Here is a 277,514-nt window from a genome sequence, read left to right as displayed (position 1 = left end):
TTGGTTGCATTTCACAAGTTGTTGTTTTTTTTTTTTTTTCCTACAATATATTATTTTATTTTTTATTTTTATTTTTTTTCTTTTTTTATTTTATTTTTAAACTTTATATAATTGTATTAGTTTTGCCAAATATCAAAATGAATCCGCCACAGGTATACATGTGTTCCCCATCCTGAACCCTCCTCCCTCCTCCCTCCCCATACCATCCCTCTGGGTCGTCCCAGTGCACTAGCCCCAAGCATCCAGTATCGTGCATCGAACCTGGACTGGCATCTCGTTTCTTACATGATATTTTACGTGTTTCAATGTCATTCTCCCAAATCTTCCCACCCTCTCCCTCTCCCACAGAGTCCATAAGACTGTTCTATACATCAGTGTCTCTTTTGCTGTCTCGTACACCGGGCTATTGTTACCATCTTTCTAAATTCCATATATATGCATTAGTATACTGTATTGATGTTTTTCCTTCTGGCTTACTTCACTCTGTATAATAGGCTCCAGTTTCATCCACCTCATTAGAACTGATTCAAATGTATTCTTTTTTAATGGCTGAGTAATACTCCATTGTGTATATGTACCACAGCTTTCTTATCCATTCATCTGCTGATGGGCATCTAGGTTGCTTCCATGTCCTGGCTATTATAAACAGTGCTGCGATGAACATTGGGGGTACACATGTCTCTTTCCCTTCTGGTTTCCTCAGTGTGTATGCCCAGCAGTGGGATTGCTGGATCATAAGGCAGTTCTATTTCCAGTTTTTTAAGGAATCTCCACACTGTTCTCCATAGTGGCTGTACTAGTTTGCATTCCCACCAACAGTGTAAGAGGGTTCCCTTTTCTCCACACCCTCTCCAGCATTTATTACTTGTAGACTTTTGGATCGCAGCCATTCTGACTGGTGTGAAATGGTACCTCATAGTGGTTTTGATTTGCATTTCTCTGATAATGAGTGATGTTGAGCATCTTTTCATGTGTTTGTTAGCCATCTGTATGTCTTCTTTGGAGAAATGTCTATTTAGTTCTTTGGCCCATTTTTTTGATTGGGTCATTTATTTTTCTGGAGTTGAGCTCACAAGTTTTTATATGTAATGTTTTTATCATCATTTAGCTTTGTGTTCTTGAAATTCCATATATATATGTGTGTGTATATATATATATATATATATATATATATGTTTGTTTGTTTGTTTCACAGGTGACTTAGAATTGTGTCCCCTACCCACATACCCATCCTTTTTTTAAAAAAAAATATTTATTTATTTGGCTGAACGGCATGTGGAACCTTAATTCCCAACCGGGACTTGAACTTGCACCCCTGCATTGGAAGTACAGCATCTTAACCACTGGACTGCCAGGGAAGTCCCCCCACCCACACTTTTACTAACTGAACCGAATCCTAGTGGACACAGGAGATATCCACAGAGGTGAGAATTGGAGACATAGCATGGATGCTGTTCGCCAAGAACACATAGAAAGAGAAGAGAAGGGAGTCAAAGGGAGGACCTTGAAGGATGCTTAGGTTTGAGGTGTGGGTGAAAGAGAAGCCCTCGACGGCCATAGAGAAGGAGGGTCAGAAAGGAACCTGAAAGTACCTGGTAAAACGGAAGATGTTGGACTTCCCTGATGGTCCAGTGATAAAAGAATCTGCCTGCCAATGCAGGGGACATGGGTTCGATCCCTGGTCCAGGAAGATCCCACTTGCTGTGGGGTAATTAAGCCTGTGCTCTAGAGCCCGAGAGCCACAATTACTGCACCGACGTGCCACAACTACTGAAGCCTGTGCGCCCTAAAGCCCATGCTCTCCAACAAGAGGAGCCCCCACAGTGAGAAGCCCATGAAATGTAACTAGAGAAAGCCTGAGTGCAGCAATGAAGACCCAGCACAAAGATAAATAATGTAATTAATAATAAAAAAAAAAAAACCTGAAGATGTTCCTGCTGTGTACTGGTTGGTGATGGTTCATTGTATGTGTCAAATATAAAATCACATGATAACATTTTATTGGGTCACGGGACACCCAGATTAAATATTCTTCCTGTGCACATCTGTGAGGGTGTTTCCAGAGGAGATTAGTGTTGGAATCAGTGGACTCAGTAAACCTGATGACCCTCCTCACTGTGCCTGGGCATCATTCAATCTACAGCATCCCTGAGCAGAACAAAAGATGGAGGAAGGAGACAATCACGCCTTTTCTCTCATCCTGCCTGCTTGAGCTAGGACATTGGTCTTCTCTTGCCCCAGGACTGGGAGGTGCGCAATCAGCTTCCCTAGTCCTCAGGACTCAAGCTGGAATAACGCCACCAGCTTTCCTGGGTCCTCAGCTTCCGGACCACAGCCTGGGGGCTTCTCATCCTCCATAATCACATAAGTCAACTCCTCATGCTAAATCTCCTCTTATTTATATAGATTTTACATACAGAAAATGATATGCATATAGGTATATATGAAAATATATATATAGTAACTGTATTATATATACACAAGTACTATATATATACATATGAACACATACAATATTTTATATACACAAAATATTATATATACACATTATATATAATATATATATACACATATACATATATATGGGCTTCCCTGGTAGCTCAGCTGGTGAAGAATCTACCTGCAATGCAGGAGACCCCAGTTCAATTCCTGGGTTGGGAAGATCCCCTGGAGAAGGGATAGGCTACCCACTCCAGTATTGTTGGGCTTCCCTGGTGGCTCAGTTCGTAAAGAATCCATCTGCAGTGCGGGAGACCTGGGTTCAATCCCTGGGTTGGGAAGATCCCCTGGAGAAGGGCATGGCAACCCACTCCAGTACTCTTGCCTGGACAATCCCCATGAACCGAGGAGCTTGGTGGGCTGCAGTCCAGGGGGTCGCAAAGGGTTAGACATGACTAAGCAACTGAGCACAATGCACAATACATACATTATATGTGTCTGCGTGCTGTGCTTAGTCCCTCAGGCATGTCCAACTCTTTGTGACCCCATGGACTGCAGCACGCCAGGCTTCCTTGTCCTTCACCATCTCCCAGAGCTTGCTCAAACTGATGTCCATTGAGTTGGTGATGCCATCCAACCATCTCATCCTCTGTCACCCTCTTCTCCCCCTGCCTTCAATCTTTCCCAGCATCAGGGTCTTTTCCAGTGAGTCCACTGTTCACATCAGGTGGCCAAAGTATTGGAGATTCAGCTTCAGCATCAGTCCTTCCAATGAATCGTGTCCAACTCTTTGCAACCCCATGGACTATACAGTCCATGGAATTCTCCAGGCCAGAATACTGGAGTGGGCAGCCTATCCCTTCTCCAGCGGATCTTCCCAACTCAGGAATTGAACCGGGATCTCCTGCACTGCAGGTGGGTTCTTTATCAACCGAGCTATCAGGGAAACCCTTCCAATGAATATTCAGGACTGATTTCCTTTAGTATTGACTGGTTTGATCTCCTTGCAGTCCAAGAGACTTTCAGTCTTCTCCAACACCACAGTTTGAAAGCATCAGTTCTTTGGCACTCAGCCTTCTTTATGGTCCAGCTCTCACATCCACACGTGACTACTGGAAAAAACATAGCTTTTACAGACCTTTGTTGGCAAAGTAATGTCTTTGCTTTTTAATACACTGTCTAGGTTTATCATAACTTTTCTTCCAAAGAGCAAGCGTCTTTTAATTTCATGGCTGCAGTCACCATCAGTAGTGATTTGGGAGCCCAAGAAAATAGTCTGTTATTGTTTCCATTGTTTCCCCATCTATTTGCCATGAAGTAATGGGACTGGATGACATGATCTTTGTTTTTTTTAATATTGAGTTTTAAGCCAGTTTTTTTCACTCTCTTGTTTCCCTTTCATCAAGAGGCTCTTTAGTTCTTCTTCACTTTCTGCCATAAGGGTGGTGTCCTCTGAATATCTGAGGTTATGGATATTTCTCCAGGCAATCTTGATTCCAGCTTGTACTTCCTCCAGTTCAGCATTTTGCATGATGTACTCTGCATATAAGTTAAACTGGGTGACGGTATACAGCCTTGATGTACTCCTTTCCCAATTTGGAACCGACTCTAACTGTTGCTTCTTGACCTGCATACAGGTTTCTTTACATATATACACACACACATTATATATATTATGTGTGTTTATGTAAAATATGGAGAAGGCAATGGCACCCCCACTCCAGTACTCTTGCCTGGAAAATCCCATGGACCGAGGAGCCTGGTAGGCTGCAGTCCATGGGGTCGATAGGAGTCGGACATAACTGAGCGACTTCACTTTCACTTTCATGCATTGGAGAAGGAAATGGCAACCCACTCCAGTGTTCTTGCCTGGAGAATCCCAGGGACGGGGGAGCCTGTTGGGCTGCCGTCTTTGGGGTCGCACAGAGTCGGACACGACTGAAGTGACTTAGCATAGCATAGCATAGCATGTAAAATATGGAGAAGGCAATGGCAACCCACTCCAGTACTCTTGCCTGGAAAATCCCATGGATGGAGGAGTCTGGTAGGCTTCAGTCCATGGGGTCGCTGAGTCGGACATGACTGAGCGACTTCACTTTCACTTTTCACTTTCATGCACTGGAGAAGGAAATGGCAACCCACTCCAGTGTTCTTGCCTGGAGAATTCCAGGGACAGCGGACCCTGGTAGGCTGCCGTCTATGGGGTCGCACAGAGTCGGACACGACTGATGTGACTTAGCAGCAGCAGCAGCATGTAAAATATTGTGTGTGTGTGTGTGTATATATATATATATATATTTATACATACATACACACACATGTATTTCCTTGAACATGGCTCCACTTATATGTGGATTTTTTTTCACTGAATTTCTTCAACAGTGTCACACCATGATGGGCTAAATCTGCAGATCCAGAACCTCAAATTTGAAGGGTCAACTGTAAACTTACACACGGATTTTTGACTCTGTAGAGGTATGGCCTCCAACCCCCACAGTATTCAAGGGTCATATATATATAGAGAGAGAGAGGGGCGGGGGTGGGGGCAGGCAAGACCATTCTACATAACAAATGACTGCAAAGATCAATGACTAAACCCCAGTCTCAACAGATCAGCAGCAGGGTGTCAGAGCCATAGTCATGCTGGGATCCAGTCCAACAGAGGCTGCACAGACCTGAACAGCAGTCTGTGCACGGCTGGAACAGTTGAAGAGAGAGACTCCCTATCACTTTTTCAGTGCCTTCACTCAGAAGGACCATCTACCCTCCCGCTCCTGTCTCACTGGTGAGGATTCATTACCTGGTCTTGCCTGAATGCAAGGAAGGGAGAAATGGGGTGAGGAGGTGGGGGTGGGTGGGTAATCAGGTGGAGGGAGAGGAGCAAGTGGAATATTTGCAGTATTATCCTCTCCGTGACACATAAGGACCAGCCATCTCTTCTTCTTACACAGCCCCCAACATGTCCGCACAAAGACTGTTGTCTGCAGAGTCATTAAACAGAGGAAAAACTCTCTGTCGCCCTTCATCCCACAAAGCTAGCAATTTCACATCACTTCCTCAGAGAACCCCCTCACCAAATCCCCTGATGAGAGCAGGTTTGCTTTTTTTTCTTCCACTGTTTCTTCTTCCTTGCCTCATTTTTCTTCCTGGCATTTCTCACATCCTGATTTATATATTTGCCCACTGTCCATCTCCCCCACCTGAGTATCAGCTCTACGGAGGTGGGCACTTGGCCATAGTCACTGCTGTGTCCCCAGACCGAGAACAGGGCCTCTCACATACCAGGTGATGAGTGAGAAAAATCTGGCTAAGAGGGAAATAGTAGGACTTTCTTGCGGTCCAGTAGTTGAGAGTCTGCCTGCCAATGCAGGGTACATAAGTTCCAGAGGACTTCACATGCCTAAGGGCAACTAAGTCGGTGAGCCACAAACGCTGAGACCCAGCTCTAGAGCCTGCGCTCCGCAACAAGAGTATGTGTGTGCTCAGTCACTCAGCTGTGTCCGGCGCTTTGCGACCCCATGGACTGTAGCCTCTCAGGCTCTTTTGTCCATGAGATTTCCCAGGCAAAACTACTGGAGTGGGTTGCCATTTCCTTCTCCAGGGGGTCTTCCTGACCCAGGAATCAAACCTGTGTCTCCAGTGTCTCCTGTATCAGTAGGCGGATTCTTTACCATGGCACCATGTGAAGCCCGAACACCACATCTAGAGAGTAGTGCCCCTGCTTGCCACAACCAGAGACAGCATCAAAGACCCAGCACAGCCATAAATGAATAAATAGAAAAGAAGAGGGGAGTAGATAAATAGACCAAAAAAAAATGTGTCCTGTTGAAATAATAGGCAAACAGATCTTGGATCCACCGCGGACTTTATCTACACATACTTTATTCATTTCTCCCTAGGGCTGTTGTAACCAAGGATCACAAACTGGATGGCTTTAAACAGCAGCAATGGATTCATTTCAGAAGTCCAAATTATTTATTTGGACTTGTGGAGGCTAGAAGTCTGAAGTCAAGGTGTTGGCAGGCTTGGTTCGTTTTCGAAATTACTTGTTTGTTTCTCTCCCAGTTTCTAGTGGTTTCTGGCAATCTTTGCCATTGCCGGTGTTTCTAGCTCTGTCTCCCAAGTCCCTGCCTTGGTTTCCACGTGGCCTTTTCCTCTCTATTTGTGTGTGTCTGTCTATGCTTCTCCTCTTCTGTCGCTTTTAAGGACACTGGTCACTGGATTTAGAGCTAATCCAGGATAATCTCAAGATCCTTAATTTAATTACATCTCTCTTTCTCTCTCTCTTTTTTTTTTTTTCCAGAATAAAGTCATGATCACATGTTCTGGGGTTAGGATGTCAGCACATCTGTTTGTGGATCACCATTCAAACCACTACATGGATTAGAGTGAGGAGAGTTAACATGAAGACAAAAAAGTTGCAGAGTGAGGCTAACAATCACAATCATTTTCATAAACTAAAATTTTCATGAGTTGGTTGTCTCAGAGGGGAGAACTGGGTGGCTGGGGCTGAGAGGAGACGTGGGCCTTGCCACGTTACATACTCGTGTATCTGTTGAATAAAAAATTTGACTGAAGGCTTCCCTGGTGGCTCAGTGATAAAGAATCTGCCTTCCAATGCAGGAGACATGGGTTCAACCCCTGGTCCAGGAAGATCCCACATGCTGCTGAGCAACTAAGCCCTGCACAACTACTGAGCCGGTGCTCTAGAGCCCAGGAGCTGCAACTATTGAAGCCCATGAGCCTAGAGCCTGTGCCAACAAGAAGAGAAGCCACAGCAATGAGAAGCCCATGCACGGCACCTAGAGAGTAGCTCTGCTTGCCACAACTAGAAAAAAGCCCATGCAGCAATGAAGACCCAGCGCAGCCAAAAGTAAATAATAAAGTCATGCTAAGTCTCTTCAGTTGTATCTGACTCTTTGCGAATCCATGGACTGTAGTCCGCCAGGCTCCTCTGACCATAGGATTCTCCAAGCAAGAATACTGGAGTATTTTCTTCTCCAAATAAAGTCAATACATCTTAAAATTTTGATTGAGGTATGTGTGGCAAATAATAAAAATGAAAATATGGAAAACATATGAATCAGAACTCATTTCTGAAACTGGAGATTATTATACTAAGTGAAATAAGTCAGAAAGAAAAAGACAAATACCATAGGATATCACCTAAATGTGGAGTCTAAAATATGACGCAAATAAACTAAAATATGACGCAAATAAACCTATTTATGAAACAGAATGTCTATGTGACCATTTAATATCACAGTAATCCAAGTCTATGCCCCCAACCAGTAATGCTGGAGAAGACTGGAAAAGCTTAACGTGAACGGTTCTGTAAAGACCTACAAGACCTTCTAGAACTAACACCCAAAAAAGATGTCCTTCTCATGATAGGGGACTGGAATGCAAACGTAGGAGGTCAAGAGATACCTGGAGTAACAAACAAATTTGGCCTTGGAGTACAAAATGAGGCAGGGCAAAGGCTAACAGAATTTTGCCAAGAGAACACACTGGTCATCGCAAACACCCTCTTCCAACAACACAAGACTCTACACATGGAAATCACCAGATGGTCAATACAGAAATCAGATTGATTATCTTTGCAGCCAAAGATGGAGAAGCTCTATACAGTCAGCAAAAACAAGACCAGGAGCTGACTGTGGCTCAGATCATGAACTCCTTATTGCCAAATTCAGACTTAAATTGAAGAAAGTAGGGAAAACCACTAGATCATTCAGCTGTGACCTAAATCAAATCCCTTACAATTATACAGTGGAAGTGACAAGTAGATTCAAGGGATTAGATCTGAGAGAGTGCCTGAAGAACTAGATGGAGGGTCGTGACATTGTACAGGAGACAGGGATCAAGATCATCCCCAAGAAAAAGAAATGCAAAAAGGCAAAATGGTTGTCTGAGGATGTCTTACAAATAGCTGAGAAAGAAGAGAAGCTAAAGGCAAAGGAGAAAAGGAAAGATATACACATTTGAATGCAGAATTCCAAAGAATAGCAAGGAGAGATAAGAAAGCCTTCCTCAGTGATCAGTGCAAAGAAATAGAGGAAAACAATAGAATGGGAAAGACTAGAGATCTCTTCAAGAAAATCAGAAATACCAAGGGAACATTTCATGCAAAGATGGGCACAATAAAGGATGGAAATGTATGGACCTAACAGAAGCAGGCCTTAGGAATTATCACTACAAACAAAGCTAGTGGAGATGATAGAATTCCAGTTAAGCTATTTCAAATCCTAAAAGATGATGCTGTGCAAGTACTGCACTCAATATGCCAGCAAATTTGGAAAACTCAGCAGTGGCCACAGGACTGGAAAATGTCAGTTTTCATTCCAATCCCTAAGAAAGGCAATGCCAAAGAATGATCAAACTACTGCACAATTGCCCTCATCTCACACACTAGTAAAGTAATGCTCAAAATTCTCCAAGCCAGGCTTCAGCAATACGTGAACCGTGAACTTCCAGATGTTCAAGCTGGTTTTAGAAAAGGCAGAGGAACCAAAGATCAAATTGCCAACATCTGCTGGATCATTGAAAAAGCAAGAGAGTTCCAGAAAAACATCTATTTCTGCTTTATGGACTATGCCAAAGCCTTTGACTGTGTGGATCATGATAAACTGTGGAAAATTCTGAAAGAGATGGGAATACCAGACCACCTGACCTGCCTCTTGAGAAATTTGTATGAAGGTCAGGAAGCAACAGTTAGAACTGGACATGGAACAACAGACTGGTTCCAAATAGGAAAAGGAGTACGTCAAGACTGTATATCATCACCCTGCTTATTTAACTTAAATGAAGAGTACATCATGAAAAATGCTGGGCTGGAAGAAGCACAAGCTGGAATCAAGATTGCTGGGAGAAACATCAGTAACCTCAGATATGCAGATGACACCACCCTTATGGCAGAAAGTGAAGAAGAACTAAAGAGCCTCTTGATGAAAGTGAAAGAGGAGAGTGAAAAAGTTGGCTTAAAGCTCAACATTCAAAAAACTAAGATCATGGAATCCAGTCCCATCACTTCATGGCAAATAGATGTGGAAACAGTGAGAGACTTTATTTTTTTGGGCTCCCAAACCACTGCAGATGCTGATTGCAGCCATGAAATTAAAAGACGCTTACTCCTTGGAAGGAAAGTTATGACCAACCTAGACAGAATATTAAAAAGCAGAGACATTACTTTGCCAACAAAGGTCTGTCTCATCAAGGCTATGGTTTTTCCCGTGGTCATGTATGGATGTGAGAGTTGGACCATAAAGAAAGCTGAGCACTGAAGAACCGATGCTTTTGAACTGTGGTGTTGGAGAAGACTCTTGAGAGTTTCTTGGACTGCAAGGAGATCCAACCAGTCCATCCTAAAGGAGATCAATCCTGAGTGTTCATTGGAAGGACTGATGTTGAAGCTGAAACTCCAGTACTTTGGCCACCTGATGCAAAGAGCTGACTCATCTGAAAAGACCCTGATGCTGGGCAAGATTGAGGGCAGGAGGAGAAGGGGATGACAGAGGAGGAGATGGTTGGATGGCACCATCAACTCAAGGGAAATGAGTTTGAGTAAACTCTGGGAGTTGGTGATGGACAGGGAGACCTGGCGTGCTGTGGTCCATGGTGTCGTGAAGAGTTGGACACAACTGAGTGACTGAACTGAACTGTATAGCATATGCACACAAATTGTTCATATTTATTAAAAATAAACTATATTAGTTTATATACAGGTTTGGTCAGAGTAAATTATAGTGACTTCTTTCAAGGTGGGAGGCTGCACTGGGTCTTCACTGTGGCACACAGGCTTTCTCTAGTTGCAGTGTGAGGGGGCTTCTCTGGCTGTGCAGCACGGGCTCTAGAGTGAGCACACTCAGCAGTCGTAGCATGTGGGCTTAGCTGCTCAGTGGCATGTGGACTCTTAGTTCCCTGATCAGGAGTTGAACCCGAGTCCCCTGTATTAGAAGGTGGTTCTTAACCACTGGACCACCAGGGAATTCCCAACAGTGGCTTCTTAAGGTCATCTTGTATCCTTTCAATCCCATGCTGTCTCTTGCCCCAACAGATGGACCCCTACTCAGAACCTACCACATCTTTCTGTGGGTCTACATATACAGTAGAATCTACATATCTTAAACGTGTGTCAACCACAAGTCCTTGGAAGCTGTAACACTGCCGTGTTGGGAGAAGGAGACCCAGAGAGGGCACCAAACTTTGGGCAGGAGGCTTCCCAGGGAAGGTTGCATCTTTTTTTTTTTTTAACTAGAATATGGATACCTTTCTTGACTGGGGTGCTCCCAGCAGGGATGAATGACACCAGACTGCTGTGTTATTACCTGGTAAAGGACACATGTGAAGCAGTCTGACAATGTCAAGTGTTGCTAAGGACGTGGAGCAACTGGAATGCTCACACATTGTTGTTACGGGTGTAGATGAATACAACCACTTTGGAAAAACAATTTGACACATACCAGCAATTCCACTCCAACGTATGACCTCAGAGAAACTCTTGCACAGGTCCTCTGGGAGATATGTACAAGAGGGCTCAGAGAAGCACTCATCATGCTCTGATGATCAAGCATTGATCATTGATGATGTTTCCTCAAACTGGAAACAGCTGCACTTTCTACGGACAGGACAGTAGAGAATTATGGTGCATTCACGATATGGTAGTGAAAATAAGGGCTTCCCAAGCGGCTGGTGCTAATGGTGAAGAACCCGCCTGCCAACGCAGGAGACATAAGCGACAAAGGTTTGATCCCTGGGTTGGGAAGATCCTCTGGAGAAGGAAATGGCACCCCACTCCAGTATTCTTGCCTGGAGACTCCCATAGACAGAGAAGCCCGGTGGGCTATAGTCTATGGGGTCACAAAGAGTCAGACATGACTGAAGCAACTTAGCACAGTGAAAACAAACACACCCCCAACTACACAAAATATGGATGAATCATAGAAGCATATCGTTGAGTGAAAAAAGCAAATCATAAGGGAGTCCCACCATTATGAATTCATTTGTATAAAAGTGCAAAGCAGGCAAAATAAACACTATGTTCTTTAGGAATATAAAACATAATGAGAATGGTAGGACAAAATCCTGCTGCTGCTGCTGCTGCTGCTAAGTCGCTTCAGTCATGTCCGACTCTGTGCGACCCCATAGACGGAAGCCCACCAGGCTCCGTCATCCCTGGGATTATCCAGGCAAGAATACTGGAGTGGGTTGCCATTTCCTTCTCCAATGCATGAAAGAGAAAAGTGAAAGTGAAGTCGCTCAGTCATGTCGGACTCTTAGCGACCCCATGGACTGCAGCCCACCAGGCTCCTCCGTCCATGGATTTTCCAGGCAAGAGTACTGAAGTGGGGTGCCATTGCCTTCTCCGAGGACAAAATCCTAGGATGTTGTTACCTTGACAGGAAATAAAGATAAGGGGATCGTCAATGATACTGACAATGTTTTTATTCTTATACAAAGCATATGTGTGTGCTAAGTCCACATGTATGTGCTAAGTTGACTCCAACCTTAGCACATCATCTGAATGGAATGCATGAAAGAATTCAAGTGAGAACTGCCCAGCTGAATCCAGCCAACTCTTAGGATTCTAAGAGATAGTAATACTAAATGACTAGGACTTCCCTGGTGGTCTAGTAGCTAAGACTCTGCCATGTAATGCAGGAGACACGGGTTCCATCCCTGGCCTGGGAGGATCCCATGGGCCTTGGAGCCACCAAGCTTGTGCACCACAATTATTGAGTCAGTGCTCTAGATCCCAAGAACTGCAACTACTAAGCTCTCACGCTGCAACTACTGAAGCCCTCTCACCTTAGAACCTGTGCTCAACAACAAGAGAAGCCACCGTGATGAGAAGCCCGTGCACTGCAACTAGAGAGTAGCTCCCACTTGCCACAACTACAGAAAGCCAGCACATGAACAGAGAGATGTATATATGAGTCCACCTTGCAATGCGAGGGACGCGAGTTCAATGCCTGGTTAGGGAACTAAGATCCCACATGCTGTGGAGCAACTAAGGCTGCGTGCCACAACTACTGAAGCCCACGTGCTCTGGAGCTCACATGCCACAACTAGAGTCCGTATGCTGCCAAGAAAGACCCTGCATGATGTAGCGATGAAAAGGCTGAAAGCTACAACTAAGACCTGACCCAGTCAAATAAATGCATAAATATATAAAAAATGATTAAACAATTATTGTAATTTTACACCACTGGGTTTGGTGTTGTTTATTATACAGCAATGGATAACTGATACAGATCTCTTCCACTGGGGTAGGTGGGGCTCTGGAAAGGGGATGAGGGGGACTCTTGTATGGTTTCCTTCATCCTGCTGAAGGAGGTCACTGTCTTCCTTTCTTGCCTCCATCCCAATACCCAAGCCATGAGCATCACCCATCACCTTTGCATATGATCACTTTTCTCTTTCTACTGCTATTATCTGAATTCCAGGCACCATCACCTCCCTCTCTAGCCTCTCTGAGGCCATTCTTGCACTTAATCCCCTAAACTATCCTCTACACAGCAACCATAATGACTTGCCCCCCAATTCTTTAAAAACTTTTTATTTTGGAATACTTTTTGATTTACAGACGACTTGTCCTACAGGCTGTGCTTGGGTCCCCCTGAAATTCAAAGGTTGAAGCCCTAAACCCAAGTTTGATGGTATTAGGAGAGGGGGGTCTTTGGGAAATAATTAGGTCAGGCAGGTGGAACCTTTATGAATGGGATTAGTGCCCTTATATGTAAAGAACCTGCTTGACAATACAGGAGATGTAAGAGATATGAGTTTGATCCCTGGTTCAGGAAAATTCTCTGGAGGAGGGCATGGCAACCACCTCCAGTATTCTTCCCTGGAGAATGCCACGGACAGAGGGGCCTGGCGGACTAGAGTCCGTAGGGTAGCAAAGAGTCGCACACAAGTGAAGCAACTTAGTACTGCACGGCACATAGTGCCCTTATAAGGGAACTTTTGCGCTCTGTGCCTCTCTCTCTTCCTCCCTCCTTCCCTATCTCTGTTTCTATCTCTGTGTCTCTCTCTCTGCCATATGAAGGTACAGCAAGGAGATGCTGTCCACAATAAAGGACTGTGAGAAATAAATGTTTGTTGCAAACCCACTCAGTCTGTAGCATTTTTGCTATAGCAGCTTGACCAGACTATAATTTGCAAAGGTGGTTGGTACAAAGAATTCTTGTCTACCCTCTGCCCAACTGCCCCGAATGTTAATATATTGCCTAACCGGGCATATTTGTCACAACTAAGAGATTAACTAATGTTGATATAACACTATTTACTAAACTACAGACATAATGTCAGTTTCCCCAGGTTTTACTCTGATGTCCTTTTGTGGTTCAGGATCACATCTAACATTTCATTTGGTTATCATGTCATCTTCTTAGATTCCTTTAAACTGTGCCAGTTTCTTGGTCATGCTTTCTCATGACCTTGACACTTTTGAAGTATACCGGTTAGGACTTTTGTAGAAAGTCCTGTCCCTTCGTTTGGGACAATCACCTGATGTTTTCTCATTAGATGGAGGTTATGGGTTTTGGAGAGAATACCAGACAAGTGCAAGTGTCCTCACGTCACATCAAGTGCCCATGACATGCACACTACTTATCACTATAATGATAAACTTGATCACTTGATTGAGGTGTTATCTGCCAAGTTTCTTCACTGCCAGACTACATTTTCCCTTTCCATTCTTTTTTCTAAAAATGAGTCACTAGGGACTTCCTTGGTGGTCCAGAGGTTAAGAATCTGCCTTGCAATGCAGGGGACACTGGTTTGATCTCTGGTGGGGGAACTAAGATCCCACATGCCATGAGGCATCTAAGCCCACCAGTGGCAACTACTGAGCCCGTGCACTCCGGAGTTTACGCACCACAACTAGAGAGTCTGTGTGCTGCAATCAACAAAAGATCTCCCATGATGGAACTAAGACCTGAAACAGCCACATAAATAAATAAGCCCTGTCTTATTCACTGAACATAGTAGGTGCTCAGTAAGTATTTATTGAATAAATGAAGACAGAGGTTGGAAGAATATGAAAGCCAGATCCATTCTGTTCTTCTCTAATTATGGTCACAACACTCATGCATCTGAGGTGTATATATATACATGTGCCACGTGTTCAGGAGCAGTACACTGTAAGCCTCAGTTTCACCACGTTTAAAAATGAAGATAATTAAAGGATCCATCTGGAAAACGGCTTTGAAAGTTAAATAAGCTAAAGCACAGGAAGATGATACTCATATCTGACATTAAACAACTGTTATTACTCTTATCTATAAAATGGGCATAACAGTGATCTACTACATAGGATTCTAAGTGCAGAACTGTTTCTTGTAAGTATAAAGTACTATATAAGTGATTAATGTTGTTGTTATTACCATCATCATGATCTGGTCAGGCCACCGGCCAGTCCATCTGAATTTTTTTTTTTCTCACGCCCCTCTGCACCGTGTGATCTTAGTCCCTGGACTAGGGATGGAACCCATACCTCCTGCAGTTGAAGCCATGAGGAAGTCCTGAAACCTCTGGACTGCCAGGGAAGTCCTGAAAGATGTTTTAATCAATTTCATCTTTTTATTTTGTAAATCCCTTTCCTCAGCCCGGCCGGTGGCCCCAGTATGTTTGCCAGGCCTTCGCTGTACCCAGACTGGGCGCGGATATCCTTGTGCTGGGGATTATGACCCTTCTGGACCACAGGCGCTCATCGCCCCGCCCACAGGCCAGGACCGCCTGCATCTCCATGGAAACCCACCAGCCACAAGGGGGCGTGACGCCCTGGAGACGGATAGGCTCCTCTGCCTATTGGGTCAAAGTCATCTCCGCGAGGGGCACAAATGGGGCCTCTGACGGGTGCGTCCTTGCGGGAAGGCGGGAATACGGCGACGGGCAGCCGGGACTGTACAGTCTCTACCAATCAAGGGTCGAGGTGGCAGTGATGGACAGGCGTAGCGGGAAAAAGCCCAGAGTGCGGGCTTTCGCCCAACCGGCGGGCCGCAGTGTCGAGCAACGGCCAATGAAGAGGCGGCGGGGGTGGGGCGAAGAGGCCGGTTGCTCCGGAAGTGGAGGGAGGGGGTGAAAATGGCGCCCAGCTCGAAATCGGAGCGGAACAGCGGGGCCGGGAGCGGCGGCGGCGGCCCCGGGGGCGCCGGAGGAAAGCGGGCAGCGGGGCGGCGGCGGGAGCACGTCCTCAAGCAGCTGGAGCGGGTCAAGGTGAGGCCTGGAGTCTCGGAGGAGCGCGTCGGAGGGAAGGGAGGAGGGACGAGGGAGGCGGCGGGGAGGGAGGGCGTTCGCGGGGTGAGGGGTTGGGGGCGGAGCCCCGGGGGAGGGGGCTTGGAGGAGGGGGTTGGGCGGGGCCCCAGGAAGAGAGCTTAGATTGGGGGTGCTGCGGCGGGAGTTTGGATGGAGGGAGTTGGGGGCGGGGTCCCTGAGAGGGGGCTTGGATGGAGGGGCTGGGGGCGGGGTCCCGAGGACGGGCTTGGATGAAGGGGGCCTTAGAGGCCGCTGGAGGAGTGAAGAGAAAGGGGGCGACGCAGGGTCAGACTCGTTTTTCAAAACCCTGCTCCCCTGGCCCTTCCGTTATGGAGCCTTACCGCCCCCTTGGCACAGACTCTGCTACCGGCTTTGGGATTCCTCCGCCTGGAGTTCCTCTCTCTGTCCAGCTCTGACCACAGGAGAGCTGGGAGTTCCTGTAACTGCCTCCCACATTGAATGGGAGGGAGCTCCCTGGAGAGGGCCTGATCTTCAGCTACCTGAGCAAGGCTCTGTCTCCCCATGAAACTAAACTCTCAGCGTGCTGGAATCTTTTTCCCCATCGGGTTGCCAGCTCTGGGAGGGCAAGCGTGTAAATCTGCTGTCAGGTCAGCAGCAAGTGGGGCAGGTCTGTGTCTCCGTGGATCAGGAGTCGTGCGGTCTTCTCCATCAGTCTGGGAACTCTGTGAGGGCAGGGCTGTGTCTTCTCCTTTTGACTAGAACTCCTGGAGCAGAGACAGTCCCCACCCTCAGCCTGATTTGCTCCCTGGGTTGGGCTGTGGCTCCGCCCTTAGCTTGGAAGCTCCATGGCGGGGGACTGTGTCTCCCAGTCAGCCTGGGCCTCGCTGACAGGGTTATTCCACTCTGGGATCTCCTCGAGGGCTGGGCTGCATCTCCCCCATTAGACTAGGTAGCAGGATCCGAGGTGCTCTGATTCCTCAATGCTCAACTTGGGCCTGCTCCCCACCCAAAACCTTCCTTGAAGTTTTGGGATGCGGGAGTCAGTTGGAGGGCAGCTGTTAATTGAGAAGGGGGAGTTGGGCAGGAGTTGGACAGTCACTAGTCAGGTTTACCCTTCTGTCTGCCTCAACAGACAGCCCCCCAGGGACCTAAGCGCCCTGTGTATAGGCTGGTGGGTTGGGAACAGGTGAATGGAGTTGGTCAAGCCCCCATCTCAGCCTCCTTAGTGATCCTCGATGTCAACAGCTTACTGTGCCTTCAGGTAGCCTTCAGGAAGACAGACAGGTGGCCCAGTGTGGGCCAGGGATGACTGGGGGAAGCAATGCCAGTGATAGTCCTCATAGCCTTGGAAGAGGAACGTGTGAAAATGTCAGTCACTGAGTCGTGTCCAACTCTTTGTGACTGCATGGACTATAGCCTGCCAGCCTCCTCTGTCCATGGAATTCTCCAGGCAAGAATACTGGAATGGGTTGCCGTTCCTTTCTCCAGGGGATCTTCCCGACCCAGGGATCGAACCATGTCTCTTACGTCTCCTGCATTTGCAGGCAGGTTCTTTATCATCTGAGCCACCAGGGAAACCTCAGGCAAGAGGAACCCTTAGGCTGTGGAGTTGGGAGGGTGGCATGGGGCCCTGGTGGAGAGACAGGCGCAAGCCATTCACACCTTCCAGAGCTTGGACCACCCTGGACCGTTATGGTTGGTAGGAAGTAGGCCTGTGTGGCTGGGCTGGACCCCAAAGGTGGTGTTCTGCCTTGTGTGAGGGGAATGGGGGGGCTTCAGGCCGCTTCTTCCACGTGGTGTCTCAAGAGCCCTGGCTGCCCCTTCCCCAGATCAGTGGGCAGCTCTCTCCTCGCCTTTTCCGGAAGCTGCCACCCAGGGTCTGCGTCTCTCTCAAGAACATTGTGGATGAAGACTTCCTCTACGCAGGGTGAGGCAGGGGCCAGGCAGGGGTTGGCGGGGTGGGATGGCCGGCCAGCCCTGACGTGGCCATTGGCCCCTCCCTGCCATCCCCACAGACACATCTTCCTGGGCTTTTCCAAGTGCGGCCGTTACGTTCTCTCCTACACGAGCAGCAGTGGGGACGACGACTTCTCTTTCTACATCTACCACCTGTACTGGTGGGAGTTCAATGTGCACAGCAAGCTCAAGCTGGTAGGGCCAGGCCACCTCCCTTTCTGACCGCATGACCCCACTCTGAGCCTCAAGTTCCATGGCCACAAATGGAAGATAGTGTATTCTCAGGGCCGTTGTCAGGACTCCAAGTGTTAGGTCGAACTGTAGGAAATTGCCATCTTCAGAGCCGAAAGTGGGTAAATGGCAGGATTTCCTATGGTCTGACAGCTCAAGGCAGGAGGGACCCATTAGGTCTGTTAGAACCAAGCAGGCTGCCATGCCTGATTTAGCCCTGACCTTGACTCTTCAAATGTCCCACCCTGGGAGGTGAGTGCCGTTACCCCAGTTTCCACGTGAGTTCAGAGAGGTGAACCGGTCTTAGGGTGGGTTGGGTTTGGAACCGATGGGTCTGGCTGCGTCCTATCCTAGGCCTGGCCTCCCTGTGTCCCCGACCTGTGGGGAAATTCTTATGAGCCTCCTCAGCGTGTTCTCAGGATGGCCGAGCGGGGTGTGGGGTGAAGGCTGCTTGGGGCTCCCTGGCCTGAGACTTCCGGCAGGTGCAGCCTCAGGTTGGCCCCGGCCCGCTTGGACCCCACCCCCATGAGAACCTGCTGCTCAGGTCCGCCAGGTGCGGCTCTTCCAGGACGAGGAGATCTACAGTGACCTATACCTGACCGTGTGCGAGTGGCCCAGTGACGCCTCCAAGGTCATTGTCTTCGGCTTCAAGTGAGACTTGGGATAGGGTGGTGGGGAGTGGGTGGGGGCGGGCGCCCAGGCCAGGCTCTGAGGCTCCGCCGGCCCCCAGCACCCGCTCAGCCAACGGCATGCTCATGAACATGATGGTGATGAGCGACGAGAACCACCGGGACATCTACATCAGCACCGTGGCCGTGCCGCCGCCGGGCCGCTGCGCCGCCTGCCGGGATGCCAGCCGCGCCCACCCAGGTGAGGGGCTGGGGGCCTGGGGCGCTGGGCGGCCTGCTTCCCTGCCCCACGGCCACAGCTGAGCCCGCGTGGCCTGTGTCGCTGCAGGTGACCCGAGTGCGCAGTGCCTGCGGCATGGCTTCATGCTGCACACCAAGTACCAGGTGGTCTACCCCTTCCCCACTTTCCAGCCCGCCTTCCAGCTCAAGAAGGACCAGGTGGTGCTGCTCAACACCAGCTACTCTCTAGTGGCCTGCGCCGTCTCGGTGCACTCGGCAGGTAGGCTCCTGGGTCTGCTGACGGGCCCTGCGTGCGTGCTCCCAGCCGTGGGGCCCTGTGACCCGATGACTTGGCCGAGCAGCCCCTTGACGTCGGTGCCATCCCTACCCCGCATCACAGATGAGGTGACTGAGACCCTGGAGAGGTGAAGTCGCTTGTTCAGGAAGTGGCAATGTGGGTTCCAAACCCAGTCACCCTGCCCCCCCACCCCCGCCCCAGCATTGCCTACTGGAACTTTCCATGGGGCTAAGAGGGTCCATGTTTGGGGTATCTGCTACAGCTGCCACCAGTAGCCACTTGACAGTGGCTCATGTGACCAAGGAACTGAGTTGTTAAATTTAATTTTAGTGATGTCAAGTTCAAATAGTCCCATGTCCACCATGCAGTGCGTCCTTCTATTCAAAAAGAGAAAGATTGATTAAAAACTTAAGGGAGTGGTTAGTGGATAGAGGGCTGTCTCATGGTTTTGGCTGTTGCTGACATGGGGCTGGGGGCAGGGGGCTCCTGCTCTCCCAGGGCCTTATGGCAACAGAGGATGCTTGTGGCCCAGCAGCAGCCCTGCGCCCAAGTGTGTCCGAGGCTTTAGTGGCAGAAGCTGGGGCCCGCCTGGCATTTGGGAAAGTAGGACTGGGTGGTTACCTCCCCCGGATCAGCAGGGAGTGCCCCAGCATACCTGTCTGTGGAGAGTGTGCGTTAAAGACATGTTCATGTGCAAAAGAAACACAAGGAGATCTGTAACCTGTTACTGATGCCGTTTATATATGAGTTTAGAATGTGTTCCAGTTATGCCAGAATCCAGTCCAATAAAGATGACCACTGGGACTTCCCCAGGGGTCCAGTGGTTAGGAGTCCACATTTTCAGTGCGAGGGCCCAGGTTCAGTCCCTGGTTGGGGAGGACCTAAGATCCTGCAGACTGAGTAGCATGGCCAAAAAAAGATATCAACTACCTGCGTTTAAAACGATTGCCCCTTGGGGAGGGAGGGGAATGGACATGAGAAGAGGATCCTATATATACGCTTGTGTGTGTGCCTAGTTGCTTCAGTCACGTACAACTATGACCCCATGGACTGTAGCCTGCCAGGCTCCTCTCTCCATGGGGATTCTCCAGGCAAGGATACTGGAGTGGGTTGCCATTTCCTCCTCGAGGGGATCTTCCCAACCCAGGGATTGAACCTGGGTCTCCTGCATTGGCAGGTGGATTCTTTGCCTCTGAGTCACTGGGGAAGCCATGGATGTGTTATATATGTATATATAACTGAGCCCACAGACCAGCAAGGGGCAGTGTGCCTTGTCCTCGAGCTCTTCCAGGGGCCTCCCACCCCTGCCCTGGCCACCTGTACCAGTGTGGGAAAGGCTGTGCTTCTCGCCAAACCGTGATCCCCCAACAAGCTATGCCTGGATGGGGCGGCTGCCCCCACCCTGCTAGCAATGGCTGCACAGGACAGGATGCGGCCGTGTGCTCGGCCCAGGCGGGGGGCACTGTCGGCGGTGTCGACACTCCTCTCACCCTGTTGCTGCTGCTGCTGCTGCTAAGTTGCGTCAGTCGTGTCCGACTCTTTGCGACCCCATAGACGGCAGCCCACCAGGCTCCCCCGTCCCTGGGATTCTCCAGGCAAGAACACTGGAGTGGGTTGCCATTTCCTTCTCCAATACATGAAAGTGAAAATGAAGTCGCTCAGTCGTGTCTGACTCCTAGCTACCCCATGGACTGCAGCCCACCAGGCTCTTCTGTCTATGGGATTTTCCAGGCAAGAGTACTGGAGTGGGGTGCCATTGCCTTCTCCCCTCTCACCCTAGGAGGGTATTTACACAGAGGTGGGGTTTAACGCAAACATTTTCCACTTGTCTGCCTCCTCTCCGGAAGAAGTGCCACTGCCCTGGCAGACATGAGTGTGTTGGCATACTTGTATTATCTCTCAGTGTGAGCTTGGACAAGTTTCTCTGAGCCTTGGCCCCGAGTCTCTGAACTGAGAGGACAGCTCCCCTCTACAAGGGCTGCTTACAGGGGGGGCCCAGTGCCTGGTGGTGGTGCTGCTTGGCGGATGCGTTGGGTTCTTCACACTGAGATTCTCCACAGGGAGATCTGGCCCCCAGTCAGGTTAGGGTTAGGTGGAGCCACAGAGAGGCCTGGGATCCAGCCAGGCTGTGCCTGTGCTGGTCTGTCTCAAGTTGAAAAGGACAGAAGACAGTGTGGTAAACCGTCAGGCCTCTGTGGCTTATTTATTTGACTGTGCTGGGTCTCACTGCTATGCAGGCTTCTCTCTAGTTGCAGAGAGCGGGCACTGCTCTCTAGTTGTGGTGCGTGGGCTTCTCATTGGGTGGCTTCTCTTGTTGTAGAGCAGAGCCTCCAGTTGTGCGGGCTTCAGCAGTTGTGGCTCAAGAGCACAGATTCAGTCGTGGCGCGCAGCCTTAGTCACTCCTGGGCATGTGGGATCGTCTCAGATCAGAGATCGAACCCATGTCTCCTGCATTGGCAGGCGGATTCTTTACCACTAAGCCACCACGGGAGCCCTTATGTAGCTTTTATCTTCTGTCATCATAACTCAGCTCCCCGATTCAGTTCAGTTCAGTTGTTCAATCATGTCTTACTCTTTGTGACTCCATGGACTGCAGCACACCAGGCTTCCCTGTCCATCACCACCTCCCAGAGTTTGCTCAAACTCATGTCTGTTGAGTCGGTGATGCCGTCCAACCATCTCATTCTCTGTCATTCTCTTCTTTTTCTGCCTTCAGTCTTTCCCAGCATCAGGGTCTTTTCTAATGAGTCAGTTTTTCGAATCAGGTGGCCACAGTATTGGAGTTTCAGCTTCAGCGTCAGTCCTTCCAATGAATATTCAGGACTGATTTCCTTTAGGATTGACTGGTTTGATCTCCTTGCAGTCCAAGGGACTCTTAAGAGTCTTCTCTAGCACCACAGATCAAAATCTTCAATTTTTCGGCGTTTAGCTTTCTTTATGGTCCAACTCTCACATCCATACATGACTGCTGTTATCCATACATGTCAGCTCCCAAGGGCAGGGAATTTTGTCTTCTTCACTCCTATGTCCTCAGTATGGGGCATACAGCAGATGCTTAAGAGGAAGGTTTGAATGAACATGTGTGTGTGTGAGGCCTTTTTCTGTTTTGGTTGGTTTGGACTGATCTCAGCATATGTAAGTCTTCTAGGAGGGCCTCCTCTTGGATTTCTAAGATCCACACCACCGCCCCTCCCACCACCCAGGGTAATGAGGGAGGTCAGGAAAGCGTTGACTTAAACTCACCTATTGACCTCTTCTATCTCCTTCACTTTTTATTTGTGTGTTCCAGGAGATAGCAGCTTCTGCCAGATCCTGTATGACCACACCACCTACCCCCCAGCCCCTCCCAGCCCCCCTGGACCCCAGAGCCCAGAGCTGCCCCCTGTTCTCCCCAGCCTCTGCCCTGAAGCGGCCCCAGCCTGGCCCTCTGGGCCCCCCGATCCCTCGCCTGCCATTGCCAAAGCCAAGGAGTTTGTGGCTGACATCTTCCGCCGGGCCAAAGAGGCCAAGGGTGGGACCTCGGAGGAAGTCCGGCCACCTCCCTGCCCAGGGCCCTCAGGCAGCCGCTGCCGCCTGCCCTCTGAGCCTCTTGGCCCAGGTGGGGAGGCGGTGCCCCGGGACAGCCCCCCTGCAGCAGAGGCGCCCGCCCCAGAGCCTGGATACGTCAACTACACCAAGCTCTATTACGTGCTGGGGTCCGGTGAGGGGACGGAGCCAGAGGATGGTGAGTGGGGAGCCCCTCTGTTGGGCAGGGCCCCAAGCATGGGAGGCTGGCCTTGAGAGCCTCCAGGCCTCCCACCGCCATCCCTACCACCTTGTCCTGCCCCCTTAGAGTTCGAGGATGACAAGATCTCCCTGCCCTTCGTGGTGACCGATCTCCGCGGTCGCAACCTGCGGCCCATGCGGGAGCAGGCCGTTGTCCAGGTGGGTGTGGGTGGTGGGGAGGCCAAGGGGCAGCTCCTGGGGCACCTCCTGGGATGGCGGTGGGCACAGTTCTCCCCCTGCCCTTGTCCACAGGGTCAGTACCTGACAGTTGAGCAGCTTACACTGGACTTCGAGTATGTCATCAACGAGGTGATCCGCCACGACGCCACTTGGGGTCACCAGTTCTGTTCCTTTAGCGACTATGACATTGTCATCCTGGAGGTGGGTCCAGGTGTCAGGCAGGGCGGTCCAGGGCCTCCCTGGTCTTGGTGGCACTCTAAGTAGCTGTCACTGTCCACCCTCCGCCCCCCAGGTCTGCCCAGAGACCAACCAGGTCCTCATCAACATTGGCTTGCTGCTCCTGGCGTTCCCATCCCCCACCGAGGAAGGCCAGCTCCGGTGAGTGGGCAAGGACCCACCTTCACCCTTGCCCAGCAGGGCTTGCGCTCATGATAGCTCAGTGTGGGCAGGTAGCATATGATAAAACTCCCCTTGGCTCCCCAAAGCTTGCATAGGCTATTCCATTATTGCTCCAAAGATAAAAGCGCCTTGGGGTAGCCTGGGTTCCAGCTCAGGCACCCTGTAGTCCCCCACTTTCTCTTGTGCTCACCAGCTTTTCCTCCCATAGACCAAAGACCTACCACACCAGTCTCAAGGTGGCATGGGACCTCAACACGGGCATCTTTGTGACAGTCAGCGTGGGCGACCTCACTGAGGTCAAAGGGCAGACCAGGTGAGGCAGGATCGAGGCGGGGCAGGGCTGGGTTGGGCCCAGGGCTGGGAGTTGCTCATACCCTCTTCCCTCAGCGGCAGCGTCTGGAGCTCATATCGCAAGAGCTGTGTGGACATGGTTATGAAGTGGTTGGTGCCTGAGAGCAGCGGCCGATATGTCAACAGGATGACCAACGAGGCTCTGCACAAAGGTGGGGCACTGACCTGACGACAGTTCGGGACTGGGGTCCTGATCCTGGGGCTGGGCGGAGCCTGGAGCGGGCGCTAATTGCTAAATGTTGCTGAATGAAGGAGCTCGTTGGCTGAGCAGTGGCATGTGGGGTGAAGGTGAGGACAGCCCAGGCCAGAGCCAGGGGGCCAGCTCAGATGTGGCACCTGACGGCCCCCCAACCATTCATTCATTCAGCAGACATTAATTGAATGGCTGCAGGCCCGAGGCAGAGATAACTTGCACCTGCCTTGCTAGAGCCTTCTGGGCCGCCATCAGGTCAGGTAAAGAGAGAAGCCTCTCCTGCAGACTGGGCCGGCTAGAGGTTCCAAGGCCTTGTCCCCACATTCCACTGCAGGGTGCTCACTGAAAGTTCTGGCAGACAGCGAGCGATACACGTGGATTGTGCTGTGAGAGCCCGGCCGCCCTGGACACTGACTCCAACTACCTCCGCGGCCTGGGAGCTGGCTGCCTTCCTGGTAGCCGCCGGCCGGCCGGCCGACCGACCAACCGACCAACCGATGACCGGCACTAGTGTTAGGCTCCGGGAAGGGGGCTGGGCCGGGCAGCCCCTGGTGGCCTGAGAGTCTGGACGCTTCTTATTTATGCCTATTTAAGTGGGGAGGGGCAGAGGGAAGAGAGCCCCCTGCCCCACCTGCCTTGAGCACCCGCCTTCACCCTAAGCTGGGCGCGGGCCCTCGTTCCTCGAGAGTTCGCCCCTTTCCTCAGCTACAGGTGTGGACAAGGCCCCCCACACAGCCCAGGGAGGCCAGATGGATCCCAGACCCCTGCCCCGACCACCCTCTGTTGCCCCTACCTGAGGTGGAGAACCTAGTGGCCGTCACACCGCCCCCTTCCGGCCCTGTTGTTCCTCTTCACATAATAAATGTTTTATTTCTGAACCTCACCAGTTCCCTTCACTGCTTGCTACTCATGAGCTTGGGGCCCAGCTGGCCCCCCTCCAGCCCCCAGGCTCCCACCAAAGCCCGGCAAGTCAGCAGTAGCCAAATATGACAGTGGAATTTATTGTGTTTTAAGAAAGACTACAAAAAGATAGAAAACAGCTCGGCACACTAGACTACCACACGCGTGGACACTTTCACCGCCAGGAGAAGGGAGGCCCAGAGGAGTGGGAGAGGGAGTGGGCAAACCACTCCCAAAAGCTGTAGCACGCGGAGCACACAAAATAGTGATTTTTATACAATAGGTCAGGTTCTTTTTTTTTTTTCTTTTTTCGCTTTTTGCCATAAACATCTATCTCACAGGTTGAAAACACTGAGAAAACCGGAACAGATAAGGCCATGATGGTTGGAAAAAAACCCAACAAGTTACCGACTCCGCTCACAAATCGCACAATAGTCATGTGGGGGTTGGGAGGGGGCAGAGGTCCCACACACGGAGGAGAAGCACGGTCTCCAGGAGCGGAGGTGGGGGTCGAGTAGGAGCGTGGAGATTCCATTACAAACCAGCGGCAAGGGTGCCTGGGGGCTTGGGTACGAGCAAGCGGAGCACCCAGCCCCGGCTGGGGCAGGCGTGGCACTTGCGGGCCCGCTGCCTGCAGCAGGCCCCTCCGGGCTCATCGCCCGGCCCAGCCTGCTGCTCTTTGGAAGCCAGAGATGGTGCCCCTTCTGCCCTCCCCCTCTGTCCAGGCTGGGCAGTGCCCCCCTCTGGGGCTGTGGGGCACGGGAGGGTCCAGCACTGGAGAAGATGCGACACCCACGGCTTTAATTGCACTTATACCAAGGAGGGGGAAGCAGTGGGGTTACTGAGGGAGGGGTCCCGGGGCTGCTGCTGCCGACAGTGGTGGGTCCCCAGGTGATGCCCACCTGCGCCCACCCGGGGCTCAGGGCTGGGCCCAGGACAGGCTGTGCAAAGCCAGCGAGCTGAATAAGTTAACAGTTCTGCAAGGTAGGGGGCCTGCCTGCCTGCCCCCTGGGGTGGTGGGGGTGGGGCTGGGGGAGGGAGGGAGATGATGCAGCCTTTGGGGCCAAGGGGCCAAGCTGGCTGCCCCAGGGGGCACCTGGGCACTGCGGCGGGTTCCTTAAGGCACGTCTTTTGTGTCAGAGTTTGCAGCTGCGGCTCCGCCCGGCCCTGTGATTGTGCGGGCCCCATGGGGGGGTGGGTACCCCCTAGCCTTCCCTGTCTTGGAGGCCCCTCCTGGCCCTGGCCAAAGCTGGAGCGGTGACAGCGAAGCCACAGAAGCTGTGAGGGACCCTGGCGAGGAGGGGCAGCGGGGGAGGGCGGGTGGGGCGGGGAAGGCCGCGGGCTTAGCTGGAGGGCAGTGCCTGCACGAAGAGGCCGCGCGCGTCTGTCCGCGCCAGCTTGGCCGGTGGCTCCAGAGCCTCGGGGCCCAGCGCAGGCGACTCGCCACCGGCCGCGAGCGAGATGTCCTGCGGCAGCTCATCCTCGCTGTCCTCTTCTTCCTCCTCCTCCTCGTCTGGAGCACACGGACCGGGGCCTGGCTCAGCGCGGGGCGGCCGCGCCACCAGGCCCCTACGCGGTGCCCCAACTGGCGCCTCCTCCATCCCAGCCCCCCTGTACCGACCTCCAAACTCAGGTCCTGGCTTTACCTACCTTTGTCCGGGTCCAGGGGGTTCAGAGAGGTGGCCAGATTGGCGAACTGGAAGGTGGGGAGAGAAAAGGGGTGAGGGTCCTGCCCAGGGGCGCCCCGCCCTGTGCCCTCAGCGTCCCGCTGCGCGCACCTCGCCCATGACGGCGATGGGGGTCTCGCCCTTAGCCTGGGCCACACGATGTTCGATCAGGTAGTACATGTACTCATCGTAGAGCAGCCTGATGAGATGGAAGGAGCCGAAGCTGGCGGCACTGCGCAGGGTCAGGTCCCGGATCACCATGGAGCTGGAGGCGGCGACAGAGAGGAGACCCTCAGGCCTAGACCCACCTCTCGCCCCACTTCCCTGCCATGAGAACCAGGCTTGAGCAAACGCAGCTACCACCACCCAGCCCCGTACAAGTTTCCCCGGGGTGTCCATCAGAGAGGGGCAGGGCCCTAGACCCATCCACCACCAGCAGAGTCCTGCTACTGCTAAGTCACTTCAGTCGTGTTCGACCCTGTGCGACCCCATAGACGGCAACCCACCAGGCTCCCCCGTCCCTGGGATTCTCCAGGCAAGAACACTGGAGTGGGTTGCCATTTCCTTCTCCAATGCATGAAAGTGAAAGGTGAAAGTGAAGTCGCTCAGTCGTGTCCGACTCTTAGCGACCCCATGGACTGCAGCCTACCAGGCTCCTCCGTCCATGGGATTCTCCAGGCAAGAGTACTGGAGTGGGGTGCCATTCCCTTCTCCTGGCCTTCTTAAAAGGTATCCAGTCCCTCAGGGAGGCGGGACTTTCTCTGGCCGCACTCTGAAGGAGATGGTCCTCGTCTAGCCCCACCCTCCTCGAAGAGGCGGGGCCTTTTCTTGCCCCCTTTTGCCCTGCTGCAAAGCGAGCGCTTCCCGCCCAGCTGGGGCGCACCTGTAGAACGACCACTTGAGGAGGAAGAGCTTGGCGGCTTTGGGGAAGCCGGTGCTGCCCTGGTAGGGCTTGAGCACCTGGCTCACGACGCCATCCAGCCAGGCCGCCCACTGCTCCAGTGAGTTCTGCTGCTGCAGCGTCACTTTGAAGTCCTGCTCCAGCCGCTGCACCACGCGGTCCTCACAGCGGCACACCCACGAGGCCTGCTCCTAGGACAGAGCAGGAAGGCGGGCGCCCGCGACTCAGCTGCCGCACCGGGGGCCCGCCCCGCCGGGCTACCCCAAGTTCGTCACCTGCCCTACCGGCGCTCACCTGCACGTTGGCGAAGTCCACGCGGTTGAGATCGCTCAACATCTGGTTGATCTGCGCAGTGTTCTGCAGCACAGCGCGTGCCGCCTGTGCCAAGTGGTTGAGCGATGTGTAGCGACGCAGGGTCTGCGCGAAGGCGCCGGCCGCTGCCACCTGTGGGGCCCCGGGCTTGTGGCTTTCTTGGAATTCACCCTTGCCCCCGCCCACTCAGGTCCCTTCCCCCACCCACTGTGACCTCTCTGAGCCTTTTTCTTTCTCCGAAAAGGGAGAAAAAACCTTGTTGCTTTTGTTGGGAGATTAAAGGGTCAGGATTTGTAAACTTTGGGTCATCAGCCACACAAATAATGTGTCCAAAAAAAAAAAATTAATGTATCCGAACACTATTATTTTTAATCAAAGCATATAAGAAGATCTGGGAGGGCACAGCCCAGAAAGGGCACCGCTTCCATAACCTTCTGCTTCATTCTGTTTGATTATTCCCTTGAATGTCAACTCCGGGAGGGCTGGAGTTTTGTCCATCTTGGTCACTGCTGTGCTCCCAGAACTTAGAACCAGGCCGAGCACACAGCAGGTGCTCAATAAATGTGTGTATAATAAATGAATGAATACATAAGTCTTGCCAGTTCCGAAGGACTCCCCCTGGATCCAGTTTCTAGTTTCTCCACAGACCAAGCCCAGCTCTCTGGTCCAGCAGACCCCGGGGGTCATTCTTCTGACATCCAGTCTTGTGAGCATTTTCAGGACTTTAACAACTTTTTTTTCTTTCTTTTTTCCTTTTGCTCAAGAGCAAGCCCATTCCATCTATTTCCAAATATCTTGGTAGTTAGTGGATGTGTGGCACTGATGGAGAGGGCCATTATTCTGTTTCCTTATAGGTATCTTTTTTTTTTAACATTTTATCTCTTTCTGAACATCTAAAGCACTTTCTGCTGAAGCTCTCTGAAGAGAACTACCTCAAGTTTGCGTTTGGTTTTTATTTTAAGATGATGTGTTACATACAGAAATACCACAAGTGGGTTGTGTCAGAAGTGGGCACCTGAGGAAGCTGGCTTGTGAAGAGAACACCCACAGCTCACTCTGAGGGGACAAACACAGGGACGCATGTTATTGCCTTGGACAGGCAGAGGAGGCCGAGGCGCCCAGCGCCCCCAACCAGGAGGGAGGACCCAAAGCTGTGGGCCCGAGCTGGCCCCTCCGCCCCCACCTCACACCCTCACCTTCACCCGCAGCATCTCCTCGGGGATGTTCACCATGGCGTGGGTGAGCCAGCTCTCCAGGCTCTTGGCAAAGTTCCGGATCGCTTGGGTCAAGGCACCTGGGGGCGGCAGGGGGCTGGTGGGGACTCGGCGGGGGAGTGGGGCACGGGGAGTGGGGGCGGGGCGGGGCGGGCACTCACTGGGGATGGGCCGCAGCACGTCGGGGATGAGGATTTCCACCAGGCCCTGGTACAGCACGTTGTCACAGTGCTTGGTCCACTGCAGCACGGGCTCAAACTTGGAGAGGAGCACCAGGCTGGCCTTAGGCAGCCGCTTCTCAGCCTCATCGTGCCTGTGGGCACCCACCCGGCCCGAGGCGTTACGAGGCTGTTCCACAGTCCTGCACCCAGGGTCAGAAGGGCACAGCACCCTCACCCCACCCTGGGCTCGGGCAGGTACCCTCTGCCTCCTGAAGACCCCTGGGGTCAGGCTGATACAGGCCTCACTGCCCCCAGGGTCAGAGAGGGATCTCAACATCTTGTACATGGGGACCCAGGCACCTAGCCACTGCAGGGAGGAAATGGCTCGGTGGGGCCCGCCATCCCACACACAGAGCATCAGATTGGTCCCCAGGCACACTCTGGAGGTGGGTTCAGAAGGCCACAGGGGCCCCACAAACTGTGGGGATCAGAGAGGAGCCCCCCGCCCCTGCATGGTCTGGCCACCCCAGCCTTGAGGTCAGACTCGCAGGTGCACAACTTCCTCCCTTCCTCCCCCCGGGGCACTCACACAGCCAGCGGAGGCGCCTCGCTGGGCTGGCTCAGGTTGTACCTCCAGAAGGTTTTCCAGAGCGTTTCCACCAGTGTGAACTGCAGGTTCACCATGACATCGACGATGGCCTGTTGGGGAGGCCAGATGCTCGAGGGGGTCGGGGGGCAGCATGGTGCCCCTCACCCCTGCCCACTGCCCAGGTGCCCTACCTCACAGTGTTCCCGGTATAGGACCTGGAAGGCCTTGATGTCCCCAGGTCCGATGCCCTCGGGCAGCACTTTGCCCTGGAGATCCAGCTCTGAGAAGTCAGGGAGGCTTCTTGAGGCATCTGGAGGGCAGAGAAGAAACCGTGAGCCCCTTCCAGTCCCACCTACCCACCCCTTTCAGCCTCATCCTGGGATCCTGTTAAGTTGGCACCACTTGGCTACCAAGCTCCCCCATGACCAGTTGGGGTGATGAGGTTCAGGGAGGGCAAGTGAACCATCTGCTGGCTCTCTGGGGGCTGCACAGCCTGCCCTGGGCCCCACCCCAGTCCAGGGAGCCCTCACCCAGAAACTGCTGGTACTGCTGGACCTGGGCGCTGATGTCCGAGAGCCCAGTGGCCTGCTGTGGCCCCACGGCCACGCCGTTGGTCATGCCCTCCATTTTCTGGATGGGTTTCAGCCTGGAGAAGGGATGGGTGGGCAATGGGATGGGGAGTTAGGCCGCCACGTCCTTCCCTGCCTGCCAGCACCCACCCAGCCCCGCCTTCCTACCTCTGTTTTTGGGAGAAGGGTTGGCCCCGCATGGCCATGTGCTGCTGGTCCTCCATCAGCCGCAGCAGGGGCGAGCTGGCCTTGATGCGCAGGCCATAGTAGTGGTACTTGGAGTTGCCCCTGGGAGGGAGGCAGAGGGTGAGGGCTGGGCTGGGGGTAGCCCCTGATTATCCACTGGCAACTTTACATCGCACCCACCTCCTCTCTGCTAGGGGGCCAAACAGAGCCCCGGGGGTAAGACCCATGTTCCACAGAGCTGGGGGTGCTGGGCTGGGGAAGCCATGGGGACTATGGGGGCCAGGAGAGGCCCCCACCCGCAGACTGAGCTCTGTGAAGATAGGACCAAAGTCGGGGGCAGGCACTTAGCAAGTCTTTGCTGACTACTAGTCATAACAATTTGCCAGGCACTGTTCTGAGCACTGAGCACATGCGAAGGCACGTGTTTCTCATCTCTACCCTATGAAGGGTACTCCTAGCATCCTAGCCTGATAGCTGAGGAAACAGAGGCACAGAGAGACGAGGGACTCTGCCCAAGATTCTACATGCATGCCTGCCTGAATGAGGTGACACTCAGGCCTGAACTGGGAGCTGGAACCAAGAGAAGAGCAGGGCTTAGCCCAGAAAGGTGTGGGGGATCACAAAGGAGAGGCAGAGAAGGGTGGGCTCACGGGAGGGCTCCTTGCTCCTTCCTCTGTGAATTCACTGACTCACAGGCCGTGATTAAGCAATGACTGTGTGCAGCCCCCACACTCTCAAGGGGTGTGCATTTCAGCATCAGAAGACAGATCAGAAATGAGAAGTAACATGAAAGGCATCCTGGATGGGTGCTCAGGAGAAAAACTAGGTGAGATGGATGCCAAGGAGGTAGGGGAAAGCTGAAGTTTTAGTTAGGAGGGCCAGGGGATATTTGAGTCAGCAGACGGAGAAAGGCACAGAGTGCAAAGGCACATGCTCCTGGGGCAGGAGCATGTGAGCGTCAGAGGAACTGAGACGAGGCCATTGGGGCTGGAGAGGAGTGAAGGGACAAGGGGAGCAGAGGACCTTGAAACTTAGGGTGAGGGCGGGCCTTACAGCCACTGGGGGCTGTCAGGGGCAGGTGGCCCCACCTGGTGCCCAGCCTGCGGGTACGCAGGCCCATGAAGACAGAGCGGATGAGCTTGCCGAAGGACGCGGCGTTGACGGGCTCCAGCTTCTGTTCCTGGCAGTGCAGCAGGTAGTGGCAGTACAGGGTGCTCCGCGGCAGGCTCACGCCCTCGGCCGTCTCATAGTTTTCCAGGAGCCACTGGACCTGGGGCCCGAGGGCCACGGAAGAATCAGAAGAATGCTAAGAATGGCTTCCATTTCTCAAGTGCTCGTCGCTAAGTGCTCTATTTATTTCCCATTGTGATCTTGACAACCATGCTGGCGAGGGTGTCATGTCACCCTTGCCCATGGGAACTAAATCCAGCAGAACTCTCTAGAACTGCGCTGTCCCAGGCCATCACCACTAGCTGCGGAGAGCTGTTAAATGAATGTAGGCGGAATGGAAAATGCCAGTGTCAAAAGGTCACGTCAAGTATGAGTCCATCCACAGAACATTCTCGAAATGACAGTGTTAGAGAAATGGGGAACAGATTCATGATGGCCAGGGGTCAGGAACGCTGGAAGGGAGGAGGGTAAGGGAGACTTTAAAAGGGTAGCACCAGGGAGATCTTTGCGGGGACAGGACAGTTCTGCATTCTGAGTTTGATGGTGGTTTCCCAAATCTACCCATGTTATAAAAAGACACAGAAGTAGATACCCCCATATAAGACCAATTGTCAGTTTCCGAGTTAGATACTGTACTACAGATACATAAATTGTAACGAGTGGGGTAACTTAGGTGGGGGGTCCACAGGGATCTCTGCAGCTTCTGTGACCATAATTCTTTCAAGATCATTTTTTCTAAAAAACAACTCAGCGACTTCCCTGGAGTCCAATGGTTAAGGATCCACCTGCCAATGCAGGGGACACGGGTCCGATCCCTGTTCTGGGAAGATCCCATGTGCCATGAGGCAACCAAGCCCGTGCACCACAACTACTGAAGCCCGCACGCTCTAGAGTTCATGCTCCGCAACAAGAGAAGCCAGCAAGGTCAGAAGTCTGTGCCCCGCAACGACACAGACTGGGCACAAGTCCAAGCACAGTAACGAAGACCCAGTACAGCCAAAAGTAAATCATTTTTTAAAATTCTAAAATAAAAAAATAACAACAATTCTGTTTCTAGGACTATGAAACTCACATTTCCAGCACTCAATAGCCTCATGTGTCCCGAGGCCTGTACACTACGCAGCAAGCAAAGAACATATCCATCACTGGAGGATGTTCTATCAGACAGCATGGGTCTAGGGGAACACATTTTCAGAACCCACTCGGGAGTCATGAAGTCAGTTATGGGGGTCATGACCAGCATTAAAAAATTCAGACTAGAAGCCAGGCTTCCTGGGTGCATGAGGGATGTCCTGTCTTCTGAGAAAGCTTCGGTCTTGGTAATGATGTCCACAATGGGTGGCCGTGGGAGAGGGCGGGAGTTAAACATGACGGGAAGCCATCGCTCAGACCTCAAGCTCCTGGAGGACAAGGACCATGCCGGGACACCCCACCACAGTCACAGAGCTGATGACAAGCCCCATCAGGATTAGGCCCTAGGGCTGTTCCACAGAGCTGCTCTGGGCACAGGAAGGTTATCTCACTGCCTTTCTGGACAGACACAGATCCTTGCTTCGGGTAGCTCCTGGCATGGTGGTGCCTGCATTTCTCACCCCATGCTATCTATCTGCCATCGCCAGACTATCAGATTCGATGACACTTCCTTGGGTAATAGCTCCAAGAGCTTCAGGCGTATTAGCTGAGGCCCAGAGAGGCTGAGGAGGTTCCCTGAGGCCACAGAGTGAGGAGTCAACCCCAGGACCTCTTCACCTGAGTGCCCTGGCACCAGGCTACCCAGACTCCTGGGGACGGTGGCTGGCACCCATCGCCTGCTGCCCCTGCCCAGAGCCCCCCCCCAACCCCTGTCTCCTTTGGGGCTGGGTGGGCACTTACGGTGGCTGGTGAGGCACGGGTGGTGTGCGAGTAGGACTGACTGGCACCGCCCAGCATGTAGCCGCCTTGGATCACGTAGGTGCCTGCTCCGCCGCCGCTGCCGCCGCCGCCGCCACCACCCCCACCCCCACCACCCCCGCCGCTGCTGCTGCTGCCGCTGCCGCTGCCGCTGCTGCTGCTGGCTCCACTCCCACTGCTGGTGGAGCTGGCGACAACCTGGCTTCCAGACACGTACATGGGCACGGAGCCGCTGCTGGCCACCGCCTGGGAAGTGGCCGGGGTGCTGACCTGGGCAGCCGTGCCCGCGGCCTCGTAGTAGCTGGTGCCTGCCGTCTGCGGGTACAGTGGCGTCTCAGAGTAGGAGTAGGTGCTGGAGCGGCTACAAAAGAAGTAGAGGGCAGGAGACAGGGGATAAGAGCTGGGTGGCCCAGGGGCATAATGAGGGGGGCCCTGCAGTGGAGGGGGGAAGGGGGAGCAGGGCAGCAACAGCCCCATGCACTGCACACCCCGCAGTGCCTGATGGGCAATTCTTCACTGAATCCTCAAAACAGTCCTGTGACTTGGGAGTCCCCGCTTCAGCCGTGAGGAACTGAGACTGGAAGAGCTGAGTAACTTGCAACGGGCTAAACACTTCAGTCACTCAGAAAACAAACTATTGAGAGAATTCCCTGGCAGTCTAGGGGTTAGGACTCCTCGCTCCCACTGCTGGGGGGCCTGGTCGGGGAACTCAAATTGCTCAAGCCTGGTGGTGCAGCCAAAAAAAAAGACCAACAACTACTGAAGGCCTGCTTGGGCAGTGTTCTAGGTACGCTGGACCCAACAGTGGACACGAGAGAAAAGGCCCCACCCTGGGGTCTGGGGGAGGTTAACGTCCTAGCAAGGGAGCCAGAGGAGAAGCCAAGTGCAAAGGTAAATTGAGGGCACTTTGGAAGGTGGCACATGTCAAGGGACACGAGGTGCAGGAAGTGGGTGGGGAAAAGTGAGAGCTCTACTTCTAAATCCATTGGCTGCCACCATGAGGGGCTGGTCAGCGACGACTATTAAGGCGCATATATGTTTCGCTTTGACCCAGCGACCCATCCCGCCCTGGAGAGGTCTCCAACTATTCGGTCACATGAACTCAAGGCTGCAAATCGTAGCAAGAATAACATGGATGGTTGGGGGTGGGGGGTGGGGTCTATCTTTACTGGGATGTCAAGTTAAAAGCTGATGATTTCCTATGTGGGGGTGAGAGAGGAGGAGGAAGGTCTTGAGGTCCCACCAAAGAACAAGGTCCAGTATGTTCCATTAGGTGAACAAAAGAGGCAGGGAGGGGTATGGATGATACTTCGGGAAGAAGGGAGAGATCGCATGGCATTTCATTATCTGTATCTGCTATTCGTTGGGGTGAAGGGTGTGTGGACAGGGGCAGCCACTTCACTAAACATGGTTGGATACAGGTTTGATTTTTGAGCCCTCTCAATCCCCTGGAGAAGGAAATGGTAACCCACTCCAGCATTTTTGCCTGGAGAATCCCATAGACAGAGGAGCCTGGTGAGCTACAGTCTGCGAGGTCGCAATAAGACAGATACAACTGAAGCAACTTGGCTCACACGCACAATGTATTAGGCGTTTGAAAACATAAGCTGGGCTTCCCTGGTGGCTCAGTGTGTCAAGAATCTGCCTGCCAATACAGCAGACATGGGTTTGATGCCTGGTCTGGGAAGATCCCACACGCTGTGGAGCAACTAAGCCCATGTTCCACAACTACTGAGCCTGTGCCCTGGAGCTCAGGAGCTCCAACTACTGAAGGCTGGGAGCTCTAAAGTCCGTGCTCCACAACGAGAGAAGCCACTGCAATGAGAAGCCTGTGCATCGCAACTAGAGTAGCCCCCGCGTGGCACAGCTAGAGTAAGCCCACGCAGCACTGAAGACCCAGCGCAACCAAAAATAAAGAAATAAAATAAAAGTAATTATAAAAAACATAAGCTAAAATGTTAAAATCCAGAAAGGAGGGAGGCCCGTCAGGAGTGTCCTTGGCCCAGAAGGTGCTGAAGGATGCCGGGGAGCGGAGTCCTACGGGCCTCCCAGAGCAGCAAGGAGAGCAACTGGGGTGGTGGTGGGAGTGTGGTCACTCCTGGTGTACAGCATCATCCATCAGACCCCAGGATGCAGCTCTTGTTCACTGTGTCCTGGTTCACACACCTACATAGTCCACATCATGGCACGAGTGACTCCAGAAGTGTGTGACCTGAGCCAGTACTGCTAAGTGCCCCTGCCACCCGCTTTGGCAGGAACCAAAACCAGCCCAGCACCCTACCTGCAACACTGTGCTCTCAGAAAATGTTGCTATGGCAACTGTTTGCCAAATGACTACCAGAATGAATGTGTGTATCTAACCTCGACCACCTGATACAAAGAGCCAACTCACTGGAAAAAAAACCCTGATGCTGGGAAAGATTGAGGGCAGGAGGATAAGGGGATAACAGAGATTAAGATGGTCAGATAGCATCACTGACTCAGTGGACATGAGTTTGAGCAAACTCTGTAAGACAGTGAAGGACAGGGAAGCCTGATGTGCTGCAGTTCATGGGTTCACAAAGAGTCAGACACGACTTAGCGACTGAACGACAACAACTGGACACAGGCTAATCAGGGCCATGGATAGAAGCCCAGGGGGTGTGGCTTTAGTCAGAGCAGGAATCCAGACCAGCAAAGGGCTGGAAAGGTGGAAATGACCCACTGTGAGGGAGAGACAGAAGATATGGTGCCCTCAAGAAAGTCATACAGCAGAAGAATCTGATGGTAACAGCGGAGTTACTGTGTGATCACTCACACACTATAGTCACGGAGGGAAGAATTGAAACAGAAGCCAATGACAGACCAGGGAGAGGCAGAAGAGCCCTTGGGGGCCCTCGGGAGCTAGGCTCCTCTCTGGAATGTCCTCGGTGGCCCCCGCCAGCACTGGTCACCTGCACAGATGAGAGCCAGGCAGTGCGGGAAATAAATCAACAGAACCATGAGGTCGCTGGATGCTGTAGACCATGACTCAGGGGCCAGGGCCCCACACCCACAGGATCAGGACCCAGGGATCAAGTCATTCCATGAGCTAATCCACCCCCAGTGTCATGCCCACAGGGACAGGTGGTTGGGACGTGAGAAAGACATCAGGCAAATGCAAAGAAAGTCAGTGAAACTTCTCAAAACTCAAATAATTCATGTGTCCATGGGATTCTCCAGGCAAGAATACTGGAGTGGATTGTCATGCCCTTCTCCAGCAGATCTTCCCAACCCGGGGATCAAACCCGCGTCTCCTGCCTTCGCAGGCAGGTTCTTTAGCACTAGCGCCCCCTGGGAAGCTGAACGGACAACTAGAATAACTCTAAGTCCTGGAATTATTACTGTGAAGAAGGGGAGACAGAAGGTGGTGGTGTGTGGAGGATCCCCAGCAAGGAGCCAGAGCCGAGGTTAGGGCAGGCCTGGGGCTGACATATGCCTGATATGGCAGGTACTGAGGCAGAGCCATGTACAGCAGCAGAGAGTGGAAGTCGTCTACGTGCTAGCTGGGGGTGACTGGCCATATGACATTCATGCTGTGACTGAGCAGTGGAGTTACACACGGTGATTAAAGAGGATAACTGAGACCCACATGGAGAGCTCCAAGCTATGTGGCAGGGGAAGAAACAGGGGACAGAACACACTGCCTCTATTTCTCAACACACAAAGCAGGTAATTTCTATTCTCAGAGTTTCTCAGGGAGGAAACAAAGAAATGGGGCGCAGCATCTCCTCTGGGGCAGGCTTGGGGATCAGGAGTAAAGATTTCTTCTTCACTGTTTAACGTTCCCTACTCATTAAAAATTTTATCTTGTAAAATTAAACTTCTTTTCCTTTTTTGCAATTTCTTTTCGGGCCATGTCTTGTGACGTGTCAGATCTTAGTTCCCTGATCAGAGATCGAACCTGCGCCCCTGGCATCGGAAGCGCAGTCTCAACCACTGGACTGCCAGGGAAGTCCATGTTTTTTTGTTTTTTTGCAAAGAACCAGAGCCCCCTCCCTGACTCCAAAGCCTGACGCAATGCTGGAACGCCTTTCCCAACATGCCAGGGTCCCCTCTTCTTCACTGTTATCACCTGTTTTCACCTTGAAGGCTAGCTGGTCTGCTGGAGACTGGGGCTTCAAGTTCTGGGAAGGGATCCTGAGCAGACCCATGCTCCTCCTCCTGTCCCTTCCCCCACCCCCGCCCCACTCACATGGCACTCGCCGTGTAGCTGGCATCGCCACCCTCCACGTACTGCACTTGGCTGGGGTACACGTGTGAGACCGGCACCTGCTGGAGCTGCTGCACCTGGCATGGGAGGAAGGGGACACAGAGGGTCAGGGGTGGGCTGGCTCCCCACCTCCCTGCTTCTCAAAGTCTGGCAGCTGGCCAAGCTCACGGGGACTCCCAGATCCCCGGCTGGGAGGCTGCACTTAGGGGCGGGCTCTCTGAACACCCTGGACAGGGCCAGGGCTGGGAATGAGGCACAGCGGCGTCAGGAAAAGCCAGGCCTCTCTGCTTGAACTGGGGACAGCAAGGGTAGGGTTGAGATGAGGTGGGTGGAGGGGACCCCAGACAGGGTCCTACTGCGGGCATGAAAGCTGAACCCCAGCGGCAGAGCCAAGTTCTGGTACAAGCCTGACGGTTAAGCCGGCCGGAGCCGGGAACTAGCCATGGCTGTAGGAGAGGCGCCTGCATCAGGGAGGGACCCCTGCCTATGGGGGCGGGGCCTAGGTGCACAGGATGCGACGGGCGGAGCCGGGACCAGGGCTGGGGCCCCACTGGTGGGCCAGAATCTGGAACTACTGACAAAGCGGGGCGGGGGCGGGGCCTGAGTTCCCCACCCATCCCCCATCCCAGTCTGTAGGGGCAGAGCCTGGGACTAGGAGCCCGCTTTGGTAGGGCGGGGAGTGGGGGGTGGGGGGGTAATCAGAGATGGGTCCCCAGGCTGTTTGGGTGGAGGTGGGGGTCTAAAGGGCCTGCGGGGCCGGGCGCGGGCCGGGGCCGGCGGATCCCGCCCCCGCCCGCCCCTCGCACCCCCGCCCGTGCGTCCGCCACCTACTTTGAGGGCCGTGGCGGCCGTGCCGAACACTAGCACCTGGGGGACTCTCTGGATCCTGACCCTCTGGTCGGGGCTGGCTCGGGCCGGCAGCCCGGGTAGTGGCTCGAGGACCACTTTCTGCTGCGGCAGGAGCAGGTGCGGGGGCAGGAAGCCCACCAGCTCCACCCACTGCTCGGCGCCCGGCTCGTAATGGGGCGGCAGCAGCTCGGGGCTGCCTAGCTGCGCGGCCTCCCCGCGGCAAGCTGGCGGTTCCGGGGCCAGCGCACCCGGCCCGGGCCCAGGCGTGGGCGGCCGGGGCGGCGGCGGCTCCGGTGGCGGCGTGGGCCAGGGCTCTTGCTGCTCTGCCTTCCTAGCGGGAAACTGACTGCCTGAGCTCTGGAGGACAAACAGAGATACTGAGGGGTCACCGGGGCCGGCAGCGGGCGGCTGTCCAGGCCTCCACCGCCCACCGGGCTGCTGACACTAGGCAGCAACCCGACCAGAAGACCCCACCCGGTGTCAGGGAAGGGGCAATCCAGAGCTCTCTCTTAGCAAAGCCTGGACCCTGAACTGCCCGGTGCTGGCAAAGAGGAAGGCTTGAGGCCCATGGTTGGAATTGGGAGTCCAGGGTGGGGCTGGGTTTCTCAAAGTTCCAGCTGCCACCCTCCACCCAGACCCCCCCAGGGGGGCTGCATTCCCTCCCTGCGGCCTGAGGGGCCTGCACCTTCCCCGCCCCCGCTCCGCCCCCCCCCCACCTCCGGGACTGAGCCCCAGTTTGCCCAGAGGCATGTGGGTGAGACACACACCTCTTGAGCCACATGGACCGGCTGGAGTCCTTGCACGGTGAGCTGCTGCACGGGGCCAGCTTTGGGCACCTGTGGAGTGGCCTGAACCACCGACCTCTGCGGGGAGGGAAAGGCAAGTCAGACTGCGATAGCCATGGCCAGGATGGCTGCCCGCCTGTCCTCAAGCGCCACCCCTGTCCCCAGCACTGGCAGCCTTTCTCCAGCTTTTCACTACTGGCCCCACATCATGTGGCTTCCAGGTTCCTTAGCAGGTTGACTCTGGGTGCCATGGTGAACCCGGGCTCTACCAGGTGAGGCTAACAGGAAGTAGGACTGAGAGCTGAACTTGGAGCTGACCGAGGAGGGGTCCCTGCTCCCCACCCCAACTGCCTACATGGTCATCCCGCACCTCGGCATCCAGCAAGTCCTCACTTCCATGCTATGGCGGGGACGCCGGCATTACCCTCAGAACAGAGTGAGGGACAGAGGCTGGGAGGCGGGGAGCAGCTGAGTGATGAACTCAGGGCTAGATTCCGAGGGGCTGTGGTGTCTGGCTGGAGAATATCTGTTGAGTCCTTCAGGGTGGAGTTTCTGCTTTCCTCCAGGGAGAGCATCTATGGCTTTCATCTGGTTTTCTGAGGGGGTGGAAACCACCCCCCAACCTGACTGGTAATGACCAAATGACAGACAACCCTTGCCTTATAACCTGCTCTGGCCACGGTGGCTGGCAGCTCAGAGTGAGGCCTCCTCTGGAAGATGGGGCATGGACTTAACAGGCTGAGGCCTCTCCCTGAGCCCCTTGGGGGCGAGCCAGGACTTGGCTCCAGGCAAATGGGCCTGGAGATGCCAAGGTTGCTTCTCGAAGCTGTTCCCAGTGCCTATTCAGTCTGAGGTGCTTTCCACAGCAGCCCCAACCACCTAGCTCCCTGGCCCTCAGTATTTAGATGAGAACGTAGAGTCTGGAGAGAAGCCGAGCTGCTTGCCGCAGGCCCCGGTGGCTGGCTGGGGCTGGACCCCCACCGGCTTCCCCACCACCACCCCGACAAACAGCTTTAGGAGGATGCAGAGGCCACTGGGCTGGCACCCCTTGCCCCTGCCACCGCCCGCCTTGGCCTGGCACCTCTTGGGTGACGGGGACACTCTGCTGGACGCCATGGACTTGCAGCTGCTGTGGCACCGTGCCCGTGGGGGCCCCGGCCGTCTTGCCGGAGGAGCTGTTGGCCTGCACCGGTGACCGCTGCAAGGGAAGGAGGCGCAGAGAGTGTGTGGGGCAGCCGGGCCCTGACAAACCCTGTCCCAAGAGTTATTCGGGGAGGACAACGGCTGGGGGGGACGTCTCCCAGCCACCTAAGCTGATAACTGTCCCGGGCGTCCAGACGCCTGGTCCCTCCCGCAGCCCCAGGGATCCCAGGGCAAGGCTCAGAGTTCAGCCCAGAGATGCTGGGGAGGCCCGTCTTCCCCAGTGAGGAGGATGAGGACTTTGGCCTCCACTCAGCGGCCCCCAGCTGCCTCCATCAGCAGCTGGACTGCAGCCCTGAGGTGAGAAAGGCTAAGTCTGGGGGTCCCCACTTTCCAGATGAGTTGTGAAGGCGCAGATGGGAAGGGATGTGTGCAGGGCCACACAGCTGTGAGTGGTGGCACCAAGTGCTGACCTTGGGTGGGCTGGCTGCAGAGCCCCCATCAGCTCTGTGTCATGGGAAGTAGATGAGGGGTGGGTATCATTACTTGTTTCATGCCTCGAAAACTCTAGGCTCAGAAGGCTCTGAGGGCCTGTCCAGAGACCCCCAGAACTGAATGTCTCAGCCTGGGACCTCAAAGTCTGACTGCTGACACCCATCCTCCCAGCCATCCACAGCTCGCCTGCCTCCACATCCTCATGGGAATTAGGGGTCCTCAGTATTCACACTATGGTTGGAAGACGGCCACTTTTGCTTCCTGGGATGCAGGGCCCAGAGCTGGAACTTTGAGATTCATCCTGGCCCAGGAGAGAAGGTGCCTCCTCCTGGAGCCAAACTCAGCTCAGAGCCAGCAGAGCAGAGCCAGCAGAGCAGAATCCAGCGGCCGAGCCTCCCACACCCAGGCTCAACAGGGACTTCAAAGGACGGAGTCCTCACTCCTTTGGGGAGAGGGGCGGGGAGGATGGCTGAAGGGGCCACCACCTACCTCGGGGGGTGAGTGCACTTGCTGGGTGCCATGCACCGTCAGGGAGACCTGGCCGCCCTTGCCGCCCGGGGCTGTGCTCTGCACTACCAGACGCTGCGTGGGAAGAGCCTGGAGCGAGAAGGGAGAAGGACCATAGTTCACTGACAATGACCTGTGTGCGTGTAGGTTTTTCTTTTTTGCCCTCCTCAAGGCATGTGGGATCTCAGTTCCCGGACCAGGGATCGAGTTCCCTGCATTAGAAGTGCAGAGTCTTAACCACTGGACCACCAAGGAAATCCCCTGGCCCGTGTGTTTTTAATGTGCACCTGTGCTGTGCCAGGGGCTTCCCTGGTGGCTCAGTGGTAAAGAACCCACCTGCCAATGCAGGAGATGTGGGTTCGTTCAATCCCTGGGTTGGGAAGATCCCCTGAAGAAGGAAATGGCAACTCACTACACTATTCTTGCCTGGGAAATCCCATGGACAGAGGAGCCTAGTGGGCTACAGTCCATGGGGTCGCAAAAGAGGGGGACACGACTGAGTGACTCAACAGCAATGTGCTGAGCCAGGTGCTATCTTAGCGCTTCCTGCCTGCGGGCTCCCGGAATTGCCCACACAGTCCCGATGCGTGGTGGCTCCTGAATTTCAGAGGGTGACAGCGAGGCTTAGGGCAGCAGAAGCAATTGCCCAAGGTCCTGGAGCCCATACTCAGCAGAGCTGAAGTTTTTTCCCAGGGCACCTGGCTCCATGGGCCTCAAAATGTGCTCCCACCCTGAAAACTGGGCAGGACTTTGTCCCAGTTCATGCCAGACCCCAGCGGCCGCTGTGCAGCCTTGCAGCCCACAGATCACTGTGCACTTGCTCCCGGTGCTGGGCTCTTGGTTCCTAACAGGCTTTGGGTTCTCTGCTCTGGAATATCAGGGTTGGACAGGAACACCAGGGTTGGACAGGAACACCAGCCGTGTTCCTGTCAATCCTCAGGTCTCTCTGTTAAGATGACTCCTGCAGCTCCTTCTTGCCTGATGGGCCCTGCCTGACACGGCCTCACTGGCCACCCCAGGGTAGGCCCCACATCCTCGAGGCTGGTGCGGGCAGATCCGAGCAGGCTCCAGGGGTTGGTTGTACACCCTGGGAGGGCTCTGAGAGTGGGGTGTGGGGGCCAGAGGCGGGGCGCTTACCTGCTGGGACACCGGGATGTTGGTGAGCTGGAGGGGTGACACGTGGCCCGGCTTGGCCTGCACACTTGTCTGGACCAGTAGCCGCTGTGGGGAAAGGAAGAAGGGCCTGAACCGGGCTGGTTTCCCCAGGGAGGCCTGGCCAGGGTGGGGGAAAGGCGGGGTGGAGGGGTAGGGATTTTTTTTTTAGCAGTGAGCATCTTGATAAGAACAGGTGAGCAGATGGCTCCAGCAGCAGGACTGGGGGTGGGGGAAGCAAGGTCACTATAGCCATAGCCCCACTGCCCGCGCGGCGTGCTCTCTGTCCACCCTGGGGGCGGGGCGTGTCCTACCTGCTGGGTGCCCTGCACCTGCTGAACCACCTGAGTGGGGACTCCGGTCTGGCTAGCCGTGGAGCCCGGGCTGGCCTCTGACACAGTCTCGCTGGCCCGCATGGCACCCTCTGTGGGGAAAGGTCACCAGGTCAGCTCTGCCTGCTGCCTCCACCCCCACCCTGAGCCTGAGGCCGTCTAGATAGATGCTGCTGCCTGAAGCCAGCTCTAGATGAGGCTAGGCCTCTCCAGGAATCCTGTCTGGCCCCTGTCCAGCCGCAAGACTGCCCATTGGAGTGGGCTAGGGGCCACAAGGACCTATAATCCTTAACACCCATTAGCAGCCACCCCCGCCCCCTCGACCTCATTGTCCTGAAGTCAGTGTCCAGAAGGGTTGACTGACAAGCCAAGATGCAGTGGAGGCTTGGGGAGATGAACTCCTTTGCCCAGCAGGCAGGACTGTGGACCGTGACCGACCCCATCAACCCCACCTCCCAGGGGTCCCGCAGCCCTGGAAAGCATCAGGACCACCTGCCTTGAGGTGACCCCTGGCTTCCCAGGATCGGAAGCTGGTCAGAGGAGTGACCCCAGAAAGTTTCACCAGCCTGCTGTCAAACACCCCCTCCTCCCTTGCCACTGTCAGAGCCTCCCTGTCCTCGGTGGGGGTGGGGGGCAGGAGCTGGGCAGGTGGGTACTCACGCTGATAGGCAGCCGAGAAGAGGCAGTCATAGAACATGGTGCCCCCCTTCCGCCCCAGTCCCTGCCCATCAGTCCCCAGGAGCCTGCCCGGCACTCCTTGGTCCTTGCCCACCTCTCCAGAACAGCAGGGTGCGCGGGCGGCTTTATACCTGCAACCTTGGGGAGCTAATCCCCCCAGCGCTCCTGGCAGTCCTCTTGGGATAAACATACTTCCCTCCCAGCCCGAGCGGGGCCTTTGAAGGGCTGGGGCTACACTCTGGGGTCAAGAGGGAGGCTGGTACCCAGAGATGCTTTCAGGAAGGTGCAGGTCAGGTTTCATGCACATCTTGCTAAGTGATTAGCAGGACAGCTGAGAGGGAGGAGCATGGGGCGAGTGTCCCCAGAGGCACTGGTTGGGAGACCCTCATCCCAGCTGGGACACCAGCCACCCCACCCCCTTTATCTCCTGGTTACTCCCAGCAGTTTCAGAGGTGGGGTGGGGCTGGGACCAGAGTCACAGGCCAGGCCTAGGCTGAGGCCCCAAAGGCAGGGAGATGCAGACTCAGGCATGTGGGTAAGGAGGCATGTGTCTGAGCCGAGGGCCTGTGGGGGACACAAAAGGCTCGGAGCGTCCTTTTGGGTCTCAGCCTCTAAAGTGGGGAGCTAGGCCTTGGCTGTTGCAGGGAGACATGGAGAAGGGACTGGCTAGAACAGAAAGGTGGCCGCATGCAGGTAGAAGCAAAGACCTCAGGGGCCAAGTCTGAAGCACAGCACATGACTGTGTATGCTAGGTGTGGGCCAGACGTGGGGGAGGCCCTGGGACAACTCTGCAGCTCGTTCGAGGAGACACTGATTCCTCTGTTTTGCTAGAATCACCCCTTGCAACCACTCAGGCTTCCCTGTCATCATCAAAGAGGAGGCCCTCACTGAGCCGGCCCGCGGGGAGAAACCCGAGAAAGCACCCAGTCCCGTGAGGGCCCCGGCACACCTGGGTGTCCATGGCTCAAGGGACAGTGCCTGACCCAGGAGGCCCGTGGCAGGTTCAGCCTGGCTCAGGGTGGGCAGCGAGTTGGGGGCTTCTCCCATCCCCTCCAACACCCTGGTACTCTGATGAAAAGGGCAAGGTTGGTCCTTGAGTGGGGACCCGGAGCAGCTGGAGGCCTGGGGACTTGCTGGGATCCAGCATCACCTGGGATAAGGAAGATCCAGGAGACAGTCTTGCCCATCTCCTGCTTCAGGGGTGGCCCTTAAGGCTGGAACCCCCATCCTGGCCAGGCTGCATCCCGAGGATGAGCAGGTGAGATTCTATAGTCTACTCTTTAGACGAGGGGCTTCCTGTGGCCAAGGTAGGACTCCTGCCACAGTGTCTCGCCCTGGCTCTGCGTGTGCACATGTCTGCGTGAGGGACCCTGAGTCCGTGAGCATCAGCATCTGTCTGCAAGCTCCACTTTGCACATGCGCACAGGCCAGAGAGGGCCCCGCCGTCTCAAATCTCTAGCCAGGAAGCGGCAGCTGATTTCCTGTCCCTCGATCTGATGAGCTTCTCTTCCTCCCTGGCCCCTGCACTTACTTTCTCACTGAGACCTACTCTGGCCTCACAGGCCACTTTGAGCTACTTGGGAGAGGACAGAGGGAAGCCTGAGAGGCTGGACTCCAAGACGGGACCCAGGTCACCACAGACCACACATGGGGCCGTCTGTTCCTCTTCCTCCTGATCCTTCGCTCCCGTCCTGCCAATGATTTCAGTCAACAGCTCATTGGGAGGGGAGCCTGTGGATTCCTGATGCCCCCAGGGCCCTGGGTCCCTTGTCTGTCCTGACCTCAGTTTCCCCATCTATGCTTGGGGACACTGATAAACACCTTCCGGGTCCCTCATCTTGACACAAGTCTTGGACTTCCAGGGGCTCCAAGTGAGACAGAAGCAGGGAAGAGAGGCTGGACATGATCCCTTCTTCAGTCCAGCCCTATCCCCTTCCACCGGCTTGGTCTCATCTTTCTAGGGATGGCCGGCAGGACTCACAAGGTCTTCCTTCCACTTGGGTTTTGGGTGATAGCCTGGTGGCCTCTGAGGACGGGGTATTATGGATCTAGAGGAGTGTTCCTAAGCTGGAAATTTGAGCTTCCTTCCCATCACCTCCAAAGTCACCTTAGGGCAGAGCTCCTGAGGACTGGGCGAGAGGAGCTGCTTCTACGGCAGCGCTCCTGGCTGGCTTCCAGTCTGGGCTCCATGTCTGGCTCCTGGGCCCCGCCCTGCCTCCTGCCTGCAACTCCCTGGGTCCCTGCTCAGCTCACATTGCTTCTGGCTCCGGAGGAGCCCCAGGCACCTTGCTGCAGCCTTTGCTGGTGTTAGTTACACCCCCACCTCCACCTCCAGGACCGGCTCACGTGGCCCAGAGGCCACCCTTAGATAAAAGGGACACTAAGGGTTACAAAGGAACCCTCAGAAATCACTGCCAGGGGTGGGGGAGGGGTCAACGAAGCCACAGGAGTCCTCATAGAACAAATCAAGGAAGCAGTGTCTGGTAACCATTCCGGGGACAGGCCTGCTGCTGGCAGAACCAGGAGCAGAAGGGACAGGCAGTTCCCCAGGACCACTGTGAAAGATAATGAGGCCACTGACCAAAGAAAGGAGGCTGAGATTCACATCCACAACCGGTCACATCAACACCGCAACCCACCCACACTGAGTGCCCCACAGCATGATGGGGGCCAGGAGAGGGGGGTACCGAAGGCTTTGACCAGTAGGTACCAGGGCCTCCCTGAGGGTGGAGGAGGAGGGTGGTGGGAGGAGCTGGAGAAGACAAGGGAAGAGAGGAGACGGGCTGGGACTTGGGGGATGCTGGGGTCTACAGTCGTGCGTCCATTCCAGACCCTTGTTCTGGGGACCCCAGACACAGCAAGCAACAAAAGCCAGCACTCAGGAGGTCCAGGGCCAATAAGTGGAGGCTATGAGAAGTCCTCTAGCAGCGACAGGCAAGCCCTCCTGCCTGCTCTCCGCTGCCCAGAGGCCCCGAGATGGGATGGGAGCGCTGAGCTGGGTCAGGTCAGCATTCATGAGGGATAAGCCACCAGAGGGTCTGGGATGGGAGAGCTCCAGGCAGAGGGCAACGAGAGTGCCAAGGCCCAGAGACGAATTGAGCCTGGAAGGTTTGCGGAGCCACAGGAAAGCCAGTGGGGCTGAAGCAGGAATGTAGGCGGGAAGGTTGATACCAGATGGGGCTGGGTGGCCAGCAGGCCTGGATGGCCAGAGTCAGGAGGTTGGACTTTTGTCAGTAGCGGCGCAGGGAGTGTGGAGCTGGTCCCTATCACAGGGATCCAGATCTCCTAGAGGCAAGAAAGGCCAGGCCAGGCTTTCTCAGAGAGTGCCCCCAGGGCCACCTGCTTTGGAATAATCCGGGTTGAGCTGGGACATAATGGAATCGAATCAACAGTTATCAAGAGGCTCCCTCTGGTTGCTGTTGGGGAGGACTGTGAAGGGTCTGAACAGAGGCTGGACCAGGGTAGGGGACAGGGAGGTGGGAGAGGTGGTGGGTTCTGGTTGGATTTAGGACATGGAGCCCAGACAGCTTGCTTGCTCAAGGATGGGTAAGACAGGGGACCTCCCTGGTGGTCCAGTGGTTACGACTCTGTACTCCCACTGCAGGGGCGGCATGGTTTCGATTCCTGGTTGGGGAACTAGCATTCTGCATGCCACGCCATGCAGCCAGGAAAAAAAAAAAGGATGGGTAAGACAGGAGTCAAGGCTGACCCTGGCCTGGGGTGGGGGGGGAGAGAGGATGATATTTACTAGGACAAGGAAGTCTCAAAGGAGGCCAGATTTGAAGAAGGAAAGAAATTCCAGATTGCCATCAGGCCATGCTGGTTTGAGAGGTCTGTGGAACCACGTGGATGGGTCACAGGTGGCGAGGACTCAGGGCCGACAACGTGGGCATTGTCGTACAGAGGTGGCATCAGAGGCTAAGGGACAGGACAAGGCCCTGGAGCAGAGAGGAGGCCTCAGCTGATGAGGTCATGGTGCACAAGGTAAGGGACATGAGGAGGAAGGAGCAAGGGGGAACCGAGATGGGGAGGCAGGGAGGTGGGCAGAGACCAGAGCGGGAGGGCATCTCTGGGGGGATGGGGGGAGGGGAGAAACTGTCATGTGCTGCCCAGAGGCCAGGGGAGAGGAGAATAGAGGGTGACCAGTGGGTTGACAAGATGGGGGCCATGGGTGATCCTGCCTGGGACTCTGGGATTGAGGAGACAGAGCTCTGAGTGAAGGGGCAGAGACTAAGGAAGGGAGGATGAATCCTTTGAGGAATTCTGACTTAAAGGGAGGGCTTCCCAGGTGGCTCAGTGGTAAAGAATCCGCCTGCCAATGCAGGAGATGCAGAAGACATGAGTTCCATCCCTGGGTTGGGAAGATCCCTTGGAAAAGGAAATGGCAACCCATTTCCGTTTTCTTCCCTGGAGAATGCCATGGACAGAGGAGCCTGGTGGGCTACAGTCCATGGGGCCGTAAAGAATCAGACATGAATTAGTAACTAAATAACAACTAAGGGAAGAAAACGGGACGACTGCGGTAGCGGGTGCAGGGCCTGGGGGCCCTGGTTAAAATGGGAGCTGCTGTATTTTTACAAGCAGGTAGAAAAGATCTACCAGAGAGGGACTAAGTAATGAGGCTGGGACGGCAGAAGTCCTGGAGGGGGCAGCCTGGAACTGCCATGGGGCCACTTCACCCTTCCAGCAACAGGAAAGCAGAGCTGGTGGGTGCAGATGGACCCTGGGTGCTGGGAGGCTGGGTGGGTGGGAGATGGGGCCCTTCTTGTCACATGACAATGCCTTGTCCACAGTGAGGTCAGGAGCAGGGTGCGGGGTTAAGGACACAGAATGAGAGGGAGGTGCTGGAGGTGAGGGGGCAGCCGGGGGCCTGGGTTTTTCAGAGAGCAGGGAGGATGCTGGTGAGGATACTGGGCTAAGAACGCCCTGGAGATGTGGCCTGGTGACCCCGGCCACATCCTGCGCCTGGCCTCGCTCTGTACTCAGCTGACTCTCCCATGCCAGCTGAGACCCTCCTCCACACCAGTCTGTGTCGCAAAGAGTCATTGTCCCGAGCCCCTGCGTGCCCCTGCCCTCCCTGGCGACCCTGACACTGCGGGAGCCTCCTTGACACTACCGGGGCCCAACTGCTTCCTTTGTGGTCCCACGGGGCCGTGTCAGTTGCCACCAGTTTTGACTCTTCATTGTCCTAGGGTCAAGTTAATTGACCTGCACTTTCCACAGCCTCCCAAGATGCCCTTAGGATCCCCACCACTTCCTTTTCCATTGCGGAAAGACTGGGGCCAGCCTCCCCTCTACACAGGGAACACCAGAAACCATTAAAGATGCCCAGTCCTGTCCTGAGCGCCACCTGTTTTTTTTTGGCCGCACCATGCAGCGTGTGGGATGTTAGGATCTTAGTTCCTCAGCTAAGGATGGAAGCTATGTTCCCTGTAGTAGAAGCGCAGAGTCCTAACCACTGGACCGCCAGGGAAGTTCATCTGAGCTCCACCATCTCCCTCCGGGGAATGACCACCTATCCTGACTCTCTGCTTCCACTTCCCTCTGCTCAGCCCGTCCCCATTCTAGAGGAAGCGGGCATAGGGAAGATGCTCTGAGGCAGGAACCATGGGTGCCACGGCCCAAGCCTCCTGGTCATTTGCTCCACAGCCTCAGGGGGGCGGCTGCAGTGACAAACAGGATCCCCTGGCCACATCACACACTCACGAACTCATCCAACCAAGAGCCCTGCTTGGCCCAAGTCTTGTCAAAAATGAAACAGAAGGGAGGGGGAGCAACCCCTCCAGACCTCCCAGTGGACCTCCCTGAACTGCAGCTGGGAGCACCTCACAGGCAGCCCCTGAGCTCAAAACTGTTACTTTTTGTTTTTAAAAATTTTGACTGGGTTGGGTCTTGGTTGTACCAGCTGGGCAGGCTCCAGAGCGCTCAGGCTTAGCTGCCCTGCCACCTGTGGGATCTCAGTTCCCCAACCAGGGCTCGAACCTGGGTTCCCTGCATTGGAAGGTGGATTCTTAACCACTGGACCACCAGGGAAGTCACTTGAAGTTGTTACAGTCCCTTTATGGATGATGGCCGAATGCTTCCCCTCCAGTTCTGGCAGGCGTTTGCAAATTAACTCTACTGCCCAAGCCTTTCATTGAGTGACATCTTACTTGAGGACAGAGACAGAACCAGCTCAAAGAGCTGCCCTGGCGGGGAGGATTCTGGGGGGCACAGAGTCCTCCCTGCTTGGTCTGACTACTTCTTCCCCAGAAAGTGAAAAAAGTCAAAGTGTTAGTCGCTTAGTCGTGTCCGACTCTTTTGCGACCCCATGGACTGTAGCCCGCCAGGCTCCCCCGTCCCTGGGATTCTCATGGCAAGAGGACTGGAGTGGGTGGCCATGCCCTCCTCCAGGTCTTCCGACCCAGGGATCAAACCCAGGTCTCCCACACTGCAGGTAGATCGTTTACTGTCTTAAGCCACCAGGGAAGCCTTCCCCAGAGATGTACCGCAAATCCCACCTGTGGACCTGAGACAGTTAAAAAGCTGCCCTCCGGGTGATAGGCACAATAAGTGATGACGGGAGGGCTCTGGGATGCCCCCACATCCATAAGGCTAGGCTCCCCCAAACTCTTGCTGGAGTTGTTCACAGGGTGCCCTGGCTCCGAGCACGCGTCCACTTACCGGAGACGGTGACCACGATGTACTGCTGGGACGCCGGGGACGGGGTGGGTGCGCCGGCCGGCTGCGAGGGCGTGGGGGCAGCCGGGAGCTCTGTCACATACGGCTTCTGGCTGCCCGGTGGCTGTGCCTGGGGCTGCGGATTCTGCAGCTCGGTGACATACTGGGGCTGGGGGGTGGCGGCGGTGGCGGGGGGCTGGGGGGGCTGGGGTGCCGCAGAGGGCGGCGGTGGCGGCTGGGCTTGCGGCGGAGCCTGTGGTGGCTGGGATGGTTGCGGGGCCGCCTGTAACTCAGTAACGTACGCCTGTGTTGCCATGCCAACAGTGGGGAAAATGATAATAAATAAGGCTTTTTTTTTTTTTTTTGCTTGCTTGGGAAGAAGGAGGGAGGGGGGAGAGAGAAGAGGAAGGAGAAAAAGAAGGAAAAACAAGAATTAATCTACAGGCAGAGGAAACCAGGGACAGCTCCTGGCTCCCCAGAGACACGTTTGGGTTCATCAGCAACTTAATTACATTCCGAGGCTGGTGGCAAGATCTAACCAACCCGCTGCTGCACAGCAACTGAGGATGGACCAGGGCTGGTCTGCACCTCTTCCACTCACCCTGACCCAGGATTCCTGCCGTCTTCCTTCGCAGGCTCCAGCGCCTGGGGGACCCCTGGGCTGGGAGACCTCCGACTTTTGCCCAGAAACAAATTATACAGTTCTCCTGAGAGTGCCTGCAGGCACTGTCCTGCGTACTTTCTTTACAATTAACTTTAATTTTTTAATTTTTTGGCCATGCTGGATGACATGTGAGATCTTAGTTCCCCGGCCAGGGATCAAACCCCTACTCCAGGCAGTGGAAGCACACAGAATCTAGTCTCTGCTGCTGCTGCTGCTAAGTCGCTTCAGTCATGTTTGACTCTGTGCGACCCCATAGACGGCAGTCCACCAGGCTCCTCCGTCCCTGGGATTCTCCAGGCAAGAACACTGGAGTGGGTTGCCATTTTCTTCTCCAATGCATGAAAGTGAAAAGTGAAAGTGAAGTTGCTCAGTCGTGTCCGACTCCTAGCGACCCCATGGACTGCAGCCTACCAGGCTCCTCCGTCCATGGGATTTTCCAGGCAAGAGTACTGGAGTGGGGTGCCATTGCCTTCTCCGAGTCTCTACATTACTTTATTTAAAACTCTGCAACAATTGCATCCATGCTTGAGACTCAGAGAGGTTAAGGAGCTTGCCCCAGGTCACACAGCAGGGAAGAGGTGGGACTGAGTCTGAACCCTGGGCACTCTGAGCACTGGACTACTGGGCTAACTGCTGGGAAGGAAGGTCATGGGGAAAGCTGTCCCCCAGCCAGCCTCTTCCAGTCCCCTCCTTGCCTGCCATCTGGGCTTGGATTCTTGGCTGAGTGTCATTCCCTGAGGCGGGGGTGGTGGGGGGGGGTGCGGAATGCCAGACACGGGGAAGGTGTTTTGAGTCCAAAAAGCCCCCTGAGCTGCTTGCGGCCATAGAAATGAGAGCATTTGTAGGTGGCGACGCCAGATGTGAGCTCCTCCCTGAACAGTGGCCTTCTAGGGCCTGGGGCGACTGGGCTGGGAGCAGGCCCTGGCCACAGAGCAGGCCTGGTAGGCCCTGCTGACTTCAGAATGGGGCCCACCTGACCATGCAGAGGCAGCTTTTCTGGCTGCTAACTGTCTGTGGTGCCTCTCTCAGGCGCTCGGTGTGAGGCAAGTACTGTGAGTGAGGCAAATCGTCAGTATAAGCCCTGCCCCTCGCTGAGCCCCGCCTCAGCAGGGAGTGGGCCACCGGTTTCCTGACTCCTTCACTAAGGAGCTTCTAGGGACAGTGGAACAAATGCAGGAGTGGTTAAGAGAAGCTCCACCCCTCACAGTTACGTGGTCCCTGATGGCCCTAGACGTATCTCAGTGTTAGAGCTTTGCCTGCGGGGTCGCGGTGACCTGTGGCCTTCAGCAGCGTGACACTGCAGGGCTGAACCAGAGGCTCTTCTGCAATAATCCTCGAGCACCTGTGTGCCATGGCCAGCCAGCTGCAGGGGGACTAAAAAAGATCTTCAAGGGAAAGAGAAAAATAACTGCTACTTGGTGATCAGAAACCCCAGGTAATCACTGTGATTACCTCCTCACAGCAGGCTGGCAAGGGAGGAGCCACTGTGCCCATTTCACACATGAACAAAACAAGGCTCAGGAGTGACCTGCACACAGGCCTGCGGCGGCAACCAGCAAGAAAAAGGATTTGAAGCCAGGTCTCTCTGACCCCCAGATATGTGCTGTTAGCCCACAGCCCTACTCAGGGAGCCAGGCCCAGGGCTCATAGTCGGTAGATGGCATCTTTCCTGTTTTTCAGATGGAGACACCTAAGGCCCACCCACAGAGGTAATGCCACCTACCCAAGGCCTGGTTGGAGCAGCAGAACTCAGGGGCGGGGAGCCCACCAGAGCAGCCCAAGGGAGACAGCAGGCCAGCCAGCACCGTGGTGCCTGTGTTCTTCGCACCTCCCTGTATCTCGCTCTCTGGGGATCTGGACTCTGCTCTTGGATGCCAAACCCAAGACGAATCCAGGTCAGCAGGGGGCAAGGCAGGTGAGTCACAAACCCTGGATGGGCCTGTGCACGACTTGAAATTGACTACCTCCCCGCTGTGTGACTTGCGAGGAGGGTGTCCACTCCCTGGGCCTCAACTGCCCCATCTGTGCAATGGGAGGGTAGCAGACCTACGGTGCAAGGCTGCTGCAGAGCTCCGTCTGATGGTGTGGGCAGTGTTTGGCCAAGCTCCTGGTGCAGCCTGAGCACTTAAGAAATGGCTCTGGTTCCCCTCATTGCCCGGGGCCCTTGAACAAGGCTCTAGGCAAGACTACAAGCCTCCAGGCCCTGCCTCCCTGCTTTGGGCTGCTAAGTACAAAGGAAACAAGGGCTGCTGTCTGCACTCGGGTGGGCTTGGTAGGCTTGGGTATGCCAGGCTCCGATGGCTGGTGTGAACAGAGCTGGCAGAGCCCTGAGGCCACCCTCCCTGCCAAGCCTGGTCATTACAGAGAGAGGGACAGTGACAAGGGCCCTGGTCCAGGTCTGAGGGAGTGGTTCTGGGCTTGCCCACTGTGCAGGATGGAAAGGTGGCCTGCCAGGGACTCAGGTAGCAGGGAGAACTTGCTCACCTGGAGAGGGAGAGGCTACTGCCTGCCAAGCACACAGGGAAAACATCTCCCACCAGCCCCTGCCCTCCCCAAACTCTTTCCTGCCAGTATTAGAGGGGCCCACCTCCTCAGACCTCCTCGCAGTACTGGGTTCAAACCCTGGTCCAGATCGGATGCTCAAGTCACTGCTGCTGATCAGCGCCTGTCTACCAGTATCAGACTCACTTCCACTTGAACCCTGGCCTGTCTCTTAATTCATGTCTCTTAAAACATGTAACTGATTGTCCTCTGGGCCTCAGTTTCCCCATCTTTCGTGTGGGGATGATAACACCTGATTCATAGGGCTGTTGCAAAGATCCAATGTGATCAGCAGAGCACCAAATAAGCACTGAGAAGTAGAAGTTGCTATTATCATTATTCACTCAACAAGCATCCATGGGGTTGGAGGGGAAAGGAGAGAGACGCAATCCTCAAGCTCTTAGAAACAGGCACCAAGCAGAGATTCTGACTCTGGTGTTCATCAGCCTCACCTGGGGAGTCAGTTAAATGCAGACTCCTAGGCCCACTGACAGAGTCTGGGATGACCCTGGAGTCTGCCGTTTGAGCTAGTCGCCAGGATAATTCTGGGGCAGGTTGTACAGGGCACTGAGAAGCCCTGGCCTGGACTTTCCCAGCCTTAGGAAGGTGGCCCCTTGTGGCCCCTCCCACCATAAAAGGGCTTTAAAACCTCCCCACTTGCCGGTGCTTTCTCCCCTTCAAGGTGCAAACCCTGTAGGCCTCCTTGTCTCCACTCGAGGACAGGGGGAGGTGGCATGGACACAACTGAGCTCAAAATGGGGAAGGGGAGATGGGTAAAACAGCTAAGCCAGCTTCTCTACTGGAGACCTTCTCAGCATTGTCATTGTTAGTCTCCAGGAAGAACGATACAGAATGCCAAATTTCCCATAATTATTTCACCGGGGAACCTCCCTTTTTATTTTTTCCAATTGTGGAAGGCTAGGTTGAGCAGAGTTCAGTAGGGTGTTCCCTGGAGAGGAATAAGTCACAAATATCTATACAGGATGAGGTGTGTTCTCCATCTATTTGAGCATGACTCAGCAAATCTGTTCCTTAGCAATGAAACTGCCAAAAAATGCACCAGTGGCTGCACCTATCTTCAAAGCCAACACCTGTTTTTTGGAGAATGTTTGAATCCATTCTTTAGGACGGGGCTGGCATATTTCTGTGAAGGGCCAGCCAGAAGTCAAGATTTTTGACTCCAAGGACAGACAAGTCTATTCCAGTGACTCAGCTCTGCCACTGGACTGTGAAAACAGCCGTGACAATATGTAAACAAGCAGTTGCGTGGCTGTGTGCCAATAAAAGTTTATTTCTAGACACTGAGATTTGAATTTTACATAATTTTCACATATCACAATATATTATTCATGTCACAAAATGTCCTTAAAAATGTAAAAACATTCTCAGATCACAGACCGTAAAAAACAGGTGAAGGTTTAGCTGTAATGGTTTACATCTGGGACAAGGCCCTCCCAAGGAAATGAAAAGAAAACCTCACTTTACTCACCTGTAGACTGGCTTCAAAAACGAACTTTTGGGGGAATGGGGAAATTAAATATAACAGTGTGAGTTTCCCTCATCCTCTATATCCAGTTTGGGTTGTTTTTTTTTTTTGGTGTGGGGGGGTGTTTTTATTTGTTTGTTTGCCACACCACATGGCTTGCAGGATCTTAGTTCCCCAGCCAGGTGTTGAACCTGGGCCCCAGCAGTGAAAGCACAGAGTCCTAACCACCAGACATTCATTTATTTATTTGGCTGTGCGGGTCTTAGTTGCAGCACACAGGATTGGCAGCATGTGGGACCTAGTTCCCTGACCAGGGATCAAATCTGGGCCCCCTGCATTGGGAGCACAGAGTCTTGGCCACTTGACCACCAAAGTCCCACCAGTTAGTTTTTAAGACTTATCAATTTTGGGGGGCTCCGAAATCACTGCAGATGGTGATTGCAGCCATGAAATTAAAAGACGATTACTCCTTGGAAGAAAAGTTATGACCAACCTAGATAGCATATTGAAAAGCAGAGACATTACTTTGCCAACAAAGGTCCGTTTAGTCAAGGCTATGGTTTTCCCAGTGGTCATGTATGGATGTGAGAGTTGGACTGTGAAGAAAGCTGAGTGCCGAAGAATTGATGCTTTTGAACTGTGGTGTTGGAGAAGACTCTTGAGAGTCCCTTGGACTGCAAGGAGATCCAACCAGTCCATCCTAAAGGAGATCACTCCTGGGTGTTCAGTGGAAGGACTGATGTTGAAGCTGAAACTCCAATACTTTGGCCACCTCATGCGAAGAGTTGACTCATTGGAAAAGACTCTGATGCTGGGAGGGATTGGGGGCAGGAGGAGAAGGGGATGACAGAGGATGACATGGCTGGATGGCATCACGGACTCGAAGGACGTGAGTCTGAGTGAACTCCGGGAGTTGGTGATGGACAGGGAGGCCTGGAGTGCTGCAATTCATGGGGTCACAAAGTGTTGGACACGACTGAGCGACTGAACTGAACTGAACTGACTGAATAATTCCTCCAGAACAGATCCTAAGGCTGGGCTTTCCCTCCATCTTTACCAATACCATGCTAGTATTGATGGTTACCGTCATCTCTTGCCTGGACCCACTCATCACTGGCTCCTGGCTTCACTCTTGCCTTTATAAGAGTCTTTGAAACGCAAACCCTATTGTGTCGCTCCTCTGTTGAAAAGGTTCCAATGTTTTCCATAACAGAGAATAAATAAAAACCAGAGCCCCTCCCATGACCTACAGGGCCTCATGGGATCTGGCCCCTTCCAGGCCCCTTTCTCACTCTGAATGTTCTAGCCACAATCTCTCTCCTTCCCAAATGCTCCAGGCCTCCCCCTGCCTCAGGACTTTTGCCCCAGCTCTTCCATCTACTGGCATGCTCTCCTCACCTCCGCCTGTTGGCTCCTTATCACTCACATCTCAGCTCATAGGTCACCTTGTCAGGTCTCAAGCTCCCCCTTTACAAGCCCTCTGGAGCACATACTCCTGTTTCATTTTTTCCCCTGGCCCTGTATCCTGTTTGGTTATTTTCTTCTTCCCTCCACAAGGTAAGGGCACCCATCACTCTATTCCCAGCTACGAGAACACTTTCAAGCACACAGCTGGGACTCCGCTCCACTTTCACTGCCAAATAAGTGTCCACAATGCTGGGAACAACACACTGCTAGTGAATGTCAAAGACGGTTGAAATCTACCAACTGGTGAGAGAGGCTTGCAGAAAAGTTACTGCCTCCTGCAGCTGTGCTACAGGGGCAGGTGATGCCTCCAAATCCAGAACAGACGCCTTAGGCCAGGAAGACTGTGCACCAAGCAGTTGCTCTCTGGAGGTGGTATCCCTGGCAGGTGGAGGAGTGGGGAAGAGTCCTGTCTAGCCCAACCCTTGTTTTCAGCCCCAAGATGCTGGAGCGTGTGGCAGGAGGGGAGGGTGAGCCGCTTAGCCCCAGGGACACCTTTCTCAGATCCCCACTTTTCCCATGACACCCAGTGCCCCAGCTTATCCAGCTGCTTCCCAGAAGGCTGCGTCTGAGTCTGGGCCCAGGGACAAACTTTCTCTCTGGGTCCTCTCCTAAGGCTGGAGAAGGGCCTTAGGAGAGTGACACCTTCCCACTAAAAACTGGAGTCCTAGGACCCGGCTTCCCAGGATCCCTGTCATCGGCCCACACGGACCAGCAAGTGAGTCAAGCTTTAAACCCACTAGGCTGTCACCCGATTTGAGATGATAAAAATAAATGTGAGTGGTATAATTCCAAGGGCTGAGCAGGAAGTGATAATCGTCATAATAACAGTAGCAGTCAACATAGTCTGAGCAGTTACTATGTATCTGATGCTCAACATGTATTCTTTTATGGGATCCACAGTACCCTAACATGAGATTAAAATCGTGACCGATGATCACTGCCCCTAGTTTAGATGAGAGGAAACTAAGGCCCAGAGAAGTTAACTTACTTGCCCAGGACCACACAGCTAGAGAGCAGTTGATTGTTTCAAAGGCAAGCAACCAAAGCCAGTATTCCCTTCTGGAGTCTAATAACTGCTCTGGGCTTGGGCCTTTCAAACGCCTAAGATATGGGGGGTGGGGTGGGGAAGGGGGGTCACAGAGAGTGGAAGAAGCAGTCAATGAGACTAGATCATCAGTAACACTGCTTTCTGCATCAGAATTCGCCTAACAGGTGCTGATGATCTGACAACCTGGTTATTTCTAGATTTTTACTGAAAAATTAGATCTCTCCTTTTCTTAAATTTCAAGAGGTTCTACCACCCCTGACCTGGGAAAAGTCCCTGGAGAAGTGACATCCCTTCTCCCAGCCTTATCTCAAACTTCTGGGGGAAAGCTTTAGGAGAACCTGGAACATTTGTTCTCCTTGAAGTTTATTGATTGATTTTAAAAGAAAACGGCTGCAGTCTGCCCTCAGCCCTGCCGATGCCAAGCTCCAAAGCAAAACGGAGAATAAGCACAGTGGACTTGGCTTGGCTGGCTATTTAAAAAAATCTTCCCCAAGCTGGCAGATCTTGTTGCCCAGCAAAGCAGTCACTCAGATTCTCCTCTAACAAAGTAGAGCACTTCCCCTTGTCTCTGACCTCAGTGTCCCCGCTCCCTCCCCACGTGGCTCCGGAGGCTGGTACCTCTTCAGTGACATGTGATCCAGCTGACACCAACTTGATTGACACAAAAACATGTGTCTGACCAAGAGAAGCCGCTTCAGAAACTTCCTCAGGAGCCATTTACTCCCCATGCCCAGAGAGGAAACCCAGGATAGGCTGAAAAGCTAGGAACGGCCCCATCTCCAGGAATAAGCCTCCTGCCCAGGGACAACAGGAAGGAGATCTTAGAGCTGCCCACAGAGAAGCAATCAAGTTTCGGTTCCTCTAACTCAGCCACCCAAGATCATGTCTCTCAGCCAAGGCCTTCGCTCTCTGCAAACCAAATCATCCAGACTAAAGTCATTACCCATAGCCTGCAGCTTCAAAAAACTCTCCACCCTCACCTCCTCTCAAAGAGAAGGTAGATTTAGGAGGGAACAGCAACGTTGACATCAAGACCAACAGTTAAGACCAACAGTTAATCTATAAAACACTTTCAGAAACAGTAGATAGGAGTAAAAAATTCAAGGATGAGCCCTAGAGAAATGTCTGAAAGGAATTAGGAGGCCTGAAATGCAAAAAATGAGGAGAGATGGCAATGACTGAACCCACTTTACAGGATGGAAAACTGAGGCCTAGATGTGGCAGGCACTGAGTACTGGCAGGTTCTAAAATGACGAGGCACAGGTGGCCTCCAATGCTTCAGGGAGCAGGAAGGCCTAGGCGGCAGCTGCCCCACCCGGTTCCTGGGGCACCGGCCGGCCCCCAACCACACCTTACGGCCTGGCCCCGCCCACCCACCTAGATCCCGCCTCGCCCCTCCCTCACTCCCATTGGCCCAACCCTCCAAGTCCCGCCCCCTTGTACCTCCCGACATATAAAAGCCCCCCGCCCGGGCCGGCCGACCTCCACTCGCCGCCGGCTTGCGAACTCCCGCCCCTCGCGGGGGCCGGGCCGCTGGGCCCGGGGGCGGGTGGTGTCGCCCCAGCCGGGACCCAGCCCCCTCCCCCACGGCCCCGACGGTCGCCGCCGCCATTTTGACCGCCCGCCCCTTCCCCCAAGACTCCGACCACAGAGACACCCGCCGCCCGGGCCCCGCCGCCCTCCCCGGCCCGGCCTGCCACCCTGGGGCCGCCCGGGTTACCTCGGCTTCTTCCCACTTCTTTCTGCGGAAGGGCTTTCCAGAGGTCTCGGAGGCGATGTTGGGAGGGGGACAGAACGTGCCGGGGTCCCCGGGCCGGGCCGGGGGGGTGGGGGTGGGGGTCGGCCGGGCGGTTGTTGTTGTTGACTCGCGTTGCCGGGTTGCTTGGTCGCCACGACTACCGTGGCTATGGCGCCTCCGTTTCCCTCACCGGGGCAACTGTTGCTACCCACCCTACTTACGTCACGCTCGGGGGGCGGGGTCCAGGGTGATTGGCGACACCGGGAAAAGTGATTGGACGGCGCCAGGCCCTGCCGCTAACCTATTGGCCCCAAGGCACGCTTTTCAACACCCTCTCGACTTCCCGGCGCTCTGATTCACCGGTGTTAATGTCCATCAAAGGAAACTGAGCCCTCAAAGGCAGTGGAGCCCGTCACTCCCCCAAGGAAGCGTCGGGCTAAGAATAAAGGGGTGGGGTCTGTGAGGTCGGGATTGGTTTGCTGCCTTAAAGCCTGTCTTCTGGTTAGACTAAAGGGATGTCAATCTAACCCAAAGGTTTGCCGCGCTCTCTAGCTGGCGCCTATACGCATGCGCGCCACGCAAAGCCCCCCTGGGAGTGGTAGTCCGTTCCTGCGTACTTTAAACGCCTTACCAAATGCAAAGAGCGAGAAAGGAAAGATCTCTTCCTTCAGACTTCTCCCTTTCCCTGTGGGCCAGTTCTTGGTCTCGCGCGCTGACGTCAGGGAAGGAATACGGTGACGCAGCGCTGTTTGTCTGTGACGTTGGTGGCGGAGGCCGGGCTCCGGGTTCGATGACGTCACCAGGCGCTGTTTTCCTCCCCCCACGCGGTTGCCCTACGGCGGTGGGATGCAGGTGGGGATGCGAGACCAGGGTTCGATCCCGGGGCCCAGCCCCACAGCGACACCCGCCACCACTTCCGCTTAGGCTCGTCCGGCTCTCTCCCGCCTCCCCGCCGCCTCGGGCCGGGAAAGGTCACGGCTGCCGGGGCGACCGCGGCTATCTCGGCCCCGCAGGAGGTGCGGGCCGCCCTGCGAAAGGTCTCCCACAGGCGGGGGACTTAATTAGCTGCTTCCACCGTGAGCGATAAGCAAAGGTCAGCGTCCAGCCCTTCCCGGGGCAGCTCGGATTGCTCAACCAGGCTCCACACGGCTCTCCCATCCCTCCCCCGTTCCTGCCCCACTCCCGCCCTCCTACGTGCCTCAGTTTTTCTAGGGGAGGAGAAGAGACAGAAGCGGGATCTGTATTAGACTGAGCGTCTTTGGTACAAAAATTCGACCATCAAGATGGATACTATTCTAATGCAATATTGCAGTATGTTTAAGATATCAAATTTAATGGGGGGGGAATAAATCCATAGTGAACAAAATAGCAAAATTTTAAACACAGAATCCGTCAGGACTGGGATTAGGGAGAAGTGAAATCATGCAAGTATAGGGTAGAATCTTACCTTTTACTCTTTTTTTTCTGGCGTGAGTTTTGACCTTCAAAAATATCCTGATGACAGTTTTTTAACACTTTAAATTTTGTGCTCCAACTCCCACCAGAGACCAAGGAGAAAGGAAAAAGAAAGCAGAGACTCAGAACTTGACGTTCTAATTCAGATTCTGCTGTGTGACACTGAGAAAGTGGCTTCACCTCTCTGAGCTGCTGTTTCCTAGTTCTGCCAACATTACACTTTGTTCTGCAAGGCCCTGGTAGTAAAAGTGAAAAAAGAAGACAAATCCCTAGAGTCTGTGGTCTACCACAAATAAGGGACTTAATAAGAGAATTAGCTGGTGGTCCAGTGGTTAGGACTCTGAACTCCCACTGCCTGGGGCCTATCTCTGCAAAGGGCACTAAAATAACTTCCTGCAGGGTGTGGAGTGCAGTCCCCCTTCCCTACTAAATGACACAGTAAGCAGTGACATTAACACTTAAGAGTCTAGGATGGGACTTCCCTGGTGTTCCAATGGATAGGTCTTTGCCTTCCAATGCAGGGGGTGCAGACTCCATCCCTGGTCAAGATCCCACATGCCTCTGGCAAAAAACCCAAAACACAAGATAGAAACGATATTGTAACCAATTCAATAAAGACTTTAAAAATGGTCCGCATTAAAAAAAATCTTAAAAAAAGGTTCATAAGAGCTGTGAGGTGCTACTAACCATAAAATAGATAATCAGCAAGGACTGATTATCTAACACAGGAACTATATTCAACATTTTGTAGTAACCTATAAGGGGAAATAATCTGAGAAAGAATATGTAGGTGGCTGAGTAGTAGTGAATCTGCCTGCTAATGCAGGAGACACAAGTTCAATCCCTCGGTCAGGAAAATCTACTGAACGAGGAACTGGCAACCCACTCTGATATTCTTGCCTGGAAAAATCCCACGGACAGAGAAGCCTGGCAGGCTACAGTCCATGGGGTCGCAAAGAGTCACACATGACTGAGCAACTGGGCGTGCATACACACACATAAATTATATATATAGAGAGAGAGATCTAAAATATATATAGATATATCTGAATCACTCTGTTGTACACCTGAAACTAATACAACATTGTCAATCAACTATACTTTAAAAAACAGCAACAGAGACTCTTAAGAAAAAATGAAAAGCTGTGAGAGCAACATTAGACTGTGTGTGATAAAAGTGATGCTGGAACCCATGTAACCTGAGGAGTTACATGGGTTACATTTGAACCGAGCCTGAGTGGTAAGAAGAAGCAAGCAAGCCCCCAAAAAACAGAGATGAAGGGAACTGCAGGACAGGATCACACATCTGGCTGGAGTGGGATGAGCAGAGAGGAAAGCGCCTGGAGGTGAGTTCAGAAACGTAAAGGTAGTTAGATTCTGTGGAAATCCTCCCAAGAACCCAGCAAAGTGGAATATTCCCCCCACTTGCCAGGTGAGCAAACAAAGGCTCAGGAGGGAAAGGAGAATCCTCTGGGGTCATGTAACGGAAGGCAGCAGCACCCAGACAGGCTGTCTCCTTTTCTGGGACTTCCCAGCGTGCTTTGCTGCCCCTGGGTGTGACCCTAGATGGAAGACAAGAAGCAGCAGTCTGCTTGGAAATGCTCACTGAGCCCCAAGAATTAATGAGACTTCCAGGAAGGAGTGCCCAGAATAAGTCCTGGTTGGCAATGCAAGTCACTCAACCCGTTCAGCTAATTCTGTGAGACAGTTTTGGGTGTCGAGCCAGCCATGTTGAGTGGTGGGGTGCAAGAAGCCCTATTTTTACTTCCCACCTGTTTCCCCATCTTCCTGAAGTCCTTGAACCCCAAGTTGGGTCCAACCAAACCTGGAAATCATTTCTTCAATCAAAACTACTCTATATAACTGAATGGGAGTGGGCAGGGGTTGGGGTAGGGGGGCTTCCCTGTGGCTCAGTGGTAAAGAATCCACCTCCTGGTGCAGGAGACATGGGTTCAGTCCTTGATCCAGGAAGATCTCACATGCGAGGGAGCGACTAAGCCTGTGCGTCACAACTACTGAGCCCACGTGCTACAACTACTGAAGCCCATGCACCTAGAGCCTGTGCTCCACAAGTAGTGGAGCCACCACAAGAAGCATGCACATTGCAACTAGAGTAGCCGCTACTTGCTGCAACGACAGAAAGGCTGCTCACAGCAGCGAAGACCCAGCACAACAACGAGAAAAAAAAATTGGCAAATATCCTTCAATTAAAAAAAAAAACTGGCAAGAAAGGCAGTGTGGGATTAGAAATGCTCTATATTTTTATCTGGTGGCAGTTGCACAGGTATATAGATGTCAAAATTCCCTGAGCTCTCTATTTAAGATCTGTGCACTTTGGGGATTCCCTGGCAGTCCAGTGGTTAGGACTCAACACTTTCACCGCCAGGCTGAGTTCAATCCCCGGTCAGGAAACTAAGATCCTGCTGCTGGGCCAAAAAAAGAAAAAAGTCTGAGCACTTCACTTTGGAAGTTAAAACAGACACACATTAACCCTTTGGAAGTAGCTCTTAACTAACTCCTTTCTGGAAACGTTACTTATGAAAAGTAAGGAATTAGCATGATCGGGCCTTCCCAGTAGTAGCTTTCCTTGATCACCAAAGAGCCCAAGAATGCCAGCTAAAAAATGTGGAAGGAAGGAGAGAATTGGAGAAAAAAAAAAATCACCATTTTTCAAAAGCCAATGCAGTAATTAATTTAGAGGGTAATCATCAATGGGTATTACCAAATATCAGGTGAGGACTTTCCTGGTGGCACAGTGGATTACAATCTGCCTACCTGGTGCAGGGAACAAGGGTTTGATCCCTGGTCCAGGAAGATCCACATGCCCTTGGAGCAGCTGAGACTGCACATCAAAACTACTGAGCTCATGCTCTAGGGACCTATGAGCCGCAACTACTGAGCCCACATGCTGCAGCTACTGGAGCCCATGAACCTTAGAGCCTGTGCTCCGCGCAAGAGAAGTCACTGCAATGAGAAGCCCGCTCACTGCAAGGAAGAGTAGAAAGTGGAGAAAGCACCACCCCGCCCTCCATCGCAACACACATACACACAAGCAGTGAAGACCCAGGCACAGGCAAAAGAAAAAATTAATTTTAAAAAGCCTCAGGTGAGAAGATGATGGAGCGAGAGATATGCACAGGGTTTCAGAAGGTTCACTAGGTGTGTGGGTGCAGACTTCATCACGGAGGCCAGACTATCAACAGCATTAGCTGCAGTAAAGCTCACAGGAGAGGGACCCTCAGGCCTCCTGGGCCTCCTGATTCGATACCAAAGGAAGTTTATAGCTTCTCCCAGGACACCCCTTGTCAAAACATTAAACTTGACTCTGATCAAATCTCTCCACCCAACATCCAGTTTGCAGGAAATAGGAAGCATAGAGGAACAAGCTAAACGACATTAGGAAACAGCTGAGTGGAGTGTGCTGCAGGACAACCGTCTCAGTCTCTTCCACGTGTCAGTCATGACAAAACGGAGTGGGGACTATTCTAGGGCGGGTGACGTCATTTATATTTGAAGCCAAATTGTTCTTTGTCCCCCGGAGTACATTCTGTGCACTGTGGAGAACTGAGCAGCATTCCTGGCCACCACTCACTACTGCCAGTAGTACACGACCCTTCTCCAGGTGTGACAACCAAAGATAGACGTCTCCGGGTGTGCGTGCATGCGTTCATGCATGCTAAGTCACTTCAGTTGTGTCCAACTGTTTTCGACCCTTTGGATCATAGCCCACTAGGCGCCTCTGTCCATGGGATTCTCCAGGCAAGAATACTGGAGTGGGTTGCCATTTCCTTCTCCAGGGGATCCTCCCGATCCAGGGATTGCACCCATGTCTCTTACATCTCCTGCACTGGCAGACAGGGTCTTTACCACTAGTGCCACCTGGGAAGCCCCAAAGGTGTCTCCAGACACAGGCAAGTGTCCTTGAAGAGACAGCCCTAGAGGATGGTGGAGCAACTGACCAAAGGACCCAGGATGGCTAGACTGTCTGCCAGCAGAGACAAACAGTCTCTCGTTTAAACTAGCTGTTGTATCCCCGTTAAACTGAGAGAACTACAACTTGGCTAATTCTGTTCCAAGTTTTATTTTATTTTATTTTTGGCTCTGCAGGGTTTTTCTCTAGTTGCGGTGAGCGGGGGCTACTCTCTTGTTGCAGAGCACAGGCTCTAGGGCACGTGGGTTTCAGAAGTTGCTGCACAGGGGCTTAGCAGTTGTGACTCCTGGGCTCTAGAGCACAGGCTCAGTAGTTGTGGTGCACAGGCTTAGTTGCTTTCCCAATGTGGGATCTTCCTGGACCAGGGATTGAACCCATGTCTCCTGAATTGGCAGGCGGGTTCTTTACCACTGAGCCACCAGGAAAGCTCAGTGGTAAAGAAACTGTTCCAAGTTTTTATATTCACTGAGTTTTGCACCAGAAAAGAATGCACATAGAAATAGGAAGTTGGAAGCAATGAAGGTGTCTGTCCCTAGGGGACCAGAAAGATGAAATAAGAACTGCAAGATACAGAATACTAAGCCAACACTGAAAGCAATGAAGTAGCTCTCTAAAATTGTGGTGCTGATGGGGTGAAACTCAGACACTACAGCATTTTAAAATAAAGCAACACCTGACCCACGTGGCAAGAGTGAGACGTCTCCATCGAATTTTGCTAAAAAAGAGATAGAGGAAAAAAAAATAAAGAGCCAGCCACTAAAGTGCCAACAATAATGAAATAAGAATCTGCCACTTGGTACATTGAAATACAAACAAGGTGTCCTTCTGTTACACTGGAAATTCATCTCAAAAAGCATGTGCATTTCTGCTTGTTAAACATGAGGTGTAGTGAATGATTAGCAAGCTGGTTCTTCTAATTTTTCAAACTATGTACACAATAGGTATGTGTATATATATATAGGAGAAGGCGATGGCACCCCACTCCAGTACTCTTGCCTGGAAAATCCCAGGGACGGCGGAGCCTGGTGGGCTGCCGTCTATGGGGTCGCACAGAGTCGGACACTACTGAAGCGACTTAGCAGCAGCATGCATATATATATATATATATATATATATATATATATATATATATTTGATATGTAAACACTGTGCAGACATGTGCATGAATACAATGGAGTCTAATGTCAGGAACAGTGAACAGTGAAAGTTGCTCAGTCGTGTCCGACTCTTTTCGATCCCATAGACTATTAGCCTGTCAGGCTCCTCAATCCATGGAATTCTCCAGGCAAGAATACTGGAGTAGGTTGCCGTTTCCTTCTCCAGGGGATCTTCCCAACCTGGGATCAAACCCAGGTCTCCCGCATTGCAGGCAGATTCTTGACTGTCTGAGTCACCAGGGAAGCCCAATGTCAGGAACATGCACTTAATCAGGTTTGGGGAAACATATTGGAAGCAGGATTTTGATACACGAAGACAATCTTGTGACTCTACTCCTGGAGGCACTAAAAGGAAGGAAGACCTGTGAAATGGACTGAGATTTGAAAATAAGAAGTTAGATCTAAGAGACGATGCCCTAAATCTGCATGAGCCAGTGTCAACCTATCCCCACCCCTCCGCACTCCCACTCCCAGCAGAAATACATCTTCTTGTGGGGAGGAAGCTGAAGGAAAGAAGTTAATAAAAAATGCTTTCTATGTGCTTTAAAAAAAAGAGAGACAAAATAAACAAAAAAATACCACAGTGGAAAAAAAAAAAAAACCACAGTGTATCACTGAAAAAGATACAGATGGAGATCTAGGACACAGCTTCACTGTGCAAATTACAACACACTTGTATAAACATGCAAAATAAACTGTAGAAACATACAAACTGATACATCCTATTAATTTAAGAATATTTACCAGTTCAGGAACATGTAGCAAATGCCTTAGAGATGCTGGCAATGGTTTGGAAAGGACAAGGAACTGGGGATCTGGGGTGGAAGTGAAAGTTGCTCAGTCGTGTCAGACTCTTTGCAACCATGGACTGTACAGTCCATGGGATTCTCCAGGCCAGAATACTGGAGTGGGTAGCCTTTCCCTTCTCCAGGGGATCTTCCCAACCCAGCGATCGAACCCAGATCTCCCTCATTGCAGACAGAGTCTTTACCAGCTGAGCCACAGGGGAAGCCCTCTGGGATGGAGGAGGCAGAAATAAAACTAGTCAGAGCTTTGCGTGATGAAGGTATGACAGAGTTTAGGAAGAGGCAGAGACGGCTGAGACCTGGGTTCAGTGACATTTGTAGGGGCGGGGGCACAGCTGTCACACTGCAAAATGCTGAGGGCTAAATGGGAGGGGAGGAATGGAGACAGTGCATACAGCTGAGATATATTTGGGTGAGGAAGTCAGATTCTAAACCTGCATCATCTCACATGGTAGTTGCTAGTCCTATGTGGCTATTTTTACAGGGAGGGAATGCCTATTATTTCTTTTTTCCTGCTTAATTGCTCTGGCTAGGGCTTTCAGTGCTATATTGAATAAAAGCAGTAAGAGTGGGCCCCCTTGTCTTGCTCCTAATCTTAGAGGAAAAGTTTTCAGTGTTGAATATATTATCTGTGGGTTGGTCACATATGGCCTTTGTTACCTCAAGTGCATTTCCTCTAAGTAGCAGTTTGTTGAGAGTTTTTTTTTTTTTCATCATGAAAGGATGTTGAAATTTGTCAGACGTTTTTTTCTGCATCTGTTGATCTTTTATTCCGGGTTTCAGTGTTTTAATCAAAGTTAGCAAGGTTTTGGGGTGGGGTGGGATTACAAAAACAAAGTCAGCATTTTCTGTAGACCATCAAGGGCAGGGTTTCAAGGTTCTTGATTTTTCATCATGATTGGAAGATTGTTTTGATATGATTTTTGTCCATCATTTTATTAATGTGGTATATCAAATTGATTAACTCACAGATGTTGAACTTGCTTGCATCCTTAGACTAAATCCCACTTGATCACGGTGTGTGATCCTTTTAACTCCTTGTTGAGTTTGATTTGCTAATTTTTTTTTGACTGTGCCACAGTGCATGTAGGATCTTAGTTCCCCAGGCAGGGATCAAACCCAAGCCGCCTGCAGTGGAAAGGCAGAGTCTTAACCACAAAGTCCCTGATTTGTAATATTTTGTTTACATTTCACATTTAACTTCATCTGGGATATTGGCCTGTAATTTTCCAAGTAGCTATTAAAACTTAAAGAAACTAAAATAAAATACAATGAAGAATTCTGTTCCTCAGTCTCACCGGACACATTTTTTTTTTTTTTTTGGCTGTGCTGGGTCTTCGTTGCTGTGCATGGGCGTTCACTCGTTGCAGAGAGCAGGGGCTACTCTGTAGTTGTGTGAGGGCTTCTTGTTGCAGTGGCTTCTCCGGTTGCGGAGCGTGCTGTATGGCATGTGGGCTTCAGCAGTTGTGACATGTAGGCTCAGGGGCTTAGTTGCCCGCAGCATGTGGGATCTTCCCAGACCCAGGGTTGAATCAGCGTTCGCTGCCTTGCAAGGCAGATTCTTAACCACTGGACCACCAGGGAAGCCCTCACTGGACACATTTAAAGCACTCAACAGCCAAATGTATTAATAACTAGAGGCTACTGTGTTGCAAAACACATTCTTATCAGAGAAAGTTCAATTGGCCATCATTGCTCTAAAGTATCTCTAAAAAGACATTTCAGAGACTTGGGGAAATCTTGATATTTGCTCTGGTGTTAGATGATACTGACAAATGATCGAATATTTTGCTAGGTGTGAAAATTTTCAGAACTTTGTGTTGTAGTATTTAGAGATGAAAAACAGTGGTAGTAAGATTGAAAAGAGATGATGTGAGGACTCACGTGGTGGTCCCGAGGCTAGGACTTTACACTCCCAATGCAGGGGGCCTGGGTTCAAACTCTGGTCAGGGAACTAGCTCCCACGTGCCATGAATAAGACCTGATGCGGCCAAATGAATAAATATTTTTTAAAAAGGAAAGAAAAAAAGGGAGATAGTGTCTTTAAAGTATGTAAGACAAAACCAGACTTACAGCAAATCCTCAATAAATGTTAGTGGTCAGTAATTTAAAAGTTTGGAGGAAGGACAAACTGGGAAAAAATATTTACTACACATTTCATAACCATATGGTAAGCTTCCTTAGTATATAAAGAGCTCCTAGGGGAGTTCCCAGATGGTCCAGTGGTTAGTGTTGAGTCCTGCCCCCAAGGCCACAGGTACAAGGCCTTGCGCCAAGGCCGTAGAAACGGAGCCCAGAACAGAGGTCACCTTTGAAGCTGATTGAGCCACTTTGTAACCATTGCCAAAAGCCCCCCGATATCACTAACAAGCTGATACCAGTTAGGCAAAGATGCCCACTGCAGTTAACACCCTATAGCACCCTGGACAGTCATCTAACGCCACCCTTCCAGCAGGAATTTTCTTTGCCTTGAGTCTATTAACTCATGAAAGCTGTCAACTCTCCCTGGTCTGTCAGGAGGTTGGCCCCCTGTGCTCGCAGTGCCCACGTTTTCTCTGCTCTTTGTTCTTAATAAAAGCTCACTCCCTTCTGAAATGCTCTGTGTCTGGAAATTCTTTTCCAACCCGCGCTCGGACTGCCTCAACAGTTGGGATTCTGAGCCTTCACTGTCACGGCTCCGGTTCAGTCCCTGAGAAGGGACTCAGATCCTGCAAGCCATGTGGAGCAGCCAAAAATACATTTTTAAATGAACAGCACAACAACAATTAAAAAAAAAAAACAAACCCTCCTAGAAATCAGGAAGGAAAAGATCAACAAAGAATAACGGGCGAGGAAGGTGACCAGAATGGCAAAAGAAAACTATAAATAGCTCTTAACTACATGGAACTATGGAAATATGTTCTGCCTGGCTTGTGGTAAGGGAAATGCAAATTTTCTCTGTTCTGAGATAACATTTTTCGCTGGTCCTATTGGCAAACATCCAAGGTTTGATGATACTTTCTTGGTAAAGCTGAAGGGAAACAGGACTCTTACCTGTGGCTGGAGGGAGTATGAGTTAACCTAACCCTCAAAGGGGGAAATTTGGTAATATCTGTGAAAATTACAAATGCACATAATCTTCGAGCCAGAAATCTCGCTTGGCGGAATTTATCTACAGCTACACTCGCGTGTGTGTGAAATGATGTTTGTATAAGAGTCTTCCCTTTCAGTGTTAACCTCAGAACAAACGGATGAAAATATGTTTGTCTCCAGCCGTGAAATTAACTATGGGCCATCTAAGTGGCAGAATACTTTGTGGTTACAGAAAATGACGAGTGCATCAGGACAGCTTTGGAAAGGAGAGATGGCCAGCATTTGTTGTTAAGTGTGTGGGGAGGTGGGGCAGGAAGAACCTGTCGAAGAATATGTAAAACCTGCTACCTTCAACTGAAATTCTGACACATTCTACCACATGGATGAACCTTGAACTATTATGCTAAATGCAGGAAGCTACACACAAAAGGGCAAATACTGTTTGGTTTTAATTTGTAAAGTACGTAGAATAAGTAAATTCACAGAGACAAAAAGTAGAATGGTGGTGACCAGAAACCGGGAGATGGGGGGCAGGGAATCGCTGTTTAATTGGGTACAGAGGGTCTGCTGGGGAAAGTGAAAAAGTTCTGGAGTTGGATGATGGTGATAGTTACACGACAATGTAAACGTGCTTAATGTCGCTGAACTGTACACTTAAAAATGGCTAAAATGGTAAATTTTTATGTTTTATATGTATCAGATAGATCAGATCAGTCACTCAGTCATGTCCGACTCTTTGCGACCCCATGAACCACAGCACGCCAGGCCTCCCTGTCCATCACCAACTCCCAGAGTTCACTCAGACTCACGTCCATCGAGTCAGTGATGCCATCCAGCCATCTCATCCTCTGTCGGCCCCTTCTCCTCCTGCCCCCAATCCCTCCCAGCATCAGAGTCTTTTCCAATGAGTCAACTCTTTGCGTGAGGGGGCCAAAGTACTGGAGTTTCAGCTTCAGCATCATTCCTTCCAAAGAAATCCCAGGGCGGATCTCCTTCAGAATGGACTGGTTGGATCTCCTATATATATGTGTGTGTATGTATATAACCACAATAAAAAGAAACTTTTTAATGCTACCTTTAACATAAAAGCAGATGTGTGGGAGGGCCTTCCCTGGTGGTCCTGTGGCTAAGACTCTGCGTTTCCAATGCAAAGGGCCTGGGTTCCATTCCTGGTCGAGGAACTAGATTCTACATGCCTGCTGCAACTAAAGACCCCACTTTGCAACAAAGATCAAAGATTCTGAGTGCCTCTACTAAGACCTGGAGCAACCAAATAAATAAATAAAAGCAGGTGTGTGTGAGTGGGTGGGGGGATAAGGACTCAAATTTGGATTTCTTTTTATATGTGCCCAGAAATTCTGGAAAGATACTCAGGAAATCAAGAGCAGTGAGTTACCTGTGGGGGAAGGGAGGGTAACTAAGGCTTATCCTGCAACATAACCTTACACTCTTTGCTTGTTGAAGCATGAGAATGTGTTTACTGTTCAAAAATAAAATTAGTTTACAAATCTGGAGAATGGTTCTATTTAGGATTGGTAAGATTTTGTTTTATTTTTAAAAAGTTTTGAATTTGTTATAATAGTTTTCTTTTTTTTTAAATTTTTTTGGCTACGAGGCATGTGGGGTCTTAGCTCCCTGTTGTTGTTCAGTGACTCAGTTGTGTGCGACTCTGCGACCCCTGGCCAGCAGCACACCAGGCTTTCGTGTCCTTCACTATCTCCCTGTTCAGGTATCCACTGCTTTGGAAGGCTAAATCTTATCCAGTGGACCGCCAGGGCACTCCCTGTTTTACTTTATTAATTTGTTTTTTACTTCACATCCTCATGGCATGTGAGATCTTAGTATTCTGACCAGGGATTGAACCCTTGACCCCTGCATTGGAAGTGTGGAGTCTTAGCCACCAGACCACTAGGGAAGGCCCCAGGATTGGAAAGATTTGAGTGCATTTTTATGCTGACCATGATAATGATGATGGTGATAACAATAATGATATTGGTGTATGCATGCTCAGTCTCTCAGTCGTGTCCAACTCTTTTGCGACCCCATGCACCATAGCCCAGCAGCCTCCTCTGTCCTTGGGATTTTCCAGGCAAGAATCCTGGAGCGGGTTGCCCTTTCCTACTCCAGGGGATCTTCCCAACCCAGGGATCAAACCCACATCTCCTGGGTCTCCCACATTGCAGGCAGATTCTTTACTGTTGAGCCACCAGGGAAGCCCACAGTGAGATTGCTAGCAGATTACCTTTTGAAATTCTTCTATAGTTTCCTATGGCTGCTGTAACTGTTCATCATAATTGGATGCCTCCAATGATGCAGATTTATTCCCTCACAGCTCTGGAGGCCAGAAGTCCAACATCAGCAAGGTGTCAGCAGAGCCGTGGCTCCCTCCAAAGCCTCTTTCGTTGGCCGTTTTAGTCACTGAGTTGTGTCTGACTCTTTCCGGGATTTCGAAAGCAAGAATACTGGAGTGGGTTGCCATGTCCTTCTCCAGGGGATCTTCCCGACTCACAGGTCGACCCTGGGTTTCCTGCACTGGTAGGTGAGTTCTTTACCGATAAGCCACCAGGGAAGCCCAAAGGGCCTAGGGAGGACCTTTCCTTGTCTCTTCCAGCTTCTGTGGCTCCTGGCATGACTTGGGCCTCTTTTGACTACATCACTCCAATCTCTGCCTCTAGCTCCACTTGGCCTAATCTCTTCTGTCTGTGTCTTTAACACTTGGCATCAGATTTAGGGCCCACACAGATAATTCAGGATGATGTCATTTCAAAGTCCTTTACATCTGTAAAGACCCTTTTTTTCCTGGGACATCCCCCAGTGGCTAAGACTCTGAGCTCCCAGTGCAGGGAGCACCAATTCCATCCCTGATCAGGGAACCAGATTCCACAAGCCACAGCTAAGAGTACAAATGCTGCAACTGAAGATCCTGAGTGCTGCAAGATGACTGAAGGTCTTGTGTAACGCAACTGAGCTTCCCAGGTGGCGATAGTGGTAAAGAACCCGCCTGCCAATTCAGGAGACATAAAACTGTGAGAAACCTAGACAGCGTGTTAAAAAGCAGAGACATCCCTTTGCCAACAAAGGTCGGTGTAGTCAAAGCTATGGTTTTTCCCGTAGTCATGTATGGATGTGAGAGTTGGACCATAAAGAAGGCTGAGTGCCGAAGAATTGATGCTTTCGAACTGTGGTGTTGAAGAGGAGATCAAACCAGTCAATCCTAAAGGAAATCAGTCCTGAATATTCATTGGAGGACTGGTGCTAAAACTGAAGCTCCAATACTTTGGCCACCTGATGGAAGGAGCTGACTCATGGGTAAAGACCCTGATGCTCAGAAAGATCGAAGGCAAGAAGAGAAGGGGCAGCAAAGGATGAGTTGGTTGGATGGCATCACTGACTCATGGGCAGGAGTGTGAGCAAATTCTGGGAGACAGTGAAGGACTGGGAAGCCTGGTGTGCTGCAGTTTGTGGTGTCACAGAGTTAGACACAACTGACTGATTGAACAACATCGATCCCTGGGTCAGGAAGATCCCCTGGAGGAGGGCATGGCAGCCCATTCCAGTATTCCTGCCTGGAGAATTCTATGGACAGAGAAGCCTGGCACGCTACGACTGACTTAGCATGCACGCACGTACTGCAACCTGGTACAGCCAAATAAATAATACTTTTTAAAAGACCCCTTTTTCCCCAGATAAGACCACGTTCCAAGTCCTGGGGGTTAGGACGTGGATATATCTTTCTGCAGTTCAGCATTCAACCTGCTTCCCTTACTGGTTGCTATGCCCAGTGGTAAGCATTTTACATCACTTCACCCAAGTCCTCAAACAGCCCCATAAAGTAACATACGCTTATTATCTCCATCTTCCCAATGAACTCAGAGAGGCGCCGTACCTTGCTCATGGGATATGGGATTTGAACCCAGGAAAAGGAGTACGTCAAGGCTGTATATTGTCACCCTGCTTATTTAACTTATATGCAGAGTACATCATGAGAAACACTGGGCTGGAAGAAGCACAAGCTGGAATCAAGATTGCCGGGAGAAATATCAATAACCTCAGATATGCAGATGACACCACCCTTATGGCAGAAAGTGAAGAGGAACTAAAAAGCCTCTTGATGAAAGTGAAAGTGGAGAGTGAAAAAGTTGGCTTAAAGCTCAACATTCAGAAAACGAAGATCATGGCATCTGGTCCCATCACTTCATGGGAAATAGATGGGGAAACAGTGGAAACAGTGTCAGACTTTATTTTGGGGGGCTCCAAAATCACTACAGATGGTGACTGCAGCCATGAAATTAAAAGACGCTTACTCCTTGGAAGAAAAGTTATGACCAACCTAGATAGCATATTGAAAAGCAGAGACATTACTTTGCCAACAAAGGTCCGTCTAGTCAAGGCTATGGTTTTTCCTGTGGTCATGTATGGATGTGAGAGTTGGACTATGAAGAAAGCTGAGCGCTGAAGAATTGATGCTTTTGAACTGTGGTGTTTGAGAAGACTCTTGAGAGTCCCTTGGTCTGCAAAGAGATCCAACCAGTCCATTCTGAAGGAGATCAGTCCTGAGATTTCTTTGGAAGGAATGATGCTAAAGCTGAAACTCCAGTACTTTGGCCACCTCATGTGAAGAGTTGACTCATTGGAAAAGACTCTGATGCTGGGAGGGATTGGGGGCAGGAGGAGAAGGGGCCGACAGAGGATGAGATGGCTGGATGGCATCACTGACTCGATGGACGTGAGTCTGAGTGAACTCTGGGAGTTGGTGATGGACAGGGAGGCCTGGCGTGCTGCGATTCATGGGGTCGCAAAGAGTTGGACACGACTGAGCAACTGAACTGAACTGTTGGGCTCAAAACTCTGATTCTGTGTGAGGCACAGAAAGAGACTTCTGGTCTTGGGACAGTCCATTAAAGGCAAACAGTCAGAGAGCAAATATTTTCTGGTGTGTTTGTTCATCAGCAACCCCTGGGCCAAGATCAAGGATATGGAGAAAAGGGCAGAAGGGTGTGGCCGTGGAGAGTAGCCAGGAAAAGAAGAGGCAGAGGAGGGGTGAGGATTATTCATCAGGCCTTTGGAAGCAGTACCATCAGCTCTGACTCCTGCCTTCTGGAGTGTTGCCCTTGGCTTTGGGGGCAACTGAGGCCAGGAGTTTGTCATGAAGAAAGGACAAAGGAATAAAGTTAGAATCCAAAGGGGATGTGTCAAGTAGAAATAACATTTAATTAAGCAGCACTTACTGTGTGCCACAGACTTTTTCAAGAATCTGACGCACTCACTGAATCCTCCTCGTTTTGCCGATGAGGAAACTGAGGCCCAGAGAGGTTAAGTGACTTGTCAAAGGTCACACAGCAGGACCTAGGCAGAGATGGGATTCGAACTTAGCTCTGCCCATCACCAGAGCCCCTATGGATGATTTTTTTTAAGTAGAGGTGAAATTAAAAATAAATAAATTGAGGTGAAACTGCCATAATATAAAATTAACAGTGTTAAAGGGAACAATTCAGTGGTGTTTAGTAGAATCCTAATGTTGTGAAACCATCACCTCTGTCTAGTTCCAAAATGGTTTCATCATCCTAGGATATACCTGGTAACAGTTACTCTCGATTCCTGCCTCCTCCCAACCTTCGGCAACCACAGTCTGCCTTCTGCCTCTGTGGGTGTGCCTCTTCTGGACATTTTCTATCCATGGACGCATACACGATGTGACCTCTGATATCTGTCTTCTTTCACGCAGCATTATGTTCTCAAGGTTCAGCCACATCGTAGTGTGTGTCATTGCTTCATTCCTTGTTATGACTCTGTGATATTCCATTGCTTGGGATGGACCACATTTTGTTTATCCATTCATCTTGTGATGGGAATCTGGGTTGTTTTCACTCTTTGGCTGTTGTGACTAGTGAGACTCTGAACATGTGTGTACATGTGACACTAAAATGGTCAATGTGGGGCCTTCCTTAGTGGTCCAGTGGCTAAGACTCCATACTCCCACTTCAGGGGGCCTGGGTTCAATCCCTGGTCAGGGAACTAGACACCACGTGTGGCAACTAAAGACCCCAGATGCCGTGACAAAGATCAAAGATCTCAAATGCTCCAACTAAGACTCAGTGCAGCCAAATAAATATTTTTTGTGAAAGGTGGTCCATTTTATTTCATAGGAATTGTACCTCAATGCCTATTTATTTTTGGCTATGCTGGGTCCTCACTGCTGTGTGGGCTTTGTCCCTTTGTGAGGAGTGGGGGCTACTTTCTAGTTTCTGTGTGTGGGCTTCTCTCATTGCGGGCTCTAGGGCATGTGGGCTTCAGTAGTTACAGCTCCCGGGCTCTAGAGCACAGGCTCAGTACTTGTGGCACACGGATTTAGTTGTCCCATGGCATGTGCAATCTTCCAGGACCAAGGATTAAATCTGTGGCCCCTGACTGGCAGGTGAATTCTTAACCACTAGACCACCTAGGAAGTCCAATATTTCCTTTTTTTTTTTTAAGTAATGCTATCAGCTGAGAGGGCCCAGAAGCAGCAATGTCAACCTCTAGCCCCCAGTAGCCACAAGCAGACTCAATATCCCGATCTTGACTTCTCAGTCTTGCCACCACTCTCCAGTAAAGGAAACTCAGGAAAGGAATTCCCAAATCTTCGGGAAAATGGCTGATTCTGGGACTGGGGCAGGGAAAATGTAAGATGAGCCTGGAACATCGTGTGATGCCAGAAAGTAAGGAAGTACTCAAAAAGAAATATGGAGTCATGTCAAAAGACCAGGGCCTGAGAGAAAATGCTCAGAGCAGGGGCCAACTGAAAGAGCTCCCGGCCAAAGCTGGAACAATTTGGGTGGAGAAATAAACAATAATAGTACTTGATTTTCACCCAAAGAATAAAAAGACTCTTCGAGAGTCCTTATTGGTATAAATAAATGATGGCGCAAGTAAATAAATGGAGATGAATCAGCTCTTCCTTACAGAAGAATTCCAAAGAATAAATAATAACAAATGCAGAAGGAGAGAGGTAAATGGAAACTTACTAGTAAACAAATAGCACAGTAATAATTTCTGCACACACAATCCACCAACGAAGGCTAAACTCAGTGGATGGAATGGGAAACAGGATCTTTGCATCACCTCAGAGCGTCTCACTCAAAATATTTATTGGCCAGTATGGTTTTGACATTGTAGATGTTCAGTCACTAAGTCATGTCCGACTCCTTGTGACCCCATGGACTGTAGCACGCCAGGCTCTGCTGTCCATCCTCTCCCAAAGTTTGCTCGAATTCATGTCCATTGAGTCAGTGATGCTATCTAAGCATTAACATATGTCCACAAATTCTACCATACTCCTCCTCGAGACAGTGGAGCTTAAGTCCCCCACTCTGGGTGAAGACTGGGAATGTTCTGTTTCTGGACCTGAGTAATGGATGCAGAAGTATGTTCTGTTTGTGAAAATCCTTCCGATATCCACTGATGGTCTGGACACTTTTCTGTATGCATGTCATACTTTGATAGAAAGTGCAACTTGCTTGAATGGAGGGGGAAAAAAAGGGAAAAAAAAAGAAACAGTTTCAGTTTTGATTCAGAGATTCAGTTATCTTTTTCAGAGATGCCCTATTGGTATAAAAACTAATGAAAACCAGGACTTCCCTGTGGTCCAGGGGTTAAAAATCCTCCTGCCAATGTAGGGGACACAGGTTAGATCCCTCGTCCTGGAGGATTCTACATGCTGAGGGCAACTAAGCCCATGGGCTACAACCACTGAGCCCCTGTTCTGCAACAAGAAAAGCTACCACAATGAGAAGCCGTGCACTGCAACTAGAGAGTGGCCCCCACTTGCTGCAACTAGAGAAAGCCCAAGAGCAGCAACGGTGACTCAGCATGGCCAAAAATAAAAAAATAAACTAATGAAAAGCAGGGAATTCCCTGGCAGGCCAGTGGTTAGTACTCTCACTGCCAGGGGTCTGGGTTCAGTCCCTGGTCGGGGATTGAAAATTCCACAAGCCAGCAGCCAGGGGAAAACAAAACAAATGGAAAGCAGAGAAATGATGACAGCTGAAGCCAGGATGATGGTTACCTGGGCATGGAAGAAGGACTTGTGATGGGGGGTGGGGGGGGACATCAGTGGTGCTGGCACTGTTCTCCTGATCTGGGTAATGACGACATGAGTGTTAAAAAATTATTACTTAAAATAATATATTCATTTATTTGGTTGTGCAAGGTCTTAGTCACAGCATGCGGAATCTTTCAGTTTCAGCATGCGACCTCTTAGTTGCAACAGCTGGGATCTCTTTCCCTGACCGGGGATCGAACCCAGGCCCTCTGCATCCGGAGCCTGGAGTCCTAGCCACTGGACCACCAGGAAAGTCTCTGAATCATTATTATTTTTTTAATTGCACAAATTGAGATTTCTTTTTCATATTTTGGTGGTGTCCTAGAGCCGGTTTATACTGCCATGAGAACTGATTAATAACTTCTCAGGAAATTGGCTATATCACTCTAATATCATACTGGTAGCTTGAAACTGGCCAGAAACCTGTAACTGCTACAAATCAGGACCTTTTTGTTTCTGGAGAGTCCCTTGAGTTGTTTTTTCCTTTTTTTTTTTTTTTGCCTTGTTTTTTCATATTTTAAAAATTGAACTATAATTGATGTACAGTGTTGTGTTCGTTTCAGGGGTACAGACATATATATACACATATGCGTACACATATGTGTGCTGTTCTTAGTCGCTCAGTCATGGGTTGCCGTGCCCTCTTCCAGGGAATCTGCCTGACCCAGGGATCGAACCCAGATCGCCAGCATTGGAAGTGGATTCTTTACCATCTAAGCCACCAGGGAAGCCCATATATATATACATTCTTTTTCAGATTCTTTTCCCTTGTAGGTTATTACAAAATTTTTTTTTTGGTTATTAGAAAATATTGAGCATAATTCCCTATATATAGTAGGTCCTTGGTTGGTTATCTATTTTACGTACAGTGCATTGGAGAAGGAAATGGCAACCCACTCCAGTGTTCTTGCCTGGAGAATCCCATGGATGGAGAAGCCTGGTAGGCTGCAGTCCACGGGGTCGCACAGAGTTGGACACGACTGAAGTGACTTAGCAACAGCAGCGCAGCAGTGTATATATGTTCCCCTGGAAGAGGGCATGGCAACCCTCTCCAGTATTCCTGCCTAGAGAATCCCATGGACCGAGGAGCCTGGTGGGCCACAGTCCATGGGGTCGAAAAGAGTCGGACATGACTGAAGTGACTTAGCATGCATGCATTCAGGCTGTATACATTAATCCCAACCTCCTAATTTATCTCTCCCCTACTCCTTGGATTACCATAAGTTTGTCTTCTATTTCTGTGTGTCTATTTCCATTTTGTAAATAAGTTCCTTTGTATCTGGAGAGCCCACTGCTAAACATTGCCCCACACATGACAGTTCGTCTCTGAATGGAGTGGGTAGTCTTTCCCTTCTCCAGGGTATCTTCCTGACCCATGGTTCAAATCTGGGTCTCCTGTGTTGCAGGCAGATTCTTTACCATCTGAGCCCCGAGGGAAGCCCATATATGATATTAGTTAAACATATAAAAATTGTTTTTTAAATGGGGTCACGAAGAGTCAGACACAACTAAGTGACTTCACTTTCACTTTTCACTTCCATGCATTGGAGAAGGAAATGGCAACCCACTCCAGTGTTCTTGCCTGGAGAATCCCAGGGACAGCGGAGCCTGGTGGGCTGCTGTCTATGGGGTCGCACAGAGTCAGACACGACTGAAGTGACTTAGCAGCAACCTACACATAACATGAAATGTATCATAGTAACCATTTTAAGTGTCCAGTTCAATGAACAGTTCATTCACATAGCTGTGTAAGCATCACCACCATCCATCTTCAGAACTCTTCATCCTGTGAAACTGAAACTCTGTCCCCACTATTTTTTAAAAATTCTTTAAAAATTTTCCTTGGAGGGAGAGATAAACTAGGAGGTTGGGATTGACATAAACACACTACCCTAAATAAAAGAGATAACTAATAAGAACCTGCTGTATTAGTATAGCACAGGGAACTCTACTCAATGCTCTGTAGTGACCTATATGAGGAAAGAATCCCAAAAAAGCAGTGGATATATACGTGTGTATAACCGAGTCACTTTGCTGTACATCTGAAACTAAAAAACCATTGTAAATCAACTACACTCCAAGAAAGACTTTTTTTTTTTCCAAGAAAGACTTTTTTTTTTTTAATTGTATTAGTTTTGCCAAATATCAAAATGAATCCACCACAGGTATACATGTGTTCCCCATTCTGAACCCTCCTCCCTCCTCCCTCCCCATACCATCCCTCTGGGTCGTCCCAGTGCACTAGCCCCAAGCATCCAGTATCGTGCATTGAACCTGGACTGGTGACTCGTTTCATACATGATATTTTACATGTTTCAATGCCATTCTCCCAAATCTTCCCACCCTCTCCCTCTCCCTCTTTTCCTTTTGGAGAGCATGGGCTCTGGAGCCAAAGGCTCTGTTTAAACTTCAATCTCCACTTTCACCTACTAGCTAACCTTGGACACCTTATGTCACTGTTGTTTCCTCATCTGTAACATAATCTTAGTCCTGATCTCATAGGCCAGTGGTTCTCTGAGGTGTGGTTTCTGGAGACTTCCCTGGTGATCCAGGGGATAAAACTCCACACTCACAAGGCAGGGGTCCCAGGTTCAATCCCTGGTCAGGGAACTAGACCCCATATTCACAACTAAGAGTTCAGAGGCCACAACTATTAGTAAAAAGATCCCTCATGCTGCAGCTAAGACCCAGGGCAGCCATATAAATAAACTTTTTAAAATAGTGTGCTTTCTGGACCAGCAGCATCTGCATGGCCTAGAAATGTGTTGCCAATACAGATTTTCAATGGGGCTTCCCAAGTGGCTCAGTGGTAAATAACCCATCTGCCAGTGCAGGACAGGCAGGACACGTGAGTTCGATTCCTTGGTTTGGGAAGATCCCCTGGAGGAGGAGGTGGCAACCCACTCTGAAGGAAAGCTACACGACTCAAAATAGCCTGGAGTTAAAACTTCCCTCCAGGTCCCCCCCACCATTCTATACAGAATAAAGAACTTTCTCCCCCAAAGAAAGGAATAGACATTAATATTGATTACGTTCAGCTCCCAGCTGATCCCAGTCTCCGGCCTGTCTCAGGAATTCCTTTCCCCAGTTGTTTAAAGCTAACTAATCAAAAATAATCATGAGGAAAAACAGACCCCCTCAAAATGATGCATCTCCGCATATATATGTTTTCTATATATATATATCTATTCTCTTCTCCACTTAGTGCAGTTCAGTTCAGTTGCTCAGTCGTGTCCAACTCTTTGCGACCCCATGAACCGCAGCATGCCAGGCCTCCCTGTCCATCACCAACTCCTGGAGTTCACTCAAACTCATGTGCATCGAGGTGGTGATGCCATCCAGCCATGTCATCCTCTGTCATCCCCTTCTCCTCCTGCCCCCAATCCCTCCCAGCATCAGTCTTTTCCAATGAGTCAACTCTTCACATGAGGTGGCCAAAGTATTGGAGTTTCAGCTTTAGCATCAGTTCTTCCAAAGAACACCCAGGACTGATCTCCTTCAGAATGGACTGGTTGGATCTCCTTGCAGTTCAAGGGACTCTCAAGAGTCTTCTCCAACACCACAGTTCAAAAGCATCAGTTCTTCGGTGCTCAGCTTTCTTCACAGTCCAACTCTCACATCCATACATGACCACTGGAAAAACCATAGCCTAGACTAGACGGACCTTTGTTGGCAAAGTAATGTTCCTGCTTTTTAATATGCTATCTAGGTTGGTCATAACTTTCCTTCCAAGGAGTAATCGTCTTTTAATTTCATGGCTGCAATCACCATCTGCAGTGATTTTGGAGCCCACTTATTCCAGGAGCCCACTAATCTGACTGCTGCCCCTTCTCGCCTCATTAAAGGTGATCTGTTCCTGTAAAGTGCGGTCTTGTTTTTTTTTTTCTCGAACCTCACCTTCTCTAACTCCCTTTCCTTACACACTCCAGTATTCTTGCCTGGAGAATCCCATGGACAGAGAAACCTGGCCGGCTACAGTCCATGGGGTCGCACAAGAGTCAGACACAACTGAGCACGCGTTCACACACAGATTCTCAGATGCTCTGCAAGTGGTGCCCAGCGATCTGTATTTTAACAAGCCCTCCAGATTCTGAGGCTGGCTCAGATTTTGAGAACCATTATCATAGGTTATGGAGAGGATTAAATTGATTAAACAATATCTGAAATATTTAGAGCAGTGCCTGGCCCCATAGCCCACACAGTGTAAGCGCTCACTATTGTTATTACAGAAGAGGCCCAGGACCCTAGCAGTAGGGTGGTAATGAGGGGCTGGTCGTGCCCTCCCTCCCAGTCTGGTGGGGGTCTGGGTTCCTGCTGATAGCTTACAGTGAACGGTGTCGGATTCATGATCTCCGAAGAAGATTTAGCTTCAGGACCAGGTACCAGCTTGATCACTAACAGCTGTTGCATAGCAGAGTTTTATTAAAGTGAAAAAGAGAAAGCTTCTGACATAGACATTAGGAGGGGGACAGAGAGTGCCCCACTTGCTAGTCTTAGCAAGGAGCTATATACTTTTTAGTTGGTTATTAACAATAAATCAAAAGAACGTCTCAAGGTTGTAAAGATCTTATCAGACCCACTCCCACAATATACATTTTATAAAGTGATAGGATTAGTCAGAAGGTTCTCAGGAAGGAGAAACATGTCCTCAAGCAGGATACATTGTTGTTATATAGTCGGTGGTACAGAATTTAAGGAAAAACATATCCTTGAGCAAGATGAGTTGTTTTGCTGTGTAATCATGAGCTCAGGAAATGGCAACCCACTCCAGTATTCTTGCCTGGAGAATCCCGTGGACAGAGGAGCCTGGTGGGCTACTGTCTATGGAGTTGCACAGAGTCAAACATGACTGAAGCGACTTAGCATGCATGCATGCATTGGAGAAGGAAATGGCAACCCACTCCAGTATTCTTGCCTGGAGAATACCAGGGCCAGAGGAGCCTGGTTGGCTGCCTTCTATGGGGTCGCACAGAGTCGGACACAACTGAAGCGACTTAGCAGCAGCAACAACAGCAGCTCAGGGCTTAAAGAAAAAAAGTTTGTCTTTTTCTCCTCCTTGAGAACTCCAGACCCCTATCTCACCCTTAAGAACTCCTAGACCCCTTTCTCCTCCTTAGGGACCCCGGACTTCTTATCAACCTACCTAAGAATTGACTCCCTCACTGGTCTCTGCTGAGCGGAGGCCTTCTCACCTCTCTCTGTTGAAGATGACAGCTGGTGATGACAGCTGGGCCACGTCACCCTATTCCTTCGAAAGGTTATCACTTGGTCCAGGAAACGGGAAAGGTCAGGGTTGGGGGGTGGGCATGCCCACCTCCCCTCTGCTGATGGAGATAAAGGAGGTCACTCAGCTCCTACAGGACAGGAGGGGGAAGCTAGGATGTATAAATGAGGGGCCAGGAGGCAGTAGAGGCACCAATCACCAGGAAGCTGCCTTGCCGTGCCCATTCTCGCCTCTCAGGCAGCCCCGTCCAGCATGGTCAGACACCTGGTCCTGCTGCTGCTGGCCCTGGGGGTGCTGACTGGGGAGCTCTTGCCAAGGACCGAGGCCCGGGCAACAGCCTATGGAGTGAAACTCTGCGGCCGTGAGTTCATCCGAGCGGTCATCTTCACCTGTGGGGGCTCCCGGTGGAGACGTGCCCACGACGCTGTGGGTAAGGCTGAGGAGGTAGTATGTGTGGCCGCGGGATTGATGGGCATGAGGTGGGTCCCAGAAACCAGAGACAGAAGTGAGATGAGGGGCTGGGGCAGGAAGGTCCTCCCTTCACCACATGCAGCTGGGGAGATGGGCCAGACCCTTGAAGCTGTGCCAAGGCTGAGGGAGCCGGTTGGCAGAGCTGCAGAGCTGAGATGGGGGTGGCGGGGGGGTGAGCGGCAAACCATTTGAACCAGCTAGAAGTCTGGGACACTTGCTATGTGTGAGCCCTGTGTTACGCAAGGCTGCTGTTTGCCCAACCCTGGTCAGTGCCATTCAGAAGCCAAAACTAAAGTGTTTTCCAAGCCTCAGGGAAGGGAATAAGAGGAGTGTGGTGAGGACAAGGCTAGATTTACCACCTAATAGGTGAGTCTCCTACCAAGTTGCTTTTCTTCCCTGATCAGCTTTATCTGCAAATAGGAGGCACAGTTCCTGTATCTTGCACGTTTGTTAAGTGGCAAAATTGAGTCTAAACTGATTAGGACAAAACTGAGTGCTTACCCTATATCAGATGCTATTTAAAGTTGTTTTTTTTTTTCTTAATGCATATTAGTTAAGTCATCTACTCTGTATAAAACTCTACAAAGTAGAAGCTTTTAAAAATTTTTTGATGTGGACCATTTTTAAAGTCTTTATTGAATTTGTTACAATACTGCTTCTGTTTCAAGAAGCATGTGGGATCTTAGCTTTCCAACCAGGGATCAAACCTGGATTCCCCGCATTGGAAGGCAACGCCTTACCACTGGACCTCTAGGGAAGTCCCAGGAGTTATTATCCCCACTTTGCAGGCAAGGGAGCTGAAGCTCAAGGATGATAACTGGACTAGGGCTCAGTCAGTTCAGCTCCCAGACATGTGTTTTTCACCATCAGGTCCTCAATAACTAAGTAGGAGGGGAAAAGCTGGGCTTCCCAAGGTGGCGCTAGTGGTATCCAAACCTGCCTGACAAGATGCAGGTTTGATCCCTGGGTTCCATCCTTGGGTCGTGAATGTCCTCTGGAGGAGGGCATGGTAACCCACTCCAGTATTCTTGCCTGAGGAATTCCATGGACTGAGGAGCCTGGTGGGCTATGGTCCATAAGTTTGAAAAGAGTCGGACACAACTGAAATGACTTGGCACGCAGGGCAAAACCTATGACAGAAGAGGAAAGCCAAGCTCAGTGGGGTTAAGTTGCTCATCAAAGAAGGAACCCACGTCTGAGCAGAATCAAAGTCTATACTCACGAGGCTTATTCACACTCAAGAACAGAGAAGTAGCTGGGCCAGCCCAGAGCTGGGACTCTGGGTGTGACACAGTCCCGAGCACTAACTCTTCTCATCTTTTGCAGAAGATACCTTCCCAGAGGTGGACACTGACTCGGAGAGTGAGCTGGATGAGGCAGTGGCCTCCAGCGAGTGGCTGGCCCTGACCAAGTCCCCTCAGGCCTTCTATGGGGGCCGACAGGACTGGCAGGGAACCCCAGGGTCTCTGAGGGGCAGACGCGACGTCCTGGCTGGCCTGTCGAGCAGCTGCTGCAAGCGGGGCTGCAGCAAGAGCGAAATCGGCAGACTCTGCTAGAAGCGAAACTGGGCGGCGGGGGGTGGGGGGGGCACCGGGGTCAATACCCCAGCCCTGCCATCCACCTGACCGGTGTCCGGCTGGGCACTTGTTTCGGGTCCCTCACGCGTTCATTCATCAGCAAGTCACAGAGGTCCGGCACTCTGGGCTCAGACTGCCCCCACCCAACCCTGATCTTTGAGCAGTCCATCCCACCCCTGAGCAAGCTATGCCGCAACCTGGCCAGATGCGGACCCTGACGTCTCAGCAGCCCATACGATGCCTTTCCTGGTCTGTTCTGTCTCCTTCTGTTTCTATTTACCCAAACTGGCCACACTCAGACTTTGCCCAAGCTGCGACTCTCCCCTGTCCCAACTGTGACTCTCTCCTGTCCCACCTGTGGCCATTCGCCAGCCCAAATTATGCCCCCATCCCATTCCAGCCTTCCTGCCTGCCAGCCCCTCTGCCTATCAGCCCCTCTCCCTCCAACCCCGCCCGCTGTGGGGGGAGGTTCTAAAGCTGTAGACCCCAGGGTTGGTGGAAGGACTCCTGGGTTTTCTTCGTATCCTGGGGTGGGAAGCTCAGTGTGTGTGTGGTGGGAACGGATCAGAACCTTCTCCAGCCCCTCAAAATAAAAAGTTGCAAAAGACTTGGCAGTGTGTGATGTCTGGGAAGGGAAGGGGCAGGTGTCAAGGGAGCTTCGGCCACGCCCTCAGCGCAGCCCCCACCCCCTCCCAAGTCTCCCCCCCCCCCCACCGCCCCCCCAGCCCCTGCGAGTTCTGCCGGGAACTTTCCGGTGCAGATAAGGGGCGGGGACCCACAGCGCAAGGTGCGGAGGCGGCCGGGAGGGGTGGCTCTGCTTCCCGTCGCCGCTCAGGCGTTGGTCCCCGAGAGCGAGGCGGGCGGCGCGGCCGCGCTGGGCCAGGCAAGGCCGGGCCGGACTGGGGGGCCGCGGGAGTGCCATGCGGGGGACCCCGGCCGCCCCCTTCCCACCGCGGCCGAAGCCGATGCTGCTGCTGCTGCTGCTTCTATTGTTGCTGTTCAGCCGGACTCGGCCCCAGGGTGAGTTCTGGAGCGAGCTCGTGTCTCATGCTCGCGAACGCGCCCATCACCCTCCAGGGTGACCCTCAAGTTTGCGGAATGAATGGCAGAGGTCCAGAAGCCACTTTGCTCTCCCCGGCCCGGTGGCAGGGGCCGGGCGATGCGAGGGTTTGGGGAATGGGCGGTAGCGAGGTGGGAACTTGAGGCCGGGGTTGGGGGGGCGGCGGTAGGGTAAGGGCTTTTGTCGGGGAGTGGGGGGGTAGTTAACAGGATGTGGCTGGTGGGAGGGGAGGAGTTATGCCCAAAGCCTGGGGAGCGGTGGCCAGCGCCCCCTTCCTGCTGCTCGCTTCAGTAAGGGACCCTGGATCGCCCTCCACAGTTGTCAGAAGTTCTGGGGTGTGCCCGAGGCTGGGGGAACTGACCCCCTTCCTTGGAACCCTCCTGCCTCCCTCTCCAGGCAGCCCGGGGCCACTGCAGTGCTATGGAGTTGGACCCTTGGGGGACCTGAACTGCTCCTGGGAGCCTCATGGGGACCTGGGAGCCCCCTCCATGCTGTATGTCCAAAGCCAGAAATAGTGAGTACAGTGGGGTAATTTGGGGACACTGAAGCCACTCAGGTTCTAGCCTTCTCAGAGGACCCATTCGCCCTGCCCACCCTCACCTCCCAGCCCGACCCCACTCTCTAGCCCTTCAGTTCCACATTCCCTCATTTCCTTGCTGTGTTACCATGAACCAGTCACTTTCCCTCTCTGAACCTCTGTTTCTTCCTCTATCAAATGCTGATAATAATGGAACCTGGTTCCCAGCATTGGTTCTGAGAATTCAGTGAGTTTAGGCACTTGGGAAAGAGAAAATGCTTAATGATTAGAAGTTGTTTTTTATTGCTGTGTGACCTTAGGCAAGTAGCTTAACCTCTCTGAGAACAGGAAAAGATCATTTGATCTGGTGCTGGGGATGCAACAGTGAAAGAGACACAGAAAGCCTCATGGAGCCCACAGTCTGAGGGGGTGACTGATATTGCTTCATGATGAATCACACTTGGAAACTCAACTTCATTTCAAATTTGGCTGTGAGAGGAGAGGAAAAGGAGCATTTGAAGATGGGAACTGGCATGGAAGGTTGGTTTGTTTTTTTTTTAATGGTGGTAAAGTACACATAAAATTTACCCCTTTTTTCCTCAATCTTTTTCTTTTGGCTGTGCTGGATTTTCTTCGCAGCTCCAACTCTCTAGTTGCGGCTTGAAGGATTCTCACTAGTTACGGTGCATGGGCTTAGTTGCCTCTAGGGCATGTGGGATCCCAGTTCCTTGACCAGGAATCCATCCCGCATCCCCTGCTCTGACAGGCAGATTCTTAACCACTGGACCACCAGGGAAGTCCCCTCAATCTTTTTAAAGTGTCCAGTTCAGTGGCATTAAGTACAGTCACACTGTTATGCAGCCATCACCGCCATCCATGTCCAGAAGGGTTTTAATTTGTAGAGAACGAGAAAGTAAGAGGGCTTCCCAGGTGGCACTGATGGTAAAGAACCCACATGCCAATGCAGGAGATGTAAGAGACATGGGTTCCATCCCTGGGTTGGGGTGATCCCATGGAGGAGGGCACAGCAACCCACTCCAGTATTCTTTCATTCCTGTATTCTTGCCTGGAGGGTCCCAGGAACAGAATTGCCTGGCGGGCTGCAGTACAGAGGGCTGCAAATCAACTTAGCATGCATGCTTGCACGAGGGAATAAAAGAAAGTCTTTTTTTTGTTTGTTTTGTTTTTGAAGAATAAACAGTCAATTTTATTGGGCTCAGACTAGGAATCCATGAGTCTTGAGGACCTCTGTGAATTTGTCAGTTTTCTTCTCGATGTTCTTTTCTGCGTGCTTTGGTAGCCTCATAAGCAGCTGCTTTTTCCAATAGTGGATCTGGGCTTTCTCCTTTCTCTTCTCGTCCAGGGTGGCGGTTACTGCCTGGTCCATCCAGCCAATCTCATGAGCCAGGCGCCCTAGGTAGGCAAACTTGCGAGTAGGCTTCAGACGCACAACCTTGAGGGCAGCGGGCACCACCATTCGCTTTCTCTTGTTATAGGTTGGTGGGATCCCATCAAACACCTCGAGGTGCTCCAGAGCAGCCTGACCTCACTTGGTCTTGTGGGGCAACATGTCTCACCCTGTCCGCCAGAAGATGCCGCTGGGGGCTCGGAGGTGGTAGGGGTCACGGGAGGGGTTGGTGTTCATCCGCTTGCAGAAAAAGGCCAGGTACTTCAACGTATTTCTGTAGAAATTGCCAGAAATGTTGATGCCCTCACAGCGCACGACCACACCCTTCCGGCCCAGAAGCATCTGCTTGGCCATGATGGCCTCCAGGCGGCCCAGGAGATGGCCTTGGCCGTCAAGCACCAGGACCTGCCCCTCGGAAAGCTTTTTTTTTTTTTTTAATGAGGTGAAATTCACATAAGGTGAAATTAACCATTTGCAAGTGAACAGTTCAGTAGCTGTTAGTACTTCACACTGTTGTCCAACCAGTGCCTCTATTTCATTCCAGAACATGCCCATTACCCCCAAAAGGAAGTTTCATCCCTAACAGCAGTCAATCCCTGTCTCCTGACAACTACTGATCTACTTTCCATCCCTTGGATTTGCCTGTCCTGGGCCTTTCTCATAAGTGGAATCATACCTTATGTGGTCTTCGATATCTATATACATTCACTTAGCATGTTTTCCAGGTTCATTATGTTGTAGCATGAACCGGAACTTCATTCCGTTTTTTGTAGCTGAACAGTATTCTACTGTAACGGATATACTGCGTTCATCTACTTATCTGTTTCCACCGTTGAGCAATTGCCGTGGGTGGTTGTGACTAGCGCTACTGAAAATTGAGTCCTTCTTTTCAGTTCTTTGGGGGTATATGCCTAGGAGTGAAACTTCTGGGTCATACGGCAATTCTGTTTAACTTTTTGAGGAACCAACTGTTTTCTGCAACAGCTGCACCGTTTTATGTTCCTACCAGCAATGTAAGAGGGCCCCAGTTTCTCCACATCTTTGCCAGCATATGTGTTTTTGTCTTTGTTTTAATGAAGGCCTTGATTTGAACCTTTGAAATCCAGTCCTTTGGGACATCCTCGACTCCTCTCTCTCTAACCCACATTTGATCCATCAGCAGGCCTTGCCAACATTATCTAGAATCTGGCACTCCTTACTTCCTGAGCACCCCCTCCATGATCCTGTCCCCATTATCGCTGGCCTGGACCCCACAGTCACCTCCTCCCAGGACTCAGGTTTCCATCCTCAGCCCCACAGTCTCTTCTCTACCATGGCATCCAGTGGGCGCCTGTGAACTTCTGCATCAGAGCACTTCCCTCCCCTGTGCACAGCACTGCAGGGCTCCCTGCTCACTCAGGGTAAAAGCCAGAATCCTTCCTGCTGTCATGTGAACAATCTGCTGTGGCCTCCCTGTCCTCGCCTCCTCCCACCTCCACCTTACTCACTCTATTCCAGGGTGCAAGCCTCCTCCTCACTGTTTCTCAGAAAACACCAGGCACAGGGGCTTCCCTGGGGTCGTTGTTCAGTCGCTAAGTCGTGTCCAGCTCTTTGTGACCCCATGGACTGCAGCACGCCAGGCTTCCCTGTCCTTCGCTATCTCCCAGAGTTTGCTCAAACTTATGTCCATTGAGTCAGGAGTGGGTGATGTTATCTAACCATCTCTTCCCTGGTGGCTCAGTGCTAAAGAATCCACCTGCCAGTGCAGGAGACTCGGGTTCGATCCCTGGTCTGGGAAGATCCCACATGCCACAAAGCTGCTAGGCCTGTGTGCCACAACTATTGAGCCTGTGCTCGCGTGTGCTAAGTTGCTTCAGTCGTGTCCGACTCTTTGCGACCGCATGGACGGTAGCCCGCCAGGCTCCTCTGTCCTTGGGATTCTCCAGGCAAGAATACTGGAGTGGGTTGCCATGCCCTTCTCCAGAGGATCTGCTCAACCCAGGGATCAAACCTGCATCTCTTATGTCTCCTGCATTAGCAGGCAGGTTCTTTACCATTAGCGCCACCTGGGAAGCCCCACTGAGCCTGTGCTCTGGAGCAACTACTGAGCCCACATACCACAGCTACTGAAGCCAGCGCCCCTAGAGCTCATGCTCCACAAGAGGAGCCACGAGAATGAGAAACCCGCACACCGCAACTCGAGAGCAGCCCCCACTTGCTGCAATTGGAGAAGAGCCCGTGTGCAGCAACAAAGACCCAGCACAGCCAAAAATAAATAAATAAAATGATAAAAGAAAAAAAAGAAAAAGCACCAGGCACAGTTTGGCCTCGGGACCCTTGCCTTGGCTGCTGTTCCTTCTTAAAGTGCTCTTCATTTAAGAAGATCCTTCACAAACTGTGCACCCGCCTCCTTCAGGCTGTTATTCACATGTCTCACCAGAGAGCTTTCCTGACCACGTTTACTAAAATACCACTGTCACTCTTCATCTCAGCATGCCTCATCTTCCTCATCCTGCTTGATCTTTTTTTAAAATAATTATTTCTGTATTTTGGGCCTCACTGGGAGGCTTGTGGGATCTTAGTTCCCCTATCAGGGATTGAACCCCGTGCCCCCTGCAATGGAAATATGGAGTCCTAACCGCTGGACAGCCAGGAACTCCCTTGATTGTTCTTTATATTGCTTTTACCACCATCAATTATATATTTATGTGTTTCATCTGCCTCCTCCACTGAAATACCAGCTCTGGAGAGGGGATCCTTGCCTGCTTTGGTCACAGTCCTATTCTCAGCTTCTACAGCAGGGCCTGGCCCACAATATGTATTAGCTGACCAAATAGTTGTTTTTATTGTTGTTCAGTCACTAAGATGTGTTCGAATCTTGTTGACCCCATGGACGCCAGGCTCCTCTGTCTTCCACTACCTCCTGGAGTTTGCTCAGATTCATGTCTATTGAGTAGGTGATGCTATCTAACCATCTCATCCTCTGCTGCCTTCTTCTTCTCTTGCCCTCAGTTTTTCCCAGCACCAGGGTCTTTTCCAATGAGTTGTCTCTTTGCATCAGGTGGCCAGAATATTGTGGCTTCAGCTTCAGCACCAGTCCTTCCAATGGGTATTTAGGGTTGATTTCCTTTAGGATTGACTGGTTTGATCTCCTTGCTGTCCAGAGGACTCTGAAGAGTCTTCTTCACCACCACAATTTGAAAGGATCAGTTCTTGGGCACTCCGTCATCTTTATGGTCCAACACTCACAGCTGCACATGTTAATACTGGAAAAACTGTAGCTTTGACTGTAGGAACCTTTGTTGGCAAAGTGATGTCTGCTTTTTAAACACTGTCTAGGTTTATCATAGCTATCATTCTTTCCTTCCGAAAAGCAAGCATCTTTTAATTTCACAGCTGCAGTCACTGCAGTGATTTTGGAGCCCAAGAAAATATAGAAGTAAATGTGGATATATATAATAGGTGCTCAATAAATAAAATAACCAATGCTTTCATATCATGTATATGCTCCTGATGCTTGCTATTATTTTCTTTAATGTTTTAATTTGGTTGCACGGACTCTCTAGTTGTGGCACGAGAGCTCAGTAGTTGCTGCACTCAGGCTGAGTTGCTCCACAGCACTTGGGATCTTAGTTCCCCATCCAGGGATGGAGCCTACATCCCTTGCATTGCAAGGTGGATTTTTAATCACTGGACCAGAAGAAAGGCTTCCCAGGTGGCTCAGTGGTAAAGAATTCACCTGCCAGTGCAGAAGACGCAGGAGACTCAGGTTTGATCCCTGGGTCGGGAAGTTCCTCTGGAGGAAGAAATGGCAAGCCACTCCTGTCTTCTTGCTCAGAAAATCCCATGGACAGAGCAGCCTGGCAGGCTACAGTCCACGGGGTCGCAGAGTCAGACAGGACTGAGTGACTGAGCACGCGTGCATGGACCATCGGGGAAGTGCTGCTGGCTGTTCTAAATGCATTTCATATCTCATCGCATTGATTCCCCTCACTATTCACCCCTTTTCGCAGGTGCTTTTATCACCCTCATTTTGTAGGTCAAGAAACTGAGGCGCAGAGAAGTGAAGTTGCTTGCTCAAGGTCACACAGCTCTTAAGCAGAACTAGGACTTGAACCCAGGCAGAACAGATGTTATCATTACGACTCGGGGCCCGGCCTGTTGTCTATCGCCTCTTATTTCCCCATCTCGCCTCACAGCCATTCCAACAAAACCTGGACCGTGGCGGTGCCCACTGGACAGAACTGGGTGACCATCCCACGGGAACAGCTCACCACGTCTGACGAACTCCTTGTCTGGGCGGCCAAGGCCGGCCAGCTTCTCTGGTCCCCAGTCTTTGTGAACCTCGAAACCCGAAGTAATGGGCGGGAGTGTTGGGGATGCGCTGTGTGTGGGGTGGGTGGTCCTGGAGGCCCCTGCTCAATGCATTTCTCCTTCTTCAGTGAAGCCGGATGCCCCCCACCTATACCCTGACGTGGACTTCTCAGATGACCACCCCCTGGAGGCCGTTGTCCAGTGGGCCCCTCCTACGTGGCCACCCCATAAGGTCTTGGTCTGCCGGTTTTACTATCGAAGGTGCCGGATGCCCTGGGTGATGGTGAGTGTCAGGGAACCTTTCCCCCCACCCTACTCTGGTGGGGTCTGAGACATCATTCCCAAATCAGCAACCTAGCCCAGAACTCGTTCCTCACCTGCCCCTGGAGTCTGTCCACATCCCTCACGAAAGGTCTGTACGTGCATTTTGTTCAGCTAAAAAATGTACCCCCACCAAGATAATCTACAAATTCCATACAGTCCCACTTGGAATTTTTTTTTTTCTTGTTTGGCCATGCCATGCATGTTGCAGGATCTTAGTTCCCTGAACAGGGATTGAACCCCGGCTGTCAGCAGTGAAGGCATGGAGTCCTAACCATTGGACAGCTGGGGAATTAATTCCCTTTACTTGGAATTCTTGAGAAATTCAGTAAACTTCCTCAAACACTTTCATTTAATGAATTGTTGTTGTTCAATCACTGAGTTGTATCCAACGCTTTTCGACTCCATGGACTGCAGCGCCCCAGGTTTCCCTGTCCTTCACTATCTCCCAGAGTTTGCTCAAACTCATATCCATTGACTTGATGATGCCAACCAACAATCTCATCCTCTGTCATTCCCTTCTCCTCCTGCCTTCAATCTTTCCCAGCATCAGGGTCTTTTCCAGTGAGTTGGCTCTTCACATCAGGTGGCCCAAGTACTGGAGCTTCAGCTTCAGCATCAGTCCTTCCAGTGGGTATTCAGGGTTGATTTCCTTGAGGATTGACTGGTTTGATCTCCTTGCTGTCTCCTCAGATAACTTACATGAACCTTAAAGGAAGAGGTTAACAGCAGGGGACTTCCTTGGTGGTCCAATGGCTAAGATTCCATGCTTCCGATGCAGTGTTCAATCTCTGGGCGGGGAATTAGATCCCACATGTTGCAACTAAGACACAGTGCAGCCAAATAAATAAATGAACACTAAAAAAAAAAAAAAAAAAAAATGGTTTATAGCAGATACTACTTAGCACCTGCTGTGTGCCACACACTGTTGGAGGCTCTTTATCAAATCCTTACAAGAACTCTTTGAGGTAGATGTGTTTTGTGCCTACCCATTTTACAGATGAGGAACAGAGCCTGGTTTTCAATAAACACTTAAAAGTGTTAATAATAAAAGAAGCTCATATTTCCAAGCACCAGCCATGCATCAGGTACCAAGCTAAGCAATCTGTATGGATGATCTCAATGAGGACTGTACTCCTGACTTCCCTAATATAGGTTATTTTATGATCTCTGTTTCGTAGTTGGGGAAACTGAATCTCAGAGAGGTTAAGCAACTTTCCCAAGCTCACACACAGTGAAAAAAAAGGACGAAAGCTCCAGAGCAATGGGACCCCAGGAGTTGGGGAGCCTGCCCAAACACTTTAAGAGCACAGCCGCAAAGTTGCATGTATCTTTCATCTCATATCTCATTGGTCAAAATGTAGTCACATGGTCTCACCTGATTGCAAGGGAGACTGGGAAATGTGGTCTTTGTTCTTGATACACATGGTCCTGACAGATACTCAGGGTTTCCAAAAGAAGCAGCCGAGAATGGGTACTGGAGATAACCAACGATCTCAGTCACAGCTTGGGGTGCCAAGCACCACAAAGTAGGGTAGACTTGTTTTCACTGGGAATATTCATGCAGTTCAGAACAGTGCTAAGATACAGACGTTGAAATCCTACTGCCTGGGAATGAATCTCAGCTGTAGTACTCACCAGCTCTGTGACCTTGGGTATGTCACTTTCCCTCACATGACCTTAGTTTTCCTCATCTGTAAAATGAGAACAATAATAGAATTTCCCACCTACTGCTATACCTGGCACAGAGGATAATCAAATTGTCTCTTTTTGCCAGGGATTGTCCCAATTTGAAAACTGAAAGCCCTGTGTCTTGGGAACCCACTCTGTCTCCCAGGCAAAGCAAGATAGTACTGGTCATCCTGTTGGCAGCTAAGGGCTTCCCAGCTGGCTCAGTGGTAAAGAATGTGCATGTAATGCAGGAGATGCAAGAGACATGGGTTCTATCCCTAGGTCAGGAAGATTCCCTGGAGAAGGGCATGGCAATCCACTCCAGTATTCTTGCCAGAAAAATCACATGGACAGAGGAACCTGGTGGGCTACAGTCCAGGGGATCCCAAAGAGTTGGACTGGACTAAAGTGACTGAGCACACACATCGACATATAAAAGGTCAACTTTCAATTCAGCCTTCAGCTTCATCACTCACATGTCACTCCCCCAGCTGGAACCGGAAGTGAAGTCTATACCTCTGATGCCCATTGAGATCCAGGACCTGGAACTGGCCACTGGCTACGAGATGTTCGGCCGCTGCCAAGTGGACAAAGAGGAGGATCTGTGGGGCGAGTGGAGCCCCATTCTGCCCTTCCAGACACCACCCTCTGGTGAGGATCTCTGGGCTTCCCATCTTTTCCTCTCCTGGAAGTCAGGCCATCATGCCATTCCCATTTGTCTCTTCTTTTTCCATCCTCACCAGCTCCAAAAGATGTGTGGATCATGGGGAACATCTGTGGGGCACCAGGTGGACAGGAACCCCTGCTTCTGTGGAAGGTGAGTTGTGAAAACCCATTTCTCTGCCCATGTCAGGAAACCCTGGATAACAATGATGCAGGGACTTACTTGGTGGTCCAGCGGTTAGGACTCCGAGCTTTCACTCCCAAGGTCGTGGGTTCAATCCCTGGTCAGGGAACTAAGAGCCTACAAGCTGCCCACTGCTGCAAAATCAAAAACACCCCCAAACCAAAAACCAATGACATAAACAAAACAGAGGCTACTCTGCTGCCCTCTTGAGGCTGCTTCAGGGTTTCAAGGAGGGGGATCATCAGGGAGATCCTGGCATGGCGCTGGGCTCAGAGCAAGACTCCACCAGTGTTGACTGAAAGTAGGGATCTGAGCTGAGACTTGAAGATGGGTACGAGTGTTCCAGGCAGTGGGGGGGACGTTGGGTGCAAAGATTTAGAAGCAATACAAGGCTCAGCTCCACAAAGTATAGCCGGGTATGCTAAGGGCTTTGATGTTAGTATCAAAAGGGCATTGTTTTGGGACTTCTCTCATGATCCAGTGGCTAAGAATCTATCTGTCAATGCAGGGGACACGAGTTCAGTCCCTGGGCTGGGAAGGTCCCACATACCCTGGGGCAGCTAAGCCCAGGTGTCACAACTACTGAAGCCCTCATGCCCTTGATCCCATTCTCTGCAATAAGAGAAGCCACCACAGTGAGGAACCCGAGCACCACAACTAGAGTAGTCCCCACTCGCAGCAACTAGAAAAAGCCAGAGTCCAGGAACAAAGATCCAGAACAGCCAAGAATAAAATAAATAAATAAATAATTTTAAAAGGTCGGGGGAGGGGGCATTGTAGGGATTTCCTGGTGGTCTAGTGGCTAAGACTCTGAGTTCCCAATGCAAGGCACCTGGGTTCGATCCTTGGTCAGGGAACTAGATTCTGTATGCTAAAAGACCCCACTTACTGCAATGAAAATTGAAGATTCCGTGTGCCTCAACTAAGACCTGGTGCAGCCAAATAAATAAATAAATATTTAAAAAAACAAAACAAAACAAAAACAGGGCTTGTGAGATGACAGACAAGAATGAAACAGTTCTCACTGACCCAAGTCTGTTAAGCACCTAGTCGGTTCCATGCATTGCAAGGCCCTGACTCACAGTAAACATGGCGAGAAACCAAATAACAGGGCTCTCACTTTCTTGGGCCACACGATCTAATAACATCACTGACTTTAACCATGCGTAATATTTCTAGAGTTCTCACTGTGTGCCCGGTCCTCACCTACACACTTATTTATATTGACAAACTTTACAGATGAGAAAATGAGACGCAGAGAGGTTACCCCAAACCACACAACTGGTACACGGCAGAGCTGATGTTTATTGGCTTTCAAAGCATAATTCACAGTTTCGCTACCTTTATTTTATTTATTTAAATTTTTTTTTTTCACTTTTTTTGGCCATGCTCCAGGGCCTGTGGGGTCTTAGTTCCCTGACCAAGGATCAACCCTGTGCTTCCTTGCATTGGAAACATGGAGTCAATCACTGGACTACCAGCGAAGGCCCTCAGTGCCTCTGTTTGATGACACATACCTTGTAAGGCCCCTTTACTATACTGAAATGAAGTACATAGCTCAGGGCTTCCCTGGTGGCTCAGTGGTAAAGAATCTGCCTGCCAGTGCAGGAGAAAGGGATTCAGTCTCCCATCCGGGAAGATCCCACATGCAACTGAGCAATTAAGCCTGTGGGCCACAACCGTTTAGCCTGTACTCGAGAGCTCGGGAGCCACAACTGAGCCCATGTGCCGCAGGTACTGAAGCCCGTGTGTCTAGAGCCTGTGCTCCACAAGAGAAGCCACCGCAGTGAGAAGCCCAAGTACCACAACTGGTAGCCCCCACTCTCTGCGACTGGAGAAAAGCCCGTGAAGCAATGAAGCTCCATTACAGCCCCAAATAGATAATACATAAGTAAAATTATAAAAAAGAAATATAGTTCTTATAACCCATATATATATATATATTTTAAAACGTATAAATACAGTGTATTGTGTTGTAACATACAGTGTACAGTATATTGTAACATTCAACAGAAAATAAATGGGAAATAAGGCTACTGCATAATGGCAAGGTATTCAGTTCACCAGTGTGACATGAGTACTAAATCTGTACCTCCCTGACAGGGTTGTGTTAGTCTCTTAGTGGTATCCGACTCTTGGTGGGCCCATGGACTGTAGCCCACCAGGCTTCTCTGTCCATGGTATTCTCCAGGCAAGAATACTGAAACGGGTTGCCATGCCCTCCTCTGGGGAATCTTCTCACCCAAGGATAGAATCCGGGTCTCCTGCATTGCAGGCAGATTCTTTACCATCTGAGCCACCAGGGAAGCTCCATGTACCTCATAACATAGCTTTAAAATACATAAAGTAAAAGTTGGCAGAACTACAAGGAGAACTCTATGAATTCATAACCATTGTGGGAGATTTTTAACATGCTCCTCTAAGTAATTCCATAACAAGCAGATGGAAAACAAGTCAAGATCTAGAAGATCTGAACATGTGAGTAGCAGACACCCAAGTGGACTCACATAGGAAACATCTGAACATGCATTCTTTCCATACCAAACAGGACATTTACCAGAGTCGTCCACATGCCAGGCTATTGAGCCAGTTTCCCAGGACTTCAAAGGGATGAGACAATGCAAGACATGTTGAGAAATTCTCTGATCAGAACACAGATCGTGCTGGAAATCGATGATCACAACTGCCTGGAAAGTCCCTATATGTTCAGAATATTTTAACATTCAGTGAATATTAAAACCAGGTCCCCAAAGGTTTTGTATTTATACAGCAAATGGTGTTTGGTCTTAGGATCAGCTAAAATTGCTAGATTTTTTTTATCTACAGAAGTTTCCAGTTGGGATGACAGTCTAAAGTCACAACGGAGGTGGGACAACTTTTTGTTTCTAGGAGAGGGTAGTGTCCCTGGCTCTTGAGCATCAAATACCAATCATTGAGGCAACCAGATATTCTCACAAGTTTCCCCAAAGAACTCTGGAAGGTACCATCCTCTTTGCTACACATAACCACTCCTCTGTACAACAGTGGGAGTTTTGCAGTCCGTAAGAACCACACAGGACAGAATGGGGTAAGCTGAGTGAAGCAGGGTTATATAAGTGCGTGGCCAGATTTTGTCTTTACTTAAAATATTTTTTTAGAAATCACTTTATTTCCTCTTGTTTTTTAAAAATTTATTTTTGGCTGCACTGGGTCTTCATTGCTGCATGTGGGCTTTGTCTAGATGCAGAGAGCAAGGGCTGCCCTCTAGTTGCGGTGCATGAGCATCTCACTGCAGTGGCTTCTCTTCTGGTGGTGCACAGGCTATAGACAGCTTGAGTAGCTGCAGCTCGTGAGCTCAGCAGCTGGCAGCTTGCTGGCTCTAGGGTGAGCAGGCTTCAGTAGTTTTGGCCCATGGGTTTAGTTGCTTCGCAGCATGTGGAATTATCCCAGACTAGGAATCGAATCCATGTTCCCCCTATTGGCAGGCGGATTCTTATTCACTCCACCACCAGGGAAGTCCCTTAAAATCTTGATAATTTGTTTGTCATGGTTTTTTTGTTTTTGGTTTTTTTGCATTAGTTTTGATTGATTAAAATACTATATTACAACAAGGTCCTACTGTAGAACAGAGAACTATATTCAATATCCCGTGATAAACCATTATGAAAAAGAGTATGAAAAAGAATGTGTGTATATATATATATATATATATATGTATATATATGTATGTATGGGGGGTCACTTTGCTTACAGCAGCAATTAACACAGCTTCATAAATCAACTATACTTCAGTAAAAATAAATTTTAAAAATATTGCATTAAAATAATTTATCTTGATTGGATTTTGGGTATGCTTTCTTGCTTTACACCCTAGTTCTGGCTCACTAGCTGTATTCTAATCTCACTTCTGCTGTTGAGCCCCTCTGAGGCTTGGTTTCCTCACCTGTACCGTGAAACCAGGGCTTCCCTGGTGACTTAGCAGTAAAGAATCCACCTGCCAGTGCAGGAGATGCAGGTTCAATCCCTGGGTCAGGAGGATTGGCCTGGAGAAGCAAATGGCAACCCACTCCAGTATTCTTGCCTGGAAAAATCCCATGGACAGAGGAACCTGGCGGGCTACACTCCATGGGGTCACAAAAGAATTGGACACGACTTCGGGACTAAACAACAGTGAAACCAACAAAAATGTTTCACTGATGCGTTTATCCAGTGACCTCACTGAGATGCACAGTATGTGCCTGATAAGGAGAGAGATTCACCCCTCCTTCCCCTCATCCTTTAGGCTTCAGGGCTCTGCATGCAGGTGACCTACAGAGTCTGGATCCAGGTTAAGGATCAGGAGGTGATCCAGGAGGAGACCCCCTACTGCAACTTCTCCATCCCCACCCAAGCAGAGTGGGTGGGGGTGTCTGCTGTGAATGCCACAAGCTGGGAGCTTCCTACCAACCTCTCTTTGACCTGCTTGGGTAAGAGGCTGTGAACTTCCTTTGTGAGATTCCTTGGAGGTGCAAGTGGAGACTTCCCAAGTTTACAGCTGAGATTTCTCCTCCCCATCCTCTAGGTCCAGACTTTGCCCCCCATGGCGTGGTGGTCAGGAGCATCTCTGGAAACACAGAGCTGCTGGTGACTTGGCAACAGGAGCCTGGGGAGCTGCAGGAGCATGTGGTGGACTGGATTCGAGACGGCGACCCCGTGGAGGACCTCAACTGGGTCCGGCTTCCTCCTGGGAACCTCAGTGCAGTGTTGCCAGGTGAGGCCGAAGAGCACCAGGGTTCCCATTTCAGCTGTTGGAGAACAGAGGAGAGGCTGGATTTGCAGAGGAGCGGTCAAGTATTATTAATTCATGCAAGAAATATTCGTTGACTACCCACTGTGTGCCAAGCCCTGTTCTAGAGACTGGTACACAATGATGGGCTTCCCCGGTGGCTCAGCAGTAAAGAATCCGCCTGCAGTGCAGGAGAGGCAGTGCAATGCAGTGCAATGGCTACCCACTCCAATATTCATGCCTGGGAAATCCCCTGGACAGAGGAGCCTGGAGAGCTTCAGTCCGTGGGGTCACAAGAGTTGGACACGACTTAGCAACTAAACAACAAACACGGTGATGGCAGCTAATGTGTACTGGCCTTTCCATCAGCGTGAAACCATTCAATCTTCCTTATAAAGCAGGTTTCTGCTATTATCATGAAGATAAAGCAAAAGGCTCAGAGAGGTTAAGCAACTCCCCTGAGGCCATACAGCAAGTATGTGGTGGAACCAAGATTTGAACCACTTAGGTTCTTTGGAGAAGGAAATGGCAACCCACTCCAGTGTTCTTGCCTGGAGAATCCCATGGCCGGGGGAGCCTTGTGGGCTGCCGTCTATGGGGTCGCACAGAGTCGGACACAACTGAAGCGACTTAGCAGCAGCAGCAGCAGCAGCAGTCAAGTTCCTAAAGCCAAACCCTGAACTATCACTACTCTCCTCTCAACAGCATCCCTACCCTCATCCCCACCAACATCTCCATCCTCATCTTGTAGGGCCAGCAACCAGTGGAACAAAAACCAAATACCTCTGTGATGCAATTTATTGTTTAGTTGCTAAGTTGTGTCCGACTATGCCAGGCTCCTCTGTCGACAGGATTTTCCAGGCCAGAATACTGGCGTGGGTGCCATTTCCTTCTCTAGGGGATCTTCCTGATGCAGGGATCAAACTTGCGTCTCCTGCATTGCAGAAGGGTTCTTTATCGCTGAGCCACCAGGGAAACCCCTGTAATGTAATTGGGGCAAAGTAAAGGGGGAGGAGGGAAGATATTTATTTTAGGGAAAAAAGAGAAAAAGTCTCTCTGGGAAAGTGGCATTTAAACTAAGACCTGAAGGATCCATGGTCTAAGGGAAAAACAAGAGGAGACAACCAGTGCAAAGGCTCTGAGGCAGAAATGTGCCTTATGTGTTAGAGTGACAGCGGGGAGGCCGGTGTGGCTGGAATAGAATGAGCAAAGGGGAAAGTGGGAGGAGGTAAGGGCAGGGAGAGGACGGGGCAGAATGTGCAAAGCCTCGTGGCTCATGGAGAAGACTTGGATTTTTTCTGCCCCTGAGGCGGGAGCCACCCAGGGTTCTAAGCAGAGGAAGGGTGTGTCCTGACTCAGTTGCTCACAGGTGCCCCCTGTCTGCAGTGGGAGGAACAGACTGGGAGGGTGAGGGCTGAAATTGAGAAACCCAGGACTGTGGGCTTCCCTAGTGGCTTAGACAGTGAAGAATCTGCCTGCAGTGCAGGAGACCTGGCTTTAGTCTCTGGGTCTGGAAGATTCCCTGGAGAAGGGAATGCCGACCCACTCCAGTATTCTACCCTGGAGAAGTCCATGGACAGAGAAGCCTGGTGGGTTACAGTCCATGGGGTTGCAAAGAGTCGGACACGACTGAGGGAGTAACACTTTCTCTCTCAGAAAGGACTGTGTTTGCTCCTTCTGGGAGGGAACAAAGGAAGGGAGAGAAGCAAGCAGGTTCTTGTTGGGGAGTCTTACAGCAGAATTTGGGGGACCTATTTGGATTTGTTGTACCTGACATGCTCCTCCAAGTGGGATTGTCCATGGGACTGTCAGATACTCAAGTCTCAAATCTAGCAATACGTTCTAGGCTGAGATTTAACACTGGGGAGTCTGTCCTTGGTATAAAGAATTTGGGATAGCCTGAGAAGGTGTCAAGTGAGAGATTTAGGATAAAGTCCCAACACCATAAGTATATATGGACAGAAGAAGAGGAGCCCCAGTTTTAGGAAGTTCCCGGTTGAGGAAGGCTATATGGCACCACAGGTTTTGAGAAGGGATTTCAGGAGCTTTATTTACTATGATGGATGATGTCAGGGCCCCACTCAGAGCCCGGAGTTTATCTCCCAGTCTCTGGCACCTGCATTCCTGGCCTGAGGGCTTTCTCTGGCCTGAAGCATCTTGCCTGCCTAGACAGCCGAAGTGCCTGGGAATCAAGGCCCCTCAGATGCAGCCCTTCACCAATGACTGATAATGGTCGATGGATAAATACCCCAACTCCCTCCCTCCTTGGGTGGGATGGAGTTCAGGATTGTCAGCTCTTCTGCCACCCAGAGGGCACCGGTGGGACTAAGCCTTGGTTGGTCATATTGGGAACTTGTTCTCTAATGCACAGTTGCCTGGGTTTCTTTCCTTCCCCGCTTCATTTCCCCACTGCCCTGTTGGTGTTTTCTATGGTTACCTCCCAGATAAATTACTTTCCCTCAAAACCCTTGTAGCAGAGTGTCCCTCTGGAGACACAAATGAAGATTCCTTACAAAATAAGAAACGCGTTGGGGAGGGGAGCCAGCTCTAACTGGTCTTTGTTCCTGCCCTACTCAGTGGATTTCAAGGAAGGGGTCCCCTACCGAATCACGGTGACCGCGATCTCTCCGTGGGGCTTGGCCCCGGCCCCCTCCGTCTGGAAGTTCAGAGAGGAGCTAGGTAAGTGGTGGGCTTGGAGGATGGAGGGTTCTGAAACCGTGGCAGAACTTGACCCGCTGACTTTCTCTTGCCAGTACCGTTATCGGGGCCAGTGGTTTGGCGAATCCAGGATGCCCCCTCAGGGACCCCTGCTGTAGCATGGGGAGAGGTCCCAAGGCAGCAACTCCGGGGCCATCTCACCCACTACACCCTGTGTACACAGAGTGGAACCAGGCCTTCTGTCTGCAAGAACGGTGAGCTCCACTGCCTCTGCCCCAGCCCCTATCAGTCCACCCCTCCTCTTGCCCCCAAGGAACCTTTTGGCTCCCTCTCAGCCCCTACGAGAAAACCTGATATCCTGGGTTCCCTAGTGGGTAATAACCCTGGTGGCTATCAGTGTAATAGACTGTCATGTGGCCATTTAAAATGAAGAGTCCGATCTATATTTATTGACATTGAAAGATGCCTGTCATATTTTATTAAGTGAAAAAAGATAAAAGGATTATAAAACTTTGCGGGATGGTTCCACTTTTATACAATAAACCCAGCACTGAGCAAAGCAGAGACACAACTATGAAAAGAAATTCCTCCACAGCATCAATAGGGATTTTAGAATTACATATGATTTTTATTTCTTTTTTTATACCTTTGGATATAGACTAAATTTTTACTCTGAGCACAAATTCCTTTTAAAAGTACCTTTCTTATTTTTGGCTACGCTGGGTCTCCGTCGCTGCTTGCTAGCTTTCTCTAGTTGCGGCAGTTCACGGGCTTCTCATCACAGTGGCTCCTTTTGTTGTGAAGCACGGGCTGTAAGGTGCTCAGGCTTCAGTTGTTATGGTGCATGGACTTAGTCGCTCTGCAGCATGTGGCATCTTCCTGGACCAGGGATCAAACCTGTGTCCCCTGCTTTGGCAGACAGATTCTTAACCACTGGACCACCAGGGAAGTCCCTAAATTGTCTTTATTACCCTTTCCCCCACAGTCATGTTAAGATATAATTGACAAGCACACTGTGTATGTTTAAGGTGTACATTGTAATGGTTTGACTTACAAATATTGTGAAATAATTCCCCATATAAATTTCGTTAACATCCATCATCTCACATACATACCACGCTGCTGCTGCTAAGTCACTTCAGTCGTGTCTGACTCTGTGTGACCCCATAGAGGGCAGCCCACCAGGCTCCCCCTCCCTGGGATTCTCCAGGCAAGAACACTGGAGTGGCTTGCCATTTCCTTCTCCAGTGCATGAAAGTGAAAAGTGAAAGTGAAGTCGCTCAGTCGTGTCCGACTCTTTGCAACCCCATGGACTGCAGCCTACCAGGCTCCTCCGTCCATGGGATTTTCCAGACAAGAGTACTGGAGTGGGGTGCCATTGCCTTCTCCAATACATACCATAAAAAGTTTAAAAAGTAATAAAAATTCAAAATATTCTTTTCTTCTGATTACAAAAGTTATCTGTTCTTGTTTTAAAAACTGACACACTGGGGCTTCCCTAGTGGCTCAGTGGTGAAGAATCCACCTGCCAGTGCAGGAGGCAAGGGTTTGGTCCCTGATCCGGGAAGATCCCACATGCCTCGGGGCATCGCAGTCTGCGTGCCACAACTATGAGCCTGTCCTCTAAAACCAGAGAACCTCAGCTACTGAGCCCACGTACTGCAACTACTGAAGCCCAATTACCTCCGCAACAAGAGAAGCCACCACAATGAGAAGTCTGTGCCCCATAACTAGAGAGTAGCCCCTGCTCGCCACAACTAGAGAAAACCCGCTCAGCAACAAAGACTCAGCACAGCCAAAAATAAAAAAATGAAAGTATTTTAAAAACCGACACATTAAAGTTCAGTTCAGTTCAGTTGCTCAGTCGCGTCCGACTCTTTGCGACCCCGTGAACCGCAGCACACCAGGCCTCCCTGTCCATCACCAACTCCCAGAGTTCACTCAGACTCACGTCCATTGAGTCAGTGATGCCATCCAGCCATCTCATCCTCTGTCGTCCCCTTCTCCTCCTGCCCCCAATCCCTCCCAGCATCAGACTCTTTTCCAATGAGTCAACTCTTTGCATGAGGTGGCCAAAGTACTGGAGTTTCAGCTTTAGCATCATTCCTTCCAAAGAAATCCCAGGGCTGGTCTCCTTCAGAATGGACTGGTAATATATCAGCGTTCTCATCACTTCAGTGATACTGATCATGCAGCTTCCATATTTTGCCCTGTGTACATTAACACAAAGATGGGAGTTGTGTTTTTTTGTGTTGTTTTTGAGTTGTGGTGTTTGAAAATTTTAAACATTTTTACTATAGACAATTTCAAGTGAAAGTAGGAAAAACTGTAGCAAACCCTTGTGTATCCACCATCCGGTTTCAATAGTTAACTGCATTTAATCATTCTTGTTCAGTGTATCCCCCATGCTTTTTACCTAGTGTGTCTTTGGTGTCATTTCACCCTTAAATAATTTGGTATTTCTGCCTTTGTCTCTAACTGATAAAGCCTATTTTTTTTTAAACATAGTTACTTTGCCATAACTGCACTTTGCATGAGTACATAGATATCACTGGGTTAAAAATCATATATATTTATGTGTTGTTCAGTTACTAAATGGAGAAGGCAATGGCACCCCACTCCAGTACTCTTGCCTGGAAAATCCCATGGACGGAGGAGCCTGGTGGGCTGCAGTCCATGGAGTCTCTGGGAGTCGGACACGACTGAGCAACTTCCCTTTCACTTTTCACTTTCATGCATTGGAGAAGAAAATGGCAACCCACTCCAGTGTTCTTGCCTGGAGAATCCCAGGGACGGGGAAGCCTGGTGGGCTGCCGTCTATGGGGTCGCTCAGAGTCGGACACGACTGAAGCAACTTAGCAGCAGCAGCAGTTGCTAAATTATGTCTGATTCTTTGCGACCCCATGGACTGCAGCATGCCAGGCTCCCCTGTCCTTCACATTTCCCGGAGTTTGTGCAGATTCATGTCTGTTGAGTGGGTGATGCCATCTAACCGTCTCATCCTCTGCTCCCCTTTCTCCTTTTATGAGTACATGTACCTATTATTATTATTAAAAGAGAACCATGTTATAGGCCCCTAAAGCTTATGACTGATGTTTTGCAGCTCTCTTTTCTACTCGATGTTTTAGCTTAGATAGCTTTATGTGGCATATTCAGTTAAAAACACACACCACGAGGGAATTCCCTGGCGGTCCAGTGGAAGGGACTTTAGAGAAGAATTTGGGGGACCCATTTGGATTTGTTGCATGTGACATGGTCAGGTACTCAAGTTTCAGATCTAGCAATAAATTCCAGGGTGAGATTTAACACTGCAGTCTGTCTTGGTGTAAAGAGCTTGAGACAGCCTGAGAAGGGCATCGAGTGAGAGATTAAGGATGGAGTCCCAAGACCATAAGTACATATAGACAAAAGGAGAGGAGCCCCAATTCTGGAAAATTCACAGTTGGGGAAGGCTATATGGCACCACAGATTTTGAGAAAGGATTTCAGGAGCCTTATTTTCTGTGATGGGTGGCATCAGGGCCCCACTCAGAGCCCAGAATTTATTTCCCAGTCTCTGGCACCTGCATTCCTGGCCTGAGGGCTTTTTCTGGTCTGAAACATTTTGCCTGCCTCAACAGCTAGAAGTGCTGGGGAATCAAGGCCCTTCAGTTGCAGCCCTTTATCAATAACTGATAATAGTTGATGGACAGGTGGTTAGGACTCTTACAGCTGAAGGTCTGGGTTCAATCCCTGGTAGGGGAACGAAAATCCCACAACTGTAAGGCACGGTCAAAGAAGTAAACAAAAACAGTTCTGGGAGGTGCAGATGTCTTCCCCTGGTCTGAAGCAAATTTCCCTTCACTGGATCCTGTGCATCCTGAGGGATATGATATTCATGCATTCTTTTATTTGTTCCAATACACACTTGACCCTTGAACAACATAGTTTTGAACTGTGCAGGTCTAGTTATACATGACTTTTTTCCATAGTAAATTTTAACAGTACTATCTATGGTTGGTTGAATCTGCTGATGTGGAACTAGGAATTACAGTGTGTGTGTTAGTTGCTCAGTTGCGTCTGACTCTTTGCGACCCTGGACTGTAGCCCACCAGGCTTCTCTGTCCATGGAATTCTCCAGGGAAGAATACTGGAGTGGGTAGCTATTCCCTTCTCTAGGGGATCTTCCCCACCCAGAGACCAAATCCAGGTCTCCTGCATTGCAAGCAGATTCTTTACCATCTGAGCCACCAGGGAAGCCCCTATTGAGCAACCACAGATAAGGAGGGCATCCCTGGTGACTCAGTGGTAAAGAACCTGCCTGTCAGTGCAAGGGATGCAGGAGGTTCAAGTTCAATCTGTGGGTCGGGAAGATCCCCTGGAGGAGGAAATGGCTACCCACTCCAGTATTCTTGCCTGGAGAATTCCATGGACAGAGGAACCAGGTGGACTACAGTCCATGGGGTCGCAAAGATTCAGACTTGACTCAGCAGCAGCAGTAGCACAGATAAGGAGGGCAGACTATAAATTATACTGTACTTGGATTTTTAACAGAGTTAAGAGTCAACACCCCTAACCCCTGCCTTGTTCAAAGGTCAACTGTATATCATTTTTTAGTGCTTTCTATGTGCCAGGCACTGACTAAAGTTGGACACGACTCTAGGAATATGGCCCTCGTGGCCCTAACTTCTCATGGGGGACATGCAGGCATAGGTAAAGTAAATACTATCTATGCAGTGTGTCAGATGATGGTAAGTGCTGGGTAGAGGAATAAAGCAAGGAAGATGAATGGAGAAGCCAGTGCTGTTTTAATTGGTTGGGGTTGGGGGGGCAGTCAGGACAGTTCTCACTGAATAGGTGACCTGTGAGCAAAGAGCTGAAGGAGGGGAGGAGGGAACCATGGGGATATCTGGGAGAGAGTGTTGCAGACAGCATGGCATGTGCAAAGGTCCTGAGGCAGGACTTGACTGCCTCCCTCACCTCTCTGGGTATGTCCTTCAGTGACTGGCAGCACCCGAACCATCACCCTGCCTGACCTTCACTGGGGTCCCTGCAAGCTGTGGATGACTGCCTCCACCATCGCAGGACAGGGCCCACCTGGTCCAAGCCTCCAGTTTCACCTACCAGGTAGAGGTCTGGGGTGGGACTGCTATGTGAAGGGGCCCTGTTCCACTGGAAGGGGTTACATAATCCTTACTGAACTTCATTGGGTAGACAACCTTTTGACTTGGGGATGTCGATGATGAACTTCATTGGGTAGACAACCTTTTGACTTGGGGATGTCGATGATGCATTTTGATGCTGCTAAATACTGCTGTGGATTAACAGGCAATGCGTGTCTTTGACCCTTTCACCCATCCCTGACCTTGACCTTCTCACAAGTCCCACTCCCACTCTGAGACTCCCCCTACCGATTCATGTGTGCATGCTCAGTCGCTGAGTCATGTCTGACTCTTCGTGACCCCATGGACTGTAGCCCACCAGGCTCCTCTGTCCGTGGGATTCTCCAACAAGAATACTGGAGTGGGTTGTCATTTCCTTCTCCAGGGGATCTTCTCAATCCAGGGATTGAAACCGAGTCTTCTGCATCTCCTGCATTGGCAGGCAGATTCTTTACTACTGGGCCACTTGAGAAGCCCTCACCCATTCATGAGCCCTGCCCATTTATCCGCTTCCTTACCTGTGCCCTGCCCCACCCATGAGCCTTCCCTGAGCCCTCCCGGCCTTCTTGGTGTCCAAATGCTCTTCTGCCCCTCCCCCTTGCCCTCCAGATAACACCCTGAATTGGAAAGTTCTGTCAGTTGTCTTTCTGCTGTGGGGTTTGCTCCTGACCGGCTGTGGTGTGAGCCTGGCCACCTGCGGAAGGTGAGGCTGTCAGACACACAGGTCTCTGCCCAGGTGGGGAGGGCAGCTGGGCATCGCTGAGCTTGGCTTGGCAGGGGGGCAGGGGCTTTGGGGATAAGGGGATGATGCTTCAGAGCTCTGTGACATCCTGGACCTTGCCATCTGGGCATGGGTATCTCGCCACCTGGCTTCCCTGCCCTGACTCTTAACCTGCTTGCCAGGTGTGTCCACCTGCAGCACAAGGTACTGCCCCACTGGGTCTGGGAGAAGATTCCTGACCCTGCCAATAGCAACTTCAGCCTGCCACACATGAAGGTGAGTGAAAAGCCTGGCTTCTTGGGGCCCTCTAGGGGGTTGGGGAAAGCTGGACAGTGGGGGATAGTTGAGAATTAGGGTGGGGGTATGAGGGGAAGGGGCTTCCCAGGATTTAGTGGTAAAGAATCCATCTGCCAATGCAGGAGACGTGGGTTTGATCCCTGGGTTGGGAAGATCCCTGGAGGAGGGCATGGCAACCCACTCCAGTATTCTTGCCTGGAGAATCCCATGGACAGAGGAGCCTGGCGGTCCATAGGGTTGCAGAGTTGGACACGACTGAAGCAACTTAGCACGCACACTCACAGGTACAAGGGGAACAATCTCGGTCTCTTCTCTCCCCAGGAGGTGCCCCAGGCCCAGCCCCCTGGTGACTCACCCATCCTGGAAGTGGAGGAAATAGAGCAGGTTCCAGTTAAGGAGCCCCCCCAGCCCTTGGCACCACTGGACTCTGGGTATGAGAAACACTTCCTGCCCACGCCTGAGGAGCTGGGCCTTCTGAGCCCCACTGCAGGCTCCAGGCTACGGCCTGAACTGACCTCAGGAGGGGAGAGGGGAGCTCCTTTGACAGATGAAGACATAGAGGCTCAGAGCTGAGTCACTTGCCTGAGGACACCCAGCCAAGGAAGAGCTGAGACTAAAGGACCCCTACAGAGAAGGGCCTGGCCCTGCAGGGAAAATGTGGATGGATGAGGGAGCAAAGAAAAAATACGTGATATCCAGAGTGGCAGCTACTCCCCATATCTGTCCTGCTGCTATAATAGAACTGTAGTCGGATGCACTCCCAGCCTCCCTTGCAGCTAGGTGTAACCATGGACTGAGTTCTCACTGGTGAAACATAAGCAGAGGTGACATGTGCCAACGCTGGGCCTGGGTGGGGGCTCTTCCACATTCCCTTCCCTTTCCCATGAGCTGGAGCATTGGTATGCCCTGTGATGCAGCTTTGACCACACCCAAGGTGAAGGCAGCGCAAGAAACAGAAAGAAAACAAGAGTTTCCAAGTGATCCCATAGAAGTGTCCAAAGAAATAAAATTTTTTCTTTTGATAGCTACTCTAGCTTGAGATCTTTTTGTTACAGCAGCCACATCTATTTAACTCTCACTGACTCAATCTGCTTCTAGCAGAGTCAAGCCCTCCACTTCCCACCAGCAGACAGTGAGGTGGTTGTGGGCCGGCAACACACACATTCACACTGTCCGAATGCTTAACTTTTATTTTCAAGTATAAAAGGCTTTGTCACAGAAGAGGGCCAGGGTCACAGGCAGCGGGTGAGGGGTCCAGAAGCCCAGGTGGAGGTGGACGTGTAGACCAACTGGCTCCCAGGTGCCATGGTCAGTCCCTTGGTGCCCCGTCTGCGCCTGGGACTGCCTGCTGGATGCCAAGAGGCCGAGGTAGCTGTGAGAGGAGCTGGGAGTTGGGTGGAGGGCACGGGCTCACATAACCGCACAACACTGGCACGTCTTCTGCTTAGGGCCGCTTGCCTCTTCACCTTCTGGAGGGGCAGATGGCTCCGGCTGCCGGGCAGGCGCATAGGTGGGCATGGGGCGGGCACTGGGGTTGGCCCTGGGCCCCTCCATCTGCAGCAGTGGCTGGCACTCAGCGGGCTGATCCTGAGCTGACATCTCTGCCAGGAGTGGGGTGGCATCTCCAGTGGGGTCCTGGCCCTCAGCAGGAGTTTGGGGCTTCACTGCTTCTGCTTCTGGGGAGCCTTCCTGCTTCTCCTGGGGCTGCTGTCCTTCATCTTCTGGCCTTGGCGCCTCCTTGGCTTCTGGGGGAGCCCCTGCCTCACTCACGTCCTCTGCCTGACATTCCTTTTCTTCTTCTGACTCTCTCTGCTCTTCCTCGACCCTGCGAGTCTTCTCTGTCTGCAATGGCTCTTCACCTCCCATTCTCTCTACCTTCAGTGAGTCCTCGTCTTCATTTTTCTCTACCTCTGATGGCTCCTCACCTCCGGTTCTCTCTACCTTCTGTGGTTTCTCATCTCTTGTCTTCTCTGCCTCCAGTAGCTCTTCACCTCCTGTTCCCTCTACCTTCTGTGGTTTCTCGTCTCCTGTTTTCTCTGCCTCCAAGGGCTCCTCATCTCCCATTCTCTCTACCCTCTGTGATTTATCATCTCCTTTTTCCTTTTCCTCCAATGGCTTCTCACTTCCTATTCTCTCTGCCGCCAGTGACTCCTCCCCTTCTTCTCTCTCTGCTGCCAATGGTTCTTGGATTGCTTCTAGCTTTTCCTCACCTCCTTTCTGCTCTACTCCCAATGGCTTTTCATCTCTTCCCCTCTCTGCCCCTAGAGGTCCCTCAACTTCTTTTCTTTCGGCTGACAACGGTTCGTTACCTCCTGCCATCTCTGTTTCCACGCGTTCCTCACCTCTTCTCTCTGGCTCCATGGAGTCTGGGCTTCCTTTCTTCTCAAGCGCCAGTGATGTCTCTGCTCCTTCTGGCTCCGTGCCTGCCTTCCCCTCACTGCCTCTCTTCTCTGCACCTTCAGGTCCCTCCACCCGCCTCCTCTCCGCCTCCCACGTTTCCTCCTCGCCTCTGCCCTCCGCCCCCAATGGACTCTCATCCTCTTCCTCCCTTCCCAGTGCCTTTGGCCCTTCCAACCCCTCCACCTCCAGCTCCTCCCATTCCTCACTGAGGGTCACTCTTTCCACCCAGATGAAGGACCCCTCCTCTCCAAAGACCCCCTGCCCATCACCATCAGGGCTGCTCCTGGGGGCACCTTGTCCAGGAGCTGTTCCCCCTGATCCCTCCCGGAGCCCCAGGGAGCTGGTCTGCACGGCCTCTGGGCCCCTGCCTGCCTCCGCCATGGCCTCCAAGTCACTGCCCTCTGTGCCCCCCATCCCCTCCCAGACCACCTCCGTGATGGCCCTGTCCTCCTTGACCCATGAGGGGAGCTCTGGACGGCTGGCTTCCTGTCTGTCCCCGATGGCCTCCAGCACCATCTCCTCCACCTTAGCCTCCAGCTCCAGGCCTGTGGCCCCGATGGCACAGTCCTCTGTGGGCCTCAGCCCCTCCCACACCACCTTCACCATGCCTCCTCCTTTGGCCTCATTCACTGCCCCCTCAGGTGTTAGCACCCCCTGACTCGGCTTCTGCTCCAGAGGGGGGCTGGATCCAGGGCAGGGGCCATTGGCTTCTGAGGAGGTCCCTGCTGCCCCAGGGACCCGCCTCGGGGCTGCTGGAACCCCGGCAGCCTCAGTTCTGGGCTCGGAGGGGGACTCCGGGTATGCGCCCACCGGTCCGGCTGGTAAGGAGGCTCTCTTGTTTAGATCGGTCTGGCCTGGGGGAGTCAGGGAAGAGGAGAGATGGGGCAACAGAGTAAGATTCAGGCCCTTCCTCTTGCAATCCCCAGACCTCAAAACACCCACCTGCAGGACCTGACTCCACGTTGGGCTGGGAGAGAGGACGGTGACCCTGCAGGGATGGCAGAAACAAGGTCAGGGCAGCCCACATCTCACTTCCAGCCTCCAGCATGCCAGCACCCCTACTCTGCTCAAACTCCCCTGATGGCTCCCCATTACTTCCGGACCAAACCATCAGTCTTCCTCACCTGTCTTATCTCCCTCTGCTGCACTGCCTTGCACATCGTATGTACCCAGTCAATCCTGTGTCCATGCAGCCACTCCCTCTATTGGGGATCTACTCTGCTAGCTACTGAGGTTACTTAAGGGACATGCATGCGTGCTCAGTCATGTCTGACTCTTTGTGACCCCGTGAACTGCAGCCTGCCAGGCTCCTCTGCCCGTGGAATTTTCGAGGCAAGAATATGAGATCGGGTTGCCATTTCCTACTCCAGGGGATCTTCCCAACCCAGGGATCAAACACATCTCCTGCACCAGCAGGTGGATTCTTTACAACTGGGTCACCTAGGAAATCCCACTTAAGGGATACTTAAGACTTTTGCTATTAGAACTTAAATTCCAGTGGAAGGAAGCAGGTAATAAACATAAAATACAAATCTGTAATTCAGGAAGTGAGAAGGGCTGTAATAGCAGGGGGAAAAGGCTAAGAAATGCCTGGGAGGTGATGGGGTGCCTCCTGTAGGTATAAAATGCAGGAGGGGGACTTCCCTGGTGGTCCAGTGGCTAAGACTCCATGCTCCCAACGCAGGGGCACCGGTTCGACCCCTGGTCAGGGAACTAGATCCCACATGCTGCAACTAAGATCTGATGCAGCCAAATAAGTATTAAAAAAAAAAAAAAATTGATGCAGGAGGGCCTCTTGGAGGTGGTGACACTGAACCCAAAAGGCCTGAAAGGTGAGAAGAGCCAGCCTTGAGTCAAGAGGTGGGAAAGGGCATTCCAGGAAGAGGGGAAAGGCGAGTGCAAAGCCCTGAGGCTATAATGAATTAGGCAAGTTCAAGGGATACAAAAGGGTCAAGGGTGGCTGGAGTGGAGTGAGGAAGGGATGGAGGGAAAGATGAGCTCAGGGAGGGGAGCTGGGGACCTGGCCATGCAACCACCTTAACCAAACCCCACAGATCTCCTCATAGGTCTCAATCCTACCCTCCTCTGTCCAAAGGTCTCCTCTCCCCTTCTGTCCTGAGACAGGCACCTGGGAGCCAAAGTAAGGCATCAAGGAGAGATGGGGGCTGTGGAAAACCCACAGCTTACTGTGGCCAGGTGCATCAGTTACTGGATCTATGGATACTGGATAATGTTCCTGGATCTATGGTATGGACTTCAAGGACAACCCAGAGAGCCAGATTTTAAGTAAAGTCATCTTAGTTTTCAAAGACCCATATGTTGTACAGCATGTGGATTATATCTTAATAGAGGCATTACCAAAACAAAATCCCAAACCCCTCAAATCATGGAGATGCCTCAAATTATTAGACCATCTCATGGGGATCCTTTTCCCATTTTTGGGGCTGAATTCTGAGAACACATCCCCACATTTTCTTATCTTTTTTTATTTTTGGCCAAACTGTGCGGCTTGTGGGATCATTTTAGTAATCCCAACCAGGGATTGAACCCAGACCACTATAGTGAAAGCACCAAGTCCTAACCGCCAGGGAACTCCCAGCCCCCCAGCCCCAACCCTGCCCCACAACATTTTCTGACTACTTTCCTCATTTAGGTCATATTGGCAATCAAATATCAAAATAGGGCTTCCCTAGTGCTCAGATGATAAAAAATCTGCCTGCAATGCAGGAGACCCCAGTTCAATCCCTGGATCAGGAAGATCCCCTGGAGAAGGAAATAGCAACTCTAGTATTCTTGCCTGGAGAATTCCATGAACAGAGGAGCTTGGCAGGCTACAGTCCATGGGGTCGAAAAGAGTTGAACACGACTGATCGATTAACACAACACGACAACATATCAAAACATTCCATTGTGCCTGCTTCCGGTACCAAGCTATGATCTCATTGACCTTCTCTCACGCCTCTTCTAGCGGTGTGCTATTGTTATATATCCCCATTTTAGAGATGGGGAAACTGAGGCTTAGGCATGGAAAGCAATTTGCCCAAGACCACAAGAGGACCCAGGATCTAAACTGTGCTTGGGTACTTCTCTGGTGGTCCAGTGGTTAAGTACCCGCATTTCCACTGCAGGAAGCACAGGTTTGATCCCTGGTCAGGGAATTAAGACAGTCACATGGCAGGGTCACAAAAAAACACAACAACTGTGCTTGGAGAGGTACTGCTTTGAGCTCTGCTGGTCACATCCCCTAGTTCCTCACCTGTCGTCGCCAGGTGGGCCTGCCTGAGGGCTTGTGCTGGGCACCTGTGGACGCACTCTGCAGCAGCTGCAGCTGGGATTGGAGTCTGGGGAAGAGAAGGGGCTGCTGGGAGCCTGGACCCCAGGCTCAATGGGCTACCCCCAACCGGAAGTCTCAGCGAAGTAGGCAGAGGAGACTGGCCTAGTCAGAGAGGCAAAGCCACCAGGCAGGGGGCCCTACTCACGTGAACAAGCTGTCTTCCAGGTTCCGGATGCGGGCCTGAGCTTGGTCTTCAGGCGACTGGGGGTCCTGTGAGGTGGGATCCTGGGGCCGCTCTGGCTCCTCAGCTGCCCCGTCCATTAGCCAGCGTTCCCGGAGAGACTTCCTCTGGCCATGAGAAGGGGCATGTGGATGGACAGACATTACTGCCTCAGGCCGGGATACGTGCCCTAATAATGCCAGGTGGGAAGCCACCCCGTTCCCAGCCGACAGCTTTCCCACGCTGGAAGAAACACCCATCAATCTCCCCAACTTTTCCAGAATGGGACAGACACCCCCAAAGGGGAAATAAACGTCCCTCTTAGCCCCTCTCTACCCCAAAGCGGAACAAACACGTTCCCAAGATCTTCCCAAAGGTGGAACAAACGTCCCCCATCACCACCAACCACTCTTTCCAAGCTGGGGAAGACGCCCATCCCCGAAGCTGGAACCAACTCCCCCAACCCCATGTCTAAAGAGAGGCTCCTTTGGTTCCCAGAACTGACTCTCATAGACACCCCCACTTCATTGCCCGGGCTAAGCAGGCGCCCCCGCCCGCCCCCAACCTTGAGCCGCTCCACGCGGAGTTTCTCTTCCTCCAGCTCGCGGCGCGCCGCGCGTATCTCCTCTTGTAGCCGCCGCTTCTCCTGCGCACAGAGGACCCTGAGCTGCCCGCTGGCCGGGTGGGGCCGGGCGGGGCCGCCGCCTCCCTTTCCACCCTCCCTCCTCCGCCGGGTTAGCCGGGGCTCCCGGGGGCTCCCGGGACTCCCAGGGCTGCAAGTCGCACCGTGTAGCGGAACACACGTCGGGGCCCCAGGCGGGAAAAAGGTTGGGGGGCGGAGGCGCTGAGTCAGCAGCGGGTAGGGGCGGGGCCGGCCGCGCCCCAGATGCTGCGGAGGTCTCGCCCCGGCGGAAGGGGGGCGGGGTCTGTGGATGGGGAGGGCCCCGGGAATGGGAATCCAGAGGGGGAGGGGTCTGAGATAAGTGATTAAGAGGGATGCGATTCAGAGAGATGGGGGTCCAGATATGAGGATCCAATGGAGGGGGCTAGTGAGGTGGGGAGTCGGAAATGGAGGTGCAGTCGTGAGGATCCAGCGAGACTAGGATGTAGAGATGGTCCAGAGAGATGAAGATTAGTGAGATGGGGATTCAGAGATGGAGGTTCAGAGAGATGAGGTCCAGATATGGGGGTCTGAGAGAGGGGGCTTCAGACATGGTGTGTTTGGGAGACAGGGTTCAAGAATGGAACAGATGCTGCCGATTTGAGAGTGCGGAGTCCGCAGAGCTCCATTCTGGGGATGTTGATGATCATACAGAAGAACTGAGGAGCAGAGGGGCCTGAGGATTTTGGTGGGGCGCTCCAGGCACGGCTGGAGCTGAGGGTGCTCCCCCCACGTTCAGAGCGCTAGGCCTGCTCCCTGTGATAGGAAAGAGGTGAGGAAGAGGCCTGGTTATGGCGAGGGGTGCCCAGGGCTCAGGGCGCAGCGCACTGGTAGGGCGTCACTTACCGCGATGACCTCTAGTCGCTGCCGATAGAGGGAGCTCTCCGCCATGGGCCTGCAGGAAGACGGCGGGGGTTGAGGCGGAGCGGGGTTGAGGGGCGGCCGGCTTGGGCTGCGAAAGGAGCCTCCCGGGGGCCCAACCCTCAGCAGACCCATCTCTTGAACACCCATCTTTGAGCCAAGATCCCTGAACTGCTTGGAAATCAACCAAACCCAGTACTTTCCTCTATTTCTCCTTTGCACCTGGGAGGAGTCGGGGCAGAGGACAGGGGTCCTGTGAGGGGGAGAGAGCCCAGGCTGTGACAGGCTGAGCTAAATCCCTTCTGAGGCTTGACATCACCCCTCTGAGCCTCAGTTTCCCCATCTGTAAAATGGACCAGAATAGCTTGACCCTTCCTCACCTTGCAGAGAGAGATTCCCTTGCAGGGAAATATCTATCCATGCAGGAAAAACCTTAGGACATCGTGCCCCCAAAACAGTAGCATGGTTTATATTAATAATAATTTTAGGGAATTCCCTGATGGTCCAGTGGTTAGGACTGGGCTCTTACTGCTGAGGGCAGAGACTCAATCCCTGATCGGGAAACTAAGATCTCACAAGTCAAAAAGAAAAATAATGATAATTTAAATAATTCCCATGACTAATAATGTTTTAAATTAATTATAATAACCATTCCCAGAAGCTCAGATCCCACCAGGCCAGAACATGCTCTGTATTTTTTCCCAAACCCACACCCTCTCTGGACCTTGGCTGTTACCCAGCATCCCTTATGTACGGGTTGAGAGAGGGGGTGAGAGTCTGGGAGAGAAGTGTCCATCTCGCTGTGGACACATGCCATTGCCATGGTAACTCCAGAGCTGCCTATTCCACTTGCAAACCACCCTCCCAGGGGGCAAGGATCACCAGGTCACACTGCCTAGTGCTGGACTCCGAAATGGGGGGAGGGGGACTTGCCGTTTAAGGTTTAACCTGCAATTCTCCCAACGTTGTCCTCCTCAAAGCACCCTAGGATCCCCAATTCTCAGCCTCCGGGGCACCCCTAGTCCATTTGGGCTGTCCCTGGAAGCTGGAGACTGGTTGGTACTGCAGTGCACGTCGGGGACAGTCATCGTCACAACAACTTACCATCACAGAGATGCACTGAGTGCCAGCTACATGGAGGTGCTTCCAATATCTAAAAGGATATATCTATCTGCCTGTTGGCCCTGATACGTAGCCCAGGGTGGGCACAGAGCAAGCCCTCAAACATTTATTAATTTGAGCACTATCCTATCAGATGAGCTTAAACCTCATTGCCCAGACTCTGGTGGGGCCTCTCGGATCTTCTCTGGCTTCACCATGAAGGCATAATAGTGAGCTCGCATTTAGCACTTACTATATATAGCTCTCTAAGTGCTCTTCGGGGCTTCCGCTAGGCTCGCGCAGCCATCTCTGCCTCCTCCTCCCTGCCCTAATCTTGAGACACTGTAGTCAACTTTTTGCTGAGTTGACATTCCAACTGAGAAGAAAATCAGCCAACCATTAGCCAGTGCACACCATGTGCTGGGCACTGTTAAATGCTTTACTCCTAGTAACTCATTTGGGGCTTCCCTGATGGCTCAGATGGTAAAGAATCCACCTGCAGCGCGGGAGATCTGGGTTCGATACCTGGGTTGGGAAGATCCGCTGGAGAAGACAACAGTTACCCACTCCAGGATTCTTGCCTGGAAAATTCCATGGAGAGAGGAGCCTGGCAGGCTATATAGTCCATAGGGTCGCAAAGAGTCAGACATGACTGAGCACCTTTCACTTTCAAAAAACTTTAGTAACATTTAACCCTCTCGACCATCCTAAAAGGTAAGTAGTACTACTGTCCCCATTTTACAGAAAAAGAAACTGAGGCTCTGAGAAGTGGCAGAAGACTTGTCTAAGGTGATTGAGTCAGGATTGGAACTCAAGGCTCTTAGAGCCCAAATACTGGGAACACTGTGGAGAAATGGAAGTTCAGGCATCTTCATCTTGTCAGCCAGGGGACCAGAGATCAGCCTGGGGAGGTGGGTCTTAGTTCCAATTAGGGCAGGATGCTGAAGTTCATGCTTTACAGGGTGTCCCAAAGGAAGCTCAGACCCCCTGCTAATAGGTTTGCCCTGGGGGAGGCTAAAGTACCCCCTCAGTTCTCCCAGGCCCAAGATGTAATCACCCTGCCTCTTCCTTGCTGGGGGGGTGGGGGGAGATCAGATTCCCATTGCTAGGCAACCAGGTTTGTAGTTGGTGAATAATGCAACGGGGAACCCAAAAGAGTGAGGGACCCAACTGGGGTCCCTGGAGGGAGCCCCTTTTCCAGAAGTCTCTACAAACCTCTGGAACCCCCTCCATCCTCTGACTTTCAAAGGCCTTCACATCTCAAATATTAAACAATCTGCACACTTTGTTCAATGTTGCTTGTTTCTAAATCTTCAGCTTTTTGCCCTGCCAGGGACAGTTGGTGGTCATTTCATTAAGCAGGTAATCATTTCCCTGTTGAAATCCTCTTTTCCAGTTTGGGAACTGTTAACCTTTTTTCCTTTTGGATCTCAAGCATTTCTTCTCACCACAGACACCAAAGGATGAATTTAGAGGCAAAATATGAGATTGAGAGACCCTGACATTCCCCATCCCCCATTCAAGTCATAGCCCCACCCCGCCTCTGGCTGGACTTTGGGCTTGAAGCCTGCCAGTGGAAAATCCCAAAAAAACAAGGGGGTGAGAATTCACATCTCCCACCTGACTTTCTGGGGAGGGGGACGTTGAAGAGGCTGCAGGGTTGGCTGCCAGCCGCCCTTCACTCTTCCTGGCCCCCTTAGGAGAGGCTAGCTGGAGCTCTAACCAGCGACAACCCCCACCCCGCCGTCCCCCCATAGGAAGGCCAGCGTCTTCCATGAGCCCCTCCCAGGCCCTGCCCACTGGCCCCCCTGACCCCCGACACTTACATGGGTGTGGCCAGAGACCACACATGGCTCTGCAGGGCCATCTTTGCCCAGAAGCCCACGTTCTGATTTCCAAATTCCAGACCTGCCACCCCGGGTGCTTGCCGAAAGGTGCCCCGGAGGCTGTGACTTGGCTGTCGGGAGTTGGGGGTGGGGGGCAGCAAGCGGGCACTGGGAGAGCTGGTCCAGCTGGTTTGGGCCAGGAGGCGGGAGACGCCTGGGCCGGGCTGAGGGGGGCTGGGGGCTGGCGGGCAGTTCTGGGGAGGTACTATCAGCTGTCCTGATCAATTATTTACCAGCCACTGGCCTCCTTGCTGCACTCGGCTGCCTCCCGGCAAACGCACTTTCACATGCCTGGTCAAGCCTGTGGACTAGGGCTGGGACTCCCTAACCCCCTCAGACAAGGGCACCTTTACTTGGCACCCTAGACATTTCAAGTCCGGCTGCCCACCAAGGGTAACCTGCCTTCGAATACTGCTGCTTTTACATACTACTGCCCTCCCTTCTTGGACCCTGATCTCTGGGGTGAGGAGGAAGGGCTGATTCCACCAGAAGATTCTGGAGACCAGAGCCAGTGCCTCATGAGAACCAGAAGGCTTGAGCTCTGGACAACTCAGGGCAACTTCCCTTTCTGGACCTCAGTTTCCCCTTTCGGAAAATGAGAGATTTCGATCAAATAGCCTCCAGGACACTGGACGCCCCTTAGATGTGATAATTATTGGGGGAGTGTGGTGATGAGAAATGTCTAGAGAACTTCTTACCCAAGTCTTGAAGGTCCCTATTCAATCCTCCCACCATCCCTTTCTTAAAGGAGCAGCGCCCTTTTTCTCAGCTGATCATGTGTTTTATCCAACCATCCTCGTGGGGAAATCATCTCCTACTCTCCAGGCTGGTCTGCTGCAGCCCCCAGCACTCTTGTGGTCAAGCTGTACAGCATGCAGGGTCTTAGTTCACCCCACCCGACCTGGGATCGCACCCATGGCCCCTGCAGCCTTAACCACTGGACCGCCAGGGAAGTCCCCTAGGCCCCTTCCTTGCTTCAGAGGGTCTGTTCCCCATGGAACAAAGGGAATGTGCCCAACTAAATCCTTCCTCCCTGCTCTAGATCCTACTCAGGATGGCCAAAAAGTGGCCGAGGAGCGAGGAAAGAGCTTGGGTACATGGGACAGGGTCCCTAGGTACATGTACAGGGCCCCTTGTTGTGTAGGACAGACTTGGGGTGGGAAACAAACGGGGCCAGACTGAGGCCTGGGGTTTTCCTATGCCAAGTACAAAGCTCCTAGGGATTCAAAATATTTTCAGTTGAACCTGGTCTTCTATTGGGCTGGTCAAAATGTTCCTTTGCGACTTTATTTTTTCATAACAACAACCAGAAGATGGTATGGCAAAACCCAAGTGAACTTTTTGGTGAACCCAATAGATCCTCCTAAAAGCATATCTGGGGGACTTCCATGGTGGTTCAGTGGTTAAGAACCCCCTGCATTGCCATGACGGGGACATGAGTTTGATTCCTGGCCTGGAAACTAAGATTTCACATGCTGTGGGGCAACTAAGCCCACACGCCACAACGAAAGATTCCACGTGAGGCACGAAGATCTCTTGTGCCACAACTAAGACCCAAGTCAGCCAAATTTTTTTTTTTTTAATAAAAGCTTATTTGCCATAATAGACATTAGAGAACACATTTTTAAAAATTAGCTTTTAGTTGTAGTAAAATACACAAAACAAAATTTACCATTGGTAGCATTTAGTACATTCACAATGTTGTACAACTGGCCACTGTCTAGGTCCAGAACCTTTTCATTACCCCAAGAGGAAATTCTATACCCATTAAACAGACACGCCTTCCCTAAGACCCTGGCAACCACTGATCTGCATCTGTCTCTATAGATTTACCTATTCTGGACATTTTTTTAAATCAGTGAAATAATACAATAAATAATACAATATGTGGCCTGTTCTGTCTGGCTTCTTTCACTGAGCATAATTTTTTCAAAAGAGAAAGTGTGAGTTGCTGAGTAGGGTCTGACTCTTCGTGACCCTATGTACTGTAGCCCACTAGGCTCCTCTGTACATGGGGTTTCCCAGGCAAGAATACTGGGTGGGTTTTCTTCTCCATAACGTTTTCAAGGTTCATCCATATGTTAGCCTGAATCAGTGCTTCATTCCTTTTTCATGGCTGAATAATATTCCATTGTATGAATGGATCACATTTTGCTTATCTATTCATTTGTTGATGGACATTTGGGTTGTTCCCAGAAGGAAATGGCAACCCACTCCACTATTCTTGCCTGGAGAATCCCAGGGACAGAGGAGCCTAGTGAGCTGCCGTCTATGGGGTCGCACAGAGTCGGACACGACTGAAGCGACTTAGCAGCAGCAGCACCTTTTGGAGGAGAGTTTGTATTTTACTTCATTGCTTGTAGCTTGATTTTATAACTGTTAGCTATTTACTACTACTACTACTAAGTCGCTTCAGTCGTGTCCGACTCTGTGCGACCCCATAGACAGGAGCCCACCAGGCTCCCCCGTCCCTGGGATTCTCCAGGTAAGAACACTGGAGTGGGTTGCCATTGCCTTCTCCAATGCATGAAAGTGAAAAGTGAAAGTGAAGTCGCTCAGTCGTGTCTGACCCTCAGTGACCCCATGGACTTCAGCCTACCAGGCTCCTCCGTCCATGGGATTTTCCAGGCAAGAGTACTGGAGTGGGGTGCCATTGCCTTCTCCGGTTAGCTATTTAGATCAACACTTATATAGGCTTCTCTTTATACTCTTGTCCTGGGTTCCACCTTGAGGCAAGATTGTTCTGTTTATAATTGTGTCTGTCTCCTAAACTCAATGGCAACTTCCAAGTCTATTTCTTTGTTCCCAATTTTGGGAACATTCTTTGGTAAGTGTTATGTGTTAGGCACTGTTCTAGGCGTGAGAGAGCTGGGTGAACACGACAGACAGAAAATGCTGTTAATACAACTCACTCTCCAGCTGAGGTCGGGGGCAGGCAGAGATAGATAATATACAAATAAAGAAACAAAGGTAATTGATGATAACTAGAGTATTGTGAAAGTGTTAGTCGCTCAGTCGTGTCCAACTCTTTGTGATCCCATGGACTGTAGCACACCAGGCCCCTTTGTCCATGGCATTCTCCAGGCAAGAATACTGGAGTAGGTAGCCATTCCCTTTTCCCGAGGATCTTCCCAACTCATGGATCAAACCTGGTTCTCCTGCATTGTAGGCAGATTCTCTACCATCTGAGCCACAAGGGAAGCCCAACTGTAGTACTGGGTGAATTACAAAAAATAAAAAAGGCAGGGATAGAGTTACAGAGAAGAGCTGTGTTTGAGGTAGGCTGGGTGATCAGAGACCACTTCTCTGAAGCAGTGACATCTGAATCAAGTGACATCTGAATAGCAGAACCCAGCCATATGCTGAGTCATTCCAAGCAGACAGAAAGGCCAGTACAAAGGCCCTGGGGTGGGAATGCAATCGCAGAGTTTGAGGAAAGCATAAAGGTTCAAATGGAGGAGGGATCAAGGGAGAGGGTGTCAGGAGATGAGATCTGAGAAGTGGGAAGGGGTTTTGAGCCAGGGTAGGAAATTTGGATTTTTCTCCTAAGTTTGGTGGAGAGATATCGGAGGGCAATGAATGGCTGGGAACAGGGTGGAGAGAAGTGGATGACTTCAGAATATGTGTTGGAGGCAGAGCAAACAGCAATCCAATATATGAATGAACTGGGGTTGGGTAGGGAAAAAAAAGAAATTGAGGCTGAGTTCTACATTTTGGGACATAAAAAACAGAATGTGTGAGTTGCTGTATGTAGTAAAGAGAAGTAGAGTTGGTGGGGAGACCAAGAATTCAGTTTTGAAAGTGTTCAGTTTGACCTATATATTAGACTGGGGACAGTTGGATATGAGTTAAAACTCAGAGGAGAAATTAGAGCTAGAGATATACATTTGGGAGACATCTGCATAGAGATGGTGTTTAAAGTGTGAAATTGGAGTTTGTCAAGGTCTGAGTGTTGGCAGGAAAGAGATTGTATACTTAAACTGAGTAATTGATCAGAACTCAATAGAAGGAAATAAACAAGGCATAGTGCACTTGCTTGGTTAGCATCAGCTGGGAGCTCTTACCACCCCATAGCCCTGGAGAGAGAGCTGTTTGGAGCTGCTGCCGGCAGTGGAGGGACACAGCCAACAAAGCTTGGAGGAAGAACATATGGGTTAAACATCCTGATCTCTCATTCTCCTCTCTCCCATCAGCCAAACCCAATGGAAGCCAGAGGGGAAAGAACCCCACTGATGCAGGTGAACCAGAAGTCTGAAAAGAGGCACCTGGGAGGTTAGAGGATAAACCATAAGTGGGTACCATTCTCCAAGACTAAGGAGCTAGTGGTAAGGAACTCAGGGAAAAGCCAGTGACCAGGTCTGGTAAATGGAGGTCAAGGAGGTCCTTGGACAGAGAAGGGTCAGTGGTGTGGTGGAACCAAGAGCACAGTATGCTTGGCTAGGAGAGAGATGCACATACTCATGTGAAGTCGTTTTTGACTCTGTGACTCTTTGGACGCTATCCCGCCAGGCTCCTCTGTCCATGGGTATTTTTCAGGCAAGAATACTGGAGTGGGTTGCTATTTGCTCCTCCAGGAGATCTTCCTGACCCAAGGGTTGAACCCGTGTCTCCTGCATTGCAGGCGGATTCTTTACCACTGAGCCATCAGGGAAGAAGAGGAACAGGAGGTGATGAGTGGAGAGTCCACTGTAGAGACAACTCATTCCAGAGGTAGAGTTTTCATCATCATCACCTCCCAAAGGGGTAAGTACTGCCATCCCCATTTTACAGATAAAGAAACTGAGTCTTGGAGAAGGCTGACACTTAGCTCAGGTTCTCAGTGGGATGGAACCCAGGTGGGCCCAATTCTAATTGGGCCAATAGAGTCAGAGGGAGGAGGGTAGCTGCTTGAGATTGGGATCCAGGAGAGAGTGGAGTGAGAGGGTGGATGGAAAAGGGAGTCACCAGAGTAGGCAGAGAGTTGGGGGATTATTGGCACTCCTGAGACTGTGTAGCCGCCCCCTCCTTTCTTCAGGTAACTATCTTTTTCACTGGTCATCCCAAAATGGAGGGGGAGGGGTGGAGGCAGGTTTTGGCGAAAGCCAGTGGAAGAGAGTGGAAAATGATGTCCCTGGGAGTAGGTCGCCTGTTCCTGGCATCAGTCCTGGCCAAGAACACCACAATCTGGCCCCAGCTGGAGGGAGCTACTTCCCCCACAAGCCTGGATACTTCTCTGGGTCTCCCAGTCGCCTGGTCCCAAGGTGACCGCCTTTCCAACCTCAGCCGCACTTCTGGGTCCTGGGCGCGCTGTGTGTGCCTGCCTGCCTCGTCCCTCGGTCTGGGAGTGCGCTTGGCAGCGGCCGGCTCGCGAACTTTTCCGGGTGGGGTGAGGGGAAGCGCCCTATGGGCCTGGCGCTCGGCTCGGAAGTGTGAGCCGAGGCATTGGGAGACAGACTGGGGCGGGCGGAGAGGCGGTTCCTGGCGCCCCCTCCAGCCCGAACTGTGCGCTGCAGGGGTGGAACTTCAAAGGACAGCCGGAGCCCTTTGGTGTGGCTGCCAGCCGGCTGACACAGGATTGGCGGGCCAGGCCAGGCCCCGGAAAGATGGTTTCGGAGGACACCCCACCAGAAGACAGTGGTTCAGAGGTTCAGCCAGGCGTGCAGCTGGGTGGGAACCAAGCCCCCTGGTAATGCCGGGGACGTGAGCCCGAAAAGGTGCCAAGGTGGCGCCCACTGAGTGAACACTGCATCTAGACTGGCGCCCCCAGGTAGCAGGCTAGGTCTAGGGAAGCTCTCTTCTAAAACATCCAATGCCCCGAGCTGACAGGCGCGTCAGTGGACCAAACCCAGTGCCCAGCTGAGGCGCCCCCCTCTCGGGGGCGGGGCTAGGGCGGGGCCCCGAGTCCGGCCGGCAGGTGCAGGGGGCGGGGCCCGGCCCTGCCCCCGAGGGCAGTTCTTGGAGGCCAGGGGCGGGTCAGAGAAGTGGCCCGTGCGGGCGACGCCTTGGAACCCGGGACGGCAATTGCAACCACAGGTGCTGCGCAGGGCAGGGTGTCCCAGCTCTGGGCATCAAAACTCCAGCGCTGGGAGCTAAGGCTCCCGAGCTGCTCCCAACCCTGGACACCTAGGCCCCTGGGCGGCAGAACGGAGCCCTGGGGTCGTCCGAAGCGCGTGGGCCTGAACCCCCCGGCTTAGATAGCGAAATTCCCAAGCCCGCCGCAGAGCTGAATACCGACGTCCCCGTGCCCTCCCCAGACCAGGGAGCGGAGACCCCCGAGCAAGAGAAGGAAGTCCTCGGACCATCAGCGAGGCAGGTTGCAGAACGTCCTGGGCCGGACCGTAGCTGGGGGCTTTGAGAGTCCTGGGCAAGGAAGCGACGACCCTGAACCGTCTGAAGCGCCAGGCACGGGGCTCCTGGAGCAGTGTCTCTCTCAAGGTCCGGAAACCTTCTTTGAGTCGAACTCGGAAGCCCTCCAGTTGCGTTCGGAGACCCCACAACATCCCTTAGAGGAGCCACTCATGGAGACGCCCATCGAGCGCGAAATTCGCCGCAGCTGCGAACGCGAGGAAAGCTTGCGCCGGAGCCGGGGCCTGAGCCCAGGTCGCGCGGGCAGTGAACTCGTCGAACTGCGCGTGCGGCCGGTGCTCAGCCTGCCGGGCCCTAGCCCCGCGCTCCCGCGCGCTTTGGAGCGCGCTCGGGCGGGCGCTCAGATGCAGCGAGACATCGAGCGGGAGGCCTATCGGCAGGCGGCGCTGGCGCGCCCCGAGGTCCCGAAGCAGAGAACCCGGCCGCCGCCGCAGCCGCTGGGCGAGCTCAAGCGCTTCTTCGAGGCTGCTGGCGGGTGCTCCTCCTCACCCGCGGCGGAGGGCAGCGCAGACGCGCAGCGGCTGCCCGAGCCCGGAGGCCGGCCGCATTCAGTCGTACAGGGCCGGTGTCCGGTGCTGCCTCGCGCCCCGCCGCCCATCGCACAGTCGCTGCTGGAGCAGGAGGTGCGCGAGGTGAATGAGCGCGAGCGGGAGCTGCAGCGCCAGCGGCTGAGCCTCTACGGCACCGCCGAGTTCAAGGAGCCCGCGCCCAGCCTAACGGGTAAGCCACCGGCGTCCCAGCGCTGGGGATTCCCAGGGCTCCAGCCACTTTCACCGACTCCCCAACTCCAATGGTCCTCTAATCCTCAGGGTCCCCCTTCCTGGCTCCCAAACTCCCCGGACACCCCTCTCGACTCTCCTCTCTCTGCCCACCCTTTCTGGACTGACCTTCCCCTATGCTCCACCCCCACCCTCGTCGGAGTCCCAGACACACCCCACCTAGGCTTGTGGTGGGGGAAGGGAGGAGGATCTTAGATGTCTTTGTCGGGTTCCCAGGGACCCTCCCTGCGTTCTGGCACACCTGGATCTCCCCCTCTGAATTTTCTGATTCCTCCCTCCTCACTCTGAGTTTGTTCGCCTTCCCCATCCCTGGGGTTCCTCCCTCCTCCCTCGGGACGGAGGCCTCCGTGGGGAGGAGGGGAGTGAACGCCTGTGTGTGTTTAAGGGGCGCGGCCGCTCTCCTTCGTCCTGACTGCCTCCTGCTGCTAAGGCGTGGAGGGGGGGCAATCCCAGCTGAGCGCCCCTTCTTCCGCAGTGAGCAGGGGCGATGGAAAGCTGGCGGTGATCTGGCCTCCTCGCAGAAAGGCTTCGGAGAATGGTCTGGAACAGGTGGGAACTCCTTTCCCCTCCTGCCCTTACCCCAGCCCTCTGCATGGGAGAAAACTGGGCTAGCGAAAGGGCTCCCGGGGAAGTCATCGGGCTAGGACCCAAAGTCCCGGGAGTGGCCCGCGGGTGAGAAGGAGGCGGTGGTCGTGGGGCCCATACTGCCCCATCCGGCGCCTGGGTGTCCCCATTTGCGGTGCGTGCGCCGCTAAGATTTGCCTTTGGTCTGGCCCTTCCCCCTGGCAGGAGGAGCCTTGAGGTTCCGGCCCTTTGGGGTCCCCAGAGGAAAGTAACATGCCCGGCAGACCCTCAGGCCCGGGCGCCCAGGAGTGCCCTCCGGATCCGCGGAAGGCCTGGAGAAGGGCCACAGGTCTGTGCCGGGGAAGACGCAATCGATCAGCATCCTTGAACATGACTTTGTGAAACTGACCAGAATCTTCTATAAAACTGTTAGTCCCCATTGGGAAACACCGCCGCCACCACCCTGCTAGTAAAACTGCCCAGCCCTTCTGCGCCTAACTGCAAACGCCACTTAGCCTCTCCTTCTGGCCTTGTCTGTTAGAGGACAGGGATCCTCGGCTGGGCCTACTCCCCAATAAAGCCCTTTCTTTCTGGACAGTGCAGGCTGTTTTCTTCTGGGTTCTCTTCTCCTGGGGTGGGGCAGGAGCGCGGCGAGACGAGGAAGGCCTGAGACACACGGGAGACGCCAGCCGGAATGCAGAATGTCCCCTTGTCGCCGGGTTCCGTGGCCTCTGGTCTCCCCCGGCCCTGCCGGGGTCCTAGTGCCCCCTAGCGATGCGGGTGCGAACTGCGGCTTTGGGACAAACGAACTCATGCCCTCCCTTTCTAGATTTCGTCAACTTTTATTGGTGCCAAACAACGTGCCCCGCGCATGGTGCTGGCTAGACAGAAGTGATAAGAGGTGGTTCCCGTCCTGGGCATATAAACAATAGCTATCAAAAAAAAAAAAGTGGTGTTGGTAGTTCAAGATCCTTAGCAGGGCATGTAAGGCCATTTATAATCTGCCTAGCAACTGTAAACCTCACACGCTTACAGACCCCAGCGTGTGTGTGTTAGCTGCTCAGTCGTTTCTGACTCTTTGAGATCCCATGAACTGTAGCTCGCCAGGCTCCTCAGTCCATGTAATTCTCCAGGCAAGAATACTGAGTCAGTTGCCTCCCAACCCAGGGACGGAACCCAGGTCTCCAAAATTGCACGCAGATTCTTTACTGTCTTAGCCACCAGGGAAGCCCTTACAGACCCCAGACAGATATTAAAAGAGAGAAGGTGTGCTGTAAAACAAAGACCTTGTTTCAGCAGGAAGGAGGTAGGGGTTCCTCTGTATCACCAATGCTTTGAGTGAGTGAGCTCAAAGTGTGAGTGGTGTCAAGTCTCTGGTTTCCAAAAGCAACTGGAGGGAATTCCCTGGCAGTCCTTGGTTAGGACTTCATGATTTCACTGCGGAAGGAAGGCCCTCATTCAATCCCAGGTTTGGGAACTAAGATCCCACAACCCCTGTGGTGCAGCCAAAAAATCTAAAAACAATACAAAACAAAACAAAAAAACCCAAAAAGCCCCAAAGTAACTGGAAATCATCTTTAAAAGAGAAATCTACTGAACTTTAAATAATTGTGACTATTTAGAAAACTTTAATTGGTGGGAGGTAGGAGCAGACACAGAGAAGGCAATGGCACCCCACTCCAGTACTCTTGCCTGGAAAATCCCATGGACAGAAGAGCCTGGTAGGCTGCAGTCCATGGGGTCTCTAGGAGTTGGACACGACTGAGCGACTTCACTTTCACTTTTCACTTTCATGCATTGGAGAAGGAAATGGCAACCCACTCCAGTGTTCTTGCCTGGAGAATCCCAGGGGTGGGGGAGCCTGGTGGGCTGCCGTCTATGGGGTCGCACAGAGTCGGACACGACTGAAGCGACTTAGCAGCAGCAGCAGGAGCAGACAGCAAACAATACCTGTTGCAATAGGATGTGTGGCTCAGTTGGCAAGCCCTCCTTAACTTCCCTTGGTCCTAAGACAAGGGGTCCAAGGCCCCCCTGATTGGGTTCAAGATAAGCTGTAAAGCTGCATCAGTGCAGTATATTCTGCAGTTTTAATGTATCAAATTCTTAGAGGTGCGCTGAAATCCAGAAAAGACTGTTTTAGAATCATTGTTTAAACTCCTGGATTTATGCCTGGGTCTAGCTCACACAGCATTGCACCCCAACAGTAGCTCAGCCCAAAGACCCACCCCCGACCCCATCATCAGCACACTGACCACATGCTTGACCATGACTCTGGGAGGAATGGAGAGAAAGGCAAGAAGGAGCCAGCATTTGTTGTTCAGTTGCTCAATCATCTCTGACTCTTTGCAACCCCATGGACTGCAGCACACCAGGCTTCCCTGTCCTTCACCATCTCCTTGAGCTTGCTCAAACTCATGTCCATTGAGTTGGTGATGCCATCCAATCATCTCGTCCTCTCTTGTCCCCTTCTCCTGCCTTCAATCTTTCCCAGCATCGGAATCTTTTCTAATGAGGCAGCTCTTTGCATCAGGGGGCTAAGGATTGGAGCATCAGTCCTTCCAATGAATATTCAGGATTGATTTCCTTTAGGATTGACTAGTTTGATCTCCTTGCAGTTCGAGGAACTCTCAAGCCTTCCACACCACAGTTCAGAGCCAGCACTGCCAAGGTGGAAAATGGAAACACCAAGAACCTGTTCTTAATCCCCTGCAGAGGAGCTAAGAGCTAAGTATGTCGAGTTGACAGAACTTAAGTATAGACCTGGATTCATGAACTTTTTTGCATATTAAAGTTACCTGAGGCATGCTTATGTCAAATAAATCAGATTCTGATAGAGGCTTTGCCATCAATAAAGCTCCTCAGGTGTTTCTAACATGGAGCCCAGTTTGAGAGCCACCAGGTCAATGTAGGCTTGATATAGGTTGAAACAGGCTCAAAGTGTGGTGTCTGGACAAGCAACATCAGCATCACTTGGGATCTTGTAAGAAAAAAGTTCCATCCCAGACTTAGTGATCAAACCCTCCAGTGATTCTAAAGTTAGAGAATCATGGGTGTAGACAGTTCCTGAGCAACTACTGGTTGCTTAGTCGCTAAGTTGTGCCCGACTTTTTTACAACCCTATGGACTATACATCCCACCAGGCTCATCTGTCCATGGGATTTTCTCAGGCAAGACTACTGGAGTGGGTTGCCATTTCCTTTTCCAGAAGATATTCCCCACTCAGGGATGGAAACCCCACCCCCCCATTTCCTGCACTGGCAGGCAGGTTCTTTATCACTGAGCCACCAGGGCTTCCCTCCTCACCAATAGGACCCAGGAAATCAAACCTGTTTCCTTCTCCCAGTACTGCCACCACCCACCAGAAATCTAGTTTTAAGTGGCCTGTGGATTTGTCTTAAGGGAAGACAAATTAAAGCTGCATGTGGCTAGTCCAAATTGAGATGTGTTATAAGTGCAAAATATACAGATTTCAAAAACCTAGTGCAAAAAAAGGGGGATACCTCAATTTCTTACATTGATATTGCAAAAATATTTTCGATATCTGGGGTTAAATAAAAATATCCCTAAAAGTCTGACCTCTTTATTCTTTTAATATAGCTCTTAAAAATTTGCAATTACATAGGTGACTCGCATCTGTGGCTCAAATTTCTATTGGACTGGACTAGTCTAAACAGTTTTCCAGTAGTCACGTATGGATGTGAGAGTTGGACTATAAAGAAAGCTGAGCGCCGAAGAATTGATGCTTTTGAACTGTGGTGTTGGAGAAGACTCTTGAGAGTCCCTTGGACTGCAAGGAGATCCAACCAGTCCATCCTAAAGGAGATCACTCCTGGGTGTTCATTGGAAGGACTGATGTTGAAGCTGAAACTCCAATACTTTGGCCACCTGATGCGAAGAGCTGACTCATTTGAAAAGACCCTGATCCTGGGAAAGATTGAGGGCAGGAGAAGGGGATGACAGAGGATGAGATGGTTGGATGGCATCACCGACTCAATGGACATGAGTTTGGGTAGGCTACATGAGTTGGTGATGGACAGGGAGGCCTGCTGCTGCTGCATCGATTCAGTCGTGTCCGACTCTGTGCGACCCCACGGACTGCAGCCCACCAGGCTCCCCTGTCCATGGGACTCTCCAGGCAAGAACACTGGAGTGGGTTGCCATTTCCTTCTCCAATGCATGAAAGTGGAAGGTGAAAGTGAGGTCGCTCAGTCGTGTCTGACTCTTAGCGACCCCATGGACTGCAGCCTACCAGGCTCCTCCGTCCATGGGATTTTCCGGGCAACAGTACTGGAGTGGGGTGCCATTGCCTTCTCCAACAGGGAGGCCTGGCGTGCTGCAATTCATGGGGTTGCAAAGAGTTGGACATGACTGAGTGACTGAACTGAACGGAGTCTAAACAGTGGTGGTGGTGAACTCAGAAGGGCCTTGACTCAGTATTAGGGAACTTCAGAACCCGTTTGAGCTCATTCAAACTCCTGGGTTGTGGACTAAAAAATCCTTGGTGCAGTCAGAAATTGTCACCAGAAGCCTCTACTCCCACTCCAAAAAGACAAGGGTTTTGGTTAATCATGATTCACTTCACGTTTCTATTTTTATAATTTGTAAACTGGGATAATCATAACACATGATAATACTATGTGTCAGGGACTATTAGGTAAGCAGGGCTCCAAGTCTGTTCTCCAACTCTGAAAATGCTAGAGGGAATCAAAAGGTGTCCGGTAGCTTAAGGGGAGAGGGGTGGGTAACTCGCAGCTGAGTGACAGCCGAAAGAAATACACTCCTCCCCTGGCCAGTGACCAGTTGCTATCAGGTCCAGGTTCCACCACTTGGTCTCTGAAGCTCTAGGTAGGCGGGTTCACCTCTCAACCCGTTTTCCTTTTCAGTCCAAGGCTAAGGTGAAGCTTAGAGTTCCCAAGTTGGAGTGCCTCACTGCTCTCCCACCAGCCCGCGCCCTGGACACCTCAGGAGGGTACAGCGACCTGCCCAAGCCGTGACCCAAAAGCTGGAAGAGAAAGATATAACCTCGGCGCTTAGGAAACTGATCGCTGGCCCTTTCCTGGGGCACGTCGGGAAATATAGTCTTTTTTGGTACAGGGAAATAATTTCCGGGTCAAAACATGAGAGTGGGCGTAGCCCTGCGTTCCTTCTCACAGTGGGCGTTGAATTTCCTCGCTACCCAAAACTTGCGGTTATCTGGGTTCCGGTTGTTGACAGGAGCCGCTACTTCCCTTTTTGCTTCGTACCAGCCCCCTACGCATGCTCTGAGCTCCCGTTGGCCAGTCGGCGGACCACAGTTTTGTTTCCATAAGACTACATTACCCAGAAGGCCACAGCGAGTGGGCGGGGCCTCCTCTCCCCGGGAGGGAGGGGAGCGGCGCACCGAGCGGACGCTGAGCCTGTGACCTCTTTCTTTCTTTTATTTAACACAAAACTGGTGTGTTCATAAGCAGGGCTCCGCGGCCGGGCCGGATCCAGTGCGGACGGGCCAGCTCGGCCTGGCCCCTTGGAAGGCAGGCCGAGCCGCACTAGAAGAACGAGTGAGCCCCTCCCCTACCCCCTCTTCTGGAGTTTGGAACTGTCAAGCTCCAGCTCCCACCCTCTCTCCAGGTTCAAGACTCCTGCGCGGCCCATGCCGCGGGCCCGGCGGCGCTCGGGGGCCGAGACACGCCCGCCTGGCCCGTGAGGATCTGCACCAGCAGGTCGGTGGCCAGCATGTGCGACGGCTCCTCGAAGCCGATGGTCAGCAGCTGCTGGTAGTCCCCGGGCGGCTGCGGGCACAAAATCCTGGGGGCCAGGGACAGACAGGCCAGGACGTGAGCGTCCCCTGCCACTCGGGAGCCCCTCCCCTTGAGCGAAAGGCTGTGGCTGAAAGAGGCTTTGTTTCAGCTGGGGGTGGGAAAGTGGTTTCCTTGTTGATGAGAAACCTAGAGGGTAAGGCTCTGGGAGGCTGAGCAGTTTTATCCCTGACCTGGCTGACTGCTCAACGAGCTGTGTGTCCTTCGGCAGGTAACTTAACCTCTCTGAACACCTGTTTCCTTTGTAAAATGGGGCTAGTAGTATAGACCTCAGTGGGTTGTTACATGAGTCTGCATAAACGCTTTTCAGGGCACAATAAAATTAATTATTATCAATGGTAACAGTGTTGAGGAAGGCAGATGGTCTCTGGTTGGTTTCTGTCCCTCCCTCCGATCCCACCCACCTTACCATTGCCCTTGCTCCTACCATGAATAAAGGTCATCCTCGGCTGGTCCTAGGGGCATCCATCGGCCGATGGACCACAGCTTCTGAATCTGGGGGCAGGAATTGGCGGGACTCTTGCCTGTGTCTTCCCATGTATCTCTATAGCATAGGAAGTAGCTGGGAGGGGAAGGGGCAGCAATGAAAAGTGAGCAGTGAGTAGTTTCTTGTTCTTCTGTTTGAGGGCTTTAATTTTAGAGGTAAAGTGGAAACTCATTAAAAGGTGCCTTCAGGTTCTCAGGTAGGCATGTGACAATACTGAGGCCTTTTCTCCCTGTCAGCCTACTTTTTTAAGATAAGTACTTCTATTTTGATGGGGGCATCTATATATGTATGTATATTTAAGGTGAGGATGACCTTGCAAAGATTCTTGAATTCCTGCTTGGCTTTCCACTTTGGTGGTGGTTCAGTGGCCCAAACTGGCATTCTCCCATAGCGAGGGGGAGGACTTGGATTCTGATAAGGGGACTCACTAATCCACGTGGGAATCTTGCTCCCGGCTGCTGGGCTCTGGGGTGGTTTCCAGGTTCCAGCGCATCTTCTTATAGAGGTATCGGGGGAAGCGGCTGGCGGTGTAGGCGGCAGGGGCACAGTATCTGAAGATGGACACCTCGTGGGAAGGACTGATGGTGAACCTCCCGCAGAAGAAACAAGAGATGCTGGCAGGAGATTCAAGAGTAGGGAATGAGGCTATGCTCTGGGCTCCTCCACCCCTGACCCCAAGCCAAATCTCTTATGCTTTTACCTTAGGGGGTCAGTCTCCTCCAAGTTCACGAACCCAAATGAGGCATACATTAGGACCAGCTGTTCCAGGCGAAGAGTGAGTTGTTGGGAGATCTCCAGCAGCTGTATGGAAGAGGGGGCATAATGAGATTAGTTGGCCTTCCAGGAGCATCCTCCCCATCCCCCAGGCCTGAGGGATGTGAAAGGGACATCAGGGTCTGGGAAATCTGCTCCACACACACCCCCTTTCGGATCAGCTCCTGCAGGGCTCCATAGACGGGGGGCACGCTCCGAGCAGCTGCCTCCAGGTACAGGAAGTAGGGCTCACACATCTGCAAGAAGGTGGGCATGGCCTTTGCCAACTGTTCCTTCTGCACTCGGTCCCTGCTGAAGGGAGAAGCGGGCCTTTGCCTGAGTCCTTGGCTCCCCCACCAATTTCTCCTATTCTACTCACCCCTCCCACCTGTATCCCTGGCCTGGATTCCCACTACGAACAAACTCCTGCAGTGTCAGGCCTTTCTCAGAGGACCTTTCAGGACCACCATCATCAAAGACATGTGAAACACTTGTTAAAATGCAGACACCTGAGTCCCACGTCTGACTTTGACCTACTCCTGTTCCCTGGGTGAAGCTCAGAAATCTAGGATTTAAACATCCTCCCAGGGGATTCCAATGGACATTGATCCGTGAGCATCACAGTCCCCCTTCCCTTGGTCTGGGAATCATATTATCCTCTGAGGTCTCAAACTGGTAGCCAGCAGGCCAAATCTGGCCCAGATAGGTTTTGTTTAGCCTGCCCAAGGTTCGAAACTTAAGCCAACAGTTAAAAAATGGGAGAAAAGTTCTAGCAGTTTGGCAACCTCAAGAGCCCACATAATAGTCCGCCCTCCCTAACCCCAAATTTCTACACAGTTCTCATAACTCTGAACTTCGGTTGCTAATCAGCTAGTGTCATTTACTTCGTTTAGCTCCCAATGCAAACCTAGTGTATTTCGCCCATTTTGTTAAACCCTCCTCTTTCTCATCCATGGTAGAATCTAGGATTCCGTCGAGCATCACCTGTAGAGCAAGTAGCTCTGGAAATCATCTGCCTTCTTAAGCAGGTAGCAGAGCTGTTCGGTGATGGGGCTGAACATGGTGTCCAACGGCAGGCGAGGAGGGGTGGGCCGGGGGCCTGGGGCCAGACGCTCCGGTGAAGGCGTAGAGGTGGAGACCTCGGGCAGCTGTCCCTGAACACCGTTCTCGGGCTCCGCCTCGGGTGGGTTCCCAGGTCCGCCAGGGGGAGGCGACCACGAGGGGTCTTCGCAGGGCTGTGCCCCAGATTCCAAGTCGCCCAGGGGCGGCGTTTCCCCAGAGCCCGCGGGGAGCGGCCCCACGAACCACTGTTCTGTTGCCATCGTGCGGCAAGAGGCGGGGACCACCGGAGCTCTTTAAGCCTCCGCTGCTCACATTGGCCGCGGGTTCGACCCCGCCCAGGGTACCTCAGACCTGCCTGGCCTGGGAGCGCGTCCCTCCTCCAGTTCAGCCCAGCCTCGACCTCCCTGCCGGCGCCGCGTGGAAGGAGTTCGCCTCATTTGAATTTCAACACGCCGGAGGGGCGCGCCGCTCTTGCCCGCGCTGCGCGGCAGCGGCGCCCCGCGCACACGCGCGCTCCCGGAACCTGACCGTGGGGTGCGCCTCCGGGGGAGGTGACCTGGGCTGCTGCTGGCGCGGCGGTATCCTGGGGGCGCGGCCTGGGGCCAGCGCATTTCACTCTCGGAGGTGGTTTCCTAGGGAGGAGGGATCTTCACCGCGCGTCAAACCCCCGGGGTTGCAAGTATAGAAATCAAGGAAGGCCCCGCCCCGCTCGCTGACTCTGACCCCCAGGCCCTGGAATCTGTATTAACAACAAAACCTCATGGAATTGAGAAACTGCATTAAAATTTACTAGGCTCTTGTGATGTAGTAGTTGTCACTATTACTAACAATAAAAATCTTCACTTGGAAAAGATTTTCCCATCTCATGATCTCATCTGATGGCCCAGTCCCTCCTGTCCCTTTTATGAAAAAGACCTTGAGGACTGGAGACCCTACCATGGGCCCAGAACAGGCTTCTGCCCCGCAAGTTGTAGGCTGGATTCTTTGTTAACATGCAAAGGTTATCAGATACAGAGGTCTGAAGCCAAATACATTAATTATACTTAAAGACGCTGGGTAAAGAATGACAGGTGTCCGACCCCACCCTGTGTGACACTGAGCCAGCATCTTTGCAGTGATGAGCCAGTTGCCAGGTCTATAAAGTGGTTTTTTTTTTTTTAATAAGCTTTGTCTCATGGGGCTCTGGTGAGAACCAAGAGAATGCTCATAAAACCTAGAGTTAACTGCTAGTCACTTAACAAATATTTGAGCACCTACTGTGTGCCCAGGGACTATTCTGGGAAAGGAAAGATGGCAGAAGAAACAAATAATCCTGTTCTCCTGGAACAGTTACTGTCAAAATTACAGCCAGCTCTGAGGCAGCACCACTCACTACCTAGTCTCCCTCCTCATACACCTTTGTCCTAAACCAAAGACTCCTAGGGGGCCGGGGTGGCTCTTCTCCTCCCCAGACTACTTTCATGAAATGGACTCCATGCCATTTTCTTCTTCTCTCTTTTTTTAAAATTTTATTTAAAAAACCTTCGGTGCAATATTAAAAAGCAATACGGCCAGCTGGAGCGACAATGAACAGAAAGAAAAGGGGAGGACGGATAGGGAAGATCCAGGGACCCCTTTCCCAGCTGCTACCAGGGGCTGGAGGCCAGGGCCAGACTGGGGAGGGGCCTGGGTGGTGGGGGAGAGAGGAAAGGCCACCCACCAAAATGAACAGGCAGAATAAAACACTGATATAGGAAATATCTGGCTGAACTGAAGAGGATCTAGGGAAGATGGGAAGCCCCCATTTTCTTCCCCCAAAATGTCCTAGACTGGGTTGGCCGGGGCAGGGAGGGGTTGGCCTCCTGGGGTGAAAGGAATAAGCCCTGTTCCACCCCATACTCCTTTGTCAGGGAGTACAGGATGTGCCCGGGGGGCCAGAGGCGTGTATATTGGGGGAAAGGTGAGTAGGAATGCCCCCTCATTAGAATCTGTTACGAGGCCTGAGGGCGTTCCTGGTCCAGCTCCCAGACTCTTGGGGGTCTTGGGTGAGATGGAGACTGGAGTGGGTCGGGGCAGGGGTGTGAGGCTGGGCGCTCAGCCTAGAAAGCCGTCGGGATCGTCCTCCTCAAAGTGGCCTTGCTGCAGCACCTTGATGTGGTGCTCGTAGATTTTCAGGGCTGGGCCGAGGCGGATGGACAGGCCTGTCAGCACGTCTGTGCGTTGCATGAGCAGCAAAGACTTGCCATCGATTTCCTGGGTGGGACAGAGGAGAAAGGTAGAGAGAGAGCAGGGTCAGAATACACCCCCACTGAGACCCTGAAACCCTGGGGCTAAGTTGAGGGGGCGAAACCCACCTGTTCTTGGAAAGCTGTGGCCTGCTCTGGGAAGCCAGCCTCGGTGAAGTACTCTACCACATCTGTCACCGTCCACTCCACAGGATCAGCCGGCTTCTCCTTGCGCCCGGAACTGCGTTGGAACAGAGGAAACCAGTTGAGTATTGACGCTCCCGTGGCTCTGTCACACATACCTGGGCAGCACCCCCACCCCCCACCCCGCGTCTCAAACATTGTAACTTACGGACAGCCAAAGGGGGTCCCATCAGCCCCAGGCAGGGCTGGTTTTCCTGGGGGCAAAGGCACGGGGGATGGGGAGTCTGGCCCAGTGGCAGCAGAGGCTGGGAAATAAAAAACAGATGCCTGTGGTTTTGTCTTGGGGCTCGGTTCGTTCCCACCAGCCACTCCCCACCCCCAGAGGGGTCCTTACCTGATCCCCCTTCCTTATTCATGGCGGCCATGGAGAACACTTGACGGGTGCCACTGCCTGGCGCTGGCCCGCGTCCTTCATCCTGGCCCTGGTGGGGTCCACAGGGCGTCCACTCCTTGACCCTCTCCTTGGCACTCTGAGGGCCGCGCTCGCCATTAAGCTGGTGGTGTTGGGGACCTGCAGGACGGTCTCCCTCGGGCACCTCGGAGCCCTCAGACACTTCATCTTCATCATCTTCATCTTCGTCATCTTCATCCTCCTCTTCCTTCTCAAGCACTCGCTCTTCTCCACCCCTCTGGTGCAAGAGAAGGAGGCCCGTAAGGGCAGTAGCTGTTCTAGCCCTGGGCCCGACCCGGGGATCCAGGACCAAGCGGACTGCCTCACCACCACCTTTAATACCAACACGGACTAACTTTTACACATCCACTCCGTGCCAGGCTCTGTGTTAATAAAGCTCTCAGTAGCCAAATCTCACTAAACTCGCTCAACAACCCCAAGAGGTCGCTACTGTTATTAAGTCGCGTTTTACAGCGGAGGAAACTGAGGCTGGCGAAGATCAAGTCACTTGCCAAGGTCACCACCCGCCGAGCCCGCAGGGAAGAAGCGCAAAGCCCCGGCCGCCCGCGGCCCGCTTCCTCCTGGGACTCTCGCCCCGCCACCAACTTCGCCAGCACCTGCCCATCGCACGGCGCCCCCCTCCGTGGCGCGCTCACCTTGCTCCGCGACGCGCGGGCGCTGGCGGCCGGGGGCACCCGCCCGGGCCTGTCCCCGCGGGGCAGCGCGAGCGCTCCGAGACGAGTGCGCTCCAGGCGGCCCCGAGCCGCCGCCTCCTCTTCTAGCAAACCCTGCACGCGGCCGCGGGTCAGGCGGCCGCCGGCGCCGCCGCTACCCCCGAGGTAGCGCACGACTTCCCGCAGGCTCACGGGCCGAGCCGGGCCGCCGGCCCGCGCCGCGCCCCCCTCCGGCGGCTGCTGTGGCTGCGGCGGCGGCGGCGGCGGCTGCTGCTGTGGCTGTGGCGCCGGCGGCAGCGGCGGCTCCCGGGCGGCGACGGCGGGCGGGGGGGCGCGGCGCGGGCCGGCCGGGGGCGCCACTGCCGGAGGAGCGGCAGGCGCGGGCGGCGGCGCGGCCAGGGGCGCGGCCCGCTGCGCGCGGGGGCCCGGTTGCGCGGGGCCGGGCGAGGGGGGGCGCTGTGGCGGCAGCAGCGGCGGCCGCGCGGGGCGCCCGGGCCGGGGCGGCGGCGGCGGCGACGGGCGCGGGCGGTGGCGGCGGGGCGGGCGTGGGCGGCGGCGCGGCGGCGGCAGCGGGGCCCCCGCGGGGGGCGCGCGGCGGGGCCGGCGGGGTGGCTCCGCGCCGGGGCGGCTGGACGCGCGCCGCGTTGCGGTACGAGATGCTCCCCTTGTAGCTGACCCGGAGCACGGCGCGTTGCTGGATCAGTTTCTCTAGCTCGGCGCGCGTGCGCTCCGGCTCCGGGCCGTGCCGCCGCCGCACCATCCGGCAGATGCGCTCCAGGTCCGGCCGCGCCTTGCGCGAGCGCAGCGAGTCGATGGTGTCCAGGATCCACTCTTGGTAGTGCGGGGAAGCGGCGGACGACGAGGCAGCGGCCGCCGTGGTGGCGGCCGCCGCCGTCTCCGGCGGGGGTAGGGCCGGGGGCCCCGCCATGCCTCCCGCCCGGCCCGGCTGCACCGTGCGCGCTGCCTCCCTCCCAGCGCGGCGCCCCCCTCCCCGGCACCCCTCCCTCCGCCGCTGCCCGCCTCCTCCGCCTCCCCCCCCGGGGGGCGCAGCGCCTCAGCGGAGCGGCGGCGGCGCTGCTGTTTCTTTGCAAAAAAAAAAAAAAAAAAAGAACGAGAGAGAGAGAGGGAGCGAGAGAGAGAGAGAAAAAACAGTGAGAGAGAAAGAAAAGAGAGAAAAAATATGCACACACTCACTCACTCGCACGCACGCACACACAGACCCGCTTCTGCTGGGCGCGCGCGGGGCCGGGGATGCGAGGAGGGAGGAGGGGAGCGCGGCGCGGCCGGCCCCTCCCCGCCGCCGCCGCCGCCGCCGCACGCGCGCCCTGCGCCCGGGACACTCCGGCCCCCCTTCCTTCCCTCCCTCCCTCCTCCCCGCCGCCCGCCTTCCTCCCTCCCACCCCCACGCGCCCGCTTTTAAGGTGGAGCCCGGGCCCCCCGCCCGCCCCCTTTACCCTGCGCTCTCGCTCACTCCGGCTCGCCCCGGCCCCCCCTTACAACTCCCGCGCGCTTTTTAAGGAGGCGCCGCGGAGTTGGCGCCGGGGCGGGGGCGGGGGAAAGCGGCGGGCGGGGGAGGGGGAGGGGAGCGCCGGGGGGAGGGGAGAGGGGGCGGGCGGGGCGGGCGGGCGGTGCTCGGCCGCCCTCCAGCCATTGGGCGCGGGACCCAGACGTCCCCGGCGCCCAGCCCCCCTCTCCACGCCTCCCCGGCGCGCTCCGCTCTCGGGACCGCACTTACCGGGAACTCGCCGCCCGCGGGCCGGGCCACTGCACTAACCCGGCGCCGCAGGGACCTTCGGACCACCGCCGCCTCCGCGCCCCTTGGGCGTGCTTGGCCCTGCGCGGGGAGGGGGGCGCGCACGGTCTCCACCACCCCATACCCCCCCTGCCAGGGCCGCCCCCGCCGCCGCTCGGCTTCCCGGCGCGCCGGCCCCAGCGTCTCCCTAGAGCTCCCGCCCTTTCGGCCTCTCGTTGGACGCAGAGGGGGTGCGCCTCAGAATGTGGGGACCCCTAATCTTGGGTCAGAGGGCAGTTTGGCGCCCCCTTCTCCAGCAGGGCGGAGGGGAGTGGCGGAATTCCAGCTAAACCCAGCTTTACAAGGACTCCAGGCCAGGTGCTGATCAGCTTGGACGCTGGGGTCCGAAATTCTCTTTCCAACCCCCTGGGGGTGCGTGGGTGGGTGACCGAAGTCAGGAACACTAGCGACACTTTTTTTTAAACAAAACTTTATTGATAATAGTTTTCAAATATGTTTACAACAGCACACTGTTCAAGAGGAAGTTGCGTCCTTCGCAGCACACAGGTTGAATCACCCCCGCGCCCACCCGGGGTCCCACCCCAGGCCTGAGAGCTCCTCCTAGGATGGGGAGAAATGATGAGTGGAACAAATGTGGGGATGAATGGGGTGACTCCCGACTTTTCTATTCAGAGAGAAAAAACCACAAATGGGTGGTGGCAGTGGTGGGGGGGGGGGGAGAACCGGTGATTGACAGCTGACAGCTAAGCAGAGGAGGAGCGCCCAAGATGGGGGGTGGAGGGCGGAGGCTGCTGGGTGAATAAAATAAGCAGTCCCTCGCAGGAACCCTGGCCTTGAACCCGGGGGAGGGGGCGCTCTACCTCCTTCTGCGGTGATTGCCTTCCCAAATGACAGGAAGCTGGACATTAAAATCTAGCTGAGAATAAAATCAAGGAGTTTGGGGAGAGTGTTACTGGGAGGGACGACCCTCGGCTCGGGGCTTCCCCTCTTGTCTTTTCAGGGGACGACTCCTCTTTGGCAGGGAGAGGGGCAGCTGCTTTGTCTGGGTCCCGAAGCCCAAGAGTGAAGACAGGTCTGTTGGGAGCAGAACAGAGTAGGGGCTTCCTAAAGGGGCTGAGACCCTTCCAGGCTTGGCAGGGGATCCTGGGGAAGGGATGGGGGGAGGAGGCAGGAGAGATTAGCAGCTTGGGGGAGAGGTTCGAACCCCAGCTCCTTCCTTTACAGTCAGTCTGCTTCCCAGTTTTTGTTAAAAAAAAAAAAAAAAGATTTGAAGAGGAGGGGCATGGGAAAGGGTGGGAGAGGAAGGACGGAGGGCGGCATTGGTGGAACTTAAATAAGATTGTAAATTGTATTTTTAAAAAAAATTATACCAAGTGGCCCACTGAACATGTCACTAAAATCTCTCCTTCCCTGGCAGGATTATTCTGAAGGCAAGGTTGGCTTTTCATTCATTCGCCATTACAGAGTGGTGCCTGTCGGGTTTTTTTGGGGGGGAGGGGGAGGGGTGGCTGTAGTTAAGTTTGGGCCCCTCTTGCCACACCCTGTCCCTGAAACCAGGGAGACCTGGTCTGACCTGAAGAAGGGAAGAACTGAGAAACTCATTTAAAACAGGCAGAAGTGGGCTGGGGTGGGGGGCTGTGGAAGGAAGGCAAAAGCAGTGGGTGGGGAGGCAGGAGGGCAAAGGGGGTGAGGGGGAGCAGCTGGTGTTTTGACCCAAATACCTGGACTTCCTGCTCCCCCTACCGTGGAGGGTGGGGCTGGGCGGGTTAAATTAGATGCAAGGAACTCTGGGGCCCTCTGGCTGTTCAATCCAACCCTCCCACCCCCCCACCAAAAAAAAAAAAGGAAAGAAAGAAAACCCATGGGGGCACAGGCACACCCCTAGAACTCAGAAAACTCCTTGCCACACTTCTCATTGATAGAGACTCGGATCTCTTCCTCCTCATAGTCGTCAAAGTTACTTGTGTCCCCAGGGCCTTTAAACTTTGGTATGAAGGGAGCTTCCACCTGGAGAGGGGTCAAGAACCACTCAGACCTCAGCAGTCAACATAATCATCATTACAACAATAAATGTGAATGGGTTAACACTCATAACATAACTTACTTTGACCCAGGCCTGAGCTTAGCATTAGTGTGGACTCATCTTAAAAATCTTATAGAGACTTCCCTAGTGGTCCCGTGGCTACAACTCTGTGCTCCCAAGGCAAGGGGTCCAGGTTTGATCCCTAGTCGAGGAACTAGAGCCCACATGCTGCAACTAACAGTTCACATGCTGCAACTAAAGGCCCAGTGCAGATGAATAAATTAAAAAAAATAATTTTATAGCCAACACATTGATGGGCAAATTATTAATACTTTCCAGAGAGAGTAGTCTCCTGCCCAAGGTCACAGAGTGGCCAAATGACTCTGCAACTCTGTTTCTAGACCCCAACTGCTCTAAGTTGCCACATCTAGATTCACCCAGAGCCTGAAGGCTATTTTTAGATTCCCCTTCCCTGTTCATCTCTCCATTGGTAATACTCCTCCCTTCTCCCCAACCCCCCAGAGCACCTGAGGAAGGAAGGGGGTGCCCTACCTTCCTCTGGTAGATGGCAATCCAGTCAGTTGTGGCAAACCACTTGTGGTTCTTGATATCATTGACCCCATTCTTGAGGTTCCCAAAGCGCTTGGTGAGGTCCACTTGTAGGAGGTTGCGCAGCAGATCCTTCAAGTCAGAGCTGAAGTGGGATGGAAACCGCACCTGGAGAGTGGATAACACAGAAAGACTGAGAAACTCCTCTGGAGTTTGGGGAGCCCAGCACACTGCCTTCCTCACCCAACAGTCTTATTGGGTGGAAGACCCCAAACTGGATTGTGTGTTGGAATCCCATTTAAAACAGCTTGTTGGGCCCACTGGAGTTTCTGATTCAGGAGATCTGGGTAGGGCCTGAGAGCTTATATTTCTAGCCAGTGCCTGGGCTATGCTGATGCTGCTGGAAAGGGGACCACTTTGAGAACTGCTGCAGCAAGGTAAGAGCTATGATGTTCCCATTTGATTTTTTATTTTTCTGGCCTCACTGTGAGGCTTGTGGGATCTTAGTTCCCTGACCAGGGACTGAACCTGGATCCTTGGCAGTGAAAGCAGAGACTACCTACTGGACTGCTAGGGAATTCCCGAGGTTCCCATTTTACAGAAGAGGAAACTGAGGCTTGGCAGGGTTAAACAGCTTCCCTAAGGTCACACTGAGGAGCAGGACAGGTTGGTTCCATATGTGGGGTCTGATGGACTCCAAAATGTGCATCCTTAGCCACAGCTTCTTAAGGCAGCTCTGCTGGGGTTGGGGTACTTCAGAAATATTCATGTTTCAGAGAGAAATAATTGTTTTTCTATTTCTCTCTCTCTGCATAGCTAAGGCTCTTCCATTCTTTAAGGCTCAGTGTAACTCTTCCAGAAACTTCCCCCAAATGCTTTGAGGCTACAGCCTTGTATATAAGTAGTCAGTGGATTTACAGCTGCAAGAACTGACTTCAGCACCGCTCTGCTTCTTACATGCTGTGTGACCTTGGCCACCACCTTAACCTCTCTGGGCCTGTGCCTGCCTCTCTGGCACGGGGCAGATATCCCAAGGCTGCATGAGGGAGATAATCCCACTGCGGGTGCGTGGGAACTGTAAAATGCTACAAAGAAGGGAGTCAAGCTCAGCTTCTCCTCTCCCCCTCAGAAACTTCTTTGACTTTTTTTCTCCCCACTCTGGGCCATTTTCTTGGCAACCTCTATTCTGCCTTGTGGCAGACACCTCATCTTTCCCTTTTTTAACGACTCCACTTTGTAGTTGGTGACTCTCTTAAACCTCCCTGAGAGCCAAGTGGCTTGATTCCCCAGTTCTGAGATGGATGAGACTCAGAGAAGCACAGATATTGGCTTGAGGTTTCAAAGTTGATGGATGGCAGAGCTGGGACTTAGAACCAGGTCTGCCCACCGAGGCTGAGCTGGGAGCCACTTCCACCACTTTCTGAGCCAGGTGGAGGGATGGCTGGTCCTCCAGGGGAGGTGGGTGAACCGAAGGCAGACTTGGGGTTCCCAGCCTCTTTCGGGACAACGGTGCTGTGTAATCCTGAACCAGACATGTCCAATCTCTGGGCCTCAGCTTCCTTCTCCCTCACAGTGCTGTACGACTCAGGGGGTGCACGGGGCAGTAGGTACTTAATGCACTCTAGGGCTCTAACAGTTCAGCCACCCCTTACCCACATCCTCCAACCTAGAAAGTCTGCATTTGGGAAACGAGGTGGGGCTATATGTCCTGGGTGACTCCCTGTAGGGCTCTAGGGTAGTGCTTGGGAACTAAACACCCTTGCTTTTCTGATGTCAAACTTATGGAAACTCAGGCTAAGAGGGTCACACAGAGGTGAGATGAGCCTCATGTCAGGCAGGGCAGGAGTTTGAGTGAAGCCTGGGGTTTTGGAAACCCGTGGAGTTTCGGCACTGAAGGTCCAAAGATGAGTGAGGCTGTGTGAAGTGGTGGCCTCAGTGTGGTGGGTGTGTCTGGTATCACCACCTGGCCCGACTTCATCAACTTCTAGATTGTTCTTTTGGTTTTTCTTTGGTTGCCCCTTGAGGTATGCGGGACTTAGTTCCCCAACCCAGGGATCAAACCCAAGCCCCCTGCAGTGGAAGCAAGCGCGGAGTCCTAAACGCTGGGCCATCAAGGAATTCCCGAGATTGTTCTGACAGTGATGAGCAGGGCTCCACAGTGGGCAGGATGGTCTTAGGGCTGAGTCCCCTACATCCGGGCCTCACCTTCCCAGAGACAATCTTCTCGTAGATCTGGATGGGCTGGTCGGCAAAGAAGGGCGGGTAGCCTGCGGCCATTTCGTAGATGAGGACCCCCAGGGCCCACCAGTCCACAGCTTTGTTGTAGCCCTGGAGGGAGAAGGGTGAGGTGCAGGTGTGAGGAGGAGGGTTAGGAGGGGCGCGGGCGGAACAGGCCTCCGGGTGGTGGGAGGGCTTGGGAGGTGCCTACTTTACTCAGGATGATCTCGGGGGCCAAGTACTCGGGGGTCCCACACAAGGTCCAGGTGCGGCCTTTCACACGCTTGGCGAAACCAAAGTCTGTCACCTGCGGGCACAGGACGGGCGGTTGGCTGGGAGGGCGGGAGGGTTCAGGCCGGGGCCGTCTGGGGCTGCCCCCTCGCCCGGCCCAGTGGGCACCTGAATGTAGCCCTGCTGGTCGATGAGGAGGTTCTCTGGCTTCAGGTCCCGGTAGATGAGATCAAGCGAGTGCAGGTACTCAAAGGTCAGGACAATCTGGGCGGCGTAGAAGCGTGCGTGGGGCTCACTGATGGAGATAACAGAGGAGGGGATGGGTGAGTGGGAGTGGCCATACCCGCGGCACCTGCCCACCCTAGAGCAGTCCAGCAGGTGGGCCTGTGGAGCTGCCTCCAGCCTAGGTGATCATGATGCATCAGCAGATGGAGAAGGGGAATGACAACACACTCCAATATTCTTGCCTGGGAAATCCCATGGACAGAGGAGCCTGGCAGGGCTACAGTCCATGGGGTTGCAAAGAGTCAGACACGACCGAAGCGACTAAACAACAAGGAGGTGGATTTGTCAGTTTCTCTTGTGTGAGTACTCTAAGAAGCTAAATAATGAAAAGCCTTATTTTGTGATTAAAAAAAAAAAAGCACCCACAGAGCAACCTTCTTCATCTACAGCCCCAGACTGGAGACAGCCCATGTGTCCATCAGCAGAGGAATGGAATCACAGGTTGCAACAGATTCATACAATGGGATCGGACCCAACACCACCACCAGGACAAATGAGGAATATACCCAACAATGTGGCTGGGTCTCAAAATGATTATGTGAAGCAAGAGAAGAAAGGGACAAAAGAATATGAACGGTGTGAGTCCATTTATATCAAGTCCAGACCCAGACCAAACGCACTTATGGTGTTTGAAAGCCAGAAACGACGTTGGCCTTTGTTGGGCCGGTGATTTGCCTGGAAAGGAATTCGAGGGAATTTTCCAGGATGATGGCTACACACATATGTGCAGCTGTCAAAACTCATGGAACCGGGTTTTGAAAACCTGTGCATTTTATTGTACATAAAATGTATTGCTAAATAAATAAGTAAAATAAAACGAGAGCATAAATTTAAAGGACATAACATCACCCACTCACGGGGTGACACCTAAGTTACTGTGTTTGTTTTGTTTCATGGTAGTTGAGATACTGTAGATTCAGATTCCTCAGCTCAGGGGGAACGAGAACCCACCGGAACCCCGAGAGACCACTTCCAAGGATGATGCCCATGGACAGCCCCAAGGTGGTGGGGTGGGGCGTCGGGCTCACCTGAACCTCCCGATCCGTCGCAGGTGTGAGAACATCTCCCCACCGGGCACGTACTCCATGACCATGTATAAATTTGAGTTGTCCTGCGGGAAGCAGCAAGTGATCAGGGCTCTGCTCCCCAAGCTCCGGGCCCCATCTGCAGGCCTAGTGCCCTGGCCCGGCAGGTGTTCAGAAAGTGACAACCACCATCCTGGCTCCCAGGCGGAGCGCGTCCCACGTGCCAGGCGCTGTGCTCACCAGTTACCTGTCTCATTTCCTTCTGCCTGAGAGAAACTAGGGGCAGCTGTCATCCTGCTCACGGGGGCCCAAAGTGAGGGCCGGTTAGGGGTACATGAGGGAACTGGCCGGCATCGGGGCTGCAGTCAGAACTCCATGGTGGCTCATGTCTGTGACTGTCCTGAGCAAGGCTCTTGGGGCCACGGTTTTATCATCTGTCAACTGGGACCAGGATGGGCTACAGAATTTGTGGGGCCCCCCAAATAAAAGTGTGAGGCCCCTTGTTAAAAAACTTGATTACAAATTTCAAGAAGGTGGCAGCAGAGGCTTCAACTAAGTGCAGGGCCCTTGTGACTGCAGGGGTCACAGACCCTGAGTGGCCTTTCCCAGCTCTCGCAGTCAAGGCTTAGGATGATGCCCAAAACAGCTCACACAGGGCGCTCATGCTGTGCTTTGAATTGTTATGGCAGCCCCAAGTGGGGACTGCCACGATACCCATTATACAGATGAAGAAACCAAGGCTCAGGGGAGTAAAGTCCCTGGCCAGGGTCACACAGCCAGGAAGAACAGGGCTGGCACTGGAACCCAGGCTGAGTGGCATGGCTTGTGGCCATGTGTCAGGTTCTTGCTATAAACGGAGTGATGATTTTGAGGGACGTTATCCAGACTGAGGGACTAGCCCCAGGTTATCAAGCTAGAGGCTGGCAGGCCCAGTTGAACTTGGGGCTATCAGAGCCCCAGGCTGATTTTCACGCCCCCGCCCCATCAGTGGACAGCCACTGGTGGTGATCAGCCTGGCTCCGGCTCTGGGAACCCAGAGGCTGCACTGCCTGGCAGCGGCCCCGGTCTGCCGCCACTGGAACCCCACCTTGAAGGAGAACTCGAGTTTGACAAGGAACGGAAAGTTGACCGCCTGCAGGATGCGCTTCTCATTCAGGGTGTGCTCAATCTGTTTCAGCTTCACCACCTGCAGGAGTGGGAGGGGAGAGTGGAGAAGACGGGGTGTGAGCGAGTCCTTTCCCTCCTGACCACCCAAAAAAAAGGAGAGGTGCCAGGGCCGGGCCAGGTCCTTCATCTAGAATTGTATGAGTGGGGACTTCCCTGGTGCTCAAGTGGTGAAGAATCCGCCTGCCAATGCAGGGGACACGGGTTTGATCCCTGGTCTGGGACAATGCCACATGCCATGGGGCAGCTAAACCCATGCATCACAACAAGTGAGCCTGTGAGTCCCAACTACTGAAGCTCACATGCCCTAGAGCCCATGCTCCGCAACAAGAGAAGCCATGGCAATGAGAAGCCCGTACACCACATAGCAACTAGAGAGAACTCCCACTCGCCGCAACTGGAGAAAGCCTGTGTGCACTGCACAACAAAGACCCAGTGCAGTCATAAATAAATAAATAAGCTTTGACCTAAAACACACACACACACACACACACACACACACACACACACACACACACACACACACGCTGTTTTAGTGCCTGGGGACTGTCAAGCCCTGGGCCAGGTGCCTGTCCCCACATGGCATGCAGTCATGCAATTCAGGGCAAGAACACATGAGTCACCAGGCCACAGGGGTCAGAGCCGTGGTGGGGGAAGCTGGGGGCCTGTGGATGCCCAGATAAGGCACCCGGTGAAGTCTGAGGAGTCAGAGAAGACTTCTTGGAGGAAGGGGCAGCTGAGCTGAAACAGAACATACAAGCAGAAGGGGCACCCAAGGGGTGGGGGGTTTAGAAATACCTTCCTTGCAACTAGAGCGCACCCCTCCCCACAATCCACCTGAACCCAGGGCTAATTCCTCCTCCGCCCTCAGCCATCCCCAGCAGCCGCCTCACACACTGACAGGAATCCTGAGGAGGATGCACTGGGAACATGCATGTCTGGAAGTCCAGATGCAGAGAAGGGAAGTGTGGTGCCCAAGGTCACATGCAGCTAGTCAACCTCAGACCAGCTTGTCACACGCACGCAATCTGGCCCCTCGGTCAGCTCTGAGCCCCACTGCAATGGGGCTTCTTCTGCTTTGTTCACGACATCCTCTGGGTCTATACCTGCACTGTCCAGGACAGTCCACGCTAGCCACGTATGACTGCTGAGTACTTGAAACCTGGCTGGTTGACTGACAGATGGAGTTTAAAATGCAAAGTATCTTGGGGCTTCCCTGGTGGCTCAGTGGTAAAGAATATGCCTGCCAATGTCGGAGATGTAGGTTTGATCCCTGATCCGGGAAGATCTCACCTGCCTCAGAGCAACTAAGCTCACGTGCCACAACTACTGAGCCTGTGCTCCACAACGAGAGAAGCCCCTGCAATGAGAAGCCTGTGCACCACAACTGGAGTAGCCCCCGCTTGCGACAACCAGAGAAAAGCTTGAGCAGCCACAGAGACTCAGCAGAGCCCAAAAAAGATGTTTTAAACAATAAAAGTCAAAGTATTTAAAATGAAAATTTAAAAACTGATACTCAGTGCAGTTACTGGGCAACTTTCAAGCCTGCTTGGAACAACTTGGGCTATGTGAACCTGCTTTTTCAACTTGTCTTTTTCTTTTCTTTCTAGTGAAAATGAACCTCCAAACGAAGATGTGTTCTAAGTGTAAAGTACACTCTGGATTTCTAAGACTTAGTATGGAAAAAAAGAATGTAAAGTGTCTCATTAATGATATTTATACACTGGATACATATGTTGAAATGATAATATTGGAGATATACTGACTTAATTACAACACATTGTTAAAATGAATTCCATTTGTATTTTTTTAAAGCTCTTAAAATGAGGGTTCTAGGGAATTCCCTAGTGGTCCAGTGGTTAAGACTCCATGCTCTTACGGCTGAGGGTCTGGGTTCGATCCCTGGTCAGGGAACTAAAATCCCACAAGCCACTTGGGCAAATAAATAAAAATAAAACGAGGAGTCTAGAAAATGTACAACCATTTGTGATATATTTCCTGGACAGTGCTGCTGTAGAGCATTTTGTCTGGCAAAAATATTTACAGAAAGGAGGTCTGTGTAGACATCACTCCCCTCATGCTGGAAAATGCTTGGCTTTCTCGAGACAGGCTAGGTGTCTGATGCCGCATCCATGCTGGGATTGACACTGGTGGCTCCCGGGGAGGGGAAGCTTTCTGAAGGCAGCATGGTACCCTTCCTGCCCCCAGGTCTGGCACGTTATGGAGGTGCTCCAGGCGATGACCACTGCCCAGGCAGAGCCCTGGTAGCCGGGACCCGGGCCGTGTCGCAGGGCCAGACTCACCTTCTGTTTGTCGAGGATCTTCATGGCGTAGTGGTTCCCGGTCTCCATGTGCTTCACCAGCATCACCCGCCCGAAGGAGCCCGTACCCAGGGTCTTGATTCGTTCAAACTGATCCAAGTGGGCTGTGTTCTGCAGGCAGAGGGCTCTGGAGGGTCAGGGACCACCCCAACCCCTGCAGCTTGCGCGGCCCAAGTTTGGAGTGTCCCCTCTGCCACCAGCAGAGGGGGCCATGGGCACCGGGTGGAGCAAAGCCGGTAAGGACGGGGGCGGAAAAACAAGATGGCAGAGGGCGCATTCCTTAAGGCTGGTGGCAGGGTCCGGATCCAGCCCTGGCCAGGGGCCCAGGAGCTGCTGGCAGCTGCCTGGGGGGGCAGGGGCCACCCGTTGGAAGGGGGTGGTGGGGTGGAGGAGCCTGGCAATGTGTGATCCGGTGCCCCCATGAGCATCGATGGGGTTAATGAGGGCAGGTGAGGTGCCTCTACAGGGCCCCAAAATCCTAGCCATGTCACCTGGATGTGGTTGGGGGTGAGGGGGCCGTCAGTCACACCTCCCGGGACTCTGTACCCAGGGGGCTTACCTGAGCAGGATTTTCCCATTTTTTAAGAAAATCTTCTTTGGCTTTGGCTAAGAACTCTTTCACTGAAACAAAGAGAGGAAGACAGTGAGGTGAAGACCCCATGTTGCTGGCATGGGCCCAGGCTATTCCTGGGGAGATGCTGATTTGTGCTAAGTGGGGTGCAGTCGCCTTAACCTAGAGCCTGACCTTCTCCCTGTGCCTTTGGGTGTCCTGGCTGAGTCTGAGGGTAATCCTGGGTGGGTGGCGGGGCCTGATCTGGGCTGGGGTATGGGGCCTCTTTACTACAGACAGCTGGGGTCCAGTCTCAACTCTGTCTACAATGGGGGACAGGGCGACTTGGGGGGTTACTCTTGGTGGGGGGACAGAGAACAGTGCCCGGGCCAGCCCACCCCCACTCGCCCCAGTTTTGACCGACATTCCAGGGCCAGGGACGACGCCAGCCGAGGTATTTATAGCCTCTGGATTTGGCGGCTCCTCTGGTCCCTTCTCTGGGGAGGCCGGCCCGGGTGGAGGCCTCTGGGGCTCGGGTAGCAGGCGCCCTTGGGGGGTTCAGCTGTTGCCTTGGCCCCCAGCTGGCTCCATTCCCGCCTTTGCCAATGGAGGGCCCCTGGCTCCTGAGCCGCTTCAGAGAAAGCCTCGCCTGATGCCTGCCCGCTACAGGCCCCTCAGCAGCCCCAGGTGAACGCTACCATCCAGCTAGCATTGAAGATTTCCCTGTGGACCCTGGGCTTGCTACTTTGTGTCCACTCTCTCCTTTGGTTCACTTGCCCCCCACATTCCTTTTATGGGTTCTTCCCATTCACCACCCCCCTGAACTGAAGCCTGAAAACAGGCATTCCCACCAGTGTGGAGCAGCACCCCGGCAAAGTAGGTAGGGGCCAGGACTCTGGGATAAGATCAAGTTCAGCTCCTGACCTGGTCCCTAAGGAGCTGTGTGACTGACCTCTGGGCCTCAGTTTTCCTTATCCGTAAACTGGGGATAATAATCGTAATGCCCCAGTAGGGTAGTTGTAGGGACTAAAGGAGTTAATCTTGGCAAAGGGGGTTTGGATGGTGGCTGGCACAGGGTGTAAGTGCTATGTAAATGTCAGCTATTAATCTTGCTGTGAAGTATTTTTTAAGTTTTTGGGGCCTCATGGCGTGGCAGGCAGAACTTCCCTGATGAAGGATGGGACTCGCGCCCCCTACCTGCAGTGGAAGCGTGGAGTCTTCAGGGAGGTTCAAGTGTATTTTAAAATAGAGGTATAAAATACAGGTAGAGCACTGAATGCTCAGATCTTGAATGCATGGCCTGATGGACTCTAGCAGTATGGACCTGTCCTTGCAACGGCCCACCTGGGGCCAGCCGTGCTGCTGTTCGGGACCCTCTCTGTGTGTCAGCTCTGTGACACACTCAATGCTTTCCACGCTTAACTCCTACACTGATGGCTCAGAGCTGCTATTACTCTTATTGGACAGATGAGAAGACTGGCCTCTGACCACTTTCCAGACAGTCCCTCACACCCACGAGATTAAGTGCTTTGTTTCTGACGGGTCCCAGGGCACCAGGGTGGCCCACGGACAGAGCTATCCTCAACCCTGATGTCCCTGGGACGGTTGCCACCCTGAGAGGGTCCTGCACACTTGTACTTTGGCTTTGCCTGTTATTTGCCTATCTCACCCGTAGGCAGTGCCAGGAATGCCCACAGCCTTGTGGGTAGCCACACCCCTCCCCCCATCAATCCTAAGACTCTCCCTCAGTGTTCCAAGAGAAGAGCCTTCTGTGGGGGGCCACAAGAGTGGCAGATGGAGGACAGATAGTTGGCTAGGAAAGCCCTATGAAGAATGACTGGGCAGAGAGGGGGCAGTCAGGAATGGCCGAGGGTCCTCGCTTGGTATGCCTGGCTGAGCCACCAACTTGTCTGAGAACTCTCCGAGCCTGGGGGCTGCACGGCTTGCAAGGGTTTCACTAGCGGAATCTTTCTTGACATACGACACCTTCCTTGGAAACCTCCAAACGTACACGCTGAATGCTGGATGAAGGTGGGCAGGGGGGCAAGGGGGTGAAGTACCCTCTTGGGACTCTACCGTCATCCACCCAAGAAGGCAGAGAGGAGTGCATTTGAGAGGACTCCAGGAGAAAAGCAGGTCCTGCTTCTTCTTTTCCTCTCAGTTGTCCCTGAGAAATGCCACATCCTGTTTTTTCCCAACGTGGTGGGTCAGCGTCTCTGTCTGTTGGTACCCCACTAAGAGGCTCCACAAGGACACCTTGATCCTGACACAGCCTTGCTCCGACCTTTCCAAAGTGCGGGAGGGACCAGGCTATGTGCGCTCTCGTCAGCTTGCCAGATTTGGGGGTGAGGGACAGGGTGTGGCAGTGGCAGGAAGAGAGGGCAGATAAAGAGGAATAATGATGGGGGGAAAACCCAGCCAGGAGTCCCCATACTCACCTCTGCTTCCTGCCTCTTCCAGCAGAGGGTACAAGGGCGGGGAGTGGAGTGGGATGGGGTGATCAGGGGCCCGTCTGCCCGTGGCCAGGGAGGCTCAAGGTGCTGGTTGCGGCTTAGGTGCCCAGAGGGTATGGCGCAGGTAGCCCAGGAGGCGGACAATCAGATGGCCCCAGAGAAGCAGCTGCAGCCACAGCTGGAAGGTGGTCTCTGAGTCCCCATCCCAGCCTCTGCCTGACCCCGGATCCATCCCAGGCCGCCCTGACTCTCCCAGGAACAGGGAAACCAGGAATACAGCAGAGTCTCTGAGCTGAGTTCCTTGGGAGGGCCTGGGGGTGGGGGTGGACAGGGGAGGAGGAGCTGGTTGCTAGGGAAGCGTTTAAAGGTACCTGCTCCCAGCTGGCCAAGGTTGGTAAAGGCCCTCCTTGGCAGCAGGTGGTGGGAAGAGTCTCCTGAGGGTGTCCCTCCTGGCTAGCCTGCCTGCCCTGGGGGCGGGGTGCTAAAGCTAACTTCCTGTTCCAAGGACTTCACTGCTCCCTGCTGCCAGGCCCTGCCTTTCTCAGTGGGTGCTAGACTGCCCAGAGGATGGCATCCAATGTGCCCAGGGCAGTGCCCACTGGGGAGCGGAAGGAGTTAAGGCTCAGGCCCAGGCAGCAGCCGGGGCCTCCCTGGGGGTCAAGGAGGCCCCAGAACTCCATTAATTAGCTGAAAGAGCAGCTGGAGAGAAAGGCGGAGGTGGGGGGGGGGGGGGCAGTTACAAACACCCTATCTCCTCCCGCAAGTGCTCTTTGAAGCTAGAGCCCTCAAATTTGGCTACTTTGAGAGAGAAATGGGTAACACTAACTCAGCCCTGCTCCTGTGCAGGGGCGGAGAGGGGCATGGCATCCCGGGATGTCCTTGGCCTCTGTCAAACCTTGCCCTGTGCTTGGCTCTGCTCTCAGCCCAGAAAGTCCAAACCGGAAACGAAACGCTAAACCCAGGGGTGGGGGAGGGGGAGGCAGCTTTGACTATCTTCCTCCTTCTTTCCAGATCCCCAAAAGAAGTGCAGGGTCAGTGGCAGCTACTTATTCCCGGGAGTGCCCGGCAACCTCGGCCCCTGCTGACAACAGGAAGTGCCAGAGAAGGGAAACCCAGCTAGCTGCTGTCTTTGGAGACTGTAGGCCTGGCCTGCTCCTGTTTCCCACAGGAGGGGTACCAGCTTCCACCCTGGTCTGGATTCCATTTGGGCTCACAGGGAAAACAGCCCTCAAAAAGCCAGGGCCCCAGCAGGAGGCAGGATCCCAGCCTCAGATCTCCTCCCCCCTCCAAAAAAAAATCTCAGGACCCTCTTTTCCTTGAAACCTGCTCGTCCTGGAGAGTCTGCGGCAGGAAAGCCAAGCCGTAGGCTAGGCCACCCCCTTGTCTGAGTTGGACCTCAACACTGGACTGGACCACTGCCTAGTACCACCTGGACTCCATCACTGAGCTGGACCAACCCCTACTCTGAGCTGAACCCTATCACTGAGCTGGTCTAACCCACGGCCTGGTCTGGGTCAGATCCCCACTCTGGGTGGATCATCCACCCCACCCCCCACCCCCTTGTCTGAACTAAACCACCCATCTCCACTCAGGGTTGTTTGGAAGGGTTTCCAGGGCCAGTCAGGGGTCCACAGCCTTTTCCTCTCCACTTGCTCCCTAAACTCTACTGTAATCCCTCCTTGATTTGAGGGTCAGAGAGTGCCTGGGAAGTTGCTATAGCAACAGGGCTCAGCCTCACCATCGTTAGGGTTGGAAGCCATCACTCAGTCTTCCTCTCAAAGCACCGGGACTACGGTGGCTGGGAAGGCTCATGAGACCTGCTGCACCAGCTTAGCTACTCATCACCAGAACCCTGCCTATAGAGGGAGCCAGGGAGTAGTGGGGTGGTGGCAGGAAGAGAAACCCAACCTGGGAGCCAGCGGGTGCAGGGGAGGGGCAGAGAGGACCCTCAAGCTTCTTTAAGCCCAGGTGGACGTAAAGGAAACGTGTCTTGGCAGGACCCTCTTGGGCACCTGTACAACTGCCAACACACAGACGGTGTTTGGCCCTCTCAGGCTTCTGTAGTATGTTACGAGGGCCACAAGTCTTCCCATCTATGGACCTCTTGGGGGCAATTCTCATTCTCAGCACGTGAATATTCTGGTCTCTGGGAGCTGGGGTAGGGGTTGGGGGAGGTCTGGAGGGCTTCCTTTTACCAGTCCTGTACCTTCTTCCATGGACTAGCTCTTAGGGGTACCTTTTTGGGCAGGGCAGCCAAGGCTGGAGCCCCAGTTGGCACCCGTCCCCAGGGCCTCTTGGGACTAGTGCCCTCTCTCAATTCCTCTAGCTTGTTCAGAGCCCTGAGCTTGATCTTGTTTTTCCTCTGCCCTCTTAGCATCTTACCCAGGCCACCACCAGTGGCTTTGGCATCTTTGGGTACAGATTTCCCCCTTCCTTGGTGGCGCAGACGATAAAGAATCTGCCTGCAATGCAGGAGACCCGGGTTTGATCCCTGGGTCGGGAAGATCCCCTGGAGAAGGGAATGGCTACCCACTCCGGTATTCTTGCCTGGAGAATCCCATGGACAGAGGAACCTGGCGGGCTACAGTCCATGGGGTGGCAGAGTCTGACATGAGTGACTAACACTTTCCCCCACCCCATTCCCGGGCTGGTTCTGAATCCCTGCTTTCTTGAGAGGAGGCCAAGGCTGTCCTGCCCCAGCATGGAGACAGCAGCACAGGGGGCTGCAGGATGCCAAATGGTGCCTACTAAGGTTTGGCACGTTCCTTACTCTAGTTGAGCTGATGTCTGGCAGATAAAAGTCAGGTGCCCCCTGAAGGCTGGCCTGGCTACTTATCCCCACTCCCACCCCATCCTAGTTGTGGGAGAGGGCAAATTTTGTCTAACTCCAACCTCTCAGAATCAGAGCTTTGAAGCAAAGAGGGGCTTCTTTCCTCATCCTCTTCTTCTCCAAGAGCCCCTGCAAATCGCTGGAAGGAAGTACAGCTTAGGGTGTTTCCCAAAGTGTGACCAGGTCCCACTGGCTGGGGACGAACTGATGTTAAGGATATTTTGCCTTTCTAGTTACATTGTATTTTAAGGTGTACCAGAGAGAATATAACTGGTATAGCAATCCCATGATTTCATTTATATTTCTCAGGACGGATCGAAACTTACATCTGAACAAAAGTGAGTCAAAATTTTTATTTCAGTTAACAAAATAGAAGTGAATATAGTGAAAAATCAGGGGGCAGCTTGGAAATGTTTGAGTTGGGAAATTCTGGGGTCCAGGAATTTGGCTGGTAGATGGAAATGGATGTGAATCCTGCTTCTGTGGCATCATCTATGTCAAACTCAGAGAGCTCATTTGTAAAATTCAGGTAACAGCCTGTTATGAAAAATCACTCGAGCAGATAGATCTATGGAGACCATTTAGCCTGGCACATCCTAGCTGCCCAGTAAATAGTGGCTCTATTTTATCCTGATAGTCCCTTCCTGGGTGTCCAGCCTGTACTCTGAATTACCGGTTCCTTCCAGAGCTTCTGATCTTTTTCTTGGGAATCCTTTTCCCTGTGTGGCTTTGCCACCCCACCTCTCTCCACTGCATGTGTTTGATACGCCTTGAAAGTTTTCCAGGACTATGTCATCTCCCCAACTTTCAACTGAGTCACTGAAATATACAACTGCCTGCCTCTACCTTCCACCTCCGGGCCGGCCTCACCTGCTGGGGGCCCGGCCCCTCCCCCTCTGTCTAGTCCCCTCCAAGCTCATGCCCAGACCATTTTTGGTCACTACCCACCTGCTCCTCTGTCATCAAGCGCTCAGCTACAGGCACTTGCCTCCCTGTCCCCCGCCCATCGGTGACATGTCAGGCTTCTCCATGGCTGCTCAGCAGCTATAAGTTCTGCTATTTGAATCTGGGTGGAAATAAAGTTCCCTGGCTTCCATGCTTGGGTCTTTCTGGGAGGGAGCATTCAGGGAACTCAGACACTGGGATCTGAGACAAATAACTGGGAAAGGCATATTTGGATGTGGCCATTCCTTTTCAACTCTATTTCTGGGTAACTGGAAGGGGATCCTAGTTGAGGCCCAACTTTAGGGCTGGAGTGATGACAATTTGAGAGCCAGATGACTTGAGGAAGGAACTCAAGACCATTTCTGAAGGCATTTCCAGATACAGAATCTCTTTCCCTGGCTGGCTGGAAAAGGCCAATATGATTTGGGGGCTGAGGGTGCAAACAGGGCCCCCTCTGGGTGAACCTTGGGGATGATCACAATCTGTCTCTTGGCAAAGCAAGTCATTAGATGTCACCCACTACTCTTCCCAACTGTCATCCCTTGAGTCCTCTTTCTCACCATCCCAGCTCTAGCTGAATGAGCCCTGGTAAACTCACTCTTAATCCCCCACTTTTCATCCCAAGCAGGTAAAGAAGCCTGAGGGACTGGGTGAATGATCAAGCCTCAGTTGTGACACAACCATTTATTGAGGGGCCCGCCAAAGAGCCTAGAGCTCACTGCACAGCAGGAGATGGGAAGGGGCTCTCTGCTGAAACCCCTCACCCCCAAAGCCAAGGAAGAGGACGCACGGAATTCCAGCACGATTGGCTCAAACCTGGCTTTGCAAGCACAGAAGCAGTTCTCTAGGTTCACAAACAGTGTGAGACCCCAGCCGGGGACAGACGCTTGCTTGGAGAAGGAAGCACAAGCAGAGAAGCAGTGACTGACAGGATGAGAGAGGGGCAGAGGGACCCAGAAAGATCCTGTCCCCCATGCCAAGTGACACAGAAGGGAAAAACAATGCTGGAGGTGGCTCTGGGAAATGCTCAAGGGTGGGTTTGAAGGGGGGCTGTGATAAGGTGAAGAGGGGAAGGGCAGGAGAAAGATGGCGGGGGCTGGAGGGGGGAGGGGTGTGGTCACCAAGTGGCCAAGGTGCCTGTCGGGTGGAGGCAGACCCCAGAGCACTCCCAGGCCGGCAGAAGCCTGGGTCGGGGTTCGGCAGTGGGTCTCATCTGTGGAAGAGGTGAGTGAGGAAGTGGGGGATTAGAATCTGCGGAGAGGGACCAGGAAAGTAGGGAGTTGGGTGGTGATAGGGCCCCATGTGGGGGCCCAGCGGTCATACGTGCCATGGGGTGGCAGTGACAGCTGAGGGGGGAGCACAGTCTTTGCAGTGGAGGGGAGGTCTTTGGCAACGGGGTTCCTACGAGGTTTTCTGCGGGCCCTGGGCCCCAACCTTGGACAGGCACGGGGAAGGGGCGCCTGGGGGTAAGCAGAGAGAAATAGGGGGGCGTGGGGGGAGGGGCCAAGCAGTGATGGACAGGGAGGAGGCTGGCAGCGCGAGGCCGGGATCGGGGTCACGGCCCGGGCACTCACCGCTTTCTTGCTCGCTGCCCTTCTTGGCGGCGGCGGCGTTGCCCATCGCGGCGGCGGCGGCGGCCGGGGCCGGTCCCGGAGCTGCGGCGCGGCGGGTGCTGGAGGCGGCCCGCGGCCCCAGAGCACGCTGGGCGGCGGCAGCGGCGGCCCCTCGGGTTGGCTGCGCTGGTTGAGGCGCCGCGACCCCCGCCCAGCCCCTGCTTCCCGCGTCTCTCCGCGCCCTCCCGCCCGGGAACCTCAGCCCAAGTCCGCTGCTGCTGTCCGTGACGCCCCCGCAGCTCGCAGCTCATTGGCCTAGGCCGCCCTGACTGACGGCGCTACGCTGCCATTCATTGGCCCTTCGCGACCCTCCCGCGCTGCCATAGGCTCTCGGCCTCATGACGCGCTCCTAGGACGCTTGGCCACTCGAGCGCTTGCGAGACCCTAACCGGGCGGGCCAACACGTCTGATTGGTGGAGGCTTCCGACAGGGCCCGGGGTCCGCCCAGCGAGGCTGCCAATTCGTGGAGGCGCGCTGTCCCGCAAGCCCCGGCAGAACGTTCAGTGTCAATCCCTGGGTGAGAGGGCGGGGCGGAGGCGCAGTCTGCTGCCCCGGCGCGCCGGCGGACGCTGGCTGGCGGCCGCGCAGCGCTCTGAGGCCCAGGAGGCGGTCCAGGCAGGCGTTCGCCCGGCCCCGTGCGCGCCGCAGTCCCCCGCCCCCGTTCAGTGCGGCAGCGGCTGCGGGCCAGCCAAGGTTGGCGCCTCGGCCCCCCCCCCCAACCCCAACCCCGGCGCAGCCGCTGTCCACCTGCCAAGCGGGGGAGGGGCGCGGCAGGCGCCGCGGGTCATAGGTCGCCGGGCCGCCGGCCGTCGTCATTCATAAGGCCTGGCGCAGGATAGCAGCACCAGGGTCGGGTCCAGGATGGGACCCTGCTAGAGGAGCTTCAGGAGGATGCTGGGCTCTGGGAGTGGGGCACTCAGTAGACACCTCTTTGCTGGGTGCCTACCCTGGCCTCATACCAGTAAGAGCTGGCACTTGTTAAATACATTACTTTGCACCACACTCCTTTCAAGTGGGTACTATTATCATCACTCCCATTTTACAGATGAGCAATCTGGGGCACAGCCAGATTGAGGATTCCCTCTGGGCAATGCAAAAGGAACCTCATCTCCTGGAACAGAGTAGCAAGATGCCCCTTCCTTCAGCGTGCGTGTGTGCATGATTAGTCGTGTCCAACTTTGTGACCCCATGGAATGTAGCCCACCAGGCTCCTCTGTTCATGGGATTATCCAGTTAAGAATACTGGAGTGGGTTGCCATTTCCTCTGCCAGGGGAATCTTCCCAACCCAGGGATTGAACCTGCGTCTTTTGTGTGTCCTCCAGAGGTAGGCAGATCCTTTACCACCTGGAAAGCCCCTCTTCCTTCAGGGTCCCCTTTAAATACAGACAGCGTGAGGACGGTCAGTTTCCCACCGCCACGTTTGTGACATTCGGGTCTGGCTCAGTCTATGCTGGGCTGGGGGTGGGGCGCTGCCTTGTACATTGTAGTGTTCAGCAGTATCCGCCCCCCCCATGCCAGTAGAGCCTCATTTTCCTCTGCTACCTGTGACAGCTAAAACCATCTCTGCCATCCTGAGTCGCTTCAGTCGTGTCCAACTCTGTGCAACCCCATCGACTGGAGCCCTTCAGGCTCCTCTGTCCATGGGATCCTCCAGGCAAGAATATTGGAGTGGGTTGCCATCTCCTTCTCCAGGGGATCTTCCAAAGGGAGAGATTGAACCCTCATCTCTTAAGTCTCCTGCATCGGCAGGCGGGTTCTTTTACCACTAGTGCCACCTGCCACCAAAACCATCTCTAGACATTGTTAAATTGCCCTGGTTGGGGGCAAAACTGCTGCCCAGTTGAAACCACTGAGGTAGAGGAAAGCCCAAACAGGAGGTGATGCCAGGGGCAGGGGACTGGATGAGCTAGCCACCCCCTCAGTGTGGGGAGGCTGACTGGTCTCAGGTCTACAAGCCAACTGGCTGCTCTGAGCCTGGACTGGTATGACCTGTACACTCCACCCAGCAGCCATCTAGACCCATGTTCCTAAGTTCACCATAGTTTCAGGGAGAGAAGTCTGGGTTTTCCTGTGAATTATGGGGAAATGGCTCACCACTTCACCTGGGGATATGGAGTTACAAAGTTTAAGTAAAATTTAATACAAGTATTGATATGTGGGTCCTCAGAGAGCAACGATAATTTCTTCTGGTGGGTCAAGGTCATGACAAGTCTGAAAAATCACTGGTTATGCTCTATCTCAGAGAAGGCAATGGCACCCCACTCCAGTACTCTTGCCTGGAAAATCCCATGGGCAGAGGAGCCTGGTAGGCTGCAGTCCATGGGGTCGTGAAGAGTCGGACACGACTGAGCAACTTCACTTTCACTTTTCACTTTCATGCATTGGAGAAGGAAATGGCAACCCACTCCAGTGTTCTTGCCTGGAGAATCCCAGGGATGGGGGAGCCTGGTTGGCTGCTGTCTATGGGGTTGCACAGAGTCAGACACGACTGAAGCAACTTAGTATGCTCTATCTACAGAACAGCTGGGTTGCCTACGTTTTGACAAAAGAATCTTCCTGGACCTCAGTCTGGAATACAACTATGACAAGACAATAAAAAGAAGTGAGTAAGGGAGAAAGGGTCAGTCAACCTACTGTTGAGGCAAGAGGGCCCCCCCCCACCCACTGCCCCCATCATGAGAAGAAAGAGACAAAACTGCCTCAGCCTAGTGGAGACAAAAGCAGAAAGAGTCTAGATGAAGTGCTTTTTATTTTCAGACCAACCAAATATTTAATATAAAAACCCTTTAATACACAAACTGCAATCACAACAGCATCCACGTAGCAGCAAGGGAACAGGGGTGAAGGTGAGGAGTATGGCAGGGGAAGGAAGGTTTTCAGGGTCTCTACTGCTTCCCTGGTCTGCACTGTGGCCTGAGAACATGAGGTCTTGGCAGAGTGCAGATCAAGGTAGCCAGAAGCAGAGGGGTCCTGACACCAGTATTGAGACAGACTGAGAACAGCAGACCCCTCCAACATGCCATTGTCTCCAAGGGGCAGCCTCCAGGGAAAGCCAGATTCAGTTGGAAGGCAAGAGGAAGGTGGCTGTGACCCAAAGGAGAGTCAACCATCTTACCTCAGCATCCTGCTGGTCACCTTTTTGGGAACAGAGTTTTCCAGAGGGCTGTTGAATTGAAAAGTCTTAAAAAAATCATCCTTGCAAAAGGACAGAAACTGTGTCCGAGTCTATCTTCTACCAAGACTCCTGGCCTGGGACTCCAGGCAGCTGGGTGGCTCTGCTTAGATGGTTGCGAAGGGAAATGAATGGCAGAACCTTTGGCCCAACAGGGTTGGAGCCTTGCCAGGCACTGACCAAGAAAGCCTCAAGGCAGGCCAGGGAGGTCTGTGGGAAAAGTTGTGGGTCAGTGGCACTCCTTGGACGACAGTGGCACAATGGCCCGCAGGTGGAGTATATAGTATGTGTAGAAGAGAGAAAGGACACAAGACAGAAAGAATTAAGAACTGAAGTACCAGGTTCTTTCAGGCCTGGGCAGTAGAGGGGAGATGACCCTCTGGGCCAGGGCTAGGAAAGACCAGAAGCCCCTTCCTTCCTGGGGGCTGAGTTTGACTGGCCTGGATATAGCTGATGGCCCCAAAGTCCTCCATGTGGCCTTCCCGACATTCTCCAGGAGACCTGGCCGCCCCTTCCAGATGTGTCAGGAGAGACTGGCCGTGGTCCCAGCTGGGCCCAAGTAGGGCCTGGAGTCCCACAGTTAAATGCAGTCCATGGAGTTCTCAGGGAGGAGGCCCGGGATGCAGCTGGGGAGACCCAAGCCCTTGATGGGGGTGCAGCTGAGGGGGAGACCGCAGCCCAGGGAGGAGTCCTGGTTCTCTATGGCCTCCAGCCTGTCCATGTTGTTGTCCCAGTTGATGTGGAAGCGGGTCACCCGGGGGTTTGAGGCCAAGATGTTCCGCTGGAGCTGGGGCAGAAAAAGCAACACCAACCCTCGTTAGCATGCCCTCGTGTTCCTCCCACAGAACAGTGCACTCTCAAACCCCCTCCCGAAGCCCAGGAAGAGCCGACTTTGCTTATTCCATTACCATCAACATGTGTACAATTCCAGGGAAGGCCTGTGTGCCATGACTTAGGGCTGGGGCCTATCTAATTTTATCATTATTATTTTTTTATTAATATATATATTTTATTGAAGTATAGTTGACTTACAATGTTTCAGGTGCACAGCAAGGTGATTGTTACACACATATTAGTTTTCAGATTATTTTCCATTATAGGTTATTGTAAGATATTGATTATAGTTCCCTGTGCTATATATTCAGTAAACCTTTGTTGTTTGTAGCATATCTATTTTTCCACTAAATTGGAAATCTAGTATCCTATTCATACTAAGTCAAACAAGTGGAATCAAAATGTCATAAATTTTTTAGTTAGGCAAAAATTCATAAGTTTTCTAAAATATACACATTACATATATTATACAGAGAAGGCAATGGCACCCCACTCCAGTACTCTTGCCTGGAAAATCCCATGGGCGGAGGAGCTGGTAGGCTGCAGTCTGTAGGATCGCGAAGAGTCAGACACGACCAAGTGACCTGACTTTCACGCATTGGGGAAGGAAATGGCAACCCACTCCAGTGTTCTTGCCTGGAGAATCCCAGGGACAGGGGAGCCTGTTGGGCTGCCGTCTATGGGGTCGCACAGAGTTGGACATGACTGAAGTGACTTAGCAGCAGTAGCAGCATATATTATATACAAAAAAAGCTTTTGTGTGTGTATATACACACAAAAGCTTTTCTACTACATTTGATAACGGCTTGAGAAAGAATATATTATTGTTTTTATTTTGGCCATACTGCGTGGCTTGCAGGATCTTAGCTCCCCAACTAGGGATCAAACCCATGGCCCCTGCATTGGAAGTACAGAGTCTTAACCACCGGTTGGACCATCAGGGAAGTCCTGGGGCCTATCTAATCTTGATTCTGTGAGGCAAAGTTCTGAGAAACAAAGACCTTTCTCTCTCTTGTTCCAGCCCGGTGCTGTGAGAGCTGAGCACCACTTGAAAACCTTAATAAATAACTTTGGCTCCTAATTCCAGGGACTCAGCTACCCCCAGGGGCAAAGGAGCCAGCCTGTCTGAAGCAGAAGTGTGGAGAAGAGCCCCACCTGAGAGAAGTCTGGTTTCAGGGGCGGGTTCTCGCGCAGCTCGGGGCTGAGGTACTCATTGTTGACATAGTAGCCGACTCGGATGAACTCCTGTCCATGGTAGGTGCAGGTGATGAGGACCACGGTCACTCCCACGGCATCGGTCTCCGGGATGAGGGATGGGTTGGGGGCATCCGCCTGGGGAAACACATGCTGGGCTTGAATACTGACAGTCTCATCTTACCCAGTAATATGATTCTCAAGCAATGTGTATTTACAGATTCAAAAGGGTGGTCCCTGTTCTGAGGAGTTTTCAGTTGAGGGAGGAAGACAGAATCCATCATACCCATGCCCGCAAAGTGCCGAATGGGGCAGATGCCACCAAGGAGACGTACATGGCACCGAGGAGGAACGTAATAAGCAAGAGGGTGGTTGTTGTTTAGGTACTTAGTTGTGTCCGACTCTTCTGCGCCCCCCTGGCTCCTCTGTCCATGGGATTTCCCAGGCAAGAATGCTGGAGTGGAATGCTGTTTCCTTCTCCAGGGGATCTTCCCAACCCAAGGATCAAACTCGAGTCTCCTGCATTGGTAGAGGGATTCTTTACCACTGAGCCACCTGAGAAGCAAGGTGGAGAGCGGGATCAAATGAGGCTGAAGAGGTGAGCAAGGAGGTATCAGTGAGTTAAAGGCTTGGGAAAGGTTGAGGATGTTTAGCAGGAGATAGGTGTGGCATTGCTCATTCCATCTGAAAATTCAACTCCGGAGGTCAGTGCAGCTGCAATAGGAAAAGAGCTAAGTGGGAGTCGGGAGACCAGGCAGGGGGCTACAGAAGTCATCCTGGAGAGAGGGCAGTGGCTTAGAACAGGCCTTAGAGAAGGACAGAAGTGGACAGATTTCGGGGGGTGTTGCTAAGGACAGGACCGCTATACAACTGGTGCAAAAGGAGACTAACACAACATCAAACCGTGGGGCCTCGGGTTCAAAAATTAGTTACGTTTCAGCCAGTGATGGCAGAACATTATAGCAAGTGTGGGGCCCTGTGTGACTGTATGGGTTGCATGCCCCTGTTGTGGGGTAGAGTAGATGGGACTGGCCAGTGGATGGGGTAGAGGTAGGCAAGGAGTTTGGTGATGGGATGAGGTTGCTGAGATTGGGGCAGGAATGGCCAGGATTAGGTAAATGAATGGATTTGAGCCCTGGCTTTTAAACTTTACTGTGTCTAAGAATGGAGAAAGCAATGGCACCCCACTCCAGTACTCTTGCCTGGAAAATCCCATGGGCGGAGGAGCCTGGTAGGCTGCCGTCCATGGGGTCTCGAAGAGTCGGACACGACTGAGCGACTTCACTTTCACTTTTCACTTTCATGCATTGGAGAAGGAAATGGCAACCCACTCCAGTGTTCTTGCCTGGAGAATCCCAGGGACAGGGGAGCCTGTTGGGCTGCCGTCTATGGGGTCGCACAGAGTTGGACACGACTGAAGTGACTTAGCAGCAGCATTGTCTAAGAATCACAGGAAATCTCCATTTCTGACAACCCCTGTGATGCTGGATTGTTGTTTAGTTTCTAAGTTGTATCTGACTCTTTTGTGACCCCACGGACTGTAGCCTGCCAGGCTGCTCTGTCCATGGGATTTCCCAGGCAGGATTACTGAGTGGGCTGCTGTTTCCTGCTTCAGGGGATCTTTCCCACCAGAGATCTTTCCCAGGGATCAAACCTGCGTCTCCTGCACTGCAGGTGGGTTCTTTACCCCTGAGCCACCAGGGAAGCCCGTGATGCTGGAGTGGAGCCACTTACAAGCTACACTGGATCCTCATTATTCACACACTGCATATATTTGAAAATTCGACTATTTGCTCAAATTTATTTGCAACCCCCAAATCAACATCTGGGGGCTTTCACAGTCATTGAAGGACATGGACAGACAGAGCACAGGTGGGATCTGAGTAGCTCAGTGTGCATGTTCCTACTTGAGGCAGAACGAGGCAATCTCAGACTAAACGTGTCTTTTTTTTGCCATCTCTAGACCACAGTTTCTGCGTTTTTGTTGGTAATTTTGCTGTTTAAAAGGGCCCTAAACGTGGTGCTGAGTGAGGGCTGCCGTGTTCCTAAAAGCAAGAAGGGATGTATCTTGTAGAGAAAACACATATGTTAGGTAAGCTCTGCTCAGGCATGAGTTATAGTCCTGTGGGCACTGTGAATAAATCGAAAATAAGGTGTCTTCAAACAGAAAAACACATAAAACAAGATTATGCATTGACCGGTTGACAAAAATGTTGACTTGCAGAAACTTAACACTGTATTTCCTCTAGGGCAGGGATTCCCACCCTCCCGGATCTGATGCCTGATGGTATCTGAGGTGGAGCTGATAATAGAAATAAAGGGCGCAATAAATGTAACGTGCTTGAATCATCCTGAAACCATCCCCCCACCCCTCTGGGTCCGTGGAAAAATCGTCTTCCCGGAAATCAGTGCCTGGTGCCAAAAAGGTTGGCGACAGCTGCTCTAGGGGCAATGGTTTGGGATTCATTAATTCAGTGTCCACAGCAACTTTACAGAACTCCCATAACAAGAATCAGCTGTAAATTGGTGGCTCATGGTAACAGCTATGATGTAATAGAGATGGGAGATGTCTGAACTACCTTTGAGAGGTCAGACAGTGCTTGAGAGTGGAGCCAGGATCTGAACCTGAACTCTGACCAATGAACCATCTGTGTGCTTTTGGGTCAGAGAGGATGTTTCTAGGTGTCAAGGACCAAGGCCGAGTCTTTCTTACCTGGAAGACGAACATGTGTCTTCCTGCTGGGACAGGGCCAACCAGTACTGAGTCTAGGATTTGATCAAACTCCTCGCTCTCAGCTGAGCCAACGTAAATGATCTTCCACTCCAGGTCTGCAAGGATACGGGTGTTAGGAACAGAAATAATTTAACAGCAAGAAAGCTGGGAAAGGGCCTTCTCGTGGTAGTTTTGCATCAGTCCTTAATACATTGGTAGATTTTAATTCTCAAGGACATCTGACATCTACTGCAGGTAACCTGCCAAGGTCTGAATCCCCGCTTCTGTCCTGTGACCTTGAGAAATTCTTTAACCTCGCCATGCCTCAATTTCTGCATCTGTAAAATGGGGAAAACCTGGGAGGGTTGCTGTGAATAATAAAATCTATTAAAATTTTTTTTTTAATTTTAATAAAGAACACCCGACATCCACTGGGCACCCAGGGCCAGGCACTGTGTTGCTGGTCACCAGGGCAGGCACGAAGCTCTATTTCCAGTGGGGAAAGTTCTCCTGTGGGCCTAACTTGGCCAGGTGACCTTGACTATGCACCTCCAGGGCAACTCAGGCCCCTCAGAGCCTGAGGGTGAACCGTATGGCAGAGGCTGAATTAATGGCCACGTGACGGAGGCTCAGAGACTTGCTGAGGAGGGAAGAGCAGGGAGCTGGGACAGGAGGCAGCATCCTCTTTCACACACAGGGACTGGTGCCACTGAACTGAGTAGATCCCTCGACAACTGGGGCAGGACGGCGGGTTGCAATCTGGTCGGAGAGCCAGCCGGCAGGAGGGGGAGATGAGGTCGCTGGGGGAGCTGGCCAGTCCCCGGGTCCTCCAGATCCAACACCAAGTCACACCTGCTCTCGGACCTTCGGGTGACAGCGACTCAGTCCACAAACGTGGCACCCTAAGGCCATCCTGAACCCCAACTCTCTGGCATCCCCTCCAGTTGGGAGACCCCCATTCCTGGCTCTCTTCTGGCCAGATAAAAGGAAAAGTGCTCCGTGAGACCCCGCCTATCAAACACAGGAAATTCCCAGTGACTGAGGGCTCTGGCAGGAGGGCCAAGTATATCAGGGGCAAGGTCACGCTAGTACAGGGAAATCTGGCCAGAGACCTGAAACTTATTTTAGGTTCTTTGAAATTACACAACCTACGGGCTGCAGGAGCCGGGGCAGAAGTTTCCCAAGCTGTGATTTTCACAGGAAGCACACTGTCTTATACATTGCCCTGCTCCTTGGTCTAGTGTCCCACAAGAGCACCCAACTTTGGTGCCTTTTTAAGAAAATATTTATTTGGCTGTACCGGGTCTTAGTTGTGGCCTGTGAACTCTTTGTTGTGGCATGTGGGATCTAGTTCCCTCACCAGGGATCGAACCTGGGCCCCCTGCATTGGGAGCTCGGAGTCTTAGCCACTGGACCACCAGGGAAGTCCTTCTAAAATCACCTGGCCCTTCAGGCAGTATGGACATCACATGCCTCTAAGAGGGCTCATCCTAGGAAATGAATTGGAGTACATGTTGCCAAAGGAACATATGTCTTCCTGAGACAGTTCCTGACTGAAACATTACTGTTTCTGCTTTTAAAATGCACAGAGGTGAATTAGAAACACCTGTCATTTGAATTGACCATTTACTCTGAGGCAGAGGGCAGTGAATGAGGGTAGGGCTGAGAATGGATAAGGTCACCCCCATGTCCATAAGTGGTGCTACTGGTAAAGAATCTGTCTGCCAGTGCAGGAGACCCAAGAGACCTGGGTCAGGAATATCCCCTGGAGAAGGAAATGACACCCCACTCCAGGATTCTTGCCTGAAAATTCCATGGGCAGAGAAGCCTGGAGGGCTACAGTCTGTGGGGCTGCAAAGAGTCGGACATGACTGAGCGATTGAGCACATGTCTAGAAGGGCCTGAGAAGTCTCCCCCTGACTGTTATTTCAATATTCCCTGAAGTGTTTGTGAGGACCGGGGGGAATGGCCTCTCATAATCCTTAGACCCCTGTTCCTTATTAATCTTAGCATGTCCTAAATCTAATTAAAACCTGTGGCAGTTTCTTTTTTTAACTTTTATTTTATTTTTGGCTTTGCCACACAGCACATGGGATCTTAGTTCCCCAACCAAGGATTGAACCCTGAGCCCCCCGCATTGGAAGCTTGGCATCTTAGCCACTGGACCACCAGGGAAGTCCCAGAGCACCCAACTTCGGAAGCACAGCAATGCTGGGCCATGACTATGGAGGTCTGAAACCTGAGCTCCACGCCCTTCCTTGATACACTGGTTTCCTGTCCCGTCACAGCTGACACCCGGCCTTCTACTCAGGGACCCTAGCAGGCCTACAGGATGTGGGTGGCCATTGGACTGAACTGGGCTTCAGTCAAACCCCATTCTCTTATTTGCAGGAAGGAGTTAAGCTTACTGATTTATTTTTGCTACAAGTAGTGACACAACCGGAAATAACATGTTTTTGGATGAACAGAAAACAAGCTAGCCTTGTTCTCACCTTTCTGACACAGTTCTATCATTTGGTATCTTTCCTTCTGGCTGCCTTCCCCATCATCAGTGGAGTCACATACGTGTTGCATATGTGCTCAGTGGCTAAGCTGTGTCCGACTCTTGTGACCCCATGGACTGTAGCCCTCCAGGCTCCTCTGTCCATGGAATTCTCCAGGCAAGAATATTGGAGTGGGTTGTCATTTCCTCTTCCGGGAGATCTTCCCAACCAAGGATCAAACCCGAGTCTCCTGCATTGGCAGGCAGATTCTTTACCACTGAGCCACCTGGGAAACCTAACTAATGTGCTGAAGGTGGATACAAAAGAGAGATTTTAATAGAATAGGACCTGATGTATACCACACCACTCAGCTTTCAACGTTGTTGGCAATGGAGTTCCCTGGTTGCCTGGTGGTTAGGATTCCCGTCTTCCACTGCTGTGGCCTGTTTGTCAGGGAACTGAGATCCCAAATTTGGCATGGAATGGCCAAAACCCAAAAACACCTGTCGGCAAAACCTAAACAAGCCTGTGTGGGTGCAGACTGGAAGAGAGAAACGCAGGTGGTCAGGTGAATGGGTTGAAGTGGCTCCCAGTAGTCAGGTCAGAAAGAAACCAGAGAATTAACCAAGGACGACAATACTCACTCAGGAATTAAGGAGCTGAGGGACTTCCCTGGTGGTCCAGTGGCTAAGACTCCGAGCTCCCAATGCAGCTAGGCCCAGGTTCAATCCCTGCTTGGGGAACTAGATCCCACATGCTGCTAATAAGAGTTTGCATGTCACAACTGAAGAGATTCCGCATGCTGTGACTAAGACCCAGGGCAGTCAAATAAATAAATAAATATTAAAAAATAATAAGAGTTAAAGAGTTTATAAAATCATCTATGGAAGACAGAAGATGATTGAAACAAGGACCTACAAATTGGAATTGACTCTTAAGCAGAGGCATCCTGAAGTGACTTCACTTTTTTGAATGAGATGTGGGGACGTCAGTCACAAACAGCACAAATTCATTCCTACTGAATATGAGCTAAGGTCGCACACGTGTAACATATGCCTAGCCTAAGTAATTCCAAGAGTAAATGGATTCCATTGTTTTGTCTTTATGCCGTGACTTCATCATCTAACCACTGCACAAAATGCTCCTCCACTATGTATGAAATCAAAATCCAGACCAACGATATGATGAAAAACATAAAAAATTACGGTAGTTGAACTTGCTGGAGAATCTGTTTCCTGCCCCCAAAAAATCACAACAGGACTACCCTGGTGGCACAGTAGATAAGAATCCACCTGCAATGCAGGAGACACAGGTTCCATCCCCGGTCCAGGATGATCCCAACAGGTCTCAGAGTAACTAACTCCATGCGTCGCAACTACCGAGCCCATGTGCCACAGCTACTGAAGTCTGCTCATCCCAGGGCCCAGGCTCCACAACAAGAGAAGCCTCCCGCAATGAGACACCCAAGCACCACAATGAAGAGCAGCTCCTGAGAAAGCCCAAGTGCAGCAATGAAGACCCATTGTAGCCAAACACAAACACACACACACACACAAACCCCCAATCAAAAAAACCCCAAACAACCCCAACCCCAACAACTTATCTAGTAGGCCTTTTTCTGTTTATCACTTTCCCTTTGTTCATAATACAGCTGAACCTTGGCCTGACCAGAGCGTGTTAGGTGTGGGTCAGAAAATCTGGCTCTAAGGCTTGTTCAGGCAGTATCTCATGAATCTCTCCACTAAACTGGGGGAAAACACACCCAATGTATTGAATATAGACCCAGGCCTTGGATGCATCTGTTTCCACATGCTGCTGAGGAGAGAGAGAGAGTAAAAGAGGTTCAGAGCCCTTGAGAAATGGCTTAGACTGGGGGCTGGGTGTTCAGATCTTCAGTTGCCAGGTAATAAGGCTGACTGAGACTTTCTCCAGAATCTAAGAGACTTCTAAAGCCAGGCCTAGTCCGTTTGTTTGGGAGGCAGGAGACAAATCCTCTCTGCTCTGTGGGAAGAGGCAGAAAGCAAGTTGACAGGTCAGAGTGAAGCACAGCCCTAGAGGTACAACCAGAGAGTCTAGACTTCCAGTCCAGAGTTGGCTTTCCAACTAGAATTCTTCTGAGCAAAAGCTTTATTGTCCAGGTATAATTAATAATAGGACCCTGTTGCCCTCTTCTGTCCTGTTTATGTCCCACTTCTAAAATAGTGGGTGCACTCTTTTCCAGTTTATAGCAAAGATAAAGAACCCTGACTCAGAACTCAGAGACAAGACCTAGTGTTAATAATTCTACACACCAGCTGTGTGACCTTGGAGAAATCATTTTGTTTCCATTAAAAAAATAATGACCTTGGGGAAAAAAAGAACTGTCTTTAGGGATTTCCCTGGTGGTCCAGTGGTTAAGAATCCACCTGCCAAAGCAGGGGACATGGGTTTGATCCCAGGTCCGGGAAGATCTTACATGCTGTGGAGCAACTACTCCCGAGTGCTACAACTACTGAAGCCTGCTCACCTAGCGCCTGTGCCCCTCAACCAGAGAAGCCACCGCAGCAAGAAGTCCAATGCACCACAACGAAGAGTAGTCACTGCTCACCCCAACTAGAGAAAGCCTGAGCAAAGCACCGAAGATCCAGCTCAGCCAAAAATAAATAAATCTTAAATAAAATAGAACACAAATAAAAAACAATGACCAGCAGGTTGACTTTAGGTTCTCCTGATTCTATGAACAGATTAGTGAAGTAACAGGGCAGTAGCTTTGCAGGAATGAAAGTACTAGATAATGACCATGCAACCATTTTTAAATGCCAGGAGCTCAAACAGGCTGATTGAAACCCGATCTCCTGCCATCTGGGAACTATGAATCCCTTGAACTATTAGCTCCTTACATCTCCTGGCTTTAAAATTAAGTCTTATTCCACAAGGTCATTCTACACTTTATTTATTTATTTACACCCTGCCTTGTTCCAGAAAGGATTTAACTGGGCATATTCTATAGTTAGTTATAAGTAGAATGACTCCTTGATTTAAAAAGGAGAGAAAGCAGGGAGTGATCCAATGGCCCCACCCAAGCACACAGACATCAAAACTCTTCAACCCCATGCTAGTTGGAGAAGCCCATTTGCAGGCAAACGACCCACCGACCACTGAAAAGTGCTAGTTTAGCACACCCTGGCCTTCCAGATCTCTACCTCCTTAGAGGCTGCCTCTTCTCTTTTAACCACCAAGTGGAGAAGAGGTCTAATGGAAGTACTTGCTCCTGAAAGTGGTGCCAAGACTCGCTGAACGACCTTAGCTTTTCTGGTTTTTATAGACCTTTAACTTGAAAGGTCTTTTACTCTCTGTCTCCTGCCTTCTCATCTGTGAGATGAGAGCCATGTCCGCCTTTTGTCACAGGGATGAATAAGCACATCTGTGAAAGCACATTGGAAAAGATGCACAAAAGGCTGTGACCTCCCAGACTGAAGCCAAACATCACCATGGCTCGTCCTGGCACACCCAACCCACACCGCACAAGTCGAGGTCAGGCCATCAAAAGTGTTGCGAGCTTTGCTGCAGTGGGTCAGCAGGAATCCAGCAGGCCAACGGTAGGAACCAGCTAACGTGTGCCTGGCCATGCCACTCCTCAGATCTGAGTGTGTTCATTGAAGCCCACAGTCAGGGAGGAGGAAGGAAGAGGAGCTGGGGAGACCAGATCATCCTCAAACACTGGAGCAGGAAGCCAGGTCATGCCTCTCTTGAGGAAGTAGAGGGTTGGGGCCAGACTAAGGAGGGAAGCCAGGTTCTAGGGTATGTGCTTTGAGATAGAAAACAAGCAGAAGGGGGGTGGGGTGGGGTTAAGTATCAGCAGGTAGGGGATATTATGGGGAGACAAATGGGGAGATAAAGATGTGTGAGGTCTTGCCAGAGGGGTAAGATCTTCACAGGGACAATGGGGGAGGAGGCTGCGGTTGTTATATGGGACATGGGAGGGGGCTAGAGCTTAGATCTCTAGCTCTAAGAGATCTTAGATCTCTTAAGCTCTCACAGGAAAAGAGTGAGGTAGAAGTGTCTCACCACAGGGGAGAGGGGATTGGTAGCGGAGAGGGGATTGGTGGGGGAGGCTGGGTGGCTGGAATGGTAGTCTGCCCATACAGAAATAGAAGATGGGGGGTTTCTTAAGGAAGATGGGGAGGCTGAGGGTCTCTGCAAGTTAAAGAACTGAGGCTGAGGTCTCTACACAGAAAACAGGTGCTCAGGAGGAACGGCCCAGGAGAAAGATGGGGATGAAGTGGTCTCCATTAGGGAAAAAGAGGAATAACCATGGGGGTGGGGTGGGATGGGGGTAGTCTCCAAGGGGGGGGGGGGGTTGGGGCTGGCGGGCGGGCTTTGGTTCAAGGGAGATCGCGGTTGGGGGAGGGGGAGAGGGAGTGTTTTTGGCAGGGTTGGCCTCGGGGTTGTCTGCAAAGGGAGGTCGAGGTTAGCTCAGGGGAGTGGGGTCTCCACAAGGGCCCAATCTCACCGTCTGCAAGGGCCTCATTGCACTCAAAGCTGATCTCGAACCGGAAAGGGCTGTGGAAAGGGCTCGGATTCTCCAGCACCGCCACGTTCAATACTGACACTTTAGCCATCGCCTCGTCGGGTCGCGGCTGAGGCCAGAGCTGGGGCCGAGCCCGCGGCTGGGTCCTGTCGGGTCAGCGGAGAAGCTCTGCCCAAATCCGCTCCCGCCTCCTCTGACCGCGATCTGAAGTGCGTATCTAGTCCGCGCGCCTCCTTCAAATAGCCGGCTCTCACCCTACGGCCAATCACCGTCAACGCTCCACGACTGCGCAAGCGCTTCCTCAGCCAATCCTGGAGCGCCGGTCGGCGCGCGCCGAGACACCCGGGACCAATCCCTGGAGCTCCATCTTAGGGGATGAGCAAGGGAGGCGGGACCGTCTCTAGGCTTCTTTGGTGTCCGCAGGGAACCAATCCCCAGAGCCTCCGACTCAGTTGTCCAGGAAGGGGTGGGCGGGGTCAGAGCGCCGGGCTCTTCTTGGCCAATCCCGAGGGTCCCCGCACCAGCGAGGTCCGCGATTAGCCCCGCCTTTCCGGGAGAGACTTCCAGCTGAGGGCCGCGCAGTCAACCGCCGAGTGGTGGCGCACAGCGCTCGCTTAAGCGGGAAGGAAGGGAGGTGCTGGACTTGCAGTGATTGGCAGGCAGAAATGGGGCGTAGATAAAGCAGGTTTTCTGAGAGATGATTGGCTGAATTGGCTCGGGGGCGGGAGAAGAGAAGACTCGGCCGGGGATTCGTGGAAGTAGAGCGGAAGTCGGCAGCTGACGCGGTTGAGCCGAGTGTGAAGAGAAGGGAGCAGCGTTTGCGGCATCGGCGTCTGTCAGCAGGTGAGCGTTGCCGGAAGTTTCTCTAAGGGGCTCCTGGCCCCGCAGGCCCAGCAGCCTGGGAGTCCGTTGTGAACGTTGTGAACGTTTAACTCACCCTTGAGCGGAGACGGTGCCGCGGTAACGCGGCGCTCTGGAGCCCGGGACCCAGTAGTCGGGCCTGGTTCGAATCAGGTTCTTACTTGAGAGCCTCTGGGGAGGTTTCAGGTGGACGGCGCTGAATGGGATTTCGAATCCGGCCTCTGCCACGCACCACCCGAGGCCTCATTTCCCGGCTCGTTGAAAGGGGGCATGAAAATTTACTGGCCTGATTTATGACTACATAATACATCTAGAAATTTCTTTCCACTCCCAGGCGTAGGCGGGACCACCGTCGCCCCCTGTCTGGAAGACTCGAGGGGCCTCCGCACTCCCGTCAGTCCAGCGGCAACAAACCTAATCTTACACTGTTCTATAGAAACCACTTTAAATATATATATATTAAATGTAATGTACTATAGCCACAATATCATTTCAACATGTGATCGGTATTAAAAAAAACACGAACCTGAGGTATCTTTTGTTACCTAGTACTAACGGTTTGAAAACCTGTGTGTTTTACACGTTACACCACATCTGTAATCCGGACGCTAGGTTTTCACCGGAAATAGTTGAGGTTTCACAAAAATTTACAGTTGAAATGGAGATTCACATGCCCAAATGTTTCCCAACATACGTTAAAATTTCCCATGAACTCAATCTCATGTCGGTGATAAATGGAAATATTAATTGATGAAAGTTAAGCGACGTGGAATGTTCTGTTTCACAGTGGCACTAGCCACATTCAGGTGCTTGTCATCCCCTGTGGCTTCCGATATTGGATAGCCAATACCAACTTCAGCCAAACTGACCTTTTTTTTTTTTTTTTCCATAAAATCCGACGTGACAGCCCCAACCTCTTTTCTGGTGCCTCCTTGTTGTTCAAGTCTTTTCTCAGATGTCTTCTTCGGAAAATCCAAGAGCCCCCCGAACAACATTCAAATTCGTAGAACATAAGCCTGAACGGTATATTTCAAGCCACTGGCCTTTCTTATCGGAGAAGGCAATGGCACCCCACTCCAGTACTCTTGCCTGGAAAATCCCATGGATGAGGGGAGCCTGGTAGGCTGCAGTCCATGGGGTCGCTAAGAGTTGGACACAACTGAGCGTCTTCACTTTCGCTTTTCAGTTTCATGCATTGGAGAAGGAAATGGCAACCCACTCCAGTGTTCTTGCCTGGAGAATCCCAGGGACGGGGGAGCCTGGTGGGCTGCGGTTTATGGGGTCGCACAGAGTCGGACACGACTGAAGCGACGCAGCAGCAGCAGCCTTTCTTAAACATCCTCCTCTTTGGCCTCGTGATGCTCAGAATATTTTCTCTCTCTCTTTTTTTTTTTGTATCTCCATCTCAAATAAAGTAGGATTGAAAGGCTTTTTCCCCTCATTGAAACGATTTGGCTGCAAGAAAATTCCCATTATGATTGGCTCTGGGTTCTTGGCAGTCATTGGGCATCCTTAGGAATTTCTGTGATTTGAGAAGGTCAAATTTTCAAATTATTTCCAAATGTAATTCAATTGCTTATGCATATGAACTTTGATGAAGTTGTTATGTTTTGTTTTCTAGATATTAAACATTTTATTCATTACAACTTTGTAGTTTTCTTTCTGCATTGTGGAACTTTTTTTCCTTTATTCTCAGCCCCAGCCTTTTCATAGCCCCTGAAAAGTTCATCAGTCAGAAGTATTATGTCTCTGTCTATAATGCCTTCTCCCTACAGCTGGCTGAATAATCTTCAGTTGTAAACCAGTTCATATCATTACTCTGGTTAAAACCTTCAAAGGCTTATCATACTTAGGATGAAACTTAAGATCTTCACTGTGGCTTAGGAGGCCCTGCACAGTGGCCTCAACTGACCTCATCTGCCAGTCTCCCTCTTGTCACCACTCCCAAGCCCTGCTGGCTTTATTTCCTGTCTTTCAACACACCAAACTTTATTCCTGCTGCATGGCTTTGCACTTGCTGTTCCCTCTGCCTGGAATGTGCTTCCTTTAGATAATTGCTGGGCTGTCTCATTCTCATTTATGGTTCACCTCAGATGTCTCTCTAGAAGAAGTCTTCTTGGACCACCCTAGTTAAAGTAGACCTTCATTAATCACAAAAGCCTGCTTATTAGGAGCACTTATCAGAATCTGTAGATTTTTTTTTTTTTTTTTTTGGCTCCACTGCATGGCTTGCGGGATCTCAGTTCCCTGACTGGGGATTGAACCTGGGCCACAGCAGTGAAAGCCCCAAATGCTAACTGCTAGACCACCAGGGAACTCTTGTCCCTCAGTAGACTGAAAGCTGGTTGAGGACAGTGATTCCACCTGTCTCATACAGACCTCTCAGTGTATTTCCAGAGCTTAGCACAGGACCTCACATGTAGAAAGTTTTCAGTAGATTGTTTTTAAAAAATAATAAATCCATATAAAGGGCTTACATGGTACCTGGAATGTGAAAACTACTTCATAAATAAGAAACATTAGCAGTTCATAGTCATCATTTAACTTACGTAGTATTTCAGGTGTACTCACTCAAAAGAGAAGAAGAAATGCTATAACAAAGTACATTTTTACTCCTTACCCAGCTTAAGAAGTAAAACATTAGTGATGCAATTGAAAGGCCTTATATATCCCTGCCTCAGACCTATTCCTCCCCTTTTTACAGATGTAACTACAATCTTGGATTTAGTGTTTATCTTTCTGTACATGCTTGTACATCTTTAATAGGTGTCTTCAAACTATATATAGTATTGTATGTCACAACCTTATGGAAATGATACTGCTGCAAAGTCTGGAGAAAACCAGGCACAAGCTTCCACAAGTCCTTTCCTGGTGAAGTCACAAAGGACTCCCTGAGTTCCTACAGCAGAGTTGTGACAACACGTGTGAAATATCTACCAGGAAAGCTCAGTACCCAGGGTAGTTGGGGCAGGAGGGGGCTGATCAAGTTTCAAACTTCCAGACTCCAGAAGGAAAGCAGGTGTTGAACCCAAACCACATTGTTCGTACAGTTTAGGCACCACTAGCCTACTTGTATCATTTAGGGAATGGTGGGAACTCCATTCACTTCAGTCACCTCAATCGTGTCCGACTCTTTGCGACCCTATGGACTGTAGCCCGCCAGGCTCCTCTGTCCACGGGATTCCCAGGCAAGAATATTAGAGTGGGTTGCCGTGCCTGCCTCCAAGGGATCTTCCTGACCCAGGGATCAAACCTGCGTCTCCTGCATTGGCAGGCAGGGTTCTTTACCACTAGCACCACCTGGGAAGCCCTGCAGAAGTGATAGCTGTGCACAAAAGAGTTAACTGTATTTAGAAAGCCCTATTTGCAAGGTTGGCCCTGGCTGGTGTATAGGAACTTGGATTTCAGGAGAGTTCCCACCATTCCCTAAATGATACAAGTGGCTGGTGGGGCCTAAACTATACAAACAATGTGATTTCGGTCCAACACCTGCTTTCCTTCTGGAGTCTGGAAGTTTGAAACTGGATCAGCCCCCTCCTGCCCCAGGTACCCTGGGTACTGAACTTTCCTGGTAGACATTTCACACGTGTTGTTGCAATTCTGCTGTAGGAACTCAGGAAGTCCCATGTGACTTCACCAGGAAAGAACTTGTGGAAGCTTGTGCCTGGTTTTCTCCAGACCTTGCCCCATGCACCTTTTCTCTTGGCTGATTTTGCTTTGTGTCCTTTGACAGTAAGAAATCATACCCTGGGAAATTCTGGCAGTCCAGTCGTTAGGACTCCATGGTTCCATGGCAGAGGGCATGGTTTCAGTTCCTGGTGAGGGAACAAAGATCCCACATGCTTCATGGTGCAGCCAAAAGCAAAAACCCAAACAAAATCATACCTTGAGTAAGCTAGATGCTAAATTCTATGAATCCTCCTCATGAATCATAGAAGCTAGTGTTCTTGCCTGGAGAATCCCAGGGACGGGGGAGCCTGGTGGGCTGCCGTCTCTGGGATCGCACAGAGTCGGACACGACTGAAGCAACTTAGGAGCAGCAGCAGCAGGGGTTATCTTGGACCCCCAACGCAGTGTCATACCAGACATACCCCATCAGGGCTGGCATTAAGGAGAGACATACCCTCCAAGTCACACAAGTGCCAACCTGTACTTGTATGACTCTGAAGGCAAGTGCCTCCTACAATTTTGTCTAGACACCTAGCTTGCCTCTGGTGCCAGCCCTACCTTCTGAAACTTGCATTTTTTTGGTCAAGTGTAATACTTTTAAAATGTATTTGTGACACATGTATAGCTGTAGTCATTTATTTTCCCTGCTGTATAGCTGTGCTGTATGATGCAGTAGCCATTAGCCACGTGTGGCTATTTTTTTTTCCAGTTAATCCAAATTAAATGAAAAATTTAACTCCCTGGTTACTTAGCCACACTTCATATGTTTAATAGACACCATGGCTTGTGGCTGTCACATTAGACAACTCCAATAAAGAATGCTTGCGTGATCACAGCAAGTTTTGTTGGACAGAATTTACTTATCCATCCACCTCTTGCTTGTTATTTGTTTCCACTTTTCTATTTTTTCCCTAAATTAAAAAAATTTACTTATGTTTGGCTGTGCTGGGTCACATTGCTGTGCTGGCTTTTTTCTAGCTGTGACAAGCAGGGGCTACCCTCTAGTTTCGATGCATGGGCTTTTTACCACAGTGGCTTCTCTTATTGCAGAACACAGGCTCTAGGGTTCACAGACTTCAGTAGTTTTGGCTCCTGGGCTCTAAAGCACAGGCTCAATATTTGTGGCACACGGACTTAGTTGGTCCTCATCATGTGGGATCTTCCCGGACCAGGGATCTAACCCATGTCTCCTACATTGGCAGGTGGATTCTTTACCATAGAGCCACCAGGGAAGCCCAGTTTCCAGTCTTCTACTCTTAGAAACAGCACTGTAGTGTTCATTGTTGTGCATGGCTCTTGGTGTACACGTGCAGGAGTTTCCCTGGGATGCATACTTAGGTGATGATTTGCTGAGGTTTGGGAATATTTACCTTGACTAGATATTGCTAGTGTGTTCTTCAAAATGATGGATCCAGTTCTCACTCCTGCCAACAAAGTTGCTGTTGCTGTGTCCTTATTACACTTGCTGTTGTCAGACTTCTACATACTTGTCCTTATGATGGGTGTGAATTACTGGTTTCAGTTTGCATTACCCTGATTAACAAGGGAAATTGAACTTTTTTCATGTTTGTTTGACCATTTGCTTTTGTGAATTGCCTGTTCATATCTTTGTCCATTTTCCTGCTGGATTGTCCTCATTTTACTGAGTGCAGGACTTATAAGTGAGGTGTGCCTTTTTGTTTGTATGGTGTCTTTTTCATTTTTTAAAAAAATGTTTATTTGGCTGCACTGGATCTTAGTTCTCTCTAGTTGTGGCGTGTAGGCTTAGTTGCTCTGAGGCATGTGGAATATTAGTTCCCCAGTAGTGAGTGAAGTCTCTCAGTTGTGTCCGACTCTTTGTGACCCCATGGACTGTAGCCTACCAGGCTCCTCAGTCCATGGGATTTTCCAGGCAAGAGTACTGTAGTGGGTTGCCATTTCCTTCTCCAATTAGTTCCCCAACTGGGGATCAAACCCAAATCCCCTGCATTGCAAGGCAGATTCTTAACCCCTGGACTGCCAGAGAAGTTGCACTGTGATGTCTACTGATGTTCAGAATTTATTATTATTACTGTCACCATCATCATTATTTTAATGTCATCGGAATTATAAATCTACTTAGGGTTTGTGTTTTTTGTGTCTTGCTTAAGAAATCTTACACTGAAGTCAATAAGATATCTTACTGTATTTCTTCTGGAAGTTCTATTTTTCATATTTAGCTTAAAAAAATCAAACTGGAATTTATTTTTGTTTATGATGTGAGGTAGGTTTAATTTTTTTCAGATGGATAACCAGTTGTTCCAGCTTCAGCTCCATTTATTGAGCAGTCCAGTGGTTCTCAAAATATAGTCCCTTGGGGATCCCTAAGAACCTTTTAGGGAATCCATGAGATAAACTGTTTTCATAATTTTCTAAAGCATTATTTGCCTTTTTCATTTGTGCTCTGTTGTCTGTGTACTGTTGGTACAAAAGCAACAGTTAGTAAAACTGCTGGTCACTTCCAGCAATCAGTGCAGTGTCACTGTATTATGTAGTGGTCGTCGTGTATTCCTCACCACCTCACACACTCAGTGTTGAAACAGTGTCACTGAAGAATGTCCTTGAAGGAGCAGTGAAAGTAGTAATTGTGTTAAAGCTTAGCCCTGCAGCAGGTCTTCCTAATGTTCTGGGTGGTGAAATGGGACCTTTGCATAGAGCACTTGTGTTGCATGCTGGAGAATGACGGTAAGGAGGTAATGCACCTGTCCAGTTTGAGTGGAGGTGGAACAGCCTACTTTTTTCATGAACACCATTTTTACTGAATAATCGCTAATTATTAATTATTCAGATTAGGATATTGGCCATGTATTTTCTCAGAAATGAATGAAGTGAGTTGTCACTAGGAGGAAGATTGACAGTGTGTTGTCAGTGATAATATTTGAGCTTTTAAGCAAAACAGACATTTGGGAAGCTTTTATTCATCACCATGAGCCTGATAACATATATATATATGGCTGCTCCGGCTCTTAGTTAGTTGGGGCACATGGGATATTCAGTCTTCATTGTGGCATGTAGGATCTTCAGTTGCGGCATGTGGGATCTAGTTCCCTGACCAGAGATTGAACCCAAGCTCTCTATTTGGAGCACCAGGGAAGTCCCCAACTTTTCAATATTTGAAGGCTTTCCTGATGAGATCAGTGGTGATACAATTACCATATATTTTTAAAAATACTATATAGTGAAATATAATAACTCAGCATATTAATGTTTTCTAAAGACCAATGCATGATGTTACAAAATCAGTCATAAAAGATAAAAATTTGTAAAATAGACCAATGAGTTCCAGTGTAACTATGAAAAGTTTATTGATAGAGTTTCATACTCTACATTGTAACTAACTTAATACACTACCACTTGTTGAGTTTTGGTATAGTAACCAAGTAAAATATCCCAAATTAATTGAAAAGTCTATAACACTCCTCCCTTTTCCAACTATATGTCTTTGTTAGTCTGGCTTTTCTTCATATACTTCAACCAAAACAGCATACTGCAATGGATTGATTGTAGAAACCTATGTCAGAATCCAGCTCTTCGATTACGCTAGAGGGTAGGAGCTTTACAAAAATGTAAAACAATGCCATTCTTCTCACTACCTGTTTTTGAAAAATACACAGTTATTTTTAATAGGTTATTTTAACATTTAAAAGATTTATTACCTAATTTAAATATTTTAAAATTTTCTCAGTTTTAATTTCCAATTTAGTAAATATAAATAGATATAATCTCTAGTCCCATAAAGAACAGCTCATTAGGGTCCTCATTAATTTTTTTAAAATTAATTTTTTAGAGCAGTTTTAGGTTCATGACAGATTTCTCACATCCCCTTCTGCCTCCCACTTGCATAGTATCCCCCACTGTTAACATCCACCACCGAAGTGCTGAATTTGTGATGAACCTATACTGACACATCATTATCACCTAAAATCCGCAACTTACAGAAAGGTTCACCCTTGGTGTACATTCTATAGACTTCAACAAATGTGTGACATATATTCATCATTATAGTATCATACAGAGTATCTTTACTGCCCTAAAAATCCGCTGTGCTCCTCCCAGACAGCCCCTTCCCTACCATTATTTTTAAAATAAGTTTTTAAAAGAGTGAAGGGAGCTCAAGACCAGAAAATATCAGATCCTCTGGATTAACCCATCCTTTTCCTGCTGCTGCTGCTGCTGCTAAGTCGCTTCAGTCGTGTCCCACTCTGTGCGACCCCATAGACGGCAGCCCACCAGGCTCCCCCATCCCTGGGATTCTCCAGGCAGGAGTACTGGAGTGGGTTGCCATTGCCTTCTCCAATGCATGAAAGTGAAAAGCGAAAGTGAAGTCGCTCAGTCGTGTCCCACACGTCACGACCCCATGGACTGCAGCCCACCAGGCTCCTCCATCCATGGGATCTTCCAGGCAAGAGTACTGGAGTGGGGTGCCATTGCCTTCTTCGATCCTTTTCCTAGTGATTTGTAATCTCTGCCTAGAGCAAGTTCCCATCTAGCCACAGGTCTCTTCCCTCAGACTTTTCATCTCTTCCCCTGCCAACACCCCATTGTGTGAAATATTAACACACTATAACCAGTCTTGGTAAGGCTAATTCCCCACCTTGTTCTTTCTTCTTCCATTTGTGTTGGTTATCCTTGGCCTTTTGTTCCTCCATAGAAAGTAGGACACACAAATACTTTTTCCTGTTGCAAAAGTAAAAATGTGTAATGCAAACAATTTTTAAAATACAGAGTTTCAAGAAAGTTAATGTTACCCCTGTTAATATTCTGATGTTTAGCTTTATATTCTGCATATATTTTATATTTATACACACACATACAGTTTCATGTTTGTATATACACACTTTTTGTATATACATGCCATCACAACAAAAGTAAAGTCATACTTTACCTTGTTTTTATATATAGGTTTTTACCCTTAGGATTATTATGAATATATTTTCACATTATTTAGTGTTCTTCTACATTGTCATTTTGAGTGGCTGCATATGGGTGTGCATTATTCACATAACAGTTCTCTGTGCTGAAATTTTAGATTAGTGTTTCACTCTTAGAAGCCTTGTTACAGTGAACCTTCTTGTTGCAGTCTTCATGCACATGGGTGTTTCCTTAGGATCAATTCCCAGGAGAGGACTGGTTGGCTTAAAATGAGGGCTTCACTTGTGAGAAGATGGGATCACTTGGACAGAGGCAAAGGGTGGTGGAAAACAGTGGCCAGGACAGATAGCAGAGTCGTGGTTACAAGGGTTTTCATCAAGGAGAGGCCCAGTGACGTAGGAAGGGATGCAGGTGGGAGCGGGTCTTGTCATCGCAGCTTGTTGCCATGACTGAGATGTTTGAAAAGGTGAGAGGAGCAGAATAAGCCTGAGGAGGGACTTCTCTGGTGACCCTGCTGTTAAGAACCCACCTGCCAATGAACAGGACACAGGTTTAGTATCCGGTCCGGGAAGATCCCACATGCCACAGGGCAGCTAAGCCCAGGCATTGCAACTACTGAAGCCCATGTGCTCTAGAGCCCATGCTCCACAATAGGAGAAGCCACAAGAAATCCTGTGTACCGCAGCTTGAGCACAGCCCCCACTCACCGCAACTAGAGAAGGCCCATGTGCAGTAACCCATGTCCAGTACAGCCAAAAATAAGAAAGAATACTGTATCTCAGGGAACTCAAACAGGGGCTCTGTATCAACCTAGAGGGGGAAGATGGGAGGGAGGTTCAAGAGGGAGGGGACATATGTATACCTATGGCTGATTCCCTATAGCTCAAATAGTAAAGAATGGCTGCAATGCAGGAGACCAGGATTCGATCCCTGGGTCTGGGAGATCCTCTGGAGAAGGGAACGGCAATCCACTCCAGTATTCTTGCCTAGAGAATCTCATGGACAGAGAAGCCTGCAGGCTACAGTCTATGGGGTTGCAAAGAGTCAGACACGGCTGAGCGACTAACACACACATAGCTGATTCATGTTGAGGTTTGACAGAAAACAACAAAATTCTGTAAAGTGTTTAGCCTTCAATTGCCAAATAAATTTAAAAAAAAAAAGGATATTGTGGGGATAAAGGGGTAGCCTCAACCTAGCACCTCTAGACCTTCCCAAGAGTTCATGGGAGAGAGGAGGTTTTCTCAACAGCAGAGGCTCCAGTGTTTTCAGCCCTTTGGGTATCTGAGAGAATCCACCATTGCTCTGCATCAGGGCTTTCCCTCTAGCTTAACTCACATGAGTCCACTCTGGATAGTCCTCTAACATACTAGCTACGTGGGGACCATCAGGGTGTGGCACAGTTTGTGGGCATCTCTGATGTGGGGAGCCCATATAGTCAGCCCCCCTTAGTGTGATCTGATAGATAGAGTGCCTGATGAGCTATGGAATGAGGTTCGTGACATTGTACAGGAGACAGGGATCAAGACCATCCCCATGGAAAAGAAATGCAAAAAAGCAAAATGGCTGTCTGGGGAGGCCTTACAAATAGCTGTGAAAAGAAGAGAAGCGAAAAGCAAAGGAGAAAAGGAAAGATAAACATCTGAATGCAGAGTTCCAAAGAATAGCAAGAAGAGATAAGAAAGCCTTCTTCAGCGATCAATGCAAAGAAATAGAGGAAAACAACAGAATGGGAAAGACTAGAGATCTCTTCAAGAAAATCAGAGATACCAGAGGAACATTTCATGCAAAGATGGGCTCGATAAAGGACAGAAATGGTATGGACCTAATAGAAGCAGAAGATATTAAGAAGAGATAGCAAGAATACACAGAAGAACTGTACAAAAAAGATCTTCACGACCCAGATAATCACGATGGTGTGATCACTGACCTAGAGCCAGACATCCTGGAATGTGAAGTCAAGTGGGCCTTAGAAAGCATCACTACGAACAAAGCTAGTGGAGGTGATAGAATTCCAGTTGAGCTATTCCAAATCCTGAAAGATGATGCTGTGAAAGTGCTGCACTCAATATGCCAGCAAATTTGGAAAACTCAGCAGTGGCCACAGGACTGGAAAAGGTCAGTTTTCATTCCAATCCCAAAGAAAGGCAATGCCAAAGAATGCTCAAACTACCTCACAATTGCACTCATCTCACACGCTAGTAAAGTAATGCTTAAAATTCTCCAAGCCAGGCTTCAGCAATATGTGAACCGTGAACTTCCTGATGTCCAAGCTGGTTTTAGAAAAGGCAGAGGAACCAGAGATCTAATTGCCAACATCCGCTGGATCATGGAAAAAGCAAGAGAGTTCCAGAAAAACATCTATTTCTGCTTTATTGACTATGCCAAAGCCTTTGACTGTGTGGATCACAATAAACTGTGAAAAATTCTTCAAGAGATGGGAATACCAGACCACCTGATCTGCCTCTTGAGAAATTTGTATGCAGGTCAGAAAGCAACAGTTAGAACTGGACATGGGATAACAGACTGGTTCCAGATAGGAAAAGGAGTACGTCAAGGCTGTATATTGTCACCCTGTTTATTTAACTTCTATGCAGAGTACATCATGAGAAACGCTGGACTGGAAGAAACACAAGCTGGAATCAAGATTGCCGGGAGAAATATCAATAACCTCAGATATGCAGATGACACCACCCTTATGGCAGAAAGTGAAGAGGAACTCAAAAGCCTCTTGATGAAAGTGAAAGAGGAGAGTGAAAAAGTTGGCTTAAAGCTCAACATTCAGAAAACGAAGATCATGGCATCTGGTCCCATCACTTCATGGGAAATAGATGGGGAAACAGTGGAAACAGTGTCAGACTTTATTTTGGGGGGCTCCAAAATCACTACAGATGGTGACTGCAGCCATGAAATTAAAAGACGCTTACTCCTTGGAAGAAAAGTTATGACCAACCTAGATAGCATATTGAAAAGCAGCGACATTACTTTGCCAACAAAGGTTCGTCTAGTCAAGGCTATGGTTTTTCCTGTGGTCATGTATGGATGTGAGAGTTGGACTGTGAAGAAGGCAGAGCGCTGAAGAATTGAAGCTTTTGAACTGTGGTGTTGGAGAAGACTCTTGAGAGTCCCTTGGACTGCAAGGAGATCCAACCAGTCCGTTCTAAAGGAGATCAGCCCTGGGATTTCTTTGGAAGGAATGATGCTAAAGCTGAAAGTCCAGTACTTTGGCCACCTCATGCGAAGAGTTGACTCATTGGAAAAGACTCTGATGCTGGGAGCAGTTGGGGGCAAGAGGAGAAGGGGATGACAGAGGATGAGATGGCTGGACGGCGTCACTGACTCGATGGACGTGAGTCTGAGTGAACTCCGGGAGTTGGTGATGGACAGGGAGGCCTGGCGTGCTGCAATTCATGGGGTCGCAAAGAGTCGGACACGACTGAGCGACTGATCTGATCTGATCTGATCTGAGTGGGCTTGGCAGGAAGGGGGATGGTGCTGGGAAACCACAGCTGAGTGCAGACAACCCTAGATGCAGCCCCTGGGGTCAGAAGACCAAGATGGAGGCCTGGTCCAACTTTCTCTTTTTAGCCAGGTGAACGTCGGTGTGTTTCAGCTTCTGCACGTGTAAAATGGAACTAAGTAAAACCTGTCTCATTGGGTGGTTGGAAGGATTAAATTGGACAGTATACGTAAGGTATCTACAGGGTGTGGGCACTTTGAACTGCTTAGTAATCTTACTTGAGTAAGTCATTTAATTATTCTTAACTTCAGTTTCCTCATCTGATATGGGGATAATAATATATATCTTATGATAATTAAGATGAAATGTAGCAAAGAGCTTTGAAAGGAGTCTCAACTTAAGTGTTACTGTTCCTGGGCACGTGCATATGGTTGCCCCCAGTGTGGACAGGTGCCCCAGTAACAAGCCCTGAGGGTCACAGGTTGTCAGGCACAGCAGGTTTCACTGTATGTGCGGAGGAAGGAGTCGTGTGTACAGTGCTGGGCAAAAAGGTGGAAGAACTGGCCTTGTTGTAGAATTTCATCTTACGCCAGGATTAAATTTCAAAGAGCATGAGGTCAGAATCATATACAATTAAGTTTAACTATGCTTAGATCTCCCAAATTTGCTCACAGAGCATCTCTCAGTAAGTCCAGTAGAACTAGTTCCTCATCAGCATAGGATATCGTTGGGCATTAGCTAAACTGTTGAACTTAGGTTTCAGGACCTTGCTGAGCTAACATCAGCATCATACAAAACAGTGTGTGGGAGCTGAGAGCTGCTGAGGGAAGGGTTTTAACTCATCTCAGGCATCCTCTGGGTCTGATGCTCAGTTCAGCTTTATGTCTTTTAACAAATATTCACTGATCACCTACAGTGTGTCAGACACTGTGCTAAACAGTAGGAAACAGCAGTGAAAAGAAAAAGACCCTTATGCATTATATTCTTGGGCTTATCTTGTGGCTCAGTTGGTAAAGAATCCGCCTGCAATCTTCCCTGGGTTGGGAAGATCCCTGGAGAAGGGAAAGGCTACCAAGTCCAGTATTCTGGCCTGGAGAATTCCATGGACTGTATAGTCCTTGGGGTCACAAAGAGTTGGACGTGACTTGTGCATTATATTCTAGTTTGGGAGGCAGACAATAAACAAGCAAAAAAGATAGTTTGTGAGATGGGAGACAAAGCAAGACAGGGGTTGGGAAATTCTGGAGCAGCAATTGCCGTTTAAATGGAGTAGCCTGGTAAGGCCTGCTGGGAAGCTCTGATTTTCATATGCCCTGCAAGGAGAATAGGTGAACCCTAGGAACAGCCAGTGCAAAGGTCCTGAGGCAGACAGGAGAGTGCCTGCATGTTTGTGGATGGTGAGGACCCCAGTGTGACTGGAGTGGAGGGAAGGAGGAGAGCCATGGGGATGAGATCTGATGCTGGAGAGCCTTGTGGGCCATTTTGTTGTCCTGGCCCTTTTGTCTGGGCCAGGAGGAGGCCTTCTGGGCTTTAAGCCGAGGAGGGACGAAAGTATGCTTATTGAGATCACTTTGGTTTCTGTGTTGAGAAAAGCCTGAAGAGGAACAAGGGCGCTAGTTCATGGACTGTTACCATGGTCCTGGTAAGAGACAGTGGGGGCTTGAACCAAGGTAGTAAGAACTAGTTAATTGGGTATTTTAAAGTTAGAGCCACCATTGCCTCTGCTTCAGATTAGATGTGGGGTATGAAACAGCGAGTGAGTTCAAGGGAGGCTCCAAGGGTCTTATCTTGAATCTCAGGATGGACTTGCTGTTAATCAAGGTGAAGCCGGTAGGAGGAACTGGAGCAGGTGTGTGTGTGTGTATCTGTGTGTATAGCTGGGTTCAGGACACATTACATTAGGAGGAACTGGAGCAGGTGTGTGTAGCTGGGTTCAGGACACATTACATTTGAGATCTTACCAGACACCCAGGGGAAGATGTGGAGTGGTTCATCAGATGTAAATGAATCTAGAGCTCGAGATAGAAGTTCAGGCTGGAGCTCTACATTTGGAAGTCATCAGTAGAATAGATGGTACAGCTGACCTTGAGCAATGCAGGAGTTTGGGATGCTGACCCTTGGCAATCAAAAATCCATGTGTAACTTTTTTTTTTCTGACTGCACTACACAGCATGTTCCCCAACCAGGGGTTGAACCCGTGTCCCCTGCAGTGGAAACACAGAGTCTTAACCACTGGACTGCTGGGGAAGTCCCTCCATGTATAACTTTTGTCTCCCCCAGAACTTAACTACTAATAGCCTACTGTTGACTGGAAGCCTTACCAATAACATAAAGTAAATTAAAACATATTTGTATGTTATATGTATTATATCCTGTATTCTTACAGTAAAATAAGCTATAGAAAAGAAACTATTAAGAAAATCATAAGGAAGAGAAAATACATTTAAGTTTACCTTCTCTGTCTACAAGATGAATTGTCTCTCAGTATCTACATCAATGTTTTCTTATATGATACAAAAAACACTGTAGATGTTACACATATTCCTAACAGTGGACATCAAAACTGAAATTAGATAACTGAAAAAGAAATTCATTTTTATTTACAGGTATAATGTTTCACACATTGGTAATGAAGAAGCACCAATGATTGCTTTATGGGAGCCTTGTGTGGTCAGTGGCGCCATGTATGGTCTGTAAGTCCAAAAGCTTTGATAAGTTTTGACTTCAGCTTTTTATAATCGATATGTATATATTTTATGATTGTTGTTTAGTCACTAAATCATGTCCGGCTCTTTTGTGACCCCACAACTGTAGCCCGCCAGGCTCCTCTGTCCAGGCAATTTCCCAGGCAAGAACACTCGAGTGGGTTACCATTTCCTCTTCCAGGGGATCTTCCCAACCCAGGGATCGACCCAGGGTCTCCTGCATTGGCAGATGGTTTCTTTACTACTGAGCCACCTGGAAAACCCACATTTTATAGTAGTAAATGATAAAATAGTATCTATATATATTTTATGCATTCATGACATACCTTTCTTAATTTTTTTTAGTATTTCTAGTCTATACCTGAGTTTTTACCAATTGTTGCAAATCTCCAAAAATGATTCCAATATACTTATTGAAAAAAAAATCCTCATCTGAGTGGACCTGTGTGGTGGTGTGTTGCTCAAGGGTCAACTTTATTTAAAACCATGAAATGGGATGAGATCTTCCAGGGAGTGAGTGTAGGTAAAGGTCCAAGGCTGAACCCTTGGGCCTGTCAACATTAAGAGGTCAGGAGATGAGAGGGAACCAGCATGGAGACTGGGAAGGAGTAGCTGGGGAGAGGAATGGCGGAGGGTGGTACCCCAGATGCCTGTGTTGAGGGCAGACGGGCATGGAGAGAGGTTCTTGCACTGTTTGGTCATTCCTCTCTCTCTCTGAACACTGGCTGCTATATTTGAGAAAGTGAAATACACATGATGCCATTCCACTGTGCTGTCACGATCAAAAATGCACCACTCCAATAACATGTGGGAGTCCAGGAATGGCAGTTGGAATCATACAAGGTGCAGCGTATGGTCCCTGGGCTTAGCTCTCAACATAGCCTGTGGACAGCTGTCTGGGCCAAGAAGGGCTTGGCTGAGACACTATGTGGCACAGTGGCCTAGCCCAGAGACTGGGATGTGCATCCAGGTGCTACAGGCCTGTTTCCCCACTTGTCAAATGGAGCGCAAGCACCCTCCACCCAAAGCATTCATGAGGCTTGAGAGAAATTGCACCTGAATTGTCCAGCTAGGCCCTTGAGCCCACCAAGTGTTGTGAACACTGGCTGACTCACCAGACCTCTGCCATGGGTTCTGAACGGCAGTGCAGGCTCCTGTGTCACAGCCTCACAGGAATGCTCTGCAAAGAGCCGCTCACTCACCACACACCCCCAACCGCACCCCCCACCTCAATGAGTCATGCCACTCTTGTCATTCCAAGAAATCTTAATTTCTTTATTGATTTTTGACTCAACAATTTTTTTTAACTTTTTGTTTTTTTCTGAAACGTTCTTGTTGTTATGAGCCTTTTGTTTTGTTCTCGTTAAATGCACTCGACCCAAAATTGGTTTGGCATATCGAAAAGGAGACCAAGGAGGGACTGGGGTCATGGGAGAAGAGGGGAGGAGGCCCGAATGGACAGAGAGAAACTGAGGGTGAGAGAAGAGGAACACAGAGACTGAGACACAGGGGAAGAGGTGGAGACACTGAGAAAGGAAGGCAAGGAAAACCAAACCCCCCCCCCCAAAAAAAAAACAAAAACCAAAAACACCAAACCCAGAGAAAAACAACAAGATTTCAAAGCAAATGAATTCAGGAGCCCAAGGAAGGGAGTAGGAGAGGAAACCAAGACCCTTCCTTCTCTACACTGTCCCAGCTGGGGTGGGGGCGTCAAGGCACCAGGTCTGGCGGGGGTGGGGGGACACCTGGGCGCTCAGGGTAGCCTCGTGCTGGACTGCGGCATGTCCAGACCTACCGACCAGGGGGCCCTGCCACACAGCTCTGAGGCCTGGGAGCCCACCTTGGGGATTCTGGCTGGAGTGGGAGCCCCGGGACCCACTGCACCCTCTCTCTCCCCTTGATTGTCGGAGACTGGAGAGAGAAAAGGACTGGGCAGGGAAGAGGAAGCGGGGCGCCTTGCTTGCCTCCAGTCCTCCGGACCTCTCCCCCCACTGCCCCCAGCTCTTCCAGACCTCTCTGCTGGTGCCAGAGGCGGCCTGACTCTATGGCCTGGCTGATGCCTGGGCCAGGCCCACCGTTCCACCTACCCTTGTCTCCCAGCAGCTCTCTAGTCCCCAGAGAGGAGTTCTGGCCTAATGAAGTCGAGGAAAGCAGTGGAGCTGCCCCATACCTTCCTCACGGAGCCACCTGGGAGAGACCATTCCCATCCTTCCTTCCCCTCCCCGCTCAGACCTGCCCATGATCTGGTGAAAGGGGTTAACCCTCCCTTCCAGAAAACAGATGGAACCCAGCCTTACCTTCTCCCCACTCCTGTCCCCCGGCATGGGACAAACCAGCTTCTTTGGTCTGGCCCCTTCTCCCCTAACTGATGGGGACCAGCCAGCCCCAGCTCCTCAGGAGAAGGGAGGGGCTTTCTAGCAGCAAAAAGGGTCCCTCCAGCCACCCCTCTGCCCCTTTCCCCAGTTCCTCCCTAGAGTCCCTCCCCCTGAACCCGAAGAAGTTCATGGCAGCAGCAGGCTGAGACCCGAAGATGTTTGAAAACTCATGGCACTTGTGAGAAAAGAGGGACAAAAGAGATGAGGGGTCAGAGCAAAGGTGGAGGGCTACCCCTGGGGAAATGGCAATGACAGGGCTGGGCTATGGCAATGGGACTACACTACCCCCGAAGAGGTGAGGGGGGAGGGTTGCTGGGAAGGCCAGGGAGACAGACTGGAGAGGGGGCAGGGAGAGGTCCTCAGGAGACACCCCAACCAGGCCCTACCAGGTACTACCTGGCTTTGACTCTCCTGCGGGAGGGTGGAGGGGAGGCAAGGCGACCTCTCAGCTTCGGCCTCCCCACCCGGTGTAAGACCATCTCACCACTCCCATTCCTTCCTTCCCAGTCCTACCTGCCTCCAGCAAACACCGCTGCCCTCATTTTCCTTCCCAACAACGTCTCTAGGCAGGAAATCAGCCCCTTCTTCCCAGGCCCTGAGTCCCAGAAGCAATATACAAGAAGCAGGAACTCAAAGGGACAGCGCAGCCATCTCGGCAGAAGCATCTTTGGGCGTGAGGGTGCCTCCCCGGGCCACGGGGAGGGGCAGGGGAGACAGGCCGAGCCCTGGGGCAGACAGTGAGGTACACGCCCCAGGAGGGCTGACTGATGCCAGGGAGAGGCGAACCAGGAGGGTCGGGGGGGGGCGACAGAACCAGGTGCTGGGGGAAGGAAACGGTTCTTTGTTTCGATGTTGCTTCTAGATTTTGTTGTCTCTGGATTGTAAAAAGCTGCTCTGGTGGCCCGCCCACCCCGGCTGGGGGATGCACACATACATGGAGAAGTCCTGGCTGCCAGGGCCCAGCGGCGCAGCTCTGCTCCGGAAAAATCCCGGGCTGGCCGGGCCGCAGGCTCCCGGTGGCTTCAAGTGATGAGATTTTCTTTCTTTTTTTTTGTCTTTTTTTTTCTTTTCCATTTCATTGAAATATTTACAGCAATGGGGGAAGAGGAGGAGGAGAAAGAGAGAGGAGGGGGTAAGAGGGCCCCCTAGGGAAAGATCCAAGCCCAGGACCCACTCCCCAGGGAGCTCCAGACCCAAAATCTGCTCCCCAGATAGCCGAGCCCACAGGACTGGGAACTGCTCAAATACGGCCACCCCTGTGGGCTGGGGGCCCTGCGGGGAGTTGTGCTTCATCAGGAGTCGCCCCAAGGGAGGGGGTCATTGGGTGCACTCAGGGAGGGCTGAGGGGGCAGGCTTGCCGGGGAAAGCAGGGACGAAGAGCAGAGAGAAGGAGCTTCAGAGAAAGTTCCACCTGTAAACCACCAGCCACAACCGCCCGTTCCTCTCACCCTGGGGCTTTCTCCCCCCGAGGGCGCTCTCCCAGGCCAGTGGCCCCAGTCTCCGAGGAGGAGCAGGGAACTGGAGTGCAGAGGAACCTGTCCATCTGTCCTGCGCCCACTGCTCCATCTGGGTGCAGCCGGGAGCACTTCCGGCTGCAAAGAGAGGAGCAGCTGACAGGCTTCATCCAGCAGGGCCTTTGGCCCAGGGCAAGCAGAACCCTCATTTCCCTCCAGGGAGCAGGAAGGGTAGGGGGGCGGGGGAAGTCAAGGGTGGGCTGCACCCTTCCAATGTCTCCTTCCTCACTCCCCTGGGGGCCTCTTGGCTCCTCACTGCACTTCCCCCGAATTGAGCTGGTGCACATGGCTGGTGGGAAACCCTGTCTGTGAACCCTGCACCTCGGGCCCCCACAGCGCAGCCCCCAAGGGGCCTGGAGGGCCCACGGCCAAGGGGCGCCTGGAGAGAGTGGCCCATCGGCCACGGTCTCCATCCGTCTCCCTCTCCCACGAGCCCCGCCCAGGGGCCCCTCCCTGGCCCGGGCCACCAGCCCCCGGTCCGTGAGGTCCCTCAGAGACTGGTAACCAGTTGCATCTGCCCATCCCCGTCGGGCCCTGGCCCTTCAAGGCCCGGGGCCGCCAGGTAGCCCTCGTGGCTGGGCCGCCGGACCTGGTAGTAGCCCTGCAGGGGGTTCCGGGCCACCAGGGCTGGCGGGCGCGAGGTGTAGTAGATTTCGGGGGGGCCAGGGGGTGCGGGTGGGGGTGGGGGCAGGGCCTCACTGGGCCCCTCGGGGCTGCTGTCCGGGTAGGAGGGCGAGTCCCGCAGGTTGGCCCCGCTGGCGTAGAGGGAGTCCCGGCCTGGAGGCGAGGAGAGGGGCCGGCTGGTGGCTCCATCCTCCGCCGTGCAGCTCTCCGACTCGTCCAGATCGCTCTGGTACAGCACCGACTGGGCCCGGGGCAGCAGCAGTGGCTCCTCCAGGGCCTTGTAGAGAAGTTCGATCTCTGCCCGGTCAGCCCCGGGCCCGCCAGCCTCTTCCTCCCCGCTGCCCCCTGGCACTGGCGGCACAGGGGGCTCCGGCGGTGGAGGACCCTTGGCTCCGCTGCTGCCCCCGCGCAGGTTGTTGTGCACCAGCTCCGAGATGATCATCTTCTCGAAGGCAGCGGCGTCGGCCAGGTTCCGGCCTCGAGGGGGCTCAGGGGCCCCGTCCCCAGGAGGGAAATCCCCGCTTCGCAAGGAGTAGCTGTTGTTGAAGTTGCCGTTGAGGGGTAGCGTGTCCATGCCGCAGGCTTCCCGGCCTCCCAAGGGGTGCTCTGCAGGCAGAAGGGAGCAGCTCAGGAGGAGAGCTGGGCAGTGGAAGGGATGTGGGCCACATGGGAGGTGGGTGTCTGCCTTCACCTGGCTTTCCCTGGGTTCACCTTGTCCCTGGGGTCTGGGGTCTTCTATTCCCTCTCTTCCTCACTGGCAGTGGGGAACCAGCTCAGCAGACGGTTAGTGGGGGTGGGGACCAATTTCCCCAGGGTCCCCTCCCATCTGGGGGCTTGGAGTCTCAGCAGTATGAGGAGCCTGGGTGGCCAGGTCCCTTTCCCGTGATCTCCATCACCATGACTCCCCACCTAATGCAACATCATCCAGCCGGCTGCCAAGCCAGAGACTCCTGTCTGTGTGTGGGGGGCACCCCAGTTCTCTCTAAGGTGTGGTCACCTGAGGGGGCCGCTGTCGCATTCCCCTCTTGTCCCCACCCTTGGAAACATCAACAGGAAACAGTCACACTTACTGGGTTCCCGGTAGCTCCCTGCAGGTGCCGGCCAGGAGGGAAGAGAGAGAAGGTGAGAGCAGGCTCAGAATGCTGGGTCTAGGCTCCGACCAGTTCAGGAGGCACGAGGGTGCCCCCCGTAGAGACCCTCCCCACCCCGAGACCTGGCACCCTCTCTGGCACCAGCGTGCCCTCACCTGGGGAGTTGAAGACTGGGGGCGAGGAGGGGTTGAAGCCCACTGACTCAGCAATGAGGGTGTTGTAGGGGCTGGTGCCCCCACGGGGCTGCAGCACAGGGTTGGTCAGCAGGTGGTTCCCCATGGTACCTGCCCAGGAGGGAGGATGTCACGAGGCAGCTGGGAGAACCTCAAAGGGAGCGCAGGCGGGGCTCAGGAGTGCCCCCTCACCTCGGTTCAGGGTAGGGGTGCTGTTGATGTCGCCCGCCATGAAGGAGGATTCCGTCTGCTTCCTCACGGTGTCGTTCCACATCCTCCGGATTCGGCTCTGGGGACGTAACCCAGACATGAGGGCTCTCGGGCCGCCCATTCTCCCCATGCCCGATGGGTACCACCAGGGACTGGGCGGAGAAGTGCCCTGCGCCTGGGGCGCTGGGTCCGGCCCTCAGCCCGGGGCGCGGATCCTGCCTGTACCTGGGTCCCTGTGTAGTAGCGGGCATTGCTCCGCATGGCTGAGGTCTTGAGTGAGCCGTGCGCACCCCCGGGTGGGGAGCGGATGCAGCAGTAGGAGTGCCGCAGGCACTTGCTGTACTCCTTATGCACCTGCGGGTGGGCAAGGAGGGCAGGCAGTTGGCAGACCCGAGACCAAGCTGCTGGTGGGCACCAGAAACCCTGCCATCCCCTCCTGCCTCCAGCGGTCAGCCCAGCAGGCTCTCTTCTCACTCAGGCCCATCTTCCTTTCTCCACCTTCACCATTAAGTTCTCATCTGTTCATTTGCTCAGCAGACCTTCAGGGAGCATCTTCTATGTGCCAAGTGTGGTTTAGGCCCCAAGGACAGATGCAAATCAGAAACAGAGCCCTCCTTCTCAGAGCTGGTATCTTCCAGCAGACAGAGACTGAACACATCTACAGCAGCAGTGCGTTATGTGGGCTGTCTGCCCAGAGAACCATGGCCGGGGGTTAGGCAGGGCTGGTGGCGGGAGTGGGTGGTGATTTCCAATAGACGGGGGAGCGGGGGGACTCACTAAGGAGACGTTTGGCAAAGACTTGAAAGCAACAAGGCAGTGGGCCCCGCAGAGATCTGGGGAGGGGTAGGGGACAAGCCCCGAGGAAGGCCCATGCCTGAGTGTCTGCAGACAGAAGACAGAGCGTGGCTGGAGGAACGGGGAGAAAAGGGGGGCCCAGGGCGGACCCCGCGGGCCGGTGGGGGAGCCCTGTAAGGATGCCACTGTCACTGTGCGTCCAGTGTGGACCTGTCATCAGAACGGGAACACAGCTGACCTTGCAGCCAAGACCAGTGACCCCTGCCTTCTTCACTCCCTGTGCAGCCATCACCCACCTTACTGTCCTCTGAGACCAACAACGGCCTGACTGGGGCTCCCCACTGCCTTCAAGACGAAGTCTAACACTCCTTGGCTCCGTTTCCCTGGCTTCCGTCTTGAGTCTACAGCCTGTACACTCTTCTCTACATTCCTCTGCTTCTGTTACCTCTTTATTTTTAAGATTCAGACTTTAACACCCTTTATTTAAAAAGGAAACTTCCTGTCACCACAAAACTCATGGTTTACCCCGCGACTATTAAAGTAGGAAATGTTCTGTCTGGGTGGCACCCGGAGCTGTATTCCTCCACACGCTTGATCTACACCCCAAGCCATGTCCCTGCCCTGAGCTCTTCCCACTCCCCACATCTGTCTTGCTTTCTCATTCCTCTGGGCTCCTGTGTCTTGCTCTCTTCCAGAACCCTCCTCACCACGGGCTAGAATCTGCCTGAGCCTGTGCTTCCCTCCAGGCAGACACAGGTCCCGCTGCAGAAGACAGGCCCCTGGCCCTCTTCCCCAGAACTCACCTTCTTCTGTAAGGCGCAGTGAAAGACAAAGATGAAGACCCCCTGGAAGGCGTTGAAGGTGGTGAAGAGATAGGCCATGACCACGGACTCCTTGTTGATAAAGAGGAGGCCGAAAGCCCACGTGAGGCCCAGCAGGAAGAGCAGCGCAATGGCTCCCAGGGCCCAGGATCTGGGGGGGTGGTGGGGAGGAGACAGGACGTCAGAGTCCCCGCCGTCAGGGACACCACCCCCAGGGCCCTGCTGCATGTCCCTATTTCAGCAAGTCTGGGCAGTGCCCTGGGGTGAGCGGGCCTGCCCAGCGACACTCATCAGCCCAGCTAGGCCTGGGGGGCATGTGGAGGTCGGGGGGTCAGGGTTCTCTGAATAGCCAGTCATTCTCCTGTATCCTTCATCCTCTTGGCTACACTTCCAAACCTTTAATCTATCTTTTGCTGCCTATGTGTCTTTAAGTTACCCTAAAATGGACTCGCGTATTTTTTTCGGCCACCTTGCACAGCTTGCGGGATCTTTAGTTCCTCAGCCAGGGACTGAACCCACACCCTTGGCAGTGAAAGCACCGAATCCTGACCACCAGACCTCCAGGGGACTCGCTGTGCTTGCTTTGTGAACTCTCTCACCCTAAGCGGTGATGTGCTTGAAACCTTCATTGGATGTGCTAACACCGTGTTGTCTAATACTCGTTAAACAGACACACAAAGAACATAGTAAAACACCACCTTCGTCCTTAAAAAGCAACACAAGAGGTGAGAACACCACCTTTCGGGAAAGCCTGGGAGAGGCTGGGCTCAGCTCAGAGGTGCCAGGGCAGAGGTGCAGGGAGGGGTGCTCACTTAATGTTGTCGAGGCGACTGGAGTCAGGCTTGAGCACGGATGAGCTCCGGACCATCTTGTGCAGAGTCACCATGAGGAACACCAGGTTCACCTGCGGGCGGGTGAGGGGAGGGCTGGCCCGAGGCCCCTCTGCCTCCAGGCAGCGGCTTCTGACCAAATCCCAGCTGCCACCCCCGCCTCAGGGTCCCCTCTGCTGGTATGTGTGCTCGGCCGCGTCCAACTTTTTTGCAGCCCCATGGACTATACCCCCCGGGCTCCTCTATCCATGGGATTTCCCAAGAAAGAATACTGTAGTGGGTTGCCATTTCCTGCCCCTAGGTGCCTGTTAATGTGGCTCTCGGGGCTGGGGGGACAGGGCTCGGGGGCCTGACATAGAGCAGGAGCTCACACCACAGCTCCTAGACAGACCGACCTCAGTGCTGGAGCTTTACAGACACAAGCTGCTCTTTTTTGCCTCAGTTGGCTGCTCAGTTTTCAAGGGCTTGGGGAAAATGGGGGTCTGGGGGTCAGAGCTGGTCTGGATGAAGGACAGACTCAATGCTAGGGATACTGCCTTCCAACTCACCACAATAACAAAGGAGACGGGCCCAATGAAGCTCCAGATGAAGTAATTGTCCACTCGGAGCCAACACCTGTAAAGGAAGCAGGGCCGGGAAGAGAGGTGTGGCGGTGCAGGGGAAGAGAAGTGAGGGGGGCAGGGGAGAGGGGGTGCGCTCTTCCCTCCCTCTGACCCCCAGGGCCCAGGGACTCTAATGGCTCAGGCCCCAGAGCTCAGGAGAAGGGAGGCCAGTGCCCTGAGGGTCCTGGCTCAAGGGAAGCTGCTGAGCAGGGAACCACAAGGAGGAGAGACTAGGTGGAGGGGGCACTCACGCCTTCTCGGTGCCATAGCTGCGGTAGTCGATGGCGGCCGCAATGCCCACCACCAGGGCAGGGAAGCAGTACCCGCCCAGGTAGTAGTACTTGGTGCGGGAGTACTCGCTCTCAAACACCTCCACCAGCAGCAGGTAGAGATGCACACCCTCCAGGCACAGCCAGGAGAAGGCGGCCAGGAAGAAATAGTGCAGCAAGCCCGCGAAGATGGGGCAGGCGATCTGGGGACAGGGGTGGGGAAGCAACGCAGGTAAGGAGCTGCCCTGGCCGCCGACCTGCCAGTGGGCATCACAATCTCCTCCCTGCCCCTTCCGCTCCTGCCCCAGAGTCCCGCCCACCTCATACTGAGTCTTGTCTATCCCGACAAGGAAGAGCAGCTCCGCCAAGAAGAGGTTGATGCAGAGGTTCTTGTGGATGGTGTTCCGGTCGGTCTGTAGCCCCCGCAGGAAGCAGAAGGTGGAGATACAGATGGCCAGGCAGACCAGGGAGATGACGATGCCCACCCAAGTGATGACCGACAGCAGCAGCTCATTGATGCGGCCCTGGTACTGGGGAAGGAGCAGGGGGCATGCTGAGCCTTGCACACACACATGGGCCAGGCCCGGGGCCACGAGCTGCAGCCCACTGGGCCTTCTGCCACCTACCTGGCCTTCTGCCCCACCCCAGTCTACTAGCCAGGCCCCCACCCCTCTACAGGTGGCACGCTCACTTCCCATGCTCTGGCAGGCTTGTGGAGACATGACAAAGGTTGACACCAACTTGCTTCTCCAGCGGGCCTTGGGAAAAGGTGGAACTCGGACTAGGGAGAGCCAGACATGTGGCCTCCTGCCCTGGGCAAGACTCAGGGCCCCCCATGCCCATGAAGGTGGCCTTCCCTGGCACCACCCAAGAGGCCATGCAAGGCTGAGCCAGGAAGCAGGCCCGCCAGGAGGGGCGGGGCGCCGGTCAGCTTACGATCTCGCGATGCGCCATGAGCACAGCAAAGTTGGTGAGGTGGCTGCAGGCACATGTGGTATGGGTCTTATTGGACTCCACCAGGCGGCAGCCCTGGGTTGACCAGTAGCCCAGCATGGAGCGCTCTGAGTAGTTCCAGAAGGAGCAGTTAGCGTTGAAGTGGTTCTTGGCCTGTTGTGGGGTGGAGGCCAGGGAGTCAGAGCTGGGAGTCCAGCCCCAGCCCCAACACCCCACCATGGGGACAAGCAGGAGACATGCCTGGGGCTTCCAGCTCCAGGTCACAGCCTGAGATCTCCGGGGACAGATGGCCCGAGATGCTAAGGTGGGGGCTGGGAGGCTGCTTCTCCAGGGAGGGGTTGTAACTTGCTCTCGGGGTGGGTGAACACACAGTGCGGGGTATGGATCTGCAGCCTGGGAAAGCGGAGGGTGCTGGGACACTCACGGAAGGAGTGGACATCTCAGCTCACCTCCAGGTGGGCCACAGTGAAGATGACAGGGTCCATCAGGAAGACTCGGCTGGACTCCTTGTTGATGGACGCTGCGATGACCTGCGAGTTCACCACCAGGGAGGCGCCCCCTGGGCCCCCCGAGCCTGCTTCACCCGCCAGCTTCACCGTGGCGTTCTCGGTGGACAGGAAGAGGCCCAGGTTGTTGTAGAGAATGAAGACAACCTTGACCACTCCTAGGTAGGACAGGCCCAGCAGGCGTGTGTCAGCCCCTGGCTGGTGCCGCCCTCCAGTTACACTGGCTGCTGGGATCTTTGAAGTCAGGCTGCCGCCCAGGCAAGGGGGCTCTAGGAGCCCTTCCGTGGGACCGCTGCTCAGTTGCAGGCAGTTCCCAATGGCAGGGTAGTGATCCAGGACACACCTCACCCACCTCTCACTTTCTGTGTGACCTTGAGCAATTCCCTAACCTCTCCGGGCCTTAAATCTCAAATGGCACAACCTGCCCTAAACTCTGAGGATCATGCTGCTATCGCACAGGAGTGAGCCCTCCAAACTGTCTGAGGTTCTGTGGGGCTTTCTGGGGTCCCCCTGAATCCCTTGAAAAGTTACACTAGCTTGCATGAAGGACACCTCTGTGTGTTGCTATGGGCTCCAACCTCTCATCAGAGTCTTCAGCCTGATCAGAGTTAAGAACTTCCCCATGAGAAGAGCTGGGGTACCGGCTCAGGGTTCAGACACTGACCGTTGCGGCTGTTCTGCTTGATGGTGTTGGCAGACAGCTGGATTGAGTTCTCGCTCGGGTACTCCTGGGGGAACACCAGCTCCTGCACTTGGCCCTCAGTGTTCAGGACTGTGACCTCGAGGACTGTGGGGACGGGGTGGCAGGGCACACAAGGTTGGGGTCTGTCCACAGTCCAGAGGCTCAGGCAAGGTTGAGGGCCAGGGTAGCCCTGGGTTGTCCAGGAGGAACAGGGACCCCCCCACCCTGTTCAAGTTCTGCACCCCGACTTGCCCCCCGACCTGACAGCAGCACTCACCCACGTTCTGCTTGGCGGCCAGGAAGCGGGCCGGCTCCCTGACATTGTCTGCCAGTAGGAAGGCGCCCTCTTCCAGGACGTCTAGCAGCATGGTGGCCGTGTGCGCCTGCTCGGTGGCGTTCATGTCTTTCCAGGACTCGAGGGCCTCCGGCCGCAGCAGGTTGTCCACTGTCTCCACCACAGCCTGCAAGTGTGGCGGGGCAACGCTGCGACTCCCGCTCTGTCCCTCAGTCCCTCCAGCTGGGCTCCGCACCCCCTTCTCGGAACCTCTATCCCCCGGTGCCTCCTGGGGCCAGCCCCACTCACTCAGGAGACAGGAGCTCCTGGGCCTCACCTTGATGTAGTCCTTGCAAGTTCTCTCCCGCTTGTGCATCTGGGGAAAGAAGGAGGTGGGGTGAAGGCTGGTCTCCCAGCCCCTCTCCTTGAACCCTGACACTCACGTCTGGGCACCAGAGAGATTCCTCTTCTGTCTCTGCCACTGACCTGGGGCTAGCCCACGAGCAAGAGCCATTGCTAAGGGAGCCCCCACACCCCCAGGACCATCCAGGAGGGAGTCCCTGCCGGCCTGGGCTCTGTCTCGCCTTCTCCTCTCCTGGCCGTGGATGGCCGCCTGGCTTTGCAGTGCCAGGCTGGGTGTCTCCCAAGTTCCTAGGGCGGTGCCCCTGCCCCACGGCCCCCGCCGCCGGGCCCACCTTGTTGTAGTTCTTGCCGGCCGACTCGCGCTCAATGGGCCGCAGCGCCTGCAGCTGGGCATCCAGAATGTCCAGCAATTGCTCCATCAGCTTCACAGAGGAGGACACATCACCCGCATAGATGGAGCCCCGGGTGTGGCGGGCCAGCTCGCTGGCAATGTTGGCCGCGTTCTCCCCACTCTTGATCTGCAGGAGGGAGGAGGGGGAGCCCCCGGTCTCGTCAGGGACCATCCTGCTTCTCTCTCCACACACCCAGCCTGCTCAGCCCCTCTCATCCCTCTCTGCGGTCCCTTCTCCCTGCCTGCCCTGGCCCTCCCCATCTGTCTGTCCCCTCTGGAGACTAGGGGTGGACCCCAGCCTGTCTCCCCAGGAGTTCCGCCGCCCCCCGCTGTGCCCTGTGCCTGGGCACCCAGGGCCAGCAGGGTAAGCATGTGTGCCTATCTGGGGGTGGGGTGGCTGCTGGTACCTTCTGGGCCACCTGGTTGACCCAGGGGGAGGTGCAGTTGCTGAGGTCAGGGCCCCGGGGATTCCAGAGCCCCAGGGCTGGTAGACACTGGAAGGAGGCAATTCCTGTAGGGACAGACACACAGGAACAGAGAAGGGAGCCACGGGGAGGGAGAGGGGAATGGGCCAGAGCAGGAAAAAGGAGATGGCAGAGAGAGGGGGACGAGCAGGTGAGGGAAGAGGTGAGGGGGCACGGAAGACCAGACATGAAACAGGCCAGACAGTCAAAGAGAGGTGTCACTCTGAAATGACATGAACCGCCCACTTCCCCTAAACCCTCCCTCTCGGCTCCTCTTCCAGCTTGGCCTACCACAGTCAGAGCCTTCCGGTCAAGCCTACCTTGGAAGCCCCACCACGCCTCTCGCAAAGCCTCTCTGACCCTTCCCTCGGATCCCTGGAGCCTGTGGTCCCGGCCCTGCCTTCTCTGGTGCGTCAGCTGCTGTGTCCTGACCCCCAGCTGCTCCTGGGCCTGTGTCCATTTCGGTCCGAGGCCAGGACTCAGGTTAACTCCCAGGGGCTCCCTGCAGGGTCCATCCAGGGCTTTGCATGGCAGGTGCTTAGAATTGCAGGAGGGGACAGGGGTGGAGCAAGGGGCACTAACTGAGCTGTGACTGTGCCCTGGGGACACAGCTGCAGACATGAAGCATGACCCTTGCATACAGCCCACTTTGGCAGGGAAGGTGGACAGGTAAGTGCATCCAAGCTGAGTTAGGGGCATGTCCCCTGTCCCTTTCCTGGCCAGGCCAGCAGTGGTCATTCCCCAAGCCAGCTGCAGCAAAGGTCACCTAGGCTTGGCACTCACCTCGAGTCCCCTTGGGGCAGGGCCTCTCCACCAGCATGCCCTGCTGGGTGGCCGGCCATTGGACCCGCCGCACCTCTCGAGGTTCACAAAAGAGTTCTGGGGACACGTGCAGATTGGGGGCAGGGGGCCGCCGGGTGCTGGGGGCCGGGGCAGTGGCTGGAGGTAGGTCAGGTCCCAGCTGGTTGATGGCACCCACGGGGTGCGTGGTGAGGGGTGCTCGGCGGAGCGGGGTGGTGGCTGCTGGCGAGGCTGTGCTCGTCAGGGGTGTGGGCCGGGCTGTGGTGGTTGTGCTGAGGGGTGGGGAAGTGGCTGGGCCTGAAAGGGAGAGGGGACACAAGATGCGGTTACCCCCAGGGTTGGTCTCCCACTAGGTCTGAGAGATCTCCCCTAGCCCCTCTCTGCCCAGAGGCCCCACGCACCCCTGGGACTATACAGCGTCAGAAGGTGGCAGAAATCCACTCATTTGTCCTCTGAGGTCTGAGAGCAACTGCAGAGGACAAGCCAGGAAGGCAGTGTTGCAGGCTCCCACCCTCATGCTCCTCTTACTCTGGGCTCTCTGGCCTGGCCACGTCCCTTCCCTCTGGGGACCTCAGTTCCCCCTTTTTTATTCGAGGGGACTCTTCTTGAGCTGTGGGGCTGCACAGAGCTGGTTTAGGGTGGCTGAGGGGTTAGAATGAGACTGCCGAGAGGTTCCCAATCCTAGTCAATATCAGCAGTTCAGCTTTGCTGTTTTACTGGTACTCCCACCCAAGACTGGGGTTGAAGGGGTTCCAGGGCTCAAAACGGCCTTAGGAGAGTGCAGCTTGGCTAAAAGCCCAGAGTCCTTGGTCTAGTTTCTCAAATAAGCAAGCTAGCTAATCTCACATCCACCCAGTGCTTGTGTATATGAAAATCGCTCAGTTGTGTCCAGCTCTCTGAGACCCCCATGGACTGTAGCCTGCCAGGCTCCTCTGTTCATGGAATTCTCCAGGCCAGGATATTGGAGTGGGTAACCATTCCCTTCTCCAGGGGACCTTCCTGACCCAGGGATCGAACCCAGGTCTCCCACATTGCAGGCGGATTCTTTACCATCTGAGCCAGCAGGGAAGCCCACCCAGTGCTTGGGTTTCCTCATCTGTAAATGAGGCAACAGTAAGCCCTGGCTCTCAGACTGCAAGGATCAGAGGAGTTAATTGGAAAGTGCTGAAAACAGCCTGTCCCGTTGCTACCTCTGTGACCTCCAGGGTTCCCTTGAACGCACCTCCAGGTCCTCTAGGAGCTCAGAGTGCACCCCCCTCCGCTTGAGACCCAGGGGCAGGGGCTGTTGGGGAGTGAACTCGAGCTGTCCTCACCCGCACTAGGGTCGGGCGGCCCAAACTCCAGGCTATAGCGCACCACAAAGTAGTTGTTCCAGACATAGAGCTGGTTGTCGCGAGGGTTATAGTCGACAGAGGAGACGAACTGGTAGGGGTTGGGAAAGGCCAGGCTCACAGGCTCCTCACGGTTGGCGTTGGTGTTGAAGGCGTAGTCCACGCGGTTGCCGGCTGCCTCGCTGTCGTCGTCCACGTACACGGAGCGCAGCACGTACAGGACGCCGCACACCATGAAGGCGTTGGACGCGGAGCGCTTGTCGTAGCCGGTCTCCCACGTGCCCTCGAAGCGCAGCGTGTAGGGGTTGAGTTGGCTCACCACCAGCCGCCCGTTGTTGCCCTCAGTAGCGTAGATGACCCACAGCCCGTTCTCATCCACTGCCAGGTCGATGTCGGTCTTGCCCCCCCAGCGGTAGGGCGAGGTGTCGTGGTAATTGGCTGTGTTGATGACCGTCTCCCCGCTCTTGATGCGCGTGCGCAAGTCGTACTTGACGATGTTGCGCGTGCGCTCCTTGTTGTAGAAGACAGCGCCGTCGTAGACCACGAAGCCCGTGCCGTCTACGCGGTTGGGCAGGCGATAGGTGGTGGTGTGGCGCGCTGCCACGTAGTCCTCCCACGAGGCGTACTCGGTCAGCGTGTCCGTGCGGTAGGGGATCCACGGCATGACGTAGATGCGGTCACCTGCCTGCAGCGGGTCCTTGCACCATGCACCAGACTGGTGCTCCGACTCGTGGGTTGAGGTGGGCTCCAGCACCTTCTGCAGGGTCCCTGGGCACACGAAGACTGGGTCGGGCGGGGAGGGGCAGGGAGGACACAGGGAGAGGAGGAGGAGCGGGGGGCGGGGTGGGGGGGACGGGGGTGGCAAGGGAGAGGGAGAGAGAGAGGCGAGTTGGTCACATGGCCAGCGGGGGGAGCCAGGCTGTCCCCTCCTGCTGCTGCAGTCACGGTTGCTTGGTAGGGCTGGTGATGGGAAGGGGGTTTCTGGGCTGGGACCCCTGCCCTGCCCAGCTGCCCCTCTCCCTGGAGATGTCAACCCTGGAGGCCATTAAGAGCAGGGTTAGTGGTGGGGGAGTAGGGAGGAGGTGCCCCTCTTTCCTTCCCTGGCTGCTAGAGACCCCACAGGCTGGGGATAAGGGGTTTGGCAAGAGCCATCCGAGAGTCAGTCTCATGTGCCTTTAGTGGGGGATGGAGAGATTTCCTCATTGGAGCCACTGGTGGCTTTGAGGTGCCAGGGACTCAGGGCCCTGTCCCTTTGCCATCATTTGCGCCCCTATGGAAGAGCTAGGGTCAAGGGTCCCATCTTTCACCAACCACACCAGGACACAGATATATATATATATATATATATATATATATACGTTTTTTTAAAAAAACTCCATTTTCTTCCTCCTGCAAAAACTGCAAGGTAGAGTGATGTTTCCGTACCCACTGTGGGTGGGTGTCAGGAGCGCACTCCTATTCCAGGGTGAGAGAGGCACCCAAGGTTCCTGACGCAGCCTGTGACAACCCCCCACCCAGCACCCAGGAAATCAGGAGCTGGGGAAGAGTTTTCGGAAAAGTCCAGCCCCTCCTGAGGGGTGCCCAGCCCTGCCCCCAGCCGGCAGGGTCTCTCATGGGGTTTATCGAGCAGCAGACACTGATACTGGTGCACAGGGGTGGTGGGGCGAGGGCAGAGAGGGAGGGGACTCCCGGGAGAGTTGGGTAGTGGGGAGGAGAGCTGTGTGGAGGGAAGAGAGACAAGTGGTGGTGTGGGGGCGCTCGGCGAGGTCCTGGCTCCAAGGGAGGCACGCCGGAGAGCACCTGGGAAGAAAGAGTTAGTGCTGGCGAGGAGAGAGGGGGGTGAGCAGAGAATTCACTCCAAGGCCCAGGCCCGACTGAGGGTCCCTTGGGGGGGCAGTCCCAGGTCCAGCTCAGAGGGGGCCAGGGAGGGAACCAGGTGCTAGGATAAAGACCCAGCCCGCCCCCGACAGGCCCCCCACCTCCCCTTCCCCGACCCGATTTACCTGCAACCATCCCCGGCTCGGGAGGAGGGACCAAGGCAGCGCTGATGTCAGAAAGGTGGGGGGCCCCGCCCCACCCCCCCATTCCCTGAAAAGGAGGAAAACCTCAACTGCATCTCGTTGGCCACCAACGGCCTGCCCACCCTTGCCCAGTCACGACCCAGCGCCACCGACTCCTGGACTCCCCCTACTGGCCCGGTGGCAGTCTGGGCTTGCACAAACAGTGTGGCCAGGCTCCCCTCCTTCTCCCACAGTGGCGAGGTCCCTCCAACCAGGATGGCTGGGGGCCTCCCTCTCGGCGCCGCCCGACTAGCAGAACCTGAGGACCGGCCGGGGTGAGAGTTTGTAGTGAATTCTCTGCTCCTGCTTGGCCTGTCACCAAAGCAGCCGGCCCGAGGGGACAAGAGAGGGCTGGGACTTGGTGCTGGCTTGGGGAGGGGCGTGGCCCCAGTGGCTAGAGGGCCTTGGCCAGGAACCATTCCTCATTCCAATTCCAGCCCCATTCTTCAGCAGGGTTAGGTGGGTGGCTGGGGATTCCAGCCCGCCCGCCACAGTGTCAGGGACTTTCTGATCCAGGGGTCTTGGGTCACAAAGCAGCCAGGTGCATGCCCTGCTTTAGGAAGGGGAGGGAAGCCTGGGGCTCTAGCGCTGTGTTCCCAGTGCCCTGAGGGGTTAGCCTGCACCTTCTGTCCAGCCCACTGGCCTCTGCCCTTTTCTCCTGTGCCTGGGTCTTCCCTCTCCCCAAGCCAGGCCCCCCAGCCACCTTTGTGACGCCTGACAGATGTGTTTGTATGTGTGTGTGTGTGTGTGTGTAGGGGGGGTGGGCAGTGGGAGGTCTCAGAGCCCGGCCTGGTGGGCAGGGCATGGAGAAGGAAAACGTGGTTAGAGGTTACCCTGGGGGAAGGGGGAGAAGATGAGGAAGGGCCTGCTCGGGGCCTTTGCCAGCAAGGACCCTGCCCCAGCGCCAAGCTCCCAAAGCCTTCTCTGCCCTCCAGCCTCCTCCCACCCGTCCCTTGAAGAGAAAAGATCCCAGGCTGCGTGTCCGACCACCACCGGGCCTGCAAGAAGAGTGTCTGGTGCTGGGCGGAGAGACTCCAGGAAAGAGAGAGGGAGAGAGTGGTGGGGTGCAGTGAGGGGCAGGGCGGTGGGCTGGTGGCCCAGGCCTCTATGAGATGGGGGGAGGGACAAGGGGGAGGGGAGCAGCTCGGAGGGACCCCGCCCTGCCTCCCTCAAAGGGGACGCTCCACTGACCACCGTAATTTCAAGGCCAATGTGATCCCAAAAGGTCATCTCTCCCATCCCCGCCTCAGCGCTGTCCATTTCCCACGACTTCCAGGGGAGGCGGTGGCCCTCCACGACAGCCAAGTCCAGCCCAGCCGCCCTCCCTACCGCCGTGGAAATTACGGTGCTCATGGAAGCCCCCAGACCCAGCCTGTGCCTCCCCCGCCCCCCTCTCTCTGGTCCTCTAACCACAACAGCCCAGAAGAAACCCTGACTGCAGCTTCGCAAGTATTTCAGAACCAAAAAAAAAAAAAACAAACAAACGCTCCCCCGCCCCTCGCTCCCCCAACCGTGAGGCCCACCCCCGCCCCCTCGGGCCCCCCAGTGATCTGGCAGGCGCCCTCCCCGGGCTGGGGGCAACTCACACCCCTCTCCCCAGGGGCTGCCCCCCACCACCCCCCGCTGGTGGAGGATGGGGTGGGGGTGGGGAAAACTGGTGCTCCGTGCTCCGAAACAGCTCTGGGCCTTGGAAACGCCAAACCAGAAGGAACTTAAACCACCAGGAGCCAGAGAGAGAGAGAGAGAGAGAGAGAGAGAGAAATAGAGAGAGAGGAGGAGGAGAAGGAGGAGGTAATCTGCTCCCCAAAAGGAAAACAAAGGTGTGCCCTCCCTCCCGCCTCCCCTGAACCAGACACAAAAGTTGGGGCAGGAAGAAAAGAGAAGACAGCCGGCTCCCCGGTGCCCTCCGCCCCTAGTCGGGAGCCAGGGAAGAGGGTCCCTCTCTCCCCACCCACCCTGGATGCTTATAGACTTCTCCTGAAGGAGGCAAAAGAAGTATGAGAGAAGGTCAGGTTCCCCCCCCACCCCTGCAGGGGCCAGGGACTAGAAAGGAGGGACAGGGAGAGACAGACAGAGTAAGAGGAGAGACAGACAGAGGTAGAGAGAGCAGAAGGTCCTGCCCGAGCTCAGAGAAGCTCCCTTGGGTGTCTGGAGGGTGGAGTTGCCTGGTCGCACCAGGGCTGGCCCCACCAGTGGGGGGACACCGGGGTGGGGTGGGGAGCGACTGGACCAAGTTGGGGGGTGGGGGGGTAGAAGAAGGGGCTGGAGGGGAGGGCAGGTCACATAAGTGTGGTACAGGTAAAACAAAGTCTGAGTTAGGGGTTAGCATTGGTAACAGTGCGTTTACCTTTCTGCTCCACTTCTACTTTAAGCATCGGAAGAGAGAGAGAAAACAAATTGAAAAAAAAAATGTGCAAGAAAAAAAGAGAAAAAAAAAAGATTAAATTGCTTTCGTTTCTTTTCTGGCAACACGCCCCCTTTTCCTTTCTTTTCCTCACTCCTGGTTCCCCAACCCCGAAGGTAGAGCAGCCCCCGCCCCCATGTCCTTTCCTCCTAGGGAGGATGTCGGGAAGACAGTCACAGGGAGGAGGGAGACACACGGGAGGACAGAGACCGAGAGAGACACGGGTTGGGGGCAGGGAGAGGGGGCATACAGGTAGGCAGACGGACAGAGCCCTCAGCCCGGAGGGGGCACCCCCAGTGCAGCAAGGCTGGGGAGGGGAAGCCCCAGCCGGTAGGCAGCTCCGCTCCAGGGGCCACCAGGAAGGGATGGTGGGGGTGGAGGAACCCCTTGGTCCCCTCCAGCCCTGCCTGCTGCCCTTGTGCTAGAACCGGGGGCCCAGGAGGGGATTCAGTGCCACCCTCAGCCTGGGAGCACCACAGAGAAGACACGCAGGATGCCCTCCTCTTCTGTGCTGGCCTTAAAAAGAGTCCAGCTGCGTTTCCCCAAACCCTCGGAACCCCACCCCCACCCGGAAGCCAACACAGAGAGAGGGTGGCAGGTCGGACACAGAACGATGGAGAGGCAGACAGGCGGAGCCCGGGGCCTCCAAGAGCCCCATCGGGGAGACGAGGCAGAGAGGGAAGAGGCTGGGCTGGGGGCGACATCACAGACGGGCAGGACAGCAGGAGGGGCCACAGACACGCTCCCCCGCTCCCCCGGGGGCAAGCCCGAGGCTCAGTCTCTCTGCCCAGCTCCCCCCTGGGGGCCCAGGAGCTGGGAGCTCCCCAGCCCACAGCTGGGATGGGCAGGCGGGCAGCACCTGGGGAGGAAGGGGGCACGGGTTAAACTGTGCTCAGCTGCAAGGCAAATCCAGCGTTAGTCGGGCCTGTCAGGTCCGTGTGCCAGGGGAGGTGGGGGGTGCCCCACACACCCACTGCTCCATTCCCATGGTAGCCCCGCACCCACCCCCGACCAGCACTGGGGTCACCCCAGCCTCTGAAGCCCATGGCAAGAGGGGCTGCCCAGGCTGTGCCCCCTCCAGGCTCTGGGCCCCCTGGCCCCTTAGGAACCTCTGACCTGGGCCTCGCTCTCCTGCCACCTGTCTGCCGGGAAGGGCAGTGTCTGACTCCCTTCCCAGCGCCTCTCCCAGAGCCTGGTACACAGGAGGTGCTCAGAGTCTGGGGCTAAGTGAGTGCCAGGCCTCCCTGTTTGGTGGCCTGGCTTCCATCACCCTTGGAATGCCAGCCCTCTTCTTCTGGGACCAGGAGTTAGCCCAGCCCCCCAGATACATCCTCCGTGTCAGTGAGTGTGAGAATGTGTGTGTGTGCATGCGCACCCAAGCGCGTGTGCCACTGCCTCTCCCAGGGCTCAAGGTAGCTCTCTCCCATCAGACTGGGGGCTGCCCATTCCCTGAGCCCTCCTGGTCTCTGTGGGTCATGCCCTCCCACCCACACTCGGAGGTTCAGCTCTAGGAAGTCTCTACACCTCTTCCCTACTTCTGTACCTGCATAGTATCCACTCATTTGTTTTTGTTTTTTTTTCCCACTTGCTTTTGCACGCCACTTGGACCAAGAGATTTTTCCCCCCCCTGCTTTTTATCTGCCTGGTCTCAGGAGAAACTGGGCTTGTCAGCTGGTGTTAGTTTTATTTTTGATTACCAATAGCAATAATAATTGGTAAAAGTCATGGTGAGTGGTCAAAAGAAAAGCAACGACTACTAAGTGCTCAGCGCTTATTAGGCGCCAGGAAGCGAGCTAAGCACCCCTCTGGCAGCGTTTCGAGAATCCTGTCTATAAATGAGGAAACAGGTTCAATGAAGTGAAGCAACACGACTTCAATGAAGTGAAGTAAACAGAACGGGTGCAGTTTCCTTCACATCTCCCGCTGGGGGTGCACAGAGAGCTCTTTACCCACGTTCTCCGGAGTCCCGGCAGCATCTCAGAGGTGTTTGATCCCCTCCCAGCGTCACAGAGGGAGGTGTAGGCTCAGCTGGATTGAAAGGGCACCCAAACCATTACTGAGCACATCCCGAACCAGGCTTGGGTCTGGGCGCTGGGGAGGGGGTTGAAGATGAGGTCTCTGCCCTGTGGGGGGAGTTTACATCCAGCACTTTGCCACCACGACTGGGCTCTGTGGCGGGCCCTGGGCTGGGCGCCTTGCACACATGACCTCCCAGACTCTTGCCTTCTTCTGCAGCGGCCCAGAGAAATTTAAGTCATTTGCTCCAGTTTCCGAGCCAGAAAACCCAAGGGCCGGGGCTGAACCTCGAACCCAGTCTAGATTTTTCCACTGTGCTGTGCTCCCCAACTCCTGTCCCCCTTCCCCTGCTGCCCCAGCCCACAGGGGGTGGGCAGTGTCCCCAGTGCTGTGGGGAGGCTTCAAGGATCAGATGGGCGTCCCCCTCAGGCGGTGACTGGAGGCCTCGGTCGCTGAAAGGAAAGGGTAAGGAGTAAAAGAAGAAAGCTATGGAAGCACATGAGGCTCTTATCTCCCCCAGCACATCTGCGGTCACCTGCGAGGAGAAATCAAAGGTTGGGGGGAAGGCTGGGGTGGGAGGGGAGAGGAGAGAGAGTCACAGGGCCTCCTGCTCCCCCGCCCCTGCCCCCCACACTCAAGACACCCTGGTGGCCCTGCCTCCTCCCCCTTCTGCCCAGAGGGCCCTACCTTCAGGTTGGCTACATGAAGCTGGGGGTGGAGAGGAGGGAATGGATGATGAGGAAGGGTTGGGGGAGCATGAGGGCTGGAAAGAAGGGCCATGTTAAGGGTGGGGTGCTGAGGAGGAGAGACCCTGTTGATGGTTTGCTTCCTTTAGTTGGGTGCAAGAATGGAAGGCCCCTGGCTCCCCAGATCACCTTCCTCAGGATGCCTGGGTACCACCCTCAGTCCAACATGGCAGCACTTCCTGTGCAGAAAGGAAGTACTGGCATGCTAACAGGCAAACCAACCAAGAGTTAAGAATCTGTGGAAGCTGCCCCTAGCCCTTCACATGAGATCTGCTGCCAGGCCTCAGAGGATGACCTGCTTGTCTATGGGTAGCTTCCAGGATTGGGAAGGGGCAAGAGTGGGGGCCTGTGAGGAGTGAGAAGGATAAGAAAAAGGAGAGGGAGCTGAGAGGAAGTGGGGTTAGAGGGAAGAGCATGTGTGTAAGAGGTGGTCAGGAAGGGAAGGGATGTGGGAAGAGCAGGGGAGGAGGAATTAGACGGCAGTGAGGTCAAGGTCCGGGGAGAGGAGAGATAATAAGTGTGCCAAGTGGAGTATTTGGGTGCGGCCTTGAAGTGTATAAATAAGCCAAGGGCAGGTGAAGAAGCAGGGTGAGCAGGCCAGAGTAACAGGAGCTGGAGAAGGTGCCCAGTGGATGGGGACAGAGTCAAGGGTGGGGGTGGGGGTGGGGCAGACAGCGGTGTGGACAAGGGAGTCAGAGCAAAGAGAATCTGTGAGGGGGGGAGCGGGTCCAGCCATCCCTGTGTTCCTGGCCCAGCTGGGCCTTGTGTGTGTGTGTGTGTGTGTGTGTGTGTGAGTGTGTGTGTGTGTGTGTGTTCAAGGTGTCTCCTCCTCACTTGCTTCTGGGAGGGGGAAGGGCCCATGTCGCGTGAGGAACAAGATGACTCACTGTAGGGGACACAGTCGTACTGCACCTCCAGGTACTTGTAGGTCCCAGGGCAGGGGTCCGGAAAGGCGTCGGAGCCAGCGACCACCACACACTGGGTGCGGTTGTTACACCTGTGGAGGAGAGATGGGGGGTTGGGAAAAGACGAGCCTGGAACTGGGCGGGGGAGGCCCAGGCTCAGGAGAGGAAGGGACATCTCCACTTGGGGAAGGAACCACGGTGACCATGCCAGGGGCCGTATGTGGATGTTGTTTTCTGCCTCCTGTCTGCTCTCTCCTTCCAGATAGGAGTCTTCTATTCTCAGGCCTGGCACAGCAGGAAGCTCAAGGCTATGCCAGAGGGTCACTCCATAAAATGTTTTTCCAGTCACCCTTCATCACTTTCCTCCTGAGTGTCACCTGTGCCATTACGTCTCTTTTTTTCCCATAAATTGACCATAAAACCTGTCCTTTGTTCAATAAGATGTGAAGCCATACATACAAGGTGGTATCTTTGTGAACACTGATGAAATGCTCAGTGCTTGCCACCTCATACCACGTCTTGACATGTCCCACCTTTTGGACAGAGCTGCCGCAAGGCTCTGCAGCCAGAGAGGGGCAGAGTCGTCCCTTCATGCTGAAACCATCCTCGGTTCCCCATGCGGAACTCCCCCAAGTCCCTGTCAACTTCTCAGGAGTCTGGCTACCACGCGATGGGAAGTCTACTTAGCAACAACAAAAAGATGTTTCTTCTCTGCTGTCTATACCCACGGTCAAGGTCTCTGTTTCCTGGAGCAGCTGAGTCTTGGCTGCGCAGGACAGCACCTTGACTGTAGGTGTGAAAGAAGTGGTTTGGTTGTGGGGGGGCTTCCTGACAGGTATGAGGCAGAGGGGGCTCCTGCGTCTTCACTTCAATCCTGCTCTTAACCAATGAGTGCTTAACTCATGAGCATCTGCCCATACCCACACTCCTCACCTCCCCTTTTCAAAAATATAACACTGATGGGAGGTGGGAGGGAGGTTCAAGAGGGAGAGGACATATGTATACGTATGGCTGATGCATGTCGATGTATGGCAGAACCAACACAATATTGTAAAGCAATTATCCTTCAATTAAAAATATATAAATTTAAAAATATATATAACACTGAGCTCAGATGGTTAAACAGAGACTTTGTTACCTATGACCCAAAGAACTGAAAGCAGGTCCGTTCATCTCCTGCAACACTGAAGGTGTATTTGTGTACAACTGCTTGTATATGAATGTTCACAGCAGCATCATTCACACAATCACCAAAAGGTAGAGACAACCCACGGGCGAATGAGTGGATAAATGGAGCACAGCTTACCCACACAGTGGAGCATTATTCGGCCATAAAAAGGAAGGAAGCGCTAATACTACACCATGGATGAGCCCTGAAAACATCATGCTCAGTGAGAGAAGCCAGCCTGAGGCCACGTGTTTCACAGTTCTATTTATATGAAATGTCCAAAACAGGCAAATCCAGAGACAGAAAGTAGATTAGTGGTTGCCAGGGACTCAGGGGAGGGGAGGGGGGTGGGGAGTGACTGCTCAGGGTGATGGAGTTTCCTTTTGAGGTGATGAAAATGTTCTGGAACTTGACAGAGGCAGAGATTGCACAATATCGTGAATGTAATTAATGCCACTGAACTGTTCACTTTAAAATGGTGCATCTTTTGTTATGTGGATTTCGCCTCTATGAAAACAAAAAGAAAAACACAGAAATGCTGGCCTTCCTGGAAAAACCACATGTCCAGCCTCCCCTGCTGGGAAGTGCCTGTGACTTGAGTTCTAACCCAGAAGGTGAGAGTGGGTATGATGTAGCCTTTAAGGGAGTGGCCCTGGGGTGGAAGTAGGGGGCGGGGTTTCAGTACTCAGATAGAAGCAGGTGCTGAAGGTCTTTTCAGTTCTGATCCTGTTTGTGAGCTAAGTCCCTTTAGTTGTGTTTGACTGTTTACAATCCTATGGACTGTAACCCACCAGGCTCCCCTGTCCATGGGACTCTCCAGGCAAGAATACGGGAGTGGGTAGCCATGCCCTCCTCCAGGGGGTTTTCCCAACCCAGGGACAGACCCTGTCTCTCTTACATCTCCTGCATTGGCAGGCAGGTTCATTACCACTAGCCTCACCTAGGAAGCTGATCCTGTTTAGGCCACTGTACTTACCCTGGGGTGTCTCTGTCAGAGTCACAGAGCTGGACCCTGAACTAACGTAGAGTCTCCACATGTGACGACAGTGGGGGCAGTGGCCTCATCACGTTCGCTCGGCCCCAGTGACCGCACTACTGTGTCCCCCACCCCTCTGCCCCAGAATTGAGACCCCATGGGCGTCGGAAACTAGGCGAGTTTCTGTGCAAGCAACTTGGGGAGATGGCGAAAACCACCATAGACCCTGAGGCTGGTCCGAGTAAAGTGGGCAGGGAGGATCTGGAGAGGCAGTGGGTAGGAGAAAAGGGAGGCTGGACTGGGATGGTCCATGCAGGGGTGTTGGGAGATGGAAATTAGGGAAGAGGGAGAAGATTGCTTCAGGGAAATAGTTTTTTGTTTTCTGTGTGTTTTGCCACACCACTGGACCTTATTTCTCTGTGCTAAGTTGCTTCGGTTGTGTCTTACTCTATGTGACCCTATGGACTATAACCCACCAGGCTCCTCTGTCCATGGGGATTCTCCAGGCAATAATACTGGAGTGGGTTGCCATTCCCCTCTCCAGGGATCTTCCCGACCCAGAGACTGAACCCAGGTCTCCTGCATTGCAGGCAGATTCTTTACCGTCTGAGCTACCAGGGAAGTCCCCAAAGAATACTGGAGTGGGTTGCCGTGCCCTCCTCCAGGGGATCTTCCCAACCCAGGGATCGAACCCATGTCTCTTATGTCTCCTGCATTGGCTGGTGGGTTCTTTACCACTAGCACCACCTGGGAAGCCCCTGACCAGGCATCAAACCCATGCCCACTGCAGTGGAAGCTCAGAGCCTTAACCACTGGACCACCAGGGAAGTCCTGAGAGTAGATGTTTGAGAAAGAAATGGTGGAAGTGAGAGGGTGATGTGGTTCCAGCCCGGCCCACCTACCTGAGCCACTTGACCATGCCCATTCCCTGCCCCAAGCTCTCAGAAGGCTTCTGGAAGCCCCATCCAGTGAGGGATTCTAGAATCCCTGAGGAGCTGTGGAGCTGGCCCCAGGCCTCCCCTTTTCCAGTTTTCTGCTCAGGGTCCTGGAGTGAACCCTGCTCTCTCTCAGGCATTTGGCAAAAATTCAGTGAGCGCCTGTGGGGTAGCTGGCTGCGGACATGGTGGAGACAGACAGCACTCTGTGGGGCTGACAGCCCAGGGAGGGAAGACGTAAAAGAGACATGATAAAGAGGCAATACAGCCAATGAACTGTGGGCAGAAGTCAAGACTAGGAGAGAGAGAGACAGAGAAGGGGCTGGGAAGTGGGGCGGGGGCACTGTGATTTTAGAGTGTGGTCAGGTAGACCTCATTAAGAGGCTAGTCAGGCAAAAAAAAAAAAATCCCTGAATGGGGGACTTCTCTGGCAGTCCAGTGGTTAAGACTCTGTGCTTTTAATGCAGTGCGGGGGGCGTGGGTTCAATTCCTGGTCAAGGAAATAAGATCCCACGTCCTAGTAGCGGGGTGCAGCAAAAAACCATAATTCAAATGAAAGAACCTGAGTAAGGGGAGGGAGGAGTCACGTGGGTTTCGGGGAAGAGGATTCCAGACAGGGGGAACAGCCAGCACAAAGGTCCTGAGGGAGCCCCTAGCAGGAGGTGGGTGATGAGTCTAAGGAGTGGCCAGGTAACTGAAATCCAGTGAGGAGGAGCATGGAGAAGGTGAGGACTAGAGAGGACGCTGCAGAGTGTCCAGGGCCTTGTGGACCTGAGGAGGACTTAGGCCTTTTGCTCTGAGTGAGGTGGGCACCAAGGAGGGATCTGATAGGAGGGCAGAACCTGACTCAAGTGCTCACAAGCGCTCTCTGGCTGCTATGGCGGGAACAGACTATAGCAGGCAGGCAAGAGAAGGCAAGGAGAGGGGGCAGAGCATGCTGTAAGCAGCCGTGGGGGGTTTGGCGTGGAAACAGCAGCAATCAATCTGGGTTAAAAAAAATTTTTTTTTTTAATCTGGCTGCACTGGGTCTTCACTGCTGTGTGCTAGCTTTCTCTAGTTGCGGCGACAGTGCTACTCTCTAGCTGTGGGGCTCGGGCTTCTCACTGCGGTGGCTTCTCTTGTTCCAGAGCACCGGCTCTAGGTGCACGGGCTTCAGTAGTTGTGGCACATGGGTTCAGCAGTTGTAGCACATGGGCTCAGCAGTTGTGGCACACAGCATCAGTTGCCCTGTGGCATGTAGGATCTTCCCGGACCAGGGATTGAACCCATGTCCCCTGCATTGGCAGGCGTACTCTTAACCACTGGACCACCAGGGAAGTCCTAAATCTGGGTAAAATCTGAAGGAAGGGCTGACGAGCTGTAGGTGGTCTGGCTTGAGTGTGTAGCTTTGTACACCTCCCACCCCCCACTCAAACACACACTTACAGAAAGGAACAGTCTTCACACTCCCTCACTCCCTCACATTCTCACACACCTCTCTCTGACACAAGCACATAACCTTCTGCCGTCCATGTTTAATGTCACCTCCTCAGGGAAGCCCTCTGGGCTGTCCCTCAGCTCTTCTGACACAGCCCCCTGTCCTGCCCTGGCCCTTACCCTGCAAGCCCCCGCTAATCTTAGGATGAGCGTCTGGAGGCAACGGGCTTTTGGCGAAGGGTACGGCTTGGGGAGGTGACAGGCTGGCAGGGGGTGGGCTGGGTCTTACTGGCTGTTTGCGTGGCACCTAGCCCCTAGTAGCTGCTCAGGAAATATGTGTCGAATGCCCACAAGGAAGGGTGAAGGGGAACAGGGTGTGCTGGCCATGGGGCGCGCAGAGGACAGGCACCTTATTTGGGGCCCCTCGGGACTGCTGTCACCCCTTCCTCCTGGAGCCCCTCACCTCTGGGACATGATCTTGAAGGCATCCGGCAGGTAGCACTGCACGTTCTCCATCTGGAAAGGGTCGGCGTCGCAGATCTTGTCATCTGTGCGCCCATAGTTGGCATTCTCCACCATGATGACGTCGCTGCCCGGGCACCGCAGCTCGATGGGGTAGCCTTCACATGCCAGCTCCCGGCGCATCAGCCCAAATGGGAGCCCAGCCCGGCTCAGGCCTGCAGGGAGAAGAGGGAGGGAGTCGGTCACCACCAGGCCCAGGAGGGGTGGGACAGAACCCCACTGAAGAGGCTCCACCTCCAGCTTGACTGTATCGGCCTGCAGGCTGTATGAACCTCAGTTTACTCATCTGTGAAATGGGCTTCTCGGTGTGCCCACTTGTGTAGTAAGGCCATTAGCCCAGCCCAAGAAGAGTCTGGCTCCTGGGACGTGTCCTATGAGCCCTTCTAGTGTCCTTTGTGAGAAGAGTGTCTTTACTTGGGGGCCTGGAGCCATGCCAGGATAGCCTGTGTGAACTGTTAATGGGTTAAATCAGGTCTTCCCCCCTCCACCAATTCAGATGCTGAAATCAAGCCCTAAGCCCCAGTATCTTAGAACAGCGGTCCCCAACCTTTTTGGTACCAGGGACTGGTTTCATGGAAGACAATTTTTTCCATGGACGGGGTATGGGGACGATTGTTTTCGGATGTTTCTCATAAGCAGCGCGCAATCTAGACCCCTTGAATGCACAGTTCACAGTAGCGTTCACGCTCCTATGAGAATATTAATGCCACCGCTGATCTGATAGGAGGTGGAGCTCAGGCGGTAATGCAAATGATGCAGAGCAGCTGTAAATACAGATAAAGCTTCATTTGCTGGCCCACCACTCACCTCCTGCTCTGCAGCCTGATTCCGAATAGACCATGGATCACTACTGGTCTGCAGCCCAGGAAAGGGACCCCTGCCTTAGAATACGAGCAGATTTAGAGATAGCATCTTTACCGAGGTACTCAAGTTAAAATGAGGCCACTAAGGTGGGCCCTAATCCAATATGAGTGCCGAGGAATTGAAGCTTTCAAACTGGTGTTGGAGAAGACTCTCGTGAGTTCCTGGGACAGCAAGGAGATCAAACCAGTCAATCCTAAAGGAAATCAACCCTGAATGCTCATTGGAAGGACTGAGGTTGAAGCTGCAGCTCCAATACTTTGGCCACCTGATGCGAAGAACTGACTCACTGGAAAAGACCCTGACACTGGGAAAGATTGAAGGCAGGAGGAGAAGGGGTTGACAGAGGATGCCATGGTTGGATGGCATCACCAACTCGATGGACATGAGTTTGAGCAAACTCCGGGAGATGGTGAAGGATAGGGAAGCCCGGTGTGCTTCAATCCATAGGGTTGCAAATAGTCGGATGTGACTGAACGACTGAACAACAACAACAAATCCAATATGAATGGTGTTCTTATAAAAAGAGGAAATTTGGACCCAGAGGCACACAAAGAAGGAAGATGATGTGGAGATGCAGGGAGGAAGATGATGACCACCTATGAGCCAAGGAGAAGGGCCTGGAATAGACTCTTCCCCAGTGGCCTTCAGAAGGAACCAATCTTGCTGACACCTTGATCTTGGACGTCTGGCCTCTAGAACTGGGAGGGAATACCTTTCTGTGGCTTCAGCCCCTCAGTCTGTGGCACTTGGTCAGGACGGTCCTAGCAAACTATTAAATATAGTTCACTAACAATGCGGTTTCAGGTAGGCGTTTTGGGTGATGTATCAGCTGACCTCTTGAGGGGCTGGAGATTGAGGCCAGCCATGTCTATGTGACTGAGCCTCAGTAAAGACTCTGGACACCAAAGCTCAGAAGAGCTTCCCTGGTTAGCAGTATAACATGCGTGGTGTGGCTCATCGTTGCCTAGAGAGTTCCCGCTGTCTGAGACTGCACTGGGAGGGAACCACCTGCACAGAACCTTCCCGAAGTTGCCCCATGCCCCTCCTCTCCTGGCTGATTTTCATCTGTATCAGTTCACTGTAGTCAACGATGTTGTTGTTTAGTCACTACGTCATGTCTAAATCTTTTGTGACCCCATGGACTGTAGCCTGCCAAACTCCTGTTTGTGGGATTTCCCAGCCAAGAATCCTGGAGTGGGCTGCCATTTCCTTCTGCAGGGGATCTTCCCAACCACGGAATCGAACCTGGGTCTCCTGCATTGGCAGGAGGAATCTTTACCATCTGAGCCACCAGTAATCAACTATAACCGCAAGGGATGGTCTTCCCTTGTGGCTCAGCGGCAAAGTCTGGTGGGCTACAGTCCATGGGGTCCCCAAAGAGCCAGACACGACTGATCGAGTAAACAACAATAATGGTGCTTGTGAATTTCATGAATCCTTCAGGCAAATCATCAAAGCTGAGAGTGGCCTGGGGCACTTCTCTAACTTCACACCACCCCCACGCACAGAGCAGGGAGGGTGTATTAGGGAATGTCCTCACGTTCTGGAAGAAACCACAGAGCCTGACTTTGCTACTTCCCAGCTGACAGGCCAGGTGGGTCCTTTGGGCCAGGGTTCCTCCCAGTGTGGCCCTGGGCATATCCACACTGTGTTCAGAGTGCAGATTCTGAGTGCCCCTAGACCCAGGCCTGCTGATCCCGAATCTCGGGGGTGAAACCAGGAGCCCCCGAATGGGTACACCCACCCGTGATTCCCATGCACACTCTCGTCTGGACAGCTGCTGCTGGTGCCTCACCAGGCCTGTTTCTGGATCTGTAAAATGGGCAAACCACAGCCCAGGGATGTACTGGGAGGCTTCTGTGCTAGAAGATGTTCTGGAAGGAGGTGCTGTGGACAGCGAGGGCATCCCAGGGAGGGGGCCCTGGCTTTCACTTGGGAAACTTCCTAGGGTTGCCATGACAATGGAAGAACTTGCCATGGGAGTGCCTGGCTCTTGGAGGGGCTACATTGTCACATGTCAGCTCCCTTCCTGTGCCTTTCAGGGACTGCAAGCTGGGACTCAGGAGCCCAGTGGTTAGGGTTTAAATCCCAGTGCAGCCACTCCCTGGCTGGTGGCTTCACGTAGTCACTGACCACCCCAGTGCCCTTACTTCCTATTCTAGGGAGCCAACAACACCTACCTCACGGGCCTCTGCTGAGGGGTGCAGAACTGGTCCGCAGTGAGCAGACAGGCCCCTGATTACTACTGTCAGGAGGATGATTAAGGCAGCTCGTCTCTGGGGGACAGAGCGGGCTCAGCACCATCCACGCCTGCCGGGGCAGCCACCTTCTTGCACACTGGTCCCAGCCAGGCCTATGCCAGGGGTCCGAGGGAAGCAGGGATACACAGCAGGGTCCCAAGCCACCAACATGGAGACTGTCACTGGTGGATGGAGAGAAAGTCCCAGTGTGCGTTGGCAGCAGAGACAGACGGACCCCCTGTGTTGCGATCTAGTCCCTCTGATGCCAGCTGGGGGCCCAACAGGGTTGGCAGCCAGGCCCTCGGGGTTTTTTGGGGTGAGTTGAGTCCCACTTGGGGAAAAGTTTTACATGTGTTCCTCCAGCGCCATCTGCTCCCACATCTAATTTTAGTCCTTCCTGGGTCTGGGAAGGAGGCTGGGGGTGGAGGGCTGGCTCAGATGGGTCTGGGGGTGGAAGCAGCCCCACCCGGCCCCACTGGGGCTGTAGGGCAGGACCTGGACGGGCAGAGAACACGGGTGCTGTGGGATTGGAGGGTGCCAGCTGGCCGGAGCAGTGCCAAGGCCTGGTGGCATGGCTGAATGACGCCCCCTCTACCTTTGAGGCTCTCTGTGAGAGGGAGCGCTGGTGAGCAGGGCTCACCACCAGCAGCCTCCAGACAGGGCTGGGAAGAGTGGGGCAGGGGGCACCCCCAGGGCGAGGGTGAGGCCGGCAGGCCTCCTCTCTCTGCTTCTCATCCCGCACTGCCCTTGCCCCCGCCTGGGCCCACCGTAGGGACAGTAATTGAGTAATCGGGCGAGGGTGGGCGGGTAGGCTCCGGGCACTAATTGTGGCGTGTGCGGGATCCAGGGCCGGCATAGGGCCGAGCCGGATAATTAGTTGTTTTTAAATAAACGTCAGCGGGCATGCTTTAATTAAGCCTTCTTCCCAGCGAGAGCCTCGGAGATGTAATCACAGAGAGACACACACACACAGGAGACAGAAGAGCCTCACCAGGAAGGCCTGTCCTGGTCCTGGAGGCCACAGCCCAAATCCCAGGCCCTAGGACCCCTGGCGGGACAAGCCCTGGAGCTCTGGGTTGGGGGTGAGGGGCTGATTTGGGGACCCCTTGAATCAGGGTATCTGATCACCAAGTCTTTCTCTGCTCCGGGTCTGCCAGACTTAGGCTGGGTGGGGGCCTGATTCTCTTAACAAGGGATCAGGAGATTGTGGTGGTTGAGTCACTAAGTCATGTCCGACTCTTTTGCGACCCTCCGGACCGTAGCCTACCAGGCTCCTCTGTCTATGGGATTCTCCAGGCAAAAAGTGGGTTCCCATGCCCTCCTCCAGGGGAATCTTCCCAATCCGGGGATTGAACCCAGGTCTCCTGCACTGGCAGGCAGGTTCTTTACCGCTGAGCCACCAGGGGAGCCCTGGTCGGGGGTATTTTGGGGTTTCATCCCCTCTACCCTGCCTCGGCCCCCTCAACACCTACCTTGGGTGGCTGAGGTGACGAGGATGGCTGTGACGCAGAGACTCCAGAGCGCGGCGGCCAGGCGGGCCATGGCGGCGGCCAGGGGTGCGTTCTCAGCTCAGTGGGCTGTGCAGGGGGCCTCGCCCTGCATCACCAGGTGGGCACCACGGCCTGGTCCACCAGCCTGTGGAGGACAGGGAGAGTGAGGCGGGGGGCAGGGCGGGCTGAGGAGGAGGGCAGATTCCCTCTCTTTCTGCAGGTGCCCGAGGGCCTCTAGCCCGCTGCCCCGAGAGGGGTGGACCAAGCCGGCCGTATCTGACAGAAGCGGCACCCCTGGGCGAGGCTGACCCCTCCAAGGCCTCTGGCTCACATTGCAACCCCCCCACCCCAACAGGTGGACCCACCCATTTGGGCACCTTGAATCTCCCAGAAGCACCTCCTGGGGTCTGCCAGTGCCCCCTTCCCCAGGTGGCTGGGGTAATTCTTCAGGCAGTATCAGTTAAGGAGGGCCCACCTGCACCCAGGCAGGCCCCAGACCCTCCATCCCAGAGGAGAACCCTCTGGAAGCCTCTTGAAATTGAGACCCTGCCAGTTCGTCTCCCCTACCCCAGCTTCCTCATCCAGCACGGCGTCCAGGGTGGGGGACCCAGGCGTCTTGGCCCCGGCCTGCAGCCTCGCGGGCTTGGGCAGGAGTCCAGGGCCCCACCCCCAGCCCCTTAGCTTCCTGTCTCTCTGGCTCTGGAAGCTAATTAGAATCCAGCTGGCTGGCGCCACAGATCAGGGACCAGGGACAACTAAGTCCCCTCTTTCCTCTCGGGGGGACCCTCAGGGTGAGCTGGAGATGGGCAGGCGGGGTGAGGGGTGGGTGCAGCCCCTAGAGGGGCTGGGGAGGCTGGAGGAGGGGTGGGAGCTGTATGCCCTCCCAGGCTAGCCCCCTCTTCCCCAGTCTGTCCTTCCCGGGCACAGCGGCTTTGAGGGCACAGAGCCGGGTTCTGACCACTTTTTCTCCCTCCTAGCCTCTCCTCTTCTCACTGCTTCTGTCTCCCCTGCGATACTCCTAAGATGGGACACCCAGATCTCCACCCTTGGTCTTTTGCTCCATCTACACCCCGGTTCTTCAAGTATGACCCTGGCCCAGGGGCACCAGCCTGGACAGCAACTTGCTAGAAATGTACCTTCTCTGAGGAGGGTCAGCACCCATGTTTCTTTTTTAAAAAACAGTTTCTCTTTTACTTATTTGGCTGAGTTCTTAGTCGTGGTTCACCAGCTCAGTAGTTGTGTGGCATGGGTGTAGTTGCTTTGTGGCATGCGGGATCTTAGTTCCCTGGCCAGGGATCGAATCTGCACCCCCTGAATTGCAAGGCTGATTATTAATCACTAGACCACCAGGCAAGTTCCAGCACCCCATGTTTTATCTGGCTCTCATTCCCTGATAGCTCAGTTGGTAAAGAATCCGCCTACAATGTGGGAGACCTAGGTTTGATCCCTGGGTTGGGAAGATCCGCTGGAGAAGGGAAAGACTACCCACTCCAGTATTCTGGCCTGGAGAATTCCATGGACTGCAGAGTCCATGGGGTCGCAAAGAGTGGGACACAACTGAGTGACTCTCACTTCACTTCTAGTGTGCAAACCCTTGGTCTGTCCTCTACTCGCATCCCCCACGTCTGTCCTATGGTCTCAACACCAGGGACAAGCTCATACTTTCCAAGCCTCTTATTTACAGTTTGGAATCTCACAAAAGAGCCCTGACGACTGGTTGTTTTTCCCCCCACAGTTGAAAGCCTATCAACCAGCCCGGTAAGCTCCCTGACCCCACTCTTGCCTCTTGCTCTTCTTCAAGCAGCCCAGACCCTGCCCCAGGGCCTCGGCACTTGTCACTTCCTCTGGGTGAATCTTCTGCCTGCCAGTTATTCACACGGCCTCTTCCTCTGCTCCCTGGCCTCCTTCAAACCTTGGTTCAAATGTGACTATTTCTCTTTTTTAACGGATGTGCCCCTCCACAGGCAGGGATCATTGCATTGTTTTGGTCCTGCTTCCACAACAGGCCTGAATGTTTGTTGAACAGCTGTTGTTCAGTTGCTCAGTCACGTCCAACTCCTTTGCGACCCCATGGACTTCAGCCTGCCAGGCTCCTCTGTCCATGGGATTTCCCAGGCAAGAATACTGGAGTAGATTGCCATTTCCTTCTCCACGCTGAATCAGTCTCAGAACCCGAACCTAGAAATCCTCCTCAATTACCAACTTCTCTGCTCCCCTCTCCTTCATAAGCTCCTCCAGCAAGTCCCATGGGCTCTGCCTCCCTCCAAAGTACCCTGTCAATCTGCCCACTCCCCAGGGCCACCACCAGGCCCAAGCCGCCACCCTGCTGCCCCCAGAGGCTTGTCCTGGTCTCCTCCTCTTCCTAGCCTCGCTGCCTCCACTCAGTGCTAAGGCCAGCATTCAGTGATGTAAATTTGAGCGTTAACCTCCCCCTCTGCTCTCCCCTGGGGTCTCCGTTCCTCACCAGGACCCAGAGGCTGCTGGTTGGGCTGGTGTCACCACGTTCTCCAATGCAACCCTCCTCGCAGTCCTTGGAGCTCCAGCTTCCTTCCGGCCTGAGCCCTTGCCTGGGCTGCCCCTCTGCTGAACAGCCTCCCAGTACCCCCATTGCCTGCTGCAGCTTCTCAGCACTCAGGGCTCAACCCCAAGGTCACCCCAGCAGAGCAACCTGCCCTGACCACCCCCAGCACTCCTGTATCCTCGCTCGCCATCCTTTAGCCCTGTTTTTATTTTATTTTAACTTATTTTGGTCACACTGTGCAGCTTGTGGGATCTTAGTTCCTTGACCAGGGGCCGAACAGTGGAAGCGCACAGTCTTAACCACTGAACCGCCAGGGGAGTCCCCAGCCCCATGTTTAATTCACAGCACCTGAAATCACCTTCTTTTTTCTTTTAAACATTTTGCCTTTTTAAAGAAATTATTTATCTGGCTGCACTAACTCTTAGTTTCAGCATGTGGAATCTAGTTCCCTCACCAGGGATAGAACCTGGGCCCCCTGCATTGGGAGCCCAGAGTCTTAACCACTGGACCACCAGGGAAGGCCCTGAAATCACCTTCTTGTATAAGCAGGTCTATTGTCAGCCTTCCCCACTAGATCATGAGCCAGTTGAGGGCAGGGACTCAGCACAGCTTCTCAGGGAATAAAGATTTGGGCTGCTCACTCATGGGGCAGGACGTCCCTCCAGGGCTGTCTCCTCTCATGAGAAATAGAAAGTAATTTCCCGGCACAGCTCCCCCACCCCGACCCCCAGGACCTTCCCCAGCTCCCAGCCTTCAGCAAACTCTCCCCTCTACTTCCTCAGCCCACAACCATCTCTCTCATCCCACAACCCTGTCCAGATGCGGCCTTGGATGGTTTCCTTTCATTCTGAAGCATTCTACAATTTTACATGGTCTGGGGCGGGGTGCGGTGGGGGGCATCACCTCATTCCCACCTGCATCTACTTTCCAGACTCGAGGTGGAGCGGGGAACTGGCGCTAGGCTGCTGGATGCTCCCCTCCCTGGCTCTTCCCTAGGGAGTGTAGCTGGTTAGCATTCTCCCTCTGGCTCCCTTAGGGAGTTAAACCGGTTAGCACCTGGTTAATGCTGAAGAGGCTGCCAGATGCCAGGCTCTGGGTGTGGCCGGCCAACGTGGGTCTGGGGTCCAACTCGGTCATTTCATGCCCCAAGGCCCTGAGTGGGTCCCCCCACCCCCAGTTCCCTTGACACCTTGTTTCTGCAGGGTTCTCATAAGGACCGCAGCCTACATGCACAGTAAGCCAGCACAGGATGCTGTCCCAGAGTAAGGAGGGTCAGGACCCAGGAAGCATCCATGAAGGAGCTAGCTCTTCTCCTCTGGGCTGGCCCTGCTCCCCGGAACCCCAGGACCCCAGCCCTCTTCCTGTCCACACCCCACTCAGGGATTCCACCGGCCTCATGGCTTTAGACACCATCTGTACCCGTGACAGCTGCCGCCTCTGAGTCCCAGCCCCGTTTCTGTCCTCACATCTACACTTCTGTCTGGATCTCCAAAGCACCTTGACCCTGACCAGACCTGACCAAACTCCCGGTTTCAGGGCATGGTCCCCCCTGGCACCATCCTCCCAGGACCTTGGGTCAGAATTCAAGGAGTCAAAATCTGGGATTTCCCTCTTCCCTCACCCCCACAGCCAGTTCAGGATTAAGTCCGGGGTCTGCACCTCCAGAACAGCCCAGCGTCTCTCTGTCCATTCTCAGCATCTGTCCTCCAGACCTGGGCATTCCCATCTTCACCAAAGAGCTCTGATCCCTTCCCCGCTGCCCTCCAGCACCTCCACTCCTACATCCCAGGCTTCCCCTGGCGGCCAGAGGGGCTTTTTAAAAGGTTGTGGTATCACACACACACACACACACACACCGTTGTTTAGTTGCTAAGTTGTGTCCAACTCTTTGCGACTCCATGGATAGTAGCCCACCAGGCTCCTCCATCCATGGGATTCTCCAGGCAAGAATACTGGAGTGAGTTGCCATTCCCTTCTCCAGGGGATCTTCCCCACCCAGGGATCAAACTTGCATCTCCTGCCTTGGCAAGCGGGTTCTTTACCAGGGAAGCCCTATATATATATGTGTGTGTGTGTATATATATACATATATGATGTAAAACTTGTGATTTTAATCATTTTTAAGTATACAATTCAGTGGCATTAATTACATTCTCAATGCTGTGCCACCAGCACCTCTATTTCCAAAACTTTTCTATCGCCCCGAAGAGAAACTTGTGTGTGTGTTAGTCGCTCAGTTGTATCCGACTCTCTTTGTGACCTCACAGACTATAGTCCACCAGGCTCCTCCGTCCATGGGATTCTCCAGGCAACAATACTAGAGTGAGTTGCCATTCCCTTCTCCAGGGGATCTTCCTGACCCAGGGATTGAACCTGGGTCTCCTGCACTGCAGGCAGATTCTTTCCCATCTGAGCCACCAGAAACTTGGTACCTGCTGATCAAGAACTCTTGTCTCCCCGCTCCCCTCAGGTCCTGGCAACCACTCATCTGCTTTCTGTGTCAATGGATCTGCCTGTTTCTAGCATCGCACACACGTGGAATCAGATAATCAGTGGCCTTTTGCGTCTGGTTTGTTTCACTCAGCAAGATGTTTCTGAGGTTCACCCATGTGGAAGAGTGTGTCAGTTGGGTTCCTCTTCCTGGCTGAGTAATATTCATTGTACGAATGAACCACATTTCTTCATCCATTTGGATAAAAAAATTTAATTGGAATATAGATGATTTACAAGGTTATGTTAGTTTTGGGTATACAGCAAAGTGAATCCATTATACATATACATATATCCACTTTCTAAAAAGATTATTTTCATGTATACACCGCTACAGAGTACTGATAGAGTTTCCTGTGCTATATAGTAGGTCCTTATTAGTTATGTATTTTAACAGAGTAGTCTGTATGTGTTAATTTATTTTTGTTTGTTTTTGGCCATGCCATGTGCCTCGCAGCATCTTAGTTCTCTGACCAGGGACTGAACCCGCTCCCTAGGCAGTGAATGGAGAAGGGACTGGCAACCCACTGCAGTATTCTTGCCTGGGAAATCCCATGAACAGAGGACCCTGGTGGGTTACAGCCCATAGGATGGCAAACAGTTGGACAAGACTGAGCAGCTAATAACACCTAGGCAGTGAAAATGTGAAGTCCTAACCACTGGATGACCAGGGAATTTCCTATCCATTCATCACTGACGGATACTTAGGCTGTTTCCACAGAGAGGACCTTTTCTTTCAATTTATTTATTTTTAATTGAAAAGTAATTGCTTTATAATACTGTGTTGGTTTCTGCCAGACATCAACACGGATCAGCCATAGGTATACATACATCCCCTCCCACTTCAGCCTCCCTCCCACCTCTCGCGCCATCCCACCCCTCTAGGTTGTCGCGGAGCGCCGACCTGAGCCCCGAGTCATGTAGCGAATCCCCACTGGCTGTCTAGTTTACATACAGCAGTGTATATGTTTCTATGCTCCTGTCTTCATTCATCCCACCCTCTCCTTCCACCCCTCCCGCCCCCACGTCTGTAAGTCTCTTCCACAGAGGGGACTTTCTAAAGACAATCTTGGGACCTCCCTGGCGGTCCAGTGGTTAGGGCTTGGTGCTGTCACTGCCGTGACCCGGGTTCAACCCCTGGTTGGGGAACCAGGCCTCACAAGATATGTGGCAGAGCCAAAAAAAAAAAAAGAATCTGAACACACTGCGCCCCTGCTTAAATCCCTGCCAGAGCTCCCACTTCACATCCTGTGAGACCACACACGTCCGGCTCCTGCCCCTTCCCCGCTCCTCCGGCCACGCAGTCCTGGCCGGTGCCCCTTAGATCTCCGCTCATGTCCCCCCCTCAGAGATGCGGTGGGCCTCCACCACCCTGCACCATAGCCGCTGGCAGCCAGTGCCCGCCTGGCCCATTCCCACCGTCCCGTAACCTCCCACGGCTGTTTTTCTCTCAGTAAAATGGGGCTGCTGCTTAGGGTAGCTGCACAGCATGATGAATTCACACCCAGGGAACATACAGGGCCCTGCCTGGTGTGCAGTGAGTTCAAGGTGTCCCCTGCTGCGCTGTCATCCCTGCACCCACCGGTCACGCCACTGCCACGTGACTTGACTTGTCCACTGGTGGATTTCCTTCGTACTCCTCCCCCGCCCCCAAGAAGGGAAGTTCCCGAGGCTGTCCCCTGGCACTTAGATGTGCAGTACTAGCTGTCGTTCAGTTGCTCAGTTGTGCACGATTCTTTTCGACCCCATGGACTGCAGCCTGCCAGGCTCCTCTGTCCATGGGATTCTCCAGGCAAGAATTCTGGAGCGGGTTGCCATTTCCTTCTCCAGGGGATCTTCCTGGACCAGGGATCGAACCTGAATCTCCTGCACTGGTAGGCGGAGTCTTTACCACTGAACTATCAGGGAAGCCCAGATGTATAATAGGTTCACAAACAAATATTTACCAAATGAACACACGAATGGTGGTGGGGATGGCTGGGCGGGGCATCTGCCCTGTGACCTAGGGGCCAAGCCTGACCCACACAGGCTGGGCACCATTGCCTCAGGGGCACAGAAAGTGTTCCCAATGGGCTGCTGCTGCTCCCGGAAGCCCCATCCCTGGAGCAGCTCCCCCACGAAGCCCCAGGCATCCCCAGGGCTGTCCCCACCTCGGGGTTGGAGTGGGGGGAGCTGGGCACAGCAGCTCTGTCCCCTCTCTTCCTGGCCTGACTGCACACCCACTAGGCCCTGGGGAGTTTCTCCTGGCACCTGGTGCTCACTGAAGTGAGGAGGTGAGGTCAGACGTGGTGAGGTGGGAACCAACTGGGAGATCCAGGCCTGACCAGCCCTGAGGCCTTGGGGTGGATGGAACTATATTCCCCCCAGAAAAGATACGATGGCGCCCTATCCCCCGGCACTTCAGAATGGGACCTTATTTGGAGATAAAGATGTAATTAAGTTAAAATGAGTGAGGTCATCAGGGTGGGGTGTGTGTGTGTTTGTGTGTCTGCGCGCACTCAGTCATGTCTGACTCTTTGCGACCCCATGGGCTGCAGCACGCCAGGTTCCTCTGTCCATGGAACTTCCCAGGCAAGAATACTGGAGTGGGTTGTCATTTCCTTCTCCAGGGGATCTTTCCAGACCAGGGCTCAAACTCTCATCTCTTGCTTTTCCTGCTGTGGCAGGTGGATTCTTTACCACTGAGCCACCTAGGAAGCCCCAGTACGGTGGACCCTGATCCAATCAGACTGCTGTCCTTATAAAAAGGACACGGACCCAGACCCACACACCCCCAAGGAGAACACCCCATGAAGACGAGGCAGAGATTGGTGTGACGCGCCTTCAAGCTAGGGATTGCTGGCCAACCTCCAGAAGCTGGGGCAGAGGTTCCTTCTCTGTGCCCCTGGAAGGAACCAACCCAATGCTTCCATCTTGGGCTTCTGGTGTCTATAACTGGGAGACAATACATTTCTGTTAAAGCCACCCAGCCTGGCTTTAACAGCAGCCCCAGTGAACTCACACAGGGGGTCAGGGCAGACAGGGCAGGAGGGGTGGTGGTATATAGGCAGAGATGGGAGATGGGCCTTGAGCCTCACAACTTCAGGAAAACCTTTCTGCTCCAGGGGTGTGGGGGGTCAGCTGGGACCTCCCATTTGCCAGAACCACCCACGATGGCCAGGGGCAGCAGCTGACAGCGCTGTGCCCCATTCCGAGCACTGTACGCCTGTATCTCAGGTAATCCTCATAAGGACTTAGTAAGGATGGGGGGTGCATACCCACATTTTATAGGAGAGGAAAGTGAGATCCCAAGGGCACCCAAGTGGCAAGGGGGCCTGGAACCCCAGGCTGATCACGGCAAGCTGGGGAGACCTGGGGGCCCTCAAGAGGCCGCTCTTCTGGGCCCAGACTGCTTCTGTAAGCCTGAGTGGCCTCCAAAGTGGGCATGCCCACAGGGGTCAGGTGAGCGCACACCTGTGTCTGTCCCCACTTTGAGCCTCAGGGAACTGGAGTGTTTGGGAAACTTGTTTCCCAATTTAACCCATGGGAAACAGGGCTCGCCACCCTCACGTTGAGAAGGGAGACTGGGCCCCAGGTGTGTTAGACCCCCAGGTCATGCAGGCTGCCCACTGACCCCACACCTGCCTCTGTTTTTGCCTGAGCCCCACCTCAGTCTCAAGTCAAGGGGCAAAAGCATGTCCTGGGGGCGGGTGATGCAGCCCAAGCTCTGTCCTCAGGTGCCCTGGGATGGGGCAGAGGAGGGCGACAGGAGGAAAACCGGCTGCTGGCGGAGAGGGGGAGCCGCGAGCTTGCCCTAGAGTGTGGTTGCCGTGGCAACCCTCTGTGCTCGAGTGGGTGGGAGTCTGAATATCTGGAGGTGGGGGACACCACCAGCAGGATTCCGGGCCCCTGAGAACAAGTCTCCTTCCTCTTGCTCCCTCCTCAGCAGCCTGAGTCCTCCCCAAACCCAGCAGCCAGAGAGCCCAGCTCCATGGGCCCGCCTCCTCCAGGGAACCCTCAGGCGTGGCCGAATGGGTAAGCGGCAGGCCTGGGCTAAGGCCAGGGACTTGGCTCCTGGGTCTGAACCTGCTGTGTGCTATTTGCTCTCAGGCCAGACTCCTGGCCTCTCTGAGCCCATCTCCCCATCCCAACTCTAGGACTGACAGACTGCCGTCACGGAGGTGGAGCAAGTGCCAGAGAGTGTCCAGCACATAACCTCCTTCAGGAAGGGGGCTGTGGGCTCTGGGGGTGGGGTCAGGCCAGGGTCCCCACTGAACCCTTAGCTCCACCCCTTCATCTTCCAACATCTCAGCAGAAAGCAGCCCGAGTCCTCCGAGGTGCTCAAGAACCTCTCCTCCTCCCATCCCCGCAGCGGCTCCTTCGTCTCCTCCTTCGGCATCTGCTCACTGTCTCCTCAGGCCTTGGTCCCCTCCCTGGTCCAGCCCTGCCGCCTCCTCCCTTTTCTCCGGCTCTCCACCCTCGCAGCCCAGCCTATTCCCCCTACAGCTGCCAGAGGGCGCCGGTGAGCACCTGAGTCCCCACACTGTCCCTTTCTGGCTCAGAACCCTCCACGGCTCCCACCACACTAGGAGCAAAGGTCAAAGCCCTTCTTCGGCCCACAAGGCCCTGTGCACTCAGCCCCATCCCGTCCTTACCCTCACCTCCTTCCACCTTTTCCTCCTCACTCACTAACACCAGGCAAGTATCCTCTCAGGGCCTTTGCACAGGCTGTTCCCTCCTCCCCAGACCTGCAAAGCTCCTCCCTTGCCTTCTTCAAGTCTTTACACAGATGCTGCCAGCTCTGGGAGGTCCTGCTAGCCCCAACATTCTTGCATCCTGCTTTCCCCGGCACTCATCCCTATCATGCCTGCCATGCTGCTGCTGCTGCTGCTAAGTCGCTTCAGTCGTGTCCGACTCTATGCGACCCCACAGACTGGACTATGCAGCCCACCAGGCTCCCCCGTCCCTGAGATTCTCCAGGCAAGAACACTGGAGTGGGTTGCCATTTCCTTCTCCAATACATCAAAGTGAAAAGTGAAAGTGAAGTTGCTCAGTCGTGTCCAACTCTTAACGACCCCATGGACTGCAGCGCACCAGGCTCCTCCGTCCATGAGATTTTCCAGGCAAGAGTACTGGAGTGGGGTGCCATTGCCTTCTCCATGCGTTTTACTTATTTGCTTATTATCTCTCTCCCACTAGATGTCGGCGCCACAGGGTGGGGTTTGTCTGCCTATAAATTTTAAAAGGTCACTCTGGCAGCCGAGTGGCAGGGGTGGGACCATTCAAAGCCTCCCCTTCTCCACGGATGCCTCCTCCCTGGTCTCCTCCACATCTATCTGCCACTCCCACCCCTTCTGATCTCTATCCTGCACCCAGAGTGCTCTTGGCAAAATGAAAACTCCACATCACTGCCTGCCTACAACCCTCCATGGCTCCCTATTGCCTCAGAGGCTGCGACTTGGTATTTCAGGCCTGGATTTCCTGCTTTTTTCATCACCTTCTCTGCTCTGGCCTATTCTTTCCTCACCCCCCACATCTCTCACCCACATACCCAGAAGACTCCTGCCCTCTGTGCCCTCTTCCTCCAAAAGGCTCTGTCCCCCAGGACTGCATTGGAACCCACACTAGCAGTACACTGGGCCTCCACATTTTGCTCCCCTCACTGGACTTGGGCTCTGCGGTTGAAAGTCTATCTATCCCATCAGGGAACATTCCATCGTGGGTTGGCCTGGTTCTCTGTTGCATGCCCAGTTCTGGTGAGGAGAGCGTTCTCGTTAATTCGTTTAATGAACAAAGATGAAACAGACCCTTGGAAGAGGTCGTCCATTCAGGGGGTAGTTACCTAGTTCCCACCTGGTCACAAGTACTTTGGAGGAAAATAGACTCGAGGCAGAGAAAGAATGGGGGTGGGGTGGGGAATATGTGTCAATGCAAACATAGATGGGGTGGTCAGGGAACGCCTGGCTAAGTAGGTAACAATTTAGCAAAGGTCACAAGGAGGTGAGCCACCAAGGTACTGGAGAAAGAGTATCCAGGCCATGGGAAGAACACACACAAAAGCCCTGAGGTAGGTAGGAATGTGCTAGAGCGTGGCTCTGGTTCAGAGAGAAAGGGGAGAGTGGGAAGGGGTGAGGGCAGGTGTAGAGGGCAGAGCGAGCAGGGCCTGCGGGAGCGAGCCGGGAGCAGTGGAGCTTCTTTTTTTTAATATTTATTTATTTGGCTAGGCCAGGTCTTAGTTGCGGCACGTGGGATCTTTAGTTGAGGATATGAACGTTGAGTTGTGGCATATGGGGTCTAGTTCCCTGATGAGGGATTCAACCCAGGCCTCCAGCATTGGGAGTGTAGAGTTCTAGCCACTGGACCACCAGGGAAGGCCCACCCTGAGACTGAGTGGGGACAAGATGTGCCCTGACTCGGGCGAGGGGAGATGAGACTCTACGTGTGGGGGGTGATGATGAGAGCGGAAGGTGCTCCCTGGCCCCACCCTCTTCGTTTCTCTAGGTCCACCCTGCTGTCTGAACCAGAAGCCTGCAGTTTCCCCGTCCCCCTCCTTTCCTTCTGCCTTCCAATTGGTCACCCACTGAATCATGTCAACTCTGTCTCGAAAGCCCCGCACGGGTCCCTCTCTAAGGTCTCAAGGCCCCCGCCCAAGCCTTCATGTTGACAGCTGTGGTGGCCTCCGACCCACACTGGCCTCGCCCCCACCTCCCCCCTGGCCTGGGCTCCCTTCCCGCCTGCCCTCCACAGTTCCCGCCTATGAAGCAGCCAGAAGGAGCGCATACTAAACATTCTAACCCTGTTTCATGGCCTTGACCCCTTCCCAGGCCTCCTCAGCCCTGTGCACAAGTAGAAACACAAATCCAAAGCAGTCCTTCGGGCCCCAGGACCCGCGTCCTGTCTCCCTGCCTGGCCAGGGAATGTCTCTCCTTTCCCGTCTGAGCTGCCCACTTCTTTCTGACCTCAGGGCGGGTCCCTTCCTTTCACTAACTCTCCCTGACTCCCCTCCACTTTACCCCTCCTTCCCTTCCAGGCCTCGGCTGGGAAGCCCTCTCCGCCAGGAAGCTCTCCCTTACAGGCCATCCGGCCACCTCTTCGATGCTCCTCTCCACAGCAGGTTGGAACCACAGGCAGCCCGAGACCCATTTCCACCCCAAGGTGCTCCCTGACCGATCACACGCCTCACATACACTCCAGGTCCTGTAGCTGCTATCTAGTCACTCAGCTGTGCCTAAGTCTTTGCAACCCCATGGACTGTAGCCCGCCAGGCTCCTCTGTTCCTGGAATTCTTCAGGCCAGAATCCTGGACTGGGTTGTCATGCCCTCCTGCAGGGCATCTTCCCAGCCTGGGGATCAAACCCTGGTCCCCTGCATTGCAGGCGGATTCTTCACTGCTGAGCCACCTGGGAACCCCCCAGGTACTGCAGAGCAGTGCTGAAAATGGTCACGGGAGCCAGGGCCTCTGGCAGAAGACATGGAAGAAAGCTCTGGGGCCCTCTGCTACCACCAAGCTGGCAGTAAAGGGGCAGAGACCAGAGGGTGGGGGAGATGGTGCTCAGCGGGGCAACAGGGAAGAGGCCCCAGGTCTCAGGGTCCTAGGTTTAAATCCCAGCTGTGCCCACTTTAGGCTGTGTGACGATGCAACTCCCCCTGCCCCCACCACGGTCCCTCCTCTGCCTTCTGTCTCTTCCCTGGGGAAATGGGACGAAAGTCTCACAATGGTGGTTGTGGGGCTTAGAAATAATATTCAGCGATTCTACATGACTCTTTATCTTATTTATTTGCCACACCTGCATAGCCTGTGAGACCGTAGTTTCCCCGACCAGGGATCGAATCTGGGAACAAGGCAGTGGAAGCCTGAATCTTAACCACTGGACCACAAGGGAAGTACCCACACGTCTCTTTTAGGGCACCAACTGTGTGTGAGGCACTGACCGAGGTGTGGAGAGACAGCTGTGAATGAGCCAGACATAAAGAACACTAAAAAAAAGTCAGTCCTGTGATGTACTAGTGGTTGGTATGTGTGTGTGTGTGTGTGTGTGTTGGGCAATGTTAAATACAGTGATGGAGAAAGGCCAGACATGTCATAAAGCTCTGGGAAGGTGAGGAAGAAGCCACAGAGGTGCCCAGGGAGGAGAAGAGCATTCCAGGGAGCAAGCACAGCTTGTGCAAAGGCCCTGGGGCTGTTCGGCGGAGGCAGGGGCTGTGTGTTTGACAACCAGTGAGAGAGTGGGCACAGGGGAACAGCAGGGGGTGTGGGCAGGGAGGTGAAAGGGACAAACACCACCAGACTTGCCCCTCTGCTGATGAGGGTGCATTCAAGGGCACCCTGACCTCATCACCAGGGGCAAAAAAGGGTGGGTGGGTCTGCCAGGGTGGGAGTTGACTACCTATGGACTGGGCACTGCCCCCAGCCAATAAGCTTGGCCGCTTTCAAAGGATTAAGAAGAAGAGGCGGAGGAAGTTTATGCAACAGAGCTGCTAAGCCCGCCAATGTCTCCAACACTTGTTGTCTGGGTCTTCACAGAGGGAATCTGCAGACCCTCGATCTAGAGCAGTGGTACTCACCTGGGAGGGCCCATGATTTTGCCCCACCTGCCCCAGGCTGTTTGGCAAAATCTGGAGGCCTTTTTAGGTGTCATAACTCAGGGGTGGGGGGATTGCTCCTGGTATCTAGAGCATGGAGGCAAAGGATGCTGAAAAGTTCAGGCCTCCTCCCAAAGAATGAACAACACAGCCCCAGTGTCAGGAACGCCATGGCTGGGAGACCCTGCCCTGGGCCCATTGCCTGTCTGTCTCACCTCCCTGACACCAGATAGGAGCACCCACCTGGCTTCCTGGTCTGCCTGGTATTTTTAGCCTCGGAGGGAAGAGCCCTGGCTATTTTTAGTTTTGGGGAGAGGGGGAACAAGGGTATTTTTAGCCTGAGCATCTAATTATTGCAATTTTTATCTTCCTCAAATTTTGGATTTGGGGGAGGATGGTGTGGGAGGGGGTGGTGCAGTAGTAAAGAACCTGGCTGCCTGTGCAGGAGACGCAAGAGACGTGGGTTCGATTCCTGGGTCGGGAAGATCCCCTGGAGGAGGGCCTGACAACCCTCTCCAGTATCCCTGCCTGGAAAATCCCATGGACAGAGGAGCCTGGCGGGCTACAGTCCATGGTCGCAAAGAGTCAGATGTGACTGAGCGCTGAGCTGAGCTGAGGTGGGGGGCGGGGGAGCTTTTGCTTGGCTGATTTCCTAGGATCTGAAACAAGGGTAGAGTGGGGTCCCATCATCCTATGAGAGTCTGAGTCAGTGTCCCCCTGGATCAAAGCTGCTCAGGCCTTGACCATGACATTCCTATCCCCAGCAAAGGCGGGGGCCCCCACGTGACCCTCTGGGCTCTAAACCCTATATGCACACTACCCCACGCCTGCCCACAGGGACACCCTCACACACTGGAGCACCCATGAGGCCCTCTCAGGGAGCTGCCTCACAAGAGTGTGCATGGGACAGGTGCCGAGCTGGCCTGGTCTGGCCCCTGGTGGGTAGCCCTGGCTCCCCTAAGAGGACCAGGGTCCACAGGGACCCCTCAATGTGCAAAGCCAGGGAGAGGGAGTCCCTTGGGGTCTCCGTCCTTTGAGAGGCTCCCCCCGCCTCCATTCACTCAGCTAAGAGTTCTCAAGCGCCTACTGTGGGCCCGGCCTGAGTCTAGGCACCTGGCGTCCAAAAGCAAACCAGGGAACAAATTCCCCAAGAGCTCGGGTCCTGATCGGGGAAGACATACAATAAACAAACAAGCACCATAAATCAGTAAATTACAGAATGTGCGCAAAGTCATCCTTGCTAGGGAAAGTCAGAAGGCAGGTGGGAGGCTGAAATTTTAAACAGGCTACATGGGGTAGATAAAGGTTACTGAGGAGGGGACAACCCTCATCCCTGGGTGAGGGAGCAAAAGCTTTGCACGTGTCAGGGGGAGGGGCCCGGGCGAAGGAGCCGCCAGTGCAAAGGGCCTGTGGTCGAACTGCGTGCTTAGGAGCAGTGAGGAGAGAGGGGGCGAGGTGGAAGGGGTGACAGGGAAGATCATGAAGGTCTGGACTCTGGGACACCCCATGCTTGGGGTGCCAAGATGAAGGGGCTGCCCCACCCCAGCTGGAGCTCTGGCTGCTCTGGAGGGGAGATATATGCCTTCTTCCCAACTCCTATGATAGGAGCCCCTTGACTGAAATTGCTCGCGTCACTAGACTGTGAGCTCCCTGAGGACAGGACTGGGGTACTGTCCCCCTGGCATCCCCAGCACAGCGCTGAGTGGAAAAGACACTTGGCAAATATTCACAGGTTTCATGAAGAGGTCTGCTCAGCCTTGCTCCCAGGAGCCACACGTGCACACACAGCAGGTGCACACAAGACGCAGACAGCTCCTGACACGTGGAAACACACACACATCCCCTCTGCAAAACTCACAGACACTAGCACCCAGGAGAACCTTATGAACACAGGACCAGCCTGTCGGACACGTGGCCACACACAGGCTCGTCCAGGTTACCATCCTAATCACAGCACACGTACCCACAGGTCACAGCAGCCTGGATTCTCAGGGCGGTGGGACCCGCTCCCAGGCCTCTGTTCTGCAGCCCCCCTGCCACCTGGGACCCCGCTTCCTCTTTCATCAGGGTGGCTGAGCCCAGGGCTGGGAGGGGCACTGGTGCAGTCAGGTACCTGGGGAACCCCCATCTCAGGAGCATCACCCCCCTCCTCACCTCCCTGGAGGGTCTGGAAGAGGGGAACTGTCTGGCGTCTGGAAATTGAATCCTCGAGAGGAGCCCACACAGAAACCAGAGCCTTCTGTGTGTCCTTGGTCACACGTCTGGGTCTGGCTGGAGAGGTAGGAGGGGGCAGTGACTGACAACTTCAGCTCCCTGTGGCCAGCAGGGGCTGGGACGGGGACAGCAGGCAGGGGGAACTGCTCCTCCTGTTCTCCATCGGGGCATCCCCTCTGGGGCCAGGCAGCACAGCCTCCTGGGGTTGGCACCCCCACCCCCTGATGCCCAGGCTGGGGCTGAAGCACCATGCTCTCTCCTGTCAGCCCCCCACATGGCGGTGGTGCCCAAGCCAGGACCAGACTGCTTGAATGCAGACAGACTCCAGAGGGGCCAGGGCCCCCAGAGCTCCTCCCCTATGGCCCGCCTCCCAGGAGAAGGGGCTCCCCAGGGCAGGCTGGGAATAGAAACCAGGCTGCGAGTCTCCTGCCTTCCACCTCCTCCCTGCAGGCCTCACGGCACCCAGGTGCGGCTGGTCCCCAGCTCCCTGCCCTCCCTCAACCCTGGGCATCCTCTCCACGCCCAAGGGCAGCAATCAGCATGGATCAGCCAGCTCCCCAGGAGAGGGGGTTGGGGTGGGCACCCCATGCAGAGCAGGAGTGACAAACGTGGGGTGAGTTGAGGCCCCAAGGGAGTTCCCTGAGGGAGAGGAGGAAGAAGGTGGCAATGCCAGTGGGAAGGCCAGGCACTCACATGTGAGCACACACATATGTGGCTTGGTGCATGGGGGCCCTTGCTGCCAGCCAGGGATCGAATTAGTTCCCTTTTCCGCTTTCCAGATGATTTTTCATCTCTGTAATTAATGGGCAAGTCAGTTCTGAACAGCATGGCAGGCAAATTACTAGTTAGGAAAATCACGGATAATTTTCTCGATATGATAATGAAGGTTGTATTCCTTCTCTTATTCTCCCTGTTTTCATCCTACTTTTAAGTAATAAAATCGGCATTAGAATTTGGGGGTGGGGGAATGGGGAGGAAGGAGAAGTCACCTGCCCCCACAGCTGGGGCCTGACCCATCAGCGGGGAGTGCTCAGTCCCTGGCCATCAGGCAGATGGAGAGAATGAGAGACAGGGACCCTCAGTGGGACACCCTGATGACCCATTCAGGGTGCCAGGCCTAGGAGACCAGGTGGAGGGCGGGCAGCTCCCAGGCTGTTAGGCCCGGGGGTGAAGGAGTTGGGGTCTGGGGTCAGGTTACAGGTTCCCGCCCGGCCTTTGGGTGCTTGGAGAGGGGAGCAGGGATCACCCGCCTCTCCCCAAGCAGAATTGAGATCCACCAGCCCTGAGCAGACATCTACTCTCATGTGTCCCCCATATCTGTCCCTCAGACTGTCCAAACCCCTCTCATCGGTGACTCCTGTAGCAGCGAAGAGAACAGGGCAAGCCGAGAGAGGGAGAGAGAAGCAGAGAAAGAGAGAGAGGCGGAAAGGCAACCAGCCATCTTGGCAGCCATCTTGAACCCCTCCCCCTGCTCCCCCAGCTCTCCACATGTTTGGATGTGGGCAGAGGAACCCAGGCCCCGGGTACTGCAGGAACCAGGAGGAAAGGGGGCCCTGTCTCAAGGCTGCCATGGAGGGACACCCACTCAGCTGCCATGACTGTGTGCGCGCGGGGGGCGGGGGAGGGGGGGGGTGGAGAGGCAGGGGAGGGAGGAGCGGAGCGCGAGGAAGGTCCAGTGAGGGGCCGGGCAGCGATGGGGCTGGGTGCTGACCGAGCCTGGAAGGTTAGGGCCAGGGATGTGTATGAGGGCTGTGTGCAGGCGGGGGGCGGTGTGCCTGTGGGGCCACTTTGGCCACGGCGGGAGCACACACACAGCGCTGCCCAGGCTCTTCTGGCACGGACTCCCGTCCCAGGCAGATGGAAAGATGACAATTGAAACCCCAAGCTCTACTCGGCGAACACCTGGGAGAGTGGGAGGGCTGGACCTCAAAGCCCGAATCCGGATGGATGAAACCCAACAGCTTCCCAGGCTTAACGCGGTACCGCGGAGGGAAGATGCTGTCGACAGCTACAGCCGACCAGACACCCAGACAGACCCCTCCCCATCCCCCGCGCCTCTGCCTCCCAGAGAAAAACAACCCCCAGCCCGGCTTCGTGGGGTGCCAGCCCCCGACACGGCTCCTCCGGGGGCTGGGGCCGGCGCGCGGCGCGCACACGCACCCTCTCCGCTCACACCCAGACACCTACACAAACAGGGCGCCAAGCACCCGCGCGCACACGCACCGGGGACACGCAGGCACTGCCGCGCCGCTTCCCCACAAAGGCTGGCGCGCGCGCGGGCACACGCAGCCACGCGCGGGCACACTCGCGGTCCCCTCCCCCCACGGGCACCCCGCGGCCGCGCATCCGCACCCCCGACAGTCTACGGGGGCTGCCCCTCCCGGCCCCCTCACCGGTGGGGTGAGGTGCAGGCCGCCCTCCATCCCCCTCGCGCTCAGGTGCTGTGACCCGCGGTTCCAGCATCCCCTCCCCCTTCCTGGCCCGGACAGGCCCGGGCTCCCATCCTCCCTACCTCGGCCCCCACACCTGGCCCAGGTACGGCGTCTCCCTCGCCCGGGGTCCTCAGACACTCACCTGTCCAGCGCCGCTCCGGGGTCGGCCTTGCGCGTCTCTCCTGCGGCTCCGCGAACCCAGGACCCCTGCCCGGCACATCTCCCGGAACCGGGACAGGGGGGAAATCGGGCGAGGGGTGGCGGGGCCCAGAACCGCTGTCACCAACCAAAAATTAAAAAAAAAAAAAGAAGAAGAAGAAGAAGCGGATTACACAGCTCCAAAGGCGGCCCCCTCGCGGCGGCAGAGACTCGGGGCTAGGGGCGAGCGTCCGCGCCCCTCCCGGGGAGGGAGGCGGCGGAGGCGGCGGGGCGGGGGCGGTGTCAGAGCTCCGGGGGCTGGGGCGAGGCGGAGCCCCCCGAGGCGGCGCCAACAGCTGCCCGCATCTTCCCCGCAGCTCCGCGGCCCCGACGGAGGCGGCACGTGTGCGCCCAGGCGACTTCCCAGCCCCCTCCGACGGCGGCAGCCGAGGGGTTAACCGAGCAGCTAGGGAGCCCCTGCAGCCCCCCGCCGCCCGGCGGCGCCGCTCCGGGGCCCACGCGGCCCCATTCGCCGGGGCCTCCTCAGCAGACGGCGGGGCGGGGGCGCCGCAGAGCCGACAACTCCCGCGCCGACGGGTCGGGCTCCCCGCAGTGGCCACGGGGGGCTCGGGTAGGGGGCGGGCGGCGCGGAGCTTGTTGGGGGGGGGTCGCGGTTGTAGGCGGGCGCGGCGGCGTCGCGCCCCCGGGGTGGCCGGATGGGGGGGGCGCCGGGCCGGGCCCGTGGGCACCGCAGGACGCGCGGACCGAGCGGGCGCCGGGCACCAGCAATGACAAGCCGCCTGCTCGCCCCTCTCCCCGGCGCACCCGCTCCGGGAGGGGGGCGGCGGGCACGCGCAAAACCCGGCCCGGAGCCGCCGCCCGGGACCGGCCGCCGCAACCTGCCCAAGCGCACCGGAGGCCGGTCCGAAAACCCGGAATGGACTTTCCTCCCCTTCGCCCCGCTCTTGTCCCTATGGAAAAACCGGGAGAGGGAAGGAGTTGTGCTGGATCCCGGCTTTGGAACGGGAAGTGGGGGAGGGGAGACAGGCTCGAGGAAGACCCGGAACGGATTTTGCAGGTAGTGGAGTAAAGGCGCTTTGCCCGGTGAGGGGAGAAATGGGAGCGATCTGGAAGGGGTCTGCAAAACCCGGGTTGGATTAGACAGAGATGGGAGGAACGAAGGCAGCTGCGACAGGGCCAAATGCACCCCGGGCACGCAAATTTCGGGCCGGATTCTTCCTCGGGAGACGGAGTAATGCGTCATGCCTAATGCAGTGGGAATAAGCAAGACCTGGCCTAGAGCTCCCAGACCTGGGCTCGCAGGGGTCTCCGGGAAGGGGCTATTTAGTGGCTGAGGCGGCGTGGGCTGCCCTCGTCTTCCTGGCAGCGACGTGCAAGAAGGAGGGGCAAAAGGAGGGCTGGACTCGGGCACGAAAGGATCTGGAGCGCTGGCTGCACCGAAGCAGGCAGGTAAAATCGGTTTCAGGATCCAGGGGCGATGCGAAGGGAATGCAATGAGGAGGCCGCTACCCTGGGAGACCAGACCTACAATATAAGGCAAGGGAAGACCGCAAAGCCAGGACTGGAGTATGCGGGATGGGACAAGACCCTAGCTAAAGATCTGTGGCAACTGGTCAAGGCCTGGGAACTGACCAGGTCGCAGGAGCGGAGAGGGTGGGTATTTGGGGGAGGTTAGTATCTATAAACGCCTCAAAGGTCTTGCTTTGGGTGGGGGTGGGGGGGCCGAGAGAAAAAATTGCATTTTAGGTTTTCGGCAAGTGCAAAAACTCGGTATGGATTTCCGCAGCCCAGCAACTATACTGCAGCTGGTGGACTTGAAGTAGGACAAGGAACCAGCGGGTTCCTAGGCATCTGGCCGAGTGAGGCCTGGGGCTGGCTTCATGCTGCAGCTGCAGAAGGGAGCCCCGCACCCCATCTCCCTGGTTGGGGAAGGCAGTCCGACTTGGCGTGGATTCCCAGAGCCAGAGCTGTGACTGCCAAGACCCACAGTGGGGGCTATAAAACCGGGCCCCAGGCCAAAAATAGGCACTTTGGCAGAATAGACAGATCAGTGCAGGGTGGGGGCTGAGGAAAAACTAGAGGGCGGCGGGTACTAGAAGGTCCTGAGAGGTAAGATCCGGTGAGGATCTCGGGAGAGCGGACCTGGAAGCCTGGCGTTTTATGAAGGATGGGTGCAAGGGGAAGACTGATGGATGGGAAGGAGCAAATCCCTGGTTTGGATCCTTAGGGAAGGGAATCATCCAGTGGAGGTCTAATTAGCACACGGGCCAGAGCATACAAAGTCGGGGCTGAATCTCAGGTAGACACAGAGCAGGCAATAGTGGGGAGAGTGGGGCAGACAAGTCCGGACCTGGATTATAGAGGAAGGGGATGTGCTGAGGACGAGGAAGATGGCAAACCCTGGTCTCTGTCTCCAGGGAAGAGAATGTATTGCCATTCCAACTTGGCTCTGCAGAATGGGTGAGGAATTGAGAAACAGCGTGGAAGTAGCAATGGAAAGGGTTGGGGTGACAAATAGACAAAACTTGGGGCAGGCTTAGAGGGGAGCTATAAAAATCTAAGAAACCCTAAAAGGAACATCTGCAAGTGAATAAACCCGTCCTCTAAAAATCCCTTCCCAGAAGCTTGAATTTAGGGAAAAGCAGAGACTCCCCAGGTGGTACAGAGGTAAAGAATCCACCTGCCAGTGCAGGAGATGCTAGAGATGTGAGTTGGACCCCTGGCTCGGGAAGATACCCTGGAGAAGGGAATGACAACCCACTCCAGTATTCTTGCCTGGAAAATTCCACGGACACAGTCTACAGTCCATGGGGTTGCAAAGAGTCGAACAGGACTGAGTGACTGAGCACGCACAGAGACGCCAGACTTCCAGGCTGACCGGGTAACCGGGGTTTACCTCTATGGCACCCACCACCCTCCACCTGCTTCTGTGGGCAACCATCATTTCAGGACTGGGCAGGGATTCTCATAGCCTGGAACTGGGGCCAAATCCAGCCCTAGACTTCAGGGGTGGAGACAGTAGGCGGGCTAACTTCATTCCTCCTTCACACCCAGGGTTCCGTGGCTGTAGACCTTGGGCCTTAAATACGGATGGTCAGGCCCATCGGCTGGATCTAAGGGACCAAATATGTATGAAGTGGAGGTTTGTGGCTGCGGAGGGGGTTCTATCCATCTATGGTTGGTGCAGTACCAGGATGGGAGAATGGGGGAGGTTCGGCTTCTCCACACGTCAGTTTCCCACTTTGAAATATCTCCGCAGCACCTGGTAGGATCCATGAAAGGCTTTGGCGGTACCGCAGGGGGCAACCAGGAACCCTCCCCCCACATCCACACAGCCAGCTTTCTATAAACCTGGAAGGATTGAAAGGGGGAAGAACGTGCAGCTCAAGGAAGGCTGAGCATCTCCAGAGCCCCCTGGCTCCTAGTCCTCCCACCACCCTGCCGTCCAGCCCTGAGTAGCCCACCCACCTGCTCTATGGAGGGACCCTCGGAACCAATGAATGTGCCTGGGGGACGGTACTAACTTGCGTTCTTCAGTTGCTGCGAGAAGCGGTGTCTTTAATTTATACGAGGGAAAGGAGTGCCATGCTTTAAGGAACCCCCGGCTCAGTTTGGAAAAATCCTGGCTAGGACTCCCTTCCCCCAAACCCTCCTCTTTTTTCCCCAAAGCCCGTGGTCAGCAGAGCGCCCCGTGTTGTGGCCGGGATCGGTTTCACTAGCCTCCATTCTATCGCGGTTTTTAGGCCTCGCGGGCGAGGGGCTCAAGAGGAGAAGGATGAGTAGAGGCTGGGGGCGCAAAAGAGCCCCAGCGCTTCTCCCCGAAGACCCCCGGCTGCGCAGCCGCAGTGGAGGCCGCGCCAGCAGCCGGGCTCCTGAAACTAACGCGTCCGCGCGCGCGCAGTCTCGCCCCAGCTCCCGGCGCCCAGCACCGCGCGTGTCCGTACCCGCGCCCAGGACGCCCTACTCCCAAGGCGCTTCTCTCTTTGCGAATCCTACCTATGCCTCGGATTCTCACGCTCAGCGTGACCCGCGTCTTGGATACCCAACGTCCTGTCCATCCGGCGCCTGGACATCCACTTTTCTCTTTACCCTATGCCAGAAAACCCTCACACCCAGGTGGCCCGCGCCTAGGACACCCCACGTACGGATCCCCCGGCGTCTTGGAGACCCTACATTCTGTGCATCTAGCATTTGGCGCACCCTGACCTCAGACGTGGATAGCTCTACTCACCTGTGCCCTCTGCCCTCCTCCTGTGTCCACGTGTGTTGAGCTCCAGTGCTGACCGACCTGGGTGCTGGTTTCCTCCACCTTCCTCTGTCCCCGATCTTCTGAGTCCTCTACCTCAGGGCTGGCGCCCTCAGTCGTGGGTGTCCTGTTTCTTCGTATTCCTTAGGTCCGTGTGCCGGAGGTGCGAGAACCCATGCGAGGGCGGCGCAGGGGTTGGGGTTGGTAATGAAACACGTTCCTGGTCTCAGGAAAAATGCTCAGCCCTCCACTGCCCACCAGGCACCCCCAGCACAGATACACCTAGAGCCCACTCGGCCAGCATTTTTGACCCTGAGGGGCTTCTCATTCAGTGTATTAATTCCTTCCATGTATTCCTCAAACACGGAGGACCCCTTACAGCATTTAGTGGCTGGGGGCCAGATGTTGAGAATGCCCTAGTGTCTTGCCAGTAAGACTGGAGTTCCTCTCTGGGGCATCCCTGTTCAGTGGGTAAGGCAGGCACAGAAAGCATGATGGAAATAGCCCTGGAAAGTAAGCAGGGTGCTAAGGGGAGTGGATGGTGAACTGTCCAAGCCTTGAAGAGTGGGTGGGGTGGAGTTCTGTGTGCCCCTGCCTCTCCTGGAGGCTTCCTATACCCCCACCTTGGGCACTGCTGGAGCCCCATCCTGTCCTTTATACCTCGGCTCAAGTGAAAAGGCAGGTAAAGGGGTCTCAGAATTGAGCTGGGAGGATATTGTGTGGGTGGGGATTAATTCCAACTGCTGTCATTGGCAGGGGCAAGGCAATGCATTCAGTTAACAAGCATGTGTTGAGCACCTACTGTGCACCTGGCATTGTGCTAGCTGCTGGGAACACAGCAGTGAATAAGGCAGACAAGCTTCTCTGTTCTTGGGGCTGACATTCCAATCAGAAAGACAGATGAGAAATCAGACAATTAAAAGGTACAGGATGTTAGAGGATGATCAGTGCTATGGAAGAAAATTAAGGAAGACAGAACATGGTGACCAGAGAAGGCAATGGCACCCCACTCCAATACTCTTGCCTGGACAATCCCATGGACGGAGGAGCCTGGTGGGCTGCAGTCCATGGGGTCGCTAAGAGTCGGACAGGACTGAGCAACTTCACTTTCACTTTTCACTTTCCTGCATTGGAGAAGGAAATGGCAACCCACTCCAGTGTTCTTGCCTGGAGAATCCCAGGGACGGGGGAGCCTGGTGGGCTGCCGTCTATGGGGTCGCACAGAGTGGGACACGACTGAATCGACTTAGCAGCAGCAGCAGCAGCAGAACATGGTGATGGCTGCAGTTTTAGATAGAGGAGGTCAGGGAAGAGCTCACTAAGAAGGTGGTATTTGGATAAAGACTTAAAAGGAGTCCTGGGGAGATCGGCGGTGGGGGGGAGGGGGTTCCAGGCAGAGAGAACAGCCAGCGTAAAGGTCCTGAGGTGGAAACATGCTGGGTGTTCAAAGGATCAATGAGCGGGCCTGTGTGGCTGGAGGGAGGGGGTGAGGGCAAAAAGAGAGGAAGGTGAGGGTAGGGAGGTAATGGGCTAGACCATCCTGGCCTGATGTGCTTCGGGGAGAATTGGTTTTTAATCGGAGTCACCTGGGAGCAATGGAAGGTTCTAGGCAGAGGAGGGTTTTCCCCTGACTTATATGTTCACAGGAACCTTCTGGCCCTGGTAAGATTTGAGAAGGAGCCAGGAGACTGGGGAGATGGATTCCACAGTCAATCCAGCTGAGAGGTGATGGAGGCCTGGAACAGGGTGCTGGGGAGAAAGGGCCAGATTTGAGGCACAGCCTAGGGACAGAGCCAATAGGACACGTTAGTCTTTGAATCCCCCTTCCCCAGCAGAACTTCTCAAATGTCACCTCTGGATCACAGTGCGGACGCTGCACCTTCCTCACTCCCAAGAAACAAGAGTCCAGGAAGCCACCCAGGTCCAGTCTGAGCAACAGCTGGCAGGCAGCTATGGTGGTCCATTCCCAGTAAGGCACCAACTGGGAGGGGAGGCCAGTTGGGTTGCACTTCCCACCCCGACCGCTAGGGGCCGCTGCCCCGCTGCTCTGCGGCCGCCAGGTGAGGAGGAGGCCCCGCCTCTTCCCCAGCAGGTGCTCAGGTTGGTCGAGAGGGTAGGGGACTGGAGTAAAGAGAGCAGGGCTGGGGGAGGAGTTGGGGGGACGAAATGGGGGTGAAGGGAGAGAGCTGAGCGAGTCCCACGTAGAGGATGCTGAAAGAGGTGAGGTTGGAGGAGGCAGGTGAGGAGCCAGAGATGGTTGACTGAGTGCTTGCGAGAAAGCAGGGGAGAGGAGGGGGAGTTGAGGTGTCTGGAGGAGAGAGGAGTTGGGGAGGGGGGGAAACTGAGGGTATAGAGCAAAGTTAAGGGAAGGAAGACGGGTGAGCAGGTGAGGAGTCAGGGATGGCCCTGGAGGTGAGGTGGACGTGACTGGGGGACATTTGGACAGTGCGTGGGGACTGCTGGGATGGTTGAGGGCTGGGCCTGGTCTGTGGGAAATGAGGGACCCCAGAGAAGGCACCTGGCACTTTGCCAGTCGTGGCTGGTACGGACAGTGGGGGCGGGGGGGAGGATAGTTTCTCAGATCTTGACCCCATGCGTCAGACATGGGGGGAAAGCTTCTGAGGAGTGAGGTGTGCAGGCCAGGCTCCACGCAGGAGCCCAGTTTGCTTCTGCAATCTGGCACTGGGGCTCTCCTTCATACCCTTTACCCCCATGGCTGGGATTCACGGTGCATTGAGCTGGGTGGTAAGCAGATGAATGAGACAGAGGCAGTCCCAGTTGGTTGGAAACCAGCAAGATGTCCACGGATGTGTGGGATGGAAGACAGGGTCTGTGGGAGACCAGAGGCCCTCCCCAGCCAGGGGGCTCAGAGAAGGTTGCCCTGGGGAAGTGACTTGTAAGCAGACAGCAAGAATCCATCAGCTGAACATAGAAGACCCTGATGGTCTGGACAGAGAGGAGATTCTGAGGACATTGACAAGAAAAATGCCAGCAGAGACTAGGCTGCAGTAGAGCCATAAAAAGGGGGAAAAAGTGATGCCTGACCTTGCACGGGCCAGGGCCAGGGCCCTCAATGCCAGATGCTGACACGGGAACAAGAAACAGAAATGGGGCAGGGGTGAGGCAGTAAGGAGGGACAGTGACAGCTGTGGGGAGCTGGAGATGCACTCCCTTTTAAGCCAGCAGCCGCTTGCTATTCCTCAGCTTCAGCTGAGAGCTACCACGTGGGAAGCCAGGCTCTTGGAATTGCTGGTACGGATTCTTCAAGAGAAGCTAGAAGTCAGGTGTTTTGTGTAAAATTCCCTGAGCTTTAATTCTCTCAGACTGATCTACTAATTGCTATCAATTGCTGTAACCCAGCAATTCAATTCCCTGGTTTATTCCCAATGGGAATGGGAGTTTCTGCCACCAAAAGACATACATACATACATGGATGTTCACAGCAGCTTCATTCACCATCGCCAGATACTGGCCACCGGCCATGTGACCGTCGACTGGCAAATGGGAAATTAATTGGAGTATATTTGTTTAGAATATATATTGATGGCTCAGACGGTAAAGCGTCTGTCTACAATGTGGGAGACCAGGGTTCCATCCCTGGGTGGGGAAGATCCGCTGGAGAAGGAAATGGCAATCCACTTTAGTACTATTGCCTGGAAAACCCCATGGACAGAGGAGCCTGGTAGGCTACAGTCTATGGGGTCGCAAAGAGTCGGACACGACTGAGCAACTTCACTTCACTTTCACTTTGGACTAAATTCAATGGAGTACAATACAGTGATGAAAAAGAACGATGCATGAACACATACACAGCCCTGTGCGTGTTGCCCACAGGACACAAATGGGATGCAATGCATGATGACATTCCTATCACTCAAGGACAGATAGAAGTAATCTGTGGAGCTAGGGAGCCCAGGGCTTCCTAACCATGGACCACGGACATTTGGGGCTGGCTGATTCTTTGCTGCATGGGACCTATCCTGTGCATTGGAGGGTGTGGAAAAAGTATCCCCGTCCTCTCCCCCACCATATGCCAATAGCATTTGCCTAGTTGTGCCCTCCCTTGTTGAGGGGGCACAGTCAGCTTCAGGTGAGGATCACTGGGAAAGTGACATATTTTTTAAAGATTTATTTATTTTATCTGTTGGCTGTGGTGGGTCTTCACTGCTGCTCGTGAGCTTTCTCTAGTTGTGGTGGGAGCAGCAGCTACTCTTTGTTGCCATGTGCGGGCTTCTCACTGCAGAGGCTTCTCCTGTGGTGGAGCATGAGCTCTAGGCATGCAGGCTTCAGCAGCCACGGCAAGTGGGCTCAGTAGTTGCGGCGCACGGCCTTAGTGGCTCCTCAGCATGTGGGATCTTCCCAGCCCAGAGACCGAACCAGTGTCCTTTGCATTGCAAGGCAGATTCTTAACCACTGGACCACCAGGGAAGCCTGGGAAAGTGATCTTTTGAGGTAAGACAATGATTAGAAATTGGCCTTGGAGAGCTCCCAAGGGACTGGAACATTCTCTATCTTGAACTATGGTGATGATCAAGGTGGAGCATATTTTTAAAATACACAGTGCTGTATTTTAGGAAGCATGTGCTTCACGATAAAAGAGTGAACCCTACGACATGGATGACCCTCAAAACATGATGCTGAGTGAGAGAAGCCAGACACAAAAGGCCACAGGTTACATGACTCCATTTATCCAAAAAGTCCAGAAGAAGCAAATCCAGAGAGACAGAAGGAGATGAGCGGTTGCTGGGGGCAGGGGTTGAAGGGAGTGGGTAAGGAAGAGTGGCTGCTAATGGGTCAGGGGTTTCCTTTGGGGTGATGGGAATGTTCTGGAATTAGTCGTATAACACTATACAATAATACACTTAATTGTTCACTTGAAAATGGTTTATCTTGTGTGAATTTTACCTTAAAAACAAATTATTTTTTAAAAAAGGTTTTTGATGTGGACCATTTTTAAAGTCTTTATTGAATTGGTTACAACTTTGTTTCTGTTTTATGTTTTGGTTTTTTGGCCCCAAGGCATGTGGGATCTTAACTCCCCAACCAGGGATCGAACCCACACCCCCTACATTGGAAGGTGAAGTCTTAACCACTGGACCGCCAAAGAAGTCCCAGAATTTTTTTTTTTTAATAGAGTCAACTCAAACAAGCTGAACAGGACCGGGGCCTGGGCCAGCTTGGCCACTTTGCAATGGAGGGAGGGGATGGTGGGAAAGTGAGGTGATAGACAGCCTCTGTCCAGAGAAAGTGTGAAGCAAAGCGGGAACTGTGGGCCTTCTTGGAAAAGGGAGGGCTGAAGCAAAAAGTATGTCTTGGCTCAGGGGAACGCTCTCTCTTAACCCAACCTGTCAGCCCTGGAAAGAAATCGCAGGCAGGTCAGAGGCTAGCCTGCGAGCTGTTGAAGGGAATACAGAGTTCTGACGGGTAGAAGAGAAATGACAACCATTCAGCCCAGCCTGACGCCACCGAGGGGTGATCAACACCCCCGCAGTGCTTGCAGGGGGGTCGTGGGGATGTTCTCTGAGAGCTGAAAGGGGGCAATGGGGACTCACAGAGGAGCAGGCTTCCTGAGAGCTTGGCCTACACTGGAAACACAAACCCATGGGGCACACTGGACCTATTGATTCCCTCCCACCCACCCCCTGCTGTGTGGGGGGATGGGAAGGGGAGAACCACCCACTGTGAGCAGCCAGAGACCAGGGGCCAGGGGCCAGGGGCCAGGGGATGGGCTTCCAGGATCTTGAGTCTCCACTGGACTTCCCTGGTGGTCCAGTGCTAAGACTCCATGCTCCCAATGCAGGGGGCCAGGGTTCACACCCTGCTCAGGGAACTAGATCCCACAGGCCACAACTAAAAAGAGTTCGTATGCCTCAACTAAGACCCAAAGCAGCCAAATAAATAAATAAAAATAAATATTAAAAAAATTTTTGAACGAGTGAAGAGAGAAAGCAAGCTAAGGGCTCCAGGAAGCTGGGGGTCCTGGCTGGTAGGGGCCAATGGTGACTCCCACAAAATATGAACACCTGGAACCTGGAGCTGTCACCTTATTTGGAAACAGTGCCCTTGCAGATGTAATTAAGACTCTTTCGATGGATGAGATCATCCTGGATTAGGGTGAGTCCTAAATGCAATGACAAGTGTCCTTAGAAGAGAAGAGAAGGGGTGAAGACAGAGGAGAAGGTGGCCATGTGAAAACAGAGGCAGAGATTGGAGTGATGTGGCCACAAGCCCAGAGCCACCAGAAGCTGAAAGAGGCCAGGAAGGATCCCCCCTTAGAACATTTAGAGGGAGCACCACCCAGCTGACACCTTGATGTCAACTTTGGACTTCAGAACGGTGAGGGAATAAATCCCTTGTTTTAAGTCACCCAGTTTATGGTCCTTTGTTATAGCAGCCTTGCTGCTAAGTCGCTTCAGTCATGTCCGACTCTGTGCGACCCCATAGATGGCAGCCCACCAGGCTCCCCGGTCCCTGGGATTCTCCAGGCAAGAATACTGGAGTGGGTTGCCATTTCCTTCTCCAGATAGCAGCCCTAGGGAACTATAATAATAGAGGCCCTGATAGTCAATTCTCTGAATATTTACAAAGCCCCTGGAAAGGATCATGGTACAGTGGAGAAAGCAAACACATGAATGGATCACTTCTGTATATATATAAGGGTTTCCCCAACTCAATGGACATAAGTTTGAGCAAACTCCAGGAGACGGTAAAGGACAGGGAAGCCTAGCGTGCTCCAGTCCATAGGGTCGCAAAGAGTTGGACACGACTGAGTGACTGAATAATAGGGCTTCCCAGATGGCGCAGTGGTAAAGGATCTGCCTGCCAATGCAGGAGATGCTGGTTCTATCCCTGGGTCAGGAAGATCCCCTGGAGAAGGAAATGGCAACTCAGTCCAGTATTCTTACCTAGAAAATTCCATGGATAAGAGGAGCCTGGTGGGCTCTAGTCCATGGAGTCACAAAGAGATGGACATGACTGACTGAGCACATATGCGTAGATAGATAGATGGATAGATGGGTACAGGTACAGGGCCATGCCATGAGGCTTTCGGGATCTTACTGCCCTGACCACGGAGTGAATCTGGGCTACGGCAGTAGCCACTGGACTAAATCCTAACCACTGGACTGCCAGCGAATTCCTGGGGTCAGTGTGGAAGGATGGACATCCCGTGGGGTGGAGGACTGCCTAGGAACTCTATAGCAGGGATGACATCACACAGCTGCTGACAACACACGCCACTACTTATCGCGGACAGCAGGTAATACACTCTGAGCAGTCAAGAAGGCGTCTGCATGAGTAATGGCACAGGTGACCTTCACTTCAGTGTCAAGGGGCAATAAGGAGTGGTGACTGTGACACAGAACAATGATAACTGCTAACGTTGATTAGCACTTGCTAAGTTCTTTCCTTGCACAGTATTAACTCATTTATTTTCTCATAACTCTACAGTCAGGTGTTATCCCCATTTACCAGAGAGCTTAACTGAGGCATAGAGGCTGTAGGGCTGGAAACTGATGGTACATTTCAAACTGGGTAATCTGAGCAGAGCTAAATGATGGGACAATATTACACAGCATGGACAGATGTACCACAGGAACCACAAGGAATAACGCCACGCCTTGGACTAGGACAAGTGGGAGCTATTAGCACCCCTAGGTCTGAGGGGCAAGGGGAGTGGGCAGTTGCTATGAACTGGAGACACTACAGGTGGGAGCTCAGACCCCTAGGTCTGAGTGGGCAGTTGCTATGAACTGGAGACACTACAGGCTGTGTGTGGATGGGGGAGACCTGTGACCTTCAACAGGGATGCGAGCGGCCCTCAGAAGCCACAGGGGCTGAACTGGGGAACAAATATCTCGCTCACTTCCTCTCCCCTCACTGGCTGAATCCAACCTGAGCCGGAGGACCCAGGAGCCCGGCAGTGTGGTCCACACAGCCCAGACTCCCGAGACACTAAGCTAGGTGGAGAAGCCAGGAGAATTGTTCTGAGAGAGGAAAGCGGAAGATTCCCTAACAGTGACTCTGCCTGGGTCCAGTTCCCTTGAACTACTCACCATGTGAGAACTGGCAGACCTGCGCTGTCTCCTGGGGGTGGGGTCCAGTCTTACTGAGCACTGCCTCTGAGATTCATAGAGGCTGTGTCTTTTGATGGAAAGCCAGGAATACAGATTTTTATGCAACAATCACCAGGTATTTAAGAGCTGGTGCCTTATTACCATTTTACAAACCCTGCATGGGCAAAACAAATCGCAGGTGGGGGCTGGATTGGGCTCTGGGTGTCAAGCCCCTGGTTCAGAAGGTGAAAGCGGACCGCGCAGCATACCCAACTGTGGAAACTGGGAGGTTCAGAGAGGCAGCCGCGCAAAGCATCATGGGTGAGATGGGGACCGCGGATCAGCCCGCTGGTTTGACTAGAAAGGGCCTGGGGCCCAGGGCAGGTGCGCAGGTGCGGGACGTTAGGATGAAACTGAATAGGTGTTTTGGGCGTCTAGATTGGGAGGGGCCATTGGAGTCACACTAACAGGTGTCAGCTTTGAAGAAGTGAAGCCACGGATGGCTTTTAAACAGCCGAATGACTCAGTCAGCCTTGTGTCCCTCCACCCCGAGGCTGGCTGTGGATCAGGCTGTCTTTGCGGGTGGAAGGACCGTGGCTCCATAGATGAGCGAAAGAAATGAAAGAGCCCCCTCCTTTGAGTGCGCTTACAGCTTGGCAAGGAGGGCAGATGCGTAAATAATAACCTCAGAACATGATGCGCGGGGGTAATGAGTTAGCCCACCTCTGTGGATATTTGATCAACTGCTGTGTGTTCCGCGCCGGGGATGAAGGGACAGGATGTGCTACTGCCTTCGAAGAAAGGGGCAGTGGATGAGGGAAGAAATAAAGGGAAAGGAAAATTTCAGGTGGTGATAAGAAAATGTAAAACAGCAGAAGGTGATCAGGGGAGGCAGCCCACCAGCCCAGATGGCAGGGCAGGCAGTGGGCAGGGAGACAGGGCATCCTGGGTGGGTCCCCTGGGGCCCAGCAGCCTGGCCGCCTCCTCCCAGAGTTGCCGCCATCACACCTGAGAACAAACCCAGGGCTGACGTGGATTCCTGACTTGGAGCCCGAACAGGCGGAGAGAGGGGAGAAAAAACACCCATCTGTTCCTCCTCTGATGGAACGTGATTCTTCACCCAGTGCTTAAAACCCCGTGCTTCTCCCATTTCCTCTCGGCAGCCACGTGATGTGATATAAATCGCTGAAAATGGGTTTTCCCAGCCGGTTGCCCTGTTGTTTTAATAATGGTTCATTTTCTGCCCTGGGGAAAAAATATTCCGTGGAGAAATTGGGAGCTGGGGGCTCATTTTGTCTGTGTGTGTGTGTGTGTGTGTGCGTGCACAGACACGCACACACTTGTGCCTAGCGTCCCCTTATCTCCGAGAAGATTCCAGAATATCACTGAGACACCAAGTCACCTGTCTAGTTGGGTGATTCCCAGCACATCCCCCTCACCTGGACAAAGGAATTCCTTCAGAAACCTGGGCACATTTACTGATCACCTGCTGTATGTGCGCTATACCTGAGCTAGATGCAAGGGTCACAGTGGTCTCCCAGGCCTGGCCTCCCTAGGTCAGCATTCTGGAAGGGGGGAGATTGACATTTAAAAATAATTGTAAATTACTGTGAAAAATTATAATAATTTAAAATAATTGGACTTCTCTGGTGGCACAGTGGATAAGAATCCGCCTGCCAATGCAGGGAATTGGGTTTGATCCCTGGTCCAGGAAGATCCCACATGCAAAGCAACTAAGCCCAAACGCAGCAGCTGTCGAGCCTGTGCTTCCCTGGTGTGGTGGCTCAGACAGTAAAGAATCCGCCTGCAATGCAGGAGACCCAGGTTCGATCCCTGGGTGGGGAGATTCCCTGGAGAAGGGAATGGCAAGCCACTCCAGTATTCTTGCCTGGAGAATCCCATGGACAGAGGAGCCTGGTGGGCTACAGTCTATGGTGTTGCAAAGAGTTGGACACGACTGAGCGACTAACGCCCACACACATACTAGAGCCCGGGAGCCACAACCACTGAAGTTGGCACACCCTAGACCTCATGCTCTGCAACAAGAGAAGCCACCGCAGTGAGAAGCCTGCGCAACTGGAGGGTAGCCCTGGCTTGGCATAACTAGGAAAAGCCGGAGCACAGCAATGAAGACCCAGCACAGCCAAAAATAAATAAAACATAATAATTGTGGAAAACTATGGAATTACAATCATGGAAACCCTTCAGGAGAGAGTCTGTGGTGTGCTGGAGTGGACAGCATCCACTATAGGGACTTTGGGCATCACTACAACCCCATCCATGAAGCAAGAGACCCTTAAGCTGAAACTTGGAGGATAGACAGAGTTGCAAGAGGGAATGCCATCCAGGTCGGGGGAGACCCCTGGGCAAACATCTTAAAGCTTGAAAGAATATGGTGCAGGCTCAGATCCAGGAGAAAAGTCATGGGTCCAGTGTAGGCATAAGTGGGTTACATAAGTGGGTTACGAGGAGTGGTGTGTATCAGTGGACAGAGACTTGGGGACTTTCTCCCTGTTTCTGGGTAGAGAGGGTTTCTCCATGAGATAAAGCCATGACAGTCTTGTGCATATTCAACCTTTAGTCTCAAAACCAGTCCTTGTTTTGCCTATTTGGAAAGAGCAGCTCTGGGAGGCCATGTGGATTGTCAAGGTCACTGCCTCATCTTCCCCATCCCCAACCCTGTTCCTTTCCTCCCTGTAGTGGGTTGAATGGTGGCCCCTCTCCTAAAGATATGTCCACATTCCTACTGCCAGAACCTGTAGATGTGACCTTATTTGGAAAGAGAGTCATTGCGGATATCACTAAATTAAGAATCTTGACTTCTCCAGGGGATCTTCCCAACCCGGGGATCAGACCAGGGTCTCCTGCATTGCAGGTGGATTCTCTGCTATCTGACCCACCAGGGAAGCCTATCTAAGTGAAGAGAAAGACAAATATCATATGATATCACTTATATGCAGAGTCAAAAAAATTACACAAATGAATTTATTTACAAAAGAGACTCATAGGCTTAGAGAACAAACTATGGTTATCAGAGGAGAAGAGGGCAGGGAGAGAGGGAATACATTGGGAATTTGGGAGGTTATCAGAGGAGAAGAAGGCAGGGAGAGAGGGAATAGATTGGGAATTTGGGATTGACATGTACACACTGCTATATCTAAAATAGATAAACAACAAGGACCAACTGTATGGCAAAAAAAAAAAAAAAAATCTTGAGATCAAACTGGATTAGAATGAGCTCTAACTCTATTGACCAGAGTCCTTACATTTTGTTTGTTTGTTTCCTTTTTTGACCGCACCTCACAGCATGCAGAACTTCCCTGAACCCATGTCCCCTGCATCAGAAACATGGAGCCTTAACCACCAGAACACCAGGGAATTCCTGACCAGCATCCTTAGAAGAGAAGAGGAAAGGACAGTGGAAAAGGCCACATGAAGATGGCGGCAGAAGTTGGAGTGATGCAGTCACACAGCAAGGCACACCTGGAAACGCCAGACGCTGGGTGAGGCCAAGAGTGGACTCTCTCCAAGGGCTACCTTGACTTTGGCCTGATGATACTGCTTATGAACTTCTAACCTCTAGAACTGTGAGAAAACACATTTCTATAGGTTTTCTGGTTTGGTTTTGCTCTGTTTTATTTATTTAGCTGCATCAGGTCTCAGCTGTGGGTCACAGGACCCTCACTGTGTCATGCAGGATCTTTCATTGCAGGGCACATATTCTCTCGCTGTGGCATGTGGGCTCAGCAGTTAAAGCGTTTGGGCTTCAGCAGTTGCAGCACACAGGCTTAGTTGCCCCGCAGCATGTGGGATCTTAGTACCCCAACTGGGGATTGAACTCCCATCCATCCCCTGCATTGCAAGGCAGATTCTTAACCACTGGGCCACCAGGAAGCCCTGGTTTTGCTTTGTTTTTGTTTTCTGTGGTATTTAAGCCTCCCAGATCATGACTATTTGTTACAGCAGCCACCAGAAGCAAACACTTCTCTGTCCATGGGATTCTGCAGGCAAGAATATAGGAGTGGGTTGCCATGCCCTCCTCCACGGGATCTTCCAAACCCAGGGATCAAACCTGCATCTCTTATGTCTCCTGTATTGGCAGGTGGATGCTTTACCGCTAATGCCGCCTGGGAAGCCCAAATACATTGAATGTCCCCAGCAAATCATTCCAAGAGCCGTCTCTCCTCCCCAGCTCCGGATCCTCCCCCTCTAATCCCCTCTCCTTCCTGCTCCAGTTGACTTTTTGCCCCTGCCCAACTGAGGAAAGGGCTTCATCCTGCTGAATTCAAGGGTGTTTTCTCAGCCTCCAAGATGCTATGCTTCCCGAGTCCTGCTTCCACCTCCCTGGCTGCCTCTGCTCATTGTCTTCTGCTGATTCCTCCTCATCCCTTGTCCTTAATGTTGGAGAGAGAGCCATGGGGCTTGCCCTCTTTATTCCTGTGTCTACTTCTGGTCAGCTCCCTGGGGATCTTGACCAGCCTTGAGGAGTTAAATGCCACTTATATCTAACAATGGTATCTTCCAATGACACCTCCAGCCTGAGCCTCTCCACTGACCTTCAGCTGCCTCCCTGGGTGTCTGCACTTGGAAACCTGATGGGTATGCCCAGGTATAATGTCTGAAACTGAGCTCATTTTAGAAAAATTATTATTTATTTGTGTGTTTTGGGCCACTCTGGGCCTTTGTTGCTGCACATGGGCTAATCTCTAGTTGTGGTGCATGGGCTTCGGTAGTTGTGGCTCCCTGGCTCTAGAGCAAGGGCTCAGCAGTTGTGGGGCATGGGCTTAGTTGCTCCACAGCATGTGTAATCTTCCCGGACCAGTAATCGAACCCATGTCCTCTGCATTTGAAAGTGGATTCTTAACCACTGACCACCAGCGAAGTCCCGAAATAGAACTCTTGATCCCTCCACTCACCCCAAACCTGCACCTCTCCTATCTTCCCCATCTCAGTTAATGGCAGCATCACTGTTCTCCATTATGTAATGGGTGGAATAACACCCCCCAATAATGTGCTGAAGAATTGATGCTTTTGAATTATGGTGCTGGAGAAAACTCTTGAGGGTCCCTTGGACAGCAAGGAGATCAAACCAGTCAATCCTAAAGGAAATCAACCCTGGATATTCACTGGAAGGACTGATGCTGAAGCTCCAATACTTTGGCCACCTGACGTGAAGAGTCGACTCATTGGAAAAGGCCCTGATGCTGGGAAAGATTGAGGGCAGAGCGAGAAGGGGGTGACAGAGGGTGCCATGGTTGGATGGTGTCACTGAATCAATGGACAGGAGTTTGAGCAAACTCCAGGAGATGGTGAAGGACAGGGAAGTCTGATGTGCTGCAGTCCATGGGGTCGCCAAGAGTTGGATGTGACTTAGTGACTGAACAACAATGCCTCCCAATTCACGTTCAGCTGGAACCTCAGAATGTTACCTTACTTGGAAATAAGGTCTTTGCATATGTCGTTAGCCAAAGATCTTGAGGTGGTATGTACTGGACCTAGTGAAAGTGTTAGATACTATTGTGCCTGACTCTTTTCAACCCCATAGACTGTAGCCCACCAGGCTCCTCTGTCCATGGAATTCTCTAGGCTAGAATACTGGAGTGGGTAACCATTCCCTACTCCAGGGGATCTTCCCAATCCAGGGATCGAACCCAGGTCTCCTGCCTTGGGGGCAGATTTTCTACTGTCTGAGCCACCTAGGGTGGGCTCTAAATCCAATGATGAGGCATCATTCTAAGAGGAGGCAAAGACACACAGAAAAAAAGATGGAGGTAGAGACTGGGGTGATACAGCTGCAAGCCCAGGAAAGCCAAGGATGGCTGGCAGCCACCAAAAGCCAGGAAATAGGCAAGGAAGGATTCTCCCCTAGAGCCTTCAGAGGGATAACAATCCTCCTCACACCTTGAACTCGGATTTCTAGCCTCCAGAACTATAAGACAATACAATCCTGTTGTCTTAAGCCACCAAGTTTGTGGTTATTTATTACAGCAGCCCTAGGAAGCAAACATAGCTGTGTTCTCCACAACGAGTTCTGAGACACCTTGATTTGAGTACAGGTGATTTACCTGGAAGGCGACTGCAGGAAGCACTGGCAGGGGAGGTGGGGGAAGATAGGGGAGGGAGGGCACCCAGCAAAGAGTGTATTGATGGGGACTTCCCTGGTAGCCCAGTGGTTAAGAATCAGCCTTCCAATGCAGGGCATGTGGGTTTGATCCCTGGTTGGGGAATTAAGATCCCGCCTACCAAAGGGCAACTAAGCTTGCATGCTGCAACTAAGACCCCACACAATCATTTTAACTAAATAAATGTTTGTTTGTTTGTTTTAAAGAGTGTGGGGCTTCCCAGGTGGCCCAGTGGTTAAGAATCTGCCTTGTAATGCAGCAGACACCAGGTTCCTTCCTGGTCTGGGAAGACCCCATATGCTGAGGGGCAGCTAAGACGGTGTGCTGCAACCAATGAGCCCACGTGCAGCAACTACTGAAGGCTGTGTGTCTTAGAGCCTGTGCTCCACAAGAGAAGGCACCACAATGAGAAGCCCACGCACTGCAACTAGAGAGTACCCTTGTTGGCTGCAACTAGAAAAAGCCCTCGAGCAGCAATGAAGACCCCGTGCAGTCAAAAACAAATAAAAAATTTTAATTAATTAATTAATTATTTTATTGAAGGATAATTGCCTTATAGAATTTTGCTATTTCCGTCAAACCTGAACATGAATCAGCCATAGGTATACATATATCCCCCTCCCTTTTGAAGCTCCCTCCCATCTCCCTCCCCATCCCACGCCTAAAAATAAATAAAATTTTAAAAAGAGCATATTCATGAGCAGGTTATACTGGAACACCTAGGGCTTAATTCTCCTCCGTCTCCGGAGACCTGTGGCACCTGCACTTCAGAGTCATCTCATTGAGGGTTGAGGGAGCTGGGGTGTGTTCTTTGGTTGAAGGATGCTCACAGGGCAATGGATTCTCCGGAAGGTCTGGTTACTCCCAGGCAGGTCTGAGCTGCCTCTGCAGCCAGAGGGAGCTGCCAAGCAGAGTTGCAGGTGCTGGTGATATGGAGCCGTTGGACCGACGTGCACAGTGCAATCTCTAAATGCCTCCCATCAACCCGCACTCTTGTGTGACTCCTTCTCCTTGAGTGTGGATGAGGCTCTATGACTTGTTTTTAACCAACAGAATGTGACAAGGGCGGGAATTCCCTGGTGGTCCAGTGGTTAAGACTTTGCCTTCCAATGTACGGAGTGCAGGTTCGATCCCTGATTGGGGACCTAAGATCCCACATCCCTTGCAGCCAAAATCAAAACATAAAACAGGAGGAATATTGTAACCAATTCAATAAAGACTTGAAAAATGGTACACATTTTTTAAAAAACCTTAAAATAAAAAAGAATGTGGCAAAGGTGATGGGATATCCCTTCCACGTCTAGGTTACAAAAACTCAGGGACTTCCGTCTGGGGTTCCTTCTCACTCTCTCTTGCTCATTCTGAGGAAAGCCAGCTAACATGTTGTGAGCTGCTCCGTGGAGAGGAGCTGAAAGAGGCCTCTGACCAATAGCCAGTGAGGGACTGAATCCTGCCAACAAAGAGTGAACTTGGACGTGGATCCTCCCCAGTCAGTCCTTCAGATGAGACCATGGCCACAGCCACCATCTTAGTTGCATCTGTGCGAGAGACTCAGAGCAACCCAACTAAGCCACACCTGGATTCCTGAGCCGCATAAACTGTCAAATAATAAGTGCATGCTGTTTTAGGCCACTAGGTTTGGGGATAATTTGTTACGTGGTAATGCTGAGTGCCACAGGGACATGGGGGAAGGCACATAAACAGTGACTGGTGGGCCTTCCCTGGTGGTCCAGTGGTTAAGACCTGGAGTTCCCAAAGCAACCCCTAGTTGGGGAACTAGATCCCACATGCTGCAACTAAAGAGCATGCTGCTGCTGCTGCTAAGTCACCTCAGTCATGTCCGACTCTGTGTGACCCCATAGACGGCAGCCCAGCAGGCTGCCCCGTCCCTGGGATTCTCCAGGCAAGAACACTGGAGTGGGTTGCCATTTCCTTCTCCAATGCATGAAAGTCAAAAGTGAAAGTAAAGTCACTCAGTCATGTCCAACTCTTAGCCGCCCCATGGACTGCAGCCTACCAGGCTCCTCCGTCAATGGGATTTTCCAGGCAAGAGTACTGGAGTGGGGTGCAGCAACAAAGATCCTGTATGTTGCAACTAAGATCTGGCACAGCCAAATAAATATTTTTTCTAAGATAGAAAAAGCATCATTAAAAAAAAAAAAACAGGGCTCCCTGGGTGACTCAGTAGTAAAGAACCCACCTGCCAATGCAGGAGACATGGGTTTGATCCCTGATCTGGGAAGATCCCACATGCTGCAGAGCAATTAAGCCTGTGCGCCACAACTATTGAGGCTGTGCTCTAGAGCCTTGGAGCCACAACTACTGAAGTCCATGTGCCCTAGAGCCCATACTCCACAACGAGAAGCCACCGCAAGGAGAAACTCACACACTGTAACTAGAGAAAAACCCCATGCAACAACAAAGACCCAGCAGAGTCAAAAACAAATAAATATTTAAAAAACAAAACAGTAACTGGTAAACCATCCACTTGATCACTCTAGACTTCCCCTTCTCTCACATCTTATATCCAGTCCATTCGCAAGCCCTGTCAGTTCAAACTCCAAAATCTGTCTTGAATCTATATACGTTTCCCCACTTGCACTGCCACTAGCTCATGTCAAGCTAGCCTTGTCTCTTACTTTAATCAAAGCAGGAGTCCCTCCTCCCCATCAGTCTCCATCCAGCTGATTCTCTCCTGCTAAGAGGTTTTTGTATCATAAATCATACCCTGGCATACAGTAGGTGCTCAGTAATGATGGAGTAAAGTGTCAAGTCAGGCTAGATTGGATCTCGAATCACCCCCAGTCAGCCCCTTTCTCTTCCTGTACCTGCATAAGGAAGAAAATGATATAAGGGAAGAGTTCTTAGTCCACTGGTGCTGACCATATGGCCCCTGGGGGACAGCTTGCTGGCCTCACATCTTTCTCCATGCACACACTCTGCCAGTGCTGCCCGCTCATGTATGGAACCAACACTCATTACGCACTTACTGTGCATCTAACTTCTGAGTATGGTATGATCTCATTTAATCCTTGAAGGGAGTGAGAACAAAGCCGGAGGCATCAAACATCTTGTTTTCACACTGTATTACAAAACAATAGTAATCAAAACAGTATAGTATTGGCACTAAAAAACAGACACATAGACCAGTAGGATGGAATCAAGAGGCCTGGAAGTAAACCCATACATATTTGGTCAACTAATATTTGACAAAGGACCCAAGAAGATTCAATAGAGAAAAGGTGAAAGTGAAAGTGAAGTCGCTCAGTCGTGTCCGACTCTTTTCGACCCCATGGACTGTAGCCTATCAGGCTCCTCCGTCCATGAGATTTTCCAGGCAAGAGTGCTGGAGTGGATTGCCATTTCCTTCTGCAGGGGATCTTCCCAACCCAGGAATCAAACCCGGGTCTCCTGCATTGCAGGCAGATGTTTTACCGTCTGAGCCACCAGGGAAGTCTGGTTCCGGGAAAACTGGATATTCACATGTGAAAGAATGAAACCAGATCCCTTTCTTATATCACTGGTGAAATGAACTCAAATGGATTAAAGGTTTAATCCTTCATATACACGGTACTGTATATCAAACAGATAAATAATAAGGACCTACTGTATACACAGGGAACTACTTGATACTCTGTAATAACCTGTATGGGAAAAGAATCTAAAACAGAGTGGATATATGCGTATGTATAACTGACTCACTTTGCTACATACCTGAAACTAACACAGAATTGTAAAACAGTTATGTGTGTGTGTGCTGTGCTCAGTCACTGAGTTATGTTGACTTTTTGCAACCCTATGAACTATAGCCCACCAGGTTCCTCTTGTCCTTGGAATTTTCTAGGCAAGAATACTGGAGTGGGTTGTCATGCTCTCCTCCAGGGGGATCTTCCCAACCCAGGAATTGAACCCACATCTTTTGCATTGCTGGTGGATTCTTTGCCACTGAGCCACCAGGGAAGCCCTAAAGCAATTATACTTCAACTTAAAAAAAAACATAATCCTTGAAATGATCCAACCAGGTAGGATTGCCACTATTCCCCATTTTACAGTCAGAGAAACTGAGGTACAGAGCAACAAAGTCACTCACTTACAACTGATTCAGCCAGTCCTAGGTTGGACTGGGATTTGAACCCAGGCCGTTTTAACAGCAGCACTGGGGTCTTCACTGAGATTCAGCTTGTGTCACACATGTAAATTCTCTTGCTTTTGACCAGATGGACATTACTGAGTGCCTGTGCACCTAAAGGGAGTTACACCCCTTTGTTTTACCAGAAGATAGTTCTGTCACACTGGGCTGCATCAATGAAAGGCCATTTCTTGCTCTCAGGGAGGTTCTTGACTTGCTGGAGAAACAAGGACATCAATAGCCTTAAATTCTCAGTAATGACAGCAGCCACCTAACCCTGCACTGAGGCACTTGGAATGCATTAATTCTGCCTGGGGAGATTCTGGAAGGCTGGAAGGGCTTCGCAGTATGTGAAGTGATGCCATGTCCATGGGACAGAGGACCCCTGTTGTCCACCTTTATGCCTTGGGACTGCAGAGAGTGCTAAGCATACAAAAGCCAGGAGTGGGCAAAAGATTTGCTCCAAGTCATTGAGCTGAAAGGCTTCACTGGTGGCTCAGACAGTAAAGAATCTGCCCGAAATGCAGGGGACCCTGGTTTGATTCCTGGGTCAGGAAGACCCCCTGGAGAAGGGCATTGCTACCCACTCCAGTATTCTTGCCTGGAGAATTCCATGGACATAGGAGGCTGAAGGTCTACAGTTCATGGGGTCACAAAGAGTCGGACATGACTGAGCCACTAACACTTTCACGGAGCTGAAGCCACCACAATGAGAAGCTTGTGTACTGCAACAGAGTAGCTCCCACTCGCCACAACTAGAGAAAACGCACGTGCAGCCACGAAGACCCAGTACAGCCATAAATAAATAAATAGCAAAAAAAAATTTTTAAAAGGAATATATCATCTCACAGTTCTGGACATCAGAACTCTGAAATCAAGGTGTCAGCAGGGCCCCGCTCTCCCGGAGGTCTCTAGGGGATGCTCTCTCCACGCCTCTCCCAGCTTCTCGTGGTTGTCAGCCATCCTTGGCATTCCTTGGCTTGCAGACACATCACTCCAGGCTGTCTCCTTCACCACGTAGCATTCTCCCGTTGTGTGTCTGTCTCTTTCCTTAGAAGAAATGTATAATATAATTCAGTCATATTGGATTAAGGTCCCACCCTACTCCAGCATGACATCATTTTAACTACACACATCTGCAACAACCTTCTTTCCAAATCAGGTTACATTCAGAGGTACTGGGAGTTAGGACTTTAACATGTATTTTTTTTGGAGGGGGGGACACAATTTACCTTGTAACTCTCTCCTTCCCTTATAGACTGTTTCTTATCACCTCTTCCTGGGCTGCACAGGGGCCCAGTTAAATGCACACACTTCTCCATTTTTTTTCTTTTTTTAATGTTGCAGTGCCTGAGTCTCAATCTATATTTTGTTAACATAAAAATGTTAATAAACAGCTACCCTATCCCTGGTGGCTCCGTGGTAAAGAATCTGCCTGCCAATGCAGGAGACTGAGTTCAATCCCTAGGTTGGGAAGATCCCCTGGAGGAGGAAATGGCAACCCACTCCAGTATTCTTGCCTGGAAAACCCCATGGACAGAGGAGCCTGGCAGGCTACAGTCCATGGGGTTGCAAAGAGTTACATATGACTTAGTGACTAAGCAACAAAACCCTATCCTGAGTATTTTTGGAGATCCAGAAAAATTCAGTGTCATTATATGGGAATACATTGGGCTGCAAATATAAAAATACCTGAACAGCAGTGGCTTAAACAAAAAGTTGCCTTTTTGTCACCAGACAATCTGGAGTTTGGTGCTGCTGGAAACCAACGGCTAACACCACTTAGATTCCCATGGTCACCTAGATCCCTCTAGATCAGTTGTGTGATCTTCACCCCAGCTCGTTGCTGTTGTTAATCCCCATTTTATATATAAGGCAATGGCTGCTGCTGCTGCTAAGTCGCTTCAGTCCTGTCCGACTCTTAGCGACCCCATAGACGGCAGCCCACCAGGCTCCCCCATCCTTGGGATTCTCCAGGCAAGAACACTGGACTGGGTTGCCATTTCCTTCTCCAATGCATCAAAGTGAAAAGTGAAAATGAAGTCACTCAGTCATATCCGACTCTTAGCGACCCCATGGACAGCAGCCTACCCGCTCCTCCATCCATGGGATTCTCCAGGCAAGAGTACTGGAGTGGGTTGCCATTACCTTCTCCCATAAGGCAATGGAGGCTCATATAATAGGCTCATCCTCCCCTGAACCCCTCAGCCAACTTTGGCTTGGGTTTCATTGGCTAGAAATGTGTCACTCAGCCACACTTATGGCCAATGAGAAGCAAGGGAGGCTGGGCAGAAAGCAGAGGACAGGGAATCTGCCAACTAATCAGAGCAAATACTCTGTTAGCAAAGGAAGAAACCAAGAGTGTTGGAGGCAGTAAAAGGTATCTCTCATAATTCTCCCTGCTTCTAGATCTACAATTATATATTATATACAATATTATATAATATACAATTACATATATAATACACAATTACATTGTGTACTGAGTATTAATACTAGGTATTATGTTTGTAGACTCACTGAATTACTGCAAAAAATAGTTAATAGCGCTTATTTCATGGAATCCTCAACATCTGTGAAGTACATGCTATTATCATCCCATTTTACAGATGAGAAAACTGAGACTCGGACAGGTCCAGTAGAACCTCTTTTATTCATTTAACAAACAAGTATTGAGCATCTATTAGATACCAGGTCATTTGAGTACTGAGAATAGAGCAGTGAATAAAACAAAGACTGCCCCCTGAAGTATTAGCCCTCAGGAGGGCATACATTCTAGTTGGGGGTGGGGCTGGGAGGGAAGGAGAGAGGGTACTCAAAAATAAGAGAAACAAAATTAGTTTTGGGAATACCACCTAGTGTGGGCCACGCACTGTTCTGAAGGTTTTCCATCTGCTAAGTCACTTATTCACCCAACAGTTGTATGAGACCAGTTTATTACTATCCCCATTTTAAAAATGAGGGGATTGAAGTTCAGAGAAGTTAAGTAACATGCCCAAGGTCACACAGCCAATAACTGTGAAGCCAGGGCCCTTGGGTTGCGGAGCCTAAGCTCGGGTAAGTAATATAATGCCAGGTGGTGACAAACGAGTGATGGCAAACAGCCTGGCGATGGCTTGGGAGGGTCCTTCTGAGGAGGCGGCACACTAGCCCAGATGTGAGTAAAGGGAAGAGGGAGCCGTGGGGACATCTGGAAGGAACATCCAGTGGGAAGCCTAGAGGTAGGAGCATGCCGGGTGTGTTTGGGGTTTAGTGAGGGGCCAGTATAAGGGCTTCCCAAGTGACGCTAGTGGTAAAGGACCTGCCTGCCAATGTAGGAGATGTCAGAGACTTGAGTTTGATCCCTGGGTCAGGAAGATCCTCTGGAGGAGGACATGGCAACCCACTCCTGTATTCTTGCCTGCAGAATCCCCATGGACAGAGAAGCCTGGTGGGCTACAGTCCACGGGTTCACAAAGGATCGGACACCACTGAAGCAGGATCGGACACCACTGAAGCAGCTTGGCACACGTGAGGAGCCGGGGTGGCTCTAGCAACAGGCCTAGGATTCCTCTACCCAGTTTGCACATATGACCTTTCAGCATCATCAAAGTCTCATGCCATAGGTTTTCAAAGCTACCCTCGTTTGACAGATGGGGACACTGAGGCTCTGAATGGTTAACCAAGCTGCCGGGGGTGGGGGGAATACAGGCAGAAAGAGGTGAGGCCTGGATCTGAACCTAGGCAGCCAGATCCCACTGCCCAACCCCATGGGAAACAGTAGGGAGCAAGTGCCAGCAGGCTGGGAGGGCTGGCTGGAGGAGTGGATGTCACCAGGACCTAGAGGGGCTTGAGGAGTAGGAAGTGGGGTAGGGAAGGTGCTACGTGGAGCATAGCACTGGAATCCATCCCTGGGGGCAGTTCTTCAAGGGCAGATTTCCATCGTGGACCCAGACTCCAGTTCCCCTAGGCAGGATCTGCTTAAAGAAAAGGCAGGGATGTGAGCTTCATTAGTGCTTCGGAAACCCCAGGAGCCCCCGGGGGGAGGGGAGGGGGACAGAGGGGGAGAGGGGGATGAAAAGGGCCCGAGAAGGGAGCCATTCTAATTTTGGCACACCTGGCAGGGGGCACAGGGCCACTGAAAAGGAAGCAGCTGGGGCTGGCTGGGCAGGCCCCCGTCATTGTTCCAGCTGGATCCTCTGTCTGGGCTTCAAATGCAAAACCAGAGTAAGGGGGGGTGGGAGGGGGCGCCCGTGGCCTTTGCTCCTCCTTTAGCAGACCAAAGGACCCTGGCGGCTTAGCTCTTTTTCCTAATTTAAAGATATTTTCAGGCGTTTGGGAGCTCCCCTATGGTGAAGCAGGAAGGTTGGAAGAGGGGGAGGGGGCCTTGAAACTCACCGTGGTTGCCACGGAGGATGGGGAGTAGGCCAGGAGCCGGGTGGTGGGGGTACTGGGGGGCATTAAGGGTGGGACACTTGGGAGGGGTGAGGCGGTCCATACTGTGACTTTGGCTCTCTTCTGCCGCAGTTTCCCCTCTCTGGAACCTCCGCATGCCTCTCCAGAAGGTAGGATGGATGTAGATGTACCCAAACCTCCTTCCCGCTAAGGGGGCTCTTTGGGGTCAACCCTGGAGGCCTTGAGTTGGGGGACACTGGGGGTATTGCCCCATGCCAGTCCCTGGGCAGGGCAGGATGCCCAGAGAGAGACGGATGGAGGAGGTTGTTCCCTCTTCGTTTGCCACCCCTGGTGCCAGGACAAGAGGGTTAGGAGACAGGCCAATGGGGTGCAGCCACCTCCTTGAAGGGGGGGCTCCTAGGCTCGAGTCTTGGGGTGGGGACAGTGCATAGGAACCAGCAATGAGCCGGCGGGGGGCCTGGGCTGGAGGGCGGGGAGGAGCCCCGCGACAGCTTGGGGTGGGGTGGGGTGGCCCTTCCCTCCGGTCCAGGCGCCGCTCTGCCTCCTGCTCCCATTTTCTTTCACTGCCTCCTTCCCTCGCCCCGCCCACTCCAGCTCACCTCCCTTCCCGGCCCCCGCCCTCCCCGCTCCTCACCTCCCCAGCCTGTCTCCCACCCCCAGCTCCGGCGTGCTCTCCTGTCACTCTCGGCGCCACCTCCTCGGGCGGCCTCTCTTTTCCCTCCTTCCGGTTCCCAGCCATCCTCGCCCCCCTCAGTACCGCCCTCCCCGCCACCCGTCCCCAGCCCGCCGGCCCTGCTCCCGCCTCCCCTTCGTTCTCCCAGCCCCTTCCCTCCCTCCCTCTCTCTCTCCTCCCTTCCTCCATCTCTGCCCACTTTCCCCAGCTGGAGAGAGGGCCGCACTCCCCGCTCCTGCCACCCCCTCTCCCTGGGCCGGCGGGCTCGGCTCCGCGCCCTCCCCTCCGCCGGGGCCGCCGCCATCTTGCAGGATGCCGGAGAGGAGCGCGTGCGGTCGAAACAATACATCTTTTATGAAGCGCCTCCTGCCCCCGGCCTGGAAATCTTACATTAACGCGGCATTGATTTCCCTCGGAATGGAGGGGCCTTGGCCCCCCTCCCCGACCACCACCCGGAGGCTTGGGCTCTTAAGGGGCAGCCCCCGCGGGCTCGCTCGGCCGTGGGGGGCGCCGGGGACCCGGCAGCCAGCCTTGGGCGTTGATTCCTAGAAGAAGGGGTTTCGGGCTTCTGGTTTTCTAGTAACTCCTGAACTGAAGGAGCCCCTCGTCGGCATTGGCCGGAAAAGGCTCTGGAGATCCTGGGTTGCCCCTGGGACCCGCTTTCTGCTGCCACGCCGTCTGGGACACGCCCGCTCCCAGAACCCGCTGTGCCTCCTCCTCCCCTCCCGGCCCAGTTTCCTTCCCCTCTTCTCTTCCATCTTGCTACCTCACTCCCTTCCTTTCCGTTTGCTGCCTCCCTCCTCCTCTCTCGTCTTCTCCCCGTACCCACCTCCTCGTGCTGACTGCTCCCTCCTCCCACACCCCCTTCCCTGCGTGCTAATGACCGCGAAGCCGGCAGCTCCCCGGCTGTTTCCGGGGGAGTCTAGTTTGCAGCCAGGGGAGATGCTAGAGCTATTGGGGGTTGGAGTGGGGGGAGAAAAATTATACACATAAATCTAGGATAATGACGTTGGTGCTAATGGGGCTGGCAGCCGCAGCGCCCAACCTCCTCCTCCCCACAAGGATCGGGCGGGACTTCCAGGGTCTCTGACGACCCATGGCCCCTGTCATCTCTAAATGGTCTACACTGGCTGTACGGGGTCCAGACTAGTTTGGGTCACCTCTCATACGTCTGGTCACTGGGTCTCCGTTCAATTTGTAGCTTGCTGCTTACCAGCCCTGCAGTCCAGGGACAAGCAGGGTCCAACTTAAGGACAGGTAGATTTTCTGGGTCTGAGGCCCCCTCCCGTACCCCACCAGCACCCTGGATCCCCACCTCTGGGTCTCCTGAGGTCACTCCGCCCAGAACCTGACATCTTTCATATAATTGACAAGTCAGGCTTGAATTTTCTTCCCTGTTCCCCATTTCTGAGCTGTGTGACCTTGGGCAAGTCACTTGACCTCTCTGAGATTCTGTTCCCTCCAAATTGTGGATGATAATGTGCATGCATGCTAAGTCGCTTCAGTTGTATCTGACTTTTTGCGACCCTATGGCCAGTAGCCTGCCAGGCTCCTCTGTCCATAATAACTGGCTTCAAATAGAGCCTGAATTCACTTACTTCTTCCCATTTCTGTGTCCCACACCCTTGTCCTGTCCCTGTCAGGATTACTTGGCTTATCACAGTTGCCTCTGCCTTGAACTCCCTGCTTCAACCCTCTCTGCTGTCAGGACTGAGTATTCAGGACGCTGTAGTCCATCCCCACGGCTCTTAGATTCAATCTAAATCCTTCACTCAGCCTCTTCTGGATCGCTCTCCCATTTCTTACTCCACTTCGGCCCCACTGAGCCTTTGTGCTAGCTGTTTCCCCACCTCTGGAGGCGCTGTTCCCCCTAGATTTTACATAGCTGGTTTGACTTTCATCTTCAAGCCCCAGCTCCATCTCACCTCCATGGGATCTTCCCCACCACCCCAGTTGCTCTCCATCCACCACTTTTCCAGCACCCTCCGCCCTCTGATCCTGCCTTGGTTTTGTATTTTCATGTGTACAGTATGCCTCACCACTTGCCACTGGAACACAGTCTCTTTTTAGACCCTGACTCCTGTTCTCATTGTGTCCAACAATTTCTGGCACCTGTTCGATTTTCAGATATGTGTTGAATAAGTAAGTTAAATAAATAAGAATGTTGTGACTATTTAAGGGTATGACTGATGTAAATAGGAGATCCTGGGTTCGTATCCCAGCAGGACGTGTTGATTTTGAGCTTCCCTGGTGGCTCGGATGGTAAAGAATCTGCCTGCAGTGTAGGGGACCCAGGTTCTATTCCTGGGTAAGGAAGATCCCCTGAGGAAGGAAAGGGCAACCCACTCTAGTATTCTTGCCTGGAGAATTCCATAAACAGGGAAGCCTGGAGGGTTACAGTCCATGGGGTCCCAAAGAGTTGGACACAACTGAGCAACCAACACTTTCACTTTTCACTGATGTAAAGTCCTTGACATATCACAGATATTCAATAAAGCAGGGCACCTGCTTTCTTCATGATGATGGAACTAGGAAAGGATAATCTTGTTCTTGTGGTCACTCCCAGCCCAAAATCTGGGGAGAAAATTCGGAGTAGGACATGTTCTTCCAGAAGGAAGAAATTTGCAGGAGGAGGAAGGGACGACAGAGGATGAGATAGTTGCATGGCATCACCAACTTGATGGACTTGAGTTTGAGCACGCTCTGGGAGTTGGTGTTGGACAGGGAACCCTGGTGTGCTGCAGTCCGTGGGGTCACAAAGAGTTGGACACTGAGCGACTGAACTGAACTGAACTGATATCTGACAAAGGACTCATATTCGGAATATATAAAGAGTATCTACAAATCAAGAAAACCAAACTGATAGCAGAGTTGAAATGACAGTTATCAAAATGGCCAATAAGCTTTTGGGAAAATGCTTAGTGTCATTGGTCATCACAGAAATGTAAATAAAACCACAATGAAATACCAGACTCACCAGAATGGCTAGAATGAAAAACTGCTAATGCTAAGTGTTGTTGACAGAATGTGGAGAAGCTGGAATCTTGATGCACTCTTGGTGGGAACGTGAAACGCTATAACCACTTTGGAAAACTAGCACTATCTCCTAAGACTACACGTAACACCTGCCTTACTACCCACCAGTTCTACTCCTGGGTACTTACCCAACAGACATGTGAACTTGTGTTTCCCAAAAGACACATATAAGAATGTTCATAGCAGCTTTAGTCACAGTAACCAATTATTGCAAACAATTCAAATATCCATCAACAGTAGAGCAAGGAAACAGTAATCCTTACAACAAAATACAACAACAAAAAAGAACAGGCTAATAACACCAGAGGTTGAATATAACATGAAAGACACAAGATACAGAAGAGGACACACGGTTCCACTTACATGAAGTTCAAGCACAAGTAAAACTAACCCGTGATGATAGAGTCAGATTGGGGAATACTGAGTTTCAGGAAAGGGCGTAAGGGAACTTTCTGGAAGAATGGACCTGACCTCTCCTGAGCTGGGTGGTATAGACACACAAAAATTCATCAAGCTGAAACAACATCTGATCACTTTACCTTATGCAAATTATACCTCATTCAAAGGGAAGGAAAGGAAAAGTGCAAAACAAAAGAAAAAGTCCCCTAGAGCTATAAGTGACCTATATGCTGAGTGAATCCTGCCTGACACTTCCCTCCTCAGATGTTTCACAACAGTCTTTGGTGCAGACAAAAGTTGGAAAATTTAAGCAGCTGCCCCAGATTCAGGAGTGGGGGCCGAGGGTGGGAGTGCCTCTCCCCCGTGTCCTGGGACTTGGACTTCTAGTCTCCACTGGCCCTGAAGAGTAAGTGGTCCAGTCTCAGAGCAAAAGAAAGCTCTTAAAGTTTCTTTTCTACCCCTCAACTTCTCCAGCCCAAGCTGTGGGTCCAAGCAATGTTTCTGTACCAGAAACTGCTAGTGAATCTGGTTGCTATGGCAATGGGGCCACGAGGCCCCCAGGAACCATTGCTTCATCTCATCGCATGGCGGGGGTGCTTTTCCCCGATAAAAGTGAAATGAGAATCAGGAGAGGGGAAGCCCCCTTCCTCTGATCTTGAAAAAGATGCTTCCCCCTACCAGTTTTGCCCCAAACCCCTCCCTGATTTGGCAAGAAAGGTCTGAGTGGAACTCAATGGTTAAGAAGGGAGAGGAAGGGGACTTCCCTGTTGGTCCAATGGCTAAGATTCCAAGCTCCCAATGCAAGGGGCCTGGTTTGATTCCTGGTCAGGGAACTAGGTCCCACATGACTCAACCAAATGTCCCGTATGCTGCAAGTAAGACCCAGTGCAGCCAAATAAATAAACACTTTTTTTTTTTTTAAGGAGAGGGATGGGTACACGTGGTCCCTGGGTTATTATACTAGCCACCCACCGCCACCCGCCACCAGCTCCAAGAAAAGCCCAAGAAAATATAGTCTTTCTCCAGCTCTGACATTCTTCCATTTGTTCACCTGTTCTTTTCCATGGGAGTTATGGGGTTGTGGGTAGAAAAAGCACTGCATTTGGTAAAGGAAGGTCAAGGGTCCAGCAGCCTCACTGTGGGGCCTCAGCTCATTCTTTAACCTTCCTATTTCCACTTTCACAAAACTGAATCTCTAAATCCTACTTTATAGTGTTATTGTGAGACTTAAGTGGATTAACACGGGAAAAGCGATTAAACAACTTGTAGCACACAACTGTCACTCAATACGTCTATTACCGTTTTTATGGTCCCGGTCCTTTTATGTGTAATGATGTAGCGAACTCTCACAGTGACTTTGTGGCATAGCCATGGTTATACCCATTTCATGGATTAGGGAACTGAGGTTTGAGCACTCTTGGAAATGAGAGCATTCCCCAGACTCTTAGTAATCCTGGACCCTTGAACCACCCAAGCTGACAGCTCTAAAATGGACCCATGGCCCCCCACTGAGGGTACAGAGAAGGGCTGCCTGCCCTCTGCCTCCTTCTCACTTCCTGTATGTTAAGAGTCACAGCTGCTTCAGGACTTGTGTCTGGATGGCTTCCTGATCCTGTCCCTTGCTCATTTACATTCCAGAGGGGATATGTGAAAGTGAAGTCACTCAGTCGGGTCCGACTCTTTGCGACCCCATGGACTGCAGCCTACCAGGCTCCTCCGTCTGTGGGATTCTCCAGGCAAGAATATTGGAGTGGGTTGCCATTTGCTTCTCCAGGAGATCTTCCCGACCCAGGGATTGAACCTGGATCTCCCGCATTGTAGGCAGACGCTTTACCGTCTGAGCCACCAGAGTTGACTCTTAAACAACCAGGGGATATGAGGTAGGATAAATTAGTTCCCATGTGGCCTTCAAGACCCACTTTCAGGACTCCCCTGGTGGTCCAGTGGATAAGACTTCAGGCTCACAATGCAGAGGGCTTGGGTTCGATCCCTGGTCAGGGAACTATATCCCACATGGCTTTACTAATTCATATGACACAGCTAAAAGATCCTGCATGCCTCAACTAAAGATGCCATGTGCTGCAACTAAGACCCGGCACAACCAAATTGAAAAAAAAAGACCCACTTTCATTCCCCTCCATCCAGCCTGGGATGCTGGAGTGGATTGGAGTCTCCCTGGTCCTCTGGCTTCCAGTGGATTCAGGAGGTACCCAGTAGGTGATGGTGGATGGGAGAGGCGGGGGGATAGCTCTAAGCCTGTCCTGCAAACTGGTCACTCCCCTGACCAGAAACCACTGCTCCCAGGGGTGGTAATGGTTCCCCAACCTCACCGGGCCCCAGGTTGCATGAAGGAACTTTTCCTACAGCTTCCTTAAACTTTTTTTTTTTTTTTAGCTACACCATGAGGCCTACAGGATCTTAGTTTCCCAACCAGGAATTGAACCCGTGCCCCCTGCAGTGGAAGCTTGGAGCCCTAACCACTGGACATCCAGGAAGGGCCTTTCCTGAATCTTTATAACAGACCTTAAGTCTCATCCCTAAATTTCAGAGTCTGCTTTCCATGCGGTTGTTCAGCCGCTAAGTCATGTCCGACTCTTTTCGACCCCATGGACTGCAGGACGCCAGGCTTTCCTGTCCTTCCCGTGGGGACCCTAACCAAAAAGTCTTCTTCCTCTTGAACTTTCCTCTTACCTATATTTAGGGAGAATTTTTTTAATATTTGGCTTTTTTCTTATTACAGTCAGGAAACATACTCCGTGTATACCAGAAGACAATAAATTCTGCCCAAACTTCTGGCCTTGAGGAAATCACTGTTGATCTTCAGGTGTTTATCCTTTTAATCTTTCTCAGGGCAGGATTTGGGGTCAGACAGAGCTGGGACTTGTCCCAGCCTGACCACTGTATGCTGGGCGACTTTGGGGAAGTTTCTTCACTTTTCTGAGCTTCCATTTCCTTCTCTATAAATGGCATTATTACAGTACCCATTTCATTCAATTGCAGGGAGGTACAAATGCCCTGGAGCTGATAGATGTCAGCTCTTGTTACTTATATCAATGTTATAGGTAGTTTTTCAAATCCCCATTAGGCTTTCTGTAAATAACAGGATCTTAGTCCTGCTTTTTGTGGCGGAAACAAGTTCTGATCTTGTTCAATAGCTCTCCTCAAACCTCATAAGGTTGTTCCTAGGCTGCCATGCTTTTTGAGATTTTGTGTCTGTTTTCGTAGTTTTCACACTGGCCTCCTCAAAAATTCAAGTTAATATTTAAGTGACAAGCACCATGCTAGACACTTGAAAGATACACCTTTCAGTAACCCTTATGATAACCCATTTTACAAAAGAAGGAATCCAGACTCAGGCAAGATTTCCTCCCATCTCTTGCCTTCATCACTGTTGGTTTGTCCACCTTGATTAGTTCCCTTCGCTCATTTAACATAACCAACTATTATGGTAGTTATTATTATGTCTAAACTATGAGTAAATGTGACTTCCCTGGTAGCTCAGATGGTAAAGCGTCTGCCTACAACGCAGGAGACCCGGGTTCGATCCCTGGGCTGGGAAGATCCCCTGGAGAAGCAAATGGCAACCCACTCCAGTACTCTTGCCTGGAAAATCCCATGGACGGAGGAGCCTGGTTGGCTACTGTCCATGGGGTCGCAAAGAGTCGGACACGACTGAGTGACTTCACTATCACTGCTGCTGCTGCTGCTAAGTCGCTTCAGTCGTGTCCGACTCTGTGTGACCCCAGAGACAGCAGCCCACCAGGCTCTGCCGTCCCTGGGATTCTCCAGGCAAGAACACTGGAGTGGGTTGCCATTCTATGAGTACATAGGCTATATGTCAGGGCCACAACCATGAGTCCGATTCATCTCCACTAAAAGATACTGACCACTCACCCCATGCTGGTCTTTATGCTTCTCAAGGTAAGATTAATGGGATCCCCATCTTCCTGGAGCTTATAGACCTTCTGGGCTATGTGCTTTGGCTGGTAGTACGTGCTTCATTGCCTAGCTACTTTTTCCTTTCATCTGGATGCTCAGTTGACTTCTAAGTGGTTAAAGGTGCCATAAAAATGACTGGGGACGATATGGTGGTGTTATTGGTGTTACCTTGTCTAGCAGTCTGAGCAGGTCAGGGGATGCAGAGAAAGTAAAAGAAACTGTAGTTCACAAGGGTGGGGGCCCAAGCTTTGGTTCCCAAGGGCCTGGATTTGAATCCCAGATTCATCACTTTTTTTTAAAATTAATTATTTTTATTTTTGGTTGCACAGGTGTTTGTTGCTTTGTGGGCTTTCTCTAGTTGCCTCGAGTGGGGGCCGCTCTCTGTTGTGGTGCCCTGGCTTCTCGTTGCGGCAGTTTCCTTTGTTGTGGAGCACAGGCTCTAGGCGCATGGACTTCAGTAGCTGCAGCGTTCAGGCGCAGTAGTTCCGGTTCAAGGGCTCTAGAGCGCAGGCTCAGAAGTTGTGGTGCGCCGGCTTAGTTGCCCTGCGGGGTATGGGGTCTTCCCGGGCCAAGGATAGAACCCGTGTCCCCTGCATTGACAGATGGATTCTTAATCACCGGACCACCAGGGAGTTCAGTTCAGTCGCTCAGCCCTGTCCAACTCTTTGCGACCCCACGGACTGCAGCACGCCAGGCTTCCCTGTCCATCACCAACTCCTGGAGCTTACTCAAACTCATGTCCACCGAGTCGGTGATGCCATCCAACCATCTCATCCTCTGACCACGGAAGTCTTCATCATTTACTGGTGATGTGACCTTGGACAAGCTCCTCCACTTTTCTGTGCCCCGTCTGAAAAGTAGATATTGTGTTAGTGACTGCTCCCAGATTGTGGTCAGAACTGTGTGACAGGTAGCGGCACACAGCAAGCACCCAATAAACGATAGTGACTATTCGCATGATTCCCTCCAGACTACCCCAGGAGCATACCTGGATGAGACCCAGATTCCGAACCGAGGGCTGGTGTGGAGGAGTAAGGAGGGAGCCGGGACTCCAGCCCTCGATTTGGGGGCTGCTTGAGTACTTGGGTGGGGGTGGGGTGGTACTCCCGCCCAACCCCTGCAAGCCTGTTAATTACCTCTCAGGGTCACGGGTCTTAACGAGCCCCTCCAGGGGATCTTGGCCCAGCTCTCTGTATATTGATCTCATCTAATCTCTCAGCAGGTGGGCGGGTCTCTAAATCCTCCTTAACTCTCCTTTCCTGCCCTTTCTGGGCAGGGAGGCCCCAGGCAGGGTTTAGCTTGCAGGAATCAAACCTGGGAAGCCTGGGAAGCTTTGAGGTAGGGGGAGCTTCTCGGCCCCCTGTAACAGAGGAGGGGCAGTGTGGTGTCTCTCTCTCTCTCTCTCACACACACACACACACACACACACACACACACACACGTGTGTGTGTGTGTGTGTGTGTGTGTATGTATGTGTGTATATGTGTGTATATATATATATATATATATATATATATATATATATATATATATGAATCCCCCTGGGAAGGGCAGGCAGGCACTTCTTTCCCTGTGCCTGCTAGCATGCCAGGACACTGCCTGTTCCTCTCCCCATCTGGGAATCCACCGATGTGGCTACAAAGCCCAGGTAAAGGGCCCCTCCTGGTCAGGCTGGCCGAGGCCTCCCACCGTTCCCACAGGGGCTGGATGAGGATTTCAGAACTGGCAAGCTGCACTTCTCTGGTGCCTCCTTGAAGCGGAAGCTGCTGGAGGAAGCCTCCTGGCCCAGGAGCTGCCTGGCTAGGCCCTGTTGGTGTAATTAGGCTGCATCTGTGGAGGGCGCCTGGACTTTCACTAGAGTTGCCAGTGCTTTTCGAGCCCTTGGGTGATGGTGACCTTTTGGGGGGGCTACCTGGATGCCTAGGAGGCCTCAGTTCCCACTTTGGAAGGGAGCTCTGGTTGGATGATGGTAAAACCAGTACCTCTGCATGATTGCTGCTCTCAGGGGCTGGGTTGAGGGGGAAGGTTGTGGAAGGCTGGTGGGACACTTTGGGGGCTAGTGGGGGACGCAGGGGCAGCCTCAGAGAGGCAGGCTGGTGACATTTTTAGAATATTAATTAATTAATTTTATTTTCTGGCTGCGCTGAGTCTTCGTTACACAGACTTTCTCTAGTTATGGTGAGTGGGGCTGCTCTCTAGCTGTAGCTCTCGGCTTTCTCATGGCTGTGGCTTCTCGTTACAGAGCTTGGGCTCTAGGGCACCTGGGCTCCAGTAATTGGAGCTCGAGGGCTTACTTGCTCCTCGGCACATGGGATTTTCCCTGAGCAGGGATCATATTCGTGTCCCCTACATTGGCAGGTGGATTCTTAACCACTGGACCACTAGGGAAGTCCCTGGAGACATTTTTTTTTTTTTCCTGGAGACATTTTTTCAAGCTCCGTAGACAGAGCAGCCTGGATTTGAATTCTGCCTCCATCCCTTTCTGCTGGCAGACACTGAGTGGGTGACTTTGCCTCTGACAGCCTGTTTCCTTACCTGTGATCTGTCACTTCCTCTATT

General features: G+C 52.7%; 12 protein-coding genes, 4 long non-coding RNA genes, 1 other non-coding gene and 1 pseudogene across 36 annotated transcripts in view; 7 read left to right on the top strand and 11 right to left on the bottom strand.

The window, feature by feature from the left end:
• Positions 1–15,488, bottom strand: part of LOC139184065 (uncharacterized) — a 22,518-nt gene extending 7,030 nt beyond the window's left edge. The window contains exon 1 of the long non-coding RNA XR_011567491.1: positions 14,936–15,488. This is a non-coding gene — a long non-coding RNA (uncharacterized lncRNA). The remainder of the gene's footprint in view (positions 1–14,935) is intronic.
• Positions 15,489–15,498: 10 nt separating this feature from the next.
• Positions 15,499–24,761, top strand: DCAF15 (DDB1 and CUL4 associated factor 15). Its single transcript, XM_019964003.2, has 13 exons — positions 15,499–15,657; positions 17,487–17,584; positions 17,673–17,808; positions 18,389–18,495; positions 18,575–18,714; positions 18,802–18,972; positions 22,280–22,714; positions 22,823–22,914; positions 23,008–23,136; positions 23,228–23,313; positions 23,543–23,647; positions 23,722–23,837; positions 24,213–24,761. The coding sequence occupies exons 1-13, from the start codon at positions 15,526–15,528 to the stop codon at positions 24,266–24,268; spliced, it is 1,803 nt and encodes a 600-aa protein (XP_019819562.1). The 5' UTR covers positions 15,499–15,525; the 3' UTR covers positions 24,269–24,761.
• Positions 24,762–24,863: 102 nt separating this feature from the next.
• Positions 24,864–60,289, bottom strand: RFX1 (regulatory factor X1). 7 transcript variants are annotated; one of them, XM_070792681.1, is made up of 22 exons: positions 59,193–59,420; positions 50,270–50,636; positions 42,911–43,020; positions 42,582–42,665; positions 41,427–41,534; positions 40,384–40,500; positions 39,285–39,380; positions 38,500–38,874; positions 37,651–37,745; positions 33,420–33,798; positions 31,466–31,647; positions 30,360–30,479; positions 30,153–30,268; positions 29,814–29,932; positions 29,665–29,732; positions 29,034–29,185; positions 28,855–28,952; positions 27,641–27,790; positions 27,329–27,537; positions 26,557–26,710; positions 26,429–26,474; positions 24,864–26,291 (listed from the first exon to the last, which is right to left on the bottom strand). In XM_070792681.1, exons 2-22 carry the CDS (start codon positions 50,580–50,582, stop codon positions 26,122–26,124), a joined length of 3,261 nt encoding a protein of 1,086 aa, XP_070648782.1. In that variant the 5' UTR covers positions 50,583–50,636; positions 59,193–59,420; the 3' UTR covers positions 24,864–26,121. The 7 variants fall into 7 exon arrangements, with proteins under 7 accessions (XP_070648782.1, XP_070648781.1, XP_070648786.1 ...); XM_070792680.1 differs by having other exon boundaries at positions 29,623–29,732; positions 59,193–59,418; XM_070792685.1 differs by lacking the exons at positions 50,270–50,636; positions 59,193–59,420 and adding an exon at positions 59,842–60,289 and having other exon boundaries at positions 29,623–29,732.
• A 22,850-nt stretch (positions 60,290–83,139) lies between these two features.
• RLN3 (relaxin 3) lies at positions 83,140–85,590 on the top strand. Its single transcript, XM_019963358.2, has 2 exons — positions 83,140–83,365; positions 84,733–85,590. Exons 1-2 carry the CDS (start codon positions 83,188–83,190, stop codon positions 84,960–84,962), a joined length of 408 nt encoding a protein of 135 aa, XP_019818917.1. The 5' UTR covers positions 83,140–83,187; the 3' UTR covers positions 84,963–85,590.
• Positions 85,591–85,773: 183 nt separating this feature from the next.
• Positions 85,774–113,373, top strand: IL27RA (interleukin 27 receptor subunit alpha). Of its 6 annotated transcripts, none has more exons than XM_070792675.1 (14): positions 85,774–86,003; positions 86,440–86,557; positions 92,147–92,304; positions 92,390–92,544; positions 94,745–94,904; positions 94,997–95,070; positions 99,362–99,545; positions 99,641–99,829; positions 102,422–102,523; positions 102,598–102,756; positions 107,482–107,607; positions 108,252–108,345; positions 108,546–108,639; positions 113,156–113,373. In XM_070792675.1, exons 1-14 carry the CDS (start codon positions 85,904–85,906, stop codon positions 113,177–113,179), a joined length of 1,737 nt encoding a protein of 578 aa, XP_070648776.1. In that variant the 5' UTR covers positions 85,774–85,903; the 3' UTR covers positions 113,180–113,373. The 6 variants fall into 6 exon arrangements, with proteins under 6 accessions (XP_070648776.1, XP_070648780.1, XP_070648775.1 ...); XM_070792674.1 differs by lacking the exon at positions 113,156–113,373 and adding an exon at positions 108,982–109,688 and having other exon boundaries at positions 85,776–86,003; XM_070792678.1 differs by lacking the exons at positions 85,774–86,003; positions 113,156–113,373 and adding exons at positions 86,909–87,100; positions 108,982–109,688.
• LOC109561500 (large ribosomal subunit protein uL13 pseudogene) lies at positions 87,745–88,365 on the bottom strand (annotated as a pseudogene).
• On the bottom strand, positions 109,833–119,241 carry PALM3 (paralemmin 3). 2 transcript variants are annotated; one of them, XM_070792673.1, is made up of 8 exons: positions 119,004–119,241; positions 116,062–116,110; positions 115,341–115,971; positions 115,120–115,200; positions 114,540–114,682; positions 114,317–114,401; positions 112,003–112,048; positions 109,833–111,914 (listed from the first exon to the last, which is right to left on the bottom strand). In XM_070792673.1, exons 5-8 carry the CDS (start codon positions 114,653–114,655, stop codon positions 110,071–110,073), a joined length of 2,091 nt encoding a protein of 696 aa, XP_070648774.1. In that variant the 5' UTR covers positions 114,656–114,682; positions 115,120–115,200; positions 115,341–115,971; positions 116,062–116,110; positions 119,004–119,241; the 3' UTR covers positions 109,833–110,070. The 2 variants fall into 2 exon arrangements, with proteins under 2 accessions (XP_070648774.1, XP_019819578.2); XM_019964019.2 differs by lacking the exon at positions 115,341–115,971.
• Positions 119,242–125,030: 5,789 nt separating this feature from the next.
• Positions 125,031–127,346, top strand: MISP3 (MISP family member 3). The gene is made up of 3 exons (XM_019964017.2): positions 125,031–126,128; positions 126,663–126,736; positions 126,977–127,346. The coding sequence occupies exons 1-3, from the start codon at positions 125,561–125,563 to the stop codon at positions 126,986–126,988; spliced, it is 654 nt and encodes a 217-aa protein (XP_019819576.1). The 5' UTR covers positions 125,031–125,560; the 3' UTR covers positions 126,989–127,346.
• Positions 127,347–132,159: 4,813 nt separating this feature from the next.
• C7H19orf67 (chromosome 7 C19orf67 homolog) lies at positions 132,160–135,381 on the bottom strand. 2 transcript variants are annotated; one of them, XM_019963359.2, is made up of 6 exons: positions 134,771–135,381; positions 133,954–134,098; positions 133,734–133,834; positions 133,462–133,647; positions 132,974–133,108; positions 132,160–132,535 (listed from the first exon to the last, which is right to left on the bottom strand). In XM_019963359.2, exons 1-6 carry the CDS (start codon positions 135,106–135,108, stop codon positions 132,361–132,363), a joined length of 1,080 nt encoding a protein of 359 aa, XP_019818918.2. In that variant the 5' UTR covers positions 135,109–135,381; the 3' UTR covers positions 132,160–132,360. The 2 variants fall into 2 exon arrangements, with proteins under 2 accessions (XP_019818918.2, XP_070648771.1); XM_070792670.1 differs by having other exon boundaries at positions 133,954–134,095.
• Positions 135,382–136,328: 947 nt separating this feature from the next.
• Positions 136,329–139,670, bottom strand: SAMD1 (sterile alpha motif domain containing 1). Its single transcript, XM_070792669.1, is given in 6 exon segments — positions 136,329–137,080; positions 137,182–137,293; positions 137,405–137,501; positions 137,591–137,885; positions 138,304–138,777; positions 138,779–139,670. Coding segments are annotated over 6 exon segments (1,608 nt in total). The 5' UTR covers positions 139,250–139,670; the 3' UTR covers positions 136,329–136,921.
• An 855-nt stretch (positions 139,671–140,525) lies between these two features.
• PRKACA (protein kinase cAMP-activated catalytic subunit alpha) lies at positions 140,526–158,505 on the bottom strand. Of its 2 annotated transcripts, none has more exons than XM_019964002.2 (10): positions 158,242–158,505; positions 150,449–150,510; positions 149,872–150,000; positions 147,492–147,590; positions 146,408–146,490; positions 145,263–145,389; positions 145,075–145,170; positions 144,852–144,974; positions 142,650–142,814; positions 140,526–142,081 (listed from the first exon to the last, which is right to left on the bottom strand). In XM_019964002.2, the coding sequence occupies exons 1-10, from the start codon at positions 158,285–158,287 to the stop codon at positions 141,956–141,958; spliced, it is 1,056 nt and encodes a 351-aa protein (XP_019819561.1). In that variant the 5' UTR covers positions 158,288–158,505; the 3' UTR covers positions 140,526–141,955. The 2 variants fall into 2 exon arrangements, with proteins under 2 accessions (XP_019819561.1, XP_070648772.1); XM_070792671.1 differs by lacking the exon at positions 158,242–158,505 and adding an exon at positions 154,631–154,667.
• Positions 150,449–154,624, bottom strand: SMIM46 (small integral membrane protein 46). The gene is made up of 2 exons (XM_070792672.1): positions 152,878–154,624; positions 150,449–150,510 (listed from the first exon to the last, which is right to left on the bottom strand). Exon 1 carries the CDS (start codon positions 153,122–153,124, stop codon positions 152,972–152,974), a length of 153 nt encoding a protein of 50 aa, XP_070648773.1. The 5' UTR covers positions 153,125–154,624; the 3' UTR covers positions 150,449–150,510; positions 152,878–152,971.
• Positions 158,506–161,011: 2,506 nt separating the features above from the next.
• ASF1B (anti-silencing function 1B histone chaperone) lies at positions 161,012–173,683 on the bottom strand. The gene is made up of 4 exons (XM_019964001.2): positions 173,170–173,683; positions 166,195–166,310; positions 163,443–163,619; positions 161,012–162,240 (listed from the first exon to the last, which is right to left on the bottom strand). The coding sequence occupies exons 1-4, from the start codon at positions 173,276–173,278 to the stop codon at positions 162,034–162,036; spliced, it is 609 nt and encodes a 202-aa protein (XP_019819560.1). The 5' UTR covers positions 173,279–173,683; the 3' UTR covers positions 161,012–162,033.
• Positions 173,684–173,846: 163 nt separating this feature from the next.
• LOC109561497 (uncharacterized) lies at positions 173,847–190,360 on the top strand. Of its 2 annotated transcripts, none has more exons than XR_002181056.2 (2): positions 173,847–174,030; positions 188,674–190,360. It is a non-coding gene; the product is annotated as an uncharacterized lncRNA (long non-coding RNA). The 2 variants fall into 2 exon arrangements; XR_011567488.1 differs by lacking the exon at positions 188,674–190,360 and adding an exon at positions 174,383–174,578 and having other exon boundaries at positions 173,871–174,030.
• On the bottom strand, positions 190,027–240,956 carry ADGRL1 (adhesion G protein-coupled receptor L1). Of its 5 annotated transcripts, XM_070792668.1 has the most exons (25): positions 240,855–240,956; positions 239,946–240,079; positions 221,567–221,729; positions 216,932–217,145; positions 211,956–212,065; positions 208,250–208,267; positions 203,825–204,625; positions 202,494–202,808; positions 201,654–201,757; positions 201,188–201,373; positions 200,830–200,868; positions 200,496–200,679; positions 200,201–200,323; positions 199,480–199,694; positions 199,013–199,183; positions 198,397–198,606; positions 198,059–198,279; positions 197,754–197,820; positions 197,188–197,279; positions 196,358–196,526; positions 194,985–195,113; positions 194,742–194,838; positions 194,532–194,660; positions 194,356–194,373; positions 190,027–193,891 (listed from the first exon to the last, which is right to left on the bottom strand). In XM_070792668.1, exons 3-25 carry the CDS (start codon positions 221,634–221,636, stop codon positions 193,152–193,154), a joined length of 4,422 nt encoding a protein of 1,473 aa, XP_070648769.1. In that variant the 5' UTR covers positions 221,637–221,729; positions 239,946–240,079; positions 240,855–240,956; the 3' UTR covers positions 190,027–193,151. The 5 variants fall into 5 exon arrangements, with proteins under 5 accessions (XP_070648769.1, XP_070648768.1, XP_019819557.1 ...); XM_070792667.1 differs by lacking the exon at positions 240,855–240,956 and having other exon boundaries at positions 239,946–240,763; XM_019963998.2 differs by lacking the exon at positions 240,855–240,956 and having other exon boundaries at positions 208,250–208,264; positions 239,946–240,763.
• A 107-nt stretch (positions 240,957–241,063) lies between these two features.
• Positions 241,064–262,125, top strand: LOC139184061 (uncharacterized). Its single transcript, XR_011567489.1, has 2 exons — positions 241,064–241,411; positions 255,569–262,125. It is a non-coding gene; the product is annotated as an uncharacterized lncRNA (long non-coding RNA).
• A 1,194-nt stretch (positions 262,126–263,319) lies between these two features.
• LOC139184062 (uncharacterized) lies at positions 263,320–266,884 on the bottom strand. Its single transcript, XR_011567490.1, has 2 exons — positions 266,610–266,884; positions 263,320–266,469 (listed from the first exon to the last, which is right to left on the bottom strand). It is a non-coding gene; the product is annotated as an uncharacterized lncRNA (long non-coding RNA).
• Positions 266,885–274,503: 7,619 nt separating this feature from the next.
• On the top strand, positions 274,504–274,575 carry TRNAC-ACA (transfer RNA cysteine (anticodon ACA)). The gene has a single exon. It is a non-coding gene; the product is annotated as a tRNA-Cys (tRNA).
• The last annotated feature ends 2,939 nt before the right edge of the window (positions 274,576–277,514 follow it).

The sequence above is a fragment of the Bos indicus genome, chromosome 7 (genome assembly GCF_029378745.1).
Source record: "Bos indicus isolate NIAB-ARS_2022 breed Sahiwal x Tharparkar chromosome 7, NIAB-ARS_B.indTharparkar_mat_pri_1.0, whole genome shotgun sequence".
Classification (NCBI taxonomy): Eukaryota; Metazoa; Chordata; class Mammalia; order Artiodactyla; family Bovidae; genus Bos; species Bos indicus.
This window is presented reverse-complemented; position numbering and strand designations above follow the sequence as displayed.

What these genes read in the sequence shown, in the direction of transcription:
- DCAF15 (XM_019964003.2), top strand. Translation starts at nt 15,526, where the DNA reads ATGGCGCCCAGCTCGAAATCGGAGCGGAACAGCGGGGCCGGGAGCGGC. An exon ending in TGCCAGCCGCGCCCACCCAG is followed by an intron (nt 18,715 to 18,801) that starts GTGAGGGGCTGG and finishes GTGTCGCTGCAG; the next exon opens with GTGACCCGAGTGCGCAGTGC. An exon ending in GGGGACGGAGCCAGAGGATG is followed by an intron (nt 22,715 to 22,822) that starts GTGAGTGGGGAG and finishes CTGCCCCCTTAG; the next exon opens with AGTTCGAGGATGACAAGATC.
- RFX1 (XM_070792680.1), bottom strand. Translation starts at nt 50,582, where the DNA reads ATGGCAACACAGGCGTACGTTACTGAGTTACAGGCGGCCCCGCAACCA. An exon ending in AGCTACACGGCGAGTGCCAT is followed by an intron (nt 33,799 to 37,650) that starts GTGAGTGGGGCG and finishes CTTCTTTTGTAG; the next exon opens with CCGCTCCAGCACCTACTCCT. An exon ending in CCCTTCTCCCAAAAACAGAG is followed by an intron (nt 30,269 to 30,359) that starts GTAGGAAGGCGG and finishes TCCCTTCTCCAG; the next exon opens with GCTGAAACCCATCCAGAAAA.
- RLN3 (XM_019963358.2), top strand. Translation starts at nt 83,188, where the DNA reads ATGGTCAGACACCTGGTCCTGCTGCTGCTGGCCCTGGGGGTGCTGACT. An exon ending in ACGTGCCCACGACGCTGTGG is followed by an intron (nt 83,366 to 84,732) that starts GTAAGGCTGAGG and finishes CATCTTTTGCAG; the next exon opens with AAGATACCTTCCCAGAGGTG.
- IL27RA (XM_070792674.1), top strand. Translation starts at nt 85,904, where the DNA reads ATGCGGGGGACCCCGGCCGCCCCCTTCCCACCGCGGCCGAAGCCGATG. An exon ending in TGTGAACCTCGAAACCCGAA is followed by an intron (nt 92,305 to 92,389) that starts GTAATGGGCGGG and finishes CTCCTTCTTCAG; the next exon opens with TGAAGCCGGATGCCCCCCAC. An exon ending in GCCGGATGCCCTGGGTGATG is followed by an intron (nt 92,545 to 94,744) that starts GTGAGTGTCAGG and finishes TCACTCCCCCAG; the next exon opens with CTGGAACCGGAAGTGAAGTC.
- PALM3 (XM_019964019.2), bottom strand. Translation starts at nt 119,044, where the DNA reads ATGGCCCTGCAGAGCCATGTGTGGTCTCTGGCCACACCCAT. An exon ending in AGCGACTAGAGGTCATCGCG is followed by an intron (nt 115,201 to 116,061) that starts GTAAGTGACGCC and finishes CTCTGTGCGCAG; the next exon opens with GAGAAGCGGCGGCTACAAGA. An exon ending in CGTGGAGTCAGGTCCTGCAG is followed by an intron (nt 111,915 to 112,002) that starts GTGGGTGTTTTG and finishes TGACTCCCCCAG; the next exon opens with GCCAGACCGATCTAAACAAG.
- MISP3 (XM_019964017.2), top strand. Translation starts at nt 125,561, where the DNA reads ATGGAGACGCCCATCGAGCGCGAAATTCGCCGCAGCTGCGAACGCGAG. An exon ending in GCCCGCGCCCAGCCTAACGG is followed by an intron (nt 126,129 to 126,662) that starts GTAAGCCACCGG and finishes CTTCTTCCGCAG; the next exon opens with TGAGCAGGGGCGATGGAAAG.
- C7H19orf67 (XM_019963359.2), bottom strand. Translation starts at nt 135,108, where the DNA reads ATGGCAACAGAACAGTGGTTCGTGGGGCCGCTCCCCGCGGGCTCTGGG. An exon ending in AGGAGCTGATCCGAAAGGGG is followed by an intron (nt 133,835 to 133,953) that starts GTGTGTGTGGAG and finishes TCTTCCATACAG; the next exon opens with CTGCTGGAGATCTCCCAACA. An exon ending in GAGGAGACTGACCCCCTAAG is followed by an intron (nt 133,648 to 133,733) that starts GTAAAAGCATAA and finishes ATCTCCTGCCAG; the next exon opens with CATCTCTTGTTTCTTCTGCG.
- SMIM46 (XM_070792672.1), bottom strand. Translation starts at nt 153,124, where the DNA reads ATGGATCCGGGGTCAGGCAGAGGCTGGGATGGGGACTCAGAGACCACC.
- PRKACA (XM_019964002.2), bottom strand. Translation starts at nt 158,287, where the DNA reads ATGGGCAACGCCGCCGCCGCCAAGAAGGGCAGCGAGCAAGAAAGCG. An exon ending in AATGGGAAAATCCTGCTCAG is followed by an intron (nt 150,001 to 150,448) that starts GTAAGCCCCCTG and finishes CTCTGCCTGCAG; the next exon opens with AACACAGCCCACTTGGATCA. An exon ending in AGAAGATTGTCTCTGGGAAG is followed by an intron (nt 142,815 to 144,851) that starts GTGAGGCCCGGA and finishes TCCACTCTCCAG; the next exon opens with GTGCGGTTTCCATCCCACTT.
- ASF1B (XM_019964001.2), bottom strand. Translation starts at nt 173,278, where the DNA reads ATGGCTAAAGTGTCAGTATTGAACGTGGCGGTGCTGGAGAATCCGAGC. An exon ending in CAATGAGGCCCTTGCAGACG is followed by an intron (nt 166,311 to 173,169) that starts GTGAGATTGGGC and finishes GTATCCTTGCAG; the next exon opens with ACCTGGAGTGGAAGATCATT. An exon ending in TGAAACCAGACTTCTCTCAG is followed by an intron (nt 162,241 to 163,442) that starts GTGGGGCTCTTC and finishes TTTCTGCCCCAG; the next exon opens with CTCCAGCGGAACATCTTGGC.
- ADGRL1 (XM_070792668.1), bottom strand. Translation starts at nt 221,636, where the DNA reads ATGGCCCGCCTGGCCGCCGCGCTCTGGAGTCTCTGCGTCACAGCCATC. An exon ending in AGCTATGGCACCGAGAAGGC is followed by an intron (nt 197,821 to 198,058) that starts GTGAGTGCCCCC and finishes CTTCCTTTACAG; the next exon opens with GTGTTGGCTCCGAGTGGACA. An exon ending in CCGTCTCCTTTGTTATTGTG is followed by an intron (nt 197,280 to 197,753) that starts GTGAGTTGGAAG and finishes ACCCGCCCGCAG; the next exon opens with GTGAACCTGGTGTTCCTCAT.